This window comes from Thermobia domestica, unplaced genomic scaffold (genome assembly GCF_964235325.1).
Source record: "Thermobia domestica unplaced genomic scaffold, izTheDome1.hap1.1 HAP1_SCAFFOLD_191, whole genome shotgun sequence".
NCBI lineage: Eukaryota > Metazoa > Arthropoda > Insecta > Zygentoma > Lepismatidae > Thermobia > Thermobia domestica.
Window position 1 is genome coordinate 110229 of NW_027655921.1, and position 288358 is coordinate 398586.

General features: G+C 35.2%; 2 long non-coding RNA genes across 2 annotated transcripts; one reads left to right on the forward strand and one right to left on the reverse strand.

Annotated features, from left to right (window-relative positions):
- Nucleotides 1–14458: 14458 nt before the first annotated feature.
- On the forward strand, nt 14459–157048 carry LOC145676518 (uncharacterized). The gene is made up of 4 exons (XR_014129397.1): nt 14459–15218; nt 69658–69970; nt 113333–113557; nt 156516–157048. It is a non-coding gene; the product is annotated as an uncharacterized LOC145676518 (long non-coding RNA).
- A 6651-nt stretch (nt 157049–163699) lies between these two features.
- On the reverse strand, nt 163700–177801 carry LOC145676519 (uncharacterized). Its single transcript, XR_014129398.1, has 3 exons — nt 177650–177801; nt 168538–168676; nt 163700–163825 (listed from the first exon to the last, which is right to left on the reverse strand). It is a non-coding gene; the product is annotated as an uncharacterized LOC145676519 (long non-coding RNA).
- Nucleotides 177802–288358: the final 110557 nt, after the last annotated feature.

The following is a 288358-nucleotide window of genomic DNA, read 5'->3' on the forward strand; positions in this document are numbered from 1 at the left end:
ACCAACGGTTCCAGTCCATGCCAACAGAATCATTCCCAAACCACACAAACCACACATCCACCCCCACTTACCTGTACAGTATGCACCATGTACGAAGGGTCTATAGATTCGTGCTGTTCGTGCCAGACACGCATGTGCCTGTCCAAGTAGTGTAGCACAAATCATGATTTATGAGACCAACACACCCTTTTCTAACCATGCGTTGTCCAATTAGCGTGCTCTTGTGCCCAAGCGCGACGAAGTTGGCAGTGACGAGTCGTGAGGAATAAGTGACGAGTGGATCATCTGCTGTAATACTTCATGCATGCCAGTGTACGTTGCGTAGTTGAGTGGAATATGGGTGTTCTGTATCCAATATTATATTAGCACCGTAATTTTTGGACACTGATGGTTCATTTGGCTGTCACGACCAGTTTGACGAAACGCTCGCCGCGCTCTGTGACCTTTTGTACGCCCCTGCAGTTCCGTCTCTTAGAGGCAGTTACACAATTTTCTTGCCATCATTTACACTGGAATGGGCGCATTAGACAGTGTTGTTGTCTAGGTTATTGACGCAGCTGTTGCTCGGACACCTACAATCATGCTCTTTTGGAACGTCGGATAAATTCTGTCATCTTGCATTGTAACAGTGTGCTGTCTGCTAACATGTAGTAGGGTTGTGGCTTATGTGATATATTTCTTGTACAATGTTTCTTTCTTTTTAAATGAAACGTATATGCATGGTTAACTGCTTGGAGAAGGTTGCAAAGTCCTAAGTTCGCCACGTAAAAGAAGTGTGATCCATAATTAAAGTAGTTTCGTTTCAAAGGACTAAGACATATCAATATTGAGCAAATATTTCATATTACATTGGTTTTAATGAACCACTGTATTAGTTTAGGGTTCCAAGAATTGTTATTCCTATGAGATTCTTTATACTATTTTAATCATATAACTTAGTAGCAGAAATACCCGTTCTTCGTAACGGGAGAATACTGTTTATGCAAAATCTTTGGAAGAAAAGAAATGCGTGAAATATGCAACGACGAGGAACACATTTTGCATTGCCGCTATCGATTCTTCGCTCAGCTGAAAAACCCACTCTTCGCACGGGCTGAGAGAGATTAGGCAAAGATCTGAACAGTTGGATGGCCTTTTTACAGTCAATATGGTTCACTCTACATATACAAACTTTACATTTTAACTCCTCAATAGGGTGCATCGAATTTCCACTTTTTAAAAATTCACCTTACCCTTAGTGATATTTTTTTGCGAAATGAGCTCCATATAACGTGTAAAAAATTGCAAGTCGATTGGTCAATATCTTTAGGTGCCACCAACGGCCGGAAATTTTTAAATTTTGTTAAAAAATAAGTGTTATTTCTAAAAATGTAAAATATGTACTTTTATGAAATATGGTTATCCTTATGTAGTTTTGTTTCTGTAAAAAGTCTATATTTTACGTGAAAAAAATTCAGCTTGATAAGTCAAGTCATTCAGGTGCCACCAGTGGCTCAACATATGGACAAATGTGTCCCTACTTTTTTCATTTCTTAAAATTAAAGTGCATTGTTTGTGATTCATCTGAATCGTTAATTAGATAAGAAAGACTTTGTTTTACATCTGTAACTCTTTGCTTATTTCCAAACATTAATGATGGAAATAACCCAGAGCTCACCACGAGGAGGTGGCTGCAGTTCGAGTTCCGCCCATCCGTATGTACTAATGTTGCATATGGTAGTGCAAGTTCATATCGTTACTCTTTTATCTCAAATTGTTTTTTGTATTAAATTCTGGTTTGTTTTTTCTTGATTGTAGTGTTGCTAGGACAAATCTATGTCGTGTTTCTTGCCCACATACCGCTGATGCCGATTCTTTCACCAACTTTACCATTCTTTCCACACCGCGAGTGTGACAGGGTGAGGATGCAATAGATTCATCCGCTATTGGAGACGTCTTTACATTTTCTCTTAGCTGCTGCAGGCTCAAGTGTTTTGTCAGTGGTGGCTCCGTCAGCGTACATGTTGACCAATTAATCATATCAACATTGTCGCTTCTAAGTTGATTTCAGGGATGACGAATTCTCGTACCGGTACGGGATCACCAGATTAGGCCGTTGTCTTGCTTTTAGGACTCGCCTCCAGCCAAGCTCTTGTACTTTAGCATATTGGTTAGTCAACATTGATAGAAGTAGGTTCTCTGGATGGCCGTACCACGCATTTATACCGATCACTGGATCAATTATTTTCTTGTATTTCGCTTCCACGTGGCGAGAAGTCGTGAGTTGCCACAAATGACGAGCTTCTTCTGCACACGATGGATTACGAATCACAGCAAACCAGAGTGGTGCGTATACCATCATGATGTACTGGACGATGGTTTTAAGTTCATTCGTGGGTTCTTTTATTCCTACGTACAAACATAAGACTCTATTTGATGTAGTTAGCCATCTGGCTTGATGAATTTTACCAGGCTTCATGTGAGCTAACCGAACAGGGCATTCTCCTGAAGAAACCGCTTTGCATATATTCAGCAAATATTTTTTATCCGTGCTTAATGAATCCTCAGTGAAGTTGAAGTCCCAGTCTACTGGAACGGGCTGAAAACTCTGGAGTGGCAAATTTTCGCAGGTTGAAAGTGCTGATCCTATTGGTTCTCTAAATGTGACTTTTCACCCGATTCATTTTGTAAATGGACACTATCGTTTTGTCTTCCGGAACTACTAATTTTATTGGGCTTTGGTTGATTTTTCTGACCTCGAGTTTTTCGCAATAAATGTTTGACACGTTTCTGTGTCTCCTTTCTATCAAGTCCTGCCATATCCATCTGTCGGGTGGTTCTCTGGTCAATTAAAAATGAACCCTCCAATTTAGGCACTTTCTTCTATCTTGCACAAGTGCAAGCAACCGGGTCGATGCATTAACAAGAAGCGATATCAAAGAAAGTTTTGCTGACGAACGCCTGGAATTCTGCAACTTTGGAAGCAAAGGAAACGGGTTTGTCCTTGAACTTTTGCAGCTGATGGACATTTTTGTAATAATGTAAAATCAACGCTATGACCCGTTGCTCGCTCAAAATAGCTGCACCGCTGATTGATGCCTTTCCCCAAATTTGAACTACTTTCCTTGCCACTGAATGAGCTAGCACTTTAGCATAGAGGTCCTTCTGAGATGCTGCTTCCCATTTCGTGTTCTCTCTTTCCCACAAGAATTGCTTAAGAACATCAGCGATTGTTGGAAACTGACTAAAAGTGAATTCCGCATGGGGTCCATTGACATTATGGACAAAGTTCCTTACATTCAAACGTGACTTCTTTTTAGGTGACATCTTTACGGACACTTCATAGTTTATTCACCGAAACCAATTTTAAACAGTTAGACACTTTTGTCAACGCAAGACCTCAAGAAACTTGCCGCACCATTGGAATGACGAACTGACATATTCATTGGCTGCCGACAAGCACAAGTAGGACGCAGTCCTTCCAAAACGCACACAAATGCACACGTATTTTCACTTTAACTCAATCAGCAACGTAAACAAAATGAAATGAAATGAAATCTTTGTTTTACGTCCCACGGTTATGCCGACTAGGCTAAAGGAGACGGTGATTATGAGAAATGAATGAAATGGTGAAACGAAGAAAGTGGAAGGAGACGGGAGAACTCCGAGAAAACCCACGCACACGCTGTTTGTTCACCACAAAGTTCACTTGGCGGGAGCAGGGTTTGAACCCAGAACCCCATGCACCAGAGGTGAATGCTCTACCACTGAGCCACCGCGGCCCAGTAACGTAAACAGTTTCCACATCAAACACCAATTTTTCTGTCTAGAAAGCAATGCAAAATTACTATAATCTCATCTGCAGACACACTAACAATGAGTCACTTTTTTTCTTTTCTCTCGATGCTACTCCACTTTTAATTTACGACAAACTCGCTTTTGGGCGACTTCATTCTATGCAGTGCAGGTGTTTTATCGAAAGAAGTTTTATCTACAAAAATAATCACTTGTTATTTTTTTTTCGCGCTACAAACATAAACTGGACAACTACTGGCATGTGTCTTATTTGATAACATTCATTCTACTATAAAGTATTTTTTTTTTTTTTTTTTTTGCGCCTTGATTGCCCCATTTCTTACCTAAATAGCTGTTTATAAGAGACGAAAACTCGATTTTTTTCTTTGCAAAACACTGAATAAAATATATATTTTTAGGGCGTCTTGTCCAAATTTTAAGACGCTGGTAGCACCTGAAGGACTTGACCGACCAACCTGAAATTTTTCTCACGTAAAATATGTGCATTTCTGACAAAAGTAACTACTAAGGGTAAAATGTTTTCGTAAAAGTAAATATGTATCATTTGTTTTTAAAAAAATGTATTTCTTAACAAATTTTTGAAACTTTAGGCCGTTAGTAGCACCTAAAGAACTGAACTAAACGGCGTGAGATTTTCTATATGACATATAGAGACCATTTCGCAAGAAAATTTCGCTAAAGGTAAGCTGATTTTAAAAAAAGTGGAAATTCGATGCACCCTACTCCTCAATTCCCCCTCGAGTCGAAAGTCGAAGAAAATGGCTTACGTGCGCAATTAGAACTGGTAAAAATCTGTCTGTGTACAAAATTTGGTGACTCATTTGTATGCAAAAAAAATGATGGCAGATACACACACATAAACAGACACACACATAAACAGACTCACACACAGAGGGACACGTTCGCTGTTTTATAGTATTAACACAACAAAACTGACTAAAACACTGAACGTATATTACTTAACACTTGTGTAAAAACACGTTTTGTACAGATGAATGAAAAGAGTTAAGGAAATACCAGATTGACTTTTGGAAGAATGAGCGTGTCCTCCTTTCACCTTCTGTTTATATATAAGTTGTTATTTAGAGTTATGTCGGCTAAAGTTCACTACCAAAGGGCCACCCCAACCGAATTGGTCTAAATGGAGGAGCCAGACGAAGAATGTTCTCGAAGAAGGCAGCAATTCTCCAGTATCCAAGTTGTTAGAAATCATAGTGATTGGTACGGCAACTTGAGCAATTAGTACCAGGCGTGATACTGAGTGGTGTAAGGCAATGGCAAGCCACTATTCTATTTTTCCCTAAGTTGCTGACAGCAGAAAGAGAACATATATACAAAGGTCTATCGCAGGTCAAAATATAGTCCCGGAAGTAAAATATCTCCCCATTCGCATCTCCGATGGAGGAGAGACTTACGAAGGACTATTGAACGAGAAAGTAACTATGTCGGGAAAAATAAATAAGGAAAAAATATATGCAAGAGCAAAATGTTTAGGATAGGGACATGGAACTTACGTACCATGTTACAGGGATTGAAATCAATAAAGGCAGAAAACCGATGATTATGATTCTCTGGTTGATCTTTCATAACGTGTCTGGTAAATTTGATTATTGCCGAAACTATAAATATTACATAAATAATATTAATGCTTTGGTCAGTTTCTTGTATTAATACTGTTGATGATTTTCAAAGCTATAAAGAACCATAAGCATGTCCTTTTATATACATATTAGTAAAGATATTTGATATATCATATTAGTTACTATATATGATTTCTTACAGCACACACATCTTGTGTAGCAGATAGTTTACGGACTCAGCTTCTTCCCACATGCAATGAAACCATTATAATGTATACTTTTGAAAAAAAAAAAAAAAACTGGAAATACAATTTCAAGTTGATCGATCTCATAACACTTCTTTTGTGCCTGTTTTTGACATGAATATTTTATTGTTTTTTTAAAATAAATTACTCTGTTCTTAAGAAAAAAAATTGCGCATGACTTTTATTTATATATATGTTCTATTAAATACTATGTGTAATCAGCCGTCGTTACCCGGTCTTAATTCAGAGCATCGATACAAAGGACTGGAGAAAATGTTCTTATTCTATTTCCAATATTTACCATCTTCTGTTATGTAAGCTCACACAACCATGACGTAATGTGGGTTGTATACACACAAGACGTTCTAAGAAACTTACATACGTTTTCGCATCCAATTTTCCACACTCCCAAAACCGACGGCCGAGCTAAAAGTCGAGAAAAGGGGTTCGTATAGGCTGAGGTAAAAGTGGATCTGAAAACGTAGGTGGACGGTAGGTAGCGGCATAACGTCACCCTTCCCCTTGCCCATCTTCGCCCATTGTAGTTTTTTAGGAACTGGGAGGACGCCGTACATATTATTTGAAGGTGGGAGGACGGCTTCCTTACGCGTTCCCTCTCTCTTTTACTCCTGCGTACAGGATTAGGTCTGATAAAGATCTACAGTATCTGTGTGCGAAATTTGGTGACTCTTTTTATGCGAAAATCAGTTCATAGTCCCATACACATACAGACACACATTATTTTATCGTTATTAAAGAAGGTTAGATCAGAATAACTAACAACACCTGTAACTGTACAAGTGTATGGATAGAAAATACAAGTAAATATCTTTTTGTTAAATTGGGTGATAAAACTGACACTCGTTAAAGAGTAGCATATACAAGGGAGAATCAAATGAAAACTGCAAGTAACTTTTTCCACTATTTGATTGAAGGAAGAATGTTTGCTTTTACATTATTTTTCTACATAGTGTTCTCTCATTTCAATGCACTTATGCCATCAGATAGAAACTGCTTCGACACCACAAATGAAAACTTATTTTGGTTAGTGCTGTAGCTACTCGTATAATGCCGATTGGATGTTCATTAGACTTAAACTTCTGCCCTCCAAGGCTCTGATTTAATGAACCAAAGATATGAGAATCTGCTCCTGCCAAGTCTGCAAGTATGGAATAAACTAGAAGCATAAGACGTTGATGGTTTTCATGGTTGCACGAGCAGAAAGAGGACGGGCGTTATCATGTTGAAGCACAACACTTGTACTCAGCAATACCCATCGTTATGTATGCATTACTGGCTTCAAATGGTTCCTGAGAAGGTCACTATAGGTGGTGCTAGTCACTGTGGTACGTGAGAAAATGTAGTGTTCCAGTATAGGACCATTCTAATCCCAGCAAAAAGTCTACGCGACTTTCTCTGCAGAGGGCTGGCTGCGAAACTTATTTGGTTTCGGCGAAGAAAAATGCTGCCATTATTTGCTTGCACGTTTCGTATCCGGTTGAAAAGAGTGGACCCAATTTTCAACCATGGTGACAGTGTAAGCAAGAAAATCTTCATCCTCCTCTTCATAACGCCTCAGGAGATCTTAACATGTGTCAACTTGACGATCTTTCAATTTTTGCATCAGCTGTCGAGGAACCCACCTGGCGGACACTCTTCTATAGCAAAGTTAATCATGTACTATGTGTTGTACTGAACTGAAACTCATATTTAGCAAGGAAGTCATTTCAACTAGGATGACAAACCGGTTCTCCTGAATAAGGCGACTGCTGCTATGGACTCTCCTTTCATAAGAGCTCCCTTGTGGCTAAGCTGTTAGCGTACGCACCTTTGATGTGGGAGACCCAGGTTCGATTCCCCGTGAGAGCTCATGTGGTTCGGATTTCCCGTTAATCAGTAGGTCTCCGTCTCACATAGCCTCGTTGCTGAAAGGGAAGATAAACTCAAAATCAAACTCTTCTTTTATAAATTGCTGAGTCTGACTCGGATGGGGAGCATCAGTCAACAAAGTAGCACCTTCTTTAAATTGGTTACATCACTCGTAGACCTTCCACTGTCACAGATAGGTGTCCCCATACTTCGTCTTCATTCTCCGATGAAAATCAACCGGTTTCACACTTTCACTCCATAAAAATATAATGCCTTCACGCCGCTCCCCCTTGGTGCAACTGCGAAATGGTGTCACCATATTTAATCAGCTGCTACACAGCTCCAACCCTATCTACCGGCACTGCTTTGTGCTATCAACTCGGAAAGATGCCAAGGACTATGTCTGCAAATTTCTACATCCCTAGAAAAAAATTAATGTCACTTGTGCTGTTTTCATTCAGTTCCCCTTAAGAAATACAGGATCTGGGAAACTAGAGGGGGTGCTAGCTTACATTAAGCATGCAATATTTTACCGGATATAATGTTTCTTCTATCCTGTTCCCCGTATGATGATGATGTCAGAAAGCGATGATGTCATGTTCCTAGGTGGTGCAAACCCAAGATGGCGACTAAAATCCAATATGACTACCATGCCGTTCGATAGAATTGTAGACTTTTATTTAAATAGACACTACTGCTATATTGATTATTGTATAATTATGTTTTGCACATAGTTTCCTTCAGTTTCAAACAGGTTTTCAAGTGATACTACTATGTTAGACTGTGACGTAAGAGAGAGGAGCTGTGAGAGAATTTCAACAAGAATTTCCTCTGAATCTAAGACGGCGGTCAAAATCTAATAGTACTACCACGAGGATGAATATTTCATGAAAACTGAAAATACATTATAAAATTTTTGAAAAATAATTTATTGAAATTGGAAAATAGAGTACAAGTCAATATAACTATATAACAAACTTTCAACTGGCAACATAGATAAAAGAGAACTTACTGTATATATAGGCTAAATGTAATTTCAGTTTTTGAAGAAAAACTAGTTCTCACTTAAGACTCACAACCACTCTTGATTCAGAGTCAACACCAAGTTCGATTATTAGGGTTTGAGAAATTAATGAACTGTTTCTGATTTTCTAGACCAAATACCACATTTATCGGTTGCCAACATTTCCACATTTTTCTACATTACGAGCACAAAATGTACAAGATGTTCTTTGTTTTTAACATCCGCAATTCTGAGTGGTGCACTTTTGGTACTGGCAAGGCTGCACAAGATCTCTGGTCTCTGGTCAAGTAATGCACGATTAGGTAATTTTGTAAAAATACTACTTCCTTTCAGTGGAAATGACAACATTACAAATAGGAAGAACTTGAAATATTATTTTTTCTTCTTTGCTCCGAATGAAGGGAAGTTGGTAAATTTATCATCCATAAAGTGTTATATGTTTCTCAATATTTGGATTTATGATGACTACAAGGAGGGCAGAGCTATGGGTCGCGAAATTCGCCGAAAGAGAAATTTCAGAGGAAATTCTTGTTGAAATTCTCTCACAGCTCCTCTCTCTTACGTCACAGTCTAACATAGTAGTATCACTTGAAAACCTGTTTGAAACTGAAGAAAACTATGTGCAAAACATAATTATACAATAATCAATACAGCAGTAGTGTCTATTTAAATAAAAGTCTACAATTCTATCGAACGGCATGGTAGCCATATTGGAATTTGGTCGCCATCTTGGTTTTACACCACCTAGAAACATGATATCACCGCTTTCTAACGTCATCATCATAAGGGGAACAGGATAGAAGAAACATTATATCCGGTAAAATTTTGCATGCTCAATTTAAGCTAGCGCCTGGTCTAAACAGAGCTCCCGTATTTGGAGAGAGCGATGTGTGAGTTGCGGTGGGGATACAGCGACGGAGTGGGTATCTATCGATAGCGGTATACGTGCCATTTTCAGTAGTCGCAATGGCGTGGTGCGGTGACCATCGTGTGCTTGTTGTGGAGGAGTATATTCGTAATGGTGATTCTGTAATTACTACTCAGCGGGCATTTTGCATTCGGTTAGAACTTGGCCGACATTATTCTGTTCCAGATAGAAAAAATGTTCAAGTTTGGATATCAAACTTTAAAGCAACATGTTTTACATTCAGAAAAAAATCGCCTGGCCGACCTCGAACCGTAACAACGCCAGAAAATGTGTCGAGTGTAACGGCGTCCATCCAGCAATCTCCAAAGCGCTGAACATTTGAACAGGTCCGTCAGGCGATTTTTTCTGAGTGCAGAATGTTGCTTTAATGTTTGATGTTTAAACTTGAATATTTTTTCTATCCGGAACAGGCTCATGTCGGTCAAGTCCGAACCGAATGCGAAATGCCCGCTGAGCAATAATCACAGAACCACCATTACGAACAAATTCCTCCACAAGAAAGGCACGTTGCCATTGCGACTACTGAAAATGGCACGTATACCCCTATCGATCGATACCTCGTCCACCGTCGAATCCCCACCACAAGTCACACTGTGCCATCTCCAAATACGGGAGATCTTTGTGCCGGACCCTGTATATGAAGAATTAAACAAACGAAACGTTTGTAGCGTTAAAATACCGATAAAAAAAAAATAAGTTCTTCAGTCAATACCCACTACCTAACTTCGAAAGGGCATAGATTTGTGAAGGAAAAAAGAGTTAAATGATCGATGAAAGAGAGATAATTACTTATAAATGCCACTTTTTCCATTTCGATTGAAAATCATTGGGGGAGGGAGGGACAATCCGGTCCTTGCAACTCAACATAATTATGCAGGATAACTGCTCCCTCTATTCTCGACTCCTACGTTACAGTTCATTGAAATAAACATAAACATTTTTATAAAGATTTATGTATTTTTATTATGTTTTTAATTTTGCTACGTAATATTTCCCATTTGACGAAGTTACTTTTAACACATTATTCTAAACAAAATCTTTGAGAGCGCAACACACCCATTGAGCAGCGGCACTATTGGTCAACAAGTTAAATTTTAATATCCTGTACTGGGAATTATGAACTTCCTCTGTGGTAAAACATAACTCTCCAAGCTCAATACCTTTTGGTTACATTGCTAGTAACATTAATTACATTAAATTATTTCTGGTTTGTGAACAAAACAAGTACAAAATAGATATATGGAAAGAAATTCACGCTGATATATAAAAACTGTTATCATTGCGGATATTATAGCAGAAATTTAAAGCAAAAGTCTAACATACCATAAACTTGCCCATTGTATTGTATGACTGTAAAATATTAATCGCTATCTAGAAGAGAAAGAAGAATCTACGGATATTTGTAAAAACTCTACGAAAAATTCTATTTTATTCAAAAATACTCGAACAGATTGGTACATGAAGAAAGCTCACAATGGACAACTTTACATATTAGCTATAGCTATGCAGGTCATCAAATATAATACTGGTCTTAAGATCTAGGAGGAAGGGGAGAATTATTCGAGTAATACCAATGATCAATAAATAACAATGGCGATTTACACTTTATTTCATTAGCACACAATCACAATAGTCAGATCGCTGTAGATAGTTCCTTTTTCTCAGCCTAGTCTTCCTTCAGCTCTATACATTTACGAGTGCACCAGTGGACTGACTGTCAACTTCTTCAGGCCCTCCTGGAACCACTTTTCGGAGTATGTCGCATCAATGTCATTACAGTCTTTTGTATTTCTTCGAATTCAGCGAAATGATATTCGTGCAGCCATTTCTTCAAAGCCTTGAACATACGGTAATCAGTAAAGGCGAAGTCATAACTAGAGGGGTAATAAGGGGAATCCGTTTCTATTTCCGATTACGCAGTGCTGTACTCTATAATCTACTATACAATCCACTAAATTGACTGGCATTGTCACCGTCCTTTTTCTTCCGAAACAGATTCCTTTTGGCGTTACAACTTTGTATCCAGCCGCCTAAACCACTGGTTCTCAATTTTTCTTTTTTTTTTCTTTTCTTTTTTTTTTGACGACACACTTTACTGAACGTCCAAACATCGATACACACTTGTTTGATATTTTTATTATAACTAATAATAATAATAATAATAATAATAATAATAATAATAATAATAATAATAATAATAATAATAATAATAATAATAATAATAATTATTATTATTATTATTATTATTAGGGTCTATTATTATAAGAGTGAAACCTATTAACTTTATAATGACTCTATATAGCACTGAGCGTTAATGCTACCGCTGGAAGTGTTGACTGGTGTAATCTGTCTCGATTTTAACTAATTGTTATTAAATTCTTCATGATTTTTAAATTCTAAAATTTAGCGTTACACCTTAGGGGAATGCGTGACATATCAGTGTGTCACAACACATCCGTTGAGAACCACTAGCTTAAACACTTGTAATTTTTTTTTCATGACCCTGCATGCTCTCCACACACCTCACTATGTCTTGTGGTTCTCAGCAGACCCGGGTTCGATTCCCGGCGAGAGCTTATGTGATTCGGTTTCCACGTTAATCAGTAGGTCCACGTCTCATATAGCCTCGCTGCTGAACGGGACGTTGAACTCAAGTTCCGCTACGCTCTTCTTCGACAGAAACTGAATCGTTCAGCACTCCCCTGCTGACCGTCCCATCTGACCATCATGGCAACTATGGGAGGAAAATACAGATATACAACGGTGCACAGATTATTACTTTTCTCTGACCTGTGCTGACATCTCTTAGCAAACCTATGTACTACCTCTTAGCGGCTGTTATGCCAAACCAAATGGTTGACCGTCGAAAAAAGCTTAGAGTTTTACGTCCCACAGCTATGCCGGTTAGGCTAAAGGAGACGGTGATGATCAGTAATGAATGAAATGGTGGAATGAAGAAAGTGGGAGGAAAGGGTAGAACACCGAAAAAACCCACGCACAGGATGTTTGTCCATCACAAAGTTCACTTGGCGGGGGCTGGGATTGAAGCCGGGACCCCAAGCACCAGAGGTGAACGCTCTACCACTGAGCCACCGCGACCCCTGGTTGACCGTCGATTCTTAAGGTGAAGAAACGCATAAATTAATATGAAACACCCCTCATGAATTTGCATACTATAGAAAATATTGTCTTTTATTGTCATCAGGGAACCAGTGAAGTGGTTCCTTCCTGTTCTGCCTAATTCTTGTTCTGCCTAATGACCCTCTAGCACTTTGTAACACAATTTTTATCTAATCTTTAGGCAGAACACGAATTCATGTTCTGCCTAATTCCTGTTCTGCTTAATTCTCGCAAAAGGGATATTTAAATTTGAGTGATATTTATTAGTACCATTTTCCCTTGATTTTCAAATACCATTCCAGAACTCTTTAAATTAAATTCTCTGAAATGGAAATATAGGATATATGTGCTGTCATGATCGTTACGAAAAAAACAAATTAATAAGTCATATTAAAAAAAGAATACTTCCCATAAGCTCATGGGCGCCCGAAGAAAATTATTTAGGAGGCTCATCTCCGTGGTTGCTATATTACGTTTGGTATTTTTATTTGTATTAAGAAAATCTTAAGAAATTTAAGTTGTTTTCGTGAGCTAGGGTGGCGCCGGGCCCCACACTGCCCTGTCTTTCGGGCGCCAATGCATAAGTTCTATCTTTAGCATAAACCTCCTGTGCACCATCACCCTCAAAACTGTTCAGAGGAACATAAGTTTCTCAGTAAAAACAATTCTATGAATCGTAAACTATGGTGCAGTACTTATAGTGTGCTATGAGTGTAAGGTCAAAAATCTAAACTTTCCTTTCTTTCATATGATATTATGTTATTGAATTCCAACTCATATTGGGTAAGATTTTTTTCTCATGACTTATTTCCCTCATTTTATTCATTTTATGGCCATTAAGAAGAAAACTATAGCATAATAAAGCTTTTTCTTATATATGACTGTACCTACAAGAATGTAAATTCTATTTGAAATTGAAAATAAATTTTTATGTGCTTTATTAGTGGAAAGGCATTTAACAAGTAATGCTCAATCATATTTTAAAAAACAGCTCCCATTAAATAATATAATATAAATAATTCAATTTACGTAGCTTTTGACAGCTAGTAAGGACAACTGAATCTAAGATAGAAAGACTGCATCAAACTAAATCGTAACTGCAAACTTTGCGCTTGAACTTTCATTTATTATTCATTACCTTCTTCCTTGATGAGTGTGTTCACCTAAAGAAATGTGGCGTTGGAGAAAGATGAAGATGAAATGGACGGAGAGAGTAACAAACGAAGATGTTTTGAAACGAATAGGATAAAAGAGGACGCATTTAATAATCATTCCTCATAGCAAGGGAAATTAGATTGGACACATCTTGCGAAGAAATTGTCTTTTTCATATGGCCATCGAAGGAAAGATGGAAGGAAAGTGAGGAATAGGAAGAAGAAAAATCCAACTGATCGATATTAAAAATTAGAAGAAAATATTGGGAATTAAAAGAGGAAACTGAAGAAGGAAAAACGTGGAAGAAACACTTCCACCCCCAATATAAAATCATTAGTCCCAGGACTTGTCAACAGGTAAAATACTTATTCAGGGTGGCTCAAAAGTCCCCTGAGATAGGGTAACTCTGTTATTATCAGAGTTACAACAAAATGTACCCCATCAGGATCCTGCCGCCTATAGTCGGACAATTTGTGCATGCCGACCAGATGCCGCGGTCGGATTGCCGGCGCCGGACACCGGCGTCTTTCCGCTCGATTTTCGACCGCGACGAGCAAAAAGAGATTCGTTCACCAATAGAAAACAAAGAGAGTTAGAAGGTAATTTGTTGCTTTAAAATACGAATTAGGGCTTATATTTCCCTCGTATAAAGCTTTCTCGAAACAGTCGGCAGACAGTCGGACGACGACTGCAAAAAGAGACTGCCGGCAATTTCTTGAAAAGCGACGTCGGCACGACGTCGGCGAAAGTTGCAATAACGCGTACCAGCGGCAAAGAGTCGAATTTTGGAAAATGAATAGAGCCTGTATCTTCTTTAATGATGAAGTAAAAATTGAAACTGTCCGAAGGTTTTTCTTGTGGGTGGGCACTAATTCCATAAAATATGTCTTGTGAAAACGGAGTCGGCAGAAAGTCGGCATACAGCGGACGGAACGACAGCGTCAAAGGATGGTTGTAAAGACGTCGAAACGTTGACGGCGTGCCGACCACGAAAAAGGTAAATGCATGAAAAGAAATGTAGTAAAGGGACTGCACGTAAAGGGTATATGAGAAGTAAATACTTAAAATAAATTACAAGTACGAGAGGATCCTTGACAAACATTTTGCAAGGAGACGGCAAACAGCGGACGGCGACCGCGGCAAATATTGTCGGAAAGACGCCGAAACGTTGGCGGCGTGCCGACAAGTAAAGGAGCCGAAAGAAGGTCGGCAAACAGCAGATGGACCGACCTTGAAAAGATACTCGGACAGGCGCCGAGCCGCCTTTGCCGCTGAAGAGCCTGATTGCAGAAATCATAGTCTGGTTGCGCTGCCTGTATGTTCGGTTCGCGTTCTTCATTTGTCACATTGTGATGCAGTGTGGGTAAAGTCCTTTAAAAAAAATTCGTTGAGATAAGTTTACAAATAGGGAAAATAATGTTTATCATAAAAATATTCATTCATTGGAACTGTACGCAGTTGCTGGTTAAGCAAATACCACGAAAACATGAAGTAAGAGAGTGGTGAGTTAATTTAATATTATTCATATACATTTGCATATATTATTGCACTTATTATGCATATACATGGGGTGAGTTAATTTAATATTATGCATATACATTTCAAATTGTCATGAATTTTATATGTTGTGTTACATATGTTAATTGTTGCTGCGCATGAAAAAGATTCGGTTATAGTATGTTCCCGCGCACTGGCGTCTCTGGCATATAAAATTTTTTGGGGGCGGGTATCAAAGAAAGTAATTTAAATGGTACTACCTAGCCCAACCTGTGTATTAACTTCGATTCTATTTGTTGCCTTGCTGCTTACCTTCACGAACCACCTAAGGTATATCGGCAAGTCATTACTTTAGGCAAGGCAGTGACAATAACCAAGTCATCTGAACTGGTTCCCGCAATTATAGTTACAGTTCCCAAGAAGGAAAGACAGAAAACAAAGTGCCCTGCGGGGCTCTAACCCGCCTTCACTCGCTTACGCTCGTTCGGCAATACTATGTACTGACAGGATATCATTGCCTTGCCCAAAGTAAAGAGTTACCGGTATATCAAGAACTCGCTTACAATTGTAGGGTCCGCGCTGGCTCAGTGGTAGAACGTTCACCTCTGGTACTTGGGGTCCCGGGTTCGATCCCAGCCATCGCCATGTGAACTTTGTGATGGACAAACACTGTCTGCGTGGGTTTCCTCGGGGTTCTCCCGCTTTAGCCTAACCGGCATAACCGTTGGACAAAAAACTTAAAGGTTTCACTTAATTTTTATTTACAAAACGAGGGACAGTTAAGAAACTGTAGTACATTATTTTCTTCTTGAAATTGCAAAAGTTTACATGTCTTAGTTTTTAAGATAAGTGTCTTCTAACTCAACGCCAATGTATTTCTGCACAGTGTACGAAAGCTGTATTTTATGTTTACAACTGAAGCGTTACTAGTATGAAACCATAAAAAGTGATATTGAAAAATGTATGATTACCAAAGCCCATATGTTTTCACTACCCTCGCTTACGCGTATACCCACCGTCGCTGACGCACTTGTTCCCTTCGGACACACCCCCGCGCTACCGCGCGGGCCCATCAGCGTTGCCCTACTCTGACTCAGTTATATAGAATTCGTGCTCTTTAGTGGCCAACTAGCACCTGGTGCTAAATTATCTTAGAGAAACGTGGACAATTTCTCATAATGCTTGTGCCATGACAAGGTTTGTGTTCCTTTAGTATTCTCTAGTATTTAGTGTATCTTTAGTAACCTAATAAGATCCACTAGATTATATACTGCAGGACTTGTTTCACATGTGAGCGAAAACTTCCAATTAAAAAAAAAAAAAAAAAAAAGGAGAAATGAGGTAGTGGTTAAACGCTCTTGTGTACAGGTTTACTTGTGGCGCAATACTAAAAAAAATGAAAAATTATAATTCTTTCACCAGTTTCTTTTTTATTGTCCCCTAGTCGGTTTCAAATGGGCGGAATATATTTTACTTGGCATAAATAAAATTCAAGGGGACCTCTAGAAGTAATTGTTGAAAAATTATAATTCTTTTACGATTTGCGTATAAATAAGGCTTCCAGATGTCTAGCATAAAAACAGCGCAAAAAAGCACAAAACAATCTGTGCTGGGTGGCCACTAAATAGCACGAATGCTATCGAACCGAGTCAGATAGGGCGAAGCTGGTGGGCCCGCGCGGGAATACGTCCGAAGGGAGCAGGCACGTCTGCGATAGTGTGTATGCGGAGAAGTGAGGGTAGTGGAAGGAAGTGCGTTTTGAGAATAATACAAGTTTCAACAACACTTGTTGTTGTTTCATACTAGTAACTCTCCACTTGTAAACAAAATACAGGTTCTGCACGCTGTGCAGAAATATGATGCCGGTGTACACGGTGCAGAAATAAGCCGCCCGTGGAAAATAACATCTAATAGAGCCATTTTTCATATGCACTCATTTGTTTTATTCGTCGTAAAGCACTTGTAATGGTTTAACATTAGTAAACGTAAGATACAGTTGTATTACATTGTATGTAATTAAGTTACCTGTAGAAATTCGTTCCTTATAAACATGTCTTTTCATGGAAAGTATTGAATTTTACCTGTAAATCTTCCAAAATGTAGTGCACCAAAACTACACCTGCACCAGACTGTCTTATTTTGATTTTTTGCTGGCCGCGGTGGCTCAGTGGTGGAGCGTTCATCTCTGGTGCATGGGATTCCTGGTTCAAACCCTGCTCCTGTCAAGTGAACTTTGTGGTAGACAAACACCGTGTGCGTGGGTTTTCTCGGGATTCTCCCGTTTCCTCCCACTTTCTTCATTCCACCATTTTCATTCATCTCTCATCATCACCGTCTCCTTTAGCCTAACCGGCATAACCGTGGGACGTAAAACTCAAATATTTCATTTTCATTTTCCGAGTGTTAACCCTTTCTCCTGACACTGTTTCACGATGTGTAGGTACAAAAACTTGGACATCGGAAGTTTGAAAAAATTTAACAATTTAACATTAACATCTGTAGAAAACCATTAGCGACTACTATTAAAACTTTTTTGAGGAGAAAAGCTCATCATGAACGAGGGTTTGAAAAAACCCGGGCTTTTTTGAAAAAGCCAAACCCACCTGGGCCCATTTTTTCGGGTGTTTTTCGAGTTTAATTGGGTTTTTTCGGGTTTAATCGTTTTTTTCGAAATATTTCAATGTCTTTGGGGTAAAAGTGTTAAAATGTGATTTATATTTCAATATTGTCATTGTCACAACTTGCAACAATTTTCTACTCACTGCCGTTTTGAAAAAATGGCCGCCATTTTGATTTTTTTTTTTTTTACATTGGACCGCCGAGAAAATCTACACAGCAAATTTAGCATATCTTGTGCTTCTACCGTCAAAATTTCAACTTAAAAGACTGAAAATTGCGCTTCGTAGCGTAGATACTCGTTCATTTGACAAAATGGCCGCCATTTTGATATATTACGTTGGTATGCCACCAAAATCTAAACAGGGAATTTAGAGTGTCTTGTGCTTGTACTCTGAAAATTTTAACTTAAAAGGCCGAAAGTTGAGTTGATTTTGTGTTTAACGTCCCTTTCAGCAGCGAGGCTATATAAGACGGGACCTACTGATTAAGGTGGAATCCGAACCACGTGAGCTCTCTCCGGGAAGCAAACCCGGGTCACCCACGCCTAAGACGCGTACACTAACCGCTCAGCCATAAAGGAGCTCGGCAGACAAACGAACAAATGTAAAGTTATAGTTTTGTGATTTTTTTTTTATAGCGTTTCTCAAAGTTATGTTCATTCGATTGAATTCTTATTACAGATGGTTTGTGTTTTAGATATGTTACTCAAATTGACTCCTAGGAGAACATAAAATGTATTTGTTTTGAAACTTTTATCATTTTTGCCCACCTGATCGATTTTACCTGTAGTTTATTTAAGTATATGTGCATTTTATTTGTTCCATTAACAAGGTTTTATTTTAAGATGTAATATTTTGTAATCAGCCGAATACAAAATTCTCAATTGCCAATACAATAGTGTCGCAAAACCCTGACGCGTATCGAAGTTCTATTTCAAAATAATATAATGCTATCTTCACTAAATATAATATTCTATTTTAATACATCTTTTTGTCTGGTGAGGGACTTAGGGATTTATTGTTTAACTTGCAGCTTCAAGGTAATGTTTCAAAGATTTCTCAAGAAACTCAAATTCCTACCATTGGATATACGGCAGGATTTCTTTTCTTTTCTGATTCTCGTTTGGGGTGGCGACCGTACTGTTGTAATAAAGATTAACCTTTTGTCACTCGCGCCAAATTTAGTAACATAACTACTCGCGCGTCTGCTTTTTTCCAACATTGACATTTTGAGATACAAACAATATATTTAGTAAACTTATTTGAAGTAATGCATGCAATTGTTGAGTAAATACTTAGGATATTTGGAATTGTTGCTATAGTGCTGTCAAAATGTCTTGATCCGTGGCAAAAATGCGAACTAAAGTTCAAACCATTGACACATCCACGCGTTGAGCCAATAAGGGTTCAGCTGTTGCTAAACGAGAGAGCCTTGGCGAAAGGGAGTGATTCCTTCAGCCGATAGCAACGCTTGGAACAGAAAACTAGGTGTCAAGTCAATGTGGTATATCTATAGCTTGTCAATATCTTTTCTCTGAGATCGGCTTTCGAAATCATCGAATCTAATGCCCTGAGTAGCAGTAAAAAGCTCGTGTAACATCTTTTCTATGCAGTGTTGTAAAATTTTCTGTATCTCTCTATATTCTCACAATCCTGATTCTGAGCTATTTAAATTCTACATTACTATTTCATAGGTTTGAAGTTTTCTTCAATTATAAAGACAACTGTTGTTTGATATTGTTCTTAACTTTTTTTTTTTTTTTTTGCGTGGAATCAGTTAAGAGAGAAAGTGTAATTATATTTCTCAGAGTACAAGCTCCTTAACGGTGAGGTTCAGTACCATCGCCTCCTTTTTTTTCTATCCCATTGATTTGTAGGGGAAGTATTCTTCCTTTTCTTTGAAATGAATAAAATTTTTGATGTTCTGATTTTACTGATTTCTTCTGAATATCTATTTAAATGTCCCTTGCTTTGTCAAAATGATCTTTTAGTATATATAAGTATATTATTATTTAAATTAGATGTCATTTATGAATATTAAAAACATACAACACAGAATTTTATTTCCACAAAGTAAGAGACATTTAAATAGACCTGAAGAAAAATAATAAAAAGTAAAACCCTTAAAATCTCAAAGAAACAGAGGAAGATTTCCTCGTATATATCAATGGGCTAAAAAAGAAAAATGGCTGAGTTATTCAAGACAAAATATGGATAGCAGGAATTCTTTAGAATAATATAGTGCTTTTTTGAACATTGTAATCACTTCATATATATTTGCTTTTCTGATTTTACATACTGTATGAAGGCTATCTGTGTTAAAACTCAATGTTATGAAATGCTACAAATTTCTGTTTAAAAAAAAAAAAAGTAGTAGTACATCCGAAGGTATATTACATATAACTTCTAAATGATGATAAGGTTCATTACATAGGCTAATGTATATAAGTTAATACGATGTGCATTGTATTTTTTAATACAATTTGGTGTGTTTTTAGTGCTAATATAGACCAGAAAAAATTGTGATCTTCCCTTCATTTATTCTCTTAAAGAATTCCTTTAAAACAAAGGATCTTTGCAAAGTATTATGTTAAAACACTTCATTTTTTATGTAAATGACTTCATTAACCTTTTTTCTCTATATAATGGGTATGCACTATGAGTATACTGTACATGTGGCTGTTTCATTTACGATATAAATTATTTTCTCACATTTTTCTGTTTCATTGTATACAATTAATGTATAAATCATATAGAAACGAATTAAATGAACAATTAGTTAGCTACTTAATTGTTATTTTATCTTAATATGATTTCCACTTTTAAAGTGTATTTAAATAAATATTTAAGGCATAGAGTTAGAACTGACAGCTTAGTCGTTAGAACTTGTGTTTAGTGCATTTCAGTGTTTGGTTTCTACGAATATAGTCATGGGTGTAAGCAGACAAGTGATCGCTTCGGCCACTTTTTTTTTTTTTAATACCAAAGTTACAACAAATGCAGAGACATTTTGGCTTGGCTGCTTGGATACACGTCTCTGTTTTCCATATATTGACAAACTAACATGGTTACTGTCCACCTTTTTCTTGTTTACTTTAACCTTTTTTTTTTTTTTTGCGTGTAGGCTCGGTTTGAATCTCTCCGCCAGCACATACCTTTTATTAAAGTATTTTTATTTATAATTTTTACTTCATTAATTTTTATTTAAATCTCATTTTCCATTGGGAGTGTGACCCCTGTACTTTAAAAAAATTTAGAAAATCATTGACGTTTAAAATCCTTTTCCAATAGCTGATGGGATAACGACAACCTAAAAAGACCGTATTTCCGACGGATTGCTGCGGCTTTTTTTTTTTTTTTTTTTTCGAAGAAAGCGTTTGCAACTAGCAAATTTTGATTGCATAGAACAGTGTTGTTCCTAGTGGTCGTGATAGTGAAAGATGTGCTTTCAGGGGGAAAATGTACTGACTGTTATAAGTTTTTCACATTAGGCGCACAGACATGTTAATTGAATTATTCTTAACGTTCATTATTAGCTGCTCAGTTGTTATTTTTAGTTCGCTTTTAAGCATTTGTAAGTCATTCCCAGATACTTTTCCTCTATATAGCACTTAAATCGTACTGAGAATTGTAGAAATGTACTGCGTATGTACCGAGTGCAATATTACTGGTGGGGGGGGCGCGGTGGCTCAGTGGTAGAGCGTTCACCTCTGGTGTTAGGGGTCTCGGGTTCAAACCCTACTCCCGCCAAGTGAACCTTGTGGTGGACAAACACCGTATGCGTGGGTTTTCTCGGGGTTCTCCCGTTTCCTCCCACTTTCTTCATTCCACCATTTCATTCATTATTCATCATCACCGTCTCCTTTAGCCTAACCGGCATAACCGTGGGACGTAAAATTAAAGATTTCATTTCATTTTTATTACTGGTGGGAATCCGCCATGATTTTCATTGCAGTGCTACGCATCTTTTCTGCTGTCTGTCGACTGGTCGGAAAGGCAACTTTCCACCGGCGGCGCTAGCGCATTTTATGCGCCTTTTCGGTTGTTTGCCGACTGCTCGAAAGGACCTCTTTTCGATGTCAGCTTCTCAATTCTCCCACAGGCGGCATTCGACCTCTTGCCGCAGTCGAAAAGTAGCCCTTTGCCGACTGGATATCAACCCTTCAGGAAGGCAAAATTTTCACCACTTTTTAGAGTAGCTTTGCCTAAGTTTGCCTCCGTGCTATGATTTCTCATGAAGGGCACAATTGCTAGTTCTGAAAGTATATAATACTTCCATGTCCCATTCAATTTCTTGTTTTTTGGCTGAAAATGCTGCAAAAAAGCAAAAAGAACAAATTTTGTACTGGGACACACAAAAAAATGCAAGTATTATACTTCAAGAACTTCCAAGGGTGCTCCTTGTCGAGAAATCATAGCATGGAGAAAGACTTAGGCAAGACTAATGTAAAAGCTGATGAAAATTTTGCCTTCCTGAAGCGTTGATTTCCAGTCGGCAAAGGGCCACTTTTCGACGGCGGCAAGAAGTCGGATGCCGCCAGTGGGAGAATCGTGAAGCCGACGTCGAAAAGAGGTCCTTTCCAGCAGTCGGCAAACAGCCGGAAAGGCGCATAAAATGCGCCGGCGCCGCCGTCGAACAGTTGACTTGCCGAGCAGTCGGCAAACAGCCGGAAATGAGCATTAAATGCGCCGGCGTCGCCGTCGGAAAGTTGCCTTGCCGAGCAGTCGGCAAACAGCCGGTAATTAGCATTAAATGCGCCGGCGCCGCCGTCGAGAAGTTGACTTGCCGAGCAGTCGGCAAACAGCCGGAAATGAGCATTAAATGCGCCGGCGCCGCCGTCGGAAAGTTGCCTTGCCGAGCAGTCGGCAAACAGCCGTAAAGGTGCAGTAAATGCGCCGGCGCCGCCGTCGAAAAGAGGCCGGCATAAGGAGTCGGCAGAGGGTCGGAAAGAGGTCTTTCCGACTGTTTTGCCGACTCTGGCGGTCGGCAAAGGGCATTATTTTTTACGATTTTCGACCGCTTGCCGCCTCGGCAAAAGGTCGGCAATTTTGAACAAGTAGATCGTCGTGCTGCCGCGGACGGGTGCCGGCTGCCTACCGGCGGCCTGCCACCGTCGACGGCGGCAATCCCTCTTGCCGACCGCGGCATCCTGATGGGGTAAGAGGGAGAATCGTCTGCAAATATAATGTTTTCAATTTAAAGTGAAGGAATTTTCTAAATTGGACTAGTCGTTTGGGCTGTACACTCTTTATGGACCCAATGTTAAATGAAAATGATGCAACTTGAACCTACAACATAAGTAAATGAAGTTACTGTCTTTTACGTTAACGTGTCGGTGGTCAGCCCCATTTCAAACATGACCCCCATTCACCATACTAATACAAAATTTATCCATCTCTCTCAGTCCATGTATTAATGGCAACGTTGCATTTTCCTTTAACATTGGGAGCATAAAGATTATACAGTCCAAACGGCTCGTCCGATTAAAAAAAAAATCCTTCACTTTAGATTGAAAACATCATATTTGGAGACGGTTTCCCCTGTACATTTTGTTCTAACTCTGATAAGAACAGGGTTACCCTATGTCAGGGTACTTTTGATGCACCCTGTATATAAGTATTCTACCTTGCTGCCACTATAAATATTCTATCACTTTCCTACATAGAGAAGTCGCTGGAGTTTAGACATTGTTTTGGTTATGTCGCTGTGCTGCTGGAAATCTCTTAAATCGAACACAGTTGTGAAGTAGTGCGGAAATTAGCATTCTTCATACAGGTAAACTGTAATATGTAACTTATTGTGATAATATAAATAGCTTATGTCAATGTGTTTTCCATGCTAGGCAGAGACGTAATACTGCTCATTTTTTTGAGGTAATGTGATATACGGTCTTACTTCCCGTCACTACACATTTTAAGTGAAAAAGAAACACTCTTTTCATTGTTGAGAGAGTACCAATTCCCGGGGTGTTGGTGGTAGCAATCACTGTCCACTGCAACTCGTATTACATGGGCATACGGGGTAGGGTTGAACAGACGAAACCACTGGTACCATAACGCTTTTGTATGAGACCAATAGTGTCACAAACACGCAATATTAATCGCAAATGACTTGAAATGTGTAACATAGTTTGGTAGGTCTTAGTTCAACTTATTTCAAACAACGGAGCGTGTTTTTGTGTGACAGATGCCCAAAGAACCTTATAATCCGCAGTATCTTTGCCTAACTTTGAAATGGCGGTGGCTGTGTGATACTACAGGTCACAATATCCTTGTTTTCATTGAATTCTGTGCTGACGTGTATTAGTCACATTACTGCCCGTGATTATGATGCCATTTTAGTAAACCACATGCATCCTATGATCCAGAAGTTGTTTTCGAACAATGACGCCAGACTATAGGGTGATAATGGGCCTATTCACACAGCTGGAGCTGTTTCGGCATGGTTTCCGGAACATTGAGATGAAGTTGAAAATACTGTACTTTCCCGGTCTGCCTAATCTCCGCACATGAACATAATTGAACATATATGGTTTGTTTTGGATACACGAATCCGATAAAGAATGACGTAATATTTCACTTGCTATACCATTCACAACCTCTGTGACTCCATTCCACGTTGGAACAGTGCTGTTGTGAAGTCACTTACATAACATGAACATATCCATCGAGTTGCAAGGGGCGAAACCGCTAATAAGGGACCATAGCACTTCACCATGACGCGAGTTGTACGATAACCACACAACATAGACCGCTGGTGGCGTGTGATATGATCAGATGAGTCATGGTTCACCTTATCTAAAATCATGGACCGTATTTGTGTGCGGAGGACACCCAAAGAAGCGTATGATCCAGAACGTCCCCGTCCACCGTTAAAGATACCGGCCTTCTGTGATGCTATGGGCTGCGATATCCTGGTTTTCAGTGCTGATACGTACCGGTTACCTCATTGTCAGCGATTATGTGCCCATTTCAGCAGTGTTCGAAGTGGAAAAAAAGCAGAGGCGGTATGTTTTATTATGATTTTGACTCAACATACCGGCTATTTAAATATTGTCTTGATCAGTGAAAAACCAGAGACGGTATGTCCTCATTACTGAAAAACCGGAGAATTACTCATGTATATTTTTTTACAGATTTTTAATGTAAAGTATCACCGTCTTTGTAGATATGAAGCTTCAACCCATTCTCTAACTTGATCTTCCTCTTTCCATGTTTCTTCTCTATTATGCAATTTTTGTTCCTATTCAGTTCCGACCTGATAAATTTTAACCTCACTTTCAAAGGAAAATCGGTACCATTATGTATACGAGCAATGGCAGTAAAACATGTCTTTCTATAGAGAAATTACGGCGTGGGACACACGGATTCGATTCCAAGTGGGAGCTCATTTGGTTCGCATCCCATGTTAAGCTGTAGGTCACGTCTCATATTGCCTCGCTGCTAAACGGGCCGCTAAATTCCAATCCAATCCAAACTAGAAATATAGCGTTTAATTCATCACTACTCGAAGTAAAGTAGATATCTGACTTTGTAGAAAAATCATGTTAGAAAGTTGAAACCTTTCTGTATTCATTTTATATTATTAAGGTTATTGTTATAATGTTCAACACACAGCTTTCAATAGTTAAAGAGATTGAAAGGAGAATGTAAAATATATTGAATTCCATATCAAAATTGTGTGTTGTTTAAAACACTCTCAGCATATAAAATAATCAGACCTGGGATTTGTAATATTATCCCGCGTACGATCCTATGAATGCAGCCATCTATGAGCAACCATTCCATTATCTTACACATAATTTATCAGCAAGACTTAATTTGAGTAAAGTTAATATCAGTATTTAATATTGTCAATATCGAGTAATTCAAGACTGGGCTTCCGTTTCGTCAACAATTACAAGTTTCTGTCTGGGTCTCGTCTTAAATAAGTCACAGCATAAAGGAAGATCAAAACAGTGTCAATTATATTGACGGAACATTCTTCCATTGTAAATCTGATATAAAAGAATTCTAAAATTGAATTCCACCATTGCCTGCTGCGTTACTTCAATATGTACTGCATATTTATTGACAGAAATTATAGTGTTAGAAGAAGATTTATTCATATAACGTAGTTTGAGTCTTGCGCATTTTAAATTGATTGCAATGTGAAAATACGAAGGGTTCTTGGTTCAATACCACGCCAAGTTAATTTCTAGTGAACAACATCGTGTTCGTGTCAGACATCCTCGGGGTTCTTCCAGTTCCTTCCACACTCTCATTCCATCAATATTATTTAATAACACAGCCACACACAAACAAAAACAATATAAGTTATGTTCCCTGGAGCCCAGTGTATGGATTCGATGTATTTTGTTAGACAGAATCCAAATTTCAAAATCCTAGGATGATTGACCGTGTCAATTTTTGTTATGTGCGAACCTCAGGACGATGGACCGTGTCAATTTTTGTTATGTGCGAACCTCAGGACGATGGACCGTGTCAATTTTTGTTATGTGCGAACCTCAGGACGATGGACCGTGTCAATTTTTGTTATGTGCGAACCTCAGGACGATGGACCGTGTCAATTTTTGTTATGTGCGAACCTCAAGACGATGGACCGTGTCAATTTTTGTTATGTGCGAACCTCAGTACGATGCACCGTGTCAATTTTTGTTATGTGCGAACCTCAGGACGATTGACCGTGTCAATTTTTGTTATGTGCGAACCTCAGGACGATGGACCGTGTCAATTTTTGTTATGTGCGAACCTCAGGACGATGGACCGTGTCAATTTTTGTTATGTGCGAACCTCAAGACGATGGACCGTGTCAATTTTTGTTATGTGCGAACCTCAGTACGATGCACCGTGTCAATTTTTGTTATGTGCGAACCTCAGGACGATTGACCGTGTCAATTTTTGTTATGTGCGAACCTCAGGACGATGGACCGTGTCAATTTTGCTTTATGAGCGAAAAACATGTGTGCTATTCAAAATCGTTCAAATTTTTCGCCCATTAAAAAAAACGACACGGTCAATCGTCCTAGGGTTTTGAAATTTGGATTCTGTATAACAAAATACATCGAATCCATACCCTGGGATCTGCTGCACGAAATTTTTATTCTTATTTTTATTTATTTATTTATTTATTATTGTCATTACTTTTTTGTGTGTCTGTACAATCATTCACTTTTAATAATCATCCATCTCCTTTAATCAACAGGGTATAACTGTTCGATAGATTTCATTTCATTAACTTTGAGTGAAACAGTACTTTGCACAGGCAGTAAATAGCGATGATTGTTCACAGCACACATGAATTCCAAAGAATGAGTGATGCTTCCAACACAAACTGGGACACAGGAGTAACAAAACTCGTTTTGAACTTAAATATTACAAGATAGTTCAGACGAGAGGATATTCGATTTAAAACCATTTGTATTTGTGCTGCCGTCATTTTGTTCAATGGCATTGAATCCTAAAACAACAGAAATGCGAATTGACCATTGACCATATACTACGTGACATTTTATTGACAGCAAACGATTAAACTCATACAGAAAAAAAAGTCTTGTTCAAGTTCAATGATGTTTCATGAACGGAATCATTATCACTCGTTGTTGCTGCCAGCAAAATTAGCATTTTTGCAATTGAAATCCGAAAGAAGCGAACAAGAGTTTGGTGGTTTGGATCGTTGCATAAAAGCTGTTGCAGACGTGTCTAGTGATTGTATCTGATTCATATGCTTCACGCCCTGTCAAAGCGAATTGGGGCCAGCTCATGTTAGTGACGTACACTGTACCAATGAGTGCAGATATTCTGCGAATAATTCATCACAAAGAAATTAGAGTGAATAGCGTAGAGCGACCAAAACGAATCATTTCTCGCTTTTATAATGAACTAACAATGACAGTAATGTGCAACACAGTCTGAAAGAATTAAAAGAGTCACTTTTTATGACGCATTGCTTGCATCATTCTGTAACAAATTACGCTAATGTAGCGTCAAATTCTTATCGAAAGTTACTTTATTTTTGATTGAGTTGAGATGACAAGGACCTTCCTTAAACACTTAAGATCACGTTCCGAAGATGAAATAACTCACTGTCACAGACTGTGTTGAACTTAATTATTAATTTTTTGTTTCTGATTGTGTTTTCGTTCATTATTCTTCAAATGACTTGCAAAACACAGTAAAAAGAAACTTTGAATATTTCAAAACTAAATTGTGATTAACTTTATGAATTCTTTATCTGTAAAAACTATAATGTAATTCTGTTTTTAAATTTGTTTCCAAGTACTAAAGTCATTTACCTTATACAGCCTATCGTGCATTAACAAATATGATGAGAAAAGTGTATTCACAAGTACACGTACTAAATATTTTACCAGAAATACAGTAAGTGCATGACCTCAGCACTAATAAAAAAACCAAAAACACATTGGCTTTCAATAGTCAAGAGAGTTGCGGCGCTAAAAGCAGGAAAAAACATCGTACTTGAGCTGAAAACAAAGCTAATTTATTTACAAAACTTATATTCTCCAAGCATGTGTTTTGAATTTTAAAAATATATTTTTAACATTTTTGATATATAAAATTTTGATTGCTGACCTTGATTGGTAAAAAAAATTGGCTATTGAATAATAAATTTAATTTTAACAAAATATGATTTATTGATTGCAGTTACAAAATTAACAAATAATATAGCGGAAATAAGTGCAAAATATTATCCCCTTACGAGATATCAATTTTTACTACCTTCTTTACAGCTTAAAGATAGGCTAGAAAAGAAGCAAAAGATTTACACAACAATTTGCGGTTTCATGTTTTAGAGACTGTTAGACCTGTAAGCTAGTAGGCTCGACTGTTGTAAGTTGAAGTGATCAATTCCCCCCTTGCTTCCATTCACTTTTTTTTTAATTTTAAAGTTTATTTTGTTATTAGTTTTTATTGAATAGTTAAAAGTTATTTTAATAGTTATTTACTTAAATGTTGAATGTTAGCATGGGGAGTCAGGTTAAATTTAGTTTTATTTTGGTTTTTGTTTATTGCAAGTTTATTGCCATGTTCTTTTTAATGTAGTGTTTAGTTATTATCTATTTTTTTTTAAAAAAAGTTTTAAACATTTAATAACTTTTTCCACCCTTCCTGGCTGGTATGTAACACATGTATATTTTACATCATAAGTCTAAGGTATGTACTCATTTCATATTTCTCAGTGCCTAGTCATAATTAGATACTCAAAAAATTTCAACAAACATAAACATAGAATTACACTTACTAAAATAATTCCCCAAAACACTAGTTTTTCATTTCATTTCAACATTACAATACCTCTTGAGTATGTCCCATTCTATGTTAACCATAAATAACGTATAGCATAACCACATCACTTTGCATTCTTTTGAACATTAACCCATTGTTCCCTATAGAGGGTTACGGTGCCTAGAGTGCTCACTTCTGCTGTAAGGGATTAGGGCTAGGCCATTTGAGTTTGTATCCATAAACTTTTCCCGGTCTATTGGTTTGCTTGGATATCTCTCTTTTCCCCCTACATTCTCATTTTATGGATTGTCTTACAAGAGAGAAATCATGGGACGTTAAATTTGAAATTTCATCTCATTTAATATATATATATATATATATATATATATATATATATATATATGCCGGATTAAGGGCGGTGCAAAGATGCATGTGCACCCTTTTCGTTGTAAATATACACTACCTAAAGTGAGAAGGTACCAGTGAAAATAGCAACACTTCCGAAAATTTCTGCTGTCATGTTTTCGTTTGGGCTTAAAACAAAGGAAAGTCTTGCAAAATCGATAGTTTAAGCCAAATTTCTAAAAGTTGAAAGAAAAGGATTCACCGAGAACAGACATTTAGCATTTCCAGGGGATCTCCTCATTCATCCACAGATGCCTAAAGGCATATAAAAAAATTCCAATTGAATTCAAATGTATTGGTAGTTATTGGTGCACCCCCTCAGAAAAACCTGGATCCGACAATTTTTGTCTCGTTGTCTCCTACTGGTTACGCGCTATAGCGAGTCAATAATAGAGACGGTATACGGGTTGTTTCCTTTCCCTCACCTTTTCTTATCAAAAGTTCTATACAAGTTTATACGTTTACTTTATTACAAAATGTGTAGGTATCTTTAAATAATAGTATTTTCTCTATGAGTTTGGACCTCCTGCCCGTAACAGCGAGGAGGTCTTTGAGGTTGATGGTTAAGATGCTCCTGCTCGAAGCAGCGCGGAGGTGGGATAGTGTGTCCTGCGCAGCGCAGCGCGGAGACGGTAGGAACTTCCTGCTCCAAGGAGCACGGAGACAAAAGGAACCTCCTGCCCGAAGCAGCACGGAGACGAAAGGAATCTCCTGTCTATAGTGTATCGCGGAAGTCGGATAGTGCCTTCTGTCCAGTGCAGCGCGGAGACGGACATCAACCTCTTGCCCAGAGCAATAGGTGGATCTAACTTCATTAGCAATAATATTTAGTAGCACAACGTTCTATACAAGTTATGTTGTCTACACTACAATGAGCAAGCATTTCTTCTTTACGTAGTTATGGTGTCATGCATTACTAGTCAGCAGCAAAAGGATTTCAACGTCATACACAAAGGTTTGTTTGTTATTCAAGCGTATAATAATAATAATAATAATAATAATAATAATAATAATAATAACTTTATTTTAAGTGCTATGAACAGCTCATAAGCAAAAATACAGCACTATGTTAAAATTATTATATAATCATTTTAAACAGACCAGAAATTATATAACATAAAATTACTATTGGAGCAGGATAAAGCCTTTGTCAGAAGAGTAATATATTAAAATTATAAGGTTCAAACTGATATATAAAACAAAAAATAAAAGAAAGCTGTCAGTCTCAAAATATACGATTAAAAGAACTATGCAAATTATAGTCTTCTTTTAACTACCATTTAAAATAATGAAAAGACCTTACTTAAAATTTGACCTTGACATGCAGAAATCTCTTTCACTTATTGTCATATTTTAACGTAAAAGACTGGTTCTTTGAGTAAAAGATTATAACATAAAAATACACTGAATATACACAATAACAATAAAATAAAGATAAGCAGCTAGAACCCTTGTCATAAAGTTAAAACTGTTTAATTTTGTAAGAAATGCTCTGATATTTCTCCTAACATTTGTTCATTTTAAATTGTAGGACATTGTCATCCTTCTTAGTATTTCACGTTTTAAGTTTAATGCAACCAATGTCGATTGATTCCTAACACTATAAGTCGGCACTCTTATTCCTATATTTTCTAAGCAATATTCGCTACTATATTTATTTTCCAACACCATTTGAATAAATAATTTATCAGTAACTTTCCTCCTTTCCGATAGTTCTTGAAGCCCCCAAAATGTTAACCAATATCCATATTCATGTGCATAGTAATCTTTTTTCATTTTATAACACAGTAGCCTTACGAAACATTTCTGTACAGCTTCGATTTTGTTAACAAGTGTGTTGGATAGACTATTCCAGACAACTGAACCAAATTCCAATTTAGATCTAACAAGTGTCTTATATAAGTATACATACGAACTACCATTTATAAAATCAGGCCATTGATAAAATATAAAACCTATTTTTTTTCCTTGCTGATTGCACAACGTCATTTATGTGATTAGCAAATTTTAATTGTCTGTCATACAAAATACCGAGATCTTTAATTTGCTGAACTTTGTCTATTGTTACTCCATTGATTTTATACTTGCTAACAAAATATTGAGTTTTATTAGTGAATGTCACATGTTTAGTTTTCTCAGAGTTGATCATTAATAAATTATTTTCACACCAATGATTTACTGTATCTAAATCTTTCTGCAGCAGATAATTATCATACTCATTATTAACTACTCTAAAAAGCTTTATGTCATCTGCGTATAAAAGTATTTTTGAGTATTCGACTTTCGCTGGTAAATCATTGATAAATAGAGAAAAAAGAAGTGGCCCCAGGGGAGATCCCTGAGGTATCCCCTTCCCTATTTGACCTTGACTAGATTTTACATTCCCTATCTTTACTTTAAAAGTTCTATTTGATAAGTAACTTTCAAACCAATTAATATATGACAATGATAGGCCAATGTTTGATAACTTACTTAGAAGTAATTTGTGATCAATGGAATCAAAAGCCTTTGACATATCGATATATATAACATCTACCTGTAGATTACTTTTCAGTGCAAAGTATGTATAATCAGTAAAATGGATAAGATTTGTTGCAATTGATCTACCTTTATAGAAACCATGTTGCATATCACTTAATATATTCTTTACATTAAAATATAAATGTTTGTGCACAATTATTTCAAAAATCTTAGAGAAAACACTTACTAAACTTATAGGCCTATAATTTTTAACGTCATTTTGATCACCATGTTTGTATATTGGCACTACGTATGACTGCTTCCATTTTGAAGGAAATATTCCAGTCTTTAACGACGCGTTATATATGTTTACTAAATTTGACGCTACTTCATTGCTACAGCCTTTAATTACATAATATGGAACGTTATCAGGTCCAGGTGTAGTACTCCCTTTAATTTTACTAATTGTTTCAATTACATTTTTTTGCGTAATGGATGGAATACAAATCGACATATAATTATCATTATTTTCTGTCAGTTTCGTAACCTTACATCTTTTACTTTGGTTGGAGTCAAAATTAAAAGAATTATAAAATACGACTTTAAAACATTCTGCTATGTCAGTAATTTCTAACAATGATGTATTATTATACTTCATCTGTTTTGGTATTTGTTTATTGTGTGATTTTTTGAAAGATCTCCAGAAGTACACACTGTCTTTACAAATACTGTTCTCCAATGATAAGAAGTAAACTTTTCTAGCCTCAAGATATTTCTTTCTGACCACCTTTCTTAAGTCGGAGTACCTCTGATACCAAATTTTATTATTTGATTGTCTAGCCTTTACAAAATATTTTGTTTTCTTATTTATCAATGATTTAAGATCTCTAGTCATCCACGGGTCTCTATATGTTGTATTATTATTATACAGCTTCTTCGGTACGTAAGAATCAAAAACTTCGTATATATTGTCATACAAGGTTTCAGACATTTTATCGACATTGTTCGTAGGATCATTAATTTCTTTTATATTCTTTATTCCGTAATAAACCTGTAAGAAATCCGCTTTCTTAAAGTCATAATTGCTGGTCTGTTTTGTATTCTTTTGAAAGTTATTATTTCTTATAATATTCCATGAGTACACAAATGGTGGGTGAAAACGATCAATTTTTGTAATTGGTTCAACATTAAAATTTATTGCACTATTTTCTATATTCGTAAGTAACAGGTCCAATACTTTATCCTTATTCATGACATCGTATGACTTATTTAGCTGATTCAATTGAAGAAGGTTGCTTAATTCTACTACCTTTTCTGCTTTTTTCTTAACATAAAAATTGCTAGCGGTTACAGTCCCAGTTTCCCAGTCGATTCCTCCAGCGTTAAAATCACCTAATATTATAAAATTACCGTTTATTGTTAACAAGTAAGAACTCAACCAGTCACAGTAATTTGTAAAATTCTTTAACGGTAAAGTAGGTGGAAAATAGTGCAAACAAAGTAAAAGTGGTTTATGGTCAGGGATTAAAATTTTTAGTACTATTACATCTAACCTATCGTCAGGGACTTGTATCATTGAGTATGAATATTTATTGTTTATTAAAATCATACATCCACCCCCCTTAGATTTGTTTTCTAATGCCAGGTTCCTATCCCTCCTAATGATATTGTATTTATTAGATAATTGTACAAAATGCACATTTGTTTCCTTTAGCCATGTTTCTGTGATACAATAGATATCGTAATCCTCACAATTTACTTCGTCCGTGAAAGACCGTTCTTTTGTATTAATACCATTTACATTTTGATAAAATAAGTGCAAGGTACTCATATTTTGATTTAAGTTACAAAGAAAGACAAATTTATTTACCTGACTTTTCTTCCTTTTCGTTCAAATCATTTTCAGGTGATTCCACAACCATTTCAGTTTTTAGACGGCCCATAAACCTAGTAAACAATACACCATCTGGCCATACATTTGCATTACACACAGTATCAAACTCGTTTTCTTGTACACTTACATAAAATGAAGAGTAACTATTATGTTTGGTTTTTAATTTTACGCACTTTCCAACTTCAATATTTACACTATCTTTAACGAACTCACTAACATCATTACAAGAAACAGTTGGGTCAAGCCGTGTAACGAATAAAGCAACCGCACGAGAAGGTTTCTTATTGACCTTCAGCTTATCAGTGTTCATTCTTCCTTTCATTAAATTGGAACGATTTCTGTTAAGGAGACCTGACTCATGCATTTGGTTTGTTTCTGTCTGTCTTGCTTGGATATTACGCCTCGGGCGTTTGGAAACAAGCTTCCACTCACTATCACCTACACTTCTGTCTTCTGGTGGTGTTCTGCAAGCTGATTCATTGACCTTGCTGGTTGTGTTTATATTTTCACCTTGTACACCGTTTTGTTTATTTGGCGATGGATTATTCACTACTTCAGCGAATGTTTTAATTTTATTTCCACTCGATATTAATTCATTCAATTTTATGTTTTCCTGTTTAACTGAAATGATTTCTGCTTTCAGTGAATCATATTTATCATTCATGTCCTTTAATATTGATAACACTTGACACAGTTTATTTTTCACTATATCACAACACGTGGAACAACTTACGTTATTTTTACTTAAGAGTGTACCTGCATTTTCATCTAAGTCTTCATTTTCACTGATTTCAGAATCTGAATTCTTGCTGTGGCTGCTAATTTGCATCCTAATATTCTTCGTCATTGTGGGGGTGACCATTGTGGTGTCATCCCTGTTCCTTATACAATTTTGGCATTTGTACGTTGATACACCTTTTTCATAGTACATATCGTACTCTATACGTCCACATTTTAGGCAGTTTTTCACATGAAACCGTTTAGCACATAAACTACACGCTAGTATTAATTGTTTGCCAAAAAATGGCTTGTCGCACAATCCACATGCGTCTTCAGACGGCGCCATCTTGATCAATAATAATAATAATAATAATAATAATAATAATAATAATAATAATAATAATAATAATAGAAATAATAATAATAGTAATAGTAATAATAATAGTAATAATAAATGTATGTATTTGATGATTAAATGACTTACCTTAATAATTATGGTAAGTCTTTACTGTCATATCCTGTCACTGTTAGTATTATTCACAGCTTGTGACTGATTCCTGGTTGTTCCTTATTCACGTAGATATTTTCTCACTAATGTCGTTGCTGCTCCTGATTCACATAGTATTGCCGAGCGAGCGTTAGCGAGTGAAGACGTGTTAGAGCCGCGCCCCGTTGTTTTCAGTCTTTAGTTCTTGGGAACTGTAACCGTAACTGCGGGAACAGGTTCAGATGAATCGATTATTGTCACTGCCTTGCTTAAGGACTTGTCATAATTATGTTGTGATGAAAGACTTTCCGTGGGAAATATATTTGACCTTCCCTGAAAGTTTTTAAATCCTGTGATGTTTGCTGGAGTAGAGCAGGTACCAAATCATTGATGATGAAATATATATGGCAGTAATTTCTGGAAATGATATGTTGATGTCTGCAACATTCTTAAATTAATTTTAATGAACTAATAGGGGCGATAAATATCCTGAAGTCTAAGTACACCGAAAAATAAACGAATTATGATGAACAAACATAATAAAGCAACCGTACTCTATATGGAATGCATCAGGAAATTGACAACTTGAATAAATTTGATTATAACTTTTGCCAAATTTGATTAACAACATTATAAATAATATGTTATGTAAGTCTTTGTTAATTCTGACCAAATAGTTTTTAGTACACTGATTCCGATACTTAAGCTTTATGAAATAATACAGTAAATCTGTATTGTCAGTTATTCCTTATACTTTAATAAATTACCAGTCATACACTCCATATAAGAAGTCACGGTTGTTATCCCTTCCCGTGCAATGTGATTATTAAATCGCTGTGGTTACCTTTGTCACCTCATCACTGGTCTGGATCTTCCGAGAACAGATGTCCACATATCTATACGTGGTGGCGGCCCAGATAATTTTAGAAAATTGTCACATCCTTAAACGAATGTTGAAAATCTAGTTAGTATAAAAGTGATCGTTACAAAATAAAACTTCCAGTCAGGATAAAGGTTGAAGATTGTCATTACACAAGTAGTGCTTTTACAATGCCAACAACACCTTACCAGCAGATGGGACAACTTTGAATTTTTTTGGCGGAGTAGAGGACGTGTGGTGGTACTCCATCGACTGACGCTTTGGTTTCGAGTCGTAATGGTGTATCCACGATTCGTCCCCCGGTGATGAATATTCGTGGATATTCCACAGTCAGAAATTCAATGACCAGGCTGTTTCAACCAGGCGTCACCACTGGATACCATAGATTGCTCTAGTACTCTGAACCAAGAAGGGAACAGAAAGAATTTGGAAGGTGAAACAAGTGACATTCTATATCTTAAACATCAGTGCATTAATGATAAGCAGTTCAGAATGTTTGCAGTACTATTGCACTATTGTTGGACGCCGGGTTAATTAAAAAACTATCTCGTTATCTCTTGATATATGTCAACAGAGAGATGGAAGAACGAAGATCAAAGTCGTTGTATAAAACTTCCTATATCTATGGATAGCAAAGTTGAGAAGTTTGGAAACGTCTATAAATAGCGCGTTCAGAGCGAAAGGGACTCGAGTCCAATTTTAGAAGTCAGTTTGGACATGAAGAACGCATCGAAATCGTCTTGATTTCCAGAGCAACAAATGACACGCGTTTAAACTACAGCTGCAACATTATCTAAATAAAAATATTCGGATCATTAAGTTGAATCTTGTGGATGGTGTCTCGAACAATGTGGCTTTATTCCTTTTGTTTGATCTAAAGATCCTCCACAGAGATAATAATAATTTCTATGTTAATGGGAGGTCAATAAATACAACGTTAGTGGTGCAGTTAAGTTGTGGTGTAGTATGGTTTATGAGAAACAAAAGTGATTGAATCATTTTTCACTCATCTTCATCATCAGTATTCTGTCATTATTGAAGGTCACTTACCGCAACTGAGAAGCTTCTATGCTCCACAGTCTTCCGCTAAACTTTTTGTCTTCACTTACGATTTTTCTGTTTTGATATCGCCCATCAACTGTAGTCTCCTTCGACCCTCTCTCTCTCTTCTGCCACCATACCCTCTAGCACGTCCCTCATGATACGGTTCCTTCCTAGCCAATGTCCGAACCAGTTTCTCTTTCTCTTTTCAATAATGTCTAAAACTGTTCTTTTCTCTCCCACCCGATAATTTAAATGCTGAGGCATACTTTGAGTTATTACTAGATCAGGTTTCTCCTTCTTTGTTAACAAAAGATTTAACAGAATCTTCATTTTAGTATGCTGGAGCGTCATTACAGTAAAGTTGCACGATCGTTCTTTAATAGGCAATATTTTGGTAGATGGAGACTCTGGAACGGAATGGTCTAAATATTTCCAGACTTGAAGTCATTAGACCTCTATATTTTAGGGATATTTGAAAGCAATGATGTATTTAGTGAAAATCTGGGATGTTAAACATCTGCGAGAAAATATTGGTGCATCATACCTGCAAAATTGTAACGCGTGGCGAAAAGAGACGAACAACAAAAACGCATTAAGTGTATGCTATAAGAAGAAAAATTATGGTAATAACTTTTTTGGTGATTGAAATTAGATAACCAAATCTACGCCATTAGACTTATTTTGAAATTTTAGCTTTCTTTCATATGTTGAATGACACTGTGTTTTTCTGTTAAAAATTTTCAAGTTGAATTCAAGGTGGCAGCCATCAACATCATGCTCGACCACATCAATTTCAGTCTTACAAATATCTACCATGATCATTGTGGTTAGCTCATCTCCTTTTCTTTCTATATGAGCTGGTAATGAACTTCTGACTCACCCTGTACACTGACAAGTGTTTATGCAGTTCCTGTCAAAACCTACTTTCGGTATATGAAACTTTCTGTTTTACGTTTCACAAGTTAAAACAACAAATGAAACAAAATAATATATCAAAGTTAACAGAGATATTTCAAAGTAGATGATACATTTTTAAGTACATGACATTAAGCAGAAGGTTCTAAGTTTGTTCAGGCGCAAACCTCTGCAATGAACAACAATTGTGTTGTTGGCACTTCGGTGTTTGTTTTGTCAGACCACTGTGTAAACTGGTTCCAACGGTCCCACAGGTATTTCAACCACTAACACTAAATATACTGTATGCATACATCTACTATTTGAGTTTGAATGTGTTTATGCTCGTTTGTATACATACATATGCGTATATCTAGACAGTATAACCACATAACTTTCTGCAACTTGTATCTTTTAAAAAAGCATGTTGACTCATTAAAGAAATACTTCAAAATAAACATGAAATTTTGCTGTTCTGTATGGGTTTCTTGCTTGATGTATAAAATTTAACTTGGTTGAATTCATTTTCCTGTCCTGAGTTGAGTTGACGGAAATTTACTTGATTGCTACTCCCTAAAATAATCAAGAACAGAAAACATTAGAAAAGGAATAAAAATCTCAGTTTCATGATATGATTTCTTTCCTATGACATGTTTGGGAAGAAGCATTCCAGAAAAATTAAACGAGTCCTTGGCAAGCTTCCATGACATCGTTAATTGATTGTTATTTTCTAGACGTCCAGACCAAAGGAAAGTCTTAACAAAATGGCTACGTCCGTCCATCCATTTGTCTGTCAACAGGTATAAGAGCAAAAACGCTAAAGAGATAGTGAGCAACGGTTATGGAATCAATGTCTCAAGAATAAGTTCCATCTCTATCCTTATTTTCTCTATTCAAACCGGAAGTGGAGAAATCTACTATTTCTGGTTTCAATGTTAATTGCAATAGAGCACAAACGGTAAAAAATAGCGAGATATTTTAAAATTTTGGGTTCAGAATCTCAAGAATATGCAGATCCCTATTCTTCCCAATTCAATCTCATCTTGCATAATTCCATCTTGCCTAACACACTGAGAAAAAAATTGTATCTGGAGTACGTAAAATCGTATGTTCCATTTGTAAATCCTCTTGTTTTTGGACTTAATACAGCAAACGTATAACTGAAAATGCATGTTTTATAATACTTTCTGTATAAGTGTTCCATCTGTACGTACTTTCCTTATGAAACATTATTGGCGGTCAGGATCTCACATTCAAATGGACATATATATATAACATATAGCTGACGAAGGTAATATACGTATGTATGTAATATAAGGAAGACTGTTAGATATAAGTCATCCTACAACGGCATGATGTAATACTTGAGGTCAGTGCCTATGTAGCATACGGATAACGTATGCTCCGTACTGATTCCTGTAGTAAGCAAGAGGATTCCGTATATTTGTACAATATACCGCTGTCTGGAGAACGGATTTTTCACAGTGCAGCTTATCATCCACTAATTTGTACAAGATAATAACTTCCGTAATTTAAAGCGAAATGGGAATTCCTATCTTGCCTAATCTCAACTAGCCCAAAATGATGACGAGGGGATTTCTATACTACATTAATGACCATTAGAACTAAGAAATTGTGGAATCATAAACACATTTGATAAAAAATAAAACTACACTATTTATTAAGCTCTATTAGAGGTCGTACATATGAAAATCAATAACCGAAGTTCAATTGGTACTTTCTGCCAAGCACAATATTATCAATCTGAAACATTGATTTCTAAAACATAAATAAAATTATTAGAGTTGTTTCCGAGTAAATCGAATTTTGATTTTCATTTTACAGTATATAGGGTATAATCCTTTTTCTTGAGGAGAAAACTGAAACTTGGAAAACTTGAGAATGTAATGTAGAATCTCATGAACATCTTAAAATTTGGCATCTAGGCATGTTTGGCTGTGGATGAACGAAAAAATACACGACTAACGAATACACAGACATATATAAGAAATAACTTTCTCAGCAGTCTTAAAACAAGTAAATCGGTTGAAATTTTGAATTTATTTTGTTCACTATATTCTCTCTTATTTCGTTCAGAAGGAACAAGTAGGAAATTTGCAATGTGCTGATTGAGATCTAACAAATCTTGCAAGTACAACAGTACGTTGTATATTTGTATATTTTTACTAGCCTACTTGTAAATCCTTATTTTATTAGGGCGTAAGATATTTTAAAATATGTACTAGGCTGATTATGTAATTCGAAGAAGAAAAAGAAAAATAAATATGTTAATTATAATATCGATATAAAAAGATATTCATATGTTTTAAATAATAGGATTTTGGAATGACGTTGTCAGGACAACAACAAAAATAAATAAATAAATAAATAAATGGATTTTTATTCAACGGAGTCGGCATTTTAATGGCTCAATAATTTAAATGAACCGTTCTAAATTGGTGCCGGAACACCGAGAATAGGTTGTATCGTTTAGAAGTAAACAAAAAACGAGCAACATTGAGCCTGATATTAATTGTACCATCTTAAGAAGTGGCAAGATAATATCTCGAAATATCATGAGTACTACGGATAGCCAAAATATACATACGGATATGAATTTTTCAGAAAACATGATGGATGTTTTAAAGGGAATATCGGAACAAATTAAGGAACAAGCTCGACGAAGTGATGAACAGTTTGAGAAATTAGACCAAAAGATGAATCAACAGATTAAGGATCAAGCTCGGGATCAAGCTCAACAGTTTGAACAGTTAGATAAAAAGATGAATCTACAAGCTCAACATTTTGACAAAAAGTTAGAGCAATTGCAGCAATGTAACGATGGCAAATGGGACCAAATACAACAACAATTAAGTCGAATGAATCAGCAAATTACAGCTAGGTTCGAGCGTTATGATGAAGAAATGGGCAAGATAGTACAGAGATTCAACGAAGTTCAAGACTCTGTAGACATTATAAAAATAACGGAGAAAACAAATTTTGAATTTACATTAGTGAAATTTATTGAGTTTTCACAAAAGCATACTGTCGTATAGGTTGGAACAGACTATCCTAACTTTTCTTTTCAGTAGAATAATTTTGATTGTCTTATGGATGCTGCGTGTAATGATGATTTTGGTATGTATCAATGTACGAAAAGTTACGATCGGTTTCGTCTAGTGAATGCTATTGATTACTTGAACTCACGTTGAGTATATATCATGTCATGATACTAATCCTGAAGATGAAGTAATGGTAATAGAATCATTTAATGATATGTACACGACTTTGGTTCATGTAGCAGGAAGAAAGTTGATTTCAGTATTCGTGAAATTCAGAAAGAAAACGTGTTTTCCCACCAATGTTCGTAGTGATTGGGCGATTGAGTTGAATCTGTCAAATTGTACATTCAACGAAAAGACCAAAATGATGTTAGTAGACAATCCGATGATGTTTTCACAGAACGTGATGCGGTGCGTTAGTTTCCATCATCTAAGTGTGATATTGAAAAATTTTGAAAATCCATCGATTGTATACACGACTCCAAAAGTGCATTACCACCTGCAATTCTCCTTTTCCTGCAATAGCAGGCAACCCAAAAAGCTCGGGGCTTCGGTTGGTTGCGAATTCGAAAGGCGTTGGACCAAACCTCAATTTTGTAAAAAATATATCAGTGTGGCAAACTGCAAATAAGAGAATAAAACAAATTGTTAAAAATGACAACTTTATTACTGTGACGGAGTTGGATGACATCAAAAGTTACAAAATGATCTTACTTAAGCAGTTCAAACAAGATGAATGGCAAGAAACAGATATCAGAGGAAACCATTTCTCTCCTTCCATCCCGGGAGAAGAATTTCATAAAAAAGAAACAATACATAATGTAAAGGTTTAATATAAAAGCCAATCCCAAAATGTTCAAAGCTGCCACACGAAAGGCAAGAACAACTGAACCAAAGTGAATGAAACTGTGCAGAGATATTGCAGACGTAAAATTAGGGAATCCTGGTTTCGAATTTTAACGGGGAAAACGGTTGGATGGAGCACGGACCCCTCGAGACATTTGATCACGAAATATCAAACGTGCTAGTAACAGTATGTCAGATTGTGTAAAGGACATGAAGAATTGCAACGAAACTTAATGTATGGACAATACGCAAAAAATAAACGAATACGTTTTATTATTTTCTCCGGAAAAACAGTTTTAGGGCCAAAAGGCCCAACCAAAAATTTTGAAAGTTGACGCCCGAAAGGCGAATAAAAGTGAATCGAAGACAATGAAATTGCGCACAGATATTGTCAACGTAAAATGAAGCAATACGGGTTTCATATATTCCTGAAAAAAAAAACGGTTGGGTGGGGAAAGGACCCGACCAAAATTTTGATCACGAAATATCAAAAGTGCTAGTAACAGTATATCAGATGCGTGTACAGGACATAAAGATTGCAACATGACTTTGTGTATGGACAATACGTAAAAAAGAAAAGAAAACGGGTTTCTTATGTTCTGCGGAAGCACGGTTTTAGGAGGCAAAAGCCCCAACTCAAAGTTTTGAAAGTTGACGATCGAAAGGCAAGAAGTGAACCGAAGTAATGAAATTGTGCACAGATATTGTAGACATAAAATGAGGATACGGGTTTCGTATTTTCCTGAAAAAAGGGTTGGGTGGGGCACGAACCCCTCCAAACCTTTTATCAAGGTATATCAAAAGTGCTAGTAACATTATGTCATGTGTGTAAAGGACATGAAGAGATGCAACATAGCTTTATGTATGGACAATACGCCAAAAATAAACGAATACTGTTTTTTATGTTCTGCGGAAAAACTGTTTTAGGGGACAAAATCCCACTCCCAAAATATTGAAAATTGGTGACCGACAGGCAAAAAGAAATGAACCGAAGTGAATGAAATTGTGCACAGATACTGTAGACATAAAATGACGGAATGCGGGTTTCGTATTTTAATGTAAAAACGGTTAGGTGGTGCACCGATCCCTCAAAACCTTTGATTACGAAAAATCAAAAGTGCTGGTAACAGTATGTCACATGTGTGTAAAGGACATGGAGAATTGCAACTATACTTTGTGTATGGACAATACGCAAAAAAATAACTAATACTTTTTTATTTTCTGCGTAAAAAACGGTTTAGGGCCAAAATCTCCTACCCAAAATTTTGAAAATTGACGCCGGAAAGGCAAAATGAAGTGAACCGAAGTGAATAAAATTCAGGGCAGATATTGTAGAGATAAAATGAGGGAATACGGGTTTCGTATTTTCCTGGAAAAAAGAGTTGGGTGGGCCTCGGACCAGTCCAAAGCTTTCATCAAGGAATATCAAAAGTGCTAGTAACATTATGTCAGATGTGTGTAAAGCACATGAAGAATTGCAACATAACTTTGTGTATGGACAATACGCAAAAAATAAACGAATACGGGATTTTTGTTCTACGGAGAAACGGTTTTAGGGGAAAAAGGCCCGCACCCGAAATTTTGAATGTTGACGTCCGAAAGGCAAGAAGTGAACCGGAGTGAATGAAAGTGTGCACATATATTGACGACGTAAAAGGAGGATACGGGTTTCCTATGTTTCTGGAAAAACGGTTAGGTGGGGACCGGACCCCTCCAAACATTTGATCACGAAAAACCTAAAGTGCTAGTAATAGTGTCAGATGTGTGTAAAGAACATGAAGAATTGCAACGACACTTTGTGTATGGACAATACACAAACAATAAACGAATACGAATTTTTTTATGTTCTGCGCAAAAGCGGTTTCAGGTTGCAAAAATCCCCACCCAAAATTTTTAACGTTGACGTCCGACAAGCAAGGAAGAAGTAAATCAAGTGGGTGAAATTGTCCGCAGATATTGCAGACGTAAAATGTGGATACGGATTTCGCATTTTCCGAGAAAAATGGTTGGGTGGTGCACGGATCCCTCCAAACCTTTGATCACGAAATATTAAAATGCTAATAACAGGACGTCAGATTTGTGTGAAGGACATGAAGAATTGCAACGAAACTTTGTGTATGGGCAATACGCAAAAAGGAAACGGATACGGTTTTTTTATTTTCTACAGAAAAACGGTTTAGGGGTCAAAAGCTCCCACACAAAATTCTGAAAGTTCACGCTCGAAAGGCAAATTAAAGTGAACCGAATTGAATGAAATTCTGCACAGATATTGTATAACATCAAATGAGGGAATACGGGTTTCGTATTTTCCTCGAAAAAAGGTTGGGTGGGCACGGATCCCTCCAAACATTTGTTCACGAAATATCAAAAGTGCTAGTAACAGTTGTCAGATGGTGTAAAGGACATGAAGAATTGCAACATAACTTTGCGTATGGGCAATACGAAAAGAAATAAACGAATACGGTATTTTTATGTTCTGTATAAGAACGGTTTTAGGTTTCAAAGGCCCCACCCAAAATTTTGAAATTTGACGCCCGAAAGGCAAGAAGAAATGAACCCAAGTGGATGAACTTGTCCACAGATACTGCAGACGTAAAATGAGGATACCCGTTTGATGTTTTCCTGGAGAAAACGGTTGGGTGAGGCACCGACCCCTCCAAACCTTTGATCACGAAAAATTAAAAGTGCTAGTAACAGTATGTCAGATGTGTGTAAAGGACATGTAGAATTGCAACATAACTTTGTGTATGAACAATAGGCAAAAAATAAACGAATACGAGTTTTTTATTTTCGGGGGAAAAACGATTTTTAGGGCAAAAGTCCCTGTCCAAAATTTTGGAATTTGACCCCGAAAGGCAAAAAAAAAAAAAAAAAAAAAAGTGGACCGAAGTGAATGAAATGTGCACAAATATTGTAGAGGTAAGATGAGGGAATATGTGTTGCGTATTTTCCTCAAAGAAAAAAAAACTTTTGAGTTGACCGAGGCGTTGAGTGGCGAGGAGTAAACCGAAGCGAATTAAGTTGTATGTAGATATTGGATATGTAAAATATTGCCTTTCGTGTTTCACAAGTGTCGTGTCTTCACCCGATTTCTTCAAATTTGGCAGATCAACTACACGCACAAACATTATAGTGTATTTTATACTATTTCAGGAAGCACGTTTAACCCTTAGAATGTTTATGCGCATAAACAAAAAGACGTGTCGATTTATTTCCAGTTTGCTCTTGTCTGCCAAATTTGAAGCAAAACTGATAGGGTTACTTCAGAAAGACGAAAGGGCTTATTTTACATAGGGTCTATATAATATCTTCACAAAATCATTTCCTTCGGTCCACTCCTTCCTTCGCTATTACGGTATTATTAATTCTTTTTTCGGATGGGGCCTAGGCTCCAACACTGTTTATCCGCAAAAATTAAAACACGATTCATTTATTGTTTTGCAAATAGTCCCAATACAAAGTTTCGGTGCAATTTCCCATATTTTTAGGGACTTCTGACGTATGCGTATTTTTATCCTCGTCACCAAAAGTACCGTTACATCGCCGTGACCGCGCGGTACTCCAAGAAAGGGATAGTTGTATAAGAATTTGTGATTAATTTTGAAGAGATTTTATTTTGACTAAAGAATTAACATAGGTATAGGGAGTAAATACACAGATTTGAAGCATCAGTGCACTGTCATCTCTGTAAAGATTCGTATTCTCAGCTTTTCTATTTATTGTTTTATATGTTATGTTAAACACCACAACATGTGTCACTGATATCGTAGATCGTATTGTTTTTTTTTTGTTTTTTTTTGTAAATCTTGTCTGTAACGTGTTGTCAAAACATTTTTCTCCAGACATGATGTAGAGAGAAGAGAAAGAGATACATCTGCAATATATGTATATGTGATTTATGAAATAAGTGTAGGAATTACGTAGTTAAAGGACACGTAAGAGAGCGAAAAGGAGATATAGAAGTATGTACTTTTAGAAACGTCCTAGATAGGTAAAAATATAGTTAAAAATTGCAAAAGATATCACGTAATTTATCTTTCTTTTCTTATATTCTAGTATAATTTTTCACATCCAAACATCTCTATCCAGAATTACGAGATAAAAGTGAATAGAGAAACGTTTCCATCTGAAGGATTAAATCAGAAAAAATCTTTTCACTCGGACTAGTTTCGAACTCACAACCCTTGAATCCATGAGTAAGCACTCTACTGATTGAGCTAACAACTCCTTTTGTAAAAGACTCATTTCTACAACTACCCGTTGATGAATGGTGTGTATTAACCAAGTTGGCCGAAATGAAATCTTTGAGTTTTACGTCCCGCGGTTCTGCCGGTTAGGCTAAAGGAGACGGTGATGATGAGTAATGAATGAAATGGTGGAATGAAGAAAGTGGGAGGAAACGGGAGAACCCCGAGAAAACCCACGCACACGGTGTTTGTCCACCACAAAGTTCACTTGGCGGGGGCTGGGATCGAACCCGGGACCCCAAGCACCAGAGGTGAACGCTCTACCACTAAGCCACCGCGGTCCGACCAAGTTGGCCGAGATAATTGCTCCATATAGCTATTGCTATAATAATAATAATAATAATAATAATAATAATAATAAGAAGAAGAAGAAGAAGAAGAAGAAGAAGAACAGAATTTTAAAAGGCGCATTTGCTAAAAGTTTGTATTGCGGAGTAAGTCCTAATATGAGTTTTTAATAAATATAAATGTAAGCGTGGTTTATCCGTGCGTATTGCTCAAACTGCGCAACTCACTACCATAGTTCCATAGGGGTTGTGCGCGTATGGTACAGTAGCCTTGCATATTCCTCCATTTGGAGGGAAAATTATTGCTATCTGAGAGCATCACTTAGAGAAACAACCACGAGATAAATCTGCAGAAATTCCATTCACGTTAAATTCTAAGAGAGAGAAATTAATGCAAAGAACGAAAATAATAATACGCATCATGCAGAGACCGAAAAAGTATAGAAAGCTAAACAAAATGGGAAAAAACGAAAGAGGAAAAGGAAAGAGCAAAAGGCTTGGGAATAGATTAAATTTTAACATGCAGTCTGCGTCTTTCCCCCTGCCCCCTGTACCTGTCATAGTTTTTCTTCTTTCATAGGATAAATCTATAGTGTTTAATCCCTTGAAAGAAATTGTAATTCAGTCTGGGGTGCGACTCGAATACAGAATTTTTAGAACAACTGTTACACACGCTACCCACTTATCTACAGGTATACACGCTATATCAACTATGTTTATAAATCAGCTCTCACACGCGCTGTTATCAAACGTGTTAAATCAGTCATTGTCAGTGAGTCGGTGAGCTATGACACACGCTGTTTGTCCACCACAAAGTTTATTTCAAGGACGCTAGGATCGAACCCGGGACCCCAAGCACCAGAGGTGAACGCTCTACCACTGAGCCACCGCGGCTCCAGTTGTATTTAGAGGCTAACGCCTTTGAAAGAATCACAATTCATTTCAGCGACCGTGAAAACTAGGGATTTGACTCAAATATAGGTCATTTTGGATTATTTTTACGTGTTTCGGTACCCCCACCCCCCGGTGACCCCTGCCCACATACAATGGTAGCCGATTTTGAGTCATTGCTAATGGAAGTGTCACCATTGATTTCAGCGACCGTGAAAACTATGGATTTGACACAAATATCGGTCATTTTCTAATATCATTACATGTCCCGGTAATTGCACCCCTCCCCTGAGAACCCTGGTTCGAATTTCCAGGCCACATTCGTCCTAGTCTGGGGCCTGGACAGAAGTATCCGTGATCAAAATTTAGTAACTTTATGTCAACTCGTCTGATCCCCAGGACGCATACAGACAGACACACAAGCAAACTCGTTCTTCATACACACAACAGATAGAACAAACAGCGTTCTTTCGCATAGAACGTTGCTATGTTGCTTCCACCCAGTTAAGCCTTCTACTAAGTGCCGGAGGGCATCAGTCTTTTATACGTAAACACGTCTGTTTTCATTTGCCTCTTCTATCGAAGTAATGGGTCGCGTGTACTCTTAGCTATTTTGTTGTTATTGACCTTGAAGAACCAACAAATGTTTTTTCATGAACTCACAAGTCGCTTTGGTCCGTGAAATTGATATACAGTTGAAATGACCTATGCTTTACTCACCCGTTGTGAAATAGAAAGATTATGTTGGTTTTATCTAAACACCCACAAATCTGTTATAGCAAGAGGCCCTTCCACAACTACTTCCAATCTGGATTAAATTTCACGGCTTACTTTTTGAATTATACACAAGAGTATCATTGATATGTTAGTGTTAATAATATTTATGGGACCAAGAACAGGTTTTAAGATTCCAAACTATGCTGTGCATAAAAGTAGGAAAAGTTCCAGAGCCCTGCAAACCCAGGCCCAAAGACCGGCCCGGCCCGGCCCGGATGGATCTGTATTCATTGCCTGGCTCGACCCGATCCGGCCCGTCCCGAATCTCGAGCCGGGTACAAACGGGCCGGACACTAAACTGGCCGGGCACGAACGAGCCGGGCTCTAAACGGACCGGGCGTAACCGGCCTGGGAACAACCAAGTTGATAAGTCAATCCTTCGATATGCAATGGGAAATGAGAAAGGTGTCGAAATAATATTACAATGTCTATTTGTCCTTCTCGAATAGGAAAATCGTGTGAAAGGTTACCCAAGGTTTTCTTTCTATGTCCCTATTCTGTCTGTCTATTTGTTATCTGTGCTTGCTCTGTCCAGCCATGTTTATTATACAATAATACAGTTCATGGACGTAAAAGTCTTATACTACGCTCATTAGTGCATTACGAGTAACAGAGAAGATATGTAAAGGTGCTACACCGTATGTGATACTAATACTACAACTACTACAGCTGATACTACTATTACTATTAGATTACGAATGCTAGTGTTAATTCCATTATTGCTGCCACTGCTATTACTATTACTACTATCACTACTGCTACTACTCATTACTATACTAATGCGACAGCGAATACCACTACTGCTATTACCAGTAATACGAAAACAAAAGAATGAAAATGAAATCTTTGAGTTTTACGACCCACAGTTATGCCGGCTATTCTAAAGGAGGCGGTGATGATGAGAAATAAATGAAATGGTGGAATGAATAAAGTAGGAGGAAACAGGAGAATGCCGAGAAAAACCCACACACGGTGTTTGTCCACCACAAAGCTCACATAGCACAAGCAGTGATTGGTCCGACTACCTCTAACACCTGATGTGAGTGTTTTTCCTACTGAACCAGCGTTGTCCCTCGTAGATCAAGCACCGGTTCACATTCTATGCAGACAGGCCATAATAACTAGCATTGCTCCGTTTTCTTTCTCTATTTAGAAGGTAAATTTGGTACCACCGGACATGTCAACTCTGACGCGAAGTCGTAGCAATTATAGTAGTATTAGCAGTGGTCCTAGTAGTAATAGTAGAAGTAGTAGTAGTAGAAGTAGTAATAGTGGTAGTATTACAGTACTTTGCAGTCTTGAATAAAGAGTCAGCTTCCCAAACACATTACGATTAGTATAGGCTGACAGTAAGACCGTACGATCACGGCAAAGGCAGGGGTAGTGGAGGACATTAAAAAAAGGCTGACAAGATTAGTTTCCGATCCGTCTTTCAGAGTGGCCGGGTCCGGTTCGGCCCTATAGCATTTGTGCTCGGCCCGGAATATGCTCGACCCGGTTCGGCCCGGAATACGCCTGGCCCGGTTCGGCCCGGTTAGGTTCCGGTCCAGTTTGATATTATTTGAAACGGGCAGGGCAGGGCCGGGACGGGCATATTCCGGACCGAACCGGCGCTCCCGGCCCGTGCAGGGCTCTGCTGTCGACAGATACCTGAGCAAAGACTGTGATATAGAGAAATGGTTTTGTGCTATTGATTCTGCATCCAACGAATAGGTTCCATCTTATCCGTTTACTCTATATTCAAGCCAGAAGTGGTTCAAATTAACAATTTGCGGTTCTAACATTTAACGGCAACACACAGGGAGAAGACTTTTTTGTAAACGATTGCGCGTGTATAGGCAACATATCATGGTGATCCACAAAATTGAAAAGGGTTTAAATTTATTATTACTTCCGGTTTCAACAACAGTTTCAACTTTTATCGTCATAGCATGAAACGGTAACATAGCGAGAACTGATTTTTGAAAACGAGTTACCATCTAGAGCCAATATCAAGAGTATCCAATATATTCTACCGAAACCACAAATGGTTGAAATTTACTCTTACTTCCGGTTTAAATTTCTAATTTTCGCCTAATAGAAATAGTAAATGCTTCAAAATGTGGTCTTTTGCAACTAATTCAGTGCCCAAAGAATAGATTTTATTTCTTTCGTTAACCTTCTACTCAAAACGGAATTGGTTCAAATTAGCCATTTCCGGTTTGAACGTTTGTTGATATATAAAGAAAACGATAACGGATATTGAGAAGTGGTTTCTGCAAATGATTTTGAGACTAAAGACGACATATCATGACTATCTACAATACTCCAATGAATTCGGCTGTAGTTAGAATTTACTATAACTCTGGTTTCAATAACGGTTTCAACGTTTATCGCTATAGAACGAAAACGGCAGCAGATAGCGAGAAGCAGTTTGAAGCAAACAATTCAGCCTCTCAACAAACATATCGTTACTATCCATATAACTCTACCAAAGCTGGTAATTGTTCAAATTTACTAGTACTTTCGGTCCCAATAATGATTTCCGTAGAGCAAAAATGTTAAAAGATATTAAAAAGTAGCTTTTTGCAATCGATTCATCGTCTCAAGAATAACTTCCTCCTTCTCCATGGCAGCTTTGATCAAAGCAGAATTTGTTAAAATTAGCCATATTCTGTTTGAACGTTCCTCGCCATACAACGAAAACAGTAACAGATAGCGAGAACATCTTTGTCCAAATGAATTAGCGTTTCAAGGCAATATACCATAATTATTGTCAACACCCTACCGGAACAGGAAGTGGTTCAAATTGACTATTACTTCCTATTTCAATTCTTTTTTCCATAGATCAAAACAATAGGAGATACCAGGATACGGCTTTTTTTTTACGATCAACAGGAAGTGTTTCAAATTAACTATTATTTCCTATTTCAATTCTTGTTTCCAGGAATCAAAACAATAGAAGATATCAAGATACGGCTCTTTTAAAATCAATTCAGGGTCGTAGGAAAGTCTTCCTCCAAGAATTCAGCATCACAAGAATATTTTCCACCAATTCCTATTCAAACCAGAAGTAGCTGAAGTTGGCCAAGTACGGTTTCAACGTGTATTGCTACAAGTTTCTAATCTATGACTAAGAGTGTCAACTTGTTGCATATATTAGACGAGTTACCAGTACCAATACCAAACTAAAAGAAATGAGTATCGTTTCACAGTGTGAAACGGAGATTTCCAAACTATATGAATTCAATAGTCAAACTTGAAGTAGTATTCTCATCTGTCACAAAAGAAAATGCATGTTTTTCGAGGGATAGTATCTTTCTATCACCTCTCGAAATAATTAAATGTTTTAAAGGACCAATCCCTAACCATAAATCGATAAATGCATTATCTTTCGTTTTGCAACTCAGACAAGATACGATAGAAATATCATAAACCTTAATAGAAAGACAAAACAGCTACGTTCTTTTGCAAGCTTGAAACTTACGAATATTAGCAATATATATTTACAGAGTAGGGAGTTTCTACTACGTTATTCCGTAGTTCATTGGATCCGTACAGAACTACCACCCAGATGACCCGTGTTCGAAACTTCGTGCTTTGCTTGTGTTAAAAGAAAAAAGATGATTACAATTGTAATTGAACTCAAAATCAAGTGAAGTTAGAGATGCGCACGAGACGAGTCGTGACAGAATTTTCCTGACAAAATTCGAGTCGAGACACAGCTTTTCCAATAGAGAAATATACATTTTTCGAGTCGAGATATTCCTTTTACAGCACATTTTCGAGACGAGACAGCCTCAAATCTTGTCTCGTGCGCATCCCTAAGTCAAGTCTATGATGGGGCTCAGGAAATCAGCACTTATAATTACTTTACTGTTAGGATAGAGCTGAGTTGATTCACTATGTTCTATGCTATCAAATGAAGTATAAATATTACATTGAAGTTTTCCAGACAAGATTATTGGCGTGGACAGCAAACTGTACAGCGAAAAGAAATATAGAAAGTGAAGGGTTAACTTTAAACGGCCCGCTCCAGTTGAAATGCTTATACAGACGCAGACAGATAATGAATGACACGGAGAATCAGTCGTATTAGCAAATGCTAAAACAAATCTTATGCTCTTGCTCACTTTCACTAACGTGTCTGCTCACTACGGACGCATCGTAAGTATATACACTAACATATAGCCACGAGAGAATATATAGGCCGAACGCAGATTTTGAATACAGTGTCAAAAGTTCATTTCCGTAAACTGTAAAAGGCAGTGATGCTCAAGCAATAATAATTCACTTATGTTCTATTAAATCCACTTGTTCTATTTATTAGATATTACAAATATTATGCAAACTTGCAAACTAAAATGAAATATAACAAAAATTAAAACAAGATGGTAATCGATACAAATGTAGAGAATGAATATGACATGCCCGAGTATGATGGAGGAAGCTATTTGTTTACTTCTTGGCCAACCACTAAGAGCATTTATAAATCCATATCCTACTTTGTTATGCGCAATTAGTACATTCAATATTCACGAACGACGACGAACTGAAGGGTATGAGGATACCGTTGCAAGTAAAAACTATAGTCATAATATTATAGTTAAACTAAGCAACGGTGAAAATAGTGGGGAAATTAGAACGACCAATACTGAACAGTTTACATCGCTCATTTTGAAATACGGCTAGCAGATTAAACTTACAAGAAATGACAAAAATCAGTGAAATTTGGCGTTATACTAAGCATGGTTTTGGGGGGAAAAGCGAGGATCTCCGGTGGAGAAACTTCAGTTGATATCTTGGGGGGAACAAAATGTGATTGAGGGGGACAAATCCCCCTCATCCCCCGGTAATTCTCACCCTGAAAACAAGGATACCATAATTAACGATATACAGTAAGGGGTTAATATGAATAAACTGTGTTCTGATGAGCAGGCCTACTGTACTACTAGAAAATAGTTTGTTGATGGAATGTAATATTGGAGTTCTTTCAGATCAGTTTGCATATCCTACGCTTCTCTATATTCTGTATTTTAAATTTTACATAACAACATTGTTATTATTATATAATTAGTCTAGCAGAATAATAATAAGCTGCCATTTTTTCTAATGCCTTGGGATGGGCACGAGTCGAGCTAAAACACGACTCGAATTCAAGTCGAGTTTTGAGTCGAATCAAAGGTAATTTTCTCGAATCCAGTTCCGAGACGAGTCAGTTTTTGACGTCGAGTTTCGAGTCGAGCCGTTTGATAAATGGCTCTCTCGTTCCGCTCGTTTTAGAATGACTTCCAGCATTTATACACAGCATACGTTGGAAGGTCATTTCTATATCAACTTCATGAATTAAAGGGAACTTGTATTCCTCGAAAGGCATTTGTTTTGTCCTTCAAGGTCAATAGAAGAATGAAAACGCTGATACTAGGAGTATTTTAACACGCGACTCACTACAACGATATAACAGAATGCTGCCTCCGGCTGTTAATAAAAGGCTTAACTAGCTGGAACTCGCTAGTATAGTAGCAACGTTCTGTGCCGAACAACCATGTGCTGTGTAAGAAATGCTAGGGGTTGTTCTGTCCATGCGAGCCGACCACGTGGGTGCTCCCTGGCTCTAACACTCAGACAAATAATCTTCTCTGGACGCTGCAGGCAAGGTTTTTAGGTTCATCGAAACATAATAAAATATATATTTCTCACTTGCCACAATCAACAAATAAACAATTAAAACATCGAGATGGAAGTTAAAATTTCTAACCTCTAAAGCATAATTGTTTGTTTCAAGTTTGTTTGTGCAAAGGCAATCAAGGAACACACTAAGTTAGTCACTTTATAATTTATGTCCACAACAAAATCCTTGCAATTTCTTTCTGCAATAACATTAAAAGTATTTTCTTTTATGATTATTTTTTTTCATTTTAATTTGTATGAATTAGTATTTTCTTTTAGTAACGTATTGATAATATCACTCCTTCTTGCACACATTGTGCATCATGTAAGTTGTTGAAAATATACACTAAATATCACGATTGTATATGTTAGGAATATGCATTACAATAATTAAAGAGCTCCTCCGTCGCTAAGCGGATAGCGTACGCGCCTTTGGCGTGGGAGACCCGGGTTTGATTCCCGGAGGGAGCTCATGTGGTTCGGATTCCACGTTAATCAGTAGGTCCACGTCTCATATAGCCTCGCTGCTGAACGGGACGTTAAACTCAAACTCAACTCAACTCAACTCAACTACAGTAATTAAACTTGATCACGGGTTTAAACCTGTTTCTTTACGTTTAAGTCAGCCGTGTTACCGACTGAGCTAGGACAGCCCCAATTTATCCTTATATTACCGGTATATTTTACTTTATCACAGCACAGCCCGTTATGACAGCGTTCATAAAAGATTTTAACTGGGAAGAAATCAATCAAAAAAAATAAAGACTACCCTGAAAACATATAACACGCCCCGCCATTGATATGCTCCCACATACAGTTTGGAAGGTCAGTGCCGTTGGTTCTATCTGTTGTGTTTGAAATCAGTGTTTCTTTCAGAAACTAAGTTCCCGGGGGGCACATTTGGTATTCCGGGGGACACTGTTGATATTATTCTATTTATTATTATATTATAGACGTATTATTTTGGTCTCTTCCGGGGGTACTCTCACAGCTCCGGGCGAGCAGTGCCCCCTAAAAACACTTCTGGAAGAAACACTGTTTGAAATATACCTAATCTAATATAAATAAAATAAAAAGTTTGTTTATGTGTCTGTTTGTCTGTTTGTATGTATCTAGGGATGCGAACGAGACAAGATTTGTGGCTGTCTGGTCTCGAAAGTGTGCTGTAAAAGTGATGTCTTGACTCGAAAAATCTATATTTCACTATTGGAAGAGCCGTGTCTTGAGTCGAATTTGGTCAGGAAAATCCTGTCTCCACTCGTCTCGTGCGCATCCCTTTATGTATCTGTGTGCTGCCTGGAGACCAGACGAGAGGACCGAGAGTTACCAAATTTTGATCTTGGGTACCTTGGTCCAGGCCCCAGATCAAGATGAAGCGTTCTTTTTTTTTAATCGAACCAGGGGTTTCAGGAGACATTTACAGGGACATGTAAATGTAGTAGAAAATGACCGATATTAGTGTCGAATTCATAGTTTTCGCACTCGCTGAAATCAACGGTGATACTACTACAGGCGTTGACTTCCAAATACAGCCACCATGCGAATAATGGGTTTTTCAGATAGTTATTAATAAATGCAAGAAATAAATTATTAATAATAAATGGGAATAGATAGGAATACATTTTGAAAGAAAGAAACGAAATTGTAAACATACATAACCATATCTGACTTTGCATAATCTATCCTAAACAACAATCACTAATCTAACAAGAAGAAAGTAGACTTTGGTAAATTTACTTCGGTGTCATTTTTCGCGAGGTAGTATTGCACATTTAAAATATGAATATTTAGGGATGCGCACGAATCGACATGTCTCGAATCGCAACTGGAATTCGAGTCGAGACACAATTTGTAAAATTCGAGACGTGTCGAGACAAACGTATTTCTCGACTTTAATTTTCGAGTCGAGACACGAGTCGAGTCGAGACTGTTCGTAAAAATCTCGACTCGACTCGAATGTCTCGAAAATCTTTCTATAATTTTTAATATTATTTTGAAGAAAGTATTCCCTCACAAACAACCTTAAAATCAATTCCAGCATTTATTAGTTTAGAAAGGTACAGAACGGATAAACTTATTAGTTAATCTTTCGAGATCAAGATTTAGTTTTCAGCTCAATTCACTTAATTAAAAGTAATAATTAATGTCGTGATATTTGATTTTAATAATAATAATAATAATAATAATAATAATAATAATAATAATAATAATAATAATAATAATGCTCTGGGGAACATTCACGTGAGCATCCATGTGTCTAGTGGAGCTCGAGCAAGGCACAATGACGGCCAAGGCGTATCGCACACTGCTTGCAGACTACGTACACTCCTTCATGACAACCATGTTTCCCAACGGAAGTGGTATTTTTCAACAAGAAAATGCACCATGTCACAAGGCCAGGAGTATGATGAACTGGTTCGAGAAATGTTCAACAATGTTCTATATCTGTTGACGGTGTGCAAATTACAAGGGGGATGAGGGAAATCCCCATTGGTAATACTGGATGTTGCTATAAGCAAAGATTTCAATCTATGTCAAAGAACTATGTGCTGTGTAATTAAAATGCTATGGGTAGTTCTATCTGTAGTGTGTATGAAATAAATTATTAAGAAATGCAACCTATGTGGCTTTCCGATTCCAAAAATGGCTTTGGTTTGAATAACATCATAAAACAATAAAAAGAAATTAAATTTTATTGTCAAACCAGCATCCTTTTAAACTCAGACAGAAAAAGACTGACATGCTTGTGTTTTTGTTCGGAACGAGAAAACTCATGAAACAATGGTTAGTCACTGATGAAACTGGCATTAAGAGAACTTGTATTTCTATAAAGGATTTTTATACATACATATAACCACCAGCCCTCGGAATGAAATCTTCTGAAACACTGATCTCGATGCATGGTTTAACATTTTACTTGAATCTGGAACACTATCACAATATATTTAAACTTGAATCGATTGGAAAATGGAAATGAAAGCTGTTTGTAAGAATCATTAAAAAAAACTTTAGGTATTTCTTGTTTTTAGGATAGTCCTCATTTGAAATAATAAACGCTAGTATACTTTCGAAGGTAATAATTTATTCCGAGTTAATAAATTTTTAAACACTTTCAAAAACTATGTTTACATTTTTGAGACATGAGACGAGACGAGGCATTTCAAGAGACGTCTCGTCTCATCTCGGAAACCTAGCCGCCGAACCAGGAGATGATCAAGGTAGAGACTAAAGCATAGTTGTCAACTTTATCCAGTGTAAATAAAGTAGGATTGAAACCCATTTTATCCAGTGTATACCAAAGCGTCAAGGGAAGGGCGATAATAATTTCATAAGTTCACACACGGCACGATCAAGCACTGAATCTATTGAAATCTTACTACGTAATAATTATCGAGTATCTGCACTTTATCTATTAAAATTCATAGTATATTCTATCATAATATAAATTGTCACTCATGTACTGTATGCTAATGTAACTCATGATAAAAGTGTTTTGTTTTAAAACAAAATGAAACGGTTGAGGTGGACTCTGGCGAGTAGAAGACATGCAATTTATTAAATCGCCTCGCAACCTTCTTGGCCACACACTTAGGTTACACTCTTCAACTTTTTTCCATGTTATCTAAAGTATCGACTAATCTTAAATTCGCATTGCCAATTTGGATTTTCTAACAATTAATCTGTTGCAACTTAATTTGGATGCAAAATCCTGACTTAATTAGCATTTAAGAACTTTACAGTGTGCATTAAAATGACGACAAATATAGTGAAATCTGTTTCAAATTTCATGTCTACCTTGAATCTAAATACCTTTGCCGTCATTTCCTTCAATGTTGAAAGGAGCCGAAACTTGCAATAGATCTCAATTTTTCGCTTATATAATCTTTAATTCCCACTGTGTGTTCATAAAATTTTAAAGAAAAAAATCAAACGAAATCTTTAAGTTTTACATCCCACGTTTATGGCGGTTAGGCTAAAGGAGACGGTGATGATTTGAGATGAGGGGGGAAATGGTGGAATGAAAAATGTGAGAGGAAACGGGAGAACCCCGAGAAAACACACGAGCACGGTGTTTGTCCACCACAAAGTCCACACAGCGCGAGCTGGGATCGAACATGGAACCCCAAGCACCGGAGGTGAACGCTCTACCACTGAGCCACCGCGCCTCCAAAATTTTAAAGAAATATTGGTTACTAACAAGTAACACTTCCGATGTGTAACACTTCGATTTTGATAAAATTTGGCAGGTAGATATTACACATGAAATAAACGAATACGTGTTCTCTATTTTCTACGGAAAAACAGTTTTAGGGGGCAAAAGCCCCCACGTAAAATTTTGAAGGTTGACGGCCCGCAAAGCAAAGAAATTGAACAGAAGTAAACGAAATTTTACACACATATTGCAGACAAAATTAGGGAATACGAGCTTCGTATTTTCCTTAAAAAAAAAAAAAAACGGTTAAGTGGGGCACGGAACCCTCCAAAACTTTCATCACGAAATATTGAAAGTGCTAATAACAGTATGTCAGATGTGTGTAAAGAACATGAAGAATTGCAACGAAACTTTGTGTAAGAACAATACGCAAAAAATAAAGGAATACGTTTTTTTATATTCTGCGGAAAAACGGTTTTAGGTGGAAAAAGCCCCACCCAAATTTTTTTAATTGAGGCCCGAAAGGCCAGAGGAAGTTAACCGAAGTCAATGAAATTGTGCACAGATATCGTAGATATAAAATGAGGGAATACGGGTTATTTATTTTCTTGAAAAAAAGAAAACCGTTTAGGTGGGACACAGCCCCCTCCAAAACTTTGATCGTGAAATATCAAAAGTGCTAATAACAGTGTCAGAAGTGCTTGAAGGACATGAAAAATTGGAACAACACATTGTGTAGGGACAATATGGAAAAAGTATACGAATACGGGTTTTCTATTTTCTGCGGAAAAAAGGTTTTAGGGGCAAAAGCTCCCACCCAAAATTTTGAAAATTGAGGCCGAATGGCCAGAGGATATGAACTGAAGTGAATGAAATTATGCATAGATACTGTAGACATATAATTAGGGAATGCATGTTTCTTATTGTACTGAAAAAAAAAAAAGAAACCAGTTTAGATGATTCACAGACCCCTCCAAAACTTTGATCGTAAAATATCAAAAGTGTTAATAACAGTATGTCACAAGTGCTTGAAGAACATGAGGAATTGGAACAACACATTGAGTAGGGTCAATACGCAAAAAAAAAAAAAAAAAAAAAAAAAAAAAAAAAACCGAATACGATTTCTTATTCTGCTGGAAAATGGTTTTCAAGGGGCAAAAGCCAACCCAAAATTTTTAAATTTGAGGCCCAAAAGGCAAGAAGAACTGCACCGAATTGAATTACATTGTGCACAGATATTGTACACGTAAGATGAGATAATTAGGTTTCGTATTATCCTGGAAAAAAACGGTTGAGTGAGGCACGGACCTTACAAACCGTTGATTACTAAATATCAAAATTGCAAATAAGCATATGTCGGACTTTCCTAAAGAATATTTCGAATTACAACGAAACTTCGTATATTCCAAAACAATAAATGAACCGTTTTAATTTTTGCGGGAAATCACTTTTGGGACCTAAGCCCCATCCGAAAAAAAGTAATTATTTCCTTAATAGCGCAGGAAGGAGTGGACCGAAGCAAATGAAATTGTGTGTAGATTTTATATACACCCTATGTGAAATAAGCCCTTTCGTGTTTCTCAAGTTTTCCTATCCGTTGCTTCAAATTTGGCAGATCAAGAGCAAACTGCAAATAAATCGACACGTATTTTTGTTTATACGCAAAACATTATAAGGGTTAAAAATGCCTCCTGAAATACTATAAAAAACGCTATACTGTTTGTGTTTGTAGTTGATCTGAAAAATTTAAAGAAATCGAATGGAGACACGACACATGTGAAACACGAAGGGCCATAGTTCACACACCCAATATCTACATACAATTTCATTCGCTTTGGTCCACCCCTCTCGCCCCTCAAAGCCTCGGCCCACTCAACAGTTTTTTGTTTCAGGAAGAATACGAAACATATATTCCCTCATCTTACCTCTGCAATACTTGTGCACATATCATTCATTCATTTCGGTCCATTTCTTCTTGCCTTTCTTGCGTCAACTTTCAAATTTTTGCGTGGGAGCCTTTGTCCCCTAAAACCATTTATCCACAGAAAATTTAAAAAACGCGTATTCGTTTATTTTTTGCCTATTGTTCATACAAAAAGTTTCGTTCAAATTTTTCATGTCCTTTACAAACATCTCACATACTGTTACTAGCACTTTTGATATTTCATGATCAAAGGTTTCGAGGGGTCCGTGCCCCACCTAACCGTTTCTTACAGGAATATACGAAAGTCGTATTCCCTTGGTTTATATCTGCAATATCTGTGCAAAATTTCATTCACTTTAGTTCACTTCTTCTTATCTTTCGGGAGTCAACTTTAAAAATTTTGGGGTGGGCTCTTTAACCCCCTAAAACCGTTTTTCCGCAGAAAATAAAAACAACAGTATTCGTTTATTTTTAGCGTATTGTCCATACACAAAGTTATGTTGCAATTCTTCATGTCCTTTACACGCATCTGACATACTGTTACTAGCACATTCGATATTTCGTGATCAAAGGTTCGGTGCCCCAAACAACCCTTTTTCCAGGAATATACTTAACCCGTATTCCCTCATTTCATGTCTACAAAATCTGTGCACAACTTCATTTACTTTGGTTCATTCTTTTTGCCTTTCGAGTGTCAACTTTCAAAATTTTTGGTGGGGGACTTTGCCCCCTTAAACCGATTTTCCGCAGAAAATAATAAACAGTATATGTTTATTTTTTGCGTATTGTCCATACAAAAAGTTATGTTGAAATTCTTCATGTCTTTAACACACATCTGAAATACTGTTAATGGCACTTTTGATTTTTCGTGATCAAAGGTTTGGATGGTTCGGTGCCCCACCCAACAGTTTTCTGAAGGAAAATACGAAACCCGTATAATCATTTCACGTCTACAATGTCTGTGCAAAATTACATTCACTTTGGTTCACTTCCTCTTAGCATTCAGCATCAACTTTCAAAATTTTCTGTTTTTTTTTTTTGCAACCTAAAAAGCGTTTCTCCGCAGAAAATAAAATAACTATGCGTTTGTATTTGACGTTTTGTCCATACACAAAGTTATGCTGCAATTCTTCATGTCCTTTACACACATCTGACATGCTGTTACTAGTACTTTCGATATTTCGTGATCAAAGGTTTGTAGGGGTCGGTGCACCAAACAACCCTTTTTTTTTTCAGGAATATACTAAACCCGTATTCCCTAATTTTATGTATACAATCTGAGCACAACTTCTTCACTTTGGTTCATTTCTTCCTGCCTTTAGGGCGTCAACACTCAAAATTTTGGGTAGGGGCTTTTGACCCTAATAAACGTCTTTTTTCAGAAAGTAAAACACAGTATATGTTTATTTTTTGCGTATTGTTCATACACAAAGTTTTGTTGCAAGTCTTGATGTCCTTAGACACATCTGACATACTGTTACTAGCACTTTCGATATTTCGTGATTAAAGGTTTGGAAGGGTCTTTGCCCTACCCAACCCTTTATTGCAGGAGTATACGGAACCCGCTTTTTGTCATTTTACATCTACAATATCTGTGCACAATTTAATTCACTTTGGTTCACTTGTTTTTACCTTTCACGTGTCAAATTTCAAAATTTTGTGTTGGGGATTTTGCCCCCTAAAATGTTTTTTCGCAGAACATAAAAAGCCCGTATTCGTTTGTTTTTTCGTATTGTCCAAATTAAATTTTCGCTGCAATTCTTTATGTTCTTTACACACATCTGACATACTGTTACCAACACTTTTGATGTTTCGTGATCAAATGTTTGGAGGGGCCCATGCCCCACCCAACAGTTTTTTTAATAAAATACGAAACCCGTATTCCTTCATTTTACGTCTGCAATATCTGTGCACAATTGCACTCATTTCGTTTCAGTTGTTCTTGCCTTTCGGGTGTCAACTTTTTAAATTTTGATTTGGGCTTTTATATTAAACCTTTGCATTATATATTTTTTTTAGATTCTTTTTTGGGGGCGAATGAGAGAAATGGTTTTCTCTGATATCTGTTTCTTGCCATTCATCTTGTTTGAACTGCTTAAGTAAGAACATTTTGTAACTTTTGATGTCACCCAATTCCGTCACGATAATAAAATTGTCATTCTTAACAATTTGTTTTATTCTCTTATTTGCAGTTTGCCACATTGATATATTTGTTACAAAATTGAGGTTTGGTCCAACGCCTTTCGAATTCGCAACCAACCGAAGCGCCGAGTTTTTGGGTTGCCTGCTATTGCAGGAAAAGGAGAATTGCAGGTGGTAATGCACTTTTGGAGTCGTGTATACAATACAGTAATAACCTGAACCAAACGAACCTTAATCGAAACCAAATTCGATACATTCATGTGAGATTAAAGTGTCATCGCAATGTACAAGATGATGGTAAATTAACGAGTAACGGTAGTGTAACCGGACCTAATTACAATGGGAATAGAAACTATGGTAGGACAGATTACCGTGAATATTGTAGAAAGAATAGGTACAGACACGACATCTCGCCACCAGTAAAACGAATGAGAACCGAACCTAATTTTACCGGTAAGATAACCGAACCTAACCTTAGTAGTAACAGTAATAGTGATTGTGTAAATCAACCTTATCCTAGTGTAGTACGATTACTTACACCTAAGAAGCATGTAAGCGTTAGATCTAATTTCGTTCGATGGGGACTTCGTAGAAATCTCATAAATAGCGAAAATTCTCACAGTAAGAAACGAAGAACTGTAGAAGTAAATAATGCACAATACTGTATTTCTGTTTACGACTTTCAATGCACCTTAAATGAATGCGTTTTTCATTTAACTTAAAGTTACGGCGTCTGAGAAAACCGTACTCAATTGATTTTTGCTTTATTTCACTTGAAATATCATTATGTTTTGGTTTGTTATTCGCATTTTTTTTATGATGTTAAGAAGACGTTAATTATTATGTTATGTTCTGGTTATTATCATATTTCAATCTTAATCTATATTTTGTTTAACTATATCTTATATCCGATCATTTTACGTTCAAAGAACAACTATATGAATATTACATACATCTTTAGTTATTATGCTTAAAGTCAAAGATTTAAATTTGTTAACAATTAACCTTTTTGTGGCCCTTAACGGACTTAAATTAAGTGAACGTAATTTTTTTATGTGCCTCGTAATCAACGATTATGATGAAATATAATTAACAATAGTGTTTTTAATGTAAAAATAAGAAAATGCATGTGTGTTATGATACGGTATATTTTGTATGTACGAGGGGCACATAAGAAGTACCTAAGGTTAACGGTCCAGAATTCTTTTTCTTTTTATTGAGTAAATAAATAAAAAGGAAAAGTCCGTCGAGCGCCATAATATACAACAGTACTTTGTATATTTGTATATTTTTACTACCTGTAAATCTTTATTTTATTAGGGCGTAAGATATTTTAAAATATATACTAGGCTGATTATGCAATTCGAAGAAGAAAAAGAAAAAGAAATATGTTAATTATAATATCGGTGTAAAAAGATATTCATATGTTTTATATGTTTTAAATAATAGGATTTTGAAATGTCGTTGTCAGGACAACAATAAATAAATAAATAGATAAATGGATTTTTGTTCAACGGAGTCGGCATTTTAATGGCTCAATAATTTAAATGAACCGTTCTACAAGTTATAACGGAGACGATGGACAACCCTTTCAAGACAGTATTTTTCTACCTTTTAAAGCGGAGCAACTCTGATCCATTTTTTGGATGCTTCATGAAAGTTTGATGCGCGTCCGGGTGATGTAACGGCTTATTGAGCAATGAAGTACGCACTTCATAATTTTTTTGTTGGGGGTACTTAATTATCGTTCGAAACCGTATTAGTCATAACGTCATCGTGACTACTTCTTTGCAACTTTTAAACATCATGATGTGCTGTAGACATTTACCACTATTGTTACTTTACAATAGAATATATCTTATAGACTCTTATTTAGCTAAGTTGTTTCTACAAAGTTTGGATCAAAATTACTGATGATTCTTAAAGGTGACAAGAATGTTAGTTTTCCTCCAAGATATCCACCAATTAAAGCTGAAAAACAACATGAACTATTGCATTTTAAAAAAATACTGATTCCATATCCTTATTCTACAATGGAGTTCTTGTGCAATTTAAATGTAACATATACAGTGGACACTAGAGTCAAAATAATGAGACCTGTATTTCGTTATATCAGGAACCGTAGGGTTGAAGAGGTAGAGGCAATAGAGTGGAGAGAAAGGAAGAACAGCACTTACATTAAGATGGATCACTAGGTGTTCTCGGTGCTATGCTAAATATTGCTTGAATAGTGCATTGTTGCCAGATAGTGTCGAGTGTTTACTGATGCCAGATAATAAAGGAAGTAACCATGAAATTCTGCTTGGATACTTACTGGAGAAATTAGTTTTCGACCCTTACCGCAATTCACAGCTACGTTCCGCTTCTCGAAGTGCGACTATCACAGTAAACGTTCAAAATTGGCAACAACGCATTATGGCATTCTGCACAAGTTTCTTCTCAAAATCTATTTCCTTACATGTAAATTAATATTTAAATAAAACATGAAACATAACACGAAAAACGGTTAAACAATATATCTGTTTCCTAATAAGATCATTACTCTAAAATACTTTACACATACCAATAAACATTTCATAAAATTGAGCACTTCTAGTAAGATCTAACAGCAAGTGCCATCTTGTGTGCTCATTGTAAAACGAATCAAATATTTTCTTTTATTTGCTATCTTTTTTGATATCGGAAGACACAATGAAATAAATCAGTGTCTTGTATTGTAGCTGAAACATAACTCTATTTTACAGTACAATATTTACAATATGTAAAATTTCATTGCGCAGTAATTAAGGAAATGAGCTAAAATATATATTAACTTCCGGGTGGTGATCCACCTTAATCACATCGGATATGAATATTTGAAGAAGTATACTTTTGACATGGCTGAAGAAGTCAATATATACATACATGTTATCAAGAATGTGTGGAACAAGATATTTGGTCATGGTATAAGTGTTTTGCTTGGCAATTGATTAAGTGTCAATAATTATTATATCGCAAGAGTTACTTTATACAATTATAAAAATAGATCTGACAATAGTAGTGTTCATAACATGAAAATCCATTCCTCTTGATTAGAAATGAACGCTTGTAAATTAAACAGTAGTGATCACTTCAAACAATAAATTAAATATGGTGTTACATTGATGTTTATTATCTTCACATTCATATGAATTGCGTCAATCTTTCAAGTTGTACCTTTGATCAGTGATTCCTAATCAAGAGTAAACATATACTTGGACGTCCCTGCATTCAATATGAATTCGGACCCGAGCTACAACACAAACAGTTAGTTACATTGAGCCAATTGCACATATTGGTAATATGCACATCAATGTAGCTAGTAATACAGGACTAGTATCGGTGTATTTTGCCAATATGATGGATCTGTGGGAAACTCATATCACAAGCGAAGAAACTAAATTCGCCAATCATATTATGACGTGACCAGGACATAATAGTTGCAGTTATGAAAGGGCATTTACCAACATATGAAGAAATTACCACAGTTCATTTTGATGGGATTGATGGTGTCCAAAGTCACACACTATTGAAGATTCTGAAGAATGTTACGAACAAGAATATGAACTTGAGAACGGAATGGAAGATATCAGGACCTGTGGTGAAGGGAAGAAACCAGTGAATTTGGTATATAAACGGAGGACTGTATACTACTGGAGGAGTGGAAAACGTAAAGTAATGTCGTCGAGCAACGTCATGACAAAGTACAAGAGGGTTAAGTCGAGAAGTCAATTGTAGGGTAGTTTCGGTGGAGTAGGGCCACCGGATGAATAAGGCCACTCGTTACGTTATTCACCTTACTTGTTTATAGAACAGAAGCAGCGAAGCGAATGCCACGCCGTGTTTTCACTGTGAGTCTCTACAAGTTCATTGTGCAGTTAGATTGAGTGAATGCTGGACGCTGATTGTATTACAGAGCAACTTTCATCATCAATTGAATGCAAGTATTAAGAAAAAATAGCGTATTTTTAATACTTCTGTCAGGTATTCTTTCTTGTTACGCTATGTAGTTTTGTTGGAAGTGCAGAAGTTTGATTTTCTTATCTTCAACAGGGTTCACTCAAGTTATTATGACTAGGATGATAATCGTGGAAGAACCTAAACAGGGTTGCCAACCCATTTTTCTATATATTATCAATTAGGGTGAATAGGACCATATCTAGTTAGGGTGAACAGGGCCATACTTTTTGATTAGGAAGGTGCGATGGCTCAATGGCAGAACGTTCACCTCCGGTGTGTGGGGTCCTTGGTTGGATACCAACTAGCGCCAAGTGGTGGACAAACACCGTGTAGATGGATTTTATCGGGGTTCTCCCGTTTCCTCTCACTTTTTTCATTCTATCATTTCATTCATTCTCATCATCACTGTCTCCTTTAGCCTACCCTGCATAACCTTGGGAAGTAAAACTCAAAGATTTTTTTCCACTTTAATTTTGTACGAATGCATGCATCAACCACACCCCACCCATTCATCCTATCAATCGTCTTATACATAGTGGTGATATAAGAATTCGATATTTTTTGTCTCTCTTTCTCATTTCAGATAGGAAAATATGGGCGTTAAACACAGATGACGTACAAGAAGAAGTACAAGTTTTTATCCTGTTGCACAATTGAAATATCTAATAAGGAAGCATAAATTAACGCTAACAACTCAAGGTCTGCAGAGTAAGAAACGTCAGCAACTACATCTGTGAAAAAAAGAGTTGAGTGTATGCCTATGTCCAAGAAGGCAAGCATTTCTTTCCTGATTTAATACCAACTTCCCCAAAAGATGGTTAAAAATATATCCAGTAAATCTAGACCTAAGCAGCATGCTGAGCTACTAACATATCCAGAATCTGTTCGAAAAGGGTTATTTAAAAGGGATCGGCAACGTAGAACGTCAGTAGTAAGTTCAGAAGACCTGACGGAAGAAAAAAAATATGATGAAGATAAAGTAACAAAAAATACAAATAAAAATGAAATGATTGTGTGTTGGTTTTGCAGCATTTCCTACTACTACCCTTTGTTTTCATCCTTTGGGTACTGGATATGTTGCTACAAATGCAAAGCGTGGTATCATACGCGATGTATTGAAGGAGAACAAAAGAAAATGTTTACTTGTGGACGTTGTCTCAGCAATCCAGCAACAGAACGAAATAAAAGTTAAAAATGAAAAGTTTACTGTTTTTTGCAATGTAAACTGAAGTTTTGTTTTTGTGTACTCTTTTCGTATATGATAGGCTAGGCCTATAGACACGGGTTAATTAACGATTGTTTGCTGATTAGAAAAAAGGGATCATTCGTCTTATTATTAACAGACTGTTCAAGAATTTTTAGTTGTAATGTGATTATTGTGATACAAAAAGAAGGTATTAGAGACTACTTATTTGTGTTGTGTTCTCTTAAAATACATTGAAAAGAAACTTGTTTCCACCCAAATATAAATATATGAATTTATGAGCACGTAAATCTCCACTTACACCTTCTATTATTCTAAAATATTATGTATACGAATTCTACTCTATTTTTTAGTACACCATTTTCATTCATTACTCATCATCACCGTCTCCTTTAGCCTAACTGGCATAACCGTGGGACGTAAAACTCAAAGATTTCATTTCATTTCATTTCTATGTTTTAGTACGACTTTACAATTGTATGTGGTTTCAATCCACTTAATACATGTGGCCCTATTCACCTTACGAACGGCCCTATTCACCCAGATATGTTATTATGAATAGGGCCATTCGAAGCGAGTACATATATACATTTTTATAGTATTATAAAATTTTTGAAGAAAATTATTTTTTGTGAACTTTATAGTAGAGATACGGTATATTATAATTCTGCAAAAAGTTCTTTAATAAAGCACTAATTATAGCAGTATAAGGTAATTTTCTTGAAAGTGGCCCTATTCACCCCAATCTACTATACAGCTGGAAGAAACAAATTGTTACTGGCAGGTACAGAGACAAACTGTGTGAGGTGGTTCGTGTTGAGCTTTAATCTTTCAAAACTTTCTTTGCTGCACATATCCAGGTTCATGACGTTGACCTCCAACGTTGGGTTGTATAAGCAAATCGGTAACATGACCTCCCAACGTTCGCTGCATCTAGAAAGTGGTTATTGACATTTAAACGTACCCACAATATTGTTTCACAAAGAGTGATAAAGGTAATCACGATGGCGCCTCTGGAACAAAGCACAGAAGGCAAAGCAACAATCACAAACTTAATTCAACTGGTGCATGAAAACATCGCTAATATTGGAGCAAAACATCTCTACTCGGATCAGGGTGGATTTCAGCTGGAAATGCATAACAGTCAAGCTTTATCTCTCCGTGTATCAAAACATGTGGAGACTGTGGTGCAATCAGTAAGTTCTACAATACACACTTACACAATTTAACCAATAGCTTCTGCAAGTAGTAAGTCACTTCTGTTCTTCAGGAATTTAGTGGGAACTTTGGAAAGAAAGAATTATTGTTCCGTCTTGCAAACGTATATTTTGCCGAATCACGTTCAAGAAGGTTTACCAAGGAACATTTTTGCACGTGGCTACAGAATGTATATTTCTTTAATACGAACAATAATGTGCTAGATTCTTGAATAGGTCATTGTGAGAGAAACGTTTGAGAAGAAAAATACTTCTTTTTCAGATTAACTTTTAAAAAACGTTTGAAAAATGTTCAGGATTATCATTTCTGTTATAGGTGAAGAAATCGTCATGTAGCTCAGAGTTCAATAGTGAAGCGGAACGCAAAATTCAAATCCAATTCAAAAAGTCCAGGTACTATCGTCTTTGGAAGAACAAACCTACTTTGTTCGAAAACAACTTCTCGAACGCGACAAAAATCATTTTACATTTAATGTGTGTAAATCTGATGAAGACATCGTAACCCTCGATTCAATGATCACTTCAGACAAATTTTTCTCTGAATCGGAAAAGTATATTAAGTCAAAGCAGAAATGAGTTGACGAAGACTGCTTTAGACAAGGCAAGGGAGCAGGAAGAATTTAAAACCAAACGTGTCCAATCATTGAAAACGTAAGTTGGGTTGCGTACGCAACTGCGAAACAATTTGTTTTGGCAAAAGTATTGTACCAATTTCCATGTTGTGTTTTATACCGTGACTTTTAATTACCATATTAACCTCTAAAGCTGGTGTAGCGTACGTGCGTTTGGTGCACGAGATCATGGGTTCGATTCCCGGTGAGAGAATTGCGATTTGAACGAATTATCTACAATGATTCGGACTCCATCTAGAACTGTATGCATCTAATACACTCTCGGTGCTGAAAAGAGGTGCTAAACTTTAATAAGCAAACAAGGTAAATATTAAGCTCATGTTGCAATTGAGCAATTGTAGACTAAGTCATATGTTTAACGAAAAACTGGTTTCATCATTATAATTGAGAATGTCTCAATGAAAGGAAGAAAAATAGAAACGCAAAAGAGTTGATATTTGTGTACAAAACAAGCAAAGAGTATGACAATTACTCATTATTTTTCTTCTCTTTCTTCAAGAAGATTTCTGCTGCAGTCAGAAAAGTGGGTGGCTTTTAGAGTTTTAAAGCGAAAGAAAATGAACCTAAAAGGGTAATCTGGTAACCTTATAACTATTTCACTGTCATAAGTGATCCAAGACAACTAATTAGTGTTATATGCAATTTTGTTAAAATCTTACAAGTTCAAGGAGACGCTTTATAATATCAAAATAATTCGTTCATTAGCACTGTAAGGTATATACTATAGTGCTTTTTTTCTTTTAAAGATACAATAGTGACATCATGTGGCATTTTTCTATCTTTTAGGGTGTCTTCAAAACTATTACAATTCCAAATTTCCGTTGGTAGACGAGAAGTTAAGTTACACAAGAGCGTTATTGGATTAATGGAACGACGGGATGATAAAGACATTCCACGGGGTAGTTGTGGTGGATGTAAATTGAGACAGAAATTCCAATGGGGCAATGTTGCTCATCTCGGAAGGGATTCTTCAAGAAAAGCCTATAACAAAATCGATTCTACTTTCACTCTTATCCAACACCAGATGACAGCACTTTGAATAGACTACAACTTCTATTTTACTGGAAACAATGAGAATTCCAAGCTGCAAGAAATTCAAGTAAGTAATGGTTTTTATCAAATTTTAAGAAAAATGTTTAACAAATATTTACTTTCTATTGTATAAAAGTAAGATACTTTTTTGTGTATATAATTACCATAGACTACAACCTATTTATTATTGCACCGTATTTTCCTGCTTCCGCATGACGCTATAACAAATGAAGGAATCGAATTCATCACACCTGATAACTATATGGTTAATATATCCGCCTTCAATGCTGGAAATCTGGGCGTTAATTCTCGGTGGAAATTCATGTGTTTTAGATCCCATCTTAAGCTATAGGGTTAACTTATATAGAGTTTATCTCAAATCCAACCAGCCAATCATCACACAATATGCTAATTAACAAATGCGTGGTCAGCACATCGGTCACATTATTACTTCTAGCTTTGTCAATAGAAATACGCTACCCCATAACTCAAGTAAAGTAAAACTTCAATTTTCTGGGTTGATGATGCAATCCGGATATATGCAGAAACACAAATAACTGAAATAATCATCGAAAAAATAGCATATGGTGTGAAATAAAAATTTCTCTAAAATCGCTTTTGTTTAATTAAAAGGTAGGCTTTATATATATACAGTATATTGAAAATAACGTAACATTTCCTACAAATTATTTCTAAGAAACAGTACAGTAGTACATACTTGCATATAATTACAGGTGTAAATTGAATTTGTCGAACAAAGTTGTTTTCCCCTTTTAAGAAAAATCAATTGAAAGTAAATTTTAACGTCAATTTAAACAGAGACTTCAATGAAGTTGCATTTTTTACGAACAAACAGATTAAGTTCGCATTTCAATTAGTTTTTAATGTACATTTTATTGCCTTATATTGATCTGGATATTTGGCAATCCGAATGACTGAAATTCGAATATTTGGAGTTATATTGTAATTTAACGATTATACTATGGCGTAGGATCAAACCTGATTTTTTTTTTTTTTTACTTCATCCGTGGATAGAACCCAGAACTGTGCATATACCATGTGCTGAAATTAAGATTTTTGTCAAACTAAGATTACGTTGTACGCTTATTCCATGAAAAGGAAGCGTAAATCCGAGTAATATTAAATGTATACATTTATTTTATTTTTTAAAATACATATAAGCGTTAAAAGGTTGTTTTATAATAAGTATTGCTTCTAATATGTTACATTAATAAAAATAATTTTAGTTCAAACTGCTTAAATTTATTCTGATTTAAATTCAAAAATAAGTAAATAAACCATGCAGAAAATAAGTATAGCAAAATTTTCTGCATGTTCTAGTTTTCACGATCCAATTATTTCCAAAATCTCTACAATCAACACATTGTGACCAAATTGGAATCGAATGACTGGGGCCTTTTATCTACATCACACATAGACAGTAAATTCCATTGTATTTTTTTAGCTATCTTTTTGTTTTCTGTGATCTGAAATTTCCTGAAAGCAATACTTGGGGCCTCAGGAACATATTGTGATCAAATTTGAATCGAGAAACTGTGCACTGAGAAAATTGTTCGCTTGTTAAGTGAGGATTACATGAAAATTCGGTTGCTACTAATAGCCTTTTTAATGAAATCCTCTGGGTTACTAGTAACAAATAGTACTTGGTCTTAGTCATACTTTGCTCTATTAACCTACATCTGGACTACAAGTTGTCGAGAAAATTGACAAAAAATATTTTCAACCAATTCACTCAAATATTTAAACACCTTTAAAACGATGGGTTTTTGGTTGAATGTGTAAAAAGCCCTGGAGAAACAGGAAACGAACCTATGTACCAAGATTCAACCGAATCGGTCCGTTTGGGAGAACTCGAGCTGAATTGAAATGATTGAAGTGTTTCCATTATTACGTTCTTAGTAGAGAAGCAAAAAGAAAGATATGATTTTCCGTAGAGCATTCGCCAAGTGCTTTGACAGCCTAGCTTGTTAAGATGTTAATCTACTGATTGGTAAGACTGTGGTTCAAATCACCTCTACTATGTTCGAAGTATTTTTTTTTTAATTTTTCTTAATGGCCTATACGCACTCAATTGATTAGTTAATTAGCCAGTTAATCGGTCAAGTGAGCAAAGAAACTGAGTAGTATTCGGTTGCAGTAAGCTAGAGTTTGGTGTGCTATAACAGTTATATTGACAAAGCAACGCGGTTACTAGAAACTTTGGCTACTTTAACCCTGCAAATATTTTCAGTATGGGGCATTTTACCTACTTCGCCCATATCTGATAAATTCCTTTGTAGTGTTAGTCAATGTTTGATGTTTCCACGGTCTGATTTTTTTCTGAAAACACACTTGGGACAATTGAAGCACATTGTAACCAAATTTTAAACAAAAAAATGTACGCTTGTGATCAAATATGAACGAAAAATGTGAGCTCTTTTTATCTATCCGGCCCATAGATGGTAAATTTCATCGTAATTTTGGACAATTTTTTGAAGTTTCTGCGGTCTCAAATTTTCTGAAAACACTATTTGGGTCATCAGGAACACGTTGTGAGCAAATTTGAACCAAAAAAACTGTGGCCACTTTTATTTATTCTACCTATAAATACTAACTTTCGTTGTAATTCTGGACTACGTTTTGAGGCTTCCGCGGTCTGAAATTTTCTGGAAACACTATTTGGGACCCCAGGGACATGCTGCGACCTAATTTGAACCTAAAGGCCGAGGCCCTAGTATCTACAGATCGTAATGAAAATTAGTACTTTGGAAGCTCAACAAAAGCTTATCGATTACTGTGGGGGAGGGGGGGGGGGATCGTAACATTTTATGCGTGTCGGAGGTTTAGAAAAAGCAATAAAATAAAATAAATTCAATCATGAACTGAAACATCGCAGCAGGGAAAAATTAGCTTGTTAAAGCATGTTGCACTGAGCTTCAGCCATCACTCAAAGCAAGCCCTAGACGTAGATCAACAAAGATAGTATGCATAAGGTCAAAAAGTAAACGCGTAAACAATTTCAGTAAGGTGAGAGTACACAAATAAACAGACAGCCAACACATAACTAACGGCTATAGAATAAAGACTAAATCCAGATCCAAAAGCTAATTTGTATTTGGTTTGTATTTGCAGCTCCACCAACCGAGATAAAACGCTTTTTGAAACTGGTGTAACACCTAACAGTACGTAGACATGAGAAAGCTGAATTGTTAAGTAGCGCTACCTGTAATGAAAACTGAAAATACTCATACAAAACCAATCACTTATTGTTACAGACATCCTTCTTTTTATAGATTTTCAAACTGTGCTATGCGTAAGTGTCAGAAGTCTTATAAAACGACTTCGTCCGTCCGTCAGTCAGTTCGTTTGTCAAAAGGTATCAGAGCAAAAACGGTAAGATATCGAGAAGCATTTTTTTTTTTTTTTTTTTTTTTTTTGTAATCGGTTCAGCTCCCAAAGAATACGTGCCATCTCCTCGGTTAACAATCTACCCAAATCAAAAGTGGTTAAAATCAGCCATTTCCGGTTTCATCGTTTGTCGCCATAGAACGAAAACAGTAGAAGATAGCAAGAACTGTTTTTTTGCAAATGATTCAGCGTCTGAAGACAACATACCATGACTATTCACAACACAACACCAAAACCGGAATTGATTCAAATTTACTATCACTTCCTGTTTCAATACTGATTTCCCTAGAGCAAAAACGGTAAAATATATCAAGAAGCAATTTATTGTAATGGATTCAGCGTTAGAAGAATAGGTTCTGTCTGATCCATTAACTCTCTATTAAAACCGAAAGTGTTTCAAATTACTCATTTCCGGTTCTAATATGTATTGTCGTAGAACCAAATGGTAACAGATAGCGAGAAGCCGTTCTTTGCAAACGATTCATTAACTCAAGACAACATATATAATAACTATCCACATCAAGCTACCGAAACCGGAAGTGGTTCAAATTTACAATTACTTCTGGTTTCAATATTGATTTGTATAGAGCAAAAACTGTAAGAGATATGGAGATGTGATTTATTTACAATTGATTCAGATTGCTAAGAATAGGTTCCATCTTTTCCATTAAACTTCTGTTCAAACCAGAAGAGGTTCAAATTCACCAGTTCCGGTTTCAAAAATTATCACTGTGTTACAGAAATAGTAGTGGTTACCGACAAATGACTTTTGCAAACAATAGAGTGTCTTAAGTGAATATATATATATATATATATTATCACCTCCCACAACACTATGTCGATACCGGAGGTGGTTGAATTTATTAGTATAAAATACTTTTGTCTTCACATTTTGTCAAAACACCAAAAATTGAAACACATATAGAAATCTCTTTTCTTTTGTAATAGATTCAGTGTCCCAAAAAATAGGTTCTATCTCCTCCGTTTATCCTCTATTTACACCAGAAGTGGTTGAAATAAACGATTTTTGGTTTCAACCTTTATCACCATAGAATAAAAACCGTAAAGGATAGCGCGTAATGTTTTTTGATATGAATTTAGCATCCGAGGAACAGTTTCTATCTTTGATTTTATTACTCTATTGCAACCAGTACTAACAGTGCACTCAGATCAGTCAGTTGGAAGAGCAGGAGATTCGAAGATAAAAAACAGAAGAAATCAGTAGACACATACAGTGGTGCCGATTGAATGGAAATCCGGGGGGCAATAAGATTTGCCATTATTAGGGGGGCAGTAGTCAAAACAAGCAGTCCAGAATTCATTTCCGATGAATTACGTTGAACAAATGAAAGAGGAAAGTCCCGATTTATATTATTATTTGATATACACGTGTGTGAAGTAAAACGTAGTGAAAGAGCAAAGTGGAGTGGGAAAATGTTTTTCATGCACGTAGCGATAACGTAGCTATATGGTACAGTCACATGTGATCGTGGCGTAAGACGATTTCTTGCTGACGATCCTGGAGAAATGATCTAACCCACTCTTCCAACCCAAGTCCCAATCTAAACAAACTTACTTGTAAAACGCAAACCATAACGCATATAGAAGATGACGTACAGTTGTATTCTTTGGATTCATAGTGTATACAGTAAAGCTCTATAGCTATATGCTCTACAGAGCTTTGTGTACTATAACAGAGAAATTTCATCTTTTTATGTAAGAAAACATTGAAAATTCAATATTAATAATAATATATTTCTTGAACTTCTCGAAGTAAGGAAAAAGCAGGAGATTGTTCCCTTTTAATTTTCTTTTGCAGTAGATCAGTAGAACGTAGAAAAAGCAGGAGATCTCCTGCAAAATCAGTAGATCTGGCAACACTGACTTCAAGTTTGAGGATTGAATTAGTATAGTTTGGAAGTCTTAATTTCACACTGTGAAATGATGCTCACTTGTTTTATCCTGAATGGAATGCACAAAGGAATCCAAAAGGAAAAAAAAAAAGAATGCACGCCAGAATTAAAGATCCGATACTGCGGAAAGAATACTGAAGAAAGAAAAACACATTTCCTTCTTAATTCAACTCTAGAAGAAATGCACATCATAAAGCCATAGTGTTCATTACAATAGTTTTTAAAAAATAAATCCTGATTTCTCACTAAATGCTGCTTTCCACCATAGGATACATCACCCTTACCAGGGTAGAATAGCTTCAACAAATATGGATGTCCTAGTTATCTCAACAAATGATAGCAGACTCATTATTCAGCAGATCAAGTTTAATCTAGAAATCGATTACAGTATTGGACTTTTTCCCCTCTAGATGAAAGTAACAATCGTTAGAATCCCTTTTTCATTCCTTGGAGGGAATAAATTGACTATACTTGACTCGAATCACTATTGAAACCAATGGCATTTTGTGTATACATCATGAAGCAGTCTTAATTCGACTCGAATTTGTTAGACTTTAGTAACATGAGTACAATTTTCTTTTCAACATTCGCCGGAACGTTAAAACTTGCGAGTTTTGAGTGACGCAGAAGGTGATATGGTATCTCATTTTTGATATTTCTTAGGACCATGGGGTAACATCTAACCTTGCGTGAGCGGAGTCAGCTGGCATCCCGGTACAAAATACTGAAATGGTGCCGAAGTGTGAAAGTACCTCGTACCTCGGTAGATGCTAAGACAATAAGTCATTACCATTTGAAGCTAATGGACACATGATCTGTAGCAGATATTAGGAAACGCGGTTTTCATTAACAGCCAGGACGGAGGAAAATGTGCAAGTGGTTCAGGAAATGTTCATCCGAAGTCCTCAGAAATCATAAGGACTGGCATCTCGCGAAAGTGGTTTAACTTGACACATAATCCGAACTCTTCTGAAGGAAGAGTTGACTTGAGTTGATTTTGAGTTTAACGTCCCGTTCAGCACCGAGGCTATATGAGACGTGGATCTACTGATTAACGTGGAATCCGAACCACATGAGCTCCCGCCGGGAATCGAACCCGGGTCTCCCAACTTCTGAAGGAAGAGTTTAATTTTCGTTCATAGGACCGCATATTACTGGCAACAATGTCGGAAAACAGTGATCACCTTGTGGAATATGAGGAGATGATGCTTGTTTGGTATGAAGACTGGTCCGATTTTTTCTAATATCTTGTGGTCAGATGAAGCCGTGCTTCATGTTGGGGTTTCGATAATAGACACAACTGTTACTATTAAGCAGGAAAGTTGAGTTGATTGTAGTTTAGCGTCCCGTTCAGCAGCGAGGCTATATGAGATGTGGACCTACTGATTAACGTGGAATCCGAACTACATGAGCTCCCGCCGGGAATCGAACGACCCGAGGGAGGTTGTTGAAAAAGTTCAAAGGTCACACATGACATTCACGAAAGTTGTGGGTCGATTCGTTACTCAGGACTAGAGATGCAAAAAAAGCCGGCTTTTTTGAATCGATGGTTTTTTTTTTCACATAAAAAGCCGGCTTTTTTGGGAAAAAACGAGAATTTTGGAAATTTTGGCTTTTTTCATTTTCATGATTTTTCTATCTAAATAGCTTTCTTATAGTATATTCTATAGTTAGATACGAATTACAGGACCTAAATGCCATATTTCGCTCTGAAATTCACCATCAAGATGGGTGGAGCACATGTTTTACGAATTAAAACTAACGTGAAGAATGTAGTATTTGAGGGCAATTTTAGAGGCTATTTAACTTTATTTTAACTTTTGAGTTATCGACATTTTTCCTTCTCGGGATCATTTCAGTTTGTCATCCGTGTATCATTTCTAAGAGCTTAGTACTCTAGCTGCTAGCGCAAAAGTTAAACTTATGTTTTTCTATATATCCGTCAAAGCGTACGTTTCTCAATATATCCGTCAAACCGTACTTCCACATTTCTGTTATACTGTAGCTGTGCAACTATTTAGCAATAATTTTCCGGATACAATCTTGAATGCTAATTTATACAAATAATCAGTAGCGGATTTAGAAAAGTACTTTGGGAGGAATTTCTCTGATTGTTTCGTTTTCTAAAATGTTCAAATTTTATTTGGGAGGAGCTTGAAGTTTATGAGTACAGGCATAACTAATATTTCGTTTCGTTTATATATTTAGCGATAATCTTCCGAATACAACATCATTGAAGATCATTTTATACTGAGAATCAGTGGCGGATTTTGAAAAGTATTTTGGGAGTTTTTTTTCTTACTAATGTTTAGTTTTTCTAAACATTCGTAATTTTTATTTGACGGGAGCTTAAAGTTTATGAGTAAAGGCATGACTAATAGATATTTCGTTTGTTTTAGACATTCCGTAATTTTGGGAAACAGGCTTCAGTCCGAAAGACCGCCCCCCTAATCTCCGCAAAACCGTCATTGCTGGTAATTAGTAATAATAACGATTTAAAAACAATAAGAAAGGAAGTCGGCCAACTCACAGTACACGCACTATTTCTACTTCACAGATGGAATGAAGAAAAGATTTTTCAGGATGGTCGAATGCTGAGTTGAATCCTGGACTTCCCGATAGAAGCGCAAAAGCTCCACTTAGTCATGTTTGTTGTGCAGTTGTATTTATCTTAAGTTAAATATATTCCGTAGTCCTTTTTTTCGGGTGGTGGTGGTGGGGTGAGGAGAGTTCCATAATGATATGAAGGGTGTGAGCCAAGAACATAATAACTAACAAATTTTCAATTGCTGAGTTATGCAGCACCAGATAGACAGCAACGCATACCACTTCGTTTAATCCTTCATGTATATTCTATGTGAAAAATTAGCTTTCCGACTTTCAAAATGGATTGTGCAGCAGAAAATCTCTAATTTCTTAAAATAGTAAAATTATGGCTTACCATGTTCTTGTCTCATACCCTTCATATGTTGAATCCCTCTTGTTAAAAATTAAGAAAACTTGAGGACTGAGTAAACCGTGATGATGGTTATATAAAACTGTAGAATATACAAAACCAAAAGCTCTAGATGTGCAGCCTTTAAGTGTATCATATAAATCTAAGTATTTTCTTATGTTTTAATTTTATTTTGTTCCAAAAAGAGGGTATGGAATATTTTGAAGTAAAAATACTACATAGAATTTTGCTACTTATTTGAGTATTTTTTTAAAAGAAGTATTTACTTTTAGGGTTGGCTGGTTTACACCAGCTGTTTTTTTTTTTTTAATAAACAACTGGTTTAAACCAAAAAAATAAAAAGAACAAAAAATGCCAATCGTGTGAACTTCATGGTGGCGTTTCCCCACATAAACCATCTGCATTAGTTTTATTTCCTTTTCACCTTTTAATCAAGGTGTCCCATGTTAAATTCTCGGTCGGACCACTACCCTTCTTTCATGCGTAAATCAAGTAGCGGTTCGGATGTCACTTTAAGCGAAAGTCTCCTCCTTGATAACCTCGGTATTACGTAAGGATGTTAAGCTTAAGCATACGAAATGAAACCAAATTGTATATTTCTACATGCCTGAATGCCTGTTGTTTTATAAAGAAGCCAAGGTTACTTAAATATATTGATAGAAATTGGCAAAATTTATCGATTGCCTACGTAGCTTCCAACATTAGCTTAGATTGGACTTTCAATGATATGTACGTACTAAATTTGTAATTTAATACATCAGTTTTAGCGTACTGATTATGATATGTTGACCTTTAAATTTTGCATGCAAAGCAATAACAGGATTTTTCCGTTATTGTTTTACATTTAGAGTAATGACGGGATTTTCCCGATGGCTGCGGGAGTTTCCCAATTTAAGAGTCTTCATTCCGGCGAAATTAAAATACCGCTAATTTTACAGTAATTATGTGATATCTTCAAATAGATAAAAGATAATTGAAATATGGAACAAGAACGCCGTAGACAATATTATTTTGCGTCAGGTACCGTTATCACAAGTCACCTAGTGGCTTTCCGTTTTCAGCTGTTTAGAAACGCGAAAATAAATGCCGATTTTCAAAATGGCTCGAAATCGAAAGCAGATAAGTGAGTCGTGATAACGGTTTCTCATGTAAAATAATATTGTCTAGGGCGCTCTTGCTCCACATTTCGATTATCTTTTATCTATTTGAAGATATCACATAATTACTGTAAAATTAGCGGTATTTTAATTTCGCCGGGATGAAGACTCTAAGAAATTTACTGACCTGACTTCTTTAAGCTCATGTGACCTCTTCCAGCATAACCCCATTGTTGCATAATAACACCAAGGCGAAACAAACTTATTTCTGTCAATACGTAATATGAATACATAAAGCAAAATATCTAAACACAAAAAAGCCTGGTTTAAACCAAAAAAAAAAAAAACTAGTTTAAACTCCCCCCAAGAAACGGGGTTTTGGCATTTTCAAAAACAACCACGGTTCTTGCCAACCCTGCTTACTTTTGTATGTAGGAGGTTAAAAAAATCTTATTATATACATTGGTTAATCATTTGGAATTCATAATGTAAATATGTTGAGAAGTAAAACTGTTTGAAATATCTTTTCGAAATTCATGGTTTATTTTCGAGTTTTTATATTATTATCGACATCAACCACTAATTAAATGACTTCTTGTGTTATAGAGAAGCGAAACAAAATCTGGTTTATCAATTTAAAGCAGAATTTTGAAAAAAGCCCAAAATTTCCCAAGCAAAAAAGCGAAGCAGAAAAAAACGATTTTTTTTCCCAAAAAAGCCGGCTTTTTTCCGAGCCCTTGCATCTCTACTCAGGACGCAATGAATGCAGAATGGTACATATCCTTGCTTGAAGATGGTTTGCGGTAGTGTATCCAGGTTGGACAATTACAACCACCTAATCTTTATGCAGGATGCGGCCTCACCTAATTTCGCGTGTCATGTTCGTGAGTGCCACCAGGACGCTGGTTGGGATGCCATGGTTTCCTTCAATGGCCCCGGGTTCGATTCCCGGCGGGAGCTCATGTGGTTCGGATTTCACGTTAATCAGTAGGTCTACGCTCATATAGCTTCGTTGCTGAAAGAGACGCTAAACTAAAATCAACTCAACTCAACTTCCTTCAATGGCCAGTAAGGAGTCCTGACCTAACTCCTGCGATTTCATTCTCTGGGAGGTGGAGAACGAAAGAGAAAGTTTATTGCAGAAAACAAAATAATCTTGATGAATTGGAGGAACGAATTCGACAAGTTCTTGGAAACGTATCACTGGAGTATTTGCAGAAGTCTGTCGCAAGCATCACCAACTCTTTACGAAAACTAGTTGAGAATGCTGGTGCTTATATGGAATTTTAGCATTGCATAACAATTCTATCATTGTAAGGAACTAAGTGCACTTCGTTTGATAAAAATTTGTTGTATTAAAAAATGTTACAAACAAATTTCAATTCGGAGTTATTTCCCGTCTTCCTTGTATATTAGGTTTCTTCGAGTAATGTTTCTATACTTAAGTACATCCTGTAAAAAACAGTTCGAACAAGAAAATTTGTAACGAAAGGAGTTAATACGAAAGAAAATGACGTTACCTGCAATAGCAGCGTCTGATATTCATTTTGGATATATGGTTAGAGACTTTTGGAACACCCTGTATAATGTTTTCATATTTAAAATAATAAAATATTGTGTCCCATTTATCATTTATTTTATGCAAATGTAATGAATGTGTGTATTACTTGGCATTAGATTCCAAAATCGCAATTCTGTGTGTATTACTTGGCATTAGATTCCAAAATCGCAATTCTGTATAATGTATTAGTGTGTAAGTATTATTATTTTATTTATTTTAGTGTTAATATTGTGTTATTTTAATTTTGAAGTATTTATGTTATGTTTTTGAATTATTTTCTCAATGTTTTTGTTGGAAAACTGTGATAGGAAATCTCGTATGGAATAGGATTTCGAATTTCTTCAAAATGAATTACTTTTACAATCAGTAATTTTCTGTCATCATTAATAATTTCCTTTTCTTTTTGTATTTTCCTCTAATTGGCAGTCTAATTTTGCGGCATCTAGGTACTTGAGGAGGAAAGATTTTCTTAGTTGGCGTGATTGACATCTTTTTATTATTTGCACATCCTATTATTATAGTATCTTTCGTCCTACAATCAGTGCTATCCTTACTGTTACTAGCAAGGATGTCGATCCTGGGAGGGCAGGGGGCCCGGGCCACCCCAAAGCTCATGTGGCCCCGTCATTACATTTGTGAATATACAATATTTGACATAATTTGAATGCAATTTGTCTTAAAATCCTCATATATATGCCGTCTGCATCTGAATGCCCCCCTTCCCCAAATTTACAGAGAAATCGGCGCCCTTGGTTACTAGGTATCTTATTAGCGCTGACTAACAAAGTGTGCAGTCGAAGTGTCTTGTTCACCTTGAAATGTAAGTAAAGTTTGAAATAATTTCAGAAATTAGTAAGATTTTAAATATCAGACGAAACAAAATGGTGGAAACTTCGAGAAGAAAATAAAAAATCAACGATACATTGGATTGTACCCAAACGGGAGCATCAGTATTAAAAACTAAACACCCTCCCAGTTTTATTTGCTGCCACCTTGTCGTCGTCGAGCCAATAGATAACAACGGTTGATAACTTAGATGCTGATATTACTTTTGTTTTATTAACAGTGAATTACTTCTTGCGAAGTAGTATTTAAATAAGGGGAAATACGAATAAGTTCGTTGCTGTCGAATTTATGTTAGCAAACCAACTCGCCGATTGGGAATGTTTCTCTAATGGTGGTGATAGTCGTATAGAAATTAGTAGCGGATCCCGGTACACCACAGAGACTGGTAAGATATATAGAACGTATGATGTTTTCTTTGGGAACTTTCCTTCAATAACAATAAGTTCTGACTTTTGTTAGTGAAAAATCTTGTTCTCGATAAGGTATTTTGACAAAGTATTCAACAGAATTACAGTGCATTTTTAGTGATTGAAGCAGTTCAAAAGTGAAACCATAACAAATATTTTTTTAAAATTATATTAATTTTCTTTTCCATATATATTTTTATTGTGTCGTTGAAAAATATTTCCCACCGGGAGCTACAATTGCATTCATCCATCACGTTACTCTTAACCACTTTCTGCATGATTTGTTTCTTTTAGCTAAAAAAATAATCAGTATTGGAAATCTTCATATGGGAACTTGAAAATGAATTAAAACTTGAATTTTAGATTTTTCACTTAATTCCGACGAGAAATAAGTTAAGTGCCATATATGATACACTTACAACTCACAAAGAACATGCCAGATGACACCTCTTATTCATACACGTCAATATCTCACACAACAGATAAAACAGTCATTTGATGCCTTTGAAAAACCACAAAAAAGCTAAAGTAAAAAAAGGGTATGTGCCATATATGGCATGGCATACGGTAAGGGGTTAAACAATCTTCATGGGGAGGAGGTAATTGTTACATATTTCAAATTACGTACTTCAAAATTACATACATAAAGAACACGTAAATTTTAGTAAATATTCTACTATTTTCTTGTGGTTTTGATCTGCCCTACCTCACGTGTACCATAACTATTTCGATTTTCTTTCCAAATCGAAGGCTAGGAACCGTGCTCTTAAAAGTAGCTTTAGAAATATTTTAAAATTCTTTTTTTCTTAAAATTGCCTTAAAAGTGTAAGATATTTGGTATTTCAAGTTTCTGAGTACAGAAATCACCAGTAATTGAATTAACTTTTCTCTTTCTTTTAAGCATTTATTTTGCTCTGAAGCATTATTATATACGTTTTGCTATGTGTTTCAAGCGCGTTTGTAGTTTTATAAACCTTGTAGTTATCTTTCAATGCAATTCTAGCATATACATAACAAAATTATATTTAGTGAAAAAGCAATGACAGAAGAGGGAATCATATTTGTGAGAATTGCATTAGTAGCCTTACACACTCTCCATATGTTATTGACATTTCGTCTGCGGGTCACCGCGTCACTTCATATCAGACCGGGTCATGGGTCACTTCGGGTCACTTCAAATCAGCCCGAGTCATGGATCATTCCAGATCACCTGGTCACTTAAAGTCAGACCGAGTCATGGGTCACTCTGGGTCATCGAATGTGGTGCGTTATGGGTCTGACTGCCTCTGAATTTTCCGGGTAACGGGTCACGAAGTTCGTGACCTATTCCATCACTGGTGTTGGTGACAAAAATTGTTTTCCACTTCTTGAGGAGCCTGAATTCTATGTGTTGAGTAATGTACAGTATTTAACATTAAGATCAATACTTCTATATAAAACACATACTTGATACATATGATTATGTAATACCAAATTCCTTATGTTCTTTGTAAGATTTGTACTTGATATATTTTTTGTAATGTTTGTGATATTTTTTGTAATATTAGAATTTAAACAATGCTTTTGAATTAAAAAATCACTTGAAGCCCCAAAACTGGAGGATGTTGCAGGGAGGAGTGGGGGAAATCCTGTTTTCCTGCTACTGTCGATGTGACTTTCCTTTTATTAGAACTCTGAAGCCGCCACTGATTATCAGTTTCATTAATCGTTGTTCTCTTTTTGAACTAAATGTAGTAGTATATTGTTTTACTTGCACTGAGAAAAATCCGTTATCCGGACAGCGGTATGTTGTACAAATATACGGAATCGTTATGCTTACTACAGAAATCAGTACGAAGCATATGTTACCCATATGCTACATACTTTTCCCGCTTAGATGTTACATCGTGCCGTTGCAGGATGTATGACATCTAACAGACTTCTGTATATTACACACATGTATGATCTGTCAGGAAAGTAAATGTACACCTATTTTTCGAGTCTGGCATTCCTGCGCTCCATCCGTGGAGAGTATGAGAATTAAATCAATCAAATGTTTACTGAGGGGCAAAAAGAAAAGCTTAATCTGAATAAGACATTGCAGACGGGCACAAGCTGTGAATACGAATAGTGCATTGTGTAAATAAAGGACGACACCGAAAGAGAAAGCCAGAAACAGTTGTTAAACTTACAAAAAAAGAGTAAAAATTGTCGAAGTGGGAACATAAAACACAAATACAACAAATACGCCGACAACTAAACGATCACCATGTCATGATCTTGGTGTGGTGGTTAAGGTGCTGGCTTACAAATGCTAAGGACGCAAGTTCGAATCCTCGGCAAGGACATTTTTAAAAATTTTTGTTAATAATACATACAACTCATGAGAGATGGTAAAAGAGGTCGTATTTAGTTTTTCGTAGCAATTATTATTGGTAATGTTTAGTACTGATAATACTTTTTGTCTTTGCGTATTGCTTTTGTTCTTGTCTTCATTTCGAAAGAGAAGAATATCCGAACAAATGCCACCAAAATTCCTCATATTTTGAATGTAAACGCCATTTGAAATTAGTAAAGAATAAAAATTGAACGTTCCGAAGTAGCTGCAAAAAGTAAAAGGAAAAAAATGGAAGTCGACCATACTCATGGTTACTAAAAATACAATTTCTACATGCCTTACACCTCCCGACCACGTTTCTACGTTAGCAAGTAAGAGGCTTGTGTTTAGGTTAGGCTCGTCAATACGTTTTGCAAAGGGGCCCGGTTTAGCTCTGACGCACCACAGGTGAGAGAAGGGAGAAAAACACTTTTTCTCTCTCCCTCTGTGTGTCTATTTATCTATCTATTTGTATATATATAACGCTATTTGTGAATGCCATAACCACCCTAATTTTCAGCGGATTGAGACGAAACTTGGCACAAACAATAATTGTTGAAATATCTTGATGAGTTCGTTAACCAGAATAATCAGATGAAAATGTTCAAAATGGTGTCCCTTCAAACTCTTAAAAAGTTCCAAGGGAACCAAATTTCGCCCATAAATAGGTATTCAGAAAGTTTGAATAAATTTTCCTCTTTTACTGAAATATTTGTGTGCAGAAACTTATTGAAATATTGGACCCGATTAATCGCCTAAAGAAGGTTCACGCCCTTTCGCTACGGTCAGTTTTTTTTTTTTTTTTTTTTTTTTTTTTGCAGGAGGGGGTTATTTTCCTATTGGAACAAGATGATTGTTAGTGATGATATGAAATTACACATTGAAAGTGAAGTAACTTGTGTAACGTGTTATTTGAAAGAATAATATAATAAATGTGCATTCCTCTAACACAGAGAACTGTAAATCATGTATTTCGAGTTCGGGAGCCTGAATGGCGAGGAGTGTTATTTGATTTGCTTTTTAGTAACACATTGCATTGCAAATAAAGGTAGGCAACATTAGTGGTAAGTAAAACAATAACAATAACAATAATAATAATAATAATAATAATAATAATAATAATAATAATAATAATAATAATAATAATAATAATAATAATAATAATAGGTGTTGTTTGTGGCAAGGCAATATCTTCCTCAGTTCTTCTTCAAACGTAATGATTGTAACGCCATATCTCCCTTACAAACAAAATATTAGCAATTTATATCGAGAGAACGGGAAACTGTAGAGCGATGGGACCAACGTTGGACAGTATGCACTCATAGTACTCAGAAAAGTAAGCGATTTCAATGCAAAATGAACGAAGAGTCATTGTCATGACTCATGGGGCCACGGCAGAGCCCTCTTTAAGCAAAATGTCGATAGCTTATATCGAGAAAACAGGAGGTGATACTGGGATGGGACCAACGTTGGACACCGTGGACCCATAAGGCGCATCGAAAAAAGTAGGGAGGCGGGCGCCAGCCTGCCTTACTTATTTCCACATAAAAATATAAAATTATATTGTCGAAATACACACACGAGTTAGCTACTAAAATTTCATATTATTATTATTATTATTATTATTATTATTATTATTATTATTATTATTATTATTATTATTATTATTATTATTATCTACAGCGTCTTTTCATTACGTGAGCATGTTTGACATGAAACCAAAGAGAAAATCCATCCTGTAGCGAAAAGAAACAATACTTTCTCTCAAACGGATAAAAAATCAAGCCGAGATTGATTCGAACTCGCATGGACGGCGCGAAAAGCCAGTGCTTTGTCCACTATTTTTTTAACTGACTCACCGAACGCGTTCCAGTAACTTACTTATTGCTAATTTTACTTGCTTCACTCGTTTAACTTGCTTTTTCTAATAACTTATAACGACAGGGACACGAACACAGAAACATCGAGAACAGTTAAAAATCATAGATGTTCTCCCGCCGAGATCGAACCCGAGACTCCATACACCCAAGGCTCACGTGCTAGCCTCTAGACCAGCGGCGATGGCAACGCTCAATTCCTGTGTCGTTAGGGATTACGACCACTGTATTGCCAGCTATCACTTCTGTGGGTTGTATACTATGATCACATGTTTCTTCTTTGCTGGAAGAGTAAAACCTACATTAAATGTAATACATGAGGTATTTAGACCTACATGCTCTTCATATAATGTAATAAAAGGGTCATGGTGTCGGATTTTAATACATGACGTATTGAAGTATACAACATGCTTTGCATTACTTGTTTGTTTGTAGACAGCTACTAGCTTAGTGTTCTGAAAGGTTGTGTATAAACTAGGGATAGCCCGTTCCGGAATTATTAGTTTTCGGACTCCCGAAAGTAAAGCCGGACAAATTCCGGAATTCGGAAAATTCCAATTTTATAATAATTTCGGAATTCGGAAAAATCCGGAATTTAGAAATTTCTGATTTCGTTAACATTCCGGAATTCGGAAAATCCGGATTTTTTTGAAAGTCGGTGTTTTTCTCAATTCTGGAATTTTCTAAATTCCGGATTCTTTCCGAGTTCCGAAATTCTTCTGAATTCCGGAGTATAACTGAATTCCATAATTTTGCGAAATCCGGAAAGTGAAAGTTCCGCTTCCGAAAAATGAATTTATTTTGGTTAATATGAATCGTGGCGGAAATAAGTCTTTGACCAGGTAATGGCGACTGCATTGAAAGAAATGGGGAGTATGAGAATTCAATCTGTCATATTTGTAGTTTCGTGTGGAGAAAGAACGAACTTGTGAACCAGTGGTTTAAGAAAAACTCAAGTTATTAATATAAACTTTGCCGACTTCATAAAAGAAATACGAAAGACATTTTGAATCGAAAAATATAACATACAAGTTTGCAAGCGGAGACAAAGAAACCTAACGTAACCAGACTAAAGACGGATCGTTTGCCGCGTAGCGATCGCGGTTCAGTGGTCAAGGTGCTTCTGCGAATGCACGTTGCAGTTTTTTTTTCTTACTTTAGAATTTTTGATGGCGATTGATCAGCGATAACATACGTTTTATTATATTATGATATTTGAATACTCGGATGTTTCAATACTTGAACTATCAAATCTTCAGGAATAATAATAGTAATAATAATAATTATTATTATCTCGTAGAAGATTAAAAGCTAGAAGCTAAATTATCGCTCAGGTCATACCATTACAAGGAGAAACGTGACATTTGGAAAGAATATTTCGGTTTGGTTTATTGTTGCTCACGAGAAGAGGAGTTTGTCATCTCGTTTCTAAAACAAATAAAATAACATGAGAATTAACATTTTACATTCGAGACGGGTCAGGGCTAAATCAAAATTTTCGTCTCTCTTTGGAGATGAGAATCGAGACGAGACGAAAAGTATCGTAAACATTTCCCGTCTTGTCTCGATTCTCGAAATAGTGTATGTCCATTCTTTAAGTAACAATTGCTCTGTAGACTGAATCTCATAGGCTATTTCGTTACATTGTATTTCAGAGCTCATTGAATTATGCTCTGTGTAGGTATTTTTGTAGCAAAGCTTTTATATTTACCTCTGCATATCTAAAAATTAGTTTATTATATGCCTTACTGTCGCGTGATATTCAGTTATATTTACTACAGTTATTTTCCTCAAAACATACTTTCTACATGAAACTTCAATAAAAGGTTCTAGTTTAAAATGTTGGTAGTTGCAGAGGTGTGTCTTGAAGGTACGGAACCCTTTCCCCGAAATCTCTACTTTTAAGTAAGTTTATTATTATTATTATTATTATTATTATTATTATTATTATTATTATTATTATTATTATTATTATTATTATTATTATTATTATTATTATTATATCAACTCCATGTATAATCTTTAAAAGATATACGGTTTGTATCTGAATAGTAAAAGCTAATTGACTGTCGATCGCGGTCGTCTGGAAGTCTTCAGGAGGCAAGGACATCGGTCACGTTCTGGGTTTGAGTTCCGAAGGGGCAAGTATTCGGGCTCGAGCAAAAAAATTTAAAAGTTATAGGCTTCATCCAAACATATTCAAAACAGCTGGGACCGGGTTTGGGCTTCTCAACGGCTCGAGCGGCTCGGCTTACAGCTCATTCAATATCGAACCGAATCGAGAAGTGAGCCGAGCCAACAGCTCACCACACCGAGCTGATTTGAGCCATCGGCTTAGTTGAGCTGAGTCGAAACGTGCTGATGAACTAGTTTCAACTTAGCTGGCTCGAACCGGTTCACATGAGCCGAGTAGGTGACCCATCCCAACCGAGAAAGCTCGAGCCATCGGCTCAATTGAGCTGAGTCGATGGCTTGTTCCAACTAAGCCGGCTCGGGTCATCGGCTCATCCCAACCGAGCCGACTCGAGCTGTTCGCTCAGTTGATACGAGCCGAGCCGGTTGATATCACTACCCGAGTTGGTCTTCTGCTTGGACTCAAGAATTCGACCGTGCAGATCTCAGCCTTGATTTTAAGAACTACAGTATATACTTATATTGGTAATTACGACATTTGAGGCTATCTCGTAATAATAATAATAATAATAAACTCTTGTCTTCTCGTTATCTAGACGAGACGAGATACACTAAAATTGCCCCACGAGATGCACTAAAATTACGAGATGAGACGCACCTCTATCGTGAGCAACACTAAAAGTATTCCACATTACTGCTTACATTTCTCATGGCTTTTGCTTTCCAGTCTGATCAGGCCAATATTTCAAACGAGTTAAAACGAGCTGAACGAGCGAGAGAGCCATTATCAAACTCAACTCAACTCGAAACTCGACCTCGAAAACAGCGACTTGGCTCGGAACTCAATTCAAGAAAATTACCTTTGACTCGACTCAAATTGTACTCGAGTCGAATTGAATTTTGGCTCGACTTGTGCTCATCCCTATTCGTGTTTGTATTTTATGTTTCCACTTCAACAATGTCTACTCTTTTTTCTCATTTTACCTGCTGTTTCTGGATTTCTCTTTCGGTGTCGTCCTTTATTTACACCGTGCACTATTCTTATTCCCAGCTTGTGACCCGCTTCAATGTCTTATTCAGTTTAGGCTTTTCTTCTTACATTGACTTCACATGTGATTGATTTAATTCTCACTTTCCGCGCAAGACCGATGAAAATGTTTTATTATTATTATTATTATTATTATTATTATTATTATTATTATTATTATTATTATTATTATTATACTATTGAACTTGCACGGCGAAATTACTGTATAATACGATATCATTTCTGTAATTTTACTCCATTGTATGTTATTTAGTTTATTAATGGGCACTAAATTGTCTCCAGATCAACGAATAAATTAACTACGGTATGCACTTTGGTGGAAATATCATTGCAATAAGATTATTGGTTCGTTCCAAACATGTTCATGTAATGATATTTCCACCAAAGTGCATGCCGTAGTTAATTTATTCGTTGATCTGGAGACAATTTAGTGCCCATTAATAAATTAAATAACATACAATGGAATAAAATTACTGAAATGATATTGTATTATACAGTAATTTCGCCGTGCAAGTTCAATAGTATAATAATAATAATAATAATAATAATAATAATAATAATAATAATAATAATAATAATAATAATAATAATAATAATAATAATAATAATAATAATAAAACATTTTCATCGGTCGTGCGCGGAAAGTGAGAATTAAATCAATCACATGTGAAGTCAATGTAAGGAGAAAAGCCTAAACTGAATAACACATTGAAGCGGGTCACAAGCTGGGAATAAGAATAGTGTATGGTGTTAATAAAGGACGACACCGACAGAGAAATCCAGAAACAATAGGTAAACGAAGAAAAAAAAAGAGTAGAAATTGTTGAAGTGGAAACAAAATACAAATACGAATAGGGATGAGCAGGAGTCGAGCCAAAATTATACTCGACTCGAGTTCAATCCGAGTCGAGTCAAAGGTATTTTTCTTGAGTTGACTTCCAAGCCAAGGCGCTGTTTTCGAGGTCGAGTTTCGAGTTGAGTCGAGTTTTATAATGGCTCTCTCGCTCGTTCAGCTCGTTTTAACTCGTTTTGAAATAATGGCCTGATTAGACTGGAAACCGAAAGCCATGAGAAATGTAGGCACTAATGTGGGATACTTTTAGTGTTGCTCACGGCAAGGGTGCGTCTCCTCTCGTAATTTTGGTGCATCTCGTGGGGCAATTTTAGTGTATCTCGTCTCGTCTAGATAACGAGAAGACAAGAGTTTTTTTTATTATTATTACGAGACAGCCTCAAATGTCGTAATCACCAATATAAGTATATACTGTAGTTCTTAAAATTAAGGCTGAGACCTGCACTGTCGAATTCTTGAGCCCAAGCAGAAGATCAACTCGGGTAGTGATATCAACCGGCTCGGCTCGTATCAACTGAGCGAAGTTGTTGTATTACTATACATCTGCTTCCGCCCCTGTCAAATCTGGTCGATCTCGTTGACGCGACATATTTGCTTTTTTATACTTCTTTCTTCGTTTACTGAACAAAACAGTAACTATTCTGAAATATACTACTGCGCATGCCTCGTAGATAAATATTTCTGATGCCAATAGTTTCCGTTTTGTCCAAGGAATGTTCTTTATCTTATTCCCAGCATGACCCTTTTATTACATTATATGAAGAGCATATAGGTCTAAATACCTCATGTAGTACATATAATGTAGGTTTTACTCTTCTAGCAGAGAAGAAACATGTGATCATAGTATACAACCCACAGAAGTGATAGCTGGCAAGACAGTGGTCGTAATCCCTAACGACACAGGGAGAGAGTGGTGCCCTTCCCGCTGGTCTAGTCGCTAGCACGTGCGCCTTTGGTGTATGAAGTTCCGGGTTCGATTCCCGGCGGGAGAGCATCTATGATTTTTAACTGTTCTCGATGTTTCTGTGTTCGTGTCCCTGTCGTTATAAGTTATTAGAAAAAGCAAGTTAAACGAGTGAAGCAAGTAAAATTAGCAATAAGTAAGTTACTGAAACACGTTCAGTGAGTCAGTTAAAAAAATAAAAGTGGACAAAGCACTGGCTTTTCGCGCCGTCCATGCGAGTTCGAATCAATCTCGGCTTGATGTTTTATCCATTTGGGAGAAAATATTGCTTCTTTACGCTACAGGTAGTCCAGTCTTTTCGTATTTTACGCTGTCGTTCACAGTTAAAGTAACTGACTATTATTCTTTCTACGAATGATGGATCTTCTCTTTGGCTTCATGTCAAACACGCACACGTAATGAAAAGACGCTGTCGATAATAATAATAATAATAATATGAAATATTAGTAGCTAACTCGTGTTTGTATTTCGACAACATAATTTTATATTATTATGTGGAAATAAGTAAGGCTGGCTGGCGCCCCCTTCCTATTTTTTTCGATGCGCTTTATGGGTCCACGGTGTCCAAAGTTGGTCCCATCCCAGTATCACCTCTCGATATAAGTTATTGACACTTTGCCTAAAGAGGGCTCTGCCGTGGCCCCATGAGTACCCATGACAATGACTCTTCGTTCATTTTGCATTGAAATCGCTTACTTTTCTGAGTACTATGAGTGCATACTGTCCAACGTTGGTCCCATCGCTCTACAGTTTCTCGTTCTCTCGATATAAATTGCTAATATTTTGTTTGTAAGGGAGATATGGCGTTACAATCATTACGTTTGAAGAAGAATTGATTAAGATATTACCTTGCCACAAACAACACCTATTATTATTATTATTATTATTATTATTATTATTATTATTATTATTAATATTATTATTATTATTATTATTATTATTATTATTTTACTTACCACTAATGTTGCCTACCTTTATTTGCAATGCAATGTGTTACTAAAAAGCAAATCAAATAACACTCCTCGCCATTCAGGCTCCCGAACTCGAAATGCATGATTTACAGTTCTCTGTGTTAGAGGAATGCACATTTATTATATTATTCTTTCAAATAACACGTTACACAAGTTACTTCACTTTCAATGTGTAATTTCATATCATCACTAACAATCATCTTGTTCCAATAGGAAAATAACCCCCTCCTGCAAAAAAAAAAAAAAAAAAAAAAAAAAAACTGACCGTAGCGAAAGGGCGTGAACCTTCTTTAGGCGATTAATCGGGTCCAATATTTCAATAAGTTTCTGCACACAAATATTTCAGTAAAAGAGGAAAATTTATTCAAACTTTCTGAATACCTATTTATGGGCGAAATTTGGTTCCCTTGGAACTTTTTAAGAGTTTGAAGGGACACCATTTTGAACATTTTCATCTGATTATTCTGGTTAACGAACTCATCAAGATATTTCAACAATTATTGTTTGTGCCAAGTTTCGTCTCAATCCGCTGAAAATTAGGGTGGTTATGGCATTCACAAATAGCGTTATATATATACAAATAGATAGATAAATAGACACACAGAGGGAGAGAGAAAAAGTGTTTTTCTCCCTTCTCGCACCTGTGGTGCGTCAGAGCTAAACCGGGCCCCTTTGCAAAACGTATTGACGAGCCTAACCTAAACACAAGCCTCTTACTTGCTAACGTAGAAACGTGGTCGGGAGGTGTAAGGCATGTAGAAATTGTATTTTTAGTAACCATGAGTATGGTCGACTTCCATTTTTTTCCTTTTACTTTTTGCAGCTACTTCGGAACGTTCAATTTTTATTCTTTACTAATTTCAAATGGCGTTTACATTCAAAATATGAGGAATTTTGGTGGCATTTGTTCGGATATTCTTCTCTTTCGAAATGAAGACAAGAACAAAAGCAATACGCAAAGACAAAAAGTATTATCAGTACTAAACATTACCAATAATAATTGCTACGAAAAACTAAATACGACCTCTTTTACCATCTCTCATGAGTTGTATGTATTATTAACAAAAAATTTTAAAAATGTCCTTGCCGAGGATTCGAACTCGCGTCCTTAGCATTTGTAAGCCAGCACCTTAACCACTACACCAAGATCATGGCATGGTGATCGTTTAGTTGTCGGCGTATTTGTTGTATTTGTGTTTTATGTTCCCACTTCGACAATTTTTACTCTTTTTTTGTAAGTTTAACAACTGTTTCTGGCTTTCTCTTTCGGTGTCGTCCTTTATTTACACAATGCACTATTCGTATTCACAGCTTGTGCCCGTCTGCAATGTCTTATTCAGATTAAGCTTTTCTTTTTGCCCCTCAGTAAACATTTGATTGATTTAATTCTCATACTCTCCACGGATGGAGCGCAGGAATGCCAGACTCGAAAAATAGGTGTACATTTACTTTCCTGACAGATCATACATATGTTACATACGTCAGCTACAGGTGCCAGGTATACACTGGGTAAAATGGGCTTCAATCCTACTTCCTTCACATTGGATAAAGCAGCAAACTATGGTCTAGCCTCTCCCTTGATCATATGCTGGATCCACGGTCGGTCAGCTATATGTTACATACTTCCATGTGTATGTGAGGTCTTGACCACCTATATACAATTCTTTCGTTTATTCGTAACACTTGTACAGAACGTACGTATAAAATATACTTTTTCAGTTATACGTTTGTTGTACGTTAAGTCCAAAAAACTACAGGATTTACACATATAAGCTACGTTTTTACGTACGCAACATAGTTTTTTCTCAGTGTGACTTAAGACAAATTATTTTATTTTACCAATGATAAATGATGAGGAATTTTCGTATGTCTGTCAGGACTTATATAGTTTAATTGTATCACTTTTAAACGTACAGTGAGATTGAGAAAAAATATTTGAAGCCGTTAGCAGGTCTCCGTAACCAACAACGATATTTTAGTTAATATAAAATTAAATGTACAACACCGAATCTTTCAAGCAGGGACGTCACAGGAAGTGGATCCTGGACGTCTTTATACCCTCTCAAAATTCCCACTTTTCTGTAAATTTATTCTAATTTTAGGGCCGACTTTACAAAATTTAATATAATTTATCCTCGTGTTGAATTTGGATCTCTTCCCGAAATAAATTCGGACTACACTATTCAGCATAACTTACAGGTTCAGGAAATTTTTAGAGAAGATCGTGCTCCCAGTCTAGTCCGAACGCAGATGGGGGGCTCAGCCTATGGAACTGGTGAAAGTTTTCGAGCCTGAAACTTCCTGATAGTTAAGTGAAAAAATATACTAACTTTTAATATACCACGGATCGATAAAAAGCACAAAATGCACTGCAAGTTAATATTTATACGCACAATATAACAAAAATAATGAAAAATAGAATTTGGAAGAAGAGAGACGACCAAGTAGTGTGCAAAAGCATATACCACTTGACTTTAAAATAAAACCATCTACGCACTCCTTTTAAGTATGGAAAGCGGATGCAGCCTCGGAACAATGCTGAAACGAGGCATGAGATCACTTTGATCATTAAGACCGCAGCAAAGCGTGTCCAAGAAAATTACAGTCACTCAGAACCATTTGGTAGTAATCAGAGCTAAAATTACAGACAGTGCTGCCATGAGAATGATGTGACCACTTTCTGAACTTTGATAAGCCAATTCCGTGTGAGATCCACTTTTAGAGAAGAGGGAGTGAGAGAGGAGAGGCGGTGAAAGATCGATTTAAAAAAAGTTAAAATGAGACGAAATTGGGAGAGAATGACACACCTTTCGCCCGATGTTATTTGACACGCTTCCCCAATCAGGAAAAAGGAGGCTAGATCATAATCAAAGAGAAGACATTCAGACGGCTATTAGTAAGCAGATTTATGAGATACTTTAGTAACAATAAAAATTTGTCATGTTTCCGTATTAAGAGTATTAATCGTTTTCTTCCTGTGATTTTCAACCCACGGGTTTGACTTATGTTATCTCTTGCCCGTGGGAGCAATATTCTTTGAGAAATAGTTGTTATAAAAGCATTTACGTTGCCTCGTAAAGACATCGTTCTTTAGTAACAACTAACGGTTTTCAAGAAAGATATTGAAGATAACAAAATCAACAACAAATAACTCCAAATTTACGTACATCAATTTTATTGCAAGCAAACAAACAATTCATATTGTAAAAATTCTTCTTCAAACACACCAAAGAATAAACATTCTAATTGAACTACATTTTCAGCAATAAATGAGCGCATTTGATAATTTTATTTGTAAGTTTATGTGTATTAAAACTTTTTATAGTTACATTGTTGTTCTTGAATAGAAAACATTAAGGTTTCAATATTAAACTCTGCAAAATATATACTTATTTTATTGTATACAAACTAGAAAGGGGTCTGGGAGATCCTGGAGTACATACGTAAATAGTTTTACACAAGATATTGAAAGTAATCAATAAAATTGTATGACTGGAATATGTCTTCATAGGATTTAGGAATTAGAGTTCCGGGCTCTCGGCATCTATGGCCATGTTAGTTCGTTACGTATGAGGTATGACGTCCCTTGTCGATCACATTATCCGAGGAAAGGGAAGAAAGGAATCGACCTGGGACCTATATGTTAGGTACCATCCCGGCATTTGCCTGGTGTGAATGAGGAAAACCCCGCAAAACCTTATTCAGGATGGCGCAAAACCTCACTCGGATGGTTGACCTGAAAAAGCTTTTCACAGTCTTTTGGCCTAGCGTCCCCACCGGGAATCGAACCCAGGACCGCTTGCAATATGTCTTCATGGTAGGATCTGCCAGAAATAATAAGAAAATAGGTAGATAGATTTTTCTAGAACAATCTTGTGAATTTCTAGCGTAGAGGATCATAAAATAGGTAATCTTTGTAGTTCGATTCTAAATATACCCAATTTAACTGCAGAAGATATGGGCTGTTTTAGGGATGGTATCGAGACGAGACGAGACGAGACTTTGTACAGTCTCGGTCTCGTCTCGATTGATAAATAACGGTCTCGGTCTCGGTCTCGTCTCGAGTAAAAAATCACCGTCTCGGTCTCGGTCTCGTCTCGGTCAACAGATGTTTGTCTCGATCTCGGTCTCGGTCTCGAGTACCAAATCTCGGTCTCGTCTCGAAAGTCTCGAAAGTCTCGAAATAAATAGTGTGAAATTAAAATAGTGAAAGTATTATTCTCGTACAGTCTGTCGTTTCCGGTTATTTTTTCCTTTCATTTTGACTTAGAATTATGGTATGGTGTACCTCTTCATAGCTAATTTGCTAGTGCTAATGCTTTCCATGCACGTATTCCAGGTTCAATGATCAGTGGGTATATCACCCTAAAACCCTAATAGAACCCATATTTCACTTTCAGCAATAGACTTTGTCTCATATAGCCTCAGAACTGCCTATACAATTAAACTTTATTAAATTAACTCCAGTACTATACAGTAGTTTATTTCCTTCCTTTGAATCAGAATTGTTCAATACCTCCTAACGGATAACGCAACACATAGCAGCACGAATGTATTTAATCGTACCGAAATTGAAACTTTACAATTTCTCATTATTCAATACATTCTGCTTTGACTGCAATTTTAAAAACAGAATATAACGTTCATTATCTTAACAAATAGGGTAAATTATTACTACAATACACGTATTTTGTTTGAAATTGATGAAATGCTTTATTAGCGTTTCACATCTCCGTGTTTAATTGGCACTTTATAACACGAACGTCCTGAACCTTGTGGTGGGAGCTACTACACTCATCTTTGCTATGTGAGGTCTCGGGTTGGATCACAAAACAAGTTAGATTCAAAGTCCGATGTTTCGCATAGTTCGCGTCTCATTTTAAGTGCATTCTGTTCTTATACAAGTTCATAAGATCGTAATGCATTACGTAAGCACATATAAAGTGCCGTAACATAGATTAATCTTATTCTTGAGCTCTCAGCGGTGCATGCAATCTTTATTCGAGAAAACTAATCTTGCGTTTATTACGTTGAAATTTTATATTGATTGAAAATTAGTTGCGAAACATGGACATACATATTATATAAGTATATAGGTAATTCGAGTTATCTGTATCTATTTTTTCTCACTCGCCAAAACAAGTGATTCTTAATTTTCTAGTTTTCTTTTGTATTACTCTTCGTAGTTTTGCTGCAACATGATGGATTGAATAGTCAAAAATACTTTTTTCGCTCTATGATTTTCATTATATTTTGGATCCATGTTTACCCTATCTTACCTAGTTTACCTCCGAGGTCCAGATATAATAAAATCATCACCATCATCATAATCAACCATTATCAATCCATTGCTGGATGAAGGTATTTCCAATTCTTCTCCACAACTATCTAACTTGGGCAATTCTTTTCCAGGTTACTCCTCAGTGACTCCTGATTTCGTCACACCTTCTTGTATGCGGAGGTTTCCTAGGCTGGTTTTGTCTCGTGGTATCCAGTCTAGAATTGTTTTCGTCCGTCGATCATAATTTCTTCTTGCAATACGTCCACCACACTTTCCAGCTCATATTAAAGTATTTCATTAGCACCATCAGTATTCATTTCTATATATTTGGGCTACAAATAGTTCGAATTCGCTACTTTCGGAGTACAGACACGCTACTTTTTAATAATTGGATCTGACAACACTGACTGAATGATTTAAATCAACACAATGTGAGGACCCCCATTTGGTCTAGCGGATAGAACTCTTGATTTCAATTCGCGTGGTCCCGAGTTCGATTTCCGGTAGGGATAAAGTTGAACGACCGAAGTGGCTCGAATTCCACTATAATCATTAGCTGCACGTCTCCTTTAGCCGCTCTAGCATAAATGTGGGACGTTAAACTAAAACAAAACAAAACAAAAGTGAACACTGTGTATTACTAACTGTAAATTCTTGAATAGTTGCTTATAGCTATATGGTATGGATTGAGTTTGAGGTGGTCGGTGGTCAAACTAAAGCAAGTGAAACTTAATTAGGGTGCAATTAGAACTTTTAATTAAGCACGGTCTTAATCTAAAGTGTACACCAGGTCTAAGGCTTAGGGGGAACAACTAGTGTTACTGAAAATGTATCGGTTACATTTAATTTCAGTTACAATTTGCATTTACATGTATTGCTGGAACGAAGATTTAAACATTAACATTATAAGTAGCCCAAAGACTATGAAAAACATCGTCTCTTGAAAGCATTCTTGCACCATAAAACAAATTACGAGAAATTCTAAAATATTTTGCAGTTTATCTACGTTATTTGCACATATTTAGAGTAATATTTAGCTATCTATTTAAGTGGGCAACACTGCTTAAAATAATGTAACTGCGACTTGTAATTAAAACCACCAAAAACTGTTGTAATGTTATAGAAGTAAGGAAAGCAATAATCATTATAAAAATTTAATAAAAATGCGTCATTTTAAGCAGTACAACAATCACTACCAATGTGTTGGGTATCTCTGATGGCGTTATAAGCATTTAAGTCTTTTGGAAGCATCTGCATGATGAGACGTGATATGTCAGCGCGTTTTCGAAGTAAAGTCTTTAGAAACATTTAAATTTTCCGTTTCTTGTAATTTTGTTCCTTCATTCATTCGAAACATATTATATCATGATCACAGTATTTGACGCTAAGGTACAGTTGGTGCGTATTGCACCGTCCATGCCATTTGAGTTATTAGAGATTTCCAAGCTACATAAATAATGTATGGGCTATTGTGGTTTTGGTAAATAAATTAGAAGTATGTAATACTTTACGTAGCGCAATTTGAGAAAATACAACTTTATTTTGCTTTAGCAACATTGCTTGTTTATCTAGTGATCTTGCAGTCAAGAAGAATTTCCCAGCTTGGTACAAAATTTCAGCATTTTGAACATATATATATATATATATATATATATATATATATATATATATATATATATACAGGATGGTCCATTTTAATCTTTCCACGGAGATATCTCGAAAACGGTTGAACATAATGAACCGAACAAAAACATAAAGCATAATTGACATGATGCAAAAGAGGAAATGATGGAAAATGATCTTTCCGATCTCTGTCCGTAAGTAGTTGAAGCGGGAATGAATGGTAAAATCTCAAATGAGAACCTCACTTTTTATTTGCAATAGATATGGTTTGTCTGAAACACTTGTGTGTACAAATGACTGGTACTATAATGAATAAAAATGGAAGATCAATGGATCAATAAAAATGGAATGCAATCAAAATGGAAGATACCATTTTACAAGAATTTTACATACTTTATCCCATTACAGAAGCATTTATCTCTTATAAAAACACATTTCAAATAACTTTGTTTCGTAGATACAATTTGCAAAAACTAAGGCTCTCATTTGCAATTTCACCGATCCTTCGCGCTTCACTCACTTACGGAGTGAGGTTGGAGCGATAATTTTCGAGGAGTTAGATTTCTTACTTTCCATTATGGCACTTTCACTCTAATCATCTTTTCGACTGTTGCCACATTCCCGAGTTATAGAATGATAAATACCCTCTGTGATTTCCTATTCGAATATTTGTTCTGGTGTTTCCATATTAGTGATACTGGACGTTTTATCTGATGCAGGAACCATGTCTTGGTGGTCATTTTGAAAACGGTGACCCATATGAACAATCTTTTGCAACAGCACTCTTTAGTTTTTAAAGATATGTCGAACGAGGTATCATTCACCCCATGTTTCCATTTACAATTTTGAAGTTGCGCCCTGGACCCCCCATGAACGGTGGCCCTGGGAGTCTCCGCGACAATATCAATCGATGTGCCACATGACATTTTCTATTTGAGTTTTTGTTCGGTTCATTTATGTTCAACCGTTTTCATATTAGTGGTACTGCACGTTTTACTGTATCTGATAGAGGCAACATGTCTTGGCGGCCATTTTGAATAGAGTGCCCAATATGAAAAATCTTTTGCCACAACGCATTTAGTTTTTCAAGATCTATCAAACGAGGTACCACTCACCCCTTGCTTCCATTTAAAATTAAAGTTGGGCCCCGGGAACCCAAGCAGGGCGGACCTGGGTGGCACCGCGACCATATATATATATATATATATATAGATAGATAGAGAGAGAGAGAGAGAGAGAGAGAGAGAGAGAATTCTATTTGCACCAGCAGTGGATTTTGTTTCGGGAGAGGCTTGAGGAACGAGTAAGAAACATTTGCGTTGTACGTGCAATGCAAAAAATTATCACTAATTTATTTCGGGGGGGGGGGTTGAGCCCGATAACCACCCCCTAAATACGTCACTGTACATCAGTCAACCGTTCTTATATTACCTAACACAGCAACGAAACAAATTTTGAGTGAAGGCAATTTTAGTATTTATCAATATCAATATTCGAGACGAGACCGAGACTTTCGAGACTGACCTAAGTCTCGTCTCGGTCTCGTCTCGATTTATAGAGGTCTGTCTCGGTCTCGGTCTCGTCTCGGTATATAAAAGTCCGTCTCGGTCTCGGTCTCGTCTCGGTATATAAAGGTCCGTCTCGGTCTCGGTCTCGTCTCGATAATTCGAGACGAGACCGAGACGAGACCGAGACTAGTCTCGGTCTCGGTACCATCCCTAGGCTGTTTGGATGTCAAATGATGTTTAAGTTCACAAAGTGATTCTTTGCTAATGCTGAGAGTGGATAGCATCCTCTTCATGCGATTAACATGAGATTTTGAAGTTGAAAGTTCTCTCCTGAAGAATTTCAAAACATGCTTCTCGCAAGATTGCAGCATTCATTTAAAAACATATAGCGTACCTAGAGATTATGATTACCGTTTTCGGAATAGTATTGCACACGAGACAAGACGAGATAAGATATAAGGGTTTCTCGTCTCGACTCGTAAATTTTGCGGAAGTACCATATATTTTCGTCATGATTCTTGTATAATTATTTTTCATATCTCGATTCCCGATAACGCCTTCCTCATCTCGTCTCGCTTCCTAAATTTATGTACAAAATTTATGCCCTAATTATTTTCTTGATTTCATCTAGAAGTTATCAGAATCGCTCTTCGTCACGAGAGATCCACAAACGGTGTGATATATCTGTAACTACATTTAAAACATATTTATTATTGTTGTGTAACGACTTGCATATATTTAAAAGTTGCTACATTCTTTTCATTGTGTTCGTACAATCACATTATCAATTTAAAAGTTCATATTATGAATCATATAAAACTAAAATATTGTTTGAGATCTAGCTAGGACTTGGGTGGACTATTGCCCACGACACTCGTGAAATTTCTCCTTTTGTCTCGATTCTCGTCTCGAAACCGAAAAGGAAATTCTAGAATTTCTCGTCTTGTATTCGAGACGAGAAATTTGTCCTAACATGGCCAACACTACTTCAAAAGCTCTTAATGGGAACTAAGTTTACATAAAAGTTTCGTTCATGCATTTGGTAAAATTAGTTAACAATCTAGATTTAAAATGTGATCGATGTCCTACAAGTCCAAATATGTATTTGCAAGGTGAAGACAAAATGTGAACACAAATTATCTTTATAGTCTAGTGGATATTGCAACTGGTAAGGAAAGAGGCTCATTCAATTATTTTTTTCTTAGAGCCCGAGAGATTTAATGCAAGAATGTCCAAGCTACCTACCAGAAAGTACTTACTGTTAGTACGCACACAAAATGTGAATATGAACGGTTTCACGTACTGCCAACAGAATGTAATTGAGTTTTTATATAATAGGCATACAATCTAGCGAAAACCTGATTGATACTATAATTTAACGTCATTATTCCTGCGTGATCAGCTTTGAAGCGAACTCCGTTGTAGAACACGCTAGTGAGTGTGCTTTATTACTTTTATATTTAGTTTTGAAATAAGTACCGTATGGTGTGGTTATTTTTACTTGAATGCAATTTGTCCTTGGAGGTGCACCGAACTATGTAGCTGCCGATGTGAGAAGTAGCTTGGATGGTTTAATGTGACACCAAGGAATTACTTTTAGTGCAGAAGTTTGATTTAATAGCTGTAACATTTCTCTTTCCATGTTTAATTGTCAGCAGTAGGAGATTAGTACAATATAACTCTCTGAACTGACCTTTATAATTTGCTTTGCTCCTTAATAGTGTAGGGAGTGGAATTATTTTATTTCATTTTAAACCTTCATAATGTATCAGATAGTCATAAACTATGCTTGAAAAAAACTCAAAAAGAGAAGCATTTTGGTTAAATACCACAAGTTTTGGAAGAGTAAACACTTTTTTAAATATATTTTTGTATTTTTCTTACATAGATAATTTCACACAAATGTTATTTATAATTCTTAGAGTGGTTATATTGCTTGGTGCCAGTCAGAAAATCAGAGCTGGATCCCTGTACATTGCCTGATTACATTTTGATGCTTCTATCCAGCATGTCCCCATTCTCTTGAAATTCTGTGCTAAGCTGCCCCACTACTTGGAAAGGCATTCGTCATAACGTATTTTGAAAATACTGTATAATGTAATGTTTCTTAATGTTTATTAACTTTACTATTTGCTTTACCATATTGTAACTAATAAATACATACGATTGAATGATTTTGAGTTTTTAACGTCCTGTTCAGGAGCGAGGTTATACGGCACGTGAACCTACTGATTAACGTGCAGTCTGAACCAGATGAGCTCCCGCCTAAATACACACGAATTAATAATAATAATATAATACAAGGTACACCTATAAAGTAATTGCACTTTTACAAAAACACATAGAACTCCCCTAACAATGTTACTGTAGTATACGACAACACTAGAAATACCTTTGCCTAAGTTTCCTATTAGTGCCTGTTCAAGACGATCTTATGCAGCTTGTATCTGGGTAAGTGTGCAACAAGTGCGTGTAGTGTGTCGTACGAGCAGTGATGCCAACCTGAAACAATATGAAATCCCATATCAAGAGTCAAGAAATACCATTTTACGTGTTAATTTCCCACGTTATACTAACTAAAAGTATGCTATAATATTAAAAATTAAATTTCTCTGTGTTAGTAACTTTTTACAATATCTAAATGAATAAGCCGTAAATTTCGATCTTCTCGAAAAATCCCATATATGCTGCGTATTATCCATTTCCGAGAAAATAAGGTCAAAAACTCCCACGATATGGGATTTTTCCCACAGGTTGGCATCACTGCGTACGAGACTGTTGATCGCCAGGTTTTACCGGCCTCCACAATGCACTGTAGGAACTTATTGCCCCTGTTGCAATAGCCACCAAATCATCACGATAGTGGCTCCTTCTGGTTTTTTGCTCTTCTGTCAAAAATGGGAGGGATTTTATAAAACAAGAACACACTTTCCTCGTTTTCAGGGCCTTGGTTAAATTAACCTAAACCTTAGGTTGTTTATCTGAAACATGGTTGACAGTTCCTGTGGTTACATGTCAACTAGTGCACAAAGTATCCCCATATTTTCCATCATTCCTTGACGTTAAAAGAAGTTCTCTTCTTGGATCATACTCAACGTTTTCGCGTCTATATTTGAAATGGTTGTACTATTGATACACTTAGATACTTGATAATACTGAAGCACCATCTGCAACGTTTCAGTAAAAGATTTGTAACAAACTTTATATTAGAATGTTGTTCAATTTGTACGGTCACTTCACACAGCATAAATTTATTACAGGCTTATCCAAACTCAAACTTCATCAAACCAGTTTAAGCAGTCATCAATAGGAAGCTTAGACAAAGGTCTTTTCAATAATGTCATACTATGGTAATATTTTAGAGGGAGTTAGCTGTTTTTATAAAAGATTATTTTATGGGTGTATAACAAAATATAATTACAACAAAATATTAAAACCATAATATATGTATAACAATACTTTTTTCTACTGACAGAACGTTTGTGCCCTACTAATAGTTCTACAAGATTGTCTACCTGAAAGACAAATGCCTGGATGTTTACTCATTAAGGTTGTTAGGTTCCACCAAGTAGATTTATTAGCCAAAGCGCAGATTTCTGCATAACTCTTTTGGGGGCGGGGGGAAGGAATTCAGGTTTGTCAGACATCGAACAAGACATTAATGAAGATTTTAACACAAATATGTAGGCCCAAGCGAACTTCAAAGAGAGGTCGGGCCCCCTTACCCACCAGGATCTGCGCTCATCTTTTTAGGCATTGATTTATATGGGGAGGAATTCTTCACTTATCTTTGAGATCAGAGCCGCCCATAAGCGGGGAGGCGAATCCCAATACGTATCGTGGAGCCAATGTTTTTATTAAAAAGACCTTTTCATTTTAATTGTGATATATTCAAGTTTGAAATTCCCGCCGGACTCCCTGTGGTGTGCGGCCATATGTATGGCCAAGTTTGCCAGAGACTTTTCCACAGAAGCTGTTCAAGTTTCCGAATTTAAAATAATAGAATATAAGTGGAAGAAACACAGATTTCAGAGACGTTTGATTATTTATTAACATCAGTTTGCAACGAATATCGATCAACGATTGTGATGACTGATCACAAGTATCACGTAAGTTGTTATATACGAGAAGCATACTGAAAGTCAAGAGAAACATTTTTTTTTTTTTTTTTTTTACAACCGTAATCTTTATTTGTAAGTGAAACCAAATATATCATCAGATATCTACATATCTACAGATCTTTCTTTCACTTTTCCACATACTCTCCGTGTCTTTCACACATTTTCCCCATCGTTCTGCAAGTTTGAAAATACCTTTGCGATAGAATTCCGTTCCAGCTGCTCGTAGACACTGATGCACTGCTTGCCGATAATCCTCCAGTGTTTCGTAGCGATGACCTTGCATTTGTTCCTTCACAAAACTGAAAAGATGGTAATCAGAGGGTGCCATGGCGGGGCTGTACGGAGGATGTGGAAGTGTTTCCCACCTGAATCTCTTGATTTGCTTCATAGTGACACGTGCAGTATGCGAACGCGCAGTATCCTGTTGAAGAATGATATTCTTCCCAGGATGTTTATCACGCAAGGCTTCAAAAGTATCTGGATGTAGCGGGCAGAATTTATGATTTGTCCAGGCTCAAGAAAGTCAACCAGAATGCAACCCTGTATATCCCAGAAGACGTTCCTTATAACTTTCCGTACCGATGGTACTGTCTTCGCTTTCTTCTTCCGTAACGAATAGGGATGGTATCGAGACGAGACGAGACGAGACGTGGTACAGTCTCGGTCTCGTCTCGGTTGATAAGTAGCGGTCTCGGTCTCGATCTCGTGTCGAGCCAAAAATCGCAGTCTCGGTCTCGGTCTCGTCTCGGTCAATAGATGCTTGCCTCGATCTCGGTCTCGGTCTCGAAGACCAAGTCTCGGTCTCGTCTCGAAAGTCTCGAAATAAATAGTATGAAATTAAAATTGTGAAAGTATTATTATCGTACAGTCTGTCGTTTCCGGTTCTTACTTTTTGCCTTCATTCTTGACAGATTATGGCATGATGTACTTCTTCGTAGCTAATTTGCTAGCGCTAATGCTTTCCATGCGTGTGTTCCGGGTTCAATCATCAGTGGGTATAACATACCTGGGACAAAACCCTAATAGTAACCCATATTTCACTTTCAACAATAGACTTTGTCTCAAATAGCCTCAGTACTGCCTATACAATTAAACTCTATTAAATTAACTCCAGTACTATACAGTAGTTTATTTACTTCCTTTGAATCAGAATTGTTCAATATCTCCTAACGGATAACGCAACACATAGCAGCACGAATGTATTTAATCGTACCGAAGTTGAAATTTTACAATTTGTCAGTTATTATCCAAAACACTCAGCTTTGATTGTCATTTTAAAGATACAATATAACGTTCATTATCTTAACAAATAGAGTAAATTATTACTACTATATAGGTGTTTTGTTTCAAATTGATCAATTGCTTTATTACCGTTTCACATCTCAATGTTTAATTGACACTTTAAAACAGGCACTTCCTTAACCTTATAGTGGGAGCTACGGCACTCATCTTTGCTATCTGTGTTCTCGGGTTGGATCATCAAACAAATTAGATTCAAAGTCTTATGTTTCATATAGTTCGCGTCTCACTTTAAGTACATTCTGTTTCTTATACAAGTTTATAAGGTCGTAATGTATTATATAAGCATATATCCAGTGCCGTAACATAGATTAAGCTTATTCCTGAGTTCTCAGCGGTGCATGGGGCCGCGGTGGCTCAGTGGTAGAGCATTCACTTCTGGTGCTTGGGGTCCCTGGTTCGATCCCAATCCCCGCCAAGTGAACTTTGTGGTGGACAAACACCGTGTGCGTGGGTTTCCTCGGGGTTCTCCCGTTTCCTACCACTTTCTTCATTCCACCATTTCATTCATTACTCATCATCACCGTCTCATGGGACGTAAAACTCAAAGATTTCATTTCATTTTTCTCAGCGGTGCATGAGATCTTTATTCGAGAAAACTAATCATGCATTCATTACGCTGAAATTTTATATTGCTTAAAAATTACTTGCGAAACATGGACATACATATTACATAAGTATATAGGTAATTCGAGCTATCTGTATCTATTTTCTTTGTCCCGGCAAAACAAGTGATTCTTAACTTTCTAGTTTTCTTTTGTATTAATTTTCGTAGTTTTGCCGCAATATGAAGGATCAAATTTGTTTTTTGCTGTACAAATTTCGTTAAATTTTGGACCTGTTTTTACCCTACCTTACCTAGTAAAAGTATATATATATATATATATATATATATATATATATATATATATATATATATATATATATATATATATATATTTTCCTAATGACACGAAATAGACCAAAAAATAAAATTTTATACCATGAAATACATATCTATCTACAATATCTAAATTATTTATATATATAGGGTGTTCCAAATTTTTCGTCACATGATACCTGTCATCTTGGGAGGTATCATATATATATATATACCGTATAGACACATTAATTTTAGAGGTAGACTATGCTAAGTCATTTTTTGGTCGAAATTGACAATACTTTTTTAATAGACTATGTTCTTTCTAGTGGTGTAATAATGTAAGTCTAAAAGTATCCTATTACGTGAAAACAGTACTATAGGTCTTACTTAAGGAACTTGTTTTTCGCTTCTCTTGTAAAATTACGAAATTATGACTTGGTTTAGTTTACCTCTAAGGTCCAGATATAATAAAATCATAATCAACCATTGTCAATCAATTTCTGGATGAAGGTCTTTCCAAGTCTTCTCTACAACTATCTATCTTGAGCAATTCTTTTTCATGTTACTCCCCAGTTGTTCTTGATTTCGTCAAAACTTCTTGCATAAGGACGTTTCCTAAACATTATTCGGCGTAAGCTCTAAACTGCGATAAACAAAGCCACGTGAAACTAAATCTCGCTGATTTGCTGTTGTCCTAGCGACGCTTGTGCTCCTCCGCAAAATAGTTCATGTGATTGCATTATTACTTTTACTATGAAGCTTCATATAAAACTGCTATATTATTATAAATGACAAAAATATAACACGGATTATCTAATAATACTGCAATCGAGTGTGGCTAATGAAACAATAGAAATAAACACTAAGCATGCGCAGTAATTCTGGCGCCAACTCAACTGTTCCGCGAGTGTTGTGGTGAAACACCAACAAGGCAAACCATTACTCACTAAGCAACAATTATTTACGAGCGAAATTCAAATACTTTTTTTTTAATCTTTCGAGTTTCTTTTCTTTCTTTTCTGCTGCTGCTGTATCTGGACAACACGAGACAGTATTGTCAAAATGCACGTGTATAATTTGCTCCTTCCCGTGGGGAGTGGGAGCGATACATCACTAGCCAATCGTATTTCTGACAAGCGGAAGGATACAAATACAAATATCTGCTTTTAAAGCTTGAAAGATGACTGGCATGAATCCCGGTTCCGCGAGTGTTGTGGTGAAACACCAACAAGGCAAACCATTACTCACTATGCAACAATTATTTACGAGCGAAATTCAAATACTTTTTTTTTTAATCTTTCGAGTTTCTTTTCTTTCTTTTCTGCTGCTGCTGTATCTGGACAACACGAGACAGTATTGTCAAAATGCACGTGTATAATTTGCTCCTCCCCGTGGGGAGTGGGAGTGATACATCACTAGCCAATCGTATTTCTGACAAGCGGAAGGATACAAATATTTTGTTTATCGGAGTTTAGAGCTTACGCCGAATAATGTATAGTTACGTTGTTTCCACTATATTTAGAAAAATATTTAGCAATTTATTTAAGTTGGCAACACTGCTTAAAATAATGGAACTGCAACTTGTTGTAATTAAAACAAAAAAAACTATTGTTGTAATGTTATAGAAGGAAACAAAAATAACAATCATTATAAAAACTTAACATAAATGCGTTTTTCTAAGCAATGAAACATTCACTATCCATGTGTTTGGTATCTCTAAAATGGTTTGAAATAACAATTCGTGTAAATGACATTATGATTACTTAAGTCTTTTGGAAGCATCTACATGATGAGATGTGATATGTCAGCACGTTTTCGAAGTAAAGTCTTTAGAAAAAGTTAAATTTTTCATTCCTTGTAACTTTGTTCCTTCCTTCATTCGAAATACATTATACCATGATCATAGTATTTGACGTTAAGATATAAATGATGCGCATAGATTAGAGATTAGAGATCTCCAAAATGTTGATGTTAGTGATACTGTATTGTCCTTTATTACACTGAATAATGTATGTAGTATTGTGGTTTTATTTAATATCTAAATTAGAAATAGGTAATATCTTACATAGTCCAATTTGAGAAAATACAACTTTATTTTGCATTGGTTGCACATCTTCCATTGCATTGGTTGCACGAAATGGTTCATTTATGTTCAACCATTTCGTATTAGTGCTACTGGACGTACATCTGATGCAGGTAACATATCTTGCGGGTTATTTTAAATACGGTGACCGATATGAAAAATCTTTTGCCACATCGCTTTTTAGTTTTTAAAGACCTATCGAACGAGGTGTCACCCGACCCATGTTTCCATTTAAGATTTTAAAGTTGGGCCACGGGCCCCCTTAAAGAGCGGCCCTGGAGGCACCATGACATCGCCATTCGATCTGCTCCATGGTATTTCTTATTTTAGTTTTTGTTCAGTTCATTTATGTTCAACCGTTTTCGAGATATTTCCGTGAAAAGATTAAAATGGGCCACCCTATACATAGAGAGATAGATAGATACATAGATAGAGAGAGAGAGAGAGAGAGAGAGAAATGAAATCTTTGAATTTTACGTCCCACGGTAATGCCGGTTAGGCTAAAGGAGACGGTGATGATGGGTAATGAATGAAATGGTGGAATGAAGAAAGTGAGAGAAAATGGAAGAACCCCTAGAAAACCCACGCATACGGTGTTTGTCCACCACAAAGTTCACTTAGCGGGGTTGGGATCGAATCCAGGACCCCAAGCACCAGAGGTGAACGCTCTACCACTGAGCCACCGCGGCCCCAAGAGAGAAAGAGAAGATTATATACAACAGCAGAGGATTTTGTTTCGGGAGAGGCTTGAGGAACGGGTAACAAACATTTGTGTTGTGCGTGCAATGTGAAAAAAATGATTACAAATTTATTTCGGGAGGGGCTTGAGCCCGATACCTACCCCTAAATACGCCACTATACATTAGTCAACCGTTCTCATATTATCTCATACAGCAACGAAACAAATTTTTAGTAAAGGCAAAATAACTATAAATATTCGAGACGAGACCGAGACTTTCGAGACTGACCATGGTCTCGTCTCGGTCTCGTCTCGATTTATAGAGGTCTGTCTCGGTCTCGGTCTCGTCTCGGTATATAAAAGTCCGTCTCGGTCTCGGTACCATCCCTGGTAACGAATTCAAGTGGTGCCATTCCATACTCTGTCGTTTGGTTTCAGTTTCATAATTATGGAACCAGCTTTCATTTCCAGTCACAATACTCGTCAAAGAGTCATCGCCTTGATGTCGAAATCTCTGAAGAAAGGTTTGGGTAATGATTAGTCTCTGACGTTTGTGATCGTCGGTTAATAAACATGGGACCCAACGGGCACAAATCTTCCGATAACCTAAGCTGTGAATCATTTCTTGCAAGTCCAACACCAATTTCTGCAGACATTTCACTCACAGTGATACGACTATCTCCCCTAATCAGGTCAGCAACCCTTACCTTGTTGCGTTTCGTAGAGGCAGTTCGAGTGCGCCTGCTGCGACACTCATCTTCGATACTCGTGTTTCCATCCTTAAAATGTTTCACCCATTTTCCAACACTTTCTAACGCTAACAACAAACAGCGTCACCATCTGGAAGGAAAGAAAGAAAGGTCTGTAGATTTGAGATGATATAGTTGGTTTCACTTACAACTAAAGATTACGGTTATGAAAGCATGTTTTTTGCTAAGAGCCAGAAGTCGCATGGTGCTCTATCCGGAGATTATCGTGGATATGGACAAACAGGAATATTGTTTTGGCCAAAAATTCGCGCTATCAAAAGCGAGGTGTGGGGAACGAATTTCGCACTCACCCTTCTCATTTGCCAATCCGCTTTTAAAATGCTTTAGACGGACCCGTACGGGATGTTTGGTTCTTTGAAAAGCTCTTGAATAGTTATTTGCTTGTTTGAACGAAGAATATTTGCCTCTTTTTGCACGTTTTCTTCTGTTTTTGAGGTTAACGTGGCGGTTAATTGTTCATCTTCTACCGACTCATTTCCGCTTTCAAATGACTCATACACTTGTAAACAGTCTCCAGGGTTACAGCATTATCCCCATACATCAATTCAACATTTAATAAGTTTCTTTGGCATTTTTCTTGTAACTTGAAACAGAAGTTAATGTTCATGTGTTGTTCGAAATCCATGATACGCGACAGACATGGTAAACATAACCTCACTCTAGCGACTCTGGACGCTGACTGACAAGTCAGAACATGTTCCAACTTGATCCTGCGTGTCTCAACGGATCAGGCTATCGGACAAATTACATTAAATAGTTGTAGCGTCAGCAATTGCTGCTAAATAATTCATTCACCGTATTTTTTGATCACACCTTACATTTGGATAACCCTGCGGAAAAGTCGTGGCTTACAGTTTCCGATATAAGTCGTGGATAATATCACAAAACGTATTTATTGAATACAGAAATTATGATCATGCATCAGCCTAATCCGTAGTACGACGCTAATCAGGAAAAAATAGTAGTTTCTGAATATGGCCGTAAAAATCTAGTTCATTTCAAATGAAACAAATTTATAATAATAATAATGCCTCGTAAGCTAATGGGTTAAAAATCAATGTTGGCGCACATATTTAACACAATGTGGACAAAGTGAAAAAATTGCTAAAGTGCGTAGCTTCGATATCGTTTCATATAATTTTATGTTAACATTCATCTTTGCGTACATATGGAAGCGATCGCAACTTTTTCGAAGAAAGTCAAACAGGAAGGAAATGCCTGTGTGAGTGTTGGTCGCTGACTGTGCGTGAAGTCTTTGACTCTTAACAGTGTTTGTGGGACTTCCCTTTAAAGTTTCTTGGCTTCATTTCCCTCTTCCTTCCTTCCCTTTCTTTTTACTTAGTGGTTAGAGGACAAGTTGATGCAAGTACTTTCACTTGCTTTGACTCTATCTTTTTACTTTCTTTCTTTTTTCTGTGGCGAACGCAGTCCAAATTGCGCATTGATTGTCCAAGAAGGAAGTTTGCCAACCACACTGCTGACGTTAGAAATGTTGATGACGGTGCAAACTTACACATGGCTAAGCATTTCGACTGTTCTCTTTCGCTTATCTGCTGGACTACGGACGATTCTTATAATTCTTTCTTCTTCTCTTTTACCCAGATAGCTACATATAATTTATTGATTTCTACATCTGGAATATCTTGTGTACTAGATTGGAAATTTAATAATGCAAACTGATTCAAAAAATATCAGATTTATTCGACTGTAACATGCTGCGTATCGTAGAAGTTCATTTGCTTAACGAGGAAGAAAGGAGTAATGCGATTTTTATTTATTTATTTTTTGATTAGATCGTGGTGAAAGATAAATTGGAAATAAACTTCATGTACTACATTTTTATACACAATAAAATTTATATGTATAATATTATGTGTAACGGTTCTGGGTTCGATTCCCGATAGGAGAGAAAAAAGAAATAATTTTACAATAGTTCATTTCCATTAATCATCCGTCTCCTTTAAACTAAAGGGAACAAACCTGGGAATATAACTAAAAATTCTTTATTATGTACATATTACATAATATTATGTAATTATGTTGTAGGGTGAACGGTAACTACGTGGACAAACTTGGACGGGTAACAGTATATCTAAAAAGAATAAGTACTAGTGAAAAGGGGAAATTCCGTTCCGTTCAGGAGTGACAGTTTTGAAAGCGTGGGAACATGAACTTCAGAGGTCAACAGCTTAGAAACAACACATCGTAGAGAGTGTGGTTAAAAACGTCACTTAGAAAGTCGTACCTATTCTATTGAAAAATGTATGTTTGAAAACGCAGTTACGTGTGCGCACGGATTTGACAACGTGTGACACTTCTTTCCTTTACAGCATGTCCAGGAATCCCTCCGTTCCTTTGGAGAATCCCGTATGACTTTCTAAGTGATATTTTTAACCGCACTCTCTACGATGTATTGTTTTTAAGCTGTTAGCCTCTGAAGTTCATGTTCCCACGCTTTCGACACTGGCACTCCTAAACGGAACGGAACTTCCCCATGTTCACTAGGACTTTGTTGCTTCTTTTTAGATGTAATATCCGTCCAAGTTTGTCCACGTAGTTACCGTTCACCCATATATATATATATATATATATATATATATATATATATATATATATATATATATATATATATATATATATATATATATATATATATATATATATATATATCGGGTGTCCATAAATAATAGATCAAAGTTTGATCACCGTAACTTCTAGCAAAAGTCCATTTTCTGGCAGGTTTAACTTGTAACGTGAAGCAGAACTAGGGTCTATCATATTGTAATGTTCTAAAGTGTCTTCTTTTCTTACAGTTCGAAGTTCTGAAATGACGATTAGTAGGACTCCTCTGGAGCAACGAATTCGATGAATACGTCTGTATTCCACAGCCAACATGTAGGAAATTCATCATCGTTTGCGTTTTGAGCATGGACCGGGTGCACCAAAGCCGCAGAACATTGCACGGGGTATTCCGATGTAGTGGGATAAAATTTATTTCCGCAACATCAACACTCTACAGGACCTGAGGGACATGATTGGTAAGTATTTTATGATTAGTAGACTGATTAACTATGCAAAATGGTGCGAAAATAAATGTGTCTTTGCGATTACAGGTGACCTGATGACATTCAAACTGATCACATAACGGAAAACCGATATTAAAAAGTGTTATAGCACAAAAGAAGCCATCTATTTTCTTTCCATATCAAAAGTTGTGCCACATCAAAGTATGGTCTAGTACTTATACATCACATAAATAACACTGTCATTTTCTAAATAAGTAAATTTGAAAAGGGAGAACAGAACAGTGAAATACAGACTACAAAACCAGTGATTGAAATTCCGCCTCATTCTGAAATTGAAATTGTTTTCTGAAATTCGAAACTATATTTGTTTTTCCGTCAAGTTTTTCAAAAGCCGCTGGGAGCATAAATGGATCCCAGTATCGATCATGGATTGTGACAACCGTGATTGAAATATAAAAGGCATCTGTGTGCATACTCGAGCGTGTTCCCTGCTCCCAAATATTACTTTAATGTTTACAAAATAAGAACAGGAAAAATGTTTTCTCTATTTTCAGATTTTTTTATTTCAGAAGTTCCAGAAGATTATATTCATTATTATTACTATAATAATATTACTATTCACTTTCAAATATAATATACATACAATTATTGTTCAATGTATATTACTTCAAAAGTTATTTCCAAACAAAACATCGGTCTGATTAATCACTAGTTAGTTATTAAATATAGTATATACCGTAATTCATGTTCCATTATTTAATAGTTACGTATGTTCCATTTCATTTTCAGAATTAAAAACAAGAGCGCTCTCACTTTCTCCAGGAACACTTGCATTAACATAAGACAAAAATTCATAATATCTTACAAGGAACCCTAGGTATCTATCAGAGCCCGATTTTCATGAAACTTTGCGTATAGAGAGAGTACCTCGGGAAACTCGCACAGCCAAAATTGTAGCTGCAGAGTCCAAGACGTTGGGACACTAGGGCCCGAGAAAGATCAAAAGTGGAACGTCAGTACATTAAGGACATGGTGAGAAAATGCACGTTTTTCCTTAAAACTAATCATGGTAACGACACGAAATCAGCATACATGGATACGAGATGGTCGATATGATCTGCTAAAGTTATAAAAAGAATATCCGCCATCTTGAAAAATTCCATGTTGAAACTGGTGCGATTGGTGCAAATGAGAAGAGGGTCACCCGATGCATTAATTTGAACGTAAATAGCCACAAAATCCTGTTGATGAAGTCTTTTGTGGGATTACATTATTCTTCTGCTTCTGGTAGAGTGGTTTAGGTACAAGATAAGCAAAGTGTATCTTATGACACTCGAGCAAATGCAGATTATGGAGCGCTATGAGTGGGATCAGTGGAACTAGAAAACCGAGTGAAATATAATTTTAGCACTACATCATTTGTGTCAGAGTCAACATGTAATTGGTGTGGATTTGCTGATATGGTGGGTTCAATCTTCATAATAATAACATGGTTGACATTAACTTGTAACTTTTTATTCGACTTAAATTAATTCGAACAGAAATCAGAACGTCATATCAGTCCTATAGCGCTCTATACCCTTCATCTGCTCGAGTGTCACGGGATACACTTTGCTTATCTTGTACCTAAACCACTCTACCAGAAGCACAGGAATAAAATAATCCCACAACAGACTTCACCAATAGGTTTTTGTGGCAATTTACGTTCAAATTAATGCATTGGATGACCCTCTTCTCATTTACACCAATCGCACCAGTTTCAACATGGCCTCTTTCAAGATGGCGGATATTCTTTTTATAACTTTTAACAGATCATATCGGCCATCTCGTATCCATGTATGCTTATGTCGTGTCGTTACATTGATTAGTTTTAAAGAAAAACATGCATTTTCTCACCATGTCCTTAATGTACTGACGTTCCACTTTTGATCTTTCTCGGGCCCTAGTGTCCCAACCTCTTGGACTCTGCAGCTACAATTTTGGCTGTGCGAGTTTCGTGAGGTACTCTCTCTATATACAAAGTTTCATGAAAATCGGGCTCTGATAGATACCTAGGGTTCCTTGTTAGTTTATAGGAGAATTGAGAGTGCATTAGGAACACTTTAGATAACGCTACCTCTACCCTTGTGAAAATAATCCCAATTTAGTGTGCACACCACTACCACACTTGTGTTTGCTTTGGGAAATCGCCCATTTCTTCCCATTCCTCCGTCACTTACACAGGGCCGTAACTCGTGGGGGCAAGAGCGGCAACTGCTCCTCCATTTAAGCTTCCTACCGTTCGAGGGGGCCCTACTTCAAGACAAAACTTTCTTACTCCATGTGACACTATACGAACACAAATAAATAAATGAAGCATGGAATAGGTTCACCACACGAGAGAAACAACACAAATCAATTAAATAAAGCAAAAACGTGATGTGGGCCAATTTCAGTAAACTGTCTACTATAAGGGCCTCCCAAATAAAGTATATTTTCTTAGTTGAGTTTAACTATAAAACATGAAATGGGTCCTCCACAATATTATTTCCCAAAGAACTTAATATAATTTGAAATGCTGCTGCTACCCCAACATTTGAATAAATTACGTTTCTCTAAGATGAAGCATAAATGTAATCTAGACCCTACTGTAGTGAAGCGCCACTGGGTCCCCTAGAGGTAATAAAAATGTTTATTAAGGTTTTAAATTTTCGGGGGGGGGGGGGATTTCATATCTAATATTTTGATACTGGAATAAATAACTTCCTATTTTTTCTACTAGAGTCTAAATATCAATGTTTGCACCTCAATAAAATTTCAAAGTTAAGGGACTGCATTTACCAACGACGGATTAACAAAAAATATAAAGGTAAACATTACCAAATGAGATTAGCAAGTAAATCAACTTATCTTATCAAGAGTAAAAGTGTCCAAAGGGCCACGCGTGAATTATCAATGTGTCCAATGATGCAATTGTTACAAAGAATCAGCAACTTTCTATTGTTTCCAGGAGATACAAAAAGATTGATGTAGTCGTCTCTTAAATAATGTTATCTATGTGTTTTGACTTCCAAAGAAAAATTCTGGTTTTGTTTGCATGCAAACTATTCCATGGAAGTAGGCTGATGGTGGTTACCAATAACCAGAAGATAGGAACGATACACGTGTAGATATATCCCTCCTAGGGAGAAGCAAGAGAACCAGACATACATATCTAAAATCGATAAGAAACGACCAATATTAATGTCGAATCTATTGTTTAGCGAATCTATCGCTTAGATAAAGTGTGACACTCCAGATGTCATTTAAGTTCAAATTCAGCGTCCGTTAGCACCTTACGGGGTGGGTGAAATTGTGACATGTAAAACTAATTTAAAATGACTGATATTACTGATATTACTTTCAAATCCATAGTTTTTAGGGTTGCTGAAATGCATAGTGATGCTCTTAGTACCGTTTATGTTCAAGTTCATCCCTATTTGCAGAGGATGTGCTGGAGTAGATGAAAAATAAAATGTTAAAAATGACAGACTTGTGTCGAATTCTTAGTTTTGAGGATCGGGGAAACGTCTGGCCCGTTCGAAATGACTTTTAGAAGATAGTTAGTACCCACTTCAAGCTGTTTTTTTTAAACTTTTTTTTTTACCTAAGTAAAATGATATCAATTTGACGTGTAAAGGCGTGTTCTCTGGCAATAAGATGTTTCAATATTTATGAGAAAAATAGAATATCTTCTGTATTTTTATCATTACACTTTCGTTGAAATATATATTCTAAGAAGGAACACTATTGAAATATTCCCCATAAATCTATTCTCTCCGTGCGAAGTACGGGCACTTCAGCTAGTGAATGAATGAAAATGTATTCCTATTTTGTTCATAATAGATATAATATACTTTTTTTATCCAGAATATAGATAGATAGAACAAAACACTCTTTGAACTTGACAAGAAACTTTTTATTCAAAAAGAGCTCCTCAGCTTCCATTTAAAATAAAGAGTAAACAAATAAAATAAATAAAAAAATATTATTGACTTTAAGAGGACCATACAGAGCAGACATTGAGAACCAATTGTGCTCCACGGACCACAATTTGAGAACGCTACTTTATTGCATATTACCAGTGCTGTTGTATAGTCAAATAGTCAGAGTATATTCGTTTTCCACACATGGCCTCTGGTTCAGTTCCCAATAGAAACTGATTTTGCATATGTGTGTGTGTTCACACAAATGGTGAGATGCCTATATGGTTTGTGAACATCAACGCATTTCTCAGAACACTCAACTACTACGAGGCAAGCGAAAGCAGTACTGCAGCCCTAACTTAGTATCTAATGGCTGACCGTTAACAATGGCCATATCTAAGTTCAAATTAGTATAGTGATACAGAATATTGCATGATAACTAATTCATTTAATTATCATTGCTTGATTGCTTTCGTAAGTCGAGAGAGTAATTTGTTGGATTGATTCCTTTGACACAAAAGCGAATGTGTAATTTGCCTTAATTATATAGTAGGAGGTCGTTAGAATCAAAAGGACAACGCAAAAGCAATAATACTGGCTAACTAGCGCAACAGCCAAACTTCGATCGCAATAAAGATGAATTTACTCATACGAAGTTGTTGGGGAACTTAGTTGTTATAAATCGCCTATACGTAAATAATTAATGTCCAGATTTGTATGTAATTACATATTTTTTCCTTCATATGTAGGTTCGTCAAATCCTTAAATGTTTGTGATTCACACCTGTAGGGTGCTTCATCTCAAGTTTCATATTACATATTTTGACCAATATTACATATTTCTATGGTTTTTACATATTTTTTTTTTTACATAAAACGATCTTAAAATTTTGCGTTTACTGAAATTTTAATTTAAAAAAAAAAAAAAAAAAACTCTCCAACTGTGCAAGGCTTGCATCTAGATTCAATTTTGTCATATCTATCTTTTCGTTTCTTTACCGAAAGAGTAATCTCTCTCTCTTTTTTTCATTTGTCAAACTATGTTTCGCAGAATTTTCGCCGATAACAAAAGAAATATAAGAGGGTACAAGTAAAAATCCTCCCTCCGGGGTACATAAGCAGCGCCCTTTATTCTTAACTCTGGAGGAAGACAGATCACGTGCCTGACAGGCGACTGGCCAGGAAATTCCTAAAATGAAATTTATTTGATTGTTATCGGAGGTCGGATGGGAAAAAAGATGAAAGCAAAGTGTGCTTCCAGGAATTTACTGCAAGAGTTCGTTCCAAGAAATTAGCGACAAGGGCAATATCATAGCAGGTAACCTAAGCTTTCAAAGAACTTCGCTTGTTCAACTGAATGACAGTACTCTAGTATTGCAGTTGCAAAACGTACGTGTTCTGTATTGACCGTCGAAGTTAGAAATGGCTCCGGTTGACGTATGGCAAGATAGCCCCCCCACTTTAGAAAATTGAAACAATGTTTAGGTCATTCGTTTGTACTACGTTTGTACCGTTTGTACCGCAAATATTTACCTTTGTACCATTTTCCTTATAGGGTTACTTGAGAGGTCGACTGGGGGGCTATCTTGGCGCCAAGATAGCCCCCCCGTATAACAGCACAAAAAATTGGAATATACCATTCGAAAGCAAATCGTTTGTACCGTTTGTACCGAAAAAAGTTTTGTTTGTACCCTGATAGTTTTCGAGAAACAGGGGATGACATTTGGGGGGGCTATCTTGGCGCCAAGATAGCCCCCCCGTATCACAGCACAAAAATTTGAAATACACCATTCGAAAGCAAATCGTTTGTACCGTTTGTACCGAAAAAAGTTTTGTTTGTACCCTGATAGTTTTCGAGAAACAGGGGATGACATTTGGGGGACCTATCTTGGCGCCAAGATAGGCCCCCCGTATCACAGCACAAAAATTTGAAATACACCATTCGAAAGCAAATCGTTTGTACCGTTTGTACCGAAAAAAGTTTTGTTTGTACCCTGATAGTTTTCGAGAAACATGGGATGATATTTTGGGCGGGGGGCTATCTTGGCGCCAAGATAGCCCCCCCCCCCGTATCACAGCACAAAAAATTGGAATATACCATTCGAAAGCAAATCGTTTGTACCGTTTGTACCGAAAAAAGTTTTGTTTGTACCCTGATAGTTTTCGAGAAACAGGGGATGACATTTGGGGGACCTATCTTGGCGCCAAGATAGGCCCCCCGTATCACAGCACAAAAATTTGAAATACACCATTCGAAAGCAAATCGTTTGTACCGTTTGTACCGAAAAAAGTTTTGTTTGTGCCATGATAGTTTTCGAGAAACATGGGATGATATTTTGGGAGGGGGGCTATCTTGGCGCCAAGATAGCCCCCCGTATCACAGCACAAAAATTTGAAATACACCATTCGAAAGCAAATAGTTTGTACTGCTTGTACCGAAAAAAGTTTTGTTTGTACCCTGATAGTTTTCGAAAAACAGGAGATGACATTTGGGGGGGCTATCTTGGCGCCAAGATAGCCACCCCCGTATCACAACACAAAAAATTGGAATACACCATTTGAAAGCAAATCGTTTGTACCGTTTGTACCGAAAAAAGTTTTGTTTGTACCCTGACAGTTTTCGAGAAACAGGGGATGTTATGTTGGGGTGGGAGGCTATCTTGACGCCAAGAGAGCCCCCAGGTATCACAGCACAAAAAAATTGAAATGTACCATTCGAAATGTAATCGTTTGTACCGTTTGTACCGAAAAAAGTTTTCTTTGTACCCTGATAGTTTTCGAGAAAGAGTGGATGGCATTTGGGAGGCTATCTTGTACGCCAGATAGGCCCCTAATGTGTACTTTTTCCATGTCCATTAATAAGTATTATATGTTTATCAATGTGAATTGATGTGTATTTATAATTCTGGTTGTGCGTATCAAAATAAAAAATGAGTTTTTCAGTAATAACTCAACGTTAGAATTGAATCGGTGAGTTGGAAAACAGTGTGAATCCAAAGTAAACCATTTTGAAGTAAAGGCAAAAATAACACTAAAGATATAGAACTACAAGTTGTAATGAAGTGCAGTGCAATTTGCAAGACCTTGCACGTTATAACAGAATGCTATAATGTCGACTGTACATTTGTTGCATTAACAAAAGAAAGTTATTTTTTCAAATATCTCAAAATGCGTTTTGTGGAGTAGTAGTGGTTTTCCACTCACCGATTCAATTAAATTTTCCCTATTTCTGCCCTTTTCCTTAAGTAAATACGTATTATTCAGCAATGGCCAATTTGCTTTCGTCTATTGTCTATGAAAGCGGCAAACTTCTCGAGCCGTTAATGTGACAGATATAAACAGTTAATTCTTTCAGTTGGTGTAAAGCTGAAACGTGGAAGGACGCAGTTTAGGTGAGCAAAATTTCATCTTTTAGTTTCCTTTGTTTAAGGTTATTTCTGTAAATCCAGTTTCTTTCTGAATTTGTACACACTTTGTTATTCTTTTTACGGTATTTACTTACGGAAAAGGGCACAAATAGAGAAAATTTAATTGAATCGTTGAGCGGAAAAACACTACTAGTCCACAAAACGCATTTTGAGATATTTGAAGAAAGAATTTACGTTTGTTAATGCCACAAATGTACAGTCGACGTTATAGTATTCTGCATAACGTGCGAGGTCTTCCAAATTGCACTGCTCTTCATTACAACGTGTAGTTCTACATCTTTAGTGCTATTTTCGCCTTTAACTCAAAATGAATAATTTTGAACTCACACTGTTTTCCCACTCGCCGATTCAATTTTAACGTTGCGTTATTCCCAACAAGTCCTTTTTTTTATTTGGATATGTACGACAAGAGTTCTAAATACACTTAAATTCACATGAATAGGCACATAATACTTATTAATGGGCATGGAAAAAGTACATATTAGGGGCCTATCTGGCGTACAAGATAGCCTCCCAAATGCCATCCACTCTTTCTCGAAAACTATCAGGGTACAAACAAAACTTTTTTCGGTACAAACGGTACAAACGATTTGCTTTCGAATGATGTATTCCAATTTTTTGTGCTGTGACACGGGGGGGCTATCTTGGCGCCAAGATAGCCCCCCGCCCAAAATATCATCCCATGTTTCTCGAAAACTATCAGGGTACAAGCAAAACTTTTTTTCGGTACAAACGGTACAAACGATTTGCTTTCGAATGGTGTATTCCAATTTTTTGTGCTGTGATACGGGGGGGCTATCTTGACCCGAAGATAGGCCCCCCAAATGTCATCCCCTGTTTCTCGAAAACTATCAGGGTACAAACAAAACTTTTTACGGTACAAACGGTACAAACGATTTGCTTTCGAATGGTATATTCCAAATTTTTGTGCTGTGATACGGGGGGGCTATCTTGGCGCCAAGATAGCCCCCCAAATGTCATCCCCTGTTTCTCGAAAACTATCAGGGTACAAACAAAACTTTTTTCGGTACATACGGTACAAACGATTTGCTTTCGAATGGTGTATTCCAATTTTTCTGCTATGATACGGGGGGGCTATCTTGGCGCCAAGATAGCCCCCCCGCCCAAAATATCATCCCCTGTTTCTCGAAAACTATCAGGGTACAAACAAAACTTTTTTCGGTACAAACGGTACAAACGATTTGCTTTCGAATGGTATATTCCAATTTTTTGTGCTGTGATACGGGGGGGAGCTATCTTGGCGCCAAGATAGCCCCCCGCCCAAAATATCATCCCCTGTTTCTCGAAAACTATCAGGGTACAAACAAAACTTATTTCGGTACAAACGGTACAAACGATTTGCTTTCGAATGGTGTATTCCAATTTTTTGTGCTGTGATACGGGGGGGGCTATCTTGGCGCCAAGATAGCCCCCCTAAATGTCATCCCATGTTTCTCGAAAACTATCAGGGTACAAACAAAACTTTTTTCGGTACAAACGGTACAAACGATTTGCTTTCGAATGGTGTATTCCAATTTTTTGTGCTGTGATACGGGGGGCTATCTTGGCGCCAAGATAGCCCCCCCAGTCGACCTCTCAAGTAACCCTATAAGGAAAATGGTACAAACGTAAATATTTGCTGTACAAACGGTACAAACGTAGTACAAACGAATGACCTAAACATTGTTTCAATTTTCTAAAGTGGGGGGCGGGGGCTATCTTGCCATACGTCTCCGGTTGCCTCAACTTTATCCGCGAAATTGCGATCGTGGGTAACTATCGATGATGCGTTTACTACGGACGGTAAAATGGTGTTGTGCCAAGTGTGTGATAAAAAATTGGATGTTAAATGAAATCTCAGCTAGAACAACATGTACGATGTGCATTCCATGCAAGAAATAAAAATTTGCGAACTGCTAAAAAACAAGTACTCTTGACACAAATGCATCAAGATACTTTAGTGAGTGAGTTTTTCAAAGACTTGTGCCAAGCAATGATAGCAGCAAACATTTCTTGGAACAAAGTTCAAGTGCCAAAATACCGTGCTTTTCTAGAGAAGTACTGCGGGCGTAAAATTCCTGACGAATCCACTCTTCGAAAGTGTTATCTCGAAGTTTGTTATAGGGAAGCTATAGATACCATTAGGACGGAAATAGGTAGTTCATATATTTGGATTTCTATGGACGAAACAACAGACGTTTTGGGACGTTATGTAGCAAATTTAGTGATTGGAAAGTTAAGAGAAGATGCTCCATCTAAATACTATCTTATTGCGAGTAAATTGCTAGAACGCACGAATCATTCCACGATTGTTTGCTTTGTAAACGATGGTCTTAAAGTGTTGTGGCTGGGAGGAGTTCAGGAAGAAAAAGTCCTTGTTCTCTATACAGACACTTGTTAAAAGCGGCTAGAGCACTTACAGTTTTTTTACCCTCACTTAATTCATTTCACCTGTACGGCCCATGCTCTTCAGCGTGTTGCTGAAGAGGTGAGAGACAAGTTTTGCGAAGTAAATCAACTACTTTCTTCCACGAAAAAAATGTTTGTTAAGGCGCCACAACGTGTTCAAGTTTACAGAGATCAACTGCCAGACGTGCCACTTCCTCCGGAGCCTGTGCTAACGCTATGAGTCACTTGGATACAGGCGGTACATTTCTACAATGAACACTTTCAAAAAATTAAGCCTGTTGTTCATTCATTTTCATCGGAGTCTATTGTGTCAGTTGGCATTGCTCAGAAACTGTTTAATGACTCAAAAGTAGCGTGTGATATCGCATACATAGACAGCAATTTGGTTGGCTACCTACAAGCATTAAAAAGCTAGAGTGTTGGGCGGACTCTTCTAGAATCCATGGAAATCATAGAGGATGCAAAGAAATTGCTGCAAGGTGTGTGTGGAGATGTAGGAGGAAAAGTTAGAAAGAAACTAAATGCAGTGCTGGAAAGAAACCCGGATTACGACAGCCTATTAACAGTATGTGAGATTCTCAGTGGTGAAACAAGAACTCCCCTGAAGATATTTTCCCTAACTACATCCCCCTATTGAAATACGCTCCTGTTACCTCATGTGATGTGGGGAGAATTCTCTACATACAAGAATATTTTATCCGATCGCAGACAAAATTTTACTTCTGATCATTTGGAAATGTACCTTGTGACCCATTGTGCAACAACATACAGTTGAACTGCAGGCTCAACTTTTGTAAGTACTTTATTTCAAATTAAAAATTTTCATTAGTGGAAATATTCTTCAATCTTAGTTCAGCTGTTTAAAGGATATAGGACTGCTTTTCCCTGCATGAAATAAATATATATAAAACAATACATTTCGTCTTAAGTTGCATCTAGTATTTAAATTTGTATATTGCGTATAATTCATTTCAAGATTGGGCCGTGGTGACTGATGCGCATTTAGTGTAAAAGGAGATTTGAAACGGGACCACACCACACTACATGAGATTTCTGACGTACAAATGCCGTATGCATTGTTTTTCTGGGGGCTTTCCTGTTTCTCTCTAGTCAATTCACGTCTTCCTTCATTCGCGTCTGATTTTTATTACCCTGCAATCAGTCACGTCAGTGATGTATGGCTGTCTCAGCTGTTCAATCATTTCACTTCATTGGGGGACTTGCATTAAGCAGGATAAAGTGTAGTAGAGTTTCCTTTTTATTTTCATAATTCGTTTAAATATTGCATACTCATAAGCGTGTTAATATTACGTTTTCATAAATATTAATGAGGCTGCACCAGGCATACGCCCTCTAACAATCCAGAATGCATGTCTTCTAGGTGCTGCTCTCACGTCGGAAGCACTCACTAATGTGCTATTGAATAAAATATCTACTTTAGAATTGTTCTTGTCTCGACAGTAGTATGTAAGACAGTTTTCGTCACTCATGAATATTCATGAGTGTCGATAATTTTGACATGGTAGCACTTGGTAATACACGTTTGAAAAAATGGATACACCCTTTTCCGCATACTAATGACACATAATGTATGCAGGTGCGGCCGGAGGTTGTATAAAGAACATGACACATAATAAATGTTTCCGGTTAAAAGAAATGTTAATTGGACAAGCAGAATACAGAAAAGACCTTTCGGAAAATAAAATATGCAGATCACACACGTAGAACAAGGTAATTCATTAATATGCAGCACATGTAACGCGACAGCTGCTGCTGGAGAATTCTAGAAATTGTGATCGTTGGTATGAGTGAAAGAAAGCACTGGAAACTTCCAGATCTTTTTCCAAGCTTATTATTGTTGGAATAGGGGAAAGAACACTCTCGAAACTTCTGGAAAGATTTCTTGTAGTATACTTGTTTACTTTTATATGGGAAAGGGATATATTGTAATTGTCTGGAGTATAAGGGGACGGAACTGTTTGGTTTTAATCGGGAATTGATTGCGGATTTTCCGGCATTGAAAATGATATGACTCGGTGTACTTTTATGGAATTATAACGTGACTAAGATATAGTATAATGTAATATGGAGGGTACAGATAATGAACATTAATGATTGCACCGGGACTCGAATTAGTATTCTCCCACGTGGAGAACCGTACGCTAAATATTTTGCTTGCAGTGTGAACTTGTTACTTATATGTAGCTATGAATTGTGTATGACATAACAGGTATATATAAATTATATTGTACAGAAAGTTAACAGAATGCGCCCCGGGAATCGAACCAGGACTCTTCCACGTGAAAAGCCGTACGACAAACATTTTGCTTAGCAGATGTTGTTACTTATACATAACTATGAATTGTGTAAGACATAACAGGTATATATAAATTATATTGTACAGAAAGTTAGCGAAATGCGCCCCCGGGAATCGAGCCAGGGCTCTTCCATGTGAAAAGCCGCACGACAAACATTTTGCTTAGCAGATGTTGTTACTCATATGTAGCTATGAATTGTGTAAGACGTATAACTGGTATTTAGAAATTATATGGTAAGAATTATTATTATTATTATTATTATTATTATTATTATTATTATTATTATTATTATTATTATTATTGTAAACTGTTGTGTTTTGTTTCATAAACGCTAATGTAACAATGAGGTTATATGGCGACAGAACGTTTAACGTTACCGCAGATTGAATTTAAGGGTTTTTATGTTGAAAGCTAAGGCAATAAAAAGAGACCCGAGACTGTTTGAACATATTACCCAGGATGAAATGTAGTAGTGAAGTTAAAAGGGAAACTTTATACTTATATTTTGTAATTGGAAATCGTAATACAGCAAATAATTAATTTTTAATTCTTTTATTGTTTTTAGGTGGTGAAGGAAATAAAAAATTTTAATAGAAACAGTGGAGAACAAACCTTATTTTCCTGAATTGTTTGTTTTTGAAATATAGCGGAGGTTTTTTAGTGAAAAGGAGTTATAGATTAGTTTTAAAATATGGATTCACTGAAACCGTTGGATCTTAGTTGTATGAAATATCGAAAATATTGGATAATGTGTGATATGAATATTGAATACTGAAATATCGACATAAAAGTTATTATAAGTGTTACATCCAACGAATATACTGGCTAGACTAAAGGAGACGGTGATGATGAGAAATTAATGAATATGGTGGAATGAAGAAAGTGGGAAGAAGCAGGAGAACCACGACAAAAACCCACGCACATAGTGTTTGCGCACCACAAAGCTAACTTGAAACAAGCTGGGATTGAATTAAGGACTCCATGCACCAGAGGTGAACGCTGTATTGCGTACCCACTATAGCTTTTCTATGTATTATATTTGGATGAATAAAGTACACATTTATAATTTGGTGGAAACCGAGGATTGTAGGAGGAAACGGGAGAACTTTACACACAATGTTTAAACTAAAAATACACTTGGAATGAGCGAAAGCATTTAGTTTCAGAAGTGACTTTTTTTATGATTAGCGCTATTTAATGTGTATGAAGGAGGAAAGAAACTTACTGTAGCGGTTATTGGAGAATTATACTTTTGTTACTCTTTATACAAAACTAGGTGTTTATATAACTTCATACATACTAGTAAAGAAAATATATCTAATAAGACGTAATGTACGTTAGGTACAATTTTGACATTATTTAAACAGTGTAGGTAACGACTCTTTTAAGGCAATACAAGAGACGGACAATTATTTGACAGCGCAGATTGTGATAGTAATGGTGTGCTTGGTTTATTAGGATTAGTCATATGCAGATAAAAACAATTACGTTAAATAAGAGATAGCACTTTGAACGTATAGTTTGGTTAAAAGTGCTTTACTTTAGAATTCATAACATTAAGTACAAGGTAACCAACACCATTGGCGATAACTATTAGCAGGACTGTGAACGATGGGAATTAGCGTGTTGGAGAGACAGATACATTTTGCGTATATAATAATAATAATGAGCATGAATATTTAACTTTGGCACCTAGAAGATTATGCAACCGACAAGTTAAAAATGTTTTGAGGATTGCATATTATATTTACAGACAGTCTGATAGGATTTTGTATTTTACTTGAAGTGTGATGAATGTTTGTTGAACTAAAAGGGTATTTTATTTATAGATCTTGTTTGTAATTTAGAAAAAAACAAGAAAATATTCTTGTAATGGTGTTACGACCGCCAGAAACGAAATAATAGCTAACATGTCCTTTTTACAGTTGAAATAGATTTCTGTCAATATTAAACTTTAATAAAAACTAGTCTGAATTTCGACAATTTTAAACTTTATTGTAATTGTTACAAAATGCATAAGAAAATAGTATTTTAATGTTTTAGTTGTCTGCATATAGAGTGTGTATATATATATAGTTGTGAGCGAATGCATGGCATACAGTTATAACATATTAGAAGTGTTGTGCTCAAGAAATTAGATTTTCCTAAACGTTAAAGAGATTATATTGTGCAGTTTGCACTTATTGAGTTAAATTTGGTCATTTAAGACGAACTGTGGTTTTGCTCTTTTACCCAATGCAATTGTATTGCATTGAAATACGGAAGTTACTATGTTTGGAATTTTTAGTTACTGTTTTGCTGGTTTTCACGAGCGATTTCGGAGGGCTGTTATTAAAAGTGGAATTTGAACCATTACTAATGCTTGTAACGAGAAAGTATATCTATTGAGAAGTGTGGGATTTTCTTTGACGCAGATGAGAAGTAGCCCGTGTGTAAGACAGCTTGACGAAAACGAATGTTTGCACAACGAATTGAATCACTAATGCTCACACCAAGATTAATTTAACTGTATCTGGGACTTTTGATTGATTAGTAAATGAGTAAATTATATTTTAAAGCGGTGTTGAGATTTATTTCGTATTAGGTTTTTAACTACTGTTTGGATTATTTTTTAAATTTATGTTTTATATAATAACAAGGTTATAGCTAACAGTATATTAACAGTAAAATGGATTTTGAACCACAATAGGGACAACGTTAATGCAGTTGCTGTGTATATGAACTGTTATGGAAGATTAATTTTCATAGTATATATCATTTCTTTTATGTTATCGTAACTGCAAGAGAGCTGTATTATAAGACTACCTACCACATGTAAATAATAGTTAGAGCTAAAATACTGAAGTACTGGCAACTGAATTGTCAGTGAGAGTAATGTATTGTTTTAAATAAATAAATAAATAGATATTAGAAAAAATAATCTTAGTTGTTTTCTATGCTATATAAAGAAACTAGTGTTTAAGAAGCAGTGCATTAGAAGAAAAATAATTGGTTTCGAAGAATATGGTAGGAAACTGAAAGTATTTAATACTTAATTTTAGATTATTTTACAGATATTACCAACGTAACTGAATGATGAACTCTTGTCCATTGAACAAGAGTCACTGAGCTTGATACCTTGTGTTTACTTTATGATATGAAGACTTTAAAACTTTTCTTTTCAAAACTTTTTAAAGAAAATTATGGTTGCAGTAGGAGAGAAATGCGTGATATACTGTAGAAAAGTTGATGTTACAGTACCCTTGTGCTCCTTTCTTATAAAAAGAAGTTAGTGTACTATTTTGTTGAGAATATAGATGAAAATATTGTAAAATTACATCTTGTTTTATTGCAAGTAGAATAATGCTACTTCAATAATGCTTAAACGCAGTGACTGTTAGGGCTGGATTCACCCTTCAACAAATTTCAGGATGTGCAGACCCTTACTTGGTATATGCTTTTTAAAAGAATAAAGCTTAGAGAGCTCAATACTTTGAGCTAAAAGGATAAAATGTCTATGAAATGCATAGAAATATACAGGAAAATACTTCTTCTTATTAAGATGATAACGTGAAATACTTATTCCATTTTATATAGTAAAGGGACAAGATTGTACTTTTGTGAATAATTACCTTGGACTTGAAAATCAAACACAACCCTTTTGTTAGACAACCACTAGAAATCCTACGTATAATGAATTGACACACACTGCAGACGCTTTACTTTTATTGATCCTGATAATAAACATTGTATGGTAACCTCTTGAAACTTGTAGACCCACAGTGAGGTATACTCGGATATGGGGAGAGCACTATGACTCAGTGGTAGAACGACATTTTGATGGTCGTGATTTAAAAACGACCAAGTGAACTTTGTGGTGGACAACACCTTTTTTCTCCTGGTACTTCCACTTCCTACAGCATTCATTTATTGGCTTAATTGGCTTATCCCTTAACCTAAAGGACGTTCTTCAGAGTAAGGAAGCTATCATGTTTCATAATATATAGTATAACAGGTACGATTTTCGTTGTATATTAAAACCTCAACTTCCTCGATAGAATTTTACAACGACAAAAGATTTTGAATTGAGTAATAATACGATTTCTATGCCTTGGCGGGCTAAGATCGAACCATGGATTCATCATGCGCCAGAGGTGAAGGATTTGAAGGCGATGAAGAATATTTTATAATTCCACAGTAGTATTAATGATTGTTTGAGATTCTTAGTATACTATGTGATACAAAGGTTACATGAATTTTATTTTGTTCTTTTTGGACTAATGTTTAAGAGGACCAGAATGATAGATTTCAAGAACTACCTATGGTGCACGGATTACAGTTTTAATTTTACAGCTTTATACACATGCATTCAAAATTATAAGGCCATTAGATTTTTGTATAAGACTCTTCTTGGACTTGATTTGATTTGAGTTTAACGTCTCTTTTCATCAGCGAGGCTATATGAGACGTGGACCTACTGATTAACGTGGAATCCGAACCACATGAGCTCCCGCCGGGAATCGAACCTGGGTAGACTTTTGTTGGAATAAATGTTTTCGCTGGAACCTTTTTTAAAATTTAATGTAAAACTTTAAACATAATGAAGAAAATAAGAACATACTGAGGTGAAATAAACTTGAAAACTCCCACCGTGCAAAAGAACTAAGGAAAACAGCCTCTGTTTTCAAGCTGAGACTATCCATGGTTGAGATTGACCACCAAATATAACGATTATTTTTTCTCAGATGATGAGTTTGTATGCTTATGCCAGTAGCTAAAACTGGAAAAGTGAACCAGGTAGTGTTTGCAAAATGGTATTACATGGTTTAATCTCAGAACATGTGCAATTGTGATGGACAAAAATTCCATGGGTAGTGGGGCTGGTGGACAACAACAACTTCACGAAACATCTGTTGGTATTAAAATTAACGATACATGAACTTTCAAAAGACGAAATGTTTCTTTATCTGGACTGTTAATACTTTTTTGAAATTTCATCGGAACAAGCATTCAACTTAAACTATAATAAACGAACGAACCATCTAGTTGCATTATAGGAGGGCGCGATACAGGTGTGGATGAAAAGTTTATGTATTGATTTTTGAATACGAGTTGTGTGCGAGTAATTCAATTTTATTTAACTTTTAATATTAGAGATTATTTTATACGACCATTTAATATTTTATTATTTCTTATATATATTCGCTTTCATCATTTGTCCATTGTAATGTTAGTAGAAAAAATGTTTTATTTAACAACATGAGCACGAAAACCTACAAGAAAAATATTAGACAACATTCATAATTATCACTGTACGGAATACTTCTTTAAATGGAAACAGTTTGATCCATTGGTAGAGTGCACCCATCTGGCACGAGGATCCCTAGTTCTATCCCAAGACCGTGACAATTTGTGATGGACAACACCCTGTGGATATTCTCGGGGTTCTCCATTTCCTACCACTTTCTTCATATTCAACATTTTTTACAATCATTAACCATTCAACGTTGCCTACTTGTAAAATGTCTCGAGTAGATGAGTATATAAGACTCATGCCAGAACAAAATGTTTTCTCTTTGCTCTCAAGCCAGAAAAAAAGCAGAAACTCATATCTACATGCCAGAATAAGTGTTTTCGCTTTGCTCACAAGCCAGAAAAGAAGAAACTCGTATTCACGAAGTGAAATTTCTCGAGTTGCTACTCGTCAAATTTCACAAGTTTCGTTCTTGAAATCTATCATTCTGGTCCTCTTAAACATTAGTCCAAAAAGAACAAAATAAAATTCATGTAACCTTTGTATCACATAGTATACTAAGAATCTCAAACAATCATTAATACTACTGTGGAATTATAAAATATTCTTCATCGCCTTCAAATCCTTCACCTCTGGCGCATGATGAATCCATGGTTCGATCTTAGCCCGCCAAGGCATAGAAATCGTATTATTACTCAATTCAAAATCTTTTGTCGTTGTAAAATTCTATCGAGGAAGTTGAGGTTTTAATATACAACGAAAATCGTACCTGTTATACTATATATTATGAAACATGATAGCTTCCTTACTCTGAAGAACGTCCTTTAGGTTAAGGGATAAGCCAATTAAGCCAATAAATGAATGCTGTAGGAAGTGGAAGTACCAGGAGAAAAAAGGTGTTGTCCACCACAAAGTTCACTTGGTCGTTTTTAAATCACGACCATCAAAATGTCGTTCTACCACTGAGTCATAGTGCTCTCCCCATATCCGAGTATACCTCACTGTGGGTCTACAAGTTTCAAGAGGTTACCATACAATGTTTATTATCAGGATCAATAAAAGTAAAGCGTCTGCAGTAGGGATGGTACCGAGACCGAGACTAGTCTCGGTCTCGTCTCGGTCTCGTCTCGAATTATCGAGACGAGACCGAGACCGAGACGGACTTTTATATACCGAGACGAGACCGAGACCGAGACGGACTTTTAAATACCGAGACGAGACCGAGACCGAGACAGACCTCTATAAATCGAGACGAGACCGAGACGAGACTTAGGTCAGTCTCGAAAGTCTCGGTCTCGTCTCGAATATTGATATTGATAAATACTAAAATTGCCTTCACTCAAAATTTGTTTCGTTGCTGTGTTAGACAATATGAGAACGGTTGACTGATGTACAGTGGCGTATTTAGGGGTGGTTATCGGGCTCAAACCCCTCCCGAAATAAATTTGTGATAATTCGTTCGATGGATCTTGAAAAACTAAAAAGCGTTGTGGCAAAATATCTTTCATATCGGGCACTGTATTCAAAATGGCCGCCAAGAGATGTTGCCTCTATCAGATACAGTAAAACGTGCAGTACCACTGATATGAACACGGTTGAACATAAATGAACCGAACAGAAACTCAAATAGAAAATGTCATGTGGCACATCGATTGATATTGTCGCAGAGACTCCCAGGGCCACCCTTCAGGCCCAGGGCCCAGGGCGCAACTTGAAAATTGTAAATGGAAACATGGGGTGAATGATACTTCGTTCGACATATCTTTAAAAACTAAAGAGTGCTGTTGCAAAAGATTGTTCATATGGGTCAACATTTTCAAAATGACCACCAAAACATGGTAGCTGCATCCGGTAAAACGTCCAGTATCACTAATATGAAAACACCAGAACAAATATTCGAATAGGAAACCACAGAGGGTATTTACCATTCTATAGCTCGGGAATGTTGCAACAGTCGAAAAGATGATTAGAGTGAAAGTGCCATAATGGAAAGAAAGAAATCTAACTCCTAGAAAATAATCGCTCCAACCTCACTCCGTAAGTGAGTGAAGCGCGAAGGATCGGTGAAATTGCAAATGAGAGCCTTAGTTTTTGCAAATTGTATCTACGAAACAAAGTTATTTGAAATGTGTTTTTATAAGATATAAATGTCTCTGTAATGGGATAAAGTATGTAAAATTCTTGTTAAATGGTACCTTCCATTTTGATTGCAGGCAATAGTTTGATGCAAAAATGAATCAACTGAAATGCGAAAAAAATTTGTCGAACAAAGCAATTTTAGAACAATGTTTACAAACGTTGGTTTTGTACAACAGTCGTCTGCATGATATTCGTTCGCTTCTTTTCCTTCTATGTCTTCTTGCATGTGGTAAAATATGAGTTTCACTGAGATGTCCACAGTTACATTCCAAATAACTTTCAACGGTAATTTCAGTTGCGATTCTTAGTAACGAAACGGTACATACTGATCCAGATATGTCCCAAAAATCTTGCACGCAATGCGCTAAATTATCAGAGGCAAAGGGGGCGGGTAAAATGTTGTTAAACTTGAATTTTACCTTATTTTTATTCACCTTATTTCACTTTATTTTTATTCGTTATAGTACCAGTCATTTGTATACACAAGTGTTTCAGACAAACCATATCAATTGCAAATAAAAAGTGAGGTTCTCATTTGAGATTTTACCATTCATTCCCGCTTTACCTACTTACGGACAGAGATCGGAAAGCTCATTTTCTATCATTTCCTCTTTTGCATCATGTCAATTATACTTTAATAATCTTTTTCTCCGTTGCATTATATTCGAGCCGTGGAATGATAAATACCCTCTGTGCTTTCCTATACGAGTTTTATTCTGTTCATTTATCTCCAACTATTTTCTTATTAGGGGTCTAGTGGTACTGGATGTTTTATATAATACAGGCACCATGTCTTGGCTTCCATTTTGAAAACGGTGACCGATAAGAAAAATCTTTTGCAACAACACTTTTTACTTTTTAAAGATCTATAGAACGAGGTATTACTCGTCCCATGTTTCCATTTAAAATTTTAAAGTTTGGCCCTGGTACCCCATGAAAGGCGGCCCCGGGAGGCGCCGCGACAACACCATTCGGTGTGCCCCATGGTATTTACTATTTGAGTTTTTGTTCGGTTCATTATGTTCAACCGTTTTCGAGATATCCCCGTGGAAAGATTAAAATGGGCCATGCTATATATATATATATATATATATATATATATATATATATATATATATATATATATATATATATATATATAGCCGCGGACACAGTATATGATCAAGGGAGGGGCTAAACCATGGTTTACCGCTTTATCCAGTGTAAAGAAAGTAGGATTGAAGCCCGTTTTATCCAGTGCATACCTGAGCGTTAAGGGAGGCTATAGTCCCTATAGCCCTCCCCTAGGATCTGCTATATATATATATATATATATATATATATATATATATATATATATATATATATATATATATATATATATATATATATTAAAAATGCTGAAATTTTGTACCAAGTTGGGAAATTCTTCTTGATACTCTGCAATAAACAAGCAATGTTGCTAAAGCAAAATAAAGTTGTATTTTCTCAAATTGCGCTACGTAAAGTATTACATATTTAGTTATTTAACAAAACCACAATAGAACATACATTATTTATGTAGCTTGGAAATCTCTAATAACTCAAATGGCATGGACGGTGCAATGCGCATCAACTGTACCTTAGCGTCAAATACTGTGATCTTGGTATAATATATTTCGAATGAATGAAGGAACAAAGTTACAAGAAACGGAAAATTTAAATGTTTCTAAAGACTTTACTTCGAAAACGCGCTGACATATCACGTCTCATCATGCAGACTTCAAATAGAGTCCAAAAGACTTAAATGCTTATAACGCCATTTACAACAATTGTTATTTCAAATCGCTTCAGAGATACCAAACACATTAGTAGTGATTGTTATACTGCTTAAAATGACGCATTTTTATTAATTTTTAATAATGATTATTGCTTTCCTTTGCTTCTATAACATTACAACAGTTTTTGGTGGTTTTAATTACAAGTCGCAGTTACATTATTTTAAGCAGTGTTGCCCACTTAAATAGATAGCTAAATATTATTCTAAATATGTGCAAATAAGGTAGATAAACCGCAAAATATTTTAAAATTACTCGTAACTTGTTTTATGGTGCAAGAATGCTTTCAAGAGACGGTGTTTTTCATAGTCATTTTTGGCTACTTATAATGTTAATGTTTAAATCTTCGTTCCAGCAATACATATAAATGCAAATTGTAACTGAGATTGAGTACCGGTAACTGATACATTTTCAGTAACACTGGTTGTTCCCCTTAAGCCTTAGGCCCAGTGTTGAATTCAGTCATTTTCACCCGGGGGGAATATGAACTCCTCGGGGGCAGGGGAGTTTGGGTGAAGTAATTTCTACATTTTGTGATTGAAATTTTGAGAATTTCTCCGGGGGGGGATAAATTTTCTTCGGGGGAGAAATTCCCCCCCGGGCTACCCCCTGAATTCATCCCTGCTTAGGCCTGGTGTACACTTTAGATTAAGATCGTGCTTAATTAAAAGTTCTAATTGCACCTTAATGACATTTCACTTGCTTTAGTTTGACCACCGACCACCTCAAACACGATCCATACCATATAGCTATATGCAATTATTCAAGAACTTACAGTTAGTAATACACAGTGTTCACTTTTGTTTTGTTTTGTTTTAGTTTAACGTCCCACAGTTATGCTAGGGCGGCTAAAGGAGACGTGGAGCTAATAATTATAGTGGAATCCGAACCACTTCGGTCGTTCAAATTTACCCCTACCGGAAATCGAACTCGGGACCACGCGAACCGAAATCAAGAGTTGTAGCCGCTAGACCAAATGGGGTCCTCACATTGTGTTGATTTAAATCATTCAGTCAGTGTTGTCGGGTCCGATGATTAAAAAGTAGCGTGTCTGTACTCCGAAAGTAGCGAATTCGAACTATTTGTAGCCCAAGAAATGAATACTGATGGTCAGTGGCGTATTTACGATTTTTTTTCGGGAGGGGCTTTGCTAACTTTCGGGGGGGGCTTTACCTAAAAATGTGAAAATTCAGCAAGATATTTCATATACTTTACTATAGTAAGTAAGATTTCGGGGGGGGCTTAAGCCCGGAAGCCCCCCCCCTAAATACGCCACTGCTGATGGTGCTAATGAAATAATTTAATATGAGCTGGAAAGTGTGCTGGACGTATTGCAAGAAGAAATTATGATCGACGGACGACAAAAAGAATTCTAGACTGGATACTACGAGACAAAAACAGCCTAGGAAACCTCCGCATACAAGAAGGTGTGACGAAGTCAAGAGCCACTGGAGGAGTAACCTGGAAAAGAATTGCCCGTTAGTTAGTTGTGGAGAAGACTTGGGAAGACCTTCATCCAGCAATGAATTGATAATGGTTGATTATGATGATGGTGATGATTTCATTATATCTGGACCTCGGAGGTAAACTAAAGCAAGTCATAATTTCGTAATTTTACAGAAGCGAAAAACTGGTTCCTCAACTAAGACTAAATATATTACTTTTACTAGGTAAGGTACGATAAAAATGGATCCAAAATTTAATGAAAATCATAGATGGAAAAAAGTATTTTTGACTATTCAATCCATCATGTTGCAGCAAAACTACGAAAATTAATACAAAAGAAAACTAGAAAGTTAAGAATCACTTGTTTTGGCGAGTGAGAAAAAATAGATACAGATAACTCGAATTACCTATTTTATATACTTATATAATATGTATGTCCATGTTTTGCAACTAATTTTCAATCAATATAAAATTTCAACGTAATAAACGCAAGATTAGTTTTCTCGAATAAAGATTGCATGCACCATTGAGAGCTCAAGAATAAGATTAATCTATGTTACGGCACTGGATATGTGCTTACGTAATGCATTACGACCTTATGAACTAGTATAAGAACAGAATGCACTTAAAATGAGACGCGAACTATGCGAAGCATTGGACTTTGAATCTAACTTGTTTTGTGATCCAACTCGAGACCTCACATAGCAAAGAAAAGTGTAGTAGCTCCCACCAGAAGGTTCAGGACGTTCGTGTTATAAAGTGTCAATTAAACACGGAGATGTAATAAAGCATTTCATCAATTTCAAACAAAATACGTATATTGTAGTAATACTTTACCCTATTTGTTAAGATAATGAACGTTATATTCTGTTTTTAAAATTACAGTCAAAGCACTATGTATTGAATAATGAGAAATTGTAAAGTTTCAATTTCGGTACGAATTAATACATTCGTGCTGCTATGTGTTGCGTTATCCGTTAGGAGGTATTGAACAATTCTGATTTAAAGGAAGGAAATAAACTACTGTATAGTACTGGAGTTAATTAATTAGAGTTTAATTGTATAGGTAGTTCTGAGGCTATATGAGACAAAGTCTATTGCTGAAAGTGAAATATGGGTTCTATTAGGGCTTTCACGTGATATACCCACTGATCATTGAACCTGGCATACGCGCATGGAAAGCATTAGCACTAGCAAATTAGCTATGAAGAGGTACACCATACCATAATTCTAAGTCAAAATGAAAGGAAAAAATAAGCGGAAACGACAGACTGTACGAGAATAATACTTTCACTATTTTAATTTCACACTATTTATTTCGAGACTTTCGAGACTTTCGAGACGAGACCGAGATTTGGTACTCGAGACCGAGACCGAGATCGAGACAAGCATCTGTTGACCGAGACGAGACCGAGACCGAGACTGTGATTTTTTACTCGAGACGAGACCGAGACCGAGATCGTTATTTATCAACCGAGACGAGACCGAGACTGTACAAAGTCTCGTCTCGTCTCGTCTCGATACCATCCCTAGTCTGCAGTGTGTGTCAATTCATTATACGTAGGATTTCTAGTGGTTGTCTAACAAAAGGGTTGTGTTTGATTTTCAAGTCCAAGGTAATTATTCACAAAAGTACAATCTTGTCCCTTTACTATATAAAATGGAATAAGTATTTCACGTTATCATCTTAATAAGAAGAAGTATTTTCCTGTATATTTCTATGCATTTCATAGACATTTTATCCTTTTAGCTCAAAGTATTGAGCTCTCTAAGCTTTATTCTTTTAAAAAGCATATACCAAGTAAGGGTCTGCACATCCTGAAATTTGTTGAAGGGTGAATCCAGCCCTAACAGTCACTGCGTTTAAGCATTATTGAAGTAGCATTATTCTACTTGCAATAAAACAAGATGTAATTTTACAATATTTTCATCTATATTCTCAACAAAATAGTACACTAACTTCTTTTTATAAGAAAGGAGCACAAGGGTACTGTAACATCAACTTTTCTACAGTATATCACGCATTTCTCTCCTACTGCAACCATAATTTTCTTTAAAAAGTTTTGAAAAGAAAAGTTTTAAAGTCTTCATATCATAAAGTAAACACAAGGTATCAAGCTCAGTGACTCTTGTTCAATGGACAAGAGTTCATCATTCAGTTACGTTGGTAATATCTGTAAAATAATCTAAAATTAAGTATTAAATACTTTCAGTTTCCTACCATATTCTTCGAAACCAATTATTTTTCTTCTAATGCACTGCTTCTTAAACACTAGTTTCTTTATATAGCATAGAAAACAACTAAGATTATTTTTTCTAATATCTATTTATTTATTTATTTAAAACAATACATTACTCTCACTGACAATTCAGTTGCCAGTACTTCAGTATTTTAGCTCTAACTATTATTTACATGTGGTAGGTAGTCTTATAATACAGCTCTCTTGCAGTTACGATAACATAAAAGAAATGATATATACTATGAAAATTAATCTTCCATAACAGTTCATATACACAGCAACTGCATTAACGTTGTCCCTATTGTGGTTCAAAATCCATTTTACTGTTAATATACTGTTAGCTATAACCTTGTTATTATATAAAACATAAATTTAAAAAATAATCCAAACAGTAGTTAAAAACCTAATACGAAATAAATCTCAACACCGCTTTAAAATATAATTTACTCATTTACTAATCAATCAAAAGTCCCAGATACAGTTAAATTAATCTTGGTGTGAGCATTAGTGATTCAATTCGTTGTGCAAACATTCGTTTTCGTCAAGCTGTCTTACACACGGGCTACTTCTCATCTGCGTCAAAGAAAATCCCACACTTCTCAATAGATATACTTTCTCGTTACAAGCATTAGTAATGGTTCAAATTCCACTTTTAATAACAGCCCTCCGAAATCGCTCGTGAAAACCAGCAAAACAGTAACTAAAAATTCCAAACATAGTAACTTCCGTATTTCAATGCAATACAATTGCATTGGGTAAAAGAGCAAAACCACAGTTCGTCTTAAATGACCAAATTTAACTCAATAAGTGCAAACTGCACAATATAATCTCTTTAACGTTTAGGAAAATCTAATTTCTTGAGCACAACACTTCTAATATGTTATAACTGTATGCCATGCATTCGCTCACAACTATATATATATACACACTCTATATGCAGACAACTAAAACATTAAAATACTATTTTCTTATGCATTTTGTAACAATTACAATAAAGTTTAAAATTGTCGAAATTCAGACTAGTTTTTATTAAAGTTTAATATTGACAGAAATCTATTTCAACTGTAAAAAGGACATGTTAGCTATTATTTCGTTTCTGGCGGTCGTAACACCATTACAAGAATATTTTCTTGTTCTTTTCTAAGTTACAAACAAGATCTATAAATAAAATACCCTTTTAGTTCAACAAACATTCATCACACTTCAAGTAAAATACAAAATCCTATCAGACTGTCTGTAAATATAATATGCAATCCTCAAAACATTTTTAACTTGTCGGTTGCATAATCTTCTAGGTGCCAAAGTTAAATATTCATGCTCATTATTATTATTATTATATACGCAAAATGTATCTGTCTCTCCAACACGCTAATTCCCATCGTTCACAGTCCTGCTAATAGTTATCGCCAATGGTGTTGGTTACCTTGTACTTAATGTTATGAATTCTAAAGTAAAGCACTTTTAACCAAACTATACGTTCAAAGTGCTATCTCTTATTTAACGTAATTGTTTTTATCTGCATATGACTAATCCTAATAAACCAAGCACACCATTACTATCACAATCTGCGCTGTCAAATAATTGTCCGTCTCTTGTATTGCCTTAAAAGAGTCGTTACCTACACTGTTTAAATAATGTCAAAATTGTACCTAACGTACATTACGTCTTATTAGATATATTTTCTTTACTAGTATGTATGAAGTTATATAAACACCTAGTTTTGTATAAAGAGTATCAAAAGTATAATTCTCCAATAACCGCTACAGTAAGTTTCTTTCCTCCTTCATACACATTAAATAGCGCTAATCATAAAAAAAAGTCACTTCTGAAACTAAATGCTTTCGCTCATTCCAAGTGTATTTTTAGTTTAAACATTGTGTGTAAAGTTCTCCCGTTTCCTCCTACAATCCTCGGTTTCCACCAAATTATAAATGTGTACTTTATTCATCCAAATATAATACATAGAAAAGCTATAGTGGGTACGCAATACAGCGTTCACCTCTGGTGCATGGAGTCCTTAATTCAATCCCAGCTTGTTTCAAGTTAGCTTTGTGGTGCGCAAACACTATGTGCGTGGGTTTTTGTCGTGGTTCTCCTGCTTCTTCCCACTTTCTTCATTCCACCATATTCATTAATTTCTCATCATCACCGTCTCCTTTAGTCTAGCCAGTATATTCGTTGGATGTAACACTTATAATAACTTTTATGTCGATATTTCAGTATTCAATATTCATATCACACATTATCCAATATTTTCGATATTTCATACAACTAAGATCCAACGGTTTCAGTGAATCCATATTTTAAAACTAATCTATAACTCCTTTTCACTAAAAAACCTCCGCTATATTTCAAAAACAAACAATTCAGGAAAATAAGGTTTGTTCTCCACTGTTTCTATTAAAATTTTTTATTTCCTTCACCACCTAAAAACAATAAAAGAATTAAAAATTAATTATTTGCTGTATTACGATTTCCAATTACAAAATATAAGTATAAAGTTTCCCTTTTAACTTCACTACTACATTTCATCCTGGGTAATATGTTCAAACAGTCTCGGGTCTCTTTTTATTGCCTTAGCTTTCAACATAAAAACCCTTAAATTCAATCTGCGGTAACGTTAAACGTTCTGTCGCCATATAACCTCATTGTTACATTAGCGTTTATGAAACAAAACACAACAGTTTACAATAATAATAATAATAATAATAATAATTCTTACCATATAATTTCTAAATACCAGTTATACGTCTTACACAATTCATAGCTACATATGAGTAACAACATCTGCTAAGCAAAATGTTTGTCGTGCGGCTTTTCACATGGAAGAGCCCTGGCTCGATTCCCGGGGGCGCATTTCGCTAACTTTCTGTACAATATAATTTATATATACCTGTTATGTCTTACACAATTCATAGTTATGTATAAGTAACAACATCTGCTAAGCAAAATGTTTGTCGTACGGCTTTTTACGTGGAAGAGCCCTGGCTCGATTCCCGGGGGCGCATTTCGCTAACTTTCTGTACAATATAATTTATATATACCTGTTATGTCTTACACAATTCATAGTTATGTATAAGTAACAACATCTGCTAAGCAAAATGTTTGTCGTACGGCTTTTCACGTGAAAGAGCTCTGGTTCGATTCCCGGGGGGGCGCATTCCGCTAACTTTCTGTACAATATAATTTATATATACCTGTTATGTCTTACACAATTCATAGCTACATATAAGTAACAACATCTGCTAATCAAAATGTTTGTCGTACGGCTTTTCACGTGGAAGAGTCCTGGTTCGATTCCCGGGGGCGCATTCTGTTAACTTTCTGTACAATATAATTTATATATACCTGTTATGTCATACACAATTCATAGCTACATATAAGTAACAAGTTCACACTGCAAGCAAAATATTTAGCGTATGGTTCTCCACGTGGGAGAATACTAATTCGAGTCCCGGTGCAATCATTAATGTTCATTATCTGTACCCTCCATATTACATTATACTATATCTTAGTCACGTTATAATTCCATAAAAGTACACCGAGTCATATCATTTTCAATGCCGGAAAATCCGCAATCAATTCCCGATTAAAACCAAACAGTTCCGTCCCCTTATACTCCAGACAATTACAATATATCCCTTTCCCATATAAAAGTAAACAAGTATACTACAAGAAATCTTTCCAGAAGTTTCGAGAGTGTTCTTTCCCCTATTCCAACAATAACAAGCTTGGAAAAAGATCTGGAAGTTTCCAGTGCTTTCTTTCACTCATACCAACGATCACAATTTCTAGAATTCTCCAGCAGCAGCTGTCGCGTTACATGTGCTGCATATTAATGAATTACCTTGTTCTACGTGTGTGATCTGCATATTTTATTTTCCGAAAGGTCTTTTCTGTATTCTGCTTGTCCAATTAACATTTCTTTTAACCGGAAACATTTATTATGTGTCATGTTCTTTATACAACCTCCGGCCGCACCTGCATACATTATGTGTCATTAGTATGCGGAAAAGGGTGTATCCATTTTTTCAAACGTGTATTACCAAGTGCTACCATGTCAAAATTATCGACACTCATGAATATTCATGAGTGACGAAAACTGTCCAACTTGCTACTCTCGACTTCTCTCAATTTCAGCCCATTCAGCCTTTTTCCTTTTACGAGCATCTTTATCAATCCCTCGCTTAACCTATTTTTTTACGATGCTTTCCATCTTGGCATGAGAGTTCTTTGCTGCAAAAATATGATACTGTCCTAAAAACTGGCCTTGAATCAATTCTGAACTGCTCCTTAAATGACAACTCTTGGATACAAGCATGTTTACCTGTTGGTTTGGGCGGTCTTGGTATTCGACGAGCTGTGGATATGGCGATTCCTACATTCTTAGCGTCATACCACGGATCTCTGCGTTTAATCGATGCTCTCCTTCCACAGGGTTATTGTTTGGACCCAGATGGTTCAGTTCAAGAAGGTTCTAATAAGTGGGCAAACTTAGCAGATACAAGCCTTCCGGAGATTAACAAAAAGTGTTATCAGTCATCTTGGTATACACCAATTGCATGTCAATTACATAATCATTTATTACAATCTGTTCTTGTTCCAGAAGATAAAGCCAGGCTTCTTGCTGCCTCGTCTCCCGAAGCGGGTGCATGGTTGATGGCGATACCTTCTCCGCCTTTAGGCCTTCATTTGTCAAATGAAAGCTTTCGAATTGCTGCAGCCTTACGTTTAGGCTTAGCAGTTTGTGAGCCTCATCGCTGTCCAGCTTGTGGGGATGAGGTTAACCAACGTGGCCTGCATGGCCTTTCATGCATGAAGAGCGCTGGTAGATTCGCCCGACATTCCTCGGTAAATGATATAATACTACGAGCTCTCAATACAGCTGGATTTCCTTCAATACGGGAACCTTCTGGTTGCTGTCGTTCGGATGGAAAGCGACCGGATGGGATGACACTGATTCCATGGATGAGAGGTAAATGTTTATTGTGGGACTTCACATGCGCTGATACATACGCTCATTCAAGTCTCCCTCTGTCAGTAATGAACGCTGGAGCTGTTGCTAATCGCAGAGAAGCTGAAAAGCAAAGAAAATACAACAACCTTCTCGAAAAGTTTGTTTTCACTCCAATCGCTATTGAAACAAGTGGTGCTTGGGGTGCAAGAAGTCTAGAATTCATTAGGGAGGTAGGAAGACGCATTTCTTGTGTTTCCGGCGAAGTTCGCTCCACATCCTATCTAATACAGCGCATATCCGTTTCTATCCAACGTGGTAACGTCTCGTCGGTCCTTGGCACTTTACCACCTGGCAAGGAACTGGATGAGGTGTTTATACTCTGAGAAGAATTGTCTTTGTAGAAGAACGTAATCAGAATCTAATTGCTTGATATTGTAAAGATTTTAAATATATTTGAGATGACAGGAAAAGGTTTTGTAGCTGCTGGTGCTAAATGTAATTTCCTGTTGGTTGGTTTATATGACGTCCTTATCCCCCCCCCTTTCTGAAAAGTAATTTTCTATTTACAATTTGTTTCCAAATATCTTATATTAAAGGTCAGCATGTTAAAGGGAATATAGTCTGAGTGAAGCATGAACGAATATGTCATTTGATTTCTACCTTTGTATTAGTTTCGTTCTTCTACGGATGCAAGTGTTCTTTTATTGTATTTTTTCTCATCTTTCAGAGGATTTCATTTCGATTTCAATATTTTTGTTGTACTGATTATGCATGTAGATGCTTCCGTTGTTATATAAAATATATACGTCTTTAAAAATTATATTTACAACAATGTAAATTATTACAAAATTTAACTAATTCTACATAATAATTAGTTTGTTTTCATATATTGTTGGAAATTGATCCAAGCAACATTTGTGTTCGAATATTTAAGAAATTTATTGTCGTAATATTCAAATTATGACAGCACTAAAGCGTACCGACTTTTAAACAGTACTTTTAATTTTACAACAAATGTTTTGAACATATGCAAAGTCCCAAAAAATAATTTTAAATATTAATAAAAATTGAAAACGTAAATTTTAATTGTCTACAACATGATTTTGGGTCAAATAAATTCTTATATAATATTACATATTTCTTACATTTTAAGCGATTTTTGTTACATATTTATGTATATATTTAGGAGGTTGATATTACATAAAAATCCGGACTCTATTAATAATTATTAAATTTTCGTGACATAAAATTCAGTTCTTATCTTTACATCAGTTGCAATATTCTTCTAATCTCGTCAAAAAGAATTATTCTGAAAAGTTTCTCAGTTAATCGAAAGTTGTCCTGAGATTAATTTTTCCAGGAAGGTGACGACGGATGTTTTGGAAATAACTTTTTTTTTCATATTGTTATGTTTATTTGGTTATTGAAATTTCCCATCACTTTCCAGCACCAGTTGTGACGAACTTCGTACGCTGTGTGAGAAAGAGTCGCTGGTTTCTACATTATGCGTACTAGAACTAGAGGTAATTGGTACACTGAATCATAAAGGGAAATAAACAGAACATTTGGTCACAGTGAACTTTATAGATTGTAGTTTATCTTCCCCTCCATTTTTTCCACTTTTGTGAGGTGACGCTTCTGATTAATCTTCTCTATAAAGCCTTGTCCTGGAATTCGTCCCTTATTAGACCTTTCTCTCTGTAGTCCTTCTTAATCTTACCCATCTATTTCATTCTTGGTCTCCCTCTACCTCCCATTCACCTCCATTGCAATCCAAATTCTAGTTATAGTCGTTTGTTCTTCTCATTAGATGCCCATACCACTGCAGTCTTTTTTCTTGGATCTTCTTAGATATCTCTACAATATTGGTTCGTTCCCCATATTCTCATTCCTCACTCTTTTCTCTTCTTGTTATCATATACATCGAGCGCAGCATTCTTATTGAGGTAACGTTTAACCCTTTTTCTTATCCTTTCTTTATTGATCACATTTCTGCTCCGTATATCATTGCTGGTCTAACCACTGTTTTCTAAATCATCTCTTTATTCTTTATCATGATTCTGCAGTCAAATAGGACACCACATATTTTCTTCGAATTTCGCCACCCTTTTTACATTCTGTGTGTTATTTCCATATCCAAATCTCCATTCCTAGTAACAGATGAGCCTAAATATTTTTTCTTTACTTCATTCACTTCTTTGTGTAGCCTTACTTCCCCATTTCGTTCGCCGTTCAGCTCGGGTTATTCCGTCTCCTTTCTACTAGTTTTTAGGCCGTTATCTTCCTAAGACTTCCTCCAACTTATTCCTTTCAACTTCTTCCCTATTTATATTGTTTAGTGCAACATCGTTGGCAAACCTCACACACCAGAGGAATTCATCTCTCACATTTTGAGTTATAACATCCATGATTAGTGCTTAAGTCTTAGCCATAGTGTAATCCAACCCTAACCGGGATATAGTTATTTAATTACACATTACCTCTTACTTGGATCGTAACTCCTGAATACATATGTTGGATTATTCTCACTATGACACTCTTTTCTTCTTCAAATTTCTCCATATTTCCTGGCATGGTACTCCCTCGTAGGCCTTTTCAAAATCAATAAAAATTATATTCAATCCTACGTAAAATTGTAAGAGGTGGTATGTGACGGAGCGATTTTGTTTCAGAGTGGAAAGACCATTGCGGCCGGACTAGCGAAGTACGTGGAGTGAAAAAGAGCGTTGAGAACCGGAAGGTAAACAATGTTGAAGAGCACTGAAACCCGGGGTGGTTGAAGAACCTCCTCCAAAAATAGCACAAAGAAAAACTGCATTGCTGTTGTTTAGATTGCTGCCATGGAGTTTCGGTAATTTTGAAACAAAGTCGTTAATATAAAAATTATATTCATGTACGTACTCTATTAGGAGGAGCTTCCAAGTTTCTCGTGGTGGGAACGAGTTCTAATTGCCGGAAATAATTTTCCGTCTTTGGCATCTTCAATGGCAGCCTTACAAGGCGTATGCCGCAACCCAAGGACATCTTCAACCACATAGTTGCACATCGACATTAAATAGAGCTAAGAATATTAGCTTTAAACCGTCAACAAGTCACGCTAACTCAAACGCTCGGCTAGCGTCCCCGGATAAGAAGTTTCCGGTTTCCTAAGTTAGCAATTAATTTCCCCTCGTCTACGTCTCACATCTTAAGGCAAGCTAGACGTAATTGACAAGCAGTAGTCACTGAACATCGTGAGGGTAGTTGAAGAACTAATTGAATGATAGATGTAGCAAATTTCCCTCAAGAAACCAGTAGCAGAGGCAATAGGACAGTTAATACAGTGACCGCACAACTAGTGATAATCAGACGAGACGAGAAATGCATTTTCAAATTCGAAACAAGAACAGAAAAGACACTTCTTGTCTTGTTTTCGAGACGAGAAACTGCTTTAGTCTCATGGGCAACATTAGTTCATCCAAGTCTTAAATCTCAAATACTGTTTTAGTGTTATGCGATTCATAATAAAAACCAGTTGAGAACACTCCAAGATCATTGCCAGAACGAACTTAAAAAGAATGGAGAGATGGAGCGGGAAGAGTAACTGTCATTGTTCCTAGATATAAAAGTAAATCTTTTTATCCGTACCTTCTTCTCTTTATCGCAAAAATAGGCAAAATATCATCTCTCTATAGCTTACAGTTCTCGAAATATGGCTACATAAATATATAGTAATTCGAACTTTATTGGCCAATATCTGGGGAACGGTGGCCGGTTGGCCAGTAGACAGTTAATCAGTGGCTATTGGTTACAATTTGGTATCAAAATGTTCACCATCCTCTTAGATATTGATCAACACCAATATGATGACTGTGTGACTTCCACAGCGGCAACCAGTTACTATTAGATATCAAAATCTTTACCATTCTCTTAGGTATTAATCAACAGCAATACTATCTCTCTACAACTTATGGTCCCCGAGCTATGGCTACTTAAATATCTAGAAATAGGCCTTTTTTGTCGAAATCACGGGAACGGTAGAGAGACGATATTGGTGTTAATCAATACCCAAGAGAATGGTAAACATTTTGGTATCGATAATAATTGGCGACCACTGGCCATTGACCAAACCAGTGGCCAGTTGGACAGTGGCCACCGGTTACTATTTGGCACCAAAATATTCACCATCCTCCTAGGTATTGATCAACATCAATAACGTCTCTCTACAACTTATGGTTCCCGTGCTACGACTAGTTAAATATCTAGAAATAGGCCTTTTTTGGCCAATATCACGGGAACGGTAAGTAATAGAGAGACGATATTGGTGTTAATCAATATATAATAAGATGGTAAACATTTTGGTACCGATAATAATTGGTGGCCACTGGCCAAACCAGTAACCAATTAGACATCGGCTACCGGTTATTATTTGGTATCAAAATATTTACCATCCTTTTAGATATTGATCAACACTAATATAATCTCTCTATGACGTACGCTTCCCGAGATATTGCTCCTTAAATGTCTAGAAATCGGCCATTTTTTGGCCAATATCTCGGGAACAGTGAGAGTGTCGCGTAAAATTTAATGACTTTTTCCGATAGTTTTAGATGCTCTATCGAATGCAGGGTTCAAAATAAAAAAAAAAGAATCACAAATAACAGACAGACAGACACACAGACATAGAGAATCCAGTAACGAACTTTTTTAAGTTCGTTGAAAATTGAAATTGTTAAGGTGATTGTACGAACATAAAAAAAGACCGTTTATGAACGTTTAAAGGTACATCAGTCATTATACAATATATTTCAGTAATATCATCATCATCATAGGTTTTCTACCCTTACTGGCAGGTCGCTTCCTGCAGCTGAGAAGTTTCCATGCTCCACGGTCCTCCGCTAACCTCTTCGTCTTGACATAAGATCTTTCTGTTTTTATATAATCCATTAATTGTAGTCTCCTTCGCCCCCTCCCTCTCTTTCCCGCCACCATACCCTCTAGGACGTCCCTCATGATACAGTTTCTTCTTAGACAATGTCCCAATCAGTTTCTCCTCCTCTCCTTAACAATATCTAAATATGTTCTTTTCTCCCCCACCATTTCTAACACCCTCTCATTCGTTTTCCGTCCGACCTAACTAATTCTTTCCATTTTTCTCCATACTCACATTTCAAAGGCTTCTAGTCGTTTTTCATCACTTTTACGTAATGTCCATGTTTCCACCCCATACAGTACAACACTCAACACGAAGCATTTTATGAGTCTTTTTCTCAACTCTTTATTCAAGGTCCCACAAAACAGACTTTTCTTCCTCCTAAAGGCTTCTTTCGCCATTCCTATCCTTCCTTTTTTTCACGTTCGCACTTCCTGTCATTACTAAGAATACTACCCAGATATCGAAAACTATTCACTTGTTCTATTTTCTCTCCTCCCACTTTCATATTTGACATAGACCTCCTCGTTCCAATCATCATGGCTTTTGTCTTTCTAAAATTTATATTCATCCTATATTCTTGAAAGCCCTTCCTCAGGTTTTCTAACATTTTATTGATTTTCTTTTCAGATTCTGGAACGAGCGCCATGTCGTCTGCAAATCTTATGCATCTAACCATTCTACCTCCTACTGAAATGCCATCATCATCATGTAAACTCTTTTTCACTATCTCTTCTAGATAGGCATTAAATAGTGACGACGAGAGGCAGCATCTTGGTCGAACTCCCCTTCCAATTGCACTCTCTTCTGTCAGTTCTTCCCCTATCCTAACACGTCCTTGTTGGTTGATGTATAAGTTTCTTATGAGTCTTCGATCTTTTCAATCCAGCCGTATCTTCTTTAGAACTCCCAACAACAATTCCCAATTCAGTCGGTCAAGAGCCTTTTCTAGATCAATAAATACAACATATACCTCTTTCCTTTTATCTATAAATCTTTCGTCAAGCGTTCTTAATAATCCAATAGCATCTCTTGTACCCTTACCTCTTCTGAACCCGAACTGCTCTTCCTCAGCTTTTTCATTTGTTCTTCCACATATCCTCCTGTTCAGCATTCGGAGCACAAATTTAGCTGCATGAGGTATGAGACTAATAGTTCTATAGTCCTCACATCTCTTTGGGTTCGATTTCTTAGTCATCGGTATCACGACCGTCTTCAGGAAGTCTTTTGGCCATTCTCCTGTTTCATGTATTTCATTGCATAGTCGGAATTCTTTCCCTTCTTTCTTTCTTCTTTCCCTTCTACAAATCTTTCTTTCCCTTGTCTCCCATATTTTTAATGAATTCGATTGGTATATTATCTATCCCGGTTGACTTTCCATTCCTAATCTCGGATATAGCCTTTTCAAACTCATCCCGAAGAATACTAAATCCCTTATCATCCTCGCGTACTTCATTTTATACTTCAATATTTAGGCTACACGGTCTATCCCTACTCTCATATAAGTTTTCAACGTATTCTTTCCATCTTCCTATGACCTCATTTCTCTCGCTGACTATCTTCCTATTCTTATTTTCTAATACCATCGTAATACCCTCTTGTTTTCTTCCGAAATACCATAGATTTCACCTCCTTGTACATTTCCTCATATTTTTCAACTCTTTCTAATTCTTCTATGTCCTCGCATTTTCATTTGTAAAACTCTTCCCTCGCTCTGTCTGTTTCTCTCTGTAATTCATTATTTAACTTTCTGTACATCTTTCTGCCTTCTTCTGTATCAACCTGTTTCCACTTCTTGCTTTCCCTCATTTTCTGCAACATCTGCTCTGTAACCCATGGTTTCTTAGCCGTTTTGTGTTCGCGGTAACCTACTGTTTCTTCTGCAGCCTGCTGTAAGCAAAGTTTAATGTGTTCCCACCGTGCGTTACTACCTGCGACTATTCTTTTCTCGTTTGAATATTTTTCCTCAAATTTTTCGACGGAAAGATTTCTTATTTCCTCGTTTTTCAACTTTTCAGTATTCAACACTTTGTTGCCTTCTTTTCTTCTGTCTACATTTTTCAGTTGAATATCTATTGGTGATTTCCATGTATATCTTTTTCTCTTCTGCTGACTGAACCAAGTGTTCCCAATTACTACTGAGTTTTGTCTACAGAAATTCACTAGTCCCTCTTCCCTTTCAATTCTTCCGCCTAAACCATATTTGCCTACGATACTACCTTCCTGTTTTTCTCCCACAACTGCATTGAAATCTTCCATTACAATTACGCATGTACCTCTCTTCTCCCTATCTATAATTATTTCTATTTTCTCATAATTTTCCTCTACTTCTTTTGTTGCATGCGAAGTCGTCGGTGCATATGTCTGTATCACCACTAGGTCCTTCGTTTTCCCTTTAAGTCTTAACATCATAACTCTATCATCAATAAATTCTACTTCCACTACCTTCTCCTTTAAGCGCTCTCCAAGAATTATTCCTACACCATTATGACCGCCCTTTTCATTACCTGAGTAAAACATTATATATCCTTCGCTGTTCAACACCCCATTACCTTCCCATCTAACTTCACAAACTCCTACCAAATCTAGGTTATTTTGTTTCATTTATTCTTTAGATTTTCTAATTTTCCTCTCTGTAACATAGAACGTACGTCCCATGTCACTATCCTAAACCTTTTACTCTTCCTTGTCTTTCTTTCTTCGTTTGTTTTCCCCCATTATTACTTTTTCGTTCAATAGTCCTTCCCAAGCCATCCCCCTCCCGGAGATCCGAATGGGATGATATTTTACCTCCGGAACTATATTTTGACCTGCGAAAGACCATTGGACATATGTTCTCTTTTTGCTGGCAGCAAATTAGGGAAAATAAAGTGGTGGTGTCCCGTTGCCTTCCATCCCGCAGTACCCCAGCCGTTAAAATCACTCTGACCCGGCCCTGGGAGTATTGTCTAAGTTGCCATACCAATCACTTTGATTTCCGCCAACTTTGCTGATGGAGAACTGCTGCCTTCTCCCAGAATTTCGGTAATAAATATGGTTTAAATGTTGTTGTATCACGCCCTTCGTGACTTGGAAGGACTCTGTGACGCAACTAGGCTAGTTGTCGCCGGGGGTAAGAACTCGCCTTAGACCTTCCCCCCTCCCCGTGACCAAGCAAGCCAAAATGTTCGCCGACTACACCTGATATTGTCATGACACAATAATTCTCGTATTCCATTTTTTTCTTCAAGTGGTAAAGCTTGATTTCAAAATTGTAGTACGTAATTTAATTTTTAGTACAAGATAAAACACCAAACTAATCGATATTTGATTGCCAAGTAATCTTAGAGTAGCATGCTTGACATTCTTATAGTCATATCATAATAACTGTAAATCACAATGTTTTTGGAATTATATCAGGATGTACATAAGAGTAGAATGGATCAACATTCTGTTGCTTTAGAATGGAATATTTAACTATGACAAACATCCAAGCTGTTGTCTCGAGTATTATACTTGGACATTTTGTAAATGTCTTAAATCGATGTAAGTTAAGTGAAAACATACCAAGTTGAAACTAAAATTTAACTTTGCGGGCTCTTTTGACTGCAAAGCTTTTTACAATGTTCTCAAAAGATAGCTTTGAAGCTAATTTATGTTCTATGGATATGATCCTAAGATTTGTGAGTTGTTGTTGTCCTGTTAAGTTTCTGAGGTAATTTTTATGATCACTAGTTTGCTAAAAATTCTTTCCTTATAGCGAAAATAAATATTTGCCCAGTTTGCGCCTCCCTAATCCAGCGCCCGAGGCACAAGCCCCGTTTGCTCCTCTTAGTTACGTCACTGCACGAAGCCCGTAATAGTTGGCACCTAGGCATGTTTACGTACCAACGGGAAAATAGACAACTGACAAATAGACAAACATACATCAGAAATAACATTTTCAGCATGTATGGACCATGAAACATGTGAATCGGTTAAGAAACCGAACTCGATTCTGTTCACTATCCTTTCTCTTCTATTCTCGTTTAGAAGGAACAAGTAAGAAATTAGAAATATGCTGATTGAGATCTAATAAACCTTGCAAGTTGTAGGCAAACCGTTCAAAACAATGTTTTTCTGTCTTTTAGAACTGGCAAATTCTGTAGGCATTTTTAAGTACCTTATGGATTTTTGATGTTTTTATTTTTAGGACTAGTGATGAGGCACAATGTAGAAGCGAGTTACAATTTGATGCAGGTGGTTCCAGGTTTGATTCCCTGTAGGAGAGAACAAAGAATTTAATTTCTCATTCATTTGCTTTTATTACTTGTCTATTCGTCCGCCTAAAAGGCATAGGTATGGGACGTTAAACTAAACAATTTCATTTCGTTTTTATGAAGATAGTAATTGTGCGAAATCTGTTGGAATTCTTACAATCACATGTAAGGTATTGCGCCCCATTATTCTCATGTCCAGCCGTTTGGCTATCATAACATGGCCCCTATCAAACTCTGATAAGTCGCAGGCTTTCCCTATTCAACGTATAAGCATCACACTGACAGCTCCAATGAGATCCTTGTTATGTTTAGAGTGTGAGTGGTTCTGCTGTCCCATGCCTCTTAAGTCAGCCAGTGGTTGGTTATATTGTTTTGGCTGGTCAGTTCATATCTCGGATCTATGAAGTTTTGTTTCTGAAAAAAAAAAAAGACATAATAGTTGAATGTTAATGGCAGATATATTAATGGAGCTGTATGTATGGATTCATCATGGAAGTAATTTATTAAGGAGTTTAGTTTGCCAAAATCCCATTATGTATATAGGGGGTAATAGCTGAAATGTCTGTTCTCACACGGGGACAATAGGTTTAGGTAAAGCCAGTTGAAGTAGTTTCAGTAAAGTCTTTCCTTCGCTTAGTATTGCACTGCCCTTTCTCCTTGCAACTTCATCGCCTTCCATTCGCTGTACGTTTTACAAGGGACATCACCCAATTGTCCGGCTCCGATTTCAATGAACTTTTTCTTGCTGATAGAGGACATGTATTCATTATTTGTGATGACAGAAATTTTTGCCATGGTGCATGTTTTCTATTTTTTATATATAATTGTTAAGAGTTGTGATGTGGTTATTAGAGATTACTGCAGAAGTCCCTTACTTCCCTTTATAAACGCAGAGTTAATGAAAGAACAACCAAGTAGATACATATAAGGCCTAGAGGGAAGTCGTATGGTAGGTATGACCTTGACGGCAGCCATACTCAAATCCGTCATTTTGAATTAAGGTCAAGTTTTTTTAAATGGGAATAGAGTAATACGATACATAATTTCGGCCTAGAATTTAATTAGGAAGACAATGGTGAAGTTAATTTTAAGATACGCCCATTTGGGGAAAAGTTACAGGCATATTAATTGTTTAATTGTTTATACATGCGTAAGTCCCTTACCTCTTCTTCTAACCCGCGTATTAATGATAATAAGTGGATAAAAGCTTCGGTAATATATATTATGCCTAAAGGAAAGTGATACGGTAAGGGTATCCTTGACGGCAGCCATCTTGAATTAAAGTGAAGTTTTGAAAAATGAAAACCATAGCATGTGACATCTCATTTTAATAGCAAATTTTCCCCAAAACCCAATGGTATGCTTATTTTTGTTCTATAGTTAACCAGTATGAATTTAGGACTGCTTCTAATGTGCACCAAATATCCATTATTCGATCTTTCAAATTTGCAACACTCCTAATTTTTATCGCATGTTTTAAGATTCGAACTGTCACTTTGCAATTGTTGCCATGGTTCATGTTTTCTAAATTTATTACTTTTTTTTAAGAATTGCGATTTGTCAGTTCGTTAATAGTGTTGCGATAAGCATCCAGCAATCTTTCTGAATTTTGAAGACTTGCAATGTAATTATTTATTTTAAACCAGAATACATGAGGAACCTATGGACCTATGTGACGTAAAGAAATACAAATGAAATTATAACAAATTGGTGTTATACGAACACAAAATTATCAGGAAATGTAGCTTACATATTGCGCAAACGGCAAATAAAATGTTTTTAATAAATACAACTTTAAAGGAACAGCAGCAATGATAGAAAATATCAAAGAGGCATAATATGACTGTTCGAAACATGCTGTTTGTACCAGGAAAAATATGAAAACGGGTAACTTGTTTATAAAGAGGGTAACTTAATCGAGTTTCCGATCGATATTGATTATAAATCTTACAAATATGAATCATCGACAACAATCGCTAGAAATGACTTTTTTGTCTGACTAGCTAAATAATTGCCATAGAAAATAAATAAATAAATAAATAAATATACAATATAGTAATAAATATAAAACAAAACAAAACACCATTGATTTACACAACAATCATATTTCGTTTTTGTTTTTGAAGTGAATTTTCATTTGATTTCTCGTCTCATCTACTATCCATTACAAGGTACGTCTTCGGTATTACCTGAATGCAAAGTTGGAGTTGTTTCGTTGCGCGATGATTCATGTCAGTAAGCGAGTTTTTGAAGGGCAGACATAGGAAATTAATTATTACATGGCATAGGAAATAAATAATTACATGACAAGTCTTCTAAATTCAGAAAGATTGCTGGATGCCTAACCCAAAACTATTCAAGAACTGACAAATCGCAACTCTTAAAAACTTGTAATAAATTTAGAAAACATGAACCATGGCAACAATTGCAAAGTGATAGTTCTAATCTTAAAACATGCGGTGAAAATTAGGAGTATTGCCAATTTGAAAGATCGAATAATGGACGTTTGGTGCACATTAGAAGCAGTCCTAAATTCATACTGGTTAACTATAGAACAAAAATAAGCATACCACTGGCTTTTTGGGAAAATCTGCTATTAAAATGAAGTGTCACATGCTATGGTTTTCATTTTTCAAAATTTCACTTTAATTCAAAATGACGAATTTCAAGAAGGCTGTCGTCAAGGATACCCTTACCGTATCACTTTCCTTTAGGCATAATATATATTACCGAAGCTTTTATCCACTTATTATCATTAATATCCGGGTTAGAAGCGGAGGTAAGGGACTTACGCATGTATAAACAATTAAACAATTAATATGCCTGTAACTTTTCCCCAAATGGGCGTATCTTAAAATTAACTTCACCATTGTCTTCCTGATTAAATTCTAGGCCGAAATTATGTATCGTATTACTATATTTCCCTAATTCTTAAAAAACTTGACCTTAATTCAAAATGACGGATTTGAATATGGCTGCCGTCAAGGTCATACCTACCATACGACTTCCCTCTAGTCCTTATATGTATCTTCATGGTTGTTCTTTCATTAACACTGAGTTTACAAAGGGAAGTAAGGGACGTCTGCAGTAATCTTTAATAACCACATCACAACTCTTAACAATTATAAAAAATAGAAAACATGCACCATGGCAATAATTTCTGTCATCACAAATAATGAATACATGTCTTCTATCAGCAAGAAAAAGTTCATTGAAATCGGAGCCGGACAATTGGGTGATGTCCATACAGATGTTGTTGTGGTAGACCTTGCTTCTTACCGTCAACTTGACAGTGAGAGACATGGATGTCAACATGTAGAAGTAGTAGTGGTAACAAAGGATCTTGGTCAGCTTCTCAAGAAAAACCTGAAATCGTGAAGAAGATCGAACCTGTGGCCCAATGCATATCACCATCCTCTTGGCTATTGCCACGAGAAATTTCAGGCTCCAAGCTCTTTGCTGGATTCAGAGCACATGAAAATGGTGGTCGGAATCACATCGGACGAAGTTTCGATGATAAGTCTCGAAATTAGCATTAACTAAGGTGTCTATAGCATAAAATATTATGTGCAAATTGAACGAACCTCGTATACCATCAATCAGATAATATCAGCAAACTGAAAATTACACAATACATCAATTCTTAAATCAAAACAGAAGCTATTACGTATTAACAATCAGAACAATCCAGCATGAAGCAAATTCAGCATCATCTCAGGGTTAGGGGTAACTATACAGCAGACAATCAATATCATATAGAATTGGTTTAAGTGGTTACAACATCTCACATATACCTGAAACATAACGGAATAGAATAACAGACAAGTAATAACGTTGATAGCATCCTTTCATAAATAGTTAGTAGTATTATTTGTGTTTACTTTGTTAATTCAGTATTATTTCTTTTCTAGGTTTTCGAGCCGAGTCGTCGTAGGTTCCAGCAGCTTCGGTCCATCGTCGTCGAAAGATTCATCTATATTTACTGATACAACGTTGTCATATTAAAAAAAAAAAAAAATCAAGGCAACTCTTACCATAGACCTAATATTTATCCACCTGCTTTTTAATTAATTATTATCATTAACACAAAATTTACAAGGTGGGGTAAATGACTAATACATATGCTGCAACAATATTTAATTTCCCTGTAACTTTTTACCTATTGCGTGTAAATCAAAATTAACATCACCATTGTTCTTCTGATTAAATTTTCGCCTTAAATCATGTATCACATGACCCTATTCCTATTTTAAAAACTTAACCTTAATTCAAAATGGCGGATTTCAAGATGGCCGCCGTCAGGTATACCCTTACTATATGACTTCCCCCTAGTCCTAATATGTACCCATATATTTTTTATTCACCGTTTGTTGTTACAAGAGGTCTTACAGAGCTTTTACCTCCAACTGTATGAAGACTATTCTGTACTTCCATGTGATGTTCTGGTAGCTATATCTAATAAACCACTGGAGCTTCGCACCTATAACTTCGCTGAAATACTGACCACAATTAGTACTACTTTCTCATATGTGTCTCAGTCAGCAACTCGATTCACCCAAACGTAAGGTTTACTTGTCAGATATGTACGTAATTTGAACCAGGATTTGATCAAGGTAAAGTATCTTCGAAGTAGTGCAGAGCAAACATTTATTTTCGTCTCCCGCTATTCATCTGGCGTTAATCATGCGTATGGATCCCACATCGTATTTTCTTTTACAGGTGTCGATAAATTTACCCTCAGCCTGACACGACAGTGACGGTGGGCACACTGCACATGCCTCTGGTTTTTCATAACGCTCGGATCCTAAGAACGTGGGAGTGGATTTATGTTATTTTTTGCCAGTATTTCAGTTCACTGATCTTTAGTAAATGGTCCTACTAGAATTCGGAACTAAATGGTGGTGTAAATTGGATTTCTCTTTCAGTAACGTCAAAGGTTCGGATCCCGATAGCGTAATATATGATTTTATGAACCGGGATACGTGGAATCGAACCATTACTGTTTTATTGAAAATCTCTTCTACTGTTATATCTGGCTTATCCCAAACAGGGATAGACAAGGTTCGAACCCGCCACCATTATAATCCTAATCAGGGTGCGAATTACCGGGGGGGATGAGGGGGATTTTCCCCCTCAATCACATTTTGTTCCCCCCCAAAGAAGTCAGCTGAAGTATCCCCACCGGGGATGCTCGCTTTCCCCCTCAAACTATGCTTAGTGTAACTCCAAATTTCACTGATTTTTGTTATTTCTTGTAAATTTAATCTTCTAGCTGTATTTCGAAATGATCGATGTAAACTGTTCAGTTTTGGTCATTTCTACTTACCACCTAATTACCCACTATTTTCAACGTTGTTTAGTAGAACTATATTATTATGACTAAGGTTGTTACTTGCAACTGTACCTTCGTACCCTTCAGTTCGTCATCGTTTGTGAATTTGAATGTACTAATTGCTTATAACAAAGCCACATATAGATTTATAAATGTTCTTAGCGGTTGGCCAAGAAGAAGTAAACAAATAGCTTCTTCTACCATATTTGGCGAAGTTCGGATATGCCATATTCATCCTCTATATTTGTATCGATTATCATCTTATTTTAATTTTTGTTATAACATGTTATTTCATTTTCCAGTGTACTCTTTGTTAGCACATGGTCTTCATTCCCTAGTAGGTTGTGTGTATGCAACTCAAAAGTTGCATTTAATTTGTGATAATTAGCATAGTAATCACTGCTTTTACAGTTTACGGAAATGAACTTTTGAAACTGTACTCAAAATATGAGATATAGGTATTCTCTCGTAAGTACCGGTATATGTTAACGTACACGCTGGCGATACGCTCCTAGTGAGCAGACATGTTAATGAAGGTGATTTTTAGGTGAATAAGCGCATAATTGAAAATTTGTTTCAGCATTTGTTAATACGACTGGTTCTCCGTGTCATTGCCCGTGTCTGTATAAGCATTTCAACTGGAGCGGTTTTTTTTAAAGTTAACCCTTCATTTTTCCATCTTTTCGCTGTACAGTTTGCTGTCCACGCAATTAATGTTGTCTGAAAAACTTCAGTGTAATGTTTTACTTTATTTGAATAACGTAGCCCATAGTGAATCAACTCATCTTCAACCTAACAGTAAAGTAATTTTTAAGTGTTGACTTTCTGTGCCCATCACGGAATCGATATTGGAGAAAAAAAGTCGTGATGAGCACAGCTTTAGCGGGAAGTAGAAGCACAAGCTCGAAATTTGAATTGAGATATTTTAAATATTTGGCCTTCGGTTTGACCTTGATGTGAGAAATCGGGACCAGCAACAATCCATTTCTTATTTGATAGGCTAATATCTAGATTTTCTTAAGAAAAAAAAAAATGTCCGGTTTAATTGATAATTTTAGTGGTTTTCACAAGACTGAAGTAGGTTTCTTTTCGCAACCTGTATGTATTAATGCAAAGTGGAAGCTTTCAATATGAGTGGAAAAATTAACATATGCTTGTGATCATGGCTATCGCTCGAGTCGAATTATTAACTAAATAAACCTTAGAGAGCTACAGGGACAAGAGTGAGTACAACATTAAAACACGATCAGAAAGGTTTAGTGGGGTATGTGTATGTCAGACAATATATATGTGCATAGTTATTGTCGGTAGATTTATTAAATTAATAAATCTCTTATTTATTACAGATGTCACACACACACACACACACACACACATATATATATATATAGGTTCTTAGCTGCCATATGTTGTTCGAATTTTCATGTCACTAAATACCAAATATACTGAACCATAGAAAATAATAATAATAATAATAATAATAATAATAATAATAATAATAATAATAATAAAATAAAAAGAAATAAGGATCCAATTATATTAATAATTAAAAGGAATAATACATTTGTACTTTAAATGAAAGAGTGAAATTAAACAAATGGTTGCAATTTTTTATTGTTACAAACGACAATATTTTATTGATGATGTAATTAGCTTATAATGATAGTATAGTGTATAGTTTTGTATCATAATATTATTATTTAATTGTGAACATTTAAGAGTATTGAGTTTAAAATCAGACATAGTATGTTAGCTTAATTGCATAATAGATAATTTTTAGATTTCCTTAATGTTAAGTTAATTATAGTAGAAATGAGGCGAATACTTAAACATCTAAATTTTTGTTTATTATTTTTAAAGACCTCCTAATATGATGTTACATGCAAATAGACAGTTAAAGTTTTTTGTAGTTATATTTTACCTTATTGCAGATCCTACTTAGGTTTGACCATACAGTGGTCTTTTTTATATTTGTAGTGTATTAAAGATTTTTTTTATTTTGATGTTTGATGCAGGATTCAGAACGCAGAATTTAGAATGCAGAATCATTTTTTAGTTACAAAATTTATTTTATATGGACTATTGTCCTTGTTTGCTTTAATTATTTTTTTGCTTTGCCAAAAAGCAATATAAAAATTTACAAAATTTTAGGAAAGTTTGATTTACATTTTTTTAAAAAAAATATTGTTGTTATTTAATGATATAAAGATAAGTATTTTTTGACCTTTAATTTACCCTGATTTTTGCTTTTATTTTTGTTTGTGTGCACTGAGAAAAAAAAATGTAGGTGGCATACTTAAAAACGTAGGTTACATTCGTAATTCCTGTAGTTTCTGGACTTAACGTACAACCGTATATAGCATCCTGCAGCAAACGTATAGCTGAAAAAGTATGTATTATACGTACTGTCTACATAAGTGCAATGACGTCATTCATGTGACGTCATCTACAGTAACAAGTATATACGGAGGTAATATCTAGCTTTGTGACGTCAGGATCGTATGTAGCATGTGGGTTAATAATGACGACACTCACTGACTATCAGGACGGAGCGTAATTTCAAGAAGTATGCAATATACGTTCTGTACGTGTGTTTCTTGCGTTCAACCCCGAGACAGCATCTATATTGTACTTGTGCCCCGTACGTACGACTAGATACAGTGTACGTATTGTACCTATGTATTATACAGATTTTCCTTATGTAGCACACAGCTTGTCCCGATACAGCATACAGAATATCCGTATGCACCATACAGAGTGCACATATGCAGCTTACAGACTGTCTGCATGCGGCATATAGATTACACGTATGTCGCGTACAGGCTGGCCATATGTAATGTATGGACTGGATGTATGTAGCTTGTAGATTGTCCATATGAAATATACGGATTTTACCTGTATCGCATACGTATTGCCTTGTTGTAATATATGAATTGGACATATTCAGGATCTAGATTGTACGTATAGTGCACCATTATTGAAGTGCTGCAACATACTGAGAAATGCATGATACATTCTTACTGTAATGTTGCCACATATTGTTTTTCTCTGTATGGAAACAAAAATAGCTTAAAATATGGTTGATCTCCTTTGTGCCAATAATAATAAAATTAAAAATACTACACTTTTCAAATTTTAGTTTGGAGCAGTGAAACTGTCCAGAGAAATGTATTTATCTGCAGGGTGTAAGTTTGGACTTCCTGCTAATTCTTTGGAAAGCTACTGCAAAGCCAAGTGTTGAAAAGTGGCACAAGAGTTAATTTTAAAATTATTGGCACAAAGGAGGGTAACCATATGTTAAACTATTTTAGTTTTCATACAGAGTAAATCAATATGTGACAATATTACTGTAAGAATTTATCATACCTTTTGCAATAACTTAGTTGCAGCACTTCAATAATAATGCAAAATTCACAGCCATGTACAATCCTATGTTCAAACTCAAAAAAGACTTACGTACAGTCATTTATTAAGCCGTTATCATCCATTGCTTGTACAGTCACGAAAGAAAATATTCTTCAGTTGACAAAATTTGTTTTCCTAAAAACTCAACAATAAATTAACCTATCAGAGTACCGACTTTGGCAGGTTGTCAAGTTATAACTATTCGAAGAATAACAACAAAAAGATCCAAATTAATTAATTTGTTGCCGAGCTATTGGCAAAAGAAAATTTGTCAACTGTCAAATACTTTCTTTTCCGTGTGTACTATATACAGACGACTTTACCTCATTCTTTTCCTTAATAATATCCTCTTCCAAAATGCAGAAGTTGTTACCACAAGAGGCGTGAATAGGATTTTCCAGAAATAACTTCTCTGAACATTTTAATTAACAGATAAGTTATTTTTTAAATGAAGCTATAATTAAAAACATGGTGTCAGCTGAAAACGTTTTCCCTCACAAGATGATTCCTAAACAGTACTCCCCATTAAAAATGCAACTTCAAGGAGACAGGGTAGCTACGCCAAAGTTCCCAAGCCGATATCTAATAGTAAGTGTCGAATATGCTTAACCCTTAACATACCAAGCGGGGTACTCTAGGGACCCCAGAGAGTGATATTTGGTGATACTGCCGCAATTATAAGAATCAATTTATTCTCGATTTTTATATGTATCCTGCAACCCTTTGAGATATCAATTACATGATTAGATCAACGATGCGTTTCTTTAAAAAGTACAAAAAATAAAAACACACTTCAAAATGTAAAAACTTCATTGTTAAACCTGTGTTTCAGATTTACGAACACACAAGTATGAAATTGTATGAAGAACTGAATAGTGTTCAAATATACATAATATTTGACGTCAACAATGTTCATTTAACTTAAGTATGCTTCTAGACATCCAAAAAATAATAGTTGGAGTAACCCTCTGCAATACTATGTTGAGAAATTAAAATAATACTTGGGGTCCCCAGAAGACTCCAGCTTGGTAAACAACTTTGACGACTTAGGCTTGCTACGTTAAGGGTTAAACTTACCGCTGTATTCGCTGTGTGACAACGTGGTGATAGCAGAGCAGAACTGACCCAACATTGACAACCAGAACGACTGTAACACAGCGAGACATCGAGAGGATGTTCTCTTCTGGTATGGTAAGCCATGCGTCTTACGATCCAATGCCACAGCTCATCAACTGTAGCTGGCGGAGTTCACAGGTATGAGAAGCTGTGCAGCCATCGACCAAACATATTTATCCTTCCCTGCTCTACACATTCTGCAAATTTGGACTTTCCTGGATGTATCCTTCTTAGTTCAACATTTTAAGTAACGAGCAGTGTAATAGTCTCATACATTATTTAAAGAAAGAGCGATGATTCTCAGAATTACTCGGAAGTTTCTAGTTTACAATTATATACATATATAGATATAGATATAGCTATATAGATAGATAGATGTACAATAATTTAAAACGGTTATATCAAAGTTTGCATTCAGAGCACAAAAAGAAGTATAGCTCTCGGAACATTGATTTTAGCCAGATAATACCACTAGTAAACTCAACCACACTCAGTACCGTTAGTTGCTTGGTATTGTCTATGAGGCAGAGATCATCGTATCTCATTGCGTGTAGATTTTTGTATTTGTTTAACACTAAAAATTGTTTGTCGCTAACCGAACCCAGTAACATATATATACCGACAGGACGTACGTTAGTCACAAGGTTACATGAGTGAAACACTAAATTATTCGATTGACACTTGCGGCCTTGTCAACACTAGAGAAAGGTACAAAGTGATTAAATAAATACGAAACATAGTACATACAAAATATAGCGATGTATGAAGTCTCCTTTTCATACGATTTGGAGAAAGGATACATCTGTAGAGAGCAACATAAATGATTTCTCTGGATAATTTGGATTAGTCCAGAATTCGAACAAAAATAATTTTGAAATTCGTTAAGTCCAACATTTTTTCTTTCTTTCTTCGGATTCTCAATAAAGTTGACTACTGAAAAGCTGAGTTACAGATTTTATGTTAAAACATATTCACTATACCATTGCCTTATTCACAGAACAATACATTAGTTATTAATGTATGACTGAAATAATAGTGCTTCGTGCAGATTTACTTTATCCAATCGGAATTGCACAATGATAAAAAAAATGTTGCAAGGTATAATGTTCTTATTTACAGAGAAAAAGAGTTGAAAAGACCTTTAACTAAGAAACATTTTCTTTAAACAGACATACATTTATTCTAATTTATGGAAGAAAGAAATAATTTGCGGAGCAGTATATTTATTAAGGTTACATATTTGTACAAAAGAATGTAAATACAATCGGGTCTGTCTTCAGAAAGGACGTGCTTTTAGCCACAAATTACACTGCTTCTTTTCGCTGTCTTTCATGCAGAATCCTGGTTTTGTTTTGATACATGAAATACCTGAAACAAAAATCCAAAAATATTTAAAATGTTACATTTTAAAATATTTAACATTTTTTAGATTAAATGGACAAAATCTGTTCGGTCAGGTATGGACTTTTGGGTTTCTGGTAGAAAAATAATGAATTAAAAAAAAAAAGTGTTTGTTGATGTTGAACAACTCGAAATGTATTACTATGCAAAAGTAAGTGGGTACCCACTGGCGTTCGAGGTACCATGGGGTACCTAATATGTCTGCATTTTTAGATATGTGGAAATATATGTCTCTAAAATGTAAAGAACTGATATCTGTTTAGTACAGAAAACCGCAACTCGGTAAGCCTTATGGATACCGAGGTATGGGAAAATAAAGGACAACACCATAGAAGTGTGAGTTTTGCGTACTAGATTGTGCAGTTTCGAAAACGTAATTACTGAGGGCTATCAACAACCTCAAAAGTAGTTTCAATTCAATACACTACACACACATCCTTATGGGGGTTTTCGGGTACTATGGCATTCGCAGACCTCCCATTTCTAAACATTCTAAAATATATCTTAATAAACTTATAAAGAACGTTACAGGTGTGTGTTTACCGAAACCGCAAGTCGGTATGTTTAACAGTTACCGAAATATGGTAAAATAAATAGGAACACCATAGGTATGTGGGGCTTCCATACTTGACAGTAGTTTAGAAAATTAATGAAAATATGACTAATGGCTATCAAGATATTGTCAAATAAAGGGAGGACCCACACAGTTATGGGGTTTTCGTGTTAGGTGGTGAAATTTCCGAAATCGATCATGAAATTTGAATAAGCACCAGTAGCAATTTCATCCTAAAGTAACTGGGTATTTCCATGGGGTTTTAGAACATCATGGGTCTAAAAAGATTAAGTTTTAAAAGCTTTGGAAAATATAATTTGACATTTGTAAAGAGTATTAGAAAAGAGAATAGAGTTACCCAAAACTTCCAGCCAGTACATCTTACAGCTAGAGAGACACCGTGAAATAAAAGAGTATTAGATCTTGAAATTTCATAAAACAACTTTTGATCTTAATAAAAGTTAAATAAGATGGTACTTATATGGGTTAAGTGAGTACCTCACACTCGTCAGGGCAATTCCGATCGAAAGATTAATTCAGCTCGAAGTTTTCTTCGGGTAAATCCAAGCGTGATAATTCCTAGCGTACAAAAAGAACGAAAATTCTTTGTCAATATCTAATATAGCAACCGAGATATAAGTAATTATGTATTTTACGAGGTCGTAAAAATGGAGACCCACATGGATTTGTACTGTTGAGTCTTTGCTGTAAGAAGAAGAAATTTCAGAAAACTACCGTATACACCTTAATAGACAATTAAATGGGTGGAGGCACGGTGGCTTAGTGGTAGAGTGCGTACCTTTGGTGTATTGGGTCCCTGGTTTGATCCGTGTCCAAGTCAGTTTGTAGTCGACATTGTATTCGTGGGTATTCTCGGTGTACTCCTTTCCTCCCACCTTTACACTCCATCAATTCTATCATCAACATTCACTTGCCTTAATTTCATTTTAAAATTAAATGGGCAGTTAAGTGTGATCGTATCTCTGTGGATTAAGAGAATACTCCAGTGTAGTTTCTGCAAAACATACTAGGTACACACCCCACCACTAAGTTACTGTGTCCTCACTGATTTAATTGCATATTAAGGTATATACAGTAGGTTTTTGAATTTCTTTCTTATAGCAAAGACCCAGAAGTACAAATCCTTAAAGATCTCTATTTTTACGTCATAAAATAAATGACTCGTTATATTTTGGTTACTATATTAGATATTCACAGGGAATTTTCACTCTTTTACACAGCTCGATGAACCTTTGGAACTGCCTGAAGAAAACCTAGAACTAATCTTTCCATCGAAATTGTACTGAGGTACTTACTTAACCCATAGAAATACCATCTTATTTAATTTTGTTGGGACCAATAATTTTTCCGAAGTTTCAACATCTCATACTCTTTTATTTCACGGTGTTTCTCTATATGTTAGATGTACTAGCTGCAAGTTTTAGGTAAATACATATTTCTAATACTCTTTACAAATGTCAAGTTATATTTTCAAAAGCTTTTAAAATTTAATCTTGGTAGACTGTAAGATGTTCTAACACCCCATGGAAATATCTAATTACTTGAAGATGGAATTGCTACTGGTGTTTATTAACTTTCCATGACCGGTTTCGGAAATTTTATCATCTAATACGAAAATCCCATACCTGTATTGGTCCTCTCTTTATTTGACAATATCTTGATAGCCGTTAGTCATATTTGAATTCATTTTCCAAATTGTACCTTCAAGTATGCAAGCCCCACATACATATCGTGTCGCTCTTTATTTTCCCATGTCTCGGTATCCGTAAGGCTTACCGAGTTGCAGTTTTCGGTAAACAAATATCAGTTCTTTACATTTTAGACACATGTATTTCCATATATCTAAAATGCAGAAATTAGGTACCGCATAGTACCCCTCTACCCCATTGGGGTACCCACTTACTTTTGCATACCAGGGTAAAAACACCAGTGGTCGTTACTTGAAGGTTGAAAACATACTCTTTTGTCTCTTCTGTGAGCACCGTGAATCGGTCGGAGCTGTACCATAGTTGGAAAGAGACACTGATCCTTCCTATATATGACCATGTAGTCAGAATTCAAAATCGAATAGCCGTTGAAGGAAAAACAATATTTTAAAATCCCTTGTATTGCACCGGTAGTAGTCATCTCAAAATCGAAATGTTCCAGTGGTAGTTAGGGTTTTGTACCAGTGTTCGTCACTCAAATAACTTGACATAATTTATTCAGAAACGCACTGTTTATCAGTTTAAAATTAAGAATAGAGTATAAAGTACTAATCTTAATAACTGTGCATCACTTTTGGCACTCAAGAAAGAAAATAAAAAAGTTTTTACATACTTTTTAAAGCAATTTCAGTAAGAAAAATGTTAACTGAATTCAAAAGTTAACTGTATATTATTTTAACGTTAAGAGTACAATATTAATTACTATGTTTAATAACTATAGTGACTTTAAGCACTCAAGAATGAAAATAAACATGTTTGTACATACATTTTTAATACAATTTGAGAAACAAAATAAGTTAACCGAATTCAAAACTTAATTATATATCACCTTAAGATTAAGAATGGACAATAAAATACTGAGGTTAATAATAATGCATTAGTGAAGAATGAAAACAAAAATGTTTTTAACTACCTATATTGTATTTACATGTTGTTATTTCTCATTAACATGCTTTTTGATAACGCACGATATGGGCTAGGGGTACGCACGAGAAATGATTTGAGACTGTCACCTCTCGCAAAGGTGTCGCGAAAGTTGTCTCGTCTCGAAAACTGTATCTGTTTCTATTGGAAGAGCTATGTCTCGTCTCGAATTTCGTAACAAAAATTCGTTACACATGCAGTTTTGTGTAAAAAGTGAAATGTATAAATACAGGAGAGAAAACATTGCAGACAAACATTATGTTAGTATATTGAACATACTTTTTTGTATGTGGTGCAAAATATCTTCATCTATGGGGTTACTTTGCACCAAAGTTTATATGAAATGAAATCTTTGAGTTTTACGTTCCACGATTTTGCCGGGTATGCTAAAGGAGACTATAATCATGAGAATGAATGAAATAGTAGAATGAAAACTGTGAGAGAAAACGGGAAAACCCCGAGAAAACCCCACACAGTGTTTGTCCAACACAAAGCCCATTTGGCACGTGCTGGGATCGATCCAGGAACTCCACGCAGGAGAGGTGAACGCTCCATCACTGAGCTACCACGTCCCCAAAAACACAACCTCAGAATATACTTCATATAGAGTAGAAATGAAATGAAATCTTTGAGTTTTACGTCCCACGATTATGCCGGTTAGGCTAAAGGAGACGGTGATGATGAGTAATGAATGAAATGGTGGAATGAAGAAAGTGGGAGGAAACGGGACAACCCCGAGAAAACCCACGCACACGGTGTTTGTCCACCACAAAGTTCACTTGGCGGGGATTGTGATCGAACCCAGGACCCCAAGCACCAGAGGTGAACGCTCCACCACTGAGCTACCGCGACCCCTCATATAGAGTAGAAGTAACAAGATGTAAAAAAAAAAAAAAAAAAAAAAAATGGCCCGTCTGGAGGACATGTAAGCTAAACACCAATACAATTGTTACAGATTTATTTACTTGCACTGTTTAGGCTGAACATCGCAACACCAATATCATTATGTCACATCCTTTCAAAAGTATGCTAACTGCAACGTAGACCTGCTTTGCTTCGTAATGTCCAAATAGTTGATTACTGTGCTCGAAAGCAGGCAAGTAGCATACAAGTTTATGATGTTGAAGGCGTTATTTTTCACAGCTATGGAGAAAAGACATGAAAACGAAAAATAAAAATAAATCTTTGTTTTACTTCCTACGATTATGCTATGTATGCTGACAGTCACAAATGAGTATTGAAAATTGATGATCTTGGAATACGATTTGGTGGAATAATGAGGGGGGGGGGAAATAGACATTGATTAAATATAAAATTGAAAAGAAATAAGGGCCTGACGCTCAAATATTTATCTATCTGGCAGCCATCTTGATCCCTCTAAAATATCATGAAGTACTTGATTGATTCTAAACCCAATAATAGTAATAGTAATTATAACAATAAACACAGAATATACCTAGATATACTTTACGCACCTTGAAGTGTAGAAATTAATGATTGCAATCCTCAGCATTCCAATAGTTCTTTGGTTTCTCCAAATGAAGATTCGGACATCGGTTTTCTTCTCAAGCAATAATGGGGTACAATAATCAGTTGCAGTCCAAAGCCAAGTCACTAAGTTAAGCATGAATATAAAAGATTTTGTGTTAAATATTTCAATGTAAATTTCATGAAATAGAATTTATTAGTTAGTTACATACAAACTCTTACGCATGTAAGTCAGAATCTACTTGTAATAACTTGTAAATTTAAACAAACTAAATTATATCTACAGTTATAGGGACATCAAACATATATTCCATAAGATATATAGGGTGTCTCAAAAGTCCCCTGACATTAAGTAACTCGATTATTATCAGAGTTACAACAAAATGTAATTGGGAAACCGTCTCCAAATATGATGTTTCCAATGTAAGTTGAAGGAATTTTCAAAATCGGATGAGCCGTTTGGCTGTACACTCTTTATGCGTCCAATGTTAAATGAAAATGCAACGTTGCCATTTACCTGGACCCACAACATAAGTGAATGAAGTTACTGATTTTTACGCTAACATGTCGATGGCTAGCCCCCATTTCAAACAGTAACTTCATTCACATATGTTGTGGGTCCAGGTAAATGGTAACATTGCATTTTCATTCCACATTGGGCGCATAAAGAGTACAGCCCAAACGGCTCCTCCGATTTAAAAAGTGTTCACTTTAGAATGAAAACAACATATTTAGAAATGGTTTTTCCTCTTACGTTTTGTTGTAACGTCAGAGGACTTTCGAAACACCCTGTATGCATCATACGAAGTTCCTTTCTAAATTCTACACGGGTGTAGTTTAATTGAATGTGAGATGGGTGATACACATTAGGCCGTTTGGAAATACTCTCACAGACGACCGCCATTTTGGATTAAATTTGTTTGTTATAAACTGGTGGGTAATGTGATATATATATGGCCACAGGCTAGAATTTTCTCAGTATGTCAAATATGCAATCAGATTCCATGGAGCTTAATTTGGTGAAAAGTTATTGCCAATTGAACGTTGTATTTACCTCTTTCTTCTAGATGTAGAACCATACCGTTAGCACGTGAGGAATGCATCGAAATATTCAAACTGTGGAGCGGGAGGAGTGCCTGTACAGTGGTTACCGATTGCAAACAGAATCATCCACAATGTGACTGTGTTACATGTTGCAGTGTCACAGTAATTAACTATATTTGAGGAGACGGGCACATTCGTGAACATACGTCGTAGCGGACGATCGTAGAGAGCTACAGATGAAGCAACGCCTACGGCAGTGCTGACTTCTTTCTCGATGTGGCCCCAGAGGAGCACACGTCATTTATTAATGCAATGTGGGTTGAGTCATAGGGTCTGCGCGTGTATAAGTGCATCCGTACAAGGTGCAAATGAAGCAACATCTCCACGAGAACGATGTTGATCGCCAAGTGCAGTGAGTAATTATGGTTAACATTTTTATGCAAATACTCTTTTCAGATGAAGCTGACCTCTACGTAAATGGGAAGGTTAATAGGCAGAACATGCACAATTGGTCACCTGACAACCCCGCGTGCAAGACCCCTCCAACATGACCAGCGCAAAGAAAATTAATTATGTTGTTGGCAGACAAATGAGGAATACGTCTAATCAGTCACTTTTTCATTCCATAAAATTAACTGCGGAATAATACCTCACGCTCGTTCGTACAGGGATAGATATTGCGAGCTGCGATGCCCGGGGATGGTACATTCTCGCAGTTTTTTCAACACCATGGCGCTTTCTTCATTATGGATTCGTATTGCGTCACTACTTGAACAATTTTCTAGAACATGGGTTGATCGACGAGAGGCAGTTGAATGGCTGCTCGATCACCGGACCTAACGCTGTTCAATTTCTAGCTAAGTGGAAAAGTTAAGGCTATGGTTTGTGCAGTAAATATTCATAATTTTTATCATCTAGAACAAAGTATCGCCATCGTCTGTGCACAAATTTGACCCTATATCCTACTTTGTGTCCACATTAATTGGAAGAAGCTTCTGCAAATGTTTATTGCTCAGTAGGAACATGTAGAACATATACTATAACCAGGGGTAAAAGTGGACCTGAAAAGGTGGGGGGACGGTAGGTAGCGGCATCACTCCACGCCGTTCCTCCTGCCTATCTCTGCCCATTGTACCATTTTAGGATCTGGGGGACGTCCTACATATTTTTCGAGGTGGGGAACTGCGTCCCCCGCGTTCCCCCTCGCTTTTACCCCTGACTATAACAGGGAAATGTGTTCGAAGTGGGAAAAATCAGAGGCGGTGTGTTTTATTACGATTTTGACTCGACATATCGGCTATCTAAATGTTCAAATGCAGTGAGGTGTGAAGCCTACAAGATTGCATTTCTATTTACATAATGTCTGAAAACCACTGGAAAGCTTCTTTTAGTTACGGAGAAAAAACGGAGACTGATCCATCCATCGTGAACAACTTTCTGGAAAAAAATAAATAAAAATAGCCCTTACCTTGTATCAGAGAATTATACACGAAAGTGCTCAAAAACCGACTTTCAATATTAACAATTTCCAGCGGGAAAACTCCTGGACCACACACTCGAATGAGGGGTATTTCAAACTCCCGTAAGATCTGCCCCCACAGCAATCCCCTAAATCCGCCCATGCTCAAAATACGACGCTTATAAGAATTCAGACAAGACGACACATACATACATACGAAAGAAACAATTCAATACGGCACATCAAAATATAAACTATATGAACTTCTTTGAAAACACCTCATTTTACAAACAAAAGGTAGAAAAAGGTAAAAATGTCAGTATTGTCAACTTAGAATCTACATAAGAAATAAAATCTTTTTATGTGCAAAGCTATTCGTCAATACGTATAAAAAAGGGATTTATTAATGGTATTTAGCATTTATTCTTCCGTGAAGGTTTATCTTGATCACTAAAAAACCAGAAACGGTATGTCTCTATCACTGGAAAAAAAAAGAAGGGTATGACATACCACTACATATAGTCTCACTTGGTTCACTGCCAATAACATTTCACCAGAATAAGTTACATGATATCTGATTGCATATTTGACATCCTCAGAACATTTTAGTGCATGGCCATGTATCACACTACCCACTTATCGTCCGTATTACAATTTCGAATCTAAGATGGCGACCGTCCGCGTGATGTAATCCGAAAGTATCCCTCTGGGCCTAATGTGTATCTCTTATCTCGCAATCAATGTAACTACATCCCTGTAGTTTTCAGAAAGGATGACAAGGGACTTCTGATGCATCCTGTATATAATAGTTGTATCAATAATGACGGGTATACCGGCTAGGCTAAAGGAGACGCTGATGATGATATAATGAATGAAATGGTGGAATGAAGAAAGTGGGAGGAAACGGGAGAACCCCGAGAAAACCCACTCACACGGTGTTTGTCCACCACAAAGTTTACTTGGCGCGAGCTGGGATCAAACCAAAGACCCCAAACACCAGAGGTGAACGCTCTACCACTGAGCCATCGAGGCCCGACAGGAATATTTGTTGAAGTCTACTGTCTTCTTCAGTACCAAGGTTACACAAAAATGAGCCTATGGTTTTGATGGAATTCGAACCAACATTATATGTATACTCTCTCAGCGAGAATCAAAGCTGGCACCAAGTTTACATATGCGCGCGCATTGTATTTTACTTATATAGCTCACAGAGCTATGGGCGAGCAAGCAAGGCACGTGCCCCGGGCGTGTGGTTGGAGGGGCTACTAAAAGAGAGGTTATATATTAGTACTTTTCCATTTTGGTGTTTAATACTTTTCATCAGAGTGCGAAATCATGAAATCAAAGTGGGGGAGACTGAAGGACTGAAGAGAGCGAGAGAGAGGGGGAAAAAAAGCTGCGCAGTCTTACACTTCAAAGAATTGTAGTGAAATGAGGTCAGAATTCAAGATGACATTCGGATGCTTGGCACGAAGAAAAACATTGCAAGCAATTTTGAAAAAAAAAAAAAGAAAGAAAGAAAAAAACTTAAATAATGTGATATATTTTGTAGGCTTTGGATATGTATGTTTTAGTTGGCATCAACAATTATTGGTGTGTTTTGTCACAATTGACAGTTTAGCGAGAGACTAGGCTAACTGACAATTTTAACTTTCTGAAAGAAAAGGAAACAAATGAAAACAGCACGTTTCAAAGGATACGACTGATATTCATAGTTTGGTTTAGTATACAACAGGGGTGGATCCAGGATGGACTACTGGGGGGCGGTGGGTTGTAATGCCACTACTTACAAGATAGAGCTACTTTTAAGAGATTCAACTCTGGGTGGGTTTTATTTTATATTAAAATACACAAAGTTTCCTCTTCTTGGGGGAGATAGACCCTCCCTGGATCCGCCCCTGTCTCAGGACAAGCCACACAGACAAGTGGTTGAGGCAAAGGTCAATTAATGACATTAGTATGCTGTTCCGTCAAAATCTCAATCTTGACCTGGATGTAAGTTAGCCTGGTCTCTCACTGAACCCCTCAATTGAATGTTTAATATGTAAATTAGGCACTTCTACATCACAAACAGTAAATATAACCTACCTTATTCTACGTTTTTAAATGCATTTCTACAACTGATTGTAACTTTAAAGGTTCTCGTGAAGATTAGCTGGCGGAGGTTACCTAACATAGCCATGAGTTATCAAATTAACAGTTGTGCTTCGTGGGTGATGATAATGATCCTGAGGTTAGATGTTAAATTGGACTCGAGAGCGGAACAAGGGCTGATCTTATTCGTGTCTCAGACGGGGGGCATGGAATGGAACGAATATGAAAATAAGGTTGCTGTAATAGTTTTTCATAGGGTTTGTAAGATTTTCGAAACACTTGGCATTTTTTTTTATCAAGACTTGACATTTTTTAAAGATAAAAATCAAGACTTGGCAATTTCAAGTTTCATCCCCCTCCCAATCTTGTAATGCTCGCTACGCCGCTGTAAGCAATGCATATTTTCGACAATATTCGTTGTTCATCTGTTTCCGCTGGGTTCCAACGTGGTGAGCTGCATATGGGACTTTTAATAGTGTTATTATAATGAGAAAGAATTGTAAATTATGTTGATGTTCCTAAAAGAGGGAAATTGAAAGAGAAATTAAATTAAAAATAAATAAGGGAGAGAAAAGTAATTACTTGAAAATAAAAATAAAGTCTTTGAGTTTAATGTCCCACTATTATGCTGTCAGGCTAAGGGAGTCGGTGATTAAAGCAAGTTAATGATTATGGAATATTTGGTGAAATGAGAAAGTGGGAGGAAACAAAGTCCCCGAGAAAACCTACGAGCACGTATATGAAAATGAAGTAAAACATACACTGGACTATGCTTTCTTTGTCTAGCAGAGTCATAGTTTGGAATCGAAAATGTGTTTTGAATCCTTGTATTTAGAGATTAAGAGTGTAAGTAACGAAATCACTTAATACATCCATTAAGATTTCGGAAAGCGAAATCTAAATTTAGGTAAGCTAACTCCATGTACTAACTGCTTGCATCCGCTTCGTACATTGTTCGAAGGGTCACGAAGCAAATCACCTCATTTAGTCTACACATACCTAGTACTAGCGTTAATTACCTGCTTCGTTGGGTGAAAATAAGAAAACCAGTAATACATGTATGTTACGTTAGTCAGTCACTTTTTTTACTATTACGAAACGCTCTCTCATATCGGTTATTTTCGATCATTTGTAAGATCCGTCTCCCCTCTTTCCCTCCCCAAGTTGCTTGGCTGAATTTTGATTTAAATAGTATCGGAAGTGTCACTGTCCATTTCTGCGCCCCCGAAAACAATGGATTTAGATTAGGATCAGTTCACTTAACTTAGTAAGCCTACAGCTTTGGCGCGGCTCGACTTGTTGGAAAGCAATCCAAAATCTAAACAAATATATCGATGTCATTGGGGTTTACTAAAGTGTGTCGTAAGTCAAGAAGATTGAGAATCACTGCCTCGATTATTCACTTCAATTAATCATCAAACTCCTTTAACCTGAAGTATATAATCGTGGAATGTTCAATTAAAATTATAATTTTATGGCATCTAGAAAATGCACATATCGTACATTACGTTACATTACCATTCAATCGCAATAGGTTATTACAGACATGTGGTTGGCTTGAAGCTTAGCGTCCTATTCAGCGCCAAGACTGTGTACTACCTACACCTACAGCATAATATGGAATCCTACTCGCATGATCTTCGATCAAGATTTGAATCAACGGGAGGATGAAGATTTTCCCTCTCGTCAAGTAATTTCCCCAACTCGCCAAAGAATTTCTCCCTTGCCGGGAAAATATGTTCCCTCATTTCATATTTTACATATTATATACTATATATTATATCTTGCATCACTGAGAAATAAAAGGCTTGGATTGTATATCTGAAAAGTCGCCCCCTCCCCGCAGGCACGTAGCCACGATTTCGCAATACGGGAGGTCTGTGACGAAATACTGTGGTTATCACACCAGGGGTTCGATCAATCTAAACTATTTTACTGACAACATATCCATATTGATTTGTTAGGACAATAAAATGAGGATATGTTAGTAAGTATTTTAATTAAAGAATTATGAAGAAATCTTGCGTAAAAGAATAGAAAAAAGTATTGACAAAGACATAGTCTTCCAAGGTCATTCGAACTCGGTTCTTCTCGTCTTCTTTCTATTTCTCTTATCTTAGTTCAATGCCGTCAAGGATAGCAACGAGATCTCTTTCTGGAGTAAAGACATCCTATAAAATGGATTAGTGTTGCCGCGAAATTCAAAATGGTTCATATTATTGGTAATTCTGGGCATTGCTTAAGTTCTGACAGGCTATCTGAAAGAACCGGTTTATCGATCGTCATTTGTAGTCCATAGGGTTACTGGCGCAAGTCCCGGGGGGATGAGGACATGTCCCCTCCAATCTTAGAACTGGGGGGGGGACTTTCCCCTCAATAATCCGATTTGAAATGCGTTTTTTGGAGAGAAATGTGATGATTTGTGTCCGATTGCCACAAAGGAAAGTAAGATGAAATTGATGTCCCCACCCCAGAATAAACCTTAAATCTGCCCACCTCAGAATTTTGAAGACAACTCTGCTCCCCTGATCCTCCGCAGCATTGTTTTTCAACTTCATACAGTAAACCCTCGTTAACACGAATATCAAGGGACTGAAAAATCAGGAGTTCGTGTTAAAAGAATTCGTGTTAACCGGGGACACAAATTTTATTATTCGAATACATTTTCTCCATACATACACACTACAGTATACAGACTATACATACCACTACAGTATATTATGTATGTCATAGAACACACTAGAGATGGTATCGAGACGAGACTGAGTAGTCTCGGTCTCGTCTCGGTTCCAAATTCGTGACGAGACCAAGACTATTCTCTGTCTTGATACCATCTACAGAATTGTATCGAGACGAGACTGAGAGTTTCGGTCTCGTCTCGATTTCGGAAAGCACTCCTCGGTCTCAAATTCGAGTTAAAATCGAGATCGAGACTAGTGTAGGTCTCGGTACCATCCTCTGAAAAGTGAAAACACTACAGTAAGTTTATTAGCCTATCTTCGAAGATTTAAAAAAAAAAAAAAAAAAAGCTTCCACGCAGAAAATCCAGGTCAAGTTATAAAATTGATAACTTCGCTAGCAGGGTGAGTACCGCTTGTAACGGAAAGGTATTTATGATTGCTGTCACCAGTTTGGAGTTACAGGGGAGAGAAGATGTTTTGTCTCGAGCTGTCGCCAGCTCGTCTGCCAAGCACCTGCATGTTCAGCGCTTGACAGAGGACAGAATCAACACCTCATAAGAGGAAAGATATCTGTTTCTGGTTTTTCTCTTATTTACAAGGCAATTTTCGTCTGTATAAATACTGTATGACAAAAACTGATCTGGAGTGAAATCTGAAATAAGAAAAATGATGTTTAAAAAAATCAAAGGATTGGAAGTTCGTGTTAAATCAAAACCTTTACTGACTCAAGGGACTAAAAATTAGTTCGTAATTCGTGCTAACCGAAATTCGTGTTAACCGATAAAACTTCCTATAAGATAACGTACAGCGATGCCGGGACCGAAATTTTGTTCGTCCTAACCGAGTGTTCGGCTTAAGCGAGTTCGTGTTAACGAGGTTATACTGTAATTTGAACATCCTTAAAAAAATTATGAGAACTGTCTTACCCGTCCCTCCCAATGTTGAAGACAGATTTGCGCCGCTGCATAGGGTTAACATGGAGCTAGATGGAATTCGGAATGTTCCGTTATAATAATATCCAATTTCAACTTGATCCGCCCCCCCCCCTCCCGTTTCCTCCACACAAAGCTCCTCGTAAGAAAGAGTAACCAAAACGCTTATTGTAGCTTTATATTTTTGAGGCTGATTCATCTGTTTCTTTCTGTTTCATCTTTCCTTAATATTTTTCATTTCTGGATCCGAAGGGGGGGGGGGTCTGGACCCACCCCTTGGCTACGTGCCTGCTTCCCGTAAAAAGCTTCATTCGAACCCTGAATCAAACAACTCCATCTGTAAAGCAGTGCTGAGTTGATTTTAATATCCTTTTCTGCAACGAGGCTGTATGAGACGTGGACTTACTGATTAACATGGACTCCGAACCACTCCCGCCGGGAATCGAACGCGGGTTTCCCACACCAAAGGCGCGTACGCTAACCGCTTAGGCATGAAGGAGCTCATATCTATAGCAGTGTAAGCAACAACAACAACAACAAAAAGAAACACACATACATACTAGAACAACAACAACAACAAAAAGAAACACACATACATACTAGAACAACAACAACAACAACAAAAAGAAACACACATACATATTAGAAGTTTGCGCAATTGGGGATCAAAACATTCTCAATGAAGTATGAGAAATAGTAAACGTCAAAGTGGGCTTCTGCTTATTCTTTACTTCGTTAATACTTAATTCCTTCTAGAAATAGTGAAACAATACTATGAAGACACAGTACTTAAACATAATCGAAAGAATAAGACAAGGAAACAGAGTAATTTCCGACTAATTAAACTAGTCATATATACTATACCTAACTGTTACATTGTATTTCTTACCATAGTACGAAAGCGATATAACTTTTTTACCAGCCATAGAAGCTGGACGCAATCCAATACTGCAATTTAGACGCTGTAACGAAAGCTGCAAGTCAAACGCCTGACACTCAACTGTGTAATAGCTGTTTCAAGCGGCCTACAACTTATGACCTTGAAACTATGTGCTAGTAACCAAATTAATGCCAAGGTACGATACAAACACCCCAACTTGCCACAATGACGTCAACACAAGGAAAAAAAGAAAAAAACATCTAATTTTTGGTTCGAAAATTATGAAACAATAATAATAATAATGTAATTCTCAGGAACTCAAACATTAGTTAACTAGAGAACATAACAAGCAAAACAAAACAAAACAAAACAAAACAAAAAGAATCTTAAACGTGAGCTCTCCCTGACTGCTGTTTTTAAATTTCAGTGAGGCTGTAAAATATGTTTTGTTTTATTGTTAAAAAACAAAAAGAAAAAGAAAAATAAAGAAAGAAAGGAAATAAATTTTGTTGCAAATATCCTAGTAAAAATAGGTTTCCTAGACACAAGTGGCTCCGCGTAGCGTAGTTGCTAACGCTCTCGCCTTCGGTACGAGCGGACCCAGGTTCGATTCCGGTAGGGGCACTCGGTCGAAAAAGTATCAAAAGCTTTTAAGTCCAGACATCCTGAATGAGGCTTTCTTGGGTTTTCCTCATTTCATACCAGGCAAATGCCGGGTAGTACCCAACATATAGGTCCCAGGCCGTTTGCTTCCTTCCCTTTCCCCGGATAGTGTGCTCACCGAGGGACGTCATAACTCACATGTGACGGGCTAACAAGGTCATTGATGCCGAAAGCCCAGAAATCTAAATCCTAAATCTTCACTACACAAGCAAATGTTCGTGCTGAAAACGGTTTCTTAGCAATTATGTTAAGCAGTCCTGTAGTAAATCTCCATCAAGTAATAAACCGTCACATATAAAAAGGAAAGAATAAACACATAACATTCATTTTGCGTACCTTGAAATGTAAAAAGTTACAAAACATTAATATTCAAAGATTTCTCAAAATTCAGATTAACCCATTTCTTTCTCCTCAACCATTAACGAGTTACAATAGTAAGAATTGTGGTCATAAATTACATTACTTGTTTAGTACTATATTAAAGCAAGTTATACTAAAGGAATATATAATTAATGGAATATTTAACTAAAGTGATAATTTACCCAGGCTTTTCTTTCCTTCCGCTCTTCTTTTCCGTTTGTAAACAACCTCGTTTATAAACCAGCTCGCAAGCATACGACAGTTGTTTCATGACGTCATCTATGGTGCAAGAAAGAGGTGTCTATAGGCGGTCAGGACCTCACACACAGATGGACGTATATAACATATAGCTGAAGTATTTAACATACGTATACGTATATAAAATACGGAAGATTGTTAGATATCAGACATCCTGCAGCGACATGATATAACATCCAAGCGCGTTAAAGGCAGTAGCTGTGTAGCATATGGATAAAGTACGCTCCGTACAGATTTCCTTAGTAAACATAACGAATCCTTGTATTTGTACAATATACCGCTGTCCGGATAATGGATTTTTCTCAGTGTGTGTGTTTTTATCCAAATTGTTAATTACTACTTGAAAACATTGTTATTTGACTACAGGTGATTTTTAATTATTTTGCTTTTGCCTCTAACGATTTCTTGATTGGAAATACTGTCTTTGTAATTTTTAAAAATAACATTAATCACATATCCAAAAGTTAAGATATTACACTGAGAAAAAAAAATGTAGGTGGCATACTTAAAAACGTAGGTTACATTCGTAATTCCTGTAGTTTCTGGACTTAACGTACAACCGTATATAGCATCCTGCAGCAAACGTATAGCTGAAAAAGTATGTATTATACGTACTGTCTACATAAGTGCAATGACGTCATTCATGTGACGTCATCTACAGTAACAAGTATATACGGAGGTAATATCTAGCTTTGTGACGTCAGGATCGTATGTAGCATGTGGGTTAATAATGACGACACTCACTGACTATCAGGACGGAGCGTAATTTCAAGAAGTATGCAATATACGTTCTGTACGTGTGTTTCTTGCGTTCAACCCCGAGACAGCATCTATATTGTACTTGTGCCCCGTACGTACGACTAGATACAGTGTACGTATTGTACCTATGTATTATACAGATTTTCCTTATGTAGCACACAGCTTGTCCCGATACAGCATACAGAATATCCGTATGCACCATACAGAGTGCACATATGCAGCTTACAGACTGTCTGCATGCGGCATATAGATTACACGTATGTCGCGTACAGGCTGGCCATATGTAATGTATGGACTGGATGTATGTAGCTTGTAGATTGTCCATATGAAATATACGGATTTTACCTGTATCGCATACGTATTGCCTTGTTGTAATATATGAATTGGACATATTCAGGATCTAGATTGTACGTATAGTGCACCATTATTGAAGTGCTGCAACATACTGAGAAATGCATGATACATTCTTACTGTAATGTTGCCACATATTGTTTTTCTCTGTATGGAAACAAAAATAGCTTAAAATATGGTTGATCTCCTTTGTGCCAATAATAATAAAATTAAAAATACTACACTTTTCAAATTTTAGTTTGGAGCAGTGAAACTGTCCAGAGAAATGTATTTATCTGCAGGGTGTAAGTTTGGACTTCCTGCTAATTCTTTGGAAAGCTACTGCAAAGCCAAGTGTTGAAAAGTGGCACAAGAGTTAATTTTAAAATTATTGGCACAAAGGAGGGTAACCATATGTTAAACTATTTTAGTTTTCATACAGAGTAAATCAATATGTGACAATATTACTGTAAGAATTTATCATACCTTTTGCAATAACTTAGTTGCAGCACTTCAATAATAATGCAAAATTCACAGCCATGTACAATCCTATGTTCAAACTCAAAAAAGACTTACGTACAGTCATTTATTAAGCCGTTATCATCCATTGCTTGTACAGTCACGAAAGAAAATATTCTTCAGTTGACAAAATTTGTTTTCCTAAAAACTCAACAATAAATTAACCTATCAGAGTACCGACTTTGGCAGGTTGTCAAGTTATAACTATTCGAAGAATAACAACAAAAAGATCCAAATTAATTAATTTGTTGCCGAGCTATTGGCAAAAGAAAATTTGTCAACTGTCAAATACTTTCTTTTCCGTGTGTACTATATACAGACGACTTTACCTCATTCTTTTCCTTAATAATATCCTCTTCCAAAATGCAGAAGTTGTTACCACAAGAGGCGTGAATAGGATTTTCCAGAAATAACTTCTCTGAACATTTTAATTAACAGATAAGTTATTTTTTAAATGAAGCTATAATTAAAAACATGGTGTCAGCTGAAAACGTTTTCCCTCACAAGATGATTCCTAAACAGTACTCCCCATTAAAAATGCAACTTCAAGGAGACAGGGTAGCTACGCCAAAGTTCCCAAGCCGATATCTAATAGTAAGTGTCGAATATGCTTAACCCTTAACATACCAAGCGGGGTACTCTAGGGACCCCAGAGAGTGATATTTGGTGATACTGCCGCAATTATAAGAATCAATTTATTCTCGATTTTTATATGTATCCTGCAACCCTTTGAGATATCAATTACATGATTAGATCAACGATGCGTTTCTTTAAAAAGTACAAAAAATAAAAACACACTTCAAAATGTAAAAACTTCATTGTTAAACCTGTGTTTCAGATTTACGAACACACAAGTATGAAATTGTATGAAGAACTGAATAGTGTTCAAATATACATAATATTTGACGTCAACAATGTTCATTTAACTTAAGTATGCTTCTAGACATCCAAAAAATAATAGTTGGAGTAACCCTCTGCAATACTATGTTGAGAAATTAAAATAATACTTGGGGTCCCCAGAAGACTCCAGCTTGGTAAACAACTTTGACGACTTAGGCTTGCTACGTTAAGGGTTAAACTTACCGCTGTATTCGCTGTGTGACAACGTGGTGATAGCAGAGCAGAACTGACCCAACATTGACAACCAGAACGACTGTAACACAGCGAGACATCGAGAGGATGTTCTCTTCTGGTATGGTAAGCCATGCGTCTTACGATCCAATGCCACAGCTCATCAACTGTAGCTGGCGGAGTTCACAGGTATGAGAAGCTGTGCAGCCATCGACCAAACATATTTATCCTTCCCTGCTCTACACATTCTGCAAATTTGGACTTTCCTGGATGTATCCTTCTTAGTTCAACATTTTAAGTAACGAGCAGTGTAATAGTCTCATACATTATTTAAAGAAAGAGCGATGATTCTCAGAATTACTCGGAAGTTTCTAGTTTACAATTATATACATATATAGATATAGATATAGCTATATAGATAGATAGATGTACAATAATTTAAAACGGTTATATCAAAGTTTGCATTCAGAGCACAAAAAGAAGTATAGCTCTCGGAACATTGATTTTAGCCAGATAATACCACTAGTAAACTCAACCACACTCAGTACCGTTAGTTGCTTGGTATTGTCTATGAGGCAGAGATCATCGTATCTCATTGCGTGTAGATTTTTGTATTTGTTTAACACTAAAAATTGTTTGTCGCTAACCGAACCCAGTAACATATATATACCGACAGGACGTACGTTAGTCACAAGGTTACATGAGTGAAACACTAAATTATTCGATTGACACTTGCGGCCTTGTCAACACTAGAGAAAGGTACAAAGTGATTAAATAAATACGAAACATAGTACATACAAAATATAGCGATGTATGAAGTCTCCTTTTCATACGATTTGGAGAAAGGATACATCTGTAGAGAGCAACATAAATGATTTCTCTGGATAATTTGGATTAGTCCAGAATTCGAACAAAAATAATTTTGAAATTCGTTAAGTCCAACATTTTTTCTTTCTTTCTTCGGATTCTCAATAAAGTTGACTACTGAAAAGCTGAGTTACAGATTTTATGTTAAAACATATTCACTATACCATTGCCTTATTCACAGAACAATACATTAGTTATTAATGTATGACTGAAATAATAGTGCTTCGTGCAGATTTACTTTATCCAATCGGAATTGCACAATGATAAAAAAAATGTTGCAAGGTATAATGTTCTTATTTACAGAGAAAAAGAGTTGAAAAGACCTTTAACTAAGAAACATTTTCTTTAAACAGACATACATTTATTCTAATTTATGGAAGAAAGAAATAATTTGCGGAGCAGTATATTTATTAAGGTTACATATTTGTACAAAAGAATGTAAATACAATCGGGTCTGTCTTCAGAAAGGACGTGCTTTTAGCCACAAATTACACTGCTTCTTTTCGCTGTCTTTCATGCAGAATCCTGGTTTTGTTTTGATACATGAAATACCTGAAACAAAAATCCAAAAATATTTAAAATGTTACATTTTAAAATATTTAACATTTTTTAGATTAAATGGACAAAATCTGTTCGGTCAGGTATGGACTTTTGGGTTTCTGGTAGAAAAATAATGAATTAAAAAAAAAAAGTGTTTGTTGATGCTGAACAACTCGAAATGTATTACTATGCAAAAGTAAGTGGGTACCCACTGGCGTTCGAGGTACCATGGGGTACCTAATATGTCTGCATTTTTAGATATGTGGAAATATATGTCTCTAAAATGTAAAGAACTGATATCTGTTTAGTACAGAAAACCGCAACTCGGTAAGCCTTATGGATACCGAGGTATGGGAAAATAAAGGACAACACCATAGAAGTGTGAGTTTTGCGTACTAGATTGTGCAGTTTCGAAAACGTAATTACTGAGGGCTATCAACAACCTCAAAAGTAGTTTCAATTCAATACACTACACACACATCCTTATGGGGGTTTTCGGGTACTATGGCATTCGCAGACCTCCCATTTCTAAACATTCTAAAATATATCTTAATAAACTTATAAAGAACGTTACAGGTGTGTGTTTACCGAAACCGCAAGTCGGTATGTTTAACAGTTACCGAAATATGGTAAAATAAATAGGAACACCATAGGTATGTGGGGCTTCCATACTTGACAGTAGTTTAGAAAATTAATGAAAATATGACTAATGGCTATCAAGATATTGTCAAATAAAGGGAGGACCCACACAGTTATGGGGTTTTCGTGTTAGGTGGTGAAATTTCCGAAATCGATCATGAAATTTGAATAAGCACCAGTAGCAATTTCATCCTAAAGTAACTGGGTATTTCCATGGGGTTTTAGAACATCATGGGTCTAAAAAGATTAAGTTTTAAAAGCTTTGGAAAATATAATTTGACATTTGTAAAGAGTATTAGAAAAGAGAATAGAGTTACCCAAAACTTCCAGCCAGTACATCTTACAGCTAGAGAGACACCGTGAAATAAAAGAGTATTAGATCTTGAAATTTCATAAAACAACTTTTGATCTTAATAAAAGTTAAATAAGATGGTACTTATATGGGTTAAGTGAGTACCTCACACTCGTCAGGGCAATTCCGATCGAAAGATTAATTCAGCTCGAAGTTTTCTTCGGGTAAATCCAAGCGTGATAATTCCTAGCGTACAAAAAGAACGAAAATTCTTTGTCAATATCTAATATAGCAACCGAGATATAAGTAATTATGTATTTTACGAGGTCGTAAAAATGGAGACCCACATGGATTTGTACTGTTGAGTCTTTGCTGTAAGAAGAAGAAATTTCAGAAAACTACCGTATACACCTTAATAGACAATTAAATGGGTGGAGGCACGGTGGCTTAGTGGTAGAGTGCGTACCTTTGGTGTATTGGGTCCCTGGTTTGATCCGTGTCCAAGTCAGTTTGTAGTCGACATTGTATTCGTGGGTATTCTCGGTGTACTCCTTTCCTCCCACCTTTACACTCCATCAATTCTATCATCAACATTCACTTGCCTTAATTTCATTTTAAAATTAAATGGGCAGTTAAGTGTGATCGTATCTCTGTGGATTAAGAGAATACTCCAGTGTAGTTTCTGCAAAACATACTAGGTACACACCCCACCACTAAGTTACTGTGTCCTCACTGATTTAATTGCATATTAAGGTATATACAGTAGGTTTTTGAATTTCTTTCTTATAGCAAAGACCCAGAAGTACAAATCCTTAAAGATCTCTATTTTTACGTCATAAAATAAATGACTCGTTATATTTTGGTTACTATATTAGATATTCACAGGGAATTTTCACTCTTTTACACAGCTCGATGAACCTTTGGAACTGCCTGAAGAAAACCTAGAACTAATCTTTCCATCGAAATTGTACTGAGGTACTTACTTAACCCATAGAAATACCATCTTATTTAATTTTGTTGGGACCAATAATTTTTCCGAAGTTTCAACATCTCATACTCTTTTATTTCACGGTGTTTCTCTATATGTTAGATGTACTAGCTGCAAGTTTTAGGTAAATACATATTTCTAATACTCTTTACAAATGTCAAGTTATATTTTCAAAAGCTTTTAAAATTTAATCTTGGTAGACTGTAAGATGTTCTAACACCCCATGGAAATATCTAATTACTTGAAGATGGAATTGCTACTGGTGTTTATTAACTTTCCATGACCGGTTTCGGAAATTTTATCATCTAATACGAAAATCCCATACCTGTATTGGTCCTCTCTTTATTTGACAATATCTTGATAGCCGTTAGTCATATTTGAATTCATTTTCCAAATTGTACCTTCAAGTATGCAAGCCCCACATACATATCGTGTCGCTCTTTATTTTCCCATGTCTCGGTATCCGTAAGGCTTACCGAGTTGCAGTTTTCGGTAAACAAATATCAGTTCTTTACATTTTAGACACATGTATTTCCATATATCTAAAATGCAGAAATTAGGTACCGCATAGTACCCCTCTACCCCATTGGGGTACCCACTTACTTTTGCATACCAGGGTAAAAACACCAGTGGTCGTTACTTGAAGGTTGAAAACATACTCTTTTGTCTCTTCTGTGAGCACCGTGAATCGGTCGGAGCTGTACCATAGTTGGAAAGAGACACTGATCCTTCCTATATATGACCATGTAGTCAGAATTCAAAATCGAATAGCCGTTGAAGGAAAAACAATATTTTAAAATCCCTTGTATTGCACCGGTAGTAGTCATCTCAAAATCGAAATGTTCCAGTGGTAGTTAGGGTTTTGTACCAGTGTTCGTCACTCAAATAACTTGACATAATTTATTCAGAAACGCACTGTTTATCAGTTTAAAATTAAGAATAGAGTATAAAGTACTAATCTTAATAACTGTGCATCACTTTTGGCACTCAAGAAAGAAAATAAAAAAGTTTTTACATACTTTTTAAAGCAATTTCAGTAAGAAAAATGTTAACTGAATTCAAAAGTTAACTGTATATTATTTTAACGTTAAGAGTACAATATTAATTACTATGTTTAATAACTATAGTGACTTTAAGCACTCAAGAATGAAAATAAACATGTTTGTACATACATTTTTAATACAATTTGAGAAACAAAATAAGTTAACCGAATTCAAAACTTAATTATATATCACCTTAAGATTAAGAATGGACAATAAAATACTGAGGTTAATAATAATGCATTAGTGAAGAATGAAAACAAAAATGTTTTTAACTACCTATATTGTATTTACATGTTGTTATTTCTCATTAACATGCTTTTTGATAACGCACGATATGGGCTAGGGGTACGCACGAGAAATGATTTGAGACTGTCACCTCTCGCAAAGGTGTCGCGAAAGTTGTCTCGTCTCGAAAACTGTATCTGTTTCTATTGGAAGAGCTATGTCTCGTCTCGAATTTCGTAACAAAAATTCGTTACACATGCAGTTTTGTGTAAAAAGTGAAATGTATAAATACAGGAGAGAAAACATTGCAGACAAACATTATGTTAGTATATTGAACATACTTTTTTGTATGTGGTGCAAAATATCTTCATCTATGGGGTTACTTTGCACCAAAGTTTATATGAAATGAAATCTTTGAGTTTTACGTTCCACGATTTTGCCGGGTATGCTAAAGGAGACTATAATCATGAGAATGAATGAAATAGTAGAATGAAAACTGTGAGAGAAAACGGGAAAACCCCGAGAAAACCCCACACAGTGTTTGTCCAACACAAAGCCCATTTGGCACGTGCTGGGATCGATCCAGGAACTCCACGCAGGAGAGGTGAACGCTCCATCACTGAGCTACCACGTCCCCAAAAACACAACCTCAGAATATACTTCATATAGAGTAGAAATGAAATGAAATCTTTGAGTTTTACGTCCCACGATTATGCCGGTTAGGCTAAAGGAGACGGTGATGATGAGTAATGAATGAAATGGTGGAATGAAGAAAGTGGGAGGAAACGGGACAACCCCGAGAAAACCCACGCACACGGTGTTTGTCCACCACAAAGTTCACTTGGCGGGGATTGTGATCGAACCCAGGACCCCAAGCACCAGAGGTGAACGCTCCACCACTGAGCTACCGCGACCCCTCATATAGAGTAGAAGTAACAAGATGTAAAAAAAAAAAAAAAAAAAAATGGCCCGTCTGGAGGACATGTAAGCTAAACACCAATACAATTGTTACAGATTTATTTACTTGCACTGTTTAGGCTGAACATCGCAACACCAATATCATTATGTCACATCCTTTCAAAAGTATGCTAACTGCAACGTAGACCTGCTTTGCTTCGTAATGTCCAAATAGTTGATTACTGTGCTCGAAAGCAGGCAAGTAGCATACAAGTTTATGATGTTGAAGGCGTTATTTTTCACAGCTATGGAGAAAAGACATGAAAACGAAAAATAAAAATAAATCTTTGTTTTACTTCCTACGATTATGCTATGTATGCTGACAGTCACAAATGAGTATTGAAAATTGATGATCTTGGAATACGATTTGGTGGAATAATGAGGGGGGGGGAAATAGACATTGATTAAATATAAAATTGAAAAGAAATAAGGGCCTGACGCTCAAATATTTATCTATCTGGCAGCCATCTTGATCCCTCTAAAATATCATGAAGTACTTGATTGATTCTAAACCCAATAATAGTAATAGTAATTATAACAATAAACACAGAATATACCTAGATATACTTTACGCACCTTGAAGTGTAGAAATTAATGATTGCAATCCTCAGCATTCCAATAGTTCTTTGGTTTCTCCAAATGAAGATTCGGACATCGGTTTTCTTCTCAAGCAATAATGGGGTACAATAATCAGTTGCAGTCCAAAGCCAAGTCACTAAGTTAAGCATGAATATAAAAGATTTTGTGTTAAATATTTCAATGTAAATTTCATGAAATAGAATTTATTAGTTAGTTACATACAAACTCTTACGCATGTAAGTCAGAATCTACTTGTAATAACTTGTAAATTTAAACAAACTAAATTATATCTACAGTTATAGGGACATCAAACATATATTCCATAAGATATATAGGGTGTCTCAAAAGTCCCCTGACATTAAGTAACTCGATTATTATCAGAGTTACAACAAAATGTAATTGGGAAACCGTCTCCAAATATGATGTTTCCAATGTAAGTTGAAGGAATTTTCAAAATCGGATGAGCCGTTTGGCTGTACACTCTTTATGCGTCCAATGTTAAATGAAAATGCAACGTTGCCATTTACCTGGACCCACAACATAAGTGAATGAAGTTACTGATTTTTACGCTAACATGTCGATGGCTAGCCCCCATTTCAAACAGTAACTTCATTCACATATGTTGTGGGTCCAGGTAAATGGTAACATTGCATTTTCATTCCACATTGGGCGCATAAAGAGTACAGCCCAAACGGCTCCTCCGATTTAAAAAGTGTTCACTTTAGAATGAAAACAACATATTTAGAAATGGTTTTTCCTCTTACGTTTTGTTGTAACGTCAGAGGACTTTCGAAACACCCTGTATGCATCATACGAAGTTCCTTTCTAAATTCTACACGGGTGTAGTTTAATTGAATGTGAGATGGGTGATACACATTAGGCCGTTTGGAAATACTCTCACAGACGACCGCCATTTTGGATTAAATTTGTTTGTTATAAACTGGTGGGTAATGTGATATATATATGGCCACAGGCTAGAATTTTCTCAGTATGTCAAATATGCAATCAGATTCCATGGAGCTTAATTTGGTGAAAAGTTATTGCCAATTGAACGTTGTATTTACCTCTTTCTTCTAGATGTAGAACCATACCGTTAGCACGTGAGGAATGCATCGAAATATTCAAACTGTGGAGCGGGAGGAGTGCCTGTACAGTGGTTACCGATTGCAAACAGAATCATCCACAATGTGACTGTGTTACATGTTGCAGTGTCACAGTAATTAACTATATTTGAGGAGACGGGCACATTCGTGAACATACGTCGTAGCGGACGATCGTAGAGAGCTACAGATGAAGCAACGCCTACGGCAGTGCTGACTTCTTTCTCGATGTGGCCCCAGAGGAGCACACGTCATTACCGGAGTGATTTTGGCAGACGTTCGTCCGCAGACAATTCAACAACTACCAGGGTTGCCAGTAATAGAAAGAAAACAATTATCACTATAGACAACAACAAACAAATACTGTTACTAACAATTTGTGCTATCCACGAAGCATTCCTCCACTAAATATATTAATTAAAAAGAGAAAAATAGTAACAAGAACAGCTCATTTAAAACACTTCCAAAATCTCATCAACAGAAAAAAAAACTTGTTATCTTAGCATTTTCTAACAGATAGACACTACATACAGCACATATGTTAAAATAAAAGTGGGGAATTAATATTTAAATAAGATATGTACGAGGGAAGTTTCTAAGTTTCTTCAATATATATTATATCGAAATGGGCTAACATTAGTTCAATTTACCCCTCTCCAAATTTCATTATCTTAGCATTTTCTAACAGATAGACACTGCATACAGCACATATGTTAAAATAAAAGTGGGGAATTAATATTTAAATAAGATATGTACGAGGGAAGTTTCTAAGTTTCTTCAATATATATTATATCGAAATGGGCTAACATTAGGTCAATTTACCCCTCTCCAAATTTCATTATCTTAGCATTTTTTAACAGATAGACACTACATACAGCACATATGTTAAAATAAAAGTGGGGAATTAATATTTAAATAAGATATGTACGAGGGAAGTTTCTAAGTTTCTTCAATATATATTATATCGAAATGGGCTAACATTAGGTCAATTTACCCCTCTCCAAATTTCATTATCTTAGCATTTTCTAACAGATAGACACTACATACAGCACATATGTTAAAATAAAAGTGGGGAATTAATATTTAAATAAGATATGTACGAGGGAAGTTTCTAAATTTCTTCAATATATATTATATCGAAATGGGCTAACATTAGGTCAATTTACCCCTCTCCAAATTTCATTATCTTAGCATTTTCTAACAGATAGACACTACATACAGCACATATGTTAAAATAAAAGTGGGGAATTAATATTTAAATAAGATATGTACGAGGGAAGTTTCTAAGTTTCTTCAATATATATTATATCGAAATGGGCTAACATTAGGTCAATTTACCCCTCTCCAAATTTCATTATCTTAGCATTTTCTAACAGATAGACACTACATACAGCACATATGTTAAAATAAAAGTGGGGAATTAATATTTAAATAAGATATGTACGAGGGAAGTTTCTAAGTTACCTCAAGAGATATTGTATCGAAATGGGCTAACATTAGGTCAATTTACCCCTCTCCAAATTTAATAACCTTAGCATTTTCTAACAGATAGACACTACATACAGCACATATGTTAAAATAAAAGTGGGGAATTAATATTTAAATAAGATATGTACGAGGGAAGTTTCTAAGTTTCTTCAATATATATTATATCGAAATGGGCTAACATTGGTCAATTTACCCCTCTCCAAATTTCATTATCTTAGCATTTGCTAACAGACAGACACTACGTACAGCACATATGTTAAAATAAAAGTGGGGAATTAATATTTAAATAAGATATGTACGAGGGAAGTTTCTAAGTTTCCTCAAGAGATATTGTATCGAAATGGGCTAACATTAGGTCAATTTACCCCTCTCCAAATTTCATTATCTTAGCATTTTCTAACAGATAGACACTACATACAGCACATATGTTAAAATAAAACTGGGGAATTAATATTTAAATAAGATATGTACGTGGGAAGTTTCTAAGTTTCCTCAAGAGATATTGTATCGAAATGGGCTAAGATTAGGTCAATTTACCCCTCTCCAAATTTCATTATCTTAGCATTTTCTAACAGATAGATACTACATACAGAACATATGTTAAAATAAAACTGGGGAATTAATACTTAAATAAGATATGTACGAGGGAAGTTTCTAAGTTTCCTCAAGAGATATTGTATCGAAATGGGCTAACATTAGGTCAATTTACCCCTCTCCAAATTTCATTATCTTAGCATTTTCTAACAGATAGACACTACATACAGCACATACGTTAAAATAAAAGTGGGGAATTAATATTTAAATAAGATATGTACAAGGGAAGTTTCTAAGTTTCCTCAAGAGATATTGTATCGAAATGGGCTAACATTAGGTCAATTTACCCCTCTCCAAATTTCATTATCTTAGCATTTTCTAACAGATAGACACAACATACAGCACATATGTTAAAATAAAAGTGGGGAATTAATATTTAAATAAGATATGTACGAGGGAAGTTTCTAAATTTCTTCAATATATATTATATCGAAATGGGCTAACATTAGGTCAATTTACCCCTCTCAAAATTTCATTATCTTAGCATTTTCTAACAGATAGACACTACATACAGCACATATGTTAAAATAAAAGTGGGGAATTAATATTTAAATAAGATATGTACGAGGGAAGTTTCTAAGTTTCTTCAATATATATTATATCGAAATGGGCTAACATTGGTCAATTTACCCCTCTCCAAATTTCATTATCTTAGCATTTTCTAACAGATAGACACTGCATACAGCACATATGTTAAAATAAAAGTGGGGAATTAACATTTAAATAAGATATGTACGAGGGAAGTTTCTAAGTTTCTTCAATATATATTATATCGAAATGGGCTAACATTAGTTCAATTTACCCCTCTCAAAATTTCATTATCTTAGTATTTTCTAACAGATAGACACTACATACAGCACATATGTTAAAATAAAAGTGGGGAATTAATATTTAAATAAGATATGTACGAGGTAAGTTTCTAAGTTTCTTCAATATATATTATATCGAAATGGGCTGACATTAGGTCAATTTACCCCTCTCCAAATTTCATTATCTTAGCATTTTGTAACAGATAGACACTACATACAGCACATATGTTAAAATAAAAGTGGGGAATTAATATTTAAATAAGATATGTACGAGGGAAGTTTCTAAATTTCTTCAATATATATTATATCGAAATGGGCTAACATTAGGTCAATTTACCCCTCTCCAAATTTCATTATCTTAGCATTTTCTAACAGATAGACACTACATACAGCACATATGTTAAAATAAAAGTGGGGAATTAATATTTAATTCAGATATGTACGAAGGAAGTTTCTAAGTTTCCTCAAGAGATATTGTATCGAAATGGGCTAACATTAGGTAATTTACCCCTCTCCAAATTTGATAACCTTAGCATTTTCTAACAGATAGACACTACATACAGCACATATGTTAAAATAAAACTGGGGAAGTAATATTTAAATAAGATATGTACGAGGGAAGTTTCTAAGTTTCTTCAATATATATTATATCGAAATGGGCTAACATTAGGTCAATTTACCCCTCTCCAAATTTCATTATCTTAGCATTTTCTAACAGACAGACACTACGTACAGCACATATGTTAAAATAAAAGTGGGGAATTAATATTTAAATAAGATATGTACGAGGGAAGTTTCTAAGTTTCCTCAAGAGATATTGTATCGAAATGGGCTAGCATTAGGTCAATTTACCCCTCTCCAAATTTCATTATCTTAGCATTTTCTAACAGATAGACACTACATACAGCACATATGTTAAAATAAAACTGGGGAATTAATATTTAAATAAGATATGTACGTGGGAAGTTTCCAAGTTTCCTCAAGAGATATTGTATCGAAATGGGCTAACATTAGGTCAATTTACCCCTCTCAAAATTTCATTATCTTAGCATTTTCTAACAGATAGATACTACATACAGCACATATGTTAAAATAAAAGTGGGGAATTAATATTTAAATAAGATATGTACGTGGGAAGTTTCTAAGTTTCTTCAATATATATTATATCGAAATGGGCTAACATTAGGTCAATTTACCCCTCTCCAAATTTCATTATCTTAGCATTTTCTAACAGATAGACACTACATACAGCACATATGTTAAAATAAAAGTGGGGAATTAATATTTAAATAAGATATGTACGAGGGAAGTTTCTAAGTTTCTTCAATATATATTATATCGAAATGGGCTAACATTAGTTCAATTTACCCCTCTCCAAATTTCATTATCTTAGCATTTTCTAACAGATAGACACTGCATACAGCACATATGTTAAAATAAAAGTGGGGAATTAATATTTAAATAAGATATGTACGAGGGAAGTTTCTAAGTTTCTTCAATATATATTATATCGAAATGGGCTAACATTAGGTCAATTTACCCCTCTCCAAATTTCATTATCTTAGCATTTTCTAACAGATAGACACTACATACAGCACATATGTTAAAATAAAAGTGGGGAATTAATATTTAAATAAGATATGTACGAGGGAAGTTTCTAAGTTTCTTCAATATATATTATATCGAAATGGGCTAACATTAGGTCAATTTACCCCTCTCAAAATTTCATTATCTTAGCATTTTCTAACAGATAGACACCACATACAGCACATATGTTAAAATAAAAGTGGGGAATTAATATTTAAATAAGATATGTACGAGGGAAGTTTCTAAGTTTCTTCAATATATATTATATCGAAATGGGCTAACATTAGGTCAAATTACCCCTCTCCAAATTTCATTATCTTAGCATTTTCTAACAGAAAGACACTACATACAGCACATATGTTAAAATAAAAGTGGGGAATTAATATTTAAATAAGATATGTACGAGGGAAGTTTCTAAATTTTCTTCAATATATATTATATCGAAATAGGCTAACATTACGTCAATTTACCCCTCTCCAAATTTCATTATCTTAGCATTTTCTAACAGATAGACACTACATACAGCACATACGTTAAAATAAAAGTGGGGAATTAATATTTAAATAAGATATGTACGAGGGAAGTTTCTAAGTTTCTTCAATATATATTATATCGAAATAGGCTAACATTAGGTCAATTTAAACCTCTCCAAATTTCATTATCTTAGCATTTTCTAACAGATAGACACTACATACAGCACATATGTTAAAATAAAAGTGGGGAATTAATATTTAAATAAGGTATGTACGAGGGAAGTTTCTAAGTTTCTTCAATATATATTATATCGAAATATGCTAACATTAGGTCAATTTACCCCTCTCCAAATTTCATTATCTTAGCATTTTCTAACAGATAGACACTACATACAGCACATATGTTAAAATAAAAGTGGGGAATTAATATTTAAATAAGATATGTACGAGGGAAGTTTCTAAGTTTCTTCAATATATATTATATCGAAATGGGCTAACATTAGTTCAATTTACCCCTCTCCAAATTTCATTATCTTAGCATTTTCTAACAGATAGACACTACATACAGCACATATGTTAAAATAAAAGTGGGGAATTAATATTTAAATATGTACGAGGGAAGTTTCTAAGTTTCTTCAATATATATTATATCGAAATGGGCTAACATTAGGTCAATTTACCCCTCTCCAAATTTGATAACCTTAGCATTTTCTAACAGATAGACACTACATACAGCACATATGTTAAAATAAAAGTGGGGAATTAATATTTAAATAAGATATGTACGAGGGAAGTTTCTAAGTTTCTTCAATATATATTATATCGAAATGGGCTAACAATAGGTCAAATTACCCCTCTCCAAATTTCATTATCCTAGCATTTTCTAACAGATAGACACTACATACAGCACATATGTTAAAATAAAAGTGGGGAATTAGTATTTAAATAAGATATGTACGAGGGAAGTTTCTAAGTTTCCTCAAGAGATATTGTATCGAAATGGGCTAACATTAGGTCAATTTACCCCTCTCCAAATTTCATTATCTTAGCATTTTCTAACAGATAGACAGTACATACAGCACATATGTTAAAATAAAAGTGGGGAATTAATATTTAAATAAGATATGTACGTGGGAAATTTCTAAGTTTCTTCAATATATATTATATCGAAATGGGCTAAGATTAGGTCAATTTACCCCTCTCCAAATTTCATTATCTTAGCATTTTCTAACAGATAGACACTACATACAGCACATATGTTAAAATAAAAGTGGGGAATTAATATTTAAATAAGATATGTAAGTGGGAAGTTTCTAAGTTTCTTCAATATATATTATATCGAAATGGGCTAACATTAGGTCAATTTACCCCTCTCCAAATTTGATAACCTTAGCATTTTCTAACAGATAGACACTACATACAGCACATATGTTAAAATAAAAGTGGGGAATTAATATTTAAATAAGATATGTACGAGGGAAGTTTCTAAGTTTCTTCAATATATATTATATCGAAATGTGCTAACATTAGTTCAATTTACCCCTCTCCAAATTTCATTATCTTAGCATTTTCTAACAGATAGACACTGCATACAGCACATATGTTAAAATAAAAGTGGGGAATTAATATTTAAATAAGATATGTACGAGGGAAGTTTCTAAGTTTCTTCAATATATATTATATCGAAATGGGCTAACATTAGGTCAATTTACCCCTCTCCAAATTTCATTATCTTAGCATTTTCTAACAGATAGACACTACATACAGCACATATGTTAAAATAAAAGTGGGGAATTAATATTTAAATAAGATATGTACGAGGGAAGTTTCTAAGTTTCTTCAATATATATTATATCGAAATGGGCTAACATTAGGTCAATTTACCCCTCTCCAAATTTGATAACCTTAGCATTTTCTAACAGATAGACAGTACATACAGCACATATGTTAAAATAAAAGTGGGGAATTAATATTTAAATAAGATATGTACGAGGGAAGTTTCTAAGTTTCTTCAATATATATTATATCGAAATGGGCTAACATTAGGTCAATTTACCCCTCTCCAAATTTCATTATCTTAGCATTTTCTAACAGACAGAAACTACGTACAGCACATATGTTAAAATAAAAGTGGGGAATTAATATTTAAATAAGATATGTACGAGGGAAGTTTCTAAGTTTCCTCAAGAGATATTGTATCGAAATGGGCTAACATTAGGTCAATTTACCCCTCTCCAAATTTCATTATCTTAGCATTTTCTAACAGATAGACACTACATACAGCACATATGTTAAAATAAAACTGGGGAATTAATATTTAAATAAGATATGTACGTGGGAAGTTTCCAAGTTTCCTCAAGAGATATTGTATCGAAATGGGCTAACATTAGGTCAATTTACCCCTCTCCAAATTTCATTATCTTAGCATTTTCTAACAGATAGATACTACATACAGCACATATGTTAAAATAAAAGTGGGGAATTAATATTTAAATAAGATATGTACGAGGGAAGTTTCTAAGTTTCTTCAATATATATTATATCGAAATGGGCTAACATTAGGTCAATTTACCCCTCTCCAAATTTCATTATCTTAGCATTTTCTAACAGATAGACACTACATACAGCACATATGTTAAAATAAAAGTGGGGAATTAATATTTAAATAAGATATGTACGAGGGAAGTTTCTAAGTTTCTTCAATATATATTATATCGAAATGGGCTAACATTAGTTCAATTTACCCCTCTCCAAATTTCATTATCTTAGCATTTTCTAACAGATAGACACTGCATACAGCACATATGTTAAAATAAAAGTGGGGAATTAATATTTAAATAAGATATGTACGAGGGAAGTTTCTAAGTTTCTTCAATATATATTATATCGAAATGGGCTAACATTAGGTCAATTTACCCCTCTCCAAATTTCATTATCTTAGCATTTTCTAACAGATAGACACTACATACAGCACATATGTTAAAATAAAAGTGGGGAATTAATATTTAAATAAGATATGTACGAGGGAAGTTTCTAAGTTTCTTCAATATATATTATATCGAAATGGGCTAACATTAGGTCAATTTACCCCTCTCAAAATTTCATTATCTTAGCATTTTCTAACAGATAGACACTACATACAGCACATATGTTAAAATAAAAGTGGGGAATTAATATTTAAATAAGATATGTACGAGGGAAGTTTCTAAGTTTCTTCAATATATATTATATCGAAATGGGCTAACATTAGGTCAAATTACCCCTCTCCAAATTTCATTATCTTAGCATTTTCTAACAGATAGACACTACATACAGCACATATGTTAAAATAAAAGTGGGGAATTAATATTTAAATAAGATAAGTACGAGGGAAGTTTCTAAATTTTCTTCAATATATATTATATCGAAATAGGCTAACATTAGGTCAATTTACCCCTCTCCAAATTTCATTATCTTAGCATTTTCTAACAGATAGACACTACATACAGCACATATGTTAAAATAAAAGTGGGGAATTAATATTTAAATAAGATATGTACGAGGGAAGTTTCTAAGTTTCTTCAATATATATTATATCGAAATAGGCTAACATTAGGTCAATTTACCCCTCTCCAAATTTCATTATCTTAGCATTTTCTAACAGATAGACACTACATACAGCACATATGTTAAAATAAAAGTGGGGAATTAATATTTAAATAAGGTATGTACGAGGGAATTTTCTAAGTTTCTTCAATATATATTATATCGAAATATGCTAACATTAGGTCAATTTACCACTCTCCAAATTTCATTATCTTAGCATTTTCTAACAGATAGACACTACATACAGCTCATATGTTAAAATAAAAGTGGGGAATTAATATTTAAATAAGATATGTACGAGGGAAGTTTCTAAGTTTCTTCAATATATATTATATCGAAATGGGCTAACATTAGGTCAATTTACCCCTCTCCAAATTTCATTATCTTAGCATTTTCTAACAGATAGACACTACATACAGCACATATGTTAAAATAAAAGTGGGGAATTAATATTTAAATAAGATATGTACGAGGGAAGTTTCTAAGTTTCTTCAATATATATTATATCGAAATGGGCTAACATTAGGTCAATTTACCCCTCTCCAAATTTGATAACCTTAGCATTTTCTAACAGATAGACACTACATACAGCACATATGTTAAAATAAAAGTGGGGAATTAATATTTAAATAAGATATGTACGAGGGAAGTTTCTAAGTTTCTTCAATATATATTATATCGAAATGGGCTAACAATAGGTCAAATTACCCCTCTCCAAATTTCATTATCCTAGCATTTTCTAACAGATAGACACTACATACAGCACATATGTTAAAATAAAAGTGGGGAGTTAGTATTTAAATAAGATATGTACGAGGGAAGTTTCTAAGTTTCCTCAAGAGATATTGTATCGAAATGGGCTAACATTAGGTCAATTTACCCCTCTCCAAATTTCATTATCTTAGCATTTTCTAACAGATAGACAGTACATACAGCACATATGTTAAAATAAAAGTGGGGAATTAATATTTAAATAAGATATGTACGTGGGAAATTTCTAAGTTTCTTCAATATATATTATATCGAAATGGGCTAACATTAGGTCAATTTACCCCTCTCCAAATTTCATTATCTTAGCATTTTCTAACAGATAGACACTACATACAGCACATATGTTAAAATAAAAGTGGGGAATTAATATTTAAATAAGATATGTAAGTGGGAAGTTTCTAAGTTTCTTCAATATATATTATATCGAAATGGGCTAACATTAGGTTAATTTACCCCTCTCCAAATTTGATAACCTTAGCATTTTCTAACAGATAGACACTACATACAGCACATATGTTAAAATAAAAGTGGGGAATTAATATTTAAATAAGATATGTACGAGGGAAGTTTCTAAATTTTCTTCAATATATATTATATCGAAATAGGCTAACATTAGGTCAATTTACCCCTTTCCAAATTTCATTATCTTAGCATTTTCTAACAGATAGACACTACATACAGCACATACGTTAAAATAAAAGTGGGGAATTAATATTTAAATAAGATATGTACGAGGGAAGTTTCTAAGTTTCTTCAATATATATTATATCGAAATAGGCTAACATTAGGTCAATTTACCCCTCTCCAAATTTCATTATCTTAGCATTTTCTAACAGATAGACACCACATACAGCACATATGTTAAAATAAAAGTGGGGAATTAATATTTAAATAAGGTATGTACGAGGGAAGTTTCTAAGTTTCTTCAATATATATTATATCGAAATATGCTAACATTAGGTCAATTTACCCCTCTCCAAATTTCATTATCTTAGCATTTTCTAACAGATAGACACTACATACAGCACATATGTTAAAATAAAAGTGGGGAATTAATATTTAAATAAGATATGTACGAGGGAAGTTTCTAAGTTTCTTCAATATATATTATATCGAAATGGGCTAACATTAGGTCAATTTACCCCTCTCCAAATTTCATTATCTTAGCATTTTCTAACAGATAGACACTACATACAGCACATATGTTAAAATAAAAGTGGGGAATTAATATTTAAATATGTACGAGGGAAGTTTCTAAGTTTCTTCAATATATATTATATCGAAATGGGCTAACATTAGGTCAATTTACCCCTCTCCAAATTTGATAACCTTAGCATTTTCTAACAGATAGACACTACATACAGCACATATGTTAAAATAAAAGTGGGGAATTAATATTTAAATAAGATATGTACGTGGGAAATTTCTAAGTTTCTTCAATATATATTATATCGAAATGGGCTAACATTAGGTCAATTTACCCCTCTCCAAATTTGATAACCTTAGCATTTTCTAACAGATAGACACTACATACAGCACATATGTTAAAATAAAAGTGGGGAATTAATATTTAAATAAGATATGTACGAGGGAAGTTTCTAAGTTTCTTCAATATATATTATATCGAAATGTGCTAACATTAGTTCAATTTACCCCTCTCCAAATTTCATTATCTTAGCATTTTCTAACAGATAGACACTGCATACAGCACATATGTTAAAATAAAAGTGGGGAATTAATATTTAAATAAGATATGTACGAGGGAAGTTTCTAAGTTTCTTCAATATATATTATATCGAAATGGGCTAACATTAGGTCAATTTACCCCTCTCCAAATTTCATTATCTTAGCATTTTCTAACAGATAGACACTACATACAGCACATATGTTAAAATAAAAGTGGGGAATTAATATTTAAATAAGATATGTACGAGGGAAGTTTCTAAGTTTCTTCAATATATATTATATCGAAATGGGCTAACATTAGGTCAATTTACCCCTCTCCAAATTTGATAACCTTAGCATTTTCTAACAGATAGACACTACATACAGCACATATGTTAAAATAAAAGTGGGGAATTAATATTTAAATAAGATATGTACGAGGGAAGTTTCTAAGTTTCTTCAATATATATTATATCGAAATGGGCTAACATTAGGTCAATTTACCCCTCTCCAAATTTCATTATCTTAGCATTTTCTAACAGATAGACACTACATACAGCACATATGTTAAAATAAAAGTGGGGAATTAATATTTAAATAAGATATGTACGAGGGAAGTTTCTAAGTTTCTTCAATATATATTATATCGAAATGGGCTAACATTAGGTCAATTTACCCCTCTCCAAATTTCATTATCTTAGCATTTTCTAACAGATAGACACTACATACAGCACATATGTTAAAATAAAAGTGGGGAATTAATATTTAAATATGTACGAGGGAAGTTTCTAAGTTTCTTCAATATATATTATATCGAAATGGGCTAACATTAGGTCAATTTACCCCTCTCCAAATTTGATAACCTTAGCATTTTCTAACAGATAGACACTACATACAGCACATATGTTAAAATAAAAGTGGGGAATTAATATTTAAATAAGATATGTACGAGGGAAGTTTCTAAGTTTCTTCAATATATATTATATCGAAATGGGCTAACAATAGGTCAAATTACCCCTCTCCAAATTTCATTATCCTAGCATTTTCTAACAGATAGACACTACATACAGCACATATGTTAAAATGAAAGTGGGGAATTAGTATTTAAATAAGATATGTACGAGGGAAGTTTCTAAGTTTCCTCAAGAGATATTGTATCGAAATGGGCTAACATTAGGTCAATTTACCCCTCTCCAAATTTCATTATCTTAGCATTTTCTAACAGATAGACAGTACATACAGCACATATGTTAAAATAAAAGTGGGGAATTAATATTTAAATAAGATATGTACGTGGGAAATTTCTAAGTTTCTTCAATATATATTATATCGAAATGGGCTAACATTAGGTCAATTTACCCCTCTCCAAATTTCATTATCTTAGCATTTTCTAACAGATAGACACTACATACAGCACATATGTTAAAATAAAAGTGGGGAATTAATATTTTAATAAGATATGTAAGTGGGAAGTTTCTAAGTTTCTTCAATATATATTATATCGAAATGGGCTAACATTAGGTCAATTTACCCCTCTCCAAATTTGATAACCTTAGCATTTTCTAACAGATAGACACTACATACAGCACATATGTTAAAATAAAAGTGGGGAATTAATATTTAAATAAGATATGTACGAGGGAAGTTTCTAAGTTTCTTCAATATATATTATATCGAAATGTGCTAACATTAGTTCAATTTACCCCGCTCCAAATTTCATTATCTTAGCATTTTCTAACAGATAGACACTGCATACAGCACATATGTTAAAATAAAAGTGGGGAATTAATATTTAAATAAGATATGTACGAGGGAAGTTTCTAAGTTTCTTCAATATATATTATATCGAAATGGGCTAACATTAGGTCAATTTACCCCTCTCCAAATTTCATTATCTTAGCATTTTCTAACAGATAGACACTACATACAGCACATATGTTAAAATAAAAGTGGGGAATTAATATTTAAATAAGATATGTACGAGGGAAGTTTCTAAGTTTCTTCAATATATATTATATCGAAATGGGCTAACATTAGGTCAATTTACCCCTCTCCAAATTTGATAACCTTAGCATTTTCTAACAGATAGACACTACATACAGCACATATGTTAAAATAAAAGTGGGGAATTAATATTTAAATAAGATATGTACGAGGGAAGTTTCTAAGTTTCTTCAATATATATTATATCGAAATGGGCTAACATTAGGTCAATTTACCCCTCTCCAAATTTCATTATCTTAGCATTTTCTAACAGACAGAAACTACGTACAGCACATATGTTAAAATAAAAGTGGGGAATTAATATTTAAATAAGATATGTACGAGGGAAGTTTCTAAGTTTCCTCAAGAGATATTGTATCGAAATGGGCTAACATTAGGTCAATTTACCCCTCTCCAAATTTCATTATCTTAGCATTTTCTAACAGATAGACACTACATACAGCACATATGTTAAAATAAAACTGGGGAATTAATATTTAAATAAGATATGTACGTGGGAAGTTTCCAAGTTTCCTCAAGAGATATTGTATCGAAATGGGCTAACATTAGGTCAATTTACCCCTCTCCAAATTTCATTATCTTAGCATTTTGTAACAGATGGATACTACATACAGCACATATGTTAAAATAAAAGTGGGGAATTAATATTTAAATAAGATATGTACGTGGGAAGTTTCTAAGTTTCTTCAATATATATTATATCGAAATGGGCTAACATTAGGTCAATTTACCCCTCTCCAAATTTCATTATCTTAGCATTTTCTAACAGATAGACACTACATACAGCACATATGTTAAAATAAAAGTGGGGAATTAATATTTAAATAAGATATGTACGAGGGAAGTTTCTAAGTTTCTTCAATATATATTATATCGAAATGGGCTAACATTAGTTCAATTTACCCCTCTCCAAATTTCATTATCTTAGCATTTTCTAACAGATAGACACTGCATACAGCACATATGTTAAAATAAAAGTGGGGAATTAATATTTAAATAAGATATGTACGAGGGAAGTTTCTAAGTTTCTTCAATATATATTATATCGAAATGTGCTAACATTAGTTCAATTTACCCCTCTCCAAATTTCATTATCTTAGCATTTTCTAACAGATAGACACTGCATACAGCACATATGTTAAAATAAAAGTGGGGAATTAATATTTAAATAAGATATGTACGAGGGAAGTTTCTAAGTTTCTTCAATATATATTATATCGAAATGGGCTAACATTAGGTCAATTTACCCCTCTCCAAATTTCATTATCTTAGCATTTTCTAACAGATAGACACTACATACAGCACATATGTTAAAATAAAAGTGGGGAATTAATATTTAAATAAGATATGTACGAGGGAAGTTTCTAAGTTTCTTCAATATATATTATATCGAAATGGGCTAACATTAGGTCAATTTACCCCTCTCCAAATTTGATAACCTTAGCATTTTCTAACAGATAGACACTACATACAGCACATATGTTAAAATAAAAGTGGGGAATTAATATTTAAATAAGATATGTACGAGGGAAGTTTCTAAGTTTCTTCAATATATATTATATCGAAATGGGCTAACATTAGGTCAATTTACCCCTCTCCAAATTTCATTATCTTAGCATTTTCTAACAGATAGACACTACATACAGCACATATGTTAAAATAAAAGTGGGGAATTAATATTTAAATAAGATATGTACGAGGGAAGTTTCTAAGTTTCCTCAAGAGATATTGTATCGAAATGGGCTAACATTAGTTCAATTTACCCCTCTCCAAATTTCATTATCTTACCATTTTCTAACAGATAGACACTACATACAGCACATATGTTAAAATAAAAGTGGGGAATTAATATTTAAATAAGATATGTACGAGGGAAGTTTCTAAGTTTCTTCAATATATATTATATCGAAACGGGCTAACATTAGGTCAATTTACCCCTCTCCAAATTTGATAACCTTAGCATTTTCTAACAGATAGACACTACATACAGCACATATGTTAAAATAAAAGTGGGGAATTAATATTTAAATAAGATATGTACGAGGAAAGTTTCTAAGTAGCCCCCCTACAAAATTACTTCGATTTCATCAATACACATGGCGATTAAACGATAATTGTTGGCGATCAAACACTATCAAACGACGATGGAATGATCTGACCCAATTCTGATCAAATTTGCTTGCATGGGGGCTAAGAGGTCACCGGTGTTGAACGTCATAATGTATCATTGTTAAAATGTATTATGTTTCTCAGAGATATTATTATATATTTTGTCGATTAGAAGTTATTTGTCTACATTAATATACAGTTTTAGCGGTTTTATCTGTGTAACAAATCACTTACGTTAATTTGCAACGTTAAATTTAATGCGACTGGTTAACAATAATCATGTGCATTCATTTTTTAATAACTTTCCCATTCATGTCTTGACGTATATTTACAGTACAAGAAAATTTAACTTTTTTTATTTTTATTTTATTATTTATTTATTTTTTTTTACTTGCATCTCTGCATTAAAACTCCATATAATCAGGGTTGGCAAGGTAATTTACTTGTTACGTATTTTACGTAAATTACGCGTAATTTACTAGTAATATACGTCATGTAGAAAACCAGTATTTTACGCAGACGTAGAAAACTATATTTCTTTCATTAAAACTAAGATCATTTTGAATAGTCGGTTATATTGTAAGCTTAGTTTTCTTATTTAAGCATTAAAACATTATTATCTTCTAAACATTATATTTTAAAGTAATGATTTCATGCCAAATCATAGTAATAAAAGATCATTTTGGATAGCCCCTCGCCGGGCCACTACTACTTTCCAGCTATTAGCGCACACCCAAGCACAACCACCCAACATATAAGCACACACATTAAAAATATGTGTTGGTTCGGATATGTTTAAAAGTATCAAGTAACCTTTTGATTATAACAATTTATTGTTATACCTTTGCAGCTTTTAATATAAAACTCGAAACATTTCAGTATACTTTGAAACTTCTATTAGAAAAGAAAAAGAGATTGACTGTTAGGCTCATTTCACCTTCATATTACACACTAACACACACACATAACTGATACGAAAAATACTGATCAGAATATTGAAATAATGAAATTTTAGAATAAACTGATTTGTTTTTCTTCCACGTCTCAACGATACTATATATACCACTTTACTTAGTACTGGGACATATTGAATTTTCGATGTAAAAGTTATTAGATTCTCATTTTAAACACACACAACTGAAAAAATATAAAAGCACCCAACAGAACATTATACTAAATTTTTCGAAATGAACTCATTTATTTTGCTCTTTTCTTCAAAGTCCAACAACAACACTAAATATATTACTTCCCTTAGCACTTGACTATCATTTGAACATTTAGTGTAGACATTTTTCATGCTCATAATAAATAGACAAAACTGAAGAAAATACTCACAAAATATTGAACTACTTGTTTCTTCGTTTTTTTTTTTTTTTTTTTTTTTTTTTTTTGAAAGAAACAATTTGTCTTTCTTCCTAGTTCGAATACTGAATATATTTCACTTGGTTCCAATAAAACTGCGTATATCATTTCATTTAAAACTTAGCCATTATTTTAATTCTTAAAAAAAAAGTTACATGCCATTTCCATTATAGTTTAGTACAATTCGAACACAATACTCTTAATCACACTAATATTCATAACTTGAGTGGTCTTGTAATTTGAGGGTGTAGTATATTTGAAGTAGTTTCTTCGAACGTTCGAAGCTGACAAGTAACACTTCACATCGTTGCTGCCGGTCTGACGCTAAACTATACATTTTCGGAAAGCACTAGTCCTAAATAGGATAACTACACAGTGCGACGGTCAGACGTTGCCGCGTTCAGGACTTATGGAGCGTCAAACATTAACATGGGGTTTATGAGAGTAACCATAGCAGTCGTATTATTTCATGCTAATTCGTCTTGCATTTGAACTCTGTGCTAACATTTGTGTTGTAGCAGTCGTATTATTTCATGCTAATTCGTCTTGCATTTGTACTCTGTGCTAACATTTGTGTTGTTTTTGTGTTTTTTAGGTATGCGTTGTAAGATGGATCCGAAAGTGGTCGTTTGGGCTCTGGTGGCCGAGATCGGGACAAATGAGCGCAATCCAAATTTGGAAGAGCAAAGGATGGTGGCACACATCAAGTCTCTTTTGACCAGCGGGATGGAAGTCGTTGAAGAGATTCGTACGCTCGGCTTCGGTGACAGTGATGGTGACCAGGGGGACGGAGACATGGATTTTGGAGACGAGGAAGACCAAGAGCAGGAGGATGCAGAGATGCCTTCGTCATCGCAGCAGTCTCATACGTCTTCCGCATCTGGCTCATCAGCGTCAGAATACCTGCCCTCTCCTGTGAAGAAGCCGAAGTTCCAGGATCAGCCTCCAGAAGACTCCAAAATGACACCAGAGCAGTGGCGCGAGTACAAGGCAAAAGCCTATGCCTACTGGACGGTAAATCCAAAAACAGGTAGGCCTTGGAACACAAAGACCGGTCGTGCTACCCACTCGACTCTGCAGAATCAGTTCAGGTATATTCGGAACATTGGCGTGCTACGTCACTTTGGGGCAACACAAGGCAAAGATGACAAGAAGACGCTGATGGCAGAGATCAATGAGGCAGTTCGGGGCATGTTCGCGGAGAAACAGCACACTGCTATCATTCACGATCGAACGTTGCGAATTTGGGCTAGGCAAACAGCTAATGAACTGGACCCTAACAAGAGTCTCAAGTTCAAGGCATCACCGTCGTGGGTGTACAGATTCAAGAAGCGCAACAACATCGTGGACCGTGCAATCACCCACAGGGTCGGCAGGACCTGGCAACTGAAAGAGTTGGACTTGCAGCAGCAGGCTGATGCTTTCGTATTAGCGACTCGCGAGCTCATTGCAAGCGAAAGCATCCCACCAACGCAGGTTGCCAATGCAGATCAGAGTAGCTTCAAGAAGTTGTTGCAGAGTACTCGCACTCTCCGTACCAAAGGAACAACAGTCGTGCGAGCGGTTGTGGGATCCATGAGCGCAACAACCCACAGCTACATGATCATGCCCGTGATCACCATGGCCGGAGAGATTCTGCGGCCGATGTATGTACTGGTGTCGGAACCAAGTGGAAAGTTTCCGGGAAACAAGCCTGCAGATCCACCGAACATCAAATCATTTGCTGGCAAAACGTCCAACATGAACAGGGACGACCTTAAGGACTTCTACGAGCAAGTGTTCTGGCCAAGCATGCCTGATGATCGGAAGAAGATCGTTTTGCTATTGGACTCGTGGACTCTGAACAAGGACGACAATCTATCGAACGCACTGAAGCCTGCCGACGTTGCGTTGCACAAGAGACTGATTCCTGGTGGTTGCACTGGAAAGATTCAGCCTTTAGATGTGCATTTCTTCCGTCAGTACAAGTCCTTTGTACGCTTTGTGACCGACACACTGGCCATGGACAGTGTCATGGATATCTGGCATCGCGATCGATTCCTGGCACTACAGTCGTTTTCACTCTACCAGTTCAGCGCACCCCGATTCAAGAACCTGATCCGGTACGCTTTCCACAAGGCTGGCTATCTGGACGAGGAGCCGGGAATGTGGATCTCTCCGCACGAGTACTGCTTTGACTCCCTCGACGAAGGTGACGTGTGCTTCACGTGCGGCGAACTACCGTTCGTCAAGTGTGCACACTGTGAGCGCACTCTTTGCATCTCTCATGCTCTGTTCGACGATTTGCACATTGATTGTACCCTTTAACTTACGCAAACAAGTGCTCAATCAGACAACGTCGATTCAAACGTCACAAACCTTGTGTTCTTCTTCGTTTCCTGTAACTCTCATAAACCCCATGTTAATGTTTGACGCTCCATAAGTCCTGAACGCGGCAACGTCTGACCGTCGCACTGTGTAGTTATCCTATTTAGGACTAGTGCTTTCCGAAAATGTATAGTTTAGCGTCAGACCGGCAGCAACGATGTGAAGTGTTACTTGTGAGCCGGTTTCTTGTGACGTTATGGATAAAGGACCAATTTGAGAAAAAGTCTTTCAATTTGCGCTGAAGATGCTAGGATGTTCAGTAACTTCATAGCAAATTCCGACAACTCCTTATGTTGCCGAGTAGCGAAATACCAGAATGTGTGTGGTGTTGTCATTCCCTTCTTCATAAGTTCTTCAAAATTTCCACATTTTCCCCGATATTGCTGGTAGCTAGTTATTCCTGAAGGGCCGAGGTTTACCAACGAAAACTCCTCTACTTGTTCGTGGTGCTTTTCTCAGACATTGCAAAAAGTCGTCACAAATGGAGACCACGAAGGCTTACCATTGTTGTTATATTGCACAATAGTTTCTTCCATGGCTTCTCTGGCATAAAACTTTTCTCGATTACAGAGGGTTTAAAACATGAAGCATGATGAAATGGGTTTTGAACAGTCACGCATGCAAACTGTATTATACAATGCTACTTTACAAAGCCAATACAAAATTCCCAGTTTATGCTTACGGATTACATCCAGCAAAATCCAGCTAGATTCCATACAATTTTAGGAAGAATTTTTTTAAAGCTCAGCGCGTAGAATGTTTTCTTTTAATTTGTAGACCTGTTTCTAATTTTTTACGTACTTTACGTATTTTACGTAAATTACGCGTTTTTTACGCGTATTTTACACGTCACGTAGAAAACCTTTTTTTACGCGTAATTACCCAACCCTGCATATAATCTCTCTTCAGAAGGAATCAACTGTTAATTTAATGAGGGAAGAATGAGAATAATTAATAATCAACAGGAGTTAGTTCGTCGCTTCTGCACGTGCACCTTTGTTCTTTGGGTTTTGTTTCTTACCTCGTAATTGAAACTCAAAGCCTTTACGGAAGTATTGCGAAGCACAAAATGTGCTTCTGTACATAATCAGTGTTGCCAACAACCTCTGAAGGAAATATGCTAGATGCATTTCAGAAATAAGCTTTTTTTACACAAAAATGTCTATATTTTGAACTACTAGCCTATAACCCGCATTAGAGATTTTTAAACCCCTTTTTTCTGCATTGGACTAACAAGGAACATCACCCAAGTGTCCTGCTTCGATTTTAATGAAGTCATACCTACCATAAGACTTTCCCCTAGGCCTTATATCTATATTGCCCACAGGGTTGTTCTTCAGTTTTTTTCATTAACACTCGTTTACAAAGGGTAATAAGGGACTTACGCAGTAATCTCTAATAACCACATCACAACTCTTAAAAATTATATATAAAAAATTAGAAAACATGCACCATGGCAAAAATTTCTGTCATCACAAATATTACATACATGTCCTCTATCATAAAATAAAATCATTTAAATCTGAGCCAGACATTTGGGTGATGTCCTTGTAAGTTATAGCAAAATTTGCAATGTTAAATTTCATTCGCTGAAGACTAACAAGCAACCTACATGACTTTAAATTACAATAAAATCCATCAATAACTCATCTCATTTGTGAAAGTCAACAGCCTTATTATCAGCCTAATTGACATAAGTCATCATCGATCACGTCGCAGCTGGCCTAGGCGCTGAAACTGGATGCACCGTCGTTGCATTGTGTATTGGTCGTGTTTGTGAAGACTGTCCCAATTTTCAGTAGTACTTCTTTCGGCAGGTCATAGTTCTTACAAACACTTCTTATTTCTCCGTACACCCATATGAATCATCATGATTGCATTGGAAGTTTTCAAGCTAAGTAGATATCCTATTTGTTTTCTTTAATAAACAAAAACTATGTCTGTGGCTTGAAGAATCAAACAGTTTACTAAATTTGTATTAGAAAACCTTCATTCTTGCAATTAATTAAATTAAAATAATTAAAAAGTAGCAAACAAGGCTGTTAGAGGAGTGACATTGAAATTCTTTATGAGTTGATAAGTATTGTTAAGTAGCTGTAAATTTGTGGGTGCGGAAAGAGAAGAATGAAACACAAGTGTTTGTTGCGTAATAAAACACCCTCTGTCTAGAAAAATCAATTACTGTAATACGATAATATACAATGAAAAAATAGGCTAAAAATTACACTTTATTTTGAAAGAAAAAGTATTTTTAGAATTAATTTAACTACTAATAAAAAAAAGCTAAAAACGGCAAAAGAGTTTCATAAAATAAGTTATATTTAAGGCTATAAACATTCCGTAGATTTGTATGGCTAAATGCCTCTCCAAATAGGCTACATTTAGCCAAAAATAGGCTAAATTGGCATCACTGTACATAATGCTTCATATACATGAGCATTACATAGTTAAAAATAAAGAAGTCGGATTGACTCTGTATACATCTAATTTTCTCCTCCTTTTATTAAAAAAAAGGAAAGAAAAAAGAGAAAGAAAGAAAGAAGATAGCCCTTATATTTTTGGCCACACACGAGTAAACGCGTCGCCAAGCTTGTAAGTTCTGTGGTTTCTTTCGTGAAATTTTAGATTGTTGCTCCTTTACTATCTCAGAGAGGAATTTTAATGAAGCCACTTCATCGACTGATACACGAGGCAAACGATAAATTTATTGACAGTGTTACTTGTAGATTGTCACCAAGATACTTTCGAGAAAATGACCATATATAGAGCAGACAGAAATGCGGTTTTAAACGACTGTGGAGGCACTTCCCAAAAAGAATTAACACTCGCACATTTCAGACGAAGAAACAGGAATAAAAATGACCAATACGGTGCCAAACTTATAAGAGAAATAAGCACACGAAAGTTGTAGTATATAATTAAAACTTCGCTTGTTAAGAGTATATAATGAAATAGGTAACATTGCCGGGAAAGGATAATATTATTTAGTAGAGGGACGAGCGTGAGATAATGAGCTGTATAATGTACTATTGGAATTAGACGGGTAGATTTGGCAACAATTGAAACACATGGTAAAAAAATAGCACCTAACCGTATGAGAACCCGACACTTTGCTTCGGAAAAGAAACCAATTCCGCTACGTAGGGGGTCAAGAATAGCACGACCTGACACTAGAAAAGAATTTTAATTACTGGAACAATATGCGAAGCATCAAACCGCATGATGACAAACACGTAACAAAAGAAAGTTATGTGGTCATTTTAAGGAGATGTTCCCAGAACACGCTGGCATCTTTAGAAATTTATGAAGACACGTAACATGTACTACGAGGGGACCTGGTCACCATGCGGTCAAGAGTGCCGCTGTGACGAAAAAAAGAAAAGGCCTTTGAAAAGCAACCTCAAGGGGAAAAGATCACGGAACCAGAGAGGTCGTAGAGAAGGGGAAAGGGGAAGAATCGTGCTTACTTTAATTCTCTTGTCAAATAATTTGCTAATTGAAAGTAATGTAATACGTAAAAATTCTCGGAGTTGAGTTATAATATTTAACATGCAAATCTAAAAAGAATAAATTGAATACTACTTCTTTAAAATACTTCCTCTCTCTCTCTCTCTCAATCTATATAGGACCTATTTATATACATATAATTATATATTACGTATAATTATATACGTAGAAATATTATCAATCCACTGCTGGGCAAAAGATCACCCATGACCCAGTTAAAGCATTATGTAATCTGTGGAAATATTTGGAGATAAAATAGCATTATTATTATTATTATTATTATTATTATTATTATTATTATTATTATTATTATTATTATTATTATTATTATTATTATTATTACTAGTAGTAGTTAACAATATAGTGAAAAGAAATTGTGAAAAGAGGGATCATTTTCATATAGTATAGCCATTTCAAGTATATATATATTTTTATGAGGATATTTTGAATACCATTATATATATGGCTTATATGTTGTAAATTTATGAATATAGTTTTAGTAGTTTTGTAGTATGAGTATAGTTTACGTGCCTGAATTTGCTTCCCACCTCTCCCAAATTACATCAAACGTTGCACATCGTTAGTGCATCGTTAGTGCACGTTAGTGCATTTAGAACTAACGTTAGTGCTATCAGCGTTTACGAGATATTGAAGATTTTTGGTTGGGGGGCCAACTTCATATGAAGTTAGTCCCCCACCCATCTTTATGCAGACAGATTTTCACAAAACTTAGCGCATCGTTAGCGCATCGTTAGTGCACTTAAACACACTAAGCACTACCGTTAGTACTACCATATTTTGGAATTTATTCAAGATTTTCGGGGGGGGGGCAACTTCAGAAATATCAAATTCTATACAAATAGAGGTAAAAACATAGAATTAACGGCAATCGTTAGTGCATCGTTAGTGCACTTAAACGCACTAAGCACTATCGTTAGTACTACCATATTTTGGGATTTAATCAAGATTTTCGGTGGGGGGGGGCAACTTCAGAAATATCAAATTCTATACAAATAGAGGTAAAAGCATAGAGTTAACGGCAATCGTTAGTGCATCGTTAGTGCACTTAAACGCACTAAGCACTATCTTTAGTGCTACCATATTTTGGGATTTATTCAAAATTTTCGGTGGGGGGGGGCAACTTCAGAAATATCAAATTTTATACAAATAGAGATAGAAACATGGGGTTAACGTCAATCGTTAGTGCATCGTTGGTGCACTTAAAAGCACTAAGCACTATCATCAGTGCTACCATATTTGGGGATTTATTCAAAAATTTTGGTGGGGGGGGCAACTTCAGAAATATCAAATTTTATACAAATAGAGATAGAAACATGGGGTTAACGGCAATCGTTAGAGCGTCATTAGTACACTTAAATGCACTAAGCACTAACGTTAGTGCTACCACATTTTGGGATTTATTCAAAATTTTTGGAGGGGGCCAACTTTAGAAATATCAAATTCCATACAAAGCGTATTTTCAGGAAGCTCTAACGATTGAACTAATTACTTTGTTAGTGCTTGAAGTGGGCGCAAATTCACGCTGACCACCAAAGATATTTTACTTGTAGCATCTACACTAATTAAGCACTAACGTTATGGGTTGGTGCACGAAGAAGCGCTAACGATGCACTAAAGATTGTACTAGAAGTGAACATTAGTGCTTTTTAATTTGGCAGAAATTTGACACAGTAAAAACTCTCCTTAAATTTCTTATGTGAGTTTCCTGAGATGAAACTGGCCATAACTGTACTGATAGTGAAGAACTAACGAAACTGATAGTATTTTCTAGAAGCATGAACGAACCACTAACGAACGGCTCTAATTTTTTCATTATTGGTTGAAGTGGGGGCGCCAAGTTCATGAAGGCTTCCAAAGGTTTTTTTTTTAGTTGCAGGACCTACATTAATGAAGAACTAACGTTAAGGTGTTAGTGCGCAATGAAGCACTAACGATTTCAGTAGAAGAGGTCATTAATGCTTTTGATTTTGGTGGAAATTTGACGCAATGAAAAATTCCTCATGAATTTCTTATAGGATTTTCGTGGCATATAATTGGCCATATCTACATCAATATTTAAGCATTAACGGTACTATGAGTGTTTTGATGAAGCGCTAACGATACATTAACAAATGGACTTATTTTTCGTTAGTGCTTGAAGTGGGAACCAAATTCACGCTGGCCCGCAAAGGTTCATTTTTACTTGTACCACCTACAGTAATGAAGCACTGAACTTAGGTGTTGGTACACTAGGAAGCACTAATGTTACAAGTAAAGAAAACTTTCGAAATTGCGTGAACTTAGCCCCCACTACAACCACTAACGAAAAATTAGTTTTATTCGTTAGTGCATTGTTAGTACCTCTAGAAGATACAAGTGGTTTCGTTAGTAAAATCTCTGAGTATTACGTCCCACGCTTGTGAAGGTTAGGCTAAAGGAGACGGTGATGATGAGTAATGAATGAAATGATGGAATGAAGAAAGTTGGAGGAAACGGGAGAATCCCTAGAAAACCTACGCACACGGTGTTTATCCACCACAAAGTTCACTTGGCGGAGGCTGGAATCGAACCCGGGACCCCTAGCACCAGAGGTGAACGCTCTACCACTGAGCTACGTTCGTTAGTATTTTACCATTAGTGTAGATATGGCCAACTATAAGTCACTAAATTCCCATAAGGAACACATGGGGAATTATTCATTGTATCAAATTCCCATAGCATTCAAAAGTACTAATTACCTGTGTTAGTGCTATTGTTAGTGCATCGTAAGTGCTTTTTGGAGCACAAACACCTAACGTTAGTGGTTTATTAGTGTAGGTGTTACAAGGAAAAAACCTTTGGGTGAGTCAGCGTGAATTTCGCACCCACACTTTAAACACTAACCGAAAAATAGTGTCATTCGTTAGCGCTTCTATACAGCACTTCCAATTTTGTTAGTGCTTTATTATTAGTGTAGTTACGGCCAATTACATATCACGAGACTCACAAGAAATTTATGACAAATTTTTCATTGAATCAAATTTCCGCCAAATTAAAAATCACTAATGATCTCTTCTAGAGCAATGGCTAGTGCATTGTTAGTGCTTGTTAGTGCATCTACACCTAAGGTTAGTGCTTCATTAGTATAGGGGCTACAATTAAAATACCTTTTGAGGCCAGAGTGAACTTAGAGCCCCCACTTCAAGCACTTACTAAAAACTTATTGCCATTCGTTAGTGCATTGTTAGTGCTTGTAGAAAACACTAACAGTTTAGTTAGTACTTCACTATTAGTTTAGTTATGGCCAATTATATGTCACGAAACTCTCAGAATAAATTTATGAGAAATTTTTAATTGCATCAAATTACCGCAAAATTCAAAAGCACTAATGATATCTTCTAGTGCAATTGTTAGTGGTTCTTAGTGCACCAACCCTAACGTTAGTACTTCATTAGTGTAAGGGCTACAAGTACAATATCTTTGGAGGGCACGGTGAACTTGCCCCAAATTCAAGCACTAACAAAAAATTAATGCCAGTCGTTAGTGGATCATTAGTGCTTCTAGAAAGCACTAAAGGTTTGTATGGGCTTTGATATATCTGAAGTTGGCCTCACCAAAAATCTTGAATAAATTCCAAAATATGGTAATGGTAACGTTAGTGCTTAGTGCATTTAACGATGCAATAACGATTGACGTTAACTGCATGTTTCCATCTCTATTTGTATAAAATTTGATATTTCTGAAGTTGGCCACCCCACCGAAATTCTTGAATAAATTCCAAAATATGGTAGCACTAACGTTAGTGCTTAGTGCGTTTAAATGTACTAACGAAGCACTGAGGATTGTTGTTAACCCCATGTTTCTACATCAATTTCAAATGGAATTTGATATTTCTAACGTTGACATCTGACCAAAAATCTTGAATAAATCCCAAAATATAGTAGAACTGACATTAGTGCTTACTGCTTTTAAGTGCACTAACGATGCACTAACGATTGACGTTAACTGGATGTTTCCACCTCTATTTGTATAGAATTTGATATTACTGAAGTTGCTCACCCCACCGAAAATCTTGAATAAATCCCAAACTATGGTAGCACTAACGGTAGTGCTTAGTGTGTTTAAGTGCACTAACGATGCGCTAACGATGCGCTAAGTTTTGTAAAAATCTGTCTGCATAAAGATGGGTGGGGGCTAACTTCATATGAAATTGGCCCCCACCAAAAATCTTCAATATCTCGTAAACGCTGATAGCACTAACGTTAGTTCTAAATGCACTAACGTGCACTAACGATGCACTAACGATGTGCAACGTTTGGTGTAATTTGGGAGAGGTGGGGGGCCAACTTCAGGCACGTGTATAGTTTTATATAACAATTATTAATACCAGTAGTTGTTGTATTATTATTGTTAAAAGTAGTTGCCAGTAGCGCTTTTATTTTCATTATTATATCAAGCCAAGATTACGATAGAAATATAAATATTCATATTCTAGTAAGCAAGTATCATCTGAGAATATTAAATGTAATTGTTACAAAAGATACAATATTTGGTAAATTAAGATTAATGATTTTTCGAATCTATATTTGGAAAATAATTTCGTAAGCCATTCACATTTGTCACTTGAGGATGTTCATTCAAAATGTGTAGCTTGCGTAACCTCAGCAGGTGGTCTCTGGCTAAACAGGGTGGCTTTGAAAAAAAAAAGAAAAGAAAAGGGAGGTTTAAAAAGAAACAGGAGAGAAACCAATAAAGAAAAAGAGGGTAGTGAAGAAAACGAGAGAAACCAATAAAAAACCAAAGGAAACACAGTGAAACCAAATAAAAAGAACATTATTGGTAAAGTTATACAAAGGGTGTGTCAAAACATAGAGAAAATGGTCAGTGATTGCAAAGGACGAATGGGAAAGAAGAAACAAAAATGAATACGTAATTAGTGCGAAATAATAAAAGAAGAGGACAACAGGAAGACAGGCAGTTTAAGATAATAGAATCGCGGATTACAGATTTCAATTTGAGGGGTCTAACAACCAATTAGTAGAAACATTACAGCGCGTAGCTTTCGATTATAATTTTAGTAAAAGTTTTCTAATAGTGTCATTGTCTGTCTTAATTATATTCATTAACTGGACTATAGAGATTCCAAATGGGGACAGAGAGACAGTGGAGCTACCTTGCGGGGAGTAAAGGAAGACGTTCAATGTACAGTTGTCAGCAAGAAGGTAAGGTGACATTTTATTGGACGGCGATTGGACGTTAAATGTGGAAGGGCAAGACATTAACATAGATATATATACAAATATTCAATATAGATATATGCAATATACATATACATATAAAAATATTCAGATCGTTTTCCTGGTTGTTTCTAATAATGTCTAACGAAAGGTTGTGTAACTAATAGGATTCTATCTTTTTCAGTTAAAATATCTTATATTGTAGATAGATAGATAGATAGATAGATAGATAGATAGATAGATTGATTGATTGATTGATTGATTGATTGATTGATATAGATATACAATGGCGGCGATTGGACGTTAAATGTGAAAGGGCAAGACATTAACATAGATATATATACAAATATTCAATATAGATATATGCAATATACATATACATATACAAATATTCAGATCGTTTTCCTGGTTGTTTCTAATAACGTCTAACGAAAGGTTGTGTAACTAATAGGATACTATCTTTCTCAGTTAAAATATCTTATATTGTATACAATGGCGGCGATTGGACGTTAAATGTGGAAGGGCAAGACATTAACATAGATATATATACAAATATTCAATATAGATATATGCAATATACATATACATATAAAAAATATTCAGATCGTTTTCCTGGTTGTTTCTAATAATGTCTAACGAAAGGTTGTGTAACTAATAGGATTCTATCTTTTTCAGTTAAAATATCTTATATTGTAGATAGATAGATAGATAGATAGATAGATAGATAGATAGATAGATAGATAGATAGATAGATAGATAGATAGATTGATATAGATATACAATGGCGGCGATTGGACGTTAAATGTGGAAGGGCAAGACATTAACATAGATATATATACAAATATTCAATATAGATATATGCAATATACATATACATATAAAAAATATTCAGATCGTTTTCCTGGTTGTTTCTAATAATGTCTAACGAAAGGTTGTGTAACTAATAGGATTCTATCTTTTTCAGTTAAAATATCTTATATTGTAGATAGGTAGATAGATAGATAGATAGATAGATAGATAGATAGATAGATAGATTGATTGATTGATTGATATAGATATACAATGGCGGCGATTGGACGTTAAATGTGGAAGGGCAAGACATTAACATAGATATATATACAAATATTCAATATAGATATATGCAATATACATATACGTATACAAATATTCAGATCGTTTTCCTGGTTGTTTCTAATAATGTCTAACGAAAGGTTGTGTAACTAATAGGATACTATCTTTCTCAGTTAGAATATCTTATATTGCATTTGATTGATTGATTGATTGATTGATATAGATATACAATGGCGGCGATTGGACGTTAAATGTGGAAGGGCAAGACATTAACATAGATATATATACAAATATTCAATATAGATATATATGCAATATACATATACATATACAAATATTCAGATCGTTTTCCTGGTTGTTTCTAATAATGTCTAACGAAAGGTTGGGTAACTAATAGGATTTTATCTTTTTCAGTTAAAATATCTTATATTGTAGATAGATAGATAGATAGATAGATAGATAGATAGATAGATAGATAGATAGATTGATTGATTGATAGATTGATTGATATAGATATACAATGGCGGCGATTGGACATTAAATGTGGAAGGGCAAGACATTAACATATATATATATATATATATATATATATATATATATATATATACAAATATTCAATATAGATATATGCAATATACATATACATATACAAATATTCAGATCGTTTTCCTGGTTGTTTCAAATAGTGTCTAACGAAAGGTTGTGTAACTAATAGGATACTATCTTTCTCAGTTAAAATATCTTATATTGTAGATAGATAGATAGATAGATAGATAGATAGATAGATAGATAGATAGATAGATAGATAGATAGATAGATAGATTGATTGATTGATTGATTGATTGATTGATAAAGATATACAATGGCGGCGATTGGACGTTAAATGTGGAAGGGCAAGACATTAACATAGATATATATACAATTATTTAATATAGATATATGCAATATACATATACATATACAAATATTCAGATCGTTTTCCTGGTTGTTTCTAACAATGTCTAACGAAAGGTTGTGTAACTAATAGGATACTATCTTTGCTCAGTTAAAATATCTTATATTGTATTTCATATTTTATGCAACGCAAGTAAGCACTGGCCCTTTGTACTCTTAGACAACAAAAGTGCAAGAAGATAGTTCATGCTCATGAATACCTTCAAATTTTGTCTGAAAAATTGTGTGATCAGATTAACTAATAACAAACTTATAAACCAAATAAATAGAGTGGATAATATTAATCATAGTAATGAATAATGCGGTTTGTTTTGTATAAGTTACAGTATATTGAAACTAGGGATTAATGAACAACTTATATTTTTAATTCCACACATGTCATTATATGTATGTTATCATTCTTGGAAAATGACAGTCAGTAAATACTACAAGCATATGCTACGACATTTAAAGAAATATTCGCTTTTGCAGCTTCCCGAAACATATTCGTTGGCATAAGGTGCAGTTTTCACTTTCTTGGAACACATCGAAACACAATACTTAGAATCACTCCTCACTCCAGTCATACAAAATAATCCTAAAACTTAGAATTATGTTGAAATCATTAAATCTAATTTTATATATATATATATATATATATATATATATATATATATATATATATATATATATATATATATATATATATATATATATATATATATATATATATATATATATATATATACTTGCACACTCCTAAACACAACACTTTACTCGTACACTGCAAAACAATGGGAAAAGCAGAAGTTGTTTCTTATTACCGTACTCCCTCTTTTTAATCAATATTCCTTACTATTAGAAATAAAGAGAAGAAAATACATTTTAGAAACTTTCAGTTTTTGTCCAGTTACAGAATAACTTGTAAAAGATTTCGTTTTTTTGCGAAATATTCTCTCAATTAGTTTCAAAGCGGCTATCGATCCATTGGCTAATATACTGATTCCTTGTAAGAAGAAATGAAAGTATGCTGGAATTGTTTTGCTCCAATTGATTAATTTGGGGGTTATTTTCCGTGACAATTAAAACGCAATTTCTGTAGCTTTTTTAACTCCACGGGAAGACCAATACGTACTCACACAACGGCAAATATTATGATGACATTTTTTCTATGACCCAGTAATACATACAAAAACTTTACATTTCTAAATGAAACTATATGCATTAATGGGTTACTTCAAAAAAGAGGGGGCAGTTGACCCCCTTTCCTCCCTAATCGCCGCCCATCAAATGACACACCCTCAATTAAAAGTTGATCATGATTTGAGTGAAGTTATATTTTCGGTGTCCTCCCATCTCGCCTAACGATTTGTCACTCACTGATGTCTCTAAGATAAGAATGTCTGCTATTGTAGGCGAGATGGGAATTCCCATCTTGCCTAATTCCATCTCGCCTAAAATGGCGGTAAGATGCAAGGAGGGAATTTCTGCACTAAAGGGGAAATTTTTGTACAGTTCAGAAAAGAAATATTCTATGTATTAATACTCTATGTATGGACTTAATATCATACTAACTTCTAACTTTATTATATATGTTACCTGACTGTCTTTTCAGTCCTACTCTTATAAGTTCTCCTAGTAGAAGTTTTATACATAGTTTCATTCGTGGTGCCCTAATACGTTTGCGATTACCATCGCCCTTCATCCTGACAAGTGGGCAATTCACTTATCCACAATGACTTTTCAGGCGTTCCATTAACATGAATATCTCAGTTTGGGTTTTGGGGGGCGCGGTGGCTCAGTGGTAGAGCGTTCACCTCCGGTATTTGGGGTCCCTGGTTCGATCCCAGCTCGCGCCGTGTGGACTTTGTGGTGGACAAACACCGTGCTCGTGGGTTTTCTCGGGGTCCTCCCGTTTCCTCCCACTTTCTTCATTCCACCATTTCACTCATTTCTCATTATTACCGTCTCCTTTAGCCTAACCGGCATAATCGTGGGACGTTAAACTTAAAGATTTCATTTTTTCAGTTTGGGTTTGGAGATCATGCTTCGGTGAACCTTGACTATCTCCATCAGCAGCTATTAGAGAATCAGAACTTACGTATTTCTGTATTTCTGTACTAGATAATGTCGATAACTATAGCTTTTCGTCTATACAAGACGGAGAGTGTATGGTATTTTCGCAGAAAATACTTGATACATAACACATAGATTGTCATTATTTAGGAGCAACTTTTAAAATAATCAGTTACTTTAAATGTGCTACCACTTAGCCTAGAAAACCCGACAGCCATAGTCGAGTGGTGTGTGGTATTAGGCTGTGGATCGTTTGCTGTGAATGTCTTGGATTCAAATCCCGCTTCAGGCATAGGTGTTTTTAACTGGCCTCGTTTACTTCTGTGTCTGGGTGGTGTCGTAATGGTTACAGTGCGTGCCTTCGGTGCCCGTGGTCATGAGTTCAATTTCAGGTGAGGCACTCAACAATTTCGGTGTTAACCCAGCATGGTGAGGACGATTGGGGAGTTATGTGAAGTTGCGGACTCCAGTTTAGAAAGTCGGCATTAGGGACTTCGGGTGTCGATGCGTTGAGTACACATCCCCACTTTGAATGTATCCCGCTGGTAGGAACCAAAGGACTGTCGGGACAAGAGTTTACTTTAATTATCATAAATGCCTTCTTTATTGTTAAATTTCATCCAATATTTTCTATTCCACTGGTTTGGGAAACTCAGAGCTAGCTACTTGTTTTCTTTTTAATTCATGTTCATAGTCCTCACAATTAATCACTAAGGAAACTCAATATTTTCAATAAAATTCGTCTCGCGTCTTTCGTAGCACTAATGTTTAGTTATATTTAGATTTAAAAAAAAGTGGAGGGGCGTTTTATCATTTTCCCCTCGTTTACCCTACTTTATTCTAGTTTTGCCTATGTTTCTGTCCACGGACATTGCGTCTATAAGCACGTGCTTAGTGTGTTCGTTTACAAAAGCGATTCATTGTCCTGCCACTATAGAAAGTAAGAGACCCCTGTATCACAGAAATATTAATTGCCGTACGTAAGTGAATATATCTGTAATGAAGTCATAATTAATCAGTTTTTGCATCGTACATAGTTCCGTCATCCTAATTAATCTCTTCACCCCCGCCTCCTCATTTCCAGTTCTAGTATTCTTTCTTGAGCAAGGCGCATTTAATAGGGAACTGATGTCTCATGTAGGCTTCTTAACTATAATAACAGCAGGGTGGATTGATTTAAATCAGTCTGATTTAAATCACGATTTTAATCAAGATTTAAATCACTTGATTTTTTAAATAAAAATCGTTGATTTAAATCAAATTCCGAAATGAATTAATTTAAAGTGAAAGTAAGTAAAATCCCGTTTCTCTTCTGTTATTCCGATTATGGAAGATAATAATCATAATACAGTGAGACTCAAATGTATGTAAGCACAGCATGAAACGAGTATCATGTGGGAACTATCAGGGAAAATCCCGTTTGAACGGGTTACGGGTGAACCCTGCTTTCTTCTCTTTGTAACACAGGGTTTTAAAATTTCTGTTCCAACGGGGAAATCACCATAGACATTTAAGATGAAAGCTCTTTTGTGTTCATGTCTATTTGTTTGTTTCCAGATAATAGGGGCGTATTTAGAGGGTTCGATCCCCTCTCCGAAACAAAAAAAAAAAAAAATTAGATTTTAAAATTTTGGGCGAAATTTTTGTACTAAATGAATAGAAGTTCCTCGGGATCGTAATACGACAAATTTTGGATGCGTTAAAATATCGAATAATACTTTTGATAAAGTGGATACTTGACCCCATTGCAGAACATGCCGCGATCTGCGATGTGATCGCAGAAAATTTGCCGCGCCTGTGCAGGAAAAACTGTAAGAGGAAATAAAATAGCCAACAGAAAAGTATGAAAACGTTCATGCTATGTATAGATGTCTTAAATGCAAGGACAACTCGCATTTGAACTGTTTTTCACGTCACATAAAACATATTTTTAACAATCACAAGTGTTTCTTCTTCTGGAACTGATTATCTTGATTTTTTTATTTTGGAATTCCTGCAGGGAATTCGTGTTATTATTCAGTTCAAAATCTCTTATCATCGCGAATTTTGTCGAGGAATTTGAAGCTTTAAAATATATAAAACGATAATTATGCCTGTTGTGCTGTATGGTTGTGAAACATGGTCGCTTACGCTGAGGGAAGAACGCAGACTGAAAATATTTGAGAATAACATCCTGAAACGAATATTCGGAAGCAAAAGGAACGGAAATGAGAAATGGCGAAAACTTCATGATGAGAAACTGCATAATTTATACCATTCACCAAACATTGTTAGGGTCATCAAATCTTGGAGGTTCAGGTGGGCAGGACTGTAGCGAGAATGGAAGAAAGTAGGAACGCTTTCAAAGTTTTAACTGGAAGTCCAATCGGAAAACGACCATTAGGAAGACCTAGTCGCACATGGGAGGGCAATATTAAGATGGATCTCGCAGAAATAAGAATACAAAATAGAAACTGGATTCAGTTGACTAAGGATAGAAGTCAGGAGAGCTTTCGTGAACATGGCATTGAACCTCCGGGTTCCATAGGTCATAGAGTGAGTTAGTTAATTTTAGGCGAAATTTATGTACTTTATATGTATTTCGTGCCGCTAGCTAGTTCCAATTGTTTAAAAATATGCCCCTACCAAATATCAGTAACTTTCGTGAAAAGAAAAGTGTCATGTTGATATACATTGCTGTACTTTTTCCTTAATGCTTAAAAAACATTGTTTGGGATTGAAATAGGTTAACGATTGGGATTTAATTCAAAATTAAAACCCAATACTTTCACTTAAATGACATAATTAACATTTAATATTAATTCCTAATGTTTTTTCTTCAGTTCACGACTTGTATCATACGAAGAAAAAGGTTTGATTTAAATCAAAAAAATCGATTTAAATAAAAAAAAATCAACAAAAATGATTTTTTTTGAAAAAAATCATGATTTTTTTCCACCCTGAATAACAGCAATAATGAACGTAGGGTTTAATTTGCACTAATTGCAGAACATTACGTTAATTGTTAGCTAAATAATAATAATAATAATAATAATAATAATAATAATAATAATAATACTGAGTGAGCTTAGGCTAGTAGTTAGGATTCTTGCTTCGCAATTGGGTAATACCGAGTTCGAATTCGGAGACCAGCCATCCTGACAGAATTTTGTAAGGTTGTTCCTCAATTACACTGGGAAAATGTTAGGTTAGTACCTTAATCTAAGGCTCTGGAGACCTTCCTTCCATTTAATTTTCCAGTGGTGTTTTCATCTGTTGATTTTTAAAGTGTAATACAGCCTCTGAGGATGTATCTGGTAGCTTATAGTAAATAAATAATAATGACAAAATATCTTCATGAAACGTGTCTGTAATTTAACTACAGCCTTACAGTTCCAACAGATAGCGTAAGTTTTAATATAAATTTCCTGACTTTTAAATACTACTTTCATATTGTTTTAGCTTTCAATTGTGTTATGTATGTTCCCACCGAGAATTGAACTTGAGATCTCATGAACAAATGCGAATGTGTCAAATATTTTTTATAACTTTTATCACAAAATAGAAAATGCTTCAAGGATACGATGCATGAATATGTTTTGGTTACGTCCTGCAATGTATGATTAAAGAAACGTGGAGGGTGAAGAAAATAGAACAACGTCTCTTTTTTTATTTGCTCCTTCAATAACCGCAAGAGCTGAGAAGGGAAAGCCATAAGTTCGGTGATAAAATTATACAACGAACACTTATAACAGAATTGCAATGTACAGTACATACACTACACAACCATATCGCTCTTCTGAAATTCTCGTGTGTATGTTTAAAAATCTACTGTTGTCCCACGCCAACCAGTCTATATTTTTTGTTGCACCTTCGAAGTGAAAGATAGTCATTATTACATTTGTTGATGGTTGGAGTCTAGTGAGTCAGAAACTACAATTAATAAAAGAGTTTGATTTGTTTAGTATTCCTGCGATTGGAAGGGTCATATTTAAAAGATATTTCATATGTATAATGAGAAAATAATAAAGTTTATTTTCTAATTATAAAATAAATATTTGCAATGGGAAGATAACATTAAGTTTTGAAGAGGAGCTAAACAGAAGAATTTGTTACCATTTTAATCAGTTTTGAGACAGTTCACTATACTCTGAAATGGGAAGAAGTCAAACTTGGAAACATTTTATTTAAGAGACTTCGACAGAAAGTGTAACATGTAAATATTGCAAGTTAAAATATAATAAAGAACAAAGGTAGCACAAACGTTTACGAAAACATTTAAAAGCACAGCAACATACTATATTAGTGAATCCGAAAAAAAAGTTTTTATGAATTTTAGATATTCAATTTTATCATCACAATTTCAGGTATAGGTTTGGATACGAATCAAGATCTCAGTTTCGAATTTCGGATCCAGATCCAAAATCCACATTTCGGATCCAGATCCTAGATTCGAACCCAGATCCGAGATCAGGATCTGAGATTCGGATCCGAAATCCCGATCTAGGTCCATATCCGGCAAGATCCGGATCCGGGTCCGGGATATCCTGATCTGAAAAGTTTTGGCCATCCCTAAACCCCCCGTTGGTCACAGGATAGTTGTTAAGAACAATAATAATAGTAATAATAACATTAGTAGTAGTAGTAGTAGTAGTAGTAGTTTTTGTAGTAGTAGTAGTAATTAATATCGTTTTTCGAAAAGCTGATAACGCTCACCACCGTTTAAACTCCATATAGTGTCTATTTCACTCACCTTGATAGAAACTGCTCTGGTAATCGTCTCTATAAAAGCTTTCCCTGGATCAACCATGTCAGATTCAATAACAGGGAAAAAATGGATATCTCGCAAGTGCCTGGAAAGTGGGTTAGTTTTCAACCAGAGGCGCACCCACGGGGATCCCCCGGGTGTGGAATTCCCTTAAACTTCCCAAATCAACATCCATTTGTACACTTTTTCAATAAAACTATACTTGTCTAACAAGGGAATGACTGATGTAGCATGAAAATTTTATATTACACTTCATCTATACTCTTTCTCTTATAAAGACAATCTGGTCCTATCATTTTTTGTTATCTAAAACTATACGTGAAAGTATTTTACAATTATCATCTTTTCGGGTGCAGAATAATACTTGTACAATACTATATAGACGCAGTGGCTTGCAATATTTAACTCCTCCGAAGAAAATAATCTTGGTATGCGCCTGGTCTTAAGTACTTATTATGTTTCCATGTAAAATTGTAAACAATGAATTATTTAGAGCTGAATATTGAATATGAATTAATGTGAAATGAAAAAAATAATAATTAATGATTGCTTACTTCTGTAAAGCTGTTCATAATTGTTCCATCCAGTGTTCCGACCATATGGATGTGTGAGTTGTGGCTGTGTGTGTTCAGAGAAAACGCGGACTACTGCGAACTTGTCCTAACATCTTTCTCGGTAAATTTTCTTCTTTTGAAAGGATCGATACTTAAGAAAAAAGGAAAGTATTGTAGTATATTGCTTCAATGGCAATTACATCACCTGCAACAACTCGATCAAGTAAGTCAGTATCATACAAATCTCTTGTCAGTTTTTGAGTTTGATACAGATTTGAGTTCAAGCATAGATGGAAATCTCCAACATTGTTCATTCAAAAGATACGTTTGTCAACAAGAACTGTCTGTCTGAAACCCTACAATCTTTTTCAGTCGCTATTACACAATGTCCATGTTTTTGCCCCATGAAGTACAATTCTTTATTTAAATGCAGGAAACAGACCTTTCTTTCTCCTAAATGCTTCTTCCTCCATTCCATTCCTTACTTTTATGCCACGTTTGCACTTCATGTCATCACTGATAATAATAACCAGGTGTCAGAAACTAGTCAACTATTCTATTTTCTCCCTTCCTACTTCTACATTTGACAACGACCGCTTAGAGGTTTTCCAATACGTTTTTAATTGGGAGGGTGTTATATGTTTAAAGGGGTTGTTCCTGCAAAACAAATAATTTAGATGACAATTGCGAAAGATCACAAAATTTGATTTGATAGCTACAAGCTAACTTGCATGAAAATAGTAGTTTCTTGGTATAATATGTCTTTGTTTATTTGAAAACACATAGTAAACACTTTAATAAGTTTAGATTATAATCACAATCATGTTGTACAATATCGTGTATCATATTATATAATACATTTCATAATATGTGTATGTATATCATTTACTCATATAAATGCAAACTATGATTACTATTTGCAGTGTAAAGTGTTTAATATCAATCAAATATGCATATTGATACGTGCATACCAATTATCCGACGTTAGTCACTAGGTCAACGACTGACCCATTGTCTAAATGCAGTGCTCCAGCTATTGTCTAAATGTAATCAACAGTACAATCAGACGCCAGCGAACTGAGTGTGTTGCTAGACATGCACCAATACAATTAGGGTGATAATCTACCGATTTTCTGCTTCAAGGATCTCTTGTGTGATTACTTTCAAACTTGTGACAGTAAGACTTCCTACAGATAGGGGTAGAATGTAACTTGATGTCTATTGCCTGTATTGTCTGTATTGAACCAGATACAATAAATTCTATATGTAGATCATAATATTTTTATCGGTTACAATAAGCAGATGCCACTGCCACTCCTGCCACTCATGTAAACGGCATCTGGAAAGTATAATATAAAATTAACAACATAGTAGATCTAGCGATGAGTTTTTACTGTATTATCTGCATTTCAGTAGTTTATTTCTGAACACATGATTGGAAGGGGGTGATTCGGAAAATGGGGTAGTGCAACGGGGTGTTTGGACCGAGTAGAAAAATACCACCGACTGTTTGTTCCAAATCATTGCTGTTTCTATCAAGTTTATTATTATCCCATAGTCTTCGTAGGTCTTCCTTAGGTGTTGTAACATCTTATTAAATTTCTTTGTAGATTCCGCAACAACGTCATATCATTAGCATACCGTATGCACCTAACCATTGTACCTCTTACCGAATTACAGTCTCCCTTATGCAGCTCCTTCTTCAATATCTCGTTTAGACATATATTAAATAACGTCGGCGAGAGATTACATCCCCTCTTCCAACTGCACTTTCCTCTGTAATTTCTGCTCCTATTTTAACACTCACTTGGTTTAGAGACAGATTTCTTTTATATCAGTTTTCGATCTTTCCATTCCAACTCTACCTTATTTAGAATTCTCATCAACAACTCCCAGTTCACATGATCATAAGTCTTTTCTGCATTCATAAACAAAACACACACTTACACACCTCTTTCCCTTGTATCCCAGCTGCATCTCTGGTTCCTTTACATCTCTTAAACCCGAACTGTTCCTCCTAAATTTCTTCAATTGTTCTTTCGTACAGCCTTCTGTTTAGTATTCGAAACAATTTTTACTGCATGCGATATAAAACGAGTAATCTCGGATTTGATTTCTTAGGTAACGGTATCATGATTGTCTTGAAAAAATGATTTGGTCACTCTCCTGTTTCATATCGTTGATTGCAGAGAACAATTCTTTCTTGCCCTCGTATTAAATATTCTTAGCGATTTCGAGTGGTACATTATCTATTCCGGTTGCCTTTACATTCCTCATCAAATATAGCTTATTGAATTTTTATCAAAATATATTACACTAGTTATCATTCTCGGCAGGGGCGCCCGAAGAAACTTTTCTAAAGGGTGCCCTATATCCGTGATTGTTATATTAAGTCTGGTATTACTGGTATTTAATATACGTGGTTTACTATATTACATACATATTTTCGTGAGCCAGAGTGGGCCCCACCCTGCCCTCCCCTTCGAGCGCCTATGATTCACGGTACTACATTTTCTGCTTCAACATCTCTTTAGACGAATTCGGCAGGGGTGGCACTTCTGGTAATGAACTACCACTGAATTGAATTGACGTTATGCTGCCAGGCGAAGGGAGACGGTGATGATGAGAAATGAATAAAATGGTGAAATGAAGAAAGTGGTAGGGAACGGGAGAAGCCAGAGAAAATCCACGCACACAGTGCTTGTCAGCCACAAAGCTCACTTATCGAACCAGAGACCTAACGCACCACAGGTGAACATTCTACCACTGAGTCACCGCGACCCCGAACTACTATTGACATAGCCCTAAATTTCACTGTAGCATGAAATCCTCCCCACCCGACATATAAGTGTCTTCGTAAACCTCGTATTTATCTGCGATAAACCATTATTATAAAATAAAATATCTTTATTTAATTTATAAAACCATAACTCAACATAAAACTTCTGAAGAACAAATTACACTGCAAGAAGCAATACTGGAAATAATGCCTCACTTAAGGTGATAACAAAAAATACTAATAGAGTCAGTGTAGATACAAATAAAATCTTACTTTTACATATTCAGAACGACTGGTTTCTGAATCAGTATTGACAATCTGATTAATGGAATTATTTGTATAAAACTTGTTTAAGAACATAACCTATATTATTATTATTATTATTATTATTATTATTATTATTATTATTATTATTATTATTATTATTATTATTATTATTATTATTATTATTATTATTATTAATATATCTGAACATAATGGTAATTGCAACAAGAAGAGATGTAAAATTATTAAAGACAATTCCAGAGAATAATGACTTCAAACTTACTCTTTTGAGACTAAGTTTGTGCCCTCCACCGGGATACTGTTAAAACGTTGAAAATATGTTACAAGTTAAATGACCATATCTCCATATTTTTTCATTTCAATTTCAAAATTTGTGCACGATGTTAAAATATATGAAATATACAGTAAGTTATGAAAACGCATGGGATAGCAGGTCATTGATTCGCTGATGGACACCATGTGTTTCTACGCTCCCTGCAGGGCTCTTCGACGAATACAGTTTTGTGAGAGACTGTTTGAATTTTAACAAAAGATACGTTTATAATATTACATTTTTTTCTTACAAGGCAGGGTACCTCGGTGTAAAACGCCAATTGTGATGAGATTGCACAGACATAAAGAACATCAAAAAAGAAGCGACACGTATATATATATATATATATATATATATATATATATATATATATATATATATATATATAGGTTAACAAGCGCATTGAAAGGGTCAAATAGGGGTATAAAAATGGGGTCAAAATGCGATTATGTGGAATATAGCGAAAACGAGAAGAGATATCAGAAAAGTTTAAATGTACGAAATACTACCCTAACTCGAAGCAAGGCAATACGGCAGAAAACACCCATGAGAAGAAACCAGAACATTCGGAAATGGAGGGCACCGCGGTGGCTCAGTGGTAGAGCGTTCACCTCTGGTGCTTGGGGTCCCGTGTTCGATTCGCGCCCCCGCCAAGTGAACTTTGTTGTGGACAAACACCGTGTGCGTGGGTTTTCACGGGGTTCTCCCGTTTCCTCCCACTTTCTTCATTCCACCGTTTCGTTCATTACTCATCATCACCGTCTCCTTTAGTCTAACCGGCTTAATCGTGGGACGTAAAACTCAAAGATTTCGTTTCATTTTTTCCTGAAATAGACCAATCATGTGTACAATATTGCCAAAATGTGTTACGGAAATAAGGGAAAAGGGTGGTAGGAAGAAAGAAGAAACGAAAATAGAAAATAAGTGTTTTTGCTTTGGGCGCATATGTTGCCCGTATGTGAAAGAGACGCAGATTCATCTCAATGCACGAAGATGACAGAATACGCAGTAAGGATGCAAACGCCATTCATATACGCAGCCAACGAGATCATACTGCACAGTGGGTTACATATATCGCGTAATGGGAACAAAAATTCATAGCACAGTAGACTGTAATAGCAGCTGCTCCACATATGTAAGATAAACAGCAACAGTAATATCAGTAACACGCATGAATATCAACATTACATAACTACGAAAATACGCTTACAAGATAACAGTAATAGTAAAATTTTTGATTTGTGTTACTACTGCCTACACACAATTTCATTTCGAACATCCATCTCATCATTGTTCCCATTACACGATATATGCAACCCGCTGCACAGTACTGTCTCGCTGGCTGCCTATTCGAACGGCGTTTTGCATCCTTCCTGCGTGTTCTCTCATCTTCGTGCATTGAGATGAATCTGCGTCTCTTTGACATACAGGCAACATATGCACCCAAAAGCAAAAACACTTATTTTCTGTTTTCGTTTCTTCTTTCCTCCTGCTTCTTACTATCCCTTTTCCCTTATTTGTATAACACATTTTGGCAATGTTGTACTCATAATTGGTCCATTTCTGGATGTTCTGGTTTCTTCTCATGGGTATTTTCTGTCTTATTGCCTTGCCTCGACTATGGGTAGTATTTCGTACATTTAAATTTTTCCGATATCTCTTCTCGTTTTCGCTATATTCCACATAATCGCATTTTGACCCCATTTTTATGTCCCTATTTGACCCTTTCAATGCGCTTGTTAACCTATATATATATATATATATATATATATATATATATATATATATATATATATATATATATATATATATATATATATATATATATATACATATATATAATACGTGTCGCTTCTTTTTTGATGTTCTTTATGTCTGTGCAATCTCATCACAATCGGCGTGTTGCACCGAGGTACCCTGCCTTGTTAGTTTTAAGCATAGGTGGCATCAGGATTGTGGTAATGTGGGTGCAAAGTAGGATGGGACAACACATTCGAACACTGTTGTCAGAACGGTGTGCACTATTGAGCCTTAAGTTCTCAAAAATAATCCCAAAGTTTTGCTTTAAAAAATAAAAATAGAAAAACACGGTATGATAGCAAGTAACTTATGAGAGACTTAAGAAATCAGTCAAATATATCCAAACAAAGGGAACAAGAAATATACAAAATAGAAAGGATTATTGTAGGAAATCTGAAAATCGAAGTTAATGTAGGTGCAGCTGCACCCAAATCACCTGCTGTGGACGACTATTATAATAATTGTCTTACATGCCTCCCTTTCTTGTAGAGTGTTCAAATCTCTCTCCCTAGTGAACATCACAAACAGTAAAACTGTACAAATTTCAACTATTTCGGTTGAGCTGTTTGTCCCAAAGACTCTGGAATATAAACATTAATCTGCACACCTTTTTCTTTCCTTCTATTTAAAACATATAAAATGCTTAAATAAATCAATTTATGTATTAACATTTAAACTGAAATGTCAAAATACAGGAATTCAAATCACAAAACCTTCAAAGATTCTGTTATATGGACATCTTATAACTTGACAATTGTAATACCCAACCACTTATCTTCTCTTCGAGATGAAATATCAAAAATCACAAATGCATTTGTCTATTTTTTCTATTGCTAAGTACAAATATAAAGTTTCATGAGTACTTTAAGTGTTTGTGAAGTTAAATTATCTTATTATAACAAGTGAGTATCGTTCCAGTGTGAAACTAGAGTAGACTTTCAAACTATGTACAGTGAATTGAATACTGAACACTGAATCGATTTCCGAAAACCGTTTTTCAGCTATGGCCATTGCTGTCGAAATCGTAAGTGGTAGATTTCTACTACTTCCGGTTTAAGTTGGAGGTAGTTAAAGAATGTGGAACCTATTCTTGGGATGCTGAATCGATTTCCGAAAACTGTTTGTCGATATGGTTGGGTCTTACCGTTTTTGCTGTGATACCTGTTGGCAGACAGACTAACGGACACATCAGTTCTAGAAGACTTCCAATGCTTATGCATAGCATAGTTTCGAAGTTTAGTAATTAAAATTCTTGCACATTATCTTTTCTATGTACAATATTAAACAATAATTTTAGGAATGTAAAAAAAATAATCAAAAGATTGCGATCTTGGCCAATAACAGCGGTCAACAGTGAAAATGCTTCGAAGATAAAACTAACCAATTCTTACAAATTTTAGGTTCCTGATAATGAATAGTAAATTAGTTTTTGAAGATTGGTTCGGGTTTCAAAGAAATACGTTATCACCCGATGTACTCTACTGGGCAAGTTAAGGGTTCGTGGCACCAAGAGCTGTCTACTTATTTCGATAAACTTCCATTGTTTGACGGTTAGTGTCATCGCTATCCTCAGAGACATACGCAGGGGTGGGTCCTGAAGGTCTTGACACCCCGACTTGTTTGTAAATTTGGTCTAATTTCATGTGAAATTTTACAAATTTTAATATAATTTAGCTTCAAATTGTATTTGGACCCCCGAAAAGCTTAGGGCCCCTCCCGAAATAAATTTCTGCGTAATATCTGGCTGCTCGCACTTCATCGTTAACAAAAAATATCAACCACTTCACGGTTTAGTTTCTATTGAAGAGTTTGTTAGAGAAAACATTTTATGTAAGGTTCTTTTGTAGTTATAATTTGCCATCTCAGACGTTGTCATGGTGAGATATTGGGTGTGTAGGAGTGCTCAGTAGTACTTCTTTACACCGAAATTTCAGAAGAGCAGATTCTTTCAATTGCTTTAATTGTTGTACTTATTATTATTATTATTATTATTATTATTATTATTATTATTATTATTATTATTATTATTATTATTATTATTATTATTATTATTATTTCTCGTTGTATGACTATGCTAAGCAGAAATATGTCGCGTAAATGTCGTTGTAATGAAGAGGAAATTGTTGTTTTTAACGAAGTTATGCGAAAAGTGGAATTTCGCTCCTATCATAAAGAAAGCCTATCACTTGTACTTTGGCTGTAAAGTTGGTGATGTGGACAAGAAGTGAGCACCACATATATGTTGTAATACTTGTTCTACAAATTTGCGGGACTGGTTACACGTAGTGATGTGAGGTGGAAAATTTTCCATTTCGGAAAATTTTCCGCTATATTTTTCCGGAAAATTTTCCGTTCTAAAAAATGTCAGTAATCAAGTAACAATCCCTCAGCAATCATAAAATTGGTTGAATTAATGTACAGAAATGTAAAAAAGTGAAAGATCGTTTAAAGAATCTGAAAAAGTACATGGCTCAGACAATTTTCAGTAGTATGTAGGAACAAGGAAACAATGTGTCATGAATCGAAATATTTTCTGTCTTATATTAAAAAATTGATGAACTTTTTATGAGTCGGAAAATTTTCATAATTTAGAAGCAAAAAGTAAAACAACTTTTTGTGAATCGGAAAGGTTTATTGCTCTGTAGAAACAAGTGAAAGCATTTTCGTGGAAAAGTGATGAAGTGTGAAGTGGAAAAAACTTTTCATAAGCCAGACAATTTTGGATATTATGTATAGTGATGTTAGGTGGAAAATTTTCCACTATATTTAACTGCACATTCAGCTACAAAATTGAATTTCTGTAGAGGAAAGTTAGTTAGCAACAAATTATAATTTTCCAATTAGCTTTCGGGAACCGGAAAATTTTCTAATATTTCAAGTTGGGAAGTAAACTTTTACACAGTTTTTCTCTCTCTCTCTTCCTTTGCGAGCTCCTTCGTTGCTAAGCAGTTCGCATAGGCGCCTTTGGCATGGAAGACCTGGCTTCGATTTCCAACTTTCACGTTAATCAGTTGGTCCCGTCTTATATAGTCTCGCTGCTGAAAGGAACGTTAAACTCAAAATCAACTCAATTCAACTCCTTGTGTGTGTGTGTGTGTGTGTGTGTGTGTGTGTGTGTGTGTGTGTGTGTGTGTGTGTATGCAAAGTGCAGAGAACATGAGTTCGTAGAGTACAAATATCCAATTCTATTATTTAAAATTTCAATTATTAAAAGTCATGAATGTTTTCCGATTCATAAAAACATACTCCACGTATTCCTACATTTTTGTTTAGCCGTAGAATTTATTGGTATTAAGTATTGTCTTACAAAGTTTCATAAAGTGAAAATCTAACCATTCATTTCAAGAATGTTTCAAAAACTTCAATGTGTTCTTCCCTCAGAATCCACCTTTGATCTTACAATATTAGATTTCGTCAGTTTAATACGCATAAGACGGTTTTCTCATAGCTTTACTACTTTTATAGATTTACATTCTGCAACATTTATAAATAAGTAGATATGATAGAGAGGAATTGTATATCTTAATGCGCAGTTAAAAATAGAGGAAAATTTTCCACCTAACATCACTATACATAATATACGGATTATGAAAAGTGTTTTCACTTGTTTGTACAACGTGATGAAAATTTTCCGATTCATGAAAATTCCTTACATTTGTTTCTACAGAGTAATAAAACTTTGCGATTCACAAAAAGTTGTTTTACTTTTTGCTTCAAAATGATGAACATTTTCCGACTCATAAAAATGTTTTAAATTTTTCCATGTAAGACGCAAAATATTTCGATTTATGAAACATTGTTTCACTTGTTCCTACATGGTACTGAAAATTGTCTGAGCCATGAAAATTTTCAGATTCTTTAAACGATCTTTCACTTTTTAACGTTTCTATACATCAATTCAATCAATTTTATGAATACTGAGGAAGTGTTACTTGATCACTGATATTTGTTAAGAACGGAAAATTTTCCGGAAAAATATAGAAGAAAATTTTTCACCTCACATCACGGCTAAACAATAATGTAGGAATAAGTGGAGTATGTTTTTATTAATCGGAAAATTTTCCGTTTCGAAATTTTCCGGAAAATTTTCATCAGTGTACAGGACAGACAATTCTTCAATTCATGAAAAATTGTTTCACTTGTTCCTATATAGTACTGAAAATTGTCTGAGCCATGAAAATTTTCAGATTCTTTAAACAATTTTTCACTTTTTAACATTTCTATACATGAATTTAATCAATTTATGAATACTGAGAAATTGTTACTTGATCACTGATATTTGTTAAGAACGGAAAATTTTCCGGAAAAGTATAGAAGAAAATTTTCCACCTCACATCACGGCTATACAACGATGTAGGAATAAGTGGAGTATGTTTTTATGAATCGGAAAATTTCCCGGAAAAGTTTCATCACTGGTTACACGGAAAAAGGCTATGCGTGCCATTTGCAGTTTCAATGATGTGGACAGAACCGACAGATCAGTAGCGTAGGGAAGGGGGGCCCGCAGGGGCCGCCCCCCCAAAGAGGTCCGACAATGTACTTTTGTACTTTGATGTTTGTAATTTTTTATATATTTTTATGTTTATATATTTTTTTGTTTGTAAGTTTTCTATATGTACCTATAACAACACTTGCCCCCCCAAACACATCCTGGCTACGCTACTGCGACAGATCATACTTCAAACTGCTATTTTTGCATAGTTCTTCCAATTAAAGGTCTATCCAAAAAAGAAAACAGTGGACTGCTACTTATTCAAATATTCCTTGAAATGTTCGTCACTGTGCCACACTCTGAAGAACTAAAGGTTCCACAACTTCCCGTACCTTTCTCAGTGTTTCACCCGATGAAGAGCAAAAGGCGAACAATGTCGACCCACATTGTCAAATTCTGCTACAGATTCATCGTCTTTCACCGATCCTAACTTCACAAAACCAAAATATAATTATCTATTCACCATATGATACTCAACCTGAATTAAATTACCTGGAATTGTCAAAAAGAGGTGCATAACTGCTGGCATCTAAACTCAAGAAGTGGGGAGCTTATTCTGAAGATCTAAAAGTGTTCGTGTTGAACACGTCAGAATCCCTAAACAGTATTTTCAGTGGAAAGTGACATATTACGTTGTAACAATGTAGGCCTAACTGCTCTTATGAGTAAACTTAATATAGACGATAATCTCGATGAATGGCGGCTATTCATAGACGCATCAAAACATTCTTCAAAGATATTCTGCGTAAACCTCCACAAATTGCTGAAACTAAAATCAGGTAAGAACCCTTATTGGCACTCAAATTCGCTAACTCCTCAATGATCCTGAATTTGATGCAGTGTTAGAAAATGAGGAGAGGATTGCATGAGATTTTTTCCGAAAAGTGGTGACGCATGTTTTGGGAAACGAGCGGTCTCAGAACTATAAGAAAGTAGAGGTGCACCTAATACCTTCTACCAAGCAATAGGGTGTAATGTACCACTAAAAATAGATATGTTGCACTCCCACATAGATTTCTTCCCAGAAAATTGCGAAGCAGTCATTGATAAACATGGGAAACATTTCTACCAAGTTGTATCTATGATGCAGAAAAGATATCAGGGCTACTGGAGCAACTCTGCTCTTGCCGATTGTTGTTGGACGGAAAATTCCCAATTTCCCCTTCTCTCGTACAACACACACACACACACACACACACACACACACACACACATATATATATATATATATATATATATATATATATATATATATATATATATATATATATATAATATATATTATCATATATATTATCATGATACCATTTGAAAGCCTGTTTCATTATGAAGAGAATGAGGTATAAGTCATGATATTCTAATAAATAATACTGTTCGGATTCATTTGATTTTATAGTTATCTCACTTTTTCCTATATGAAATTTGGTATTGTCTAGCACAACTGAGAAATATTTTTTCCATCACAACTATTGTAGGTATTGTAATGAAACTTGGCACATGTATTACTTATAAACTACAGTAGTTTTAAAGGAATATTATATTTGGGCGCCTTTAGTCGGGGCCGTACCAGGGGGTGCTACATTTGAAAAAAGGGACTTTTGGACGGGAAATTCCCAATTTCACCTTAAATTTCCCTCTTCTTATACATCATGTACACATGCGCATAGTACCATTTGCAAGCTCGGTTTATTCTGAAGTGAATGACATATGAACCAAGATAATCGAATGAACATAACTGAAGCAATAGCTACTTAAGTGAAAGACCAAATTGAAAATTCAAGAATCTAAGTGTCAACACTACATAACACATTTCTATCGATTACACTTAAACTCTAACCAATTCATCATTTTTATTTTTATTTTCGTATTCAGCATCCTCATTTGCATAAGAAAATGCACTTTTCTTTTCCGAAGCATGGAAAAAGTTAAAATTTGTTGTCCAATGTAATTAGTTTCTAGATCAGGGACCACAAAATTGTTGAAAGACACCTAAATCGAGTTATCGTATTTTTTACGAAATAAGCACATCATACTGAGTTAAGAGAAAGCTTGGGTTTGGTTTCACTATATGTAGTTTTCCAGATATAAAGACTACAAGAAAATTTTGACTCAAACATATTGGATCTTTTGATGCAAAATCATGAACAAAATGTATAATTATTTTAAATTGGAAGTCTAAATGCCAAGTTTCGCCTTCATAGTTCTAGATATGAGTTTGTTAGTATAGTAGTAGCCACCCTAATTTATCCTTCTTTAGGGCCAAGTTTTTAAAAATCAATTCTTAGTAGCACCAATCCTCACAAATTTCCGTCCAAATTTCAGTACTAATTTTAGCAGTTTTGCCTGTGTGTGATCGGTCAGTAAGTTATAAGAACTTTGTTTTGTATATATTTAAATAATGCAAACAGTTGTCAATGATGTTTAACTTTCGGAATCGGTAGCATTCACATATATGTCAACTGCTGTTAGAGATCCAAACAAATGTGTACAAATTCTGAAGGAATCAAGTAAAGTTTTGGAGATAGCGGACTGTCTGGGATTCCCATGATCGGCGCCAAGGCATACAAGTTATTTCATCTGTTCTGTTTATATATTTGAATAAATAAACGTTGTTTCGTAGTTTGCATTCGATGGTTCATGGTTCAGCGTGCACTTAATATCCTTAATTAGCAAAGATTATAAAGCATTCATTCTTAACTGATAATTTAAACTTACATTTTTTGATATTTAATGCTTCTAATTAAGTTAAAAAGAGTTATCATTGCAGTAAACTTTAAAATCTTACTCAATTATTCATTTTTCTAATTACAGGTTGGACACTTCATTTGTTGACATGTGTCTTCATTTTGATGGCAGTGACAACGATCATCAATGGACTTAAAGTGCCCACATGTTACAAGGACTCATTATCTGCCGCAGTTTCCACTGTAGTTAAACAAGATCCAAACACAAATACGAAATGTTGGAAAGGCAGTAATGCGTTTTGGTTCAAAGTAGCTACAGAAATGAAACCAGGTTGTAAATGCAAGAAGAGATTAAAAAGCTTGAGCCTACAGCTGAAAAATTATTATAGATTAGATGATGAATTTCGTTCTGCAGTGGATGAACTTCTGGCAGCAAATGAACGCGAAATTACTCAAGACGCACAGGTTGATAGTGAAATAGAGACCCAAAATTTCAACCAACATTGTAAGAAGGATACTCTTGAAGGGGAGCCATACAGAAACATAAACCCACACAGTATTATAGATAGTAGTGAAGTAGACTGGATATGTATTAAAAAAATAGGTAAATTAACACTAAAACTAGTTAAGGTAAATAGAAAAGAGATTTTAGATAGCTATTGTAGTAGCTTTAGCTTTTTACTTTCCAGCAGGGAGTGGATGGAAATTGCACCGACTGTTAATAATGATAAGAATAAACGTCCAATGTTCAAGAAAGGTTGGACAGATCTGTTTTATTATAAATTTAATACTGTTAATAAGGGATGTATTTTGAAATTCCTCTATCATAGAATTAGGATTTCAAAGTTAAAATATTTCTGTGTTGCATATGCAAAGTGCATACAGAAAGGTTGTCGCACATACCAGTTCATAATAAGAGAAGATCCAGTTAATTCTGTAGAAATTAAAGTTCATGTAATTGGTTTCGGTAATTTTATTCACGACAATAACATTATATGTAAACGTTTTGTACGTGGGGAACTCAGAAAAAAATTAGGGAAACAATGTAGCATTGACAGTCCTACAAAAGTACGAGAAGAGCTGTTTAGAAGTGCAGATGGTACGTCTGTGGAAGTTGGAAATCTTACACCATGTCCATCGAAGCATGTCTTGAAAAGATTGAGTCACGAATTCAACGTAAAAGATGATAAACATAAAGATTGCTTTTTTGATGTTGTAGAAACATGGAGGGAATATGAAAGTAATGGAATAACTTACATAAGAGAAATAAGTTATTTACCTTTCAAAATCCAGTTATACAGTAACCAACAAATGTGTATGTTTGCTAAGGAGTGTGATCCAAAAATATTATATGTCAATTCAACAGGATCGGTTGTCTCCAAACCAAATTGGTATACTAGTAAACGTGTATATTATTATACTGTTGCCTTTCAAGCAGTTACTCAGGAATTGCCAATTCCCCTAGCTGAATATATTTCAACAAACCATACGGTACCATCCCTAACTCATTTCTTTTCTAATGTTCGTCGAGAGTATTCCTTGAAGTCCACACAAGAAATTTCGTTAATAGAAATAGATTTTAGTTTTGCTTTAATCCATTCCATTTTGCAGTCATTTAATAGTGAAAGTTTACTATCTTATTTGAGTAGATCATGGGAATCTTGTTGGGATAACAAAGAATTTCATGGAGTGTGTGTACATATTTGCAATGCACATCTTTCGCATGCCATATCAGTTCATTTGTCACGGAAAGGTGTGCCGAAATGTGTAAGGAACTTGTTGAAGGAAGTAATTTTGCAATTACAAGAATGTACTTCGTTACAAGTTTGCACAGATATCTTTACCGACTGCATGATGGTGCTACATTCTGCATTTAGAACAAGAGAATGTGCAAGTGCAATTACTAGATTAACGAAAGGTGTAAGAGATAAAATAAATTACAAATCAGTTAAAGTAGAATATAAGATACATAGAAATAATCCTTACTCTTTATATGTGAAGTCGCCATTCTATCAACATTTTGCACTTATACGGGAGAAAGTGCGTGAAAGAGAAAGTTATGAATACGAAGAGAAAGAAAATGAATTTCATTCAGAGAAGGCAGCCGAGATTTTACTGAAACATTTCATGCCGTATCTGCCACTATGGAGTGCTCTAATATTAAGTAAAAAGAAACGTTTACGAGGAAGAACTAGAGCTTGTAACTCCTTAGTAGAAGGACATTTCCATTACATCAAAAACCATCTCCTGAAATCGAAACTATTCAGAAAGCCAGGTAGGTTTATAAGGGAGCTGTGGAAGAGCATCGAAGGAAAATTAAGAATTCATAAGTATGAAGTATTGAAGAAGCGTAAAATAGACGTTCGATCAGAGATCTCGGCTACAGAGAAGTGGAGACCTAAAAGGCCACGTTCCCAACGAAAACATTGTACACCAAAGGTCATAAGCGAAATGCATTCCTCAGAAGTCGAAGTCGTCAGTGATTCTTCTGTTCAGTTTGTAAGCAGTGAGATGGAAAAATTATTATTTGTGACTGTTGATGTAAATTGGCAAAGGGAACTTTGTAGAAAATTAAATATACCATTCATCAGAGAGAGCATACCTAAAACGGAATGTGAGTATTTTGAACTTGATCGTCCTAAAGATAAACAAATTATCCAACCTGATGGAAATTGTCTATTTCGATCAATAAGTTACGTCATATGTGGAAGCGAAGATTACCACATGGATGTACGTAAAGCTGTTGTTAATTTCATTGAAGCTAATAAAGATAAATTTGAATGTTTTGCAGACGGAAATATGGAACAGCACCTCAAACGAATGCGCAATAATCGGGAATGGGGTACGCAATGTGAACTTCACGCATTTTCTGCTTTCCTTGGTGTGCGTGTCTTCACATACACAAAAATTATAAATGGATTTAAATGGATATATCACACTCCTAGTTGGTTACAAGTACAACACAATCAACCTAGTATATATCTGGAGCATGACATTAATCATTTTAATGTAGTTTTGACTATCGAAAAGAATTCTCTTCCTGTTTAACAAAGGGGAAGGAGTAATGATATTCTGTTTTTTTTATTGCTCAGAACAGAAATCAGTCCCCATCAATGACTATAATAAATAGTGCTGTACATTCCTATATGTTTAGTATGAAATAACTCGGAACTGTTGTATAATTATTCTCCGTTATAAGATAGCAGACAGAAATTTGAAACCTTACACTGCGTGCAAATACCCTTTACTTGAGGGCAATAGCACGCAACAGTTGATTTATTGCAGAAAAGCATTACGAGGTGTTATTGTTAGGATTTCTCAGATTCGGTACCTTCTATTCTACTTCATTAACGATGGGTTTTCCCTGGGAATTATAGAAATTGTTGTTGCTGTTAACATAGAAACATGTATAAGCTGCAATTTAGCATGTGACAGATGATACCTTCGTCTTCCCAGGGTTAATATTTAGAGTATTATTTCTAAATTACCCACTCAATGGGGTAATCACACGCATCCTTGTAATCATGCATACTATTACCACAAATCAGGCCATCTTGATTTTTTTTTGTCTGGCATGCGTAAATACTATAAGTAAATACTAACTGTATATTTATTCTGAATTGACTATTCATACATATTGACTACAAAGTTACCGTACTCCAGAAGTAAGTTTGAAGCTACGTTTAAAGAAAACTGGTGAAACTTTTTTAAAGAAAAACAAAGATTTTCAACATGTGGTCATATCCCGCAGTACGTTCTCTGCAGCGGTATCCCAGGCCTTCTCCCTCTTCTACTTCTCTTTAAACAATGATGCGTGCAATTATACACAGCGTGTCATTATCCCCTTTTCCCTTACACACAGGCTCGTAGCCAGGATTTCGTGAAGGGCGGGGGGTCCGTGACATGAAATACTGTGGTCATCACACCAGTGGTCGATCATTCTAAACTATTTTACTGGAACATATACTGGTTCGTTTAGCTAGGATTTCTTAATGGGGCGGGAGACGTGACATGAAACTCTGCAGACCCAATCAATCTAAACTACTTTACTATCAACATAAAATAGTTTGTTAGGACAATAAAATGAGGATATGTTGGTAATTATTTTTATAAAAAATAACGAAGAAATCTCGAGTAAAATAATAAAAATACGTATTGAAAATGAGTTTACTATATTTAAGTTTTTCCTCTGTTCATTCAAATATAACAATTTTCCTTTCATTACAACCTCAACTATTATAAAAAAGTACATATTCACTATTATAAAAAGTACACTTGTGTCCAAAATGATTGTCGCCTATCTATGACTATCTTCTTGTAAGAATATAATTTGATAATGATTTTGCAGGGTACTTTTAATACTGATACCGTGTGTATAATCAGGAAATGTATAGACCCTATTTGTGGTATAATTCATAGAAAAATAATTTAAATACGAAAATGAGAGTGAGTAAAACGAAATGTTGCTAAATGGACAAGAAAATTTTATTTTTGTTTTATTGTTCTTATTTACTGCTATTTTCACAAAATTTGCTACATACATGTCTTTGGCGATTATACACATACTAACATGATAAGAAATACCGGGCGAATTCGTTATCAAATTATACTCCTACAACAACATATTTATAGACATGCGACAATAATTTTGGACATGAGCGTACAAAGTCAATAATGTCTTGTAAAATATTTTACAATATCTGCGTTCCTTTCTCTGTTGAATCAAATGTTAACAGATCTTTCTTTTCACATAAATTTTTGTTTTTATTATTGCTTCAACTACTGTCTTTTCCAAATAACAGGTGAAAAGAGTAGTAGAAAATTGTTTTTGATGTAACATGTTTGATACTGCAAGGATGCGGTGACGGAAAATTATGATCAAAAATGTCCACGCTGTTGCACAACCGGCATTATGCTTTCAGAAGCTTGAAATCTCCCTGACTAGTAGCAGAAATCCTAAGAATTGCGTAACTTCCGGAAATTTCAAATTCCCTGACTCTTTCAGGATATCCCACTCACCTCGCCACCATGTATTGCAAGTAATACAAATCTCCTCATAAGAAAGAATAACCAAAAGCTTTCTGTAGTTATTTTTTTTTAATTTTTAACGCCGATTCTTCGTTTTCTCATTTCATTTCGTTTTATCCTTCCTTTATTTTGTGCCTGCGTACACAGTTAACTTCCTCATTCACATAAGCTTGTGTTTATGACATCTACAAGAGGATTTGTTATACATGTGATCAGCACAGCGTTCTAAGTTCTGCATTTTTCGAGTATTATATACAAAACATTAATTTCCGAAATTCATTGAAAAAGGAACTAATTTATATAACTGCTATTTATTGCCTTTCTTTATGACAACTTGAAAAATGAACACGATTTTTTTGACCAAATTTTGGATTTTATTGTGCGACCAGTAATTTTTTATGAGCTTGCCTGTTGCTTTTGTATTGTTTGAGAAGTATTCATTCAACTTACTTTCTTAAATTAATATATAAATTAAATCTAGGAAGTTCTTTATCACCACACTTTACTGGAACAAATAAATAAGAAGTTGATTCTATTGCATGAATACTGTCAAAATGTAAATCTAGAGCGTTTCAAGTTATATTACAAAGTAACTAATTGTGCTATTATGCATTGTACGTTTTCCGGAAAGTTTCAGATAATATTCGTCTCTTTTAAGCTCAAAAAATAGAAAGACGCGGTATCTTTTCTACTTAGGTATAGTAGTTCTGATATAGAATAAAAAGATCAATACACAAATTTATTTTTTTTTCTAATTTTTCGTCTTATCAAAACAAGTATATTAATACTATATTCATGGGATATAACTGAACAATTCAGAGAATAGTAACTAAAATACCTTTGAAAGGTTAGTGTGGAGGGATTATATAATTCACCGTAAATATTACAAACAATCATAATTGGTATTTTTCAATGGGTTGTTTTGCACATGCCTACTTCAACTTCTTTATAAATTGTGTCCACAACCACTTGAATAATGTCTTTAAAATCAGAGGTTATAATCAAATAACAACCATGTGACATGGGCAATAACGAAAATGATAATATCACTTCAGTTAAAGGGTTGTGAAACACTTCATTTAATGATTGATTTTATTATTCCATGCTGTTATGCGTTATTAATTGTAAGTTCAATGTATGTGATGTTGAAAGTAAATTCTACTTTGTAGAGTTTACTTTCAAAGGTTTCTTTAAATATAATGGTACTGTAGGAAGTGTACGAAAAAGTGTGATAAAATATAATTTCCCATGTAAAAGCGTTCATTACATTACATATGCCCATAAGAGTAGCATTCTACATTACAGTCAAATTAAAGCATTAAGCAGTTATTGGTAGATCTCTTACATCTCAGCTAATAAACGTATTGATTGTCACTTAAGGACATTTCAAATGCATATTTATAGTCCTTAAATATGATAATTGAATAAGCAGCATAGTAATGGAACGTTTGTTTTTGTACCGATTGTGCACGAAAATACGATAACATGTACCATTGCACGGTACGAACTTGAAAGAAGTTGATAAAAATTGATCATAATACTCAAGTAACTAGTTGAGGTGACTGTTTTTTAATGTTTTATTCATGTTCTTATATATTATTCTATGTTGAGTTGCATTGTAAGGAATGTTAGGCATGAACACTAAGTATTTATAAATTAAATGAAAGATAATACTAAACTGACACTGGTATGTGCAACTGGTTTGAAACTGGTATGTGCAACAATGTGGAATCTATTCTTGATAGAGGAATTGTATAATTTTAATTAATTTCTGATATTTTACTTTTAGTTGTAATTTGCAATGTTCGTTGTCTTTTATACTTGGCACCAGCGGAAGTAGTTTTTCTCTTTTAACAAATAAGCAGAAGTCACAGTAATAATCTTAAATTACTTTCCTTAAAAGTACGAGGGTCACTAGGAAAGCTTTGAGATGTGTCCAACTGGAACGAAGAAAGTGGAAAATTTTCTGTTGTAAGGAACTTTCCTCCTTCACAAGTGAACTTAACTAGTTTCGTAAGAATCACGAAACTCGTTAGGAAAAGCAGTGTTACCAAGTCGCTGCATTTATCGTTAGCTGAGCTTCAGCCACGTAGTTGAAAGGTGGGAGATTTTCGTGCAATGATTTTGTGCGATCAAAAAAGTGGTTTAAATTAGTAACAGTGCCTTGAACGCTTGTCTGCTGGATTTTGGAACAGTGTACTATCACTTGCAACAATTTATCGCAGGTTTCCAGAATTTAAACAGGGCTGGCCCTCGTTCGATTATGAAGGACGCAGTGACAGGTCGTCCACATCTGTCACGGAAGAAAACATTAATGCTGTTCAGAAGATTATTAGTAAATATGCACGTCTGACCTACAGTGACAATCAGTTTGCCCTTGCTATTAGTTCGCCGAGTGTTTCAAACATTTTATACAAATACCTGTGTGTGAGGAAGGTTTCGTCACGTTGGATGCCCTACAACTTGACATATGCTCAGAAGCAGATTCGCGTGGAATTGTGCCAAGACATGCTTGGTAAATTTAACAACGGTGATTCTAGGAGAGTGTCAGACATAACTACTGGTGACGAAACCTGGATATATGAATTTGAACATGAAACAAAGCGTCAATCGTTTGTGTAGTTATTCACTGAGAAACCAGCATCCATGAAAATCAAGAAGTCAAGGAGTATTGGCAAGAAATGGTGACAAACTTTTTTTTTTTTTTTTTTTACCAAGTGAACTGTGACCACAAATCTTGTGTAAAATCGACGAACAGTTAAAGTAAGATGGTACATAGGAGTTGGTCTTCAAGAAGTGTTCCAGAAAATTCCGGAGAAACGACCCAGACTGTCTGCGGAAAAACATGCTTCACCATGACAATGCATATCCTCATTCAGCGAACATCACAGTTGAATTCATTGAGGCCAGTCCTGTTAAACTTCATAGTCATCACCCTACAGTTCTGACCTGGCACCGTGTGACTTTTTTCGTTCCCTACGGTGAAGGAGAAGTTTCAGGGCCGTAAATTTCCTTCCCCTGTAGATGATGCTAGTGCATACACAGAGCAGTTAAGTGCAGTGCCTGAAGAAGAGTGGCGCCAACGCTTTCAGAATTGGTTCAAAAGGATAAGACTTTGTGTGCAGCGTCAGCGAGAATACTTCGAAAAAATGTAGTAGTTATAATAAATGTTTACATACCGAGAGATCCTTGTCTCAAAACATTCCTAGTGACCCTCGTATGCTTATATTTATTGCAGTATGGTAAGTGTACAGTTTCTGTAGAAATTTTACGTGTGAATCAACATAAGAATTATACATCTTTTAATTTATTATGTTTTTTTACATGTGAATATTAACCAATGCTACCACATGCCGAACTTTCAGCCGATACATGTATATTATGGTGTCGTTTCTGTGATCTGGCTCTGATATTCAGTTCTGTCTTTCCTTTTTTTACTATTATTATTGTTATTTTTAAAATACGAATACTACATACTATAAAAAATGTCAATTGTTTGCAATAGTCAACACTACGTTAAAGTGTTTAATGAAAAATGAAATGGAATTATTTAAGTTTCACGTCCCACGGTTTTGCGTGCTAGGCTAAAACATATGGTGATGACGAGAAATGAATGATACGCTGGAATGAAAAAAATAGGAGAAAACGGAAGAACCCCGAGGAAACCAACGCACAATGCGTTCGTCCACCACTAAAGTGATTAATGAGATGCTTCAGATATATACTAGGTTGATTGTGTTGTACTTGTAACCAAGTAGGAGTGTGATATATCCATTTAAATCCATTTATAATTTTTGTGTATGTGAAGACACGCACACCAAGGAAAGCAGAAAATGCGTGAAGTTCACATTGCGTACCCCATTCCCGATTATTGCGCATTCGTTTGAGGTGCTGTTCCATATTTCCGTCTGCAAAACATTCAAATTTATCTTTATTAGCTTCAATGAAATTAACAACAGCTTTACGTACATCCATGTGGTAATCTTCGCTTCCACATATGACGTAACTTATTGATCGAAATAGACAATTTCCATCAGGTTGGATAATTTGTTTATCTTTAGGACGATCAAGTTCAAAATACTCACATTCCGTTTTAGGTATGCTCTCTCTGATGAATGGTATATTTAATTTTCTACAAAGTTCCCTTTGCCAATTTACATCAACAGTCACAAATAATAATTTTTCCACCTCACTGCTTACAAACTGAACAGAAGAATCACTGACGACTTCGACTTCTGAGGAATGCATTTCGCTTATGACCTTTGGTGTACAATGTTTTCGTTGGGAACGTGGCCTTTTAGGTCTCCACTTCTCTGTAGCCGAGATCTCTGATCGAACGTCTATTTTACGCTTCTTCAATACTTCATACTTATGAATTCTTAATTTTCCTTCGATGCTCTTCCACAGCTCCCTTATAAACCTACCTGGCTTTCTGAATAGTTTCGATTTCAGGAGATGGTTTTTGATGTAATGGAAATGTCCTTCTACTAAGGAGTTACAAGCTCTAGTTCTTCCTCGTAAACGTTTCTTTTTACTTAATATTAGAGCACTCCATAGTGGCAGATACGGCATGAAATGTTTCAGTAAAATCTCGGCTGCCTTCTCTGAATGAAATTCATTTTCTTTCTCTTCGTATTCATAACTTTCTCTTTCACGCACTTTCTCCCGTATAAGTGCAAAATGTTGATAGAATGGCGACTTCACATATAAAGAGTAAGGATTATTTCTATGTATCTTATATTCTACTTTAACTGATTTGTAATTTATTTTATCTCTTACACCTTTCGTTAATCTAGTAATTGCACTTGCACATTCTCTTGTTCTAAATGCAGAATGTAGCACCATCATGCAGTCGGTAAAGATATCTGTGCAAACTTGTAACGAAGTACATTCTTGTAATTGCAAAATTACTTCCTTCAACAAGTTCCTTACACATTTCGGCACACCTTTCCGTGACAAATGAACTGATATGGCATGCGAAAGATGTGCATTGCAAATATGTACACACACTCCATGAAATTCTTTGTTATCCCAACAAGATTCCCATGATCTACTCAAATAAGATAGTAAACTTTCACTATTAAATGACTGCAAAATGGAATGGATTAAAGCAAAACTAAAATCTATTTCTATTAACGAAATTTCTTGTGTGGACTTCAAGGAATACTCTCGACGAACATTAGAAAAGAAATGAGTTAGGGATGGTACCGTATGGTTTGTTGAAATATATTCAGCTAGGGGAATTGGCAATTCCTGAGTAACTGCTTGAAAGGCAACAGTATAATAATATACACGTTTACTAGTATACCAATTTGGTTTGGAGACAACCGATCCTGTTGAATTGACATATAATATTTTTGGATCACACTCCTTAGCAAACATACACATTTGTTGGTTACTGTATAACTGGATTTTGAAAGGTAAATAACTTATTTCTCTTATGTAAGTTATTCCATTACTTTCATATTCCCTCCATGTTTCTACAACATCAAAAAAGCAATCTTTATGTTTATCATCTTTTACGTTGAATTCGTGACTCAATCTTTTCAAGACATGCTTCGATGGACATGGTGTAAGATTTCCAACTTCCACAGACGTACCATCTGCACTTCTAAACAGCTCTTCTCGTACTTTTGTAGGACTGTCAATGCTACATTGTTTCCCTAATTTTTTTCTGAGTTCCCCACGTACAAAACGTTTACATATAATGTTATTGTTATGGGGTCCTCGGATCGATCGCAGCTTGCTCCAATTGAATTTTTGGTGGACAAACAGCGAGTGTGTGGGTTTTCTAGGGTTCGAATATTTCCTCTCACTTTGTTCATCCCTCCGTTTCATTCATTTCTTATAATCTCAGTGTCGTTTAACCTAGCTGGCATAAGCATGGGACGTAAATCTTAAATATTTCATTTTATTTCATTCTTTAAAACTTTTGAAGGCGAGTTTCGATGGACATGGTGTGAGAATATTATAGGAAACAGTTACGTATAATATTATAATTACCACGTGATCATTTTCTCGCCGTTAAAAACGTTGGGGGACAAAATATTTGTTACGTAGATCTAAAACCTATCTCAGTTAGTCTAATAATCATATTCCGCTTGTGCTTTTTATTTACATGTTGTATGGTAGTTATATTGAAAAAAAGGTGAAGGCAAATTTCCAGTAAGCTGGGGAAATAATAATTAGTAGAAAAAGGAACCCAGCATAGAGGAAGAGCTGTTTTTATAAAGAATAGTAAAAAAGACTCCTTAGTAGTTAATTTTCTTTAAGTATTAATTTGAATCTTCCTTCCAAAAAATTCGCTCTTCACAGGACCAAATATATTAACTTAAATAATATCGTTCAATAAGGTTTCGTCTATTTTTGTTAATGGTACGATTATATTTCAATTCATTTTGAACCTCTCAATTTTTTTATGCTTCCAGTTCCTGAAGTAAGTAATAAATAAGACTCTCTATATTATTTTATTGAAATGAAATGAACATTTTATGTTCGAAAATGATACCGAATAGATTACAGGAGACAGTAATTATAATAATGAATTAGATGGGTGACATGAAGAAAATGGGAGGAAACGAGAGAATCCCATGAGAACGTACGCGCACATTTTTGTCCATTACAAAGCACCCATTATCAAAGCACACTTCGCGCTAACAGGAATGAAAATAGGGACCCACGCACCGGAAATGCGCCACCTTTGCTGTTATTATTATTATTATTATTATTATTATTATTATTATTATTATTATTATTATTATTATTATTAATTTAAGGATTAGTATTTTGTAATATAGAATAGTATAGTAAGTTTTTTTTTTTTTAAATTTCGCCCCGGAAGATTTTGTGCGTATATCAGTGGACAGAAGGGAAGGATGGAATTAATATAAACATCTGAAATAACAACTTCCGAATAATGATGGCATACTATATGTTGATATTGAAGATGTTATCCTGTCGATTAAGTGTCATTTGGACATACAAGTTTAAAACATTAGAAGATAGTTTTTTGTATTATAAGCTACTTTCTGTACATTATACTGGTGTACATAATATTTTTTGAAATGACTATTTTGATATTTATTGACATATTAATCAAGATGTATTATACATTTATCAATCCTTATTTTCTGTTATTAATTCTATCATTATTTTGTTTATATATTGTAACTTTAGTTTCATTTACTTTTGTAGTATTGTTCGTTTTGTATGTTTATATGTGCGTTGTGAAGAAATGTTGCTAAATAATATCTTAAAATAAATAACAATTATAACAGTATTATTTACTTATTTATTTAGCCTGAATATTTGAGACAAACGTTAATATGAAGTAATAACGAAATTTTTAACTTTGAAAGAAAATAATACGAGCGCTTTATCAAAGTTTCCACAGCTTGAAATTAGTCAATTATACTCTTTGTGACTAGTGAATATACTTATTGTATTGTCGCGTATTCTCCGACCCACACGAATGATATCATAATGTCTTATGACTCATAATATATATACTTTTTCAGGATTCCTTTCTAAAGTTGGAATCAAGGAAACCAAAAATAGAAGATGAAATAGTTGATTTATATTATTGTAATAGAAAATATTCAGCGTTTTATAACATTTAGAAAATAATGATATTAGGTGTTAATGTTTTATCTAGGAAGAGTTCATAGTAGTCGAAACATTTGTCATCGAAAAATTCTGTACTGATGAAGTACTTCAGACCAGGGATTCCCCCTCTTTCTGTAGACTTAATCTATTGTGGAATATATATTTCATATATTTCCAGAATATATATATTTCCAGAATATTTCATTTTAACATTCCAGAATATTTATAATTACGCTATAACATTTCATTTTCTATTTTTAAAAAAAGTTGCTTCTGTCTAACTTCTTTTTCTTCTCTCCCGTACATGAGGCTGCACTTGTTTCTGCTATCTACTCCCGTAAAAAAAAAAAAAAAGCTGTCTTCAGAATTTTAAACTGTTCTTGCAAGAAAACAAAACTATAGTAGAATCGTATGCAAATTGTAACACATTTTTGTATCCATAATGGGTCCGTCCATCTTTACCTTTCTTTAATACCAAACAATATGCTACATAGCTACAATGTGGAGAAAATTGAAGCGTCACAGTGACAGAAACAATCCTACCGGGAAAGCACGTATGAAGTCAAAGAATGTTCACATGCATCTATCCAAGGATATTATAAATAGAGGATCTGCCCATATGTATCTTCATCCTATTAAATCGATGAAGCCAAAAAACAACCGAGCATCGGCACGTCTGATTGGCTACTCTCGTTTCTGCCATCCTCTGACTGACTACTTTCGTTTCCTCCATGATTGTTGGCTCAAAACATTGCGATCCTATTGGGCAGAGTGGGCAGAGTAGGGGTGGCAAAACTGTGACGAATGGCTTCAAGATTTTGTTGTAAGGGCAGATCCTCTTTTTTATAAGATCCTTGCATCTATCCTTTCCAACTTAAACGTGAGTAATGTTTTTCTTTTTTTAAAAAATAGAACTTTAATTTGTTATACGTATGTACATTTTATGTTACTCTCTCTTTACTTCATTTTCTGTTATTGTTTTATTCCACTTGATAACAGAATGTTTTGTATGCTAAGCCCAAATTTTGAATTCTCCCTTAGCCTCGGTGCATTTCGTTGGGACGTTAAACCACATATCTCATTGGAGGCATTCAACATGAAATACCTCACATTAGACGAGGCTCCAGGAAAGATATTGTGCCCAACTCTCAACTTTGAAATCCCACTGCCCTTAATATATATATAGAAATGCACTACACATTGTAATCCTATCCCCCCGTTTGCTGAATTAAGAAACTGAACTCTGGAAGCAAGCGGAAAAAACTGATCTTCTTCAGTATTGTGAAATTCATAGTTATGTATATGAGCAGTAAATGTAAAATATGTTTTTAATTGGATTTAATTATCGTAACCTCTCTCAGAGATTTGAGAGAACAAGGAAATAAAACTGTATATATGCAATTTACTGCGCTTTACATTTAACGAAAATATGACAACCGAATAAATCGAAAACACTGATATTAAGAAAAGTTTTACCAATTTTATTGACTTTTTAGCGTGTCTACATTGTGTGTAACATTAAGGAGACACTTAAAAAATAGGTATTATCGACTCTTGAACTTCAAACTATTGTTTACTCCTCGCGACAGTACGTTGTTAAATATCAAACCATTGTTTACCTGTATTTTGAAATCTATCAAAATATTTTGAACATAAATGATTTTTTTTTTTTTTTTTTTGTAAGCATCTACTACGATCATATTTTAGCACGGGAACTCTGCCGCTGTGTTTCAGAGGCACTTCTGTCTTTAGCATAAAATTTGATGACAGTTGAATGGAGGTCTGAGTATGAAAGGTGAGGCAAGATATGAGATGTGTTTGGAAAGTGTAGACATACCCCCGGTCTTTGATGGCCCATTACTTGGCGAGAAAATTTTTTTCGACAAAACAAAAAAATATGGGTCTCTTAAAAACATGTCTAGTTGTATAAAAAAAAGTTTCAACAATATCTGAGATGGTGATGGTACAATTTTATATTTTTTTGCCTGAGTTGAAATGGAAGGCACCTTAATTTAAATTGAAAATAAATTTCCTCTGTTGTGTTATTTCAATTATGGAAGATAATCATAATACAATAAGATGCAAATGTATGTACAGCACAATACGAAAACGAGTATTTCATGCAGACGATGATTAGGGAAAGTCCCGCTTTGAACGGGTAACCGAGGAATTCTTCGTAACATAAGGCTTTTAAATCGTTAACTATTCCAACGAGAAAATCACCATGGACATTTAAGACGAAAATTATTTTGTGTGCGCGTCTGTTTGTTTGTTCCCAGATAATAAGGGCGTATTTATAAAAGGGGTCATTCCCTCTCCGAAACTTAAATCTTTTTTAAATTTTATAACTTTAGGCTAGCTCTTTTTATTATAGCTAGTTCTTTTTTTCTTTTTCTTTTTTTTTTAGGTATGCCCCTGCCAAATATGAGTAACTTTTGTGAAAAAAGTATCATTTTGATAAGCGTCGCCGTACTTTTTCCTTAGTGCTTAAGAAACATTGTTTGAGATTAGAGATGTAAAATAGCTGGCTTTCTTGAATTGATGTTTTTTTTTCACATAAAAAGCCGGCTTTTTAGGGAAAAAACGGAAATTTTGGCTTGTTTTAATTTTCATGATTTTTCTATCTAAATAGGTTTCTTATAGTATACTCTATAGTTAAACATTATTTCATGACCTAAATGCCATATTTCCCTCTAGAATTCACCATCATGTTGGATAGAGCACATGTTTTATGAATTAATCATTAAATACGTAGTATTTGAGAACAATTTTAGAGGTTATATAACTTTATTTTAACTTCTGAGTTATCGACATTTTTTCTTCTTTTCATTATTACATTTTTAGTTAATAGTGTTTCATTTCTTAGAGCTTAGTACTCTAGTTTCTAGCACATAGTTAAACTTATGTTTTTCAATATATCCGTCAGAGCATACTTCCACATTTCTGTTATAACATTACTGTAGCTGTGTAATGATGTAGCAATAATCTTCCGGATGCAACCTTGAATACCATTTTATACAAATAATCAGTACGGATTTAGAAAAGTGTTTTGGGAGGGTTTTTTCTTATTAATGGTTAGTTCTTTTTTAAATGCCTAATTTTCATTTGAGGGGAGCTTGAAGTTTATGAGTAAAGACATAACTAAAATTTCGTTTGTTTAGAAATTTCGTAATTTCGGAGAACAGGCTTCAGTCCGAAAGACACCCCCACCCTAACGACTTTTGCAAGTCCGTCATTGCTGGTAATTAGTAATAACAAAAATTTAAAACATAAGAAATGAAATCACCCAGGAATAAGAGTACACGCACTATCTCTACATTCACAGATGGAATTAAGAACTTTTGTCGGAATAGTCGAATGCAGAACTGAATCCCGGATTTCCCAATAGAAGCTGAAAAGCTAACCACTCACTCATGTTTGTTGTGCTTGACTTAAATGTATTTCGTAGTTTTTCTTTTCTTTTTTTTTTTCTTTTTTAAGAAAAAGGGTAAGTCCCGTAACGACATATTGAATTCTTGTTAAAAATTCAGAAAACCTTCAGAACTGGGTAAACCGTGATGGTGGTTATGTATTCCAGGGCCTTGAAAACCAAACGCTCAGATGAACAGTATTATGCTTGTGATCCATGAACAGGAAATTCAGTAATTTCCTGACTCTAAACAAGCTTAAGAGTCAGTGCATTACAAAATTTGGGACTTTACCGATTTTGCACGTCCGAAGCACCTGATAGGTGGTAACAGATTATTACGTATGTAATAAATGAATAGAAAATACATTTTCAACATTTCTGTTGCATTTCAAAGAGGTTTCTGTAGGGGTAGCAAAGGCGGAAGCAAGAGGTGCATTAACAAATTAGGTGATTTTTGAGCGTCCTATACAAAAATTGCATTTTTTCACTTTTAAAGTAATACGTTGAATTGTAATAAAACAATGATTATTTTTCATTGTTACTCTAGTACGAATCTTTATGAAAGTCTCGGAAGTCAGACATAATAAACTTGTAGGCTATAACAGATTGATGAGGGAATGATATTTATTTATTTATTTATTTAACAATCACGAGATGCAGGTCAGAGGCTATTTTATACTGGATATCTAACATGGAAAGGATTTGGGAAGGCATTGGCCAGGGCCTGTTTAAGTAGGTAGTATCCCAGCATTTGCCTGGTAGAACTGAGGGAAACACTGGAAAACCCCAGTCAGGATGGTCGGCAGCGGGAATCGAACCCATGACCTCCCGAATGCGAAGCCAACATTGTACCACTTGAGCCACTTGATATACGTAATGAACAAAAGAGAAGAACATGTTATTTTTGAGAAGGCTACGGCTTCGAAACAAATTTGTTTTGTGCGTTTGTTCAGTTTATTATATTCCCGATGTGTCATTTGCTTAAACTCACACACATAGAACAATAAATTCTGTATGTCATGTAACAGTTTTTCCTAGTTTTTGTATTTTTAATTCACAATAAAAAATATTGATTATAATGCATATGAAAGTTAAAACTTAACTGCGACTTATTATATACATGGATTAACTTTTTGGGATTCATGATAGAAATGTGTTAAGAATTAAAATTGTTTGAAATATGTTTTCGAAATTCATGTTTATTTTTGAAGTTTTGTATTATTATCTGCATCCACTACTACTTAAATAAGTTTTTGTATTGTACAGAAGCGAAACAAAACCTACTTTATCAATTTAAAGCAGAATTTGGAAAAAAGGCAAAATTTCCCAAGCAAGAAAGCAAAGCAGAAAACACCGAATCCTCCCCCCCCCCCCAAAAAAATACTTTTTTTCCGAACCCTTGCATCTGCATTTGGGATTGAAATAAGTTAACGACTGGCAATCAATTCAAAATTCAAGCCCAATACTTTCCCTTAAATGGCATAATTAACATTTAATATTAATTCCTAATGTTTTATCTTCAGTTCATGAGTTGTATTACGCGAGAAGAAAGATTTGATTCAAATCAAAAAAATCTATTTAAATAAAAAAAAATGATTTAAAAAAATCATGATTTTTTCCCACCCTGTTGCATATAGAAAGGATATTCAATAACTACTATAGTAATATAGTTTAAGCCTGTCTTTGTAACCGTAAGCTGAACTGAACTAGCCAACTCTATGGCCTATGGAACCCGGGGGTTCAATGTTGTGTTTACAAAAGCTCTCCATTGACTTCTATCCTTAGCAACTGGATCCAGTTTCTACTTTGTATTCCTATTTCTGCGAAATCCATCTTAATATTGTCCTCCCGTTTGCGCCTAGTCTTCCTAATAGCCGATTTCCGATTGGTCTTAAAGTTAAGACTTTGAAAGCGTTTCTACTTTCTTCCATCCTGGATACCTGACCTACCCACCTGAGCCCTCCTAGATTTAATTACCCTAACAATGTTTGGTAAATCGTTCTAAATTATGTAGTTCCTCGTTGTGAAGTTTCCGCCATTTCCCATTCCAGTTCCTCTTGGGTCCGAATATTCGTCTCAAGATCTTGTTCTCAAATACTTTCAGTCTATGTTCCGTATGCATGAAATATTAAATTGACCTCACAAAACCAAGCATTTATAGCATGTTGTATGAGAAGAATATAGAACTTCTTATAATGGTAATGTACTGTACATTTCACACAAATACGTTATTTAGATACAATACCTTTTGTTCGTTCTAATTTGTTAATCCCAACTACTGCTGCTGTTATCTTTTGATATAAAGTGTCTCTTCGAGTTTTTTTCTTTTTTCTCGATTCTAACATTCTTTGGGATTCCCGGAGGGGAAATGACCGTTATAGTATAACTAAACAAAAAATCCACTAAACATGCACTTTACAATTTGTTGCAAGATTATTCTACATCTCAAGGTTCACAAGGTCACCATCCCCGCTTTCTTTTTCCGGAGGAGTCTTTCGGGCAAAAAAAGATGGAAAATGGGAAGCGACGATTGAATACTAACATTTCCCTTTGTCCTTCATAAGATTCTTGCTTATGGTCATTTCGTCTTGTGTGACCACAAAATTGCAACGCTCCAGGGGAGAGAGATTCTGTCCCCAAATTGCCACACGGCTCATATGTCAGTCTTCACAGGCGACAAACAGGAGGACAAAGCTGCCCAAAACAAATACTTGAAAGAAAATAAGAAAATTAGAATAAAAGGAACAGAGACCAGATTGGTTTTCAGCCAGAAGGGGTCATAAATCTCTACCACCTAGGGGGAGGTTCAGAGGGCTCTCAATTCCTGAAAAAAGATTTTGCTAACCAGGTTCTGTACGTTACCAAGCGTAAATAGAATTACCTATAATTGATCTAAATTGATCTGAGCCATTAAATAAAAAAGTAGACTGTGAACTTATAGTTATTGCTGTTTGAAAATATAGAAAATTTTATTTATTTTATTTATTTTAACACAACAGGCTATAGCCCAATTACAAATTCTCTACATATTCATGACGGCATTTGTAAATTTCTTAGGCGACATATTATATATATCCAACTCACTGTTATTTGCACACATTCTACTCTATTATACAAAGCTCTTGTTCTCCAGATTGGTGATTTCAATACATTAGTGTTTGATGTGTTACGGTAAGAGAGGCCCGTGTTTTTATTGAAGGAACATGAAAATTCAATGAACAAACTAAGCCAGGACAGTCCAGAATATTTTGAGTTACTTTCTGAATAAATCATAAATCAATCAATGACGCCGTTGTTCTAGTGTTGGAAGAGGAAAGTTCTCAAGGATGTTACAGCTGTCGTAACAGGGATGAATGTGCGTCACTTTTTAAGAAATTCATAAATTTTCCGTGTATTCTAATTGTTTACTACGCTTTTTTAATTGATATGGATTCCAAATAGTAGACCCATAGGGGAAAGTGGGGTACAGTGAAACACATTTTTTCCAGTAGGTAATAACTCTTGTATTATATAAGACATTAAAATGAAACAAAAACTGAACAGAAGGTTGGAGTTTAGGCTATCATACAATATTGGTTATTTTAGTTTAATCTTAACCACCTCTGGTTTACTTACTCATAAACAAAATATGACCATTTCTCTCACTATTGGGGTAGAGTGAGACATACGCATACTGAAATGTTCCATTCTCTGTTACGAAGTTCAACGCATATCCAAAAAATGAAAATCAACAGAAAATGATAAGTATGACATTTGACGTTTAGTTTTTCAATGTGTTAGCGGTAATGGTAACTTCAGTTTGATGTCATTTGCGTTTATTGTTGCAATATCTTGAACAACTAGAAAAATAAATTTTCCGTACATTTTCCCACTTTTCCCAGAAAGTTAACTATTTGGTTATTGCCCAGTTTCAGAACCTTCCCAGTATAATAAATGACCTTTTTACAGTGAAATTCTACCAGAACATAATCATCCTCACTTATGTTTCCATGGTAGTCTTTAAAATCGTCTGGGTCAATTTCGAGTAATAATTCAATTTCCTAATCTGATTTGACCAATTCTTCCTCTACGTCTGGATCAACTTCATTTGTACTTGCTTCCTCTCTGTTGTTTCCTTGATATTTCTTTCGTCAGCTAATAATTTCTTCTTTGGACACATCTCTATTTTGTTTGAAGAAAGTGTCTCCCTGTACGCCAATAGCACATTATCACTGTCAAACGTATTTATTCAAAACCACAAAAAAATAATAAATAAACAAATAAAAAATAAATAAATAAATAAATATTAATAATATTGTAATAAATATCGACAAATAAAAAAGCATCTCCTGCTCTGAAATTAATATCCAATTACTTGATTTATTTTGATTTTTTCAGACATAAACGAAATACAGAAAATTTACTTTGCTTAATTGAAAATCACTGAACTCTCTCACAGCCTGTATCTTTGCGTGAGACACTTGCCAACTAAGGTCACAGAAGAATAGCAACGGCCACATGTCTGTACATCCATCGTTTCCAAAATTAATGAAACAAATACTCAAGAAAAACTGTTGTCCCACTCAACCCCACTGTCTCACTGTAGTCCACTTTCCCAACTCTATCTTTGAAAGAGCTCCTCCGTGGCTAAGCGGTTAGAGTACGCGCCTTTGGCGTGGGAGACCCGGGTTCGATTCCCGGCGGTAGCTCATGTGGTTCAGATTTCACGTTAATCAGTAGGTCCACGTATCATATAGCCTCGCTGCTGAAAGGGACGCTAAACTAAAATCAACTCAACTCTAACTTTGAAAGTACATTAGTATTGTACAACTTCCGTAATGAAGAAGAGTTCTTAATTTTTTTTCCTCATCCAACCATGAACAATAATAGTTTGAATGCTTCACTTGTTATAATTGGAATGTGACTATCAAACGTTAAATTAGCATCACACGTATTTAAATTTTAATATTAACATAATTACCTAAATACTAATTCCCCAATTTTGTTTTAACCTATGTGCTGCACGTGGAGCCTATCTATTAGAAAATGCTAAGAGAGTGGAATTTGGAGAGGGGTAAATTGATTTAATGTTAGTACATTTCGATATAATATTTCTTGAGCAAGTTTAGTAACTCCCCTCGTACATACCTTATTTAAATATTGATTCCCCACTTTTGTTTTAACATATGTGCTGTATGTAGTGTCTATCTGTCAGAAAATGCTAAGATAATGAAATTTGAAGAGGGGTAAATTGACCTAATGTTAGCCCATTTCGATACAATATCTCTTGAGGAAACTTAGAAACTTCCCTCGTACATATCTTATTTAAATATTAATTCCCCACTTTTATTTTAACATATGTGCTGTATGTAGTGTCTATCTGTTAGAAAATGCAAAGATAATGAAATTTGGAGAGGGGTAAATTGACCTAATGTTAGCCCATTTCGATACAATATCTCTTGAGGAAACTTAGAAACTTCCCTCGTACATATCTTATTTAAGTATTAATTCCCCAGTTTTATTTTAACATATGTGCTGTATGTAGTATCTATCTGTTAGAAAATGCTAAGATAATGAAATTTGGAGGGGGGTAAATTGACCTATTGTTAGCCCATTTCGATACAATATCTCTTGAGGAAACTTAGAAACTTCCCACGTACATATCTTATTTAAATATTAATTCCCCACTTTTATTTTAACATATGTGCTGTATGTAGTGTCTATCTGTTAGAAAATGCTAACAAGTAACACTTCACATCGTTGCTGCCGGTCTGACGCTAAACTATACATTTTCGGAAAGCACTAGTCCTAAATAGGATAACTACACAGTGCGACGGTCAGACGTTGCCGCGTTCAGGACTTATGGAGCGTCAAACATTAACATGGGGTTTATGAGAGTTACAGGAAACGAAGAAGAACACAAGGTTTGTGACGTTTGAATCGACGTTGTCTGATTGAGCACTTGTTTGCGTAAGTTAAAGGGTACAATCAATGTGCAAATCGTCGAACAGAGCATGAGAGATGCAAAGAGTGCGCTCACAGTGTGCACACTTGACGAACGGTAGTTCGCCGCACGTGAAGCACACGTCACCTTCGTCGAGGGAGTCAAAGCAGTACTCGTGCGGAGAGATCCACATTCCCGGCTCCTCGTCCAGATAGCCAGCCTTGTGGAAAGCGTACCGGATCAGGTTCTTGAATCGGGGTGCGCTGAACTGGTAGAGTGAAAACGACTGTAGTGCCAGGAATCGATCGCGATGCCAGATATCCATGACACTGTCCATGGCCAGTGTGTCGGTCACAAAGCGTACAAAGGACTTGTACTGACGGAAGAAATGCACATCTAAAGGCTGAATCTTTCCAGTGCAACCACCAGGAATCAGTCTCTTGTGCAACGCAACGTCGGCAGGCTTCAGTGCGTTCGATAGATTGTCGTCCTTGTTCAGAGTCCACGAGTCCAATAGCAAAACGATCTTCTTCCGATCATCAGGCATGCTTGGCCAGAACACTTGCTCGTAGAAGTCCTTAAGGTCGTCCCTGTTCATGTTGGACGTTTTGCCAGCAAATGATTTGATGTTCGGTGGATCTGCAGGCTTGTTTCCCGGAAACTTTCCACTTGGTTCCGACACCAGTACATACATCGGCCGCAGAATCTCTCCGGCCATGGTGATCACGGGCATGATCATGTAGCTGTGGGTTGTTGCGCTCATGGATCCCACAACCGCTCGCACGACTGTTGTTCCTTTGGTACGGAGAGTGCGAGTACTCTGCAACAACTTCTTGAAGCTACTCTGATCTGCATTGGCAACCTGCGTTGGTGGGATGCTTTCGCTTGCAATGAGCTCGCGAGTCGCTAATACGAAAGCATCAGCCTGCTGCTGCAAGTCCAACTCTTTCAGTTGCCAGGTCCTGCCGACCCTGTGGGTGATTGCACGGTCCACGATGTTGTTGCGCTTCTTGAATCTGTACACCCACGACGGTGATGCCTTGAACTTGAGACTCTTGTTAGGGTCCAGTTCATTAGCTGTTTGCCTAGCCCAAATTCGCAACGTTCGATCGTGAATGATAGCAGTGTGCTGTTTCTCCGCGAACATGCCCCGAACTGCCTCATTGATCTCTGCCATCAGCGTCTTCTTGTCATCTTTGCCTTGTGTTGCCCCAAAGTGACGTAGCACGCCAATGTTCCGAATATACCTGAACTGATTCTGCAGAGTCGAGTGGGTAGCACGACCGGTCTTTGTGTTCCAAGGCCTACCTGTTTTTGGATTTACCGTCCAGTAGGCATAGGCTTTTGCCTTGTACTCGCGCCACTGCTCTGGTGTCATTTTGGAGTCTTCTGGAGGCTGATCCTGGAACTTCGGCTTCTTCACAGGAGAGGGCAGGTATTCTGACGCTGATGAGCCAGATGCGGAAGACGTATGAGACTGCTGCGATGACGAAGGCATCTCTGCATCCTCCTGCTCTTGGTCTTCCTCGTCTCCAAAATCCATGTCTCCGTCCCCCTGGTCACCATCACTGTCACCGAAGCCGAGCGTACGAATCTCTTCAACGACTTCCATCCCGCTGGTCAAAAGAGACTTGATGTGTGCCACCATCCTTTGCTCTTCCAAATTTGGATTGCGCTCATTTGTCCCGATCTCGGCCACCAGAGCCCAAACGACCACTTTCGGATCCATCTTACAACGCATACCTAAAAAACACAAAAACAACACAAATGTTAGCACAGAGTACAAATGCAAGACGAATTAGCATGAAATAATACGACTGCTACAACACAAATGTTAGCACAGAGTTCAAATGCAAGACGAATTAGCATGAAATAATACGACTGCTATGGTTACTCTCATAAACCCCATGTTAATGTTTGACGCTCCATAAGTCCTGAACGCGGCAACGTCTGACCGTCGCACTGTGTAGTTATCCTATTTAGGACTAGTGCTTTCCGAAAATGTATAGTTTAGCGTCAGACCGGCAGCAACGATGTGAAGTGTTACTTGTAAGGTTATCAAATTTGGAGAGTGGTAAATTGACCTAATGTTAGCCCGTTTCGATATAATATATATTGAAGAAACTTAGAAACTTCCCTCGTACATATCTTATTTAAATATTAATTCCCCACTTTTATTTTAACATATGTGCTGTATGTAGTGTCTATCTGTTAGAAAATGCTAAGATAATGAAATTTGGAGAGGGGTAAATTGACCTAACGTTAGCCCATTTCGATACAATATCTCTTGAGGAAACTTAGAAACTTCCCTCGTACATATCTTATTTAAATATTAATTCCCCAGTTTTATTTTAACATATGTGCTGTATGTCGTGTCTATCTGTTAGAAAATGCTAAGATAATGAAATTTGGAGAGGGGTAAATTGACCTAATGTTAGCCCATTTCGATACAATATCTCTTGAGGAAACTTAGAAACTTCCCTCGTACATATCTTATTTAAATATTAATTCCCCACTTTTATTTTAACATATGTGCTGTATGTCGTGTCTATCTGTTAGAAAATGCTAAGGTAATGAAATTTGGAGAGGGGTAAATTGACCTAATGTTAGCCCATTTCGATACAATATCTCTTGAGGAAACTTAGAAACTTCCCTCGTACATATCTTATTTAAGTATTAATTCCCCAGTTTTATTTTAACATATGTGCTGTATGTAGTATCTATCTGTTAGAAAATGCTAAGATAATGAAATTTGGAGGGGGGTAAATTGACCTATTGTTAGCCCATTTCGATACAATATCTCTTGAGGAAACTTAGAAACTTCCCACGTACATATCTTATTTAAATATTAATTCCCCAGTTTTATTTTAACATATTTGCTGTATGTGGTGTCTATGTGTTAGAAAATGCTAAGATAATGAAATTTGGAGAGGGGTAAATTGACCTAATGTTAGCCCCTTTCGATACAATATATATTGAAGAAACTTAGAAACTTCCCTCGTACATATCTTATTTAGATATTAATTCCCCACTTTTATTTTAACATATGTGCTGTATGTAGTGTCTATCTGTTAGAAAATGCTAAGGTTGTCAAATTTGGAGAGGGGTAAATTGACCTAATGTTAGCCCATTTCGATACAATATCTCTTCAGGAAACTTAGAAACTTCCCACGTACATATCTTATTTAAATATTAATTCCCCAGTTTTATTTTAACATATGTGCTGTACGTAGTGTCTGTCTGTTAGAAAATGCTAAGATAATGAAATTTGGAGAGGGGTAAATTGACCTAATGTTAGCCCATTTCGATATAATATATATTGAAGAAACTTAGAAACTTCCCTCGTACATATCTTATTTAAATATTAATTCCCCACTTTTATTTTAACATATGTGCTGTATGTAGTGTCTGTCTGTTAGAAATTGTTAAGATAATGAAATTTGGAGAGGGGTAAATTGACCTAATGTTAGCCCATTTCGATACAATATCTCTTGAGGAAACTCAGAAACTTCCCTCGTACATATCTTATTTAAATATTAATTCCCCACTTTTATTTTAACATATGTGCTGTACGTAGTGTCTGTCTGTTAGAAAATGCTAAGATAATAAAATTTGGAGAGGGGTAAATTGACCTAATGTTAGCCCATTTCGATATAATATATATTGAAGAAACTTAGAAACTTCCCTCGTACATATCTTATTTATATATTAATTCCCCACTTTTATTTTAACATATGTGCTGTATGTAGTGTCTATCTGTTAGAAAATGCTAAGATAATGAAATTTGGAGAGGGGTAAATTGACCTAATGTTAGCCCATTTCGATACAATATCTCTTGAGGAAACTTAGAAACTTCCCTCGTACATATCTTATTTAAATATTAATTCCCCACTTTTATTTTAACATATGTGCTGTACGTAGTGTCTGTCTGTTAGAAAATGCTAAGATAATGAAATTTGGAGAGGGGTAAATTGACCTAATGTTAGCCCATTTCGATATAATATATATTGAAGAAACTTAGAAACTTCCCTCGTACATATCTTATTTAAATATTAATTCCCCACTTTTATTTTAACATATGTGCTGTATGTAGTGTCTATCTGTTAGAAAATTCTAAGGTTATCAAATTTGGAGAGGGGTAAATTGACCTAATGTTAGCCCATTTCGATACAATATCTCTTGAGGAAACTTAGAAACTTCCCTCGTACATATCTTATTTAAATATTAATTCCCCACTTTTATTTTAACATATGTGCTGTATGTAGTGTCTATCTGTTAGAAAATGCTAAGGTTATCAAATTTGGAGAGGGGTAAATTGACCTAATGTTAGCCCATTTCGATATAATATATATTGAAGAAATTTAGAAACTTCCCTCGTACATATCTTATTTAAATATTAATTCCCCAGTTTTATTTTAACATATGTGCTGTATGTCGTGTCTATCTGTTAGAAAATGCTAAGATAATGAAATTTGGAGAGGGGTAAATTGACCTAATGTTAGCCCGTTTCGATATAATATATATTGAAGAAACTTAGAAACTTCCCTCGTACATATCTTATTTAAATATTAATTCCCCACTTTTATTTTAACATATGTCCTGTATGTAGTGTCTATCTGTTAGAAAATGGTAAGATAATGAAATTTGGAGAGGGGTAAATTGACCTAATGTTAGCCCATTTCGATACAATATCTCTTGAGGAAACTTAGAAACTTCCCTCGTACATATCTTATTTAAATATTAATTCCCCAGTTTTATTTTAACATATGTGCTGTATGTCGTGTCTATCTGTTAGAAAATGCTAAGGTAATGAAATTTGGAGAGGGGTACACTGACCTAATGTTAGCCCATTTCGATACAATATCTCTTCAGGAAACTTAGAAACTTCCCACGTACATATCTTATTTAAATATTAATTCCCCAGTTTTATTTTAACATATGTGCTGTATGTAGTGTCTATCTGTTAGAAAATGCTAAGATAATGAAATTTGGAGAGGGGTAAATTGACCTAATGTTAGCCCATTTCGATACAATATCTCTTGAGGAAACTTAGAAACTTCCCTCGTACATATCTTATTTAAATATTAATTCCCCAGTTTTATTTTAACATATGTGCTGTATGTCGTGTCTATCTGTTAGAAAATGCTAAGATAGTGAAATTTGGAGAGGGGTAAATTGACCTAATGTTAGCCCATTTCGATACAATATCTCTTGAGGAAACTTAGAAACTTCCCTCGTACATATCTTATTTAAATATTAATTCCCCACTTTTATTTTAACATATGTGCTGTATGTAGTGTCTATCTGTTAGAAAATGCAAAGATAATGAAATTTGGAGAGGGGTAAATTGACCTAATGTTAGCCCATTTCGATACAATATCTCTTGAGGAAACTTAGAAACTTCCCTCGTACATATCTTATTTAAGTATTAATTCCCCAGTTTTATTTTAACATATGTGCTGTATGTAGTATCTATCTGTTAGAAAATGCTAAGATAATGAAATTTGGAGGGGGGTAAATTGACCTATTGTTAGCCCATTTCGATACAATATCTCTTGAGGAAACTTAGAAACTTCCCACGTACATATCTTATTTAAATATTAATTCCCCAGTTTTATTTTAACATATTTGCTGTATGTGGTGTCTATCTGTTAGAAAATGCTAAGATAATGAAATTTGGAGAGGGGTAAATTGACCTAATGTTAGCCCATTTCGATACAATATCTCTTGAGGAAACTCCGAAACTTCCCTCGTACATATCTTATTTAAATATTAATTCCCCACTTTTATTTTAACATATGTGCTGTACGTAGTGTCTGTCTGTTAGAAAATGCTAAGATAATAAAATTTGGAGAGGGGTAAATTGACCTAATGTTAGCCCATTTCGATATAATATATATTGAAGAAACTTAGAAACTTCCCTCGTACATATCTTATTTAAATATTAATTCCCCACTTTTATTTTAACATATGTGCTGTATGTAGTATCTATCTGTTAGAAAATGCTAAGATAATGAAATTTGGAGAGGGGTAAATTGACCTAATGTTAGCCCATTTCGATATAATATATATTGAAGAAACTTAGAAACTTCCCTCGTACATATCTTATTTAAATATTAATTCCCCACTTTTATTTTAACATATGTGCTGTATGTAGTGTCTATCTGTTAGAAAATGCTAAGGTTATCAAATTTGGAGAGGGGTAAATTGACCTAATGTTAGCCCGTTTCGATATAATATATATTGAAGAAACTTAGAAACTTCCCTCGTACATATCTTATTTAAATATTAATTCCCCACTTTTATTTTAACATATGTGCTGTATGTAGTGTCTATCTGTTAGAAAATGGTAACATAATGAAATTTGGAGAGGGGTAAATTGACCTAATGTTAGCCCATTTCGATACAATATCTCTTGAGGAAACTTAGAAACTTCCCTCGTACATATCTTATTTAAATATTAATTCCCCAGTTTTATTTTAACATATGTGCTGTATGTCGTGTCTATCTGTTAGAAAATGCTAAGGTAATGAAATTTGGAGAGGGGTAAACTGACCTAATGTTAGCCCATTTCGATACAATATCTCTTCAGGAAACTTAGAAACTTCCCACGTACATATCTTATTTAAATATTAATTCCCCAGTTTTATTTTAACATATGTGCTGTATGTAGTGTCTATCTGTTAGAAAATGCTAAGATAATGAAATTTGGAGAGGGGTAAATTGACCTAATGTTAGCCCATTTCGATACAATATCTCTTGAGGAAACTTAGAAACTTCCCTCGTACATATCTTATTTAAATATTAATTCCCCAGTTTTATTTTAACATATGTGCTGTATGTCGTGTCTATCTGTTAGAAAATGCTAAGATAATGAAATTTGGAGAGGGGTAAATTGACCTAATGTTAGCCCATTTCGATACAATATCTCTTGAGGAAACTTAGAAACTTCCCTCGTACATATCTTATTTAAATATTAATTCCCCACTTTTATTTTAACATATGTGCTGTATGTCGTGTCTATCTGTTAGAAAATGCTAAGATAATGAAATTTGGAGAGGGGTAAATTGACCTAATGTTAGCCCATTTCGATACAATATCTCTTGAGGAAACTTAGAAACTTCCCTCGTACATATCTTATTTAAGTATTAATTCCTCAGTTTTATTTTAACATATGTGCTGTATGTAGTATCTATCTGTTAGAAAATGCTAAGATAATGAAATTTGGAGGGGGGTAAATTGACCTATTGTTAGCCCATTTCGATACAATATCTCTTGAGGAAACTTAGAAATTTCCCACGTACATATCTTATTTAAATATTAATTCCCCAGTTTTATTTTAACATATTTGCTGTATGTGGTGTCTATCTGTTAGAAAATGCTAAGATAATGAAATTTGGAGAGGGGTAAATTGACCTAATGTTAGCCCATTTCGATACAATATATATTGAAGAAACTTAGAAACTTCCCTCGTACATATCTTATTTAGATATTAATTCCCCACTTTTATTTTAACATATGTGCTGTATGTAGTGTCTATCTGTTAGAAAATGCTAAGGTTGTCAAATTTGGAGAGGGGTAAATTGACCTAATGTTAGCCCATTTCGATACAATATCTCTTCAGGAAACTTAGAAACTTCCCACGTACATATCTTATTTAAATATTAATTCCCCAGTTTTATTTTAACATATGTGCTGTACGTAGTGTCTGTCTGTTAGAAAATGCTAAGATAATGAAATTTGGAGAGGGGTAAATTGACCTAATGTTAGCCCATTTCGATATAATATATATTGAAGAAACTTAGAAACTTCCCTCGTACATATCTTATTTAAATATTAATTCCCCACTTTTATTTTAACATATGTGCTGTATGTAGTGTCTGTCTGTTAGAAATTGTTAAGATAATGAAATTTGGAGAGGGGTAAATTGACCTAATGTTAGCCCATTTCGATACAATATCTCTTGAGGAAACTCAGAAACTTCCCTCGTACATATCTTATTTAAATATTAATTCCCCACTTTTATTTTAACATATGTGCTGTACGTAGTGTCTGTCTGTTAGAAAATGCTAAGATAATAAAATTTGGAGAGGGGTAAATTGACCTAATGTTAGCCCATTTCGATATAATATATATTGAAGAAACTTAGAAACTTCCCTCGTACATATCTTATTTATATATTAATTCCCCACTTTTATTTTAACATATGTGCTGTATGTAGTGTCTATCTGTTAGAAAATGCTAAGGTTGTCAAATTTGGAGAGGGGTAAATTGACCTAATGTTAGCCCATTTCGATACAATATCTCTTGAGGAAACTTAGAAACTTCCCTCGTACATATCTTATTTAAATATTAATTCCCCACTTTTATTTTAACATATGTGCTGTATGTAGTGTCTATCTGTTAGAAAATGCTAAGGTTATCAAATTTGGAGAGGGGTAAATTGACCTAATGTTAGCCCATTTCGATATAATATATATTGAAGAAATTTAGAAACTCCCCTCGTACATATCTTATTTAAATATTAATTCCCCAGTTTTATTTTAACATATGTGCTGTATGTCGTGTCTATCTGTTAGAAAATGCTAAGATAATGAAATTTGGAGAGGGGTAAATTGACCTAATGTTAGCCCATTTCGATATAATATATATTGAAGAAACTTAGAAACTTCCCTCGTACATATCTTATTTAAACATTAATTCCCCACTTTTATTTTAACATATGTGCTGTATGTAGTGTCTATCTGTTAGAAAATGCTAAGGTTATCAAATTTGGAGAGGGGTAAATTGACCTAATGTTAGCCCATTTCGATATAATATATATTGAAGAAACTTAGAAACTTCCCTCGTACATATCTTATTTAAATATTAATTCCCCACTTTTATTTTAACATATGTGCTGTATGTAGTGTCTATCTGTTAGAAAATGGTAAGATAATGAAATTTGGAGAGGGGTAAATTGACCTAATGTTAGCCCATTTCGATACAATATCTCTTGAGGAAACTTAGAAACTTCCCTCGTACATATCTTATTTAAATATTAATTCCCCAGTTTTATTTTAACATATGTGCTGTATGTCGTGTCTATCTGTTAGAAAATGCTAAGGTAATGAAATTTGGAGAGGGGTAAATTGACCTAATGTTAGCCCATTTCGATACAATATCTCTTCAGGAAACTTAGAAACTTCCCTCGTACATATCTTATTTAAATATTAATTCCCCACTTTTATTTTAACATATGTGCTGTATGTCGTGTCTATCTGTTAGAAAATGCTAAGATAATGAAATTTGGAGAGGGGTAAATTGACCTAATGTTAGCCCATTTCGATACAATATCTCTTGAGGAAACTTAGAAACTTCCCTCGTACATATCTTATTTAAGTATTAATTCCTCAGTTTTATTTTAACATATGTGCTGTATGTAGTATCTATCTGTTAGAAAATGCTAAGATAATGAAATTTGGAGGGGGGTAAATTGACCTATTGTTAGCCCATTTCGATACAATATCTCTTGAGGAAACTTAGAAACTTCCCACGTACATATCTTATTTAAATATTAATTCCCCAGTTTTATTTTAACATATTTGCTGTATGTGGTGTCTATCTGTTAGAAAATGCTAAGATAATGAAATTTGGAGAGGGGTAAATTGACCTAATGTTAGCCCATTTCGATACAATATATATTGAAGAAACTTAGAAACTTCCCTCGTACATATCTTATTTAGATATTAATTCCCCACTTTTATTTTAACATATGTGCTGTATGTAGTGTCTATCTGTTAGAAAATGCTAAGGTTGTCAAATTTGGAGAGGGGTAAATTGACCTAATGTTAGCCCATTTCGATACAATATCTCTTCAGGAAACTTAGAAACTTCCCACGTACATATCTTATTTAAATATTAATTCCCCAGTTTTATTTTAACATATGTGCTGTACGTAGTGTCTGTCTGTTAGAAAATGCTAAGATAATGAAATTTGGAGAGGGGTAAATTGACCTAATGTTAGCCCATTTCGATATAATATATATTGAAGAAACTTAGAAACTTCCCTCGTACATATCTTATTTAAATATTAATTCCCCACTTTTATTTTAACATATGTGCTGTATGTAGTGTCTGTCTGTTAGAAATTGTTAAGATAATGAAATTTGGAGAGGGGTAAATTGACCTAATGTTAGCCCATTTCGATACAATATCTCTTGAGGAAACTTAGAAACTTCCCTCGTACATATCTTATTTAAATATTAATTCCCCAGTTTTATTTTAACATATGTGCTGTATGTCGTGTCTATCTGTTAGAAAATGCTAAGGTAATGAAATTTGGAGAGGGGTAAACTGACCTAATGTTAGCCCATTTCGATACAATATCTCTTCAGGAAACTTAGAAACTTCCCACGTACATATCTTATTTAAATATTAATTCCCCAGTTTTATTTTAACATATGTGCTGTATGTAGTGTCTATCTGTTAGAAAATGCTAAGATAATGAAATTTGGAGAGGGGTAAATTGACCTAATGTTAGCCCATTTCGATACAATATCTCTTGAGGAAACTTAGAAACTTCCCTCGTACATATCTTATTTAAATATTAATTCCCCAGTTTTATTTTAACATATGTGCTGTATGTCGTGTCTATCTGTTAGAAAATGCTAAGATAATGAAATTTGGAGAGGGGTAAATTGACCTAATGTTAGCCCATTTCGATACAATATCTCTTGAGGAAACTTAGAAACTTCCCTCGTACATATCTTATTTAAATATTAATTCCCCACTTTTATTTTAACATATGTGCTGTATGTCGTGTCTATCTGTTAGAAAATGCTAAGATAATGAAATTTGGAGAGGGGTAAATTGACCTAATGTTAGCCCATTTCGATACAATATCTCTTGAGGAAACTTAGAAACTTCCCTCGTACATATCTTATTTAAGTATTAATTCCTCAGTTTTATTTTAACATATGTGCTGTATGTAGTATCTATCTGTTAGAAAATGCTAAGATAGTGAAATTTGGAGGGGGGTAAATTGACCTATTGTTAGCCCATTTCGATACAATATCTCTTGAGGAAACTTAGAAACTTCCCACGTACATATCTTATTTAAATATTAATTCCCCAGTTTTATTTTAACATATTTGCTGTATGTGGTGTCTATCTGTTAGAAAATGCTAAGATAATGAAATTTGGAGAGGGGTAAATTGACCTAATGTTAGCCCATTTCGATACAATATATATTGAAGAAACTTAGAAACTTCCCTCGTACATATCTTATTTAGATATTAATTCCCCACTTTTATTTTAACATATGTGCTGTATGTAGTGTCTATCTGTTAGAAAATGCTAAGGTTGTCAAATTTGGAGAGGGGTAAATTGACCTAATGTTAGCCCATTTCGATACAATATCTCTTCAGGAAACTTAGAAACTTCCCACGTACATATCTTATTTAAATATTAATTCCCCAGTTTTATTTTAACATATGTGCTGTACGTAGTGTCTGTCTGTTAGAAAATGCTAAGATAATGAAATTTGGAGAGGGGTAAATTGACCTAATGTTAGCCCATTTCGATATAATATATATTGAAGAAACTTAGAAACTTCCCTCGTACATATCTTATTTAAATATTAATTCCCCACTTTTATTTTAACATATGTGCTGTATGTAGTGTCTGTCTGTTAGAAATTGTTAAGATAATGAAATTTGGAGAGGGGTAAATTGACCTAATGTTAGCCCATTTCGATACAATATCTCTTGAGGAAACTCAGAAACTTCCCTCGTACATATCTTATTTAAATATTAATTCCCCACTTTTATTTTAACATATGTGCTGTACGTAGTGTCTGTCTGTTAGAAAATGCTAAGATAATAAAATTTGGAGAGGGGTAAATTGACCTAATGTTAGCCCATTTCGATATAATATATATTGAAGAAACTTAGAAACTTCCCTCGTACATATCTTATTTATATATTAATTCCCCACTTTTATTTTAACATATGTGCTGTATGTAGTGTCTATCTGTTAGAAAATGCTAAGGTTGTCAAATTTGGAGAGGGGTAAATTGACCTAATGTTAGCCCATTTCGATACAATATCTCTTGAGGAAACTTAGAAACTTCCCTCGTACATATCTTATTTAAATATTAATTCCCCACTTTTATTTTAACATATGTGCTGTATGTAGTGTCTATCTGTTAGAAAATGCTAAGGTTATCAAATTTGGAGAGGGGTAAATTGACCTAATGTTAGCCCATTTCGATATAATATATATTGAAGAAATTTAGAAACTTCCCTCGTACATATCTTATTTAAATATTAATTCCCCAGTTTTATTTTAACATATGTGCTGTATGTCGTGTCTATCTGTTAGAAAATGCTAAGATAATGAAATTTGGAGAGGGGTAAATTGACCTAATGTTAGCCCATTTCGATATAATATATATTGAAGAAACTTAGAAACTTCCCTCGTACATATCTTATTTAAATATTAATTCCCCACTTTTATTTTAACATATGTGCTGTATGTAGTGTCTATCTGTTAGAAAATGCTAAGGTTATCAAATTTGGAGAGGGGTAAATTGACCTAATGTTAGCCCGTTTCGATATAATATATATTGAAGAAACTTAGAAACTTCCCTCGTACATATCTTATTTAAATATTAATTCCCCACTTTTATTTTAACATATGTGCTGTATGTAGTGTCTATCTGTTAGAAAATGGTAAGATAATGAAATTTGGAGAGGGGTAAATTGACCTAATGTTAGCCCATTTCGATACAATATCTCTTGAGGAAACTTAGAAACTTCCCTCGTACATATCTTATTTAAATATTAATTCCCCACTTTTATTTTAACATATGTGCTGTATGTCGTGTCTATCTGTTAGAAAATGCTAAGGTAATGAAATTTGGAGAGGGGTAAACTGACCTAATGTTAGCCCATTTCGATACAATATCTCTTCAGGAAACTTAGAAACTTCCCACGTACATATCTTATTTAAATATTAATTCCCCAGTTTTATTTTAACATATGTGCTGTATGTCGTGTCTATCTGTTAGAAAATGCTAAGATAATGAAATTTGGAGAGGGGTAAATTGACCTAATGTTAGCCCATTTCGATACAATATCTCTTGAGGAAACTTAGAAACTTCCCTCGTACATATCTTATTTAAATATTAATTCCCCACTTTTATTTTAACATATGTGCTGTATGTAGTGTCTATCTGTTAGAAAATGCAAAGATAATGAAATTTGGAGAGGGGTAAATTGACCTAATGTTAGCCCATTTCGATACAATATCTCTTGAGGAAACTTAGAAACTTCCCTCGTACATATCTTATTTAAGTATTAATTCCCCAGTTTTATTTTAACATATGTGCTGTATGTAGTATCTATCTGTTAGAAAATGCTAAGATAATGAAATTTGGAGGGGGGTAAATTGACCTATTGTTAGCCCATTTCGATACAATATCTCTTGAGGAAACTTAGAAACTTCCCACGTACATATCTTATTTAAATATTAATTCCCCAGTTTTATTTTAACATATTTGCTGTATGTGGTGTCTATCTGTTAGAAAATGCTAAGATAATGAAATTTGGAGAGGGGTAAATTGACCTAATGTTAGCCCATTTCGATACAATATCTCTTGAGGAAACTCAGAAACTTCCCTCGTACATATCTTATTTAAATATTAATTCCCCACTTTTATTTTAACATATGTGCTGTACGTAGTGTCTGTCTGTTAGAAAATGCTAAGATAATAAAATTTGGAGAGGGGTAAATTGACCTAATGTTAGCCCATTTCGATATAATATATATTGAAGAAACTTAGAAACTTCCCTCGTACATATCTTATTTAAATATTAATTCCCCACTTTTATTTTAACATATGTGCTGTATGTAGTGTCTATCTGTTAGAAAATGCTAAGATAATGAAATTTGGAGAGGGGTAAATTGACCTAATGTTAGCCCATTTCGATATAATATATATTGAAGAAACTTAGAAACTTCCCTCGTACATATCTTATTTAAATATTAATTCCCCACTTTTATTTTAACATATGTGCTGTATGTAGTGTCTATCTGTTAGAAAATGCTAAGGTTATCAAATTTGGAGAGGGGTAAATTGACCTAATGTTAGCCCGTTTCGATATAATATATATTGAAGAAACTTAGAAACTTCCCTCGTACATATCTTATTTAAATATTAATTCCCCACTTTTATTTTAACATATGTGCTGTATGTAGTGTCTATCTGTTAGAAAATGGTAAGATAATGAAATTTGGAGAGAAGTAAATTGACCTAATGTTAGCCCATTTCGATACAATATCTCTTGAGGAAACTTAGAAACTTCCCTCGTACATATCTTATTTAAATATTAATTCCCCAGTTTTATTTTAACATATGTGCTGTATGTCGTGTCTATCTGTTAGAAAATGCTAAGGTAATGAAATTTGGAGAGGGGTAAACTGACCTAATGTTAGCCCATTTCGATACAATATCTCTTCAGGAAACTTAGAAACTTCCCACGTACATATCTTATTTAAATATTAATTCCCCAGTTTTATTTTAACATATGTGCTGTATGTAGTGTCTATCTGTTAGAAAATGCTAAGATAATGAAATTTGGAGAGGGGTAAATTGACCTAATGTTAGCCCATTTCGATACAATATCTCTTGAGGAAACTTAGAAACTTCCCTCGTACATATCTTATTTAAATATTAATTCCCCAGTTTTATTTTAACATATGTGCTGTATGTCGTGTCTATCTGTTAGAAAATGCTAAGATAATGAAATTTGGAGAGGGGTAAATTGACCTAATGTTAGCCCATTTCGATACAATATCTCTTGAGGAAACTTAGAAACTTCCCTCGTACATATCTTATTTAAATATTAATTCCCCACTTTTATTTTAACATATGTGCTGTATGTAGTGTCTATCTGTTAGAAAATGCAAAGATAATGAAATTTGGAGAGGGGTAAATTGACCTAATGTTAGCCCATTTCGATACAATATCTCTTGAGGAAACTTAGAAACTTCCCTCGTACATATCTTATTTAAGTATTAATTCCCCAGTTTTATTTTAACATATGTGCTGTATGTAGTATCTATCTGTTAGAAAATGCTAAGATAATGAAATTTGGAGGGGGGTAAATTGACCTATTGTTAGCCCATTTCGATACAATATCTCTTGAGGAAACTTAGAAACTTCCCACGTACATATCTTATTTAAATATTAATTCCCTAGTTTTATTTTAACATATTTGCTGTATGTGGTGTCTATCAGTTAGAAAATGCTAAGATAATGAAATTTGGAGAGGGGTAAATTGACCTAATGTTAGCCCATTTCGATACAATATCTCTTGAGGAAACTCAGAAACTTCCCTCGTACATATCTTATTTAAATATTAATTCCCCACTTTTATTTTAACATATGTGCTGTACGTAGTGTCTGTCTGTTAGAAAATGCTAAGATAATAAAATTTGGAGAGGGGTAAATTGACCTAATGTTAGCCCATTTCGATATAATATATATTGAAGAAACTTAGAAACTTCCCTCGTACATATCTTATTTAAATATTAATTCCCCACTTTTATTTTAACATATGTGCTGTATGTAGTGTCTATCTGTTAGAAAATGCTAAGGTTGTCAAATTTGGAGAGGGGTAAATTGACCTAATGTTAGCCCATTTCGATACAATATCTCTTGAGGAAACTTAGAAACTTCCCTCGTACATATCTTATTTAAATATTAATTCCCCACTTTTATTTTAACATATGTGCTGTACGTAGCGTCTGTCTGTTAGAAAATGCTAAGATAATGAAATTTGGAGAGGGGTAAATTGACCTAATGTTAGCCCATTTCGATATAATATATATTGAAGAAACTTAGAAAATTCCCTCGTACATATCTTATTTAAATATTAATTCCCCACTTTTATTTTAACATATGTGCTGTATGTAGTGTATATCTGTTAGAAAATGCTAAGGTTATCAAATTTGGAGAGGGGTAAATTGACCTAATGTTAGCCCATTTCGATACAATATCTCTTGAGGAAACTTAGAAACTTCCCTCGTACATATCTTATTTAAATATTATTTCCCCACTTTTATTTTAACATATGTGCTGTATGTAGTATCTATCTGTTAGAAAATGCTAAGATAATGAAATTTGGAGGGGGGTAAATTGACCTATTGTTAGCCCATTTCGATACAATATCTCTTGAGGAAACTTAGAAACTTCCCTCGTACATGTCTTTTTTAAGTATTAATTCCCCAGTTTTATTTTAACATATGTGCTGTATGTAGTATCTATCTGTTAGAAAATGCTAAGATAATGAAATTTGGAGAGGGGTAAATTGACCTAATGTTAGCCCATTTCGATACAATATCTCTTGAGGAAACTTAGAAACTTCCGACGTACATATCTTATTTAAGTATTAATTCCCCAGTTTTATTTTAACATATGTGCTGTATGTAGTATCTATCTGTTAGAAAATGCTAAGATAATGAAATTTGGAGGGGGGTAAATTGACCTATTGTTAGCCCATTTCGATACAATATCTCTTGAGGAAACTTAGAAACTTCCCACGTACATATCTTATTTAAATATTAATTCCCCAGTTTTATTTTAACATATTTGCTGTATGTGGTGTCTATCTGTTAGAAAATGCTAAGATAATGAAATTTGGAGAGGGGTAAATTGACCTAATGTTAGCCCATTTCGATACAATATCTCTTGAGGAAACTCAGAAACTTCCCTCGTACATATCTTATTTAAATATTAATTCCCCACTTTTATTTTAACATATGTGCTGTACGTAGTGTCTGTCTGGTAGAAAATGCTAAGATAATAAAATTTGGAGAGGGGTAAATTGACCTAATGTTAGCCCATTTCGATATAATATATATTGAAGAAACTTAGAAACTTCCCTCGTAATATCTTATTTAAATATTAATTCCCCACTTTTATTTTAACATATGTGCTGTATGTAGTGTCTATCTGTTAGAAAATGCTAAGGTTGTCAAATTTGGAGAGGGGTAAATTGACCTAATGTTAGCCCATTTCGATACAATATCTCTTGAGGAAACTTAGAAACTTCCCTCGTACATATCTTATTTAAATATTAATTCCCCACTTTTATTTTAACATATGTGCTGTACGTAGTGTCTGTCTGTTAGAAAATGCTAAGATAATGAAATTTGGAGAGGGGTAAATTGACCTAATGTTAGCCCATTTCGATATAATATATATTGAAGAAACTTAGAAAATTCCCTCGTACATATCTTATTTAAATATTAATTCCCCACTTTTATTTTAACATATGTGCTGTATGTAGTGTATATCTGTTAGAAAATGCTAAGGTTATCAAATTTGGAGAGGGATAAATTGACCTAATGTTAGCCCATTTCGATACAATATCTCTTGAGGAAACTTAGAAACTTCCCTCGTACATATCTTATTTAAATATTATTTCCCCACTTTTATTTTAACATATGTGCTGTATGTAGTGTCTCTCTGTTAGAAAATGCTAAGATAGTGAAATTTTGAGAGGGGTAAATTGACCTAATGTTAGCCCATTTCGATATAATATATATTGAAGAAATTTAGAAACATCCCTCGTACATATCTTATTTAAATATTAATTCTCCACTTTTATTTTAACATATGTGCTGTATGTAGTGTCTATCTGTTAGAAAATGCTAAGGTTATCAAATTTGGAGAGGGGTAAATTGACCTAATGTTAGCCCATTTCGATACAATATCTCTTGAGGAAACTTAGAAACTTCCCTCGTACATATCTTATTTAAATATTAATTCCCCACTTTTATTTTAACATATGTGCTGTATGTAGTGTCTATCTGTTAGAAAATGTTAAGATAATGAAATTTGGAGAGGGGTAAATTGACCTAATGTTAGACCATTTCGATACAATATCTCTTGAGGAAACTTAGAAACTTCCCTCGTACATATCTTTTTTAAGTATTAATTCCCCAGTTTTATTTTAACATATGTGCTGTATGTAGTATCTATCTGTTAGAAAATGCTAAGATAATGAAATTTGGAGAGGGGTAAATTGACCTAATGTTAGCCCATTTCGATACAATATCTCTTGAGGAAACTTAGAAACTTCCCACGTACATATCTTATTTAAATATTAATTCCCCACTTTTATTTTATCATATGTGCTGTATGTAGTGTCTATCTGTTAGAAAATGCTAAGGTTATCAAATTTGGAGAGGGGTAAATTGACCTAATGTTAGCCCATTTCGATACAATATCTCTTGAGGAAACTTAGAAACTTCCCTCGTACATATCTTATTTAAATATTAATTCCCCACTTTTATTTTAACATATGTGCTGTATGTAGTGTCTATCTGTTAGAAAATGCTAAGATAGTGAAATTTTGAGAGGGGTAAATTGACCTAATGTTAGCCCATTTCGATATAATATATATTGAAGAAACTTAGAAACTTCCCTCGTACATATCTTATTTAAATATTAATTCCCCACTTTTATTTTAACATATGTGCTGTATGTAGTGTCTATCTGTTAGAAAATGCTAAGATAATGAAATTTGGAGAGGGGTAAATTGACCTAATGTTAGCCCATTTCGATATAATATATATTGAAGAAATTTAGAAACTTCCCTCGTACATATCTTATTTAAATATTAATTCCCCACTTTTATTTTAACATATGTGCTGTATGTAGTGTCTATCTGTTAGAAAATGCTAAGGTTATCAAATTTGGAGATTGGTAAATTGACCTAATGTTAGCCCATTTCGATACAATATCTCTTGAGGAAACTTAGAAACTTCCCTCGTACATATCTTATTTAAATATTAATTCCCCACTTTTATTTTAACATATGTGCTGTATGTAGTGTCTATCTGTTAGAAAATGCTAAGATAGTGAAATTTTGAGAGGGGTAAATTGACCTAATGTTAGCCCATTTCGATATAATATATATTGAAGAAACTTAGAAACTTCCCTCGTACATATCTTATTTAAATATTAATTCCCCACTTTTATTTTAACATATGTGCTGTATGTAGTGTCTATCTGTTAGAAAATGCTAAGGTTATCAAATTTTGAGAGGGGTAAATTGACCTAATGTTAGCCCATTTCGATACAATATTTCTTGAGGAAACTTAGAAACTTCCCTCGTACATATCTTATTTAAATATTAATTCCCCACTTTTATTTTAACATATGTGCTGTATGTAGTGTCTATCTGTTAGAAAATGCTAAGGTTATCAAATTCGGAGAGGGGTAAATTGACCTAATGTTAGCCCATTTCGATACAATATCTCTTGAGGAAACTTAGAAACTTCCCTCGTACATATCTTATTTAAATATTAATTCCCCAGTTTTATTTTAACATATGTGCTGTATGTAGTGTCTATCTGTTAGAAAATGCTAAGATAGTGAAATTTTGAGAGGGGTAAATTGACCTAATGTTAGCCCATTTCGATATAATATATATTGAAGAAACTTAGAAACTTCCCTCGTACATATCTTATTTAAATATTAATTCCCCACTTTTATTTTAACATATGTGCTGTATGTAGTGTCTATCTGTTAGAAAATGCTAAGGTTATCAAATTTGGAGAGGGCTAAATTGACCTAATGTTAGCCCATTTCGATACAATATCTCTTGAGGAAACTTAGAAACTTCCCTCGTACATATCTTATTTAAATATTAATTCCCCACTTTTATTTTAACATATGTGCTGTATGTAGTGTCTATCTGTTAGAAAATGCTAAGATAGTGAAATTTTGAGAGGGGTAAATTGACCTAATGTTAGCCCATTTCGATATAATATATATTGAAGAAACTTAGAAACTTCCCTCGTACATATCTTATTTAAATATTAATTCCCCACTTTTATTTTAACATATGTGCTGTATGTAGTGTCTATCTGTTAGAAAATGCTAAGATAATGAAATTTGGAGAGGGGTAAATTGACCTAATGTTAGCCCATTTCGATATAATATATATTGAAGAAATTTAGAAACTTCCCTCGTACATATCTTATTTAAATATTAATTCCCCACTTTTATTTTAACATATGTGCTGTATGTAGTGTCTATCTGTTAGAAAATGCTAAGGTTATCAAATTTGGAGAGGGGTAAATTGACCTAATGTTAGCCCATTTCGATACAATATCTCTTGAGGAAACTTAGAAACTTCCCTCGTACATATCTTATTTAAATATTAATTCCCCACTTTTATTTTAACATATGTGCTGTATGTAGTGTCTATCTGTTAGAAAATGTTAAGATAATGAAATTTGGAGAGGGGTAAATTGACCTAATGTTAGCCCATTTCGATACAATATCTCTTGAGGAAACTTAGAAACTTCCCTCGTACATATCTTTTTTAAGTATTAATTCCCCAGTTTTATTTTAACATATGTGCTGTATGTAGTATCTATCTGTTAGAAAATGCTAAGATAATGAAATTTGGAGAGGGGTAAATTGACCTAATGTTAGCCCATTTCGATACAATATCTCTTGAGGAAACTTAGAAACTTCCCACGTACATATCTTATTTAAATATTAATTCCCCAGTTTTATTTTATCATATGTGCTGTATGTAGTGTCTATCTGTTAGAAAATGCAAAGATAATGAAATTTGAAGAGGGGTAAATTGACCTAATGTTAGCCCATTTCGATATAATATATATTGAAGAAATTTAGAAACTTCCCTCGTACATATCTTATTTGAATATTAATTCCCCACTTTTATTTTAACATATGTGCTGTATGTAGTGTCTATCTGTTAGAAAATGCTAAGGTTATCAAATTTGGAGATTGGTAAATTGACCTAATGTTAGCCCATTTCGATACAATATCTCTTGAGGAAACTTAGAAACTTCCCTCGTACATATCTTATTTAAATATTAATTCCCCACTTTTATTTTAACATATGTGCTGTATGTAGTGTCTATCTGTTAGAAAATGCTAAGATAGTGAAATTTTGAGAGGGGTAAATTGACCTAATGTTAGCCCATTTCGATATAATATATATTGAAGAAACTTAGAAACTTCCCTCGTACATATCTTATTTAAATATTAATTCCCCACTTTTATTTTAACATATGTGCTGTATGTAGTGTCTATCTGTTAGAAAATGCTAAGGTTATCAAATTTGGAGAGGGGTAAATTGACCTAATGTTAGCCCATTTCGATACAATATTTCTTGAGGAAACTTAGAAACTTCCCTCGTACATATCTTATTTAAATATTAATTCCCCACTTTTATTTTAACATATGTGCTGTATGTAGTGTCTATCTGTTAGAAAATGCTAAGGTTATCAAATTTGGAGAGGGGTAAATTGACCTAATGTTAGCCCATTTCGATACAATATCTCTTGAGGAAACTTAGAAACTTCCCTCGTACATATCTTATTTAAATATTAATTCCCCACTTTTATTTTAACATATGTGCTGTATGTAGTGTCTATCTGTTAGAAAATGCTAAGATAATGAAATTTGGAGAGGGGTAAATTGACCTAATGTTAGCCCATTTCGATATAATATATATTGAAGAAATTTAGAAACTTCTCTCGTACATATCTTATTTAAATATTAATTCCCCACTTTTATTTTAACATATGTGCTGTATGTAGTGTCTACCTGTTAGAAAATGCTAAGATAATGAAATTTGGAGAGGGGTAAATTGACCTAATATTAGCCCATTTCGATATAATATATATTGAAGAAACTTAGAAACTTCCCTCGTACATATCTTATTTAAATATTAATTCCCCACTTTTATTTTAACATATGTGCTGTATGTAGTGTCTATCTGTTAGAAAATGCTAAGGTTATCAAATTTGGAGAGGGGTAAATTGACCTAATGTTAGCCCATTTCGATACAATATCTCTTGAGGAAACTTAGAAACTTCCCTCGTACATATCTTATTTAAATATTAATTCCCCTCTTTTGTTTTAACATATGTGCTGTACGTAGTGTCTGTCTGTTAGAAAATGCTAAGATAATAAAATTTGGAGAGGGGTAAATTGACCTAATGTTAGCCCATTTCGATATAATATATATTGAAGAAACTTAGAAACTTCCCTCGTACATATCTTATTTAAATATTAATTCCCCACTTTTATTTTAACATATGTGCTGTATGTAGTGTCTATCTGTTAGAAAATGCTAAGGTTATCAAATTTTGAGAGGGGTAAATTGACCTAATGTTAGCCCATTTCGATACAATATTTCTTGAGGAAACTTAGAAACTTCCCTCGTACATATCTTATTTAAATATTAATTCCCCACTTTTATTTTAACATATGTGCTGTATGTAGTGTCTATCTGTTAGAAAATGCTAAGGTTATCAAATTTGGAGAGGGGTAAATTGACCTAATGTTAGCCCATTTCGATACAATATCTCTTGAGGAAACTTAGAAACTTCCCTCGTACATATCTTATTTAAATATTAATTCCCCACTTTTATTTTAACATATGTGCTGTATGTAGTGTCTATCTGTTAGAAAATGCTAAGATAATGAAATTTGGAGAGGGGTAAATTGACCTAATGTTAGCCCATTTCGATATAATATATATTGAAGAAATTTAGAAACTTCCCTCGTACATATCTTATTTAAATATTAATTCCCCACTTTTATTTTAACATATGTGCTGTATGTAGTGTCTATCTGTTAGAAAATGCTAAGATAATGAAATTTGGAGAGGGGTAAATTGACCTAATATTAGCCCATTTCGATATAATATATATTGAAGAAACTTAGAAACTTCCCTCGTACATATCTTATTTAAATATTAATTCCCCACTTTTATTTTAACATATGTGCTGTATGTAGTGTCTATCTGTTAGAAAATGCTAAGGTTATCAAATTTGGAGAGGGGTAAATTGACCTAATGTTAGCCCGTTTCGATATAATATATATTGAAGAAACTTAGAAACTTCCCTCGTACATATCTTATTTAAATATTAATTCCCCACTTTTATTTTAACATATGTGCTGTATGTAGTGTCTATCTGTTAGAAAATGCTAAGATAATGAAATTTGGAGAGGGGAAAATTGAACTAATGTTAGCACATTTCGGTATAATATATATTGAAGAAACTTAGAAACTTCCCTCGTACATATCTTATTTAAATATTAATTCCCCACTTTTATTTTAACATATGTGCTGTATGTAGTGTCTATCTGTTAGAAAATGCTAAGATAATGAAATTTGGAGAGGGGTAAATTGACCTAATGTTAGCCCATTTCGATATAATATATATTGAAGAAACTTAGAAACTTCCCTCGTACATATCTTATTTAAATATTAATTCCCCACTTTTATTTTAACATATGTGCTGTATGTAGTGTCTATCTGTTAGAAAATGCTAAGGTTATCAAATTTGGAGAGGGGTAAATTGACCTAATGTTAGCCCGTTTCGATATAATATATATTGAAGAAACTTAGAAACTTCCCTCGTACATATCTTATTTAAATATTAATTCCCCACTTTTATTTTAACATATGTGCTGTATGTAGTGTCTATCTGTTAGAAAATGGTAAGATAATGAAATTTGGAGAGAAGTAAATTGACCTAATGTTAGCCCATTTCGATACAATATCTCTTGAGGAAACTTAGAAACTTCCCTCGTACATATCTTATTTAAATATTAATTCCCCAGTTTTATTTTAACATATGTGCTGTATGTCGTGTCTATCTGTTAGAAAATGCTAAGGTAATGAAATTTGGAGAGGGGTAAACTGACCTAATGTTAGCCCATTTCGATACAATATCTCTTCAGGAAACTTAGAAACTTCCCACGTACATATCTTATTTAAATATTAATTCCCCAGTTTTATTTTAACATATGTGCTGTATGTAGTGTCTATCTGTTAGAAAATGCTAAGGTTATCAAATTTGGAGAGGGGTAAATTGACCTAATGTTAGCCCATTTCGATACAATATCTCTTGAGGAAACTTAGAAACTTCCCTCGTACATATCTTATTTAAATATTAATTCCCCAGTTTTATTTTAACATATGTGCTGTATGTCGTGTCTATCTGTTAGAAAATGCTAAGATAATGAAATTTGGAGAGGGGTAAATTGACCTAATGTTAGCCCATTTCGATATAATATATATTGAAGAAACTTAGAAACTTCCCTCGTACATATCTTATTTAAATATTAATTCCCCACTTTTATTTTAACATATGTGCTGTATGTAGTGTCTATCTGTTAGAAAATGCAAAGATAATGAAATTTGGAGAGGGGTAAATTGACCTAATGTTAGCCCATTTCGATACAATATCTCTTGAGGAAACTTAGAAACTTCCCTCGTACATATCTTATTTAAGTATTAATTCCCCAGTTTTATTTTAACATATGTGCTGTATGTGGTATCTATCTGTTAGAAAATGCTAAGATAATGAAATTTGGAGGGGGGTAAATTGACCTATTGTTAGCCCATTTCGATACAATATCTCTTGAGGAAACTTAGAAACTTCCCACGTACATATCTTATTTAAATATTAATTCCCTAGTTTTATTTTAACATATTTGCTGTATGTGGTGTCTATCAGTTAGAAAATGCTAAGATAATGAAATTTGGAGAGGGGTAAATTGACCTAATGTTAGCCCATTTCGATACAATATCTCTTGAGGAAACTCAGAAACTTCCCTCGTACATATCTTATTTAAATATTAATTCCCCACTTTTATTTTAACATATGTGCTGTACGTAGTGTCTGTCTGTTAGAAAATGCTAAGATAATAAAATTTGGAGAGGGGTAAATTGACCTAATGTTAGCCCATTTCGATATAATATATATTGAAGAAACTTAGAAACTTCCCTCGTACATATCTTATTTAAATATTAATTCCCCACTTTTATTTTAACATATGTGCTGTATGTAGTGTCTATCTGTTAGAAAATGCTAAGGTTGTCAAATTTGGAGAGGGGTAAATTGACCTAATGTTAGCCCATTTCGATACAATATCTCTTGAGGAAACTTAGAAACTTCCCTCGTACATATCTTATTTAAATATTAATTCCCCACTTTTATTTTAACATATGTGCTGTACGTAGCGTCTGTCTGTTAGAAAATGCTAAGATAATGAAATTTGGAGAGGGGTAAATTGACCTAATGTTAGCCCATTTCGATATAATATATATTGAAGAAACTTAGAAACTTCCCTCGTACATATCTTATTTAAATATTAATTCCCCACTTTTATTTTAACATATGTGCTGTATGTAGTGTATATCTGTTAGAAAATGCTAAGGTTATCAAATTTGGAGAGGGGTAAATTGACCTAATGTTAGCCCATTTCGATACAATATCTCTTGAGGAAACTTAGAAACTTCCCTCGTACATATCTTATTTAAATATTATTTCCCCACTTTTATTTTAACATATGTGCTGTATGTAGTATCTATCTGTTAGAAAATGCTAAGATAATGAAATTTGGAGGGGGGTAAATTGACCTATTGTTAGCCCATTTCGATACAATATCTCTTGAGGAAACTTAGAAACTTCCCTCGTACATGTCTTTTTTAAGTATTAATTCCCCAGTTTTATTTTAACATATGTGCTGTATGTAGTATCTATCTGTTAGAAAATGCTAAGATAATGAAATTTGGAGAGGGGTAAATTGACCTAATGTTAGCCCATTTCGATACAATATCTCTTGAGGAAACTTAGAAACTTCCGACGTACATATCTTATTTAAGTATTAATTCCCCAGTTTTATTTTAACATATGTGCTGTATGTAGTATCTATCTGTTAGAAAATGCTAAGATAATGAAATTTGGAGGGGGGTAAATTGACCTATTGTTAGCCCATTTCGATACAATATCTCTTGAGGAAACTTAGAAACTTCCCACGTACATATCTTATTTAAATATTAATTCCCCAGTTTTATTTTAACATATTTGCTGTATGTGGTGTCTATCTGTTAGAAAATGCTAAGATAATGAAATTTGGAGAGGGGTAAATTGACCGAATGTTAGCCCATTTCGATACAATATCTCTTGAGGAAACTCAGAAACTTCCCTCGTACATATCTTATTTAAATATTAATTCCCCACTTTTATTTTAACATATGTGCTGTACGTAGTGTCTGTCTGGTAGAAAATGCTAAGATAATAAAATTTGGAGAGGGGTAAATTGACCTAATGTTAGCCCATTTCGATATAATATATATTGAAGAAACTTAGAAACTTCCCTCGTACATATCTTATTTAAATATTAATTCCCCACTTTTATTTTAACATATGTGCTGTATGTAGTGTCTATCTGTTAGAAAATGCTAAGGTTGTCAAATTTGGAGAGGGGTAAATTGACCTAATGTTAGCCCATTTCGATACAATATCTCTTGAGGAAACTTAGAAACTTCCCTCGTACATATCTTATTTAAATATTAATTCCCCACTTTTATTTTAACATATGTGCTGTACGTAGTGTCTGTCTGTTAGAAAATGCTAAGATAATGAAATTTGGAGAGGGGTAAATTGACCTAATGTTAGCCCATTTCGATATAATATATATTGAAGAAACTTAGAAAATTCCCTCGTACATATCTTATTTAAATATTAATTCCCCACTTTTATTTTAACATATGTGCTGTATGTAGTGTATATCTGTTAGAAAATGCTAAGGTTATCAAATTTGGAGAGGGATAAATTGACCTAATGTTAGCCCATTTCGATACAATATCTCTTGAGGAAACTTAGAAACTTCCCTCGTACATATCTTATTTAAATATTATTTCCCCACTTTTATTTTAACATATGTGCTGTATGTAGTGTCTATCTGTTAGAAAATGCTAAGATAGTGAAATTTTGAGAGGGGTAAATTGACCTAATGTTAGCCCTTTTCGATATAATATATATTGAAGAAATTTAGAAACATCCCTCGTACATATCTTATTTAAATATTAATTCTCCACTTTTATTTTAACATATGTGCTGTATGTAGTGTCTATCTGTTAGAAAATGCTAAGGTTATCAAATTTGGAGAGGGGTAAATTGACCTAATGTTAGCCCATTTCGATACAATATCTCTTGAGGAAACTTAGAAACTTCCCTCGTACATATCTTATTTAAATATTAATTCCCCACTTTTATTTTAACATATGTGCTGTATGTAGTGTCTATCTGTTAGAAAATGTTAAGATAATGAAATTTGGAGAGGGGTAAATTGACCTAATGTTAGACCATTTCGATACAATATCTCTTGAGGAAACTTAGAAACTTCCCTCGTACATATCTTTTTTAAGTATTAATTCCCCAGTTTTATTTTAACATATGTGCTGTATGTAGTATCTATCTGTTAGAAAATGCTAAGATAATGAAATTTGGAGAGGGGTAAATTGACCTAATGTTAGCCCATTTCGATACAATATCTCTTGAGGAAACTTAGAAACTTCCCACGTACATATCTTATTTAAATATTAATTACCCACTTTTATTTTATCATATGTGCTGTATGTAGTGTCTATCTGTTAGAAAATGCTAAGGTTATCAAATTTGGAGAGGGGTAAATTGACCTAATGTTAGCCCATTTCGATACAATATCTCTTGAGGAAACTTAGAAACTTCCCTCGTACATATCTTATTTAAATATTAATTCCCCACTTTTATTTTAACATATGTGCTGTATGTAGTGTCTATCTGTTAGAAAATGCTAAGATAGTGAAATTTTGAGAGGGGTAAATTGACCTAATGTTAGCCCATTTCGATATAATATATATTGAAGAAACTTAGAAACTTCCCTCGTACATATCTTATTTAAATATTAATTCCCCACTTTTATTTTAACATATGTGCTGTATGTAGTGTCTATCTGTTAGAAAATGCTAAGATAATGAAATTTGGAGAGGGGTAAATTGACCTAATGTTAGCCCATTTCGATATAATATATATTGAAGAAATTTAGAAACTTCCCTCGTACATATCTTATTTAAATATTAATTCCCCACTTTTATTTTAACATATGTGCTGTATGTAGTGTCTATCTGTTAGAAAATGCTAAGGTTATCAAATTTGGAGATTGGTAAATTGACCTAATGTTAGCCCATTTCGATACAATATCTCTTGAGGAAACTTAGAAACTTCCCTCGTACATATCTTATTTAAATATTAATTCCCCACTTTTATTTTAACATATGTGCTGTATGTAGTGTCTATCTGTTAGAAAATGCTAAGATAGTGAAATTTTGAGAGGGGTAAATTGACCTAATGTTAGCCCATTTCGATATAATATATATTGAAGAAACTTAGAAACTTCCCTCGTACATATC